At 47.7% G+C, this 217891-nt stretch overlaps 2 protein-coding genes across 2 annotated transcripts; one reads left to right on the top strand and one right to left on the bottom strand.

Moving 5' to 3' along the window:
* Nucleotides 1–28810: 28810 nt before the first annotated feature.
* On the bottom strand, nt 28811–212666 carry npas2 (neuronal PAS domain protein 2). The gene is made up of 25 exons (XM_072501536.1): nt 212602–212666; nt 209970–210077; nt 209459–209601; nt 203880–203929; nt 189077–189240; nt 163724–163780; nt 156125–156273; nt 154952–155043; nt 150371–150460; nt 131650–131770; nt 120951–121064; nt 118890–119008; nt 114378–114460; nt 107300–107406; nt 101649–101796; nt 91165–91249; nt 86630–86759; nt 80800–80906; nt 79322–79408; nt 74663–74821; nt 72997–73221; nt 68246–68445; nt 39448–39540; nt 37822–38011; nt 28811–34048 (listed from the first exon to the last, which is right to left on the bottom strand). Exons 1-25 carry the CDS (start codon nt 212664–212666, stop codon nt 33884–33886), a joined length of 3051 nt encoding a protein of 1016 aa, XP_072357637.1. The 3' UTR covers nt 28811–33883.
* LOC140422809 (huntingtin-interacting protein K-like) lies at nt 35869–36308 on the top strand. Its single transcript, XM_072507715.1, has one exon. The coding sequence runs from the start codon at nt 35913–35915 to the stop codon at nt 36267–36269; it is 357 nt and encodes a 118-aa protein (XP_072363816.1). The 5' UTR covers nt 35869–35912; the 3' UTR covers nt 36270–36308.
* Nucleotides 212667–217891: the final 5225 nt, after the last annotated feature.

The following is a 217891-nucleotide window of genomic DNA, read 5'->3' as shown; positions in this document are numbered from 1 at the left end:
CTGTTGAAGCAACGTGAGTGGTCCAGGACAGACTGTTGGTGATGGTGACCTCCAGGAACTTAAAGCCTGCAACTTTTTCCTGCTCGCAATTAACTCCGCAGTAGGGGCAAGCGAGTACCGATAGTCCACCTGCACGATGGAGTCTAACAGCCTCTGCCGCTGTACCCTCACTGTGCCTTGTACGGAATTATCTCGCATTTCATGACCACATAAGGGTCTCCCACACACAGGAGAGATATACACATTTTATTGTACGCTCGCAAAAACCAACAGCGCTGTGTTCAACCTCCATGGCAGGCGTTGGGAGGGACCTGATTCTAGGGCCAAATCCACAAAATGTGGAGCAAGGTCCAAAATTACAATTTGGCACCGGATCGATCCATCATCTGATTTCCAGCCCCCCAAAGCATTAACTGATGCGGGGCCAAGTGAGAATTGGAGGCCAGCAACTTATTAACAAAACTTGTATCATCCCAATTTGGTGTGTAAATGTTAACCAGGGTCACTAAGGTGCGCGCCAAGGACCCACTAACACCTACATTAGGACCCGCCACAATTCAAGCAGCCAAAAATGGACCTCTTTTATTGATCAAAATTCCCACCCCCAGGTCGTACCATCAAAACCGGAGTGAAATACGTGACTCGTCCACCCCTTCCGCAATTTGGTCTGGTCCCTTACAAGCAAACGGGCCTCCTGCAGAAACGCACAACATCCGCACTCAAACTTTTCAGGTGCGCAGATATCTTTGACCTTTTCACTGAGCCATTCAACCCCGTTACGTTCCAGGTGACAACCTACTGGGGACCTCTTAAATCACCCCTCTGCCCTCCACAATCCAGAGCCAGCCATTTCTCCTATGAGGGGTCATCCAGCAATTACATACAACAGGCATCAGACCCAGTCAAGATGGCTGCCAAACCTACCAACAAGAAAGAAGAATCAATAGTCACCGTCTGCAAACTATCTCCGCCCCCCCCCTTCCCCCATCGAAACTACGATCAAAAGTTCATAAACGTAGCCAAGAGGCAAACCTAAACCCCAAATCTTACTCGTACTAACCCTAACCCCAAATCTAACAAAAGCACTAAGCTCATTATTCAAAGCCACACTAAAATAATGACCTGTAGCTGCCCCCCACTCTGCTGCCATTAGCTAACAATACAACCAGCAGGTGACCCCCTGCCCAGAGTCAAGAAAAATATCGACAACAGCAAAAAAGTAGAACAAAACCCTTTGCTACCACGAACTCCAACAAGGAGCCAAAAGTTCCCCACAAAAACTATAACACAAAGGCCTTGAGCCCTTCACCCAAAACCAACCTTTGAAACCATCAACCCACCTGAGAACAAAGAAATGTAAACATACCGAACAAACCCCACATCCAAATACCCCACATAAACCCGATCAACTCACACCTAGTTCATGTTTTTTCACAAATGCCTTTGCATCCGTCGGCACGTTAAAAAAAGTATTTCGGCTCAGAAGTTACTTTGAACCTTGTTGGGGACACCATCCCAAATTGAACTCCTTTTTTATGTACGGTGGTCTTAGCTTATTAAACAGCGCTCGTTTCCTCGCGCTCCGCTCCAACATCCTGATGGTGTGACCTTCTCATTCATAATCATGATCACCCTTCACCCATCTCAGGGCCCATTACGTCTCTTGAAAACTATGGAACTTTACGATCACAGGTCGCAACGGTTCGTTGGGGCGGGGCCTCTGCTGGAGGGTCCAGTGCGTTCGATCCAGCTCGGGAGCGGACGTGAATCCACATCTCCCCTCACCCCACCCCACCACCACCACCATCTTTCTGAACATCTTTGAAAAGTATGGTGTGGAGTTGGGCCTTCCACTCCCTCTGGGAACTCCCCAATTCTTCTGCCTCCCAGAATGATTCTCTAGATCGTCCACTTTGTGTTTTATTCACATCGGCCAAGTGCAGCACCTCGGCTTCCAGAGAGGCAATCTGGTCACTGCACTTCGAGAGAGCCGCCTCCACTCCCTTTATCGTGGCACCATTAACCAACTCGTTGGTCTTTTCCAGTGCCAACCGAATGGGAGCCAGGGCCGCCTCTTATCGACTGCCTCTGCTCCTCCAATTCACGTCCCAAGATACCAGTAAGCACCTTGGCCGATAACGGAGAGGGCGAAGCCACAACACCACCCTCCACCATGTTCTCCACAGAAGCGCTCTGAGAAGTGCTCCAACTCCGACGACAATGTTTCTTCTTCCGACGTCTTTACCTTGGTTCTTCTGGGCATGCCCGTTAAGTGGGCACCTTATAACATAGAGCAGGTGGGATTTCAAATAAAATCACCCCAACGACTGAGCGAAGGGGGCTGACAATTCCGTGCTCTGGCAGGAGCCACCCCAGATGCAGCCTCCCTCTACATAGCCCCCCCCCCCCCCCCCCCCCCCAATTCTGGTTACCTTTTGAGGAGTTGCAAAATGTCACTGATAAATAAGGGAGTAAGGATTGTTTCATAGCTTTAAGTGTACTTTCACCTGGGTTAGTGGATGATTTATTGGATGCATATTGATTTCGGGTCCTAGACTCATGGAATGAAAGAATTCTCGCCTCCAGTTGCCTTCATGAAAATAATTTGAAATTCTCATCACAATTCCTGCCAATCCGACCTTGAGCTTTAAACAATTTGGCAATCCCACTCCGTACCTGGATTGGGTGGTGTGAGTTGAGGAACATGGCGTAATAAGAGATGATTTCATGAGGTTGGTGTTGAGGCGTTCCGTTGGGAACAGAGAGAGACTTGACTGTATTTGATGCCTTGTACCTAACCTGAGATTGCTACGAGTTTTAGAAAGAAGAATGGAGATCTACTCCACATCATCAGAATTCTCATCCCAGTTGACACTAAACTGATCAAAAATAAACTCACTTTTCAAAGTGTGATGGACAAATAGAGAAACCGTGTGACCAAGCAAGGTAGTGGAAAACATTGTGTACACAGTGCGCTACAGGTACACAGTGAATTTCGAGTAACATGGTATTGTGATGGTTAGTTATGGGGGGGCAGGGACAGGACCCTGGGACAGGGATACTCATTTTTTCACCTGTGCACAAGGCGTCCTTGCGGATTGACTTTTATATAATGGGAAAGGCGCTCTTAGCCGGGGTGAGGAAGGCAGAGTATTCGGTGATTGTGACCTCAGACCATGCTCCACATTGTGTGGATGTGGTCCTGGAGACGGGGTCAGTCCAGAGGCCGGCGTGGAGGTTGGATGTGGGACTGTTGGTGGACCCGGATTTTTGTACTAAAATGGGGAACGATTATGCGGGGTTTAATCATAATGGAAAGGTTTCACTGTGAATGGTATTTTCATAGTAACTTCATAGTGTTAATGTAAGGGGCTGTTTAGCACAGGGCTAAATCGCTGGCTTTGAAAGCAGACCAAGGCAGGCCAGCAGCACGGTTCAATTCCCGTAACAGCCTCCCCGAACAGGCGCCGACTAGGGGCTTTTCACAGTAACTTCATTGAAGCCTACTTCTGACAATAAGCGATTTTAATTTCATTTTTTCATTACTTGTGACATTACTGTGTCACTTGGCATCCTGATTTCCTTCACTTCACTGTGGAGCCGCATGCCATTGGCATAGGCCATTATCCTTGCTGCTTTCAAAAAAATCACGTGATGGGCCGTAGGGATCAGTGCTGGGACCTTTGCTGTTCGTAATATATATCAATGATTTGGAGGAAAATGTAACTGGTCTGATTAGTAAGTTTGCAGACGACGCAAAGGTTGGTGGAATTGCGGATAGCGATGAGGACTGTCAGAGGATACAGCAGGATTTAGATTGTTTGGATACTTGGGCGGAGAGATGGCAGATGGAGTTTAATCCAGACAAATTAGGTAATGCACTACGGAATGCCTAAGACAGGTAGGGAATATACACTAAATGGTAGAACCCTCAAGAGTATTGACAGCGAGATCTAGGTGTACAGGTCCACAGGTCACTGAAAGGGACAACACAGGTGGAGAAGGTAGCCAAAAAGACATACGGCATGCTTGCCTTCATTGGCCGGGGCATTGAGTATTAAAATTGGCAAGTCATGTTGCAGCTGTATAGAACCTTGGTTAGGCCACACTTGGAGTATAGTGTTCAATTCTGGTCGCCACGCTACCAGAAGGATGTGGAGGCTTTAGAGAGGGTGCAGAAGAGATTTACCAGGATGTTGCCTGTTATGGAGGGCATTAGCTATGAGGAGGGGTTGAATAAACTCGCTTTGTTCTCACTGGAACGACAGAGGTTGAGGGTCCACCTGATAGAGGTCTACAAAATTATGAGGGGCGTAGACAGAGTGGATAGTCAGAGGCTTTTCCCCAGGGTAGAGGGGTCAATTACTAGGGGGCATAGGTTTAAGGTGCGAGGGGCAAGGTTTAGAAGAGATGTACGAGGCAAGTTTTTTCACAGAGAGCCTGGAACTCGCTACCGGAGGAGGTGGTAGAAGTAGGGATGATAGTGACGTTTAAGGGGCATCTTGACAAATACATGAATAGGATGGGAATAGAGGGATATGGACCCCGGAAGTGGAGAAGGTTTTAATTTAGATGGGCAGCATGGTCGGCGCAGGCTTGGAGGGCCAAAGGGCCAGGTCCTGTGCTGTAGACCTTCAGGACCCTGTTAAAGAACAAAGAACAAAGACAATTACAGCAGAGGAACAGGCCCTTCGGCCCTCCCAGCCTGCGCCGATCCAGATCTTTTATCTAAACCTGTCGCCTATTTTCCAAGGATCTACTTCCCTCTGTTCCCCGCCCGTTCATATCTCTGTCTAGATGCTTCTTGAATGATGCTATCGTGCCCACCTCTACCACCTCCGCTGGCAAAGCGTTCCAGGCACCCACCACCCTCTGCGTAAAAAACTTTCCATGCACATCTCCCTTAAACTTTCCCCCTCTCACCTTGAAATCGTGACCCCTTGTAATTGACACCCCCACTCTTGGAAAAAGCTTGTTGCTATCCAACCTGTCCATACCTCTCATAATTTTGTAGACCTCAATCAGGTCCCCCCTCAACCTCCTTTCCAACGAAAACAATCCTAATCTACTCAACCTTTCTTCATAGCTAGCACCCTTCATACCAGGCAACATCCTGGTGAACCTCCTCTGCACCCTCTCTAAAGCATCCACATCCTTCTGGTAATGTGGTCACCAGAACTGGACGCAGTATTCCAAATGTGGCCCAACCAAAGTCCGATACAACTGTAACATGATCTGCCAACTCTTGTATTCAATACCCCGTCCGATGAAGGCAAGCATGCTGTATGCCTTCTTGACCACTCTATCGACCTGCGTTGCCACCTTCAGAGTACAATGAACATAGAACATTACAGCGCAGTACAGGCCCTTCAGCCCTTGATGTTGCGCCGACCTGTGAAACCACTCTAAAGCCCATCTACACTATTCCCTTATCGTCCATATGTCTATCCAATGACCATTTGAATGCCCTTAGTGTTGGCGAGTCCACTACTGTTGCAGGCAGGGCATTCCACGCCCTTACTCTCTGAGTAAAGAACCTACCTCTGACATCTGTCCTATAGCTATCTCCCCTCAATTTAAAGCTATGTCCCCTCATGCTAGATATCACCATCTGAAGAAAAACGCTCTCACTGTCCACTCTATCCAATCCTATGATCATCTTGTATGCCTCAATTTAGTCACCTCTTAACCTTCTTCTCTCGAACGAAAACAGCCTCAAGTCCCTCAGCCTTTCCTCATAAGATCTTCCCTCCAAAGCAGGCAACATTCTGGTAAATTTCCTCTGCACCCTTTCCAATGCTTCCACATCCTTCCCATAATGCGGCGACCAGAATTGCATGCAATACTCCAAATGCGGCCGCACCAGAGTTTTGTACAGCTGCAACGTGACCTCATGGCTCCGAAACTCAATCCCTCTACTAATAAAAGCTAACACACCGTACGCCTTCTTAACAACCCTCTCAACCTGGGTGGCAACTTTCAGGGATCTATGTACATGGACACGGAGATCTCTCTGCTCATCCACACTGCCAAGAATCTTACCATTAGCCCAGTACTCTGTCTTCCTGTTATTCCTTCCAAAATGAATCACCTAACACTTTTCTGCATTAAACTCCATTTACCACCTCGCAGCCCAGTGCTGCAGCTTATCTAGATCCCTCTGTAACTTGTAACATCCTTCTGCACTGTCCACAACTCCACCGACTTTAGTGTCATCTGCAAATTTACTCACCCATCCTTCTACACCCTCCTCCAGGTCATTTATAAAAATGACAAACAGCAGTGGCCCCAAAACTGATCCTTGTTGTACACCACTAGAAACTGGACTCCAGTCTGAATATTTCCCATCAACCACCACCCTTTGTCTTCTTCCAGCTAGCCAATTTCTGATCCAAACTGCTAAATCACCCTGAATTCCATGCCTCGGTATTTTCTGCAGTAGCCTACCGTGGGGAACCTTATCAAACGATTTACTGAAATCCATATACACCACATCAACTGCTTTACCCTCATCCACCTGTTTGGTCACCTTCTCAAAGAACTCAATAAGATTTGTGAGGCACGACCTACCCTTCACAAAACTGTGTTGACTATCTCTAATCAAATTATTCCTTTCCAGATGATTATACATCCTATCTCTTATAAACCTTTCCAAGATTTTTCCCACAACAGAAGTAAGGCTCACTGGTCTATAGTTACCGGGGTTGTCTCTACTCCCCTTCTTGACCAAGGGGACAACATTTGCTATCCTCCAGTCTTCTGGCACTATTCCTGTGGACAAAGATGACTTAAAAATCAAAGCCAAAGGCTCAGCAATCTCCTCTCTAGCTTCCCAGAGAATCCTAGGATAAATCCCATCCGGCCCAGGGGACCTATATATTTTCACACTTTCCAGAATTGCTAACACCTCCTCCTTATGAACCTCAAGCCCTTCTAGTCTAGTAGCCTGAATCTCAGTATTCTCCTCGACAACATTGTCTTTTTCCTGTGTAAATACTTACAAAAAATATTCATTTAGCACCTCTCCTATCTCCTCGGACTCCATGCACAACTTCCCACTACTGTCCTTGACTGGCCCTACTCTTACCCTAGTCATCCTTTTATTCCTGACATATCTATAGAAAGCTTTAGGGTTATCCTTGATCCTACCTGCCAAAGACTTCTCATGTCCCCTCCTGGCTCTTCTTAGCTCTCTCTTTTGGTCCTTCCTAGCTAACTTGTAACTCTCGAGTGCCCTAACTGAACCTTCATGTCTCATCTTTACATAAGCCTCCTTCTTCCTCTTGACAAGTGTTTCGACTGCTTTAGTAAACTACGGTTCCCTTGCTCGACCACTTCCTCCCTGCCTGACAGGTACATACTTATCAAGGACACGCAGTAGCTGTTCCTTGAACAAGCTCCACATTTCCATTGTGCCCATCCCCTGCAGTTTCCTCTCCATCCGATGCATCCTAAGTCTTGCCTCATCGCATCATAATTGCCTTTCCCCCAAATATAACTCTTGCCCAGCGGTATATACCTATCCCTTTCCATCACTAAAGTAAACGTAATCGAATTATGGTCACTATCACCAAAGTGCCTCCACTACCTCCAAATCTAACACCTGTCCTGGTTCATTACCCAGTACCAAATCCAATATGGCCTCGCCTCTCGTTGGCCTGTCTACACTACATACTGTGCCAGGAAACCCTCCTGCACACATTGGACAAAAATTGACCCATCTAAACTACTCGAACTATAGCGTTTCCAGTCAATATTTGGAAAGTTAAAGTCCCCCATAACAACTACCCTGTTGCTTTCGCTCCTATCCAGAACCATCTTTGCAATCCTTTCCTCTACATCTCTGGAACTTTTCGGAGGCCTATAGAAAACCCCTAACAGGGTGACCTCTCCTTTCCTGTTTCTAACCTCAGCCCATACTACCTCAGTAGACGAGTCCTCATCAAACCTCCTTTCTGCCACCGTAATACTGTCCTTGACTAACAATGCCACCCCTCCCCCTCTTTTACCACCTTCCCTGAGCTTACTGAAATATCTAAACCCCAGCACCTGCAACAACCATTCCTGTCACTGCTCGATCCATGTCTCCGAAATGGCCACAACATCGAAGTCCCAGGTACCAACCCATGCCGCAAGTTCATCCACCTTATTCCGGATGCTCCTGGCATTGAAGGAGACACACTTTAAACCACCTTCCTGCCTGCCGGTACACTCCTGCAACTTTGAAACCTTACTCATGACCTCACTACTCTCAACCTCCTGTATACTGGAGCTACAATTCAGGTTCCCAAGCCCCTGCTGAACTAGTTTAAACCCCCTCGAAGAGCATTAGCAAATTTCCCCCCCAGGATATTGGTACCCCTCTGGTCCAGGTGTAGACCATCCTGTTTGTAGAGGTCCCACCGACCCCAAAATGAGCCCCAATTATCCAGAAATCTGAAACCCTCCCTCCTGCACCATCCCTGTAGCCACGTGTTCAACTCCTCTCTCTCCCTATTCCTCGTCTCGCTAGCACGTGGCACGGGTAACATCCCAGAGATAATAACTCTGTTTGTCCTATATCTAAGTTTCCACCCGAGCTCCCTGAATTCCTGCCTTACATCCCTATGCCTTTTCCTACCTATGTTGTTGGTACCTATGTGGACCACGGCTTGGGGCTGCTCCCCCTCCCCCTTAAGGATCCCGAAAGCACGATCCGAGACATCACGGACCCTGGCACCTGGGAGGCAACACACCAACCGCGAGTCTCTTTCGTTCCCACAGAATCTCCTTTCTATCCCCATAACTATGGAGTCTCCAATGACTAATGCTCTACTCCTCTCCCCCTTTCCTTCTGAGCAACAGGGACAGACTCTGTGCCGGATACCTGTACACTATGGCTTACCCCTGGTAAGTCCCCCACCCGCCCCCCCCCCCCAAACAGTATCCAAAGCGGTATACTTGTTACTAAGGGGAACGAGCACAGGGTATCCCTGTACTGACTGCTTCCTCCCAGCCCCTCTCACCGTCACCCATCTATCTTTATTCTTCGGAGTAACTACATCCCTGAAGCTTCTATCTATGACCGCCTCTGCCTCCCGAATGATCCGAAGTTCATCCAGCTCCAGCTCCAGTTCCCTAACGCGGTTTCTGAGGAGCTGGAGATGGGTGCACTTCCCACAGATGAAATCAGCAGGGACACTGACGGCGTCCCTCACCTCAAATATTCTGCAGGAGGAACATTGCACTACCTTCCCTGCCATCCCCTCTAGATAAAAAAAGAAAAATAAAGAAAGAGCTTACTTGTTATTCACTCCCCTTCTCAGCAAGCACTAACTCAGCAACCTCTGCGCCCCTCACGATAACAACTGAGGGAAAATAAAAGAAAAACTTTTTTTTTTTAAATTCAAAAAAATATACTTTATTCATAGAATTTATCATAAGCATTACAGAGCATTTCGAATTGTCTTGACTGTACATTTCCGTCAGAGCTACACATTGCCTTGACTTTCTTCCATTCAATTTTGTTATTATTATACACATATCACTCTTTACATAACAATTCCTTCTTAAATATTTACATTGTCATGTTTCTTTTATACATTGGAGTGTTGGTGGCCCAGACCGAGGGGGGTTTACACTGTTACCCGCCCCTCGGTGTACATTTGCTGGAAAGACCTTACACAGTGGTCTTTCCCCATTGCGCCTTGGCGGCAGCTGCCCCAAGCTTGAGTGCGTCCCTCAGCATGTAGTCCTGGACCTTGGAATGTGCCAGTCTGCAACATTCGGTCGAGGACAATTCTTTGCACTGGAAGATCAGCAAATTTCGGGCAGACCAAAGAGTGTCTTTCACCGAGTTGATGACCTTCCAGCAGCAGTTGATATTTGTCTTGGTGTGTGTCCCTGGAAACAGTCTAGAGCACAGAGTCCTGTGTCACAGATCTGTTCGGGATAAACCTTGACAAATACCACTGCATCTCTCTCCAGACCTTCTTTGCAAAGGCACATTCCACAAGGAGGTGTGTGACCATCTCATTTCCCCCACAGCCACTCCGAGGGCAGCGTGCATTGGCGCAGAGCCTTCGGGTGTGCATGAAGAATCTGACAGGGAGGGCCCTTCTCACCACCAGCCAAGCTAGGTCTTGGTGCTTGTTTGAAAGTTCTGGTGATGAGGCGTTCTGCCAGATGACTCTGGCAGTCTGCTTAGGGAACCATCCAACGTCCTCCACGGCCTCCTTTTCCCTGAGGGCCTCGAGGACATTACGTGCTGACCACTGCTTCATTGCCTTGTGGTCAAAGGTGTTTTTCTTCAAAATCTTTTCCACGAAAGACAGGTGGTACGGTACGGTCCAACTACTTGGAGCGTTCCGCGGCAATGAGGCCAGGCCCATCCTTCGTAACTCCGGGGACAGGTAGAACCTCAGTATGCAGTGACACTTGGTGTTTGCATACTGGGGGTCCACGTACAGCTTGATGCAGCTGGACACAGAGGTGGCCAACAGGATGAGGGAGGCGTTGGGTACGTTCCGCCCTCCCTTCTCCAGAGGTTTGTACATGGTGTCCCTTCGGACACGGTCCATCTTGGATCTCCAGATGAATTTGAAGATGGCTCGGGTGACTGCTGCGGCATAGGGTCGGGTTATGGGCCAGACCTTCGCCACGTGCAGTAGCACTGAGAGGACCTCACACCTGATGACCAGGGTTTTGCCCACAATGGAGAGGGAGCGTTGCTCCCACCAGCCCAGTTTCTGCCTTGCCTTTGCTATGCGCTCCTCCCAGGTTTTGGTGCACGCCCCAGAAGCTCCGAACCATATCCCCAGCACCTTCAGGTAATCTGACCTGACAGTGAAGGGGACAAAGGACCGGTCGGCCCAGTTCCCAAAGAACATGGCCTCGCTCTTGCCACGGTTTACCTTGGCTCCCGAGGCCAGTTCAAACTGGTCGCAGGTGGTCAAGAGCCTGCGTACAGACGCAGGATCTGAGCAGAAGACGGCAACGTCGTCCATATACAGGGAGGCCTTAACTTGCATGCCTCCACTGCCTGGGATCGTCACTCCTCTTATACCCGGATCCTTCCTGATGGACTCGGCAAAAGGTTCTATGCAGCACAAAAAAAGGGCAGAGGAGAGAGGGCAGCCCTGCCTGACTCCGGATTTGATCTGGAACTTTTCTGATTCCCACCCATTGATTGAGACTGCGCTATAGATGTTTGTGTAGAGCAGTTTGATCCAATTGCGAATTCCCTCCCCAAACCCCATTTTGGAGAGCACATCCATCATGTAGGTGTGCGATATTCTGTCAAAAGCCTTCTCCTGGTCAAGGCTGATGAGGCAAGTGTCCACCCTCCTGTCCTGCACGTAGGCGATCGTATCCCTGAGTAGCGCGAGGCTATCAGATCTTCCTGCCGGGTACAGCACAGGTCTGGTCAGGGTGGATCACCGACTCCAGAGCAGACCTGACCCGATTGGCGATGTCCTTGGCTAGAATTTTGTAATCCACATTCAACAGTGAAATGGGTCGCCAATTTCGAATTTCTTCCCTTTCCCCCTTCTGCTTGTAGATGAGGGTGATGATGCCTTTCCTCATGGACTCTGACATGCTGCCTTCCAGAAGCATACTCTCGTACACTTCCAGCAGGTCTGGGCCCATCCAGTCCCACAGAGCCGAATACAACTCAACCGGTAAGCCGTCGCTTCCGGGAGTTTTACTCGTCTCGAAGGACTTGGCAGCCTTTGTCAGCTCATCCAGAGTTAGTGGTTTGTCCAGGTTTTCCAGCTCGCTGTCGCCTATGACCTCCGTGATAGTCGACAGGAAGGTCTGGGAAACAGTGCTATCTGTTGGCTTCAGGTCATAAAAGGCATAATTGGATTGGCTGATCCTCAGGATGTCAGACTGCGATGACTTTACAGAGCCATCTTCTTCCTTCAGGCTGCTGATCACAGAGGTCTCTCTGTGCACCTTTTGGAAGAAGAAGCGTGAGCACTTTTCGTCCTGCTCCACGGAGCGGACTCTGGAACGGAAGATAACCTTGGAGGCCTCCGAGGTGTAGAGCGAGGCTTGCTGGCTCTTCACCTCTTGGAGATCCTCCTTGACATCCACCCCCATCGACTGCAGCTGGAGCAAATTCTGTATACTTTTCTGGAGTCTGGACATGACCCCTCGTCTCTCTCTCACCTTTTGAACGCCCTTGAGGATGAAAAACCTCTTGATATTCCCCTTGATTGCTTCCCACCAGAGATGTGGGGCCTCAAAGAGGGGTTTCACGGTTCTCCAACCCTTGTAATCCCTCCTGAGTTCCTCGAGGTTCTCAGGGGTCAGCAGTTTTGCATTTAGCTTCCATGTCCCCCTGCCTACCCCCTGGTCTTCCTGCAGGTGGCAGTCGGCCAGTAGGAGGCAGTGGTCAGAGAAGAACACCGGCCTTATGTCAGTGGACCTGACCATGAAAGCTCGGGACACAAAGAAGAAGTCTATCCTGGAGCGGACGGACCCGTCTGGCCGTGACCATGTGTATCTACACTGCGCTCCGTCTGCAGGGTTGCTGCAGACGTCGAGCAGCTTGGCGTCTTTTACCGTTTCCATCAGGAGTCTGGACGTAGCGTCTAGATTGCTGTCGGCTCTGCTGGATCGTCCAGCCGCATCGGTGATGCAGTTGAAGTCACCACCCAGGTGGCCAACAGCAGTGGGAGTTGCTGAAGGACTGCCAGCCGCTCACTTGTTTTTGTATTTGACGTCTGCTACGAGGAGGCGCCCGCCCACCACCTCCTTATGTCGGAGATGGTGAAGTTGCCTCCCCGCAGCAGAATACCCAGGCCGGAGGAGCGGCAGTCGTTTCCTCCTGACCAGATGGATGGCCCGTGGGACCACCAGCTCGACGAGCGCCTGTAGTTGCTGAGGTACGGAATTCTGCACTCCTGCAGGAACAGTAGGTCAGCTTTCACATTTGCTAAATAGTTGAGTGTGGCTACACACCACGAAGTATCTTTGATGCTTCGCACATTTATGGATTCAATTTTTAAACCCATTGTAAAAAGGTAGATTTACCAGCCTCAAGAGTCCAGAGTCTATACAGTTGGCTGTTCCAGCTGTTGGATGTTCCCCAGCATGCCGATAGTGCTCGCAAACTTTAGCACAGTTGCAGGGCTGAGAAAACTGTTCTGGTCCACACTGGCCCCGTGAACTTGATACAGATGCATTGGGGGTTGGTGTAGCCCTGGCGTTCGTTGTGGCAGTCAGTGGGTGTTGGGGTTGCAGGCCGGTCTTCGCCTGGGTTGTTGCTGCTTGTTACTTTCGGGGGTTGGTCTGTGACCTTGTTTTCGATGTCCGGCGTTTGGTGGCCGTTGGTCATATTGCTGTTCCCATGAGCCAGAGGTTGATTGTCTCGGCGGGTTTTATTTTCTTCCCGGTCTGTGGTCTGAGGGGGGCTGTGCCTCCCGTTCCACGTTGGTGCTTTGCTCTTTATTTGAGGCCGATTCTTGTCTTGTTTTCCCTCATCGGAGGAAGTGTCGGCGCTAAGTCCGCTGGCTGAAAGGTATCACTTTTTGCCACTTCCCATCGGGGGGTTCGTCAGTTTGTTTTTTTGTTTTCTCTTTCGTTTGTCCCTGTTCACTGTTTCCCAGGGCTCTTTATTCTTTGTCCCATCCTCTTCCTCTTCCATTGAGTGTTCCTCGTCAGATGAGGCTGGGGTTGGGTTGTCAGGGCGTGCTGGGGCCTCCTCTTTTTGTTGGGGGCCCTTCTGTTGCTTTTCCGCATTCTGTGCCGTGGTGTCTTTTTCGGTGGGGGGTGTATGAACCTCCTCTCTGGTCGCCTTTTTAACTCCGCTGCTGATGATCTGTGCATATGTCGCCCCGCGTTTCGGGCAGGCCCTGTAAAGATGGCCGGCCTCCCCACACAGGTTGCAGCACTTGTCTTCTTTGCAGTCCTTAGTCATGTGTCCCTCCTGCCTGCAGTTTTTGCAGAAGGTCACACTGCAGTTTGCGGCAACATGCCCCGTTTTGCCACAGGTGTGGCATACTCGTGGCTGTCCCACGTAGTAGAGGTAGCCACGATTTCCTTCAATGGCGAAACTGGAGGGGGGATGCAGGATGGTTCCGTTGCTGTCTGTTTTCAGAGTCACCTTGATCTGGTGCTCACTTGTCCAGATGCCGAAGGTGTCTTTCACTTGCACGCTGTCACTTTTCAGCTCAGCGTACCTGGCGAGGAACGTGAGCACATCAGACACGGGGACGTGGGGGTTGTACGTGTGCAGTGTTACAACCCGGTTTTGCTGCGACGGTAGCGTAAACAGAGGCTCCGCAGTCAGGATCGACAGGGGACTCTGGTTACCTTTTTCCTTGAAGACGTTCAAGAATTTGATGCACGCTGCGACGCTCTTGAAGGTGACATCAAAATACCCATTGTTGGAGAATTTTTGCAAGCAGAAGATATCTGTTGCCTTAAACCCACAACACTTGAGCAGCACCCGCTTCACGAAGAATTTCCGGTCCACAGGTGACTCCCCTTTCTTCACTGTGACTCGGACAGTGTTTCGCACTCCCCAGCCTGGTGGTCGGGATGCAGCTGCATCCATAGCTCGTACGTTGGGACTGAACTGTATCGGCGTTAAGCCTAAACCAGAGGTTTAGGCCAGCATGTAGATCCACCAATAGCAGCCGGGCTCCAAACGTTTCCTCTTTGACGACTTCAATCCCTCCGAGTTCTCCAATCCACGATCGACATCGAAAACGAAATCCTCAGCTTCCCTCGATCAAATGAGACTACACTTGATCTTAGCCAAAAGGCCAAGAAATAAAAGAAAACCTACTTACCAGTCACCAGCCAATCCCTTACCTGCAGGCTGTGACGTCACCGTTCAACTTGACAACAGCTCCTCCACCAACCACCTTCAAGTTAGGGTGACCACATCGGACGTATGCAAATTTTCCCTGCAACAGCCCATCAGCAGCTCCGCTCTACTGCCCTCTGATGGATATTTGTCTTCACTTGAACAGCTAGGGTCTCTTGCACAGGTACACCTTCAGGTAAGGGTGACCACAACGGATGTATGCAAATTTCCCCCGCAACAGCCCATCAGCAACTCCGCTCTCCTGCCCTCTGCTGGATGTTTGTCTTCACTTGAACAGCTAGGGTCTCTTGCACAGGTACACCTTCAAGTTAGGGTGACCACAACGGACGTGAGACACTCCCTTCCATCACTACTCTCTGTCTCCTGTTGCCCAGCCAGTTCTTTATCCATCTAGCTAGTACACCCTGAACCCCATACAACTTCACTTTTTCCATCAACCTGCCATGGGAAACTTTATCAAACGCCTTACTGAAGTCCATGTATATGACAGCTACAGCCCTTCCCTCATCAATTATCGTTGTCACTTCCTCAAAGAATTCTATTAGGTTTGTAAGATATTGCTATGTTCATGTACTATGATAATAAATTAATCCGTGTACGACAGAACGTCTAGTTCAAGACTAGTTATTTAATTTTGAATAAACCGTGGGTAGACAAAACTATTGCTAACCAAACTGTGGGGCTTCTAACCATGCTACTGACAGCTCTGTAACTCTGACCAAGACTGGTTTATCTGGTTTCAGGATCCTGTACCTCTTGCATAACAGCTAGTGATTGGAGGCTATATACACTTGTCATATATACTGCTACTGCATATCATTACACCTATGACCCTCGCAGCCTAATCCTTCATTATCCTCCCCCCCACCCCCGCAGCCGCCCCCCCCCCCCCACTCCCAACCTCCACCGTTCAGTTTACACAAAGGCCTTTAGAAAACCTCCTCCATGTGTGAAGCACCTGAGAATGGCTAATTGTTCAGAAGGAAATGGTGCATGGTTTTGTACCTGCTCTGCAAAACGTCTGAGATGGCAAACTCCCATGATGTATGTGACCATGGCCTGGTATGTCATCAGGGGCACTAGCAGCTGACCTGAAAGAAAGCCTCACTCTGAGATTTAGTGATCTGTGAGGTAAAGACTTTACCTCTCAAAGGGGAATCTCAGGGTGGAGCTGCAGTGTTATCATCAAGCTGTCTGAGCAGTCAATCACATTATAAATATTCTTACACACAGCTCACCAGGAAAGGGAAAAGTGCTGATCACTTTGTCAAGACGTGAAGCAAAATATAGATTGTGACATAGGCACGGGATAATGGCAGAAGCTTTACATTTTGCCTTTAAACAAAATGTAAAAATTTAATTGAAAAGATCTAACAATCATAATGGAGAGATGCATCAACATTCCTTAAATATAAAATTACCTTTATAGCCATAATTATTCTGATCATAACTAAATATCCAGTGCATCTCATTGGGCATTTATGGGGTTTCTAAAACAATTGGGAGGGTGATGCGACCATCATTTCACTCGAGACAAGAGTAGAAATAAACTGTGGCTTTAATCAACTAAAACAGTGCCTGCCTGCGGCTGATCTAACACTGAGAGCCGCCTACAGGTCGACTGCTCTTTATACCTCCCTTCAAGGGGAGGAGCCATGGGTGGAGCCCATACAGGCCCCAACATGTTACCTTATGGATAATACCATACAATGGCCCATAGGTGGAGCCCACAAGGGCAACAGCATAGCACAGATACACATTGTGGATTATTAATGTAATACATTCACCCCTGTTAAAAAAATGACGTCCGGCGGGGGTAATGGGTTCATAAGGTCAGCCGGTCCGGCGCACGGATTGTGCGCTGTGATCGCCAAAGCTCTGGCATTGTTGCTAGCCCGGGTGTTGAACTCATCCGTGCTGGCATCGGTAGTGAGGGCGCCAGTGCGGGTACAGACGTGGACTCTGGGAACGTCTCTTCTGGATCTTCATTCCTGTGGATCGGTGAAGGGGGAATGGTGGGTGGGAGGGGGTGCGGGAGCCATATAGGGGCAGGGGTGCTGGTCATGGTATGTTGGGCGGGATAGGGTGAAGTGGCGGTGGTGGTGGAACCGGCGGGTACCAGGTCCCGGAGGGAGACTGTATCCTGTCGGCCATCGGGGTGTTCGATGTATGTGTACTGAGGGTTGGAGTGTAGGAGCTGGACCGTCTCTACCAGGGGTTCGGACTTATGGCTCCTGACGTGCTTTCTGAGCAGGACGGGCCCCGGTGTCTTCAGCCAGGACAGAAGCGAGGCCCCTGAGGTGGATCTCCTGGGGAAAACAAATAGGCGGTCATGAGGGGTCTCGTTTATGGCCGTGCAAAGTAGGGACCTAATAGAGTGGAGCACATCGGGGAGGACCTCCTGCCAGTGAGAAACTGGGAGATTCCTAGACCGTAGGGCCAGTAGGACGGCCTTCCAGACTGTCGCGTTCTCCCTCTCCACCTGCCCGTTTCCCCTGGGATTATAACTGGTAATCCTGCTCGAGGCAATGCCCTTACTGAGCAGGTCCTGACGCAGTTCGTCGCTCATGAACGACGAGCCCCGGTCACTGTGGACATAAGTGGGGAAACCAAACAGGGTGAAGACACTATGTAGGGCTTTAATGACGGTGGCCGTGGTCATGTCAGGGCAGGGGATCGCAAAGGGGAAGCGGGAGAACTCATCAATAATGTTGAGAAAATATGGATTGCGGTTGTTGAAGGGGAGGGGCCCTTTGAAATCGATACTGAGGCGCTCAAAGGGCTAGGATGCCTTTACCAGGTGGGCCTTATCTGGTCGATAGAAGTGCGGTTTACACTCCACACAGATCTGGCAGTCCCTGGTCATGGCTCTGACCTCCTCGGTGGAGTAGGGCAGGTTGCGGGCCTTGAAATAGTGGAGAAGCCGGGTGACCCCCGGGTGGCAGAGGTCATTGTGGATAGCCCGCAGTCGGTCATCTGGTGCATGTGCCATGGGACAGGGCATCTGGGGGCTCGTTGAGTTTCTCAGGACGATATACTATATCGTAATTTTGGGGGAGAGTTCGATCCTCCACCTCAAGATCTTATCGTTCTTGATTTTGCCCCGCTGCGTATTATCGAACATGAAGGCTACCGATCGTTGGTCGGTGACGAGGGTAAACCTCCTACCAGAGAGGTAGTGACACCAGTGCCGTACGGCTTCCACATTGGCTTGGGCCTCACTTTTGACTAAGGATAGCCGAATTTCGGAGGTGGTGAGGGTGCACAATAAAAACACTACCGGCCTGCCTGCTTGATTGAGGGTAGTGGCGAGAGCGACCTCTGATGCGTCGCTCACCACCTGGAAGGGGACGGACTCATCCACCGTACACATTGCGGCTTTGGCGATATCCGCCTTGGTGCAGCTGAAGGCCTGGCGGGCCTCAGTTGCCAGTGGGAAGATGGTGGCCTTGATTAGTGGGCGGGCTTTGTCTGCATAGTTGGGGACCCACTGGGCGTAATATTAAAAGAACCCAAGGCACCTTTTCAGGGCTTTGGGGCAGTGGGAGAGGGGGAGTTGCAGGAGGGGGTGCATACGGTCAGGGTCGGGTCCTAGAACCCTGTTTTCCACGACGTAGCTGAGGATGGCTAGTCTGGTTGTGCGGAAAACGCATTTCTCCTTGTTGTAAGTGAGGTTAAGGGTTTGGGTGGTTCAGAGAAATCTATGGAGATTGGCATCGTGGTCCTGCTGGTCGTGGCCGCAGATGGTGACATTGTCCAAGTGCCGATTTTGGGGGTTTTCCCCTCAGTCTGGTCTCAGTAAATATACCAAGTCGGATTGTAGATATTGATTTATTTTATTTCAAATAGCTTGCAAGCTCCACTCACTCTGATAAAAGACAGGAGACAACATGTCTCTTGCAACTTCCAGAGCGAGTGGAACAAAGGGAGCACAGCATCTGGTTACACAGACGGGATTCAGCATCGGGTTTCACATACCCCTGACCAAATAAGGTAATGGTATGAATACAAGATTCTTATAGGTCCTTTTCTCACATTCCTTGACCTGGCCATGTAACCTGACCTTCACAACCACTGATCCTGATAGGCCCATTATACATTCCTCCTCCGTAGGCCTCTTTCTCCCAGCATCCTTTGTGCAAAGAACCGGTCCTAATAGTTACCCATCCCCCTCTCGCCCATGCTTTGCCCAATCCCTGTGTTCAGTCCCTGCAACCCGACTTAATGTCTGTAATGCACTATTTGAACTGGTCATCCCAGTCTAATGCTCTTTTCTTTATTCATTCTCTCCTTTTATCATTCTATGATAACTACTATTCCACCTCCCAACCAACATTCCCTTCCGCTACCCGCCGACAACGGGACGCCGGTGGCGTTGTGGTCGATGCATTGGCCTGACGTCTGGGTTACGCTATACCTCCGTTCAGTGCAGATGGAGAACAGACATGTTATATTTTCTTTCACCTCTGCCACGCGGGTCTCTATTGGTAGAGAAATGTTTGGGTAGGTATTCCCCCTAATGGTCAAAAAGTGTGCTAACAATTCGCCAGACCAACAATAGTCCTGTTGCTGTCTCGGTCCAAATTTGGATTTTGGTTAGGCATACAACTCCCAGTGTCCATTATAAACATCCCCGGGTTAATAACCTGTATCAACGTCTAGTCTGAAAGACCACCCGCAATTCATTACATTCCGTACATCAACACCTCATCACATTTTTACATTGATGGTGGCCAGTAACGGGATGTCAACTTGGTTAGTGGTGATGGGCCGAGTCTATCGGCATCATCCGAGCCATAGTCATCTTACAACACATATTAAGGCATCCAATGATTATACAATATACAATTATAATAACAAGTATTATCAATCCATGCATCAGGTAAAACCCCATGACCGAGCTATGAGAGCTGACTCTGAGCTGAATCCTGCTGTCGGGTTTATATCCCCCTTCTAGTTGTACTGACTAGCAGCTATCCCCGATCCTTGTCATGTGTGTGTGCATGTCAAGATTTGTAAACTGTGCACGGATATCAATTGTAAATTCATCCATCCTGCAGACCAGTGTCGATAGACTCTTTGTATTGTTCTTTCCTCAAGTCCAATCACCATAGCTGTCGCTACTCAGGAAGGTAACCCAATAGCTATATCCGTGTGTTCCACTACCTCCAAGGCATCTGATTACCTTGGGGTAGCAGCACCGCAGTAGCTTCCTCATGTCCCTTAGAAACAGCACACAACTCAATCCATCAGCGCCCAAAAAGGTTTTTAACCCTCACTGGTATTTTTTTTTGGAAGTGCTTTCCGTTTCTCATTGGAATGGTAATTATGATATCATGTACTATCCACTGATTATCTTGCTTTATGAATTGCAGAAGCTTCAATCGGTCCTGTTTCTATTCCTGACTTCCTCACACTAACGTCTGAACCATGTAGTCTGCCAGCCTGGCTTACATGAGACAATAACTCAGTTTTCTTCAAATCCCTTTTGTCCGTTATCATTTTCCTTACAGCATGGAGTGTATACTTGCCTTTATTCGTCTGTTTGTTCTTTACTTTGCAATAACACCACTTGCACATTTAATACAGTCAACGTTTGGGGTTACAACCCAATTGAATCCATACATAACAGTCCCTAACAACTTACAGGACATTTCGGCCGTAATACCTATTACACTCTCCAATGCAATATTGTTTGCTGCATTGGTTACCAATTTCCTACCGTGGCATCAAGTTGCCAAAATTCTTGAACTATTGGCATTTAAAATGCGGGGGTTCCTCGTCAGTCGCTGCCATCTGCCGAGGCTCTGAATAACTCCACCGCATAGTACATACCCCGTGGAGACCACAGATCATCCATCAGCTAATGTCCAGTTCGAGATGTCTGACCGGAGGTTTCACTATTCAGTAATAATTTGATATTTTGATTTGTTTCTAACCCGTAAGTTTTTCTTACGGGCTCTGTCATTTAATTCCCTCAAATATGTAGCCAATTGTATCATTAGTTTTCCCACCCCATACCGTCTAAAACATTCTTCTCTGGAGAGTAGTTCTCGTTCTTCGTCTGTGTTATTTTTGCTTCATCTGAAAACCAAATGAACAGGTCAAAGGCGGAGAGGGCCCTATTTCTTAACTTGTATCTCTCTATTCTTGTTTGGATGTTCCAGGAGTGCCATCTCCAGGACTTCCTGGAGTCTGGGGATATGATCTATTCTGCGGCACGGCATCATTGCAGGGATATAGTCTCTAAACACTGTTAGGCTAATTTTACGTCCCCGGGTCATCCTAACATCCCTTAAACTACGTACTCCCTCACTAATTGGTACCACAAGTATGCCACTTCTCCATCATCCTGCACATCCTTTCCCAATCACTTCGTCGTCCGCTTGGTTTTCTCTGTAGTAATCAGTGTTGCCTGGTGTTTCACAAAATAATCATGACAAACTGAATTCCCCAAATTTCCCTGGGAGCCGAAGCATTTCCCCATTTCTGTCGTTCTAAATGCAATATCAGCTCACCTGAATGCTCTATATCTGCCATTCTCCTAGTCTCATATGATTACTCCTTGTCCAAACTACAGGGCTACAAAATGCGCCACATCCTTGACATGATGTTTCATTATGTTGACAAGGAATCATTTTAAACTGGGGTCCATTAGTAACAGCCCGTGACCTATCATCCCATATTCTTAACTCCTCACTAATTACGTTTCTTCGTTTGCTGCCGATAGGTTGCTTATAGATTATAATAACCCCTCTGTTATTATTGAATTGGGTTGGATGTTTTAGTTCTGATGCAATTCCTTTGCTCCAGATGCCACTAATTCTCTAATTCAACGTCCCCGTGCTGCTATCAGCTTTGATTAAAAAGTACAAATTACTTTTGCTGCTCCTAGGAAAAAGAGGGCCTGCATACTCTAATCTTCCATCGGTGTCTCATTTTTTTCTATATTACTCCCTGTTTCTTTACTCCCTGTTTCTCCACCATTTTCTTTCCTAAATTTTTTTTTTTTTTAAATGGATGCCCATCTGACTTGTTCTTCGATCCCCTTAACTTTACTACCATCTGTATATACCACCCAAGCATTTCCCAACTCTCTTCTGCTAACTGATTTATCAAGTTTCTGTCCCTTTTTAATGTTATGGATAAACATTAAGGCAGGGTTTAAAAGAATGATTTGCCATCTTTCCCATCGAGCTATATTCGCGCCTTGCTGGCAACCCTGTCTCTTGGTCAACTCTGTCAATTCTAAAAATTCAGTTGTGACATAAATTTCCTTCCCGGCTGATAAATTTTCAATCTCTGCTATCCTTTTTGTTCTGGCTGCTAGACATTTTGCAATGTCCGAAAACTTTTGTTCAGCTCTTCACCAATTTCCTGTCAATTTTTAATAGGTGTCTGAGTACTATGGTTAGCAAGCACCATACCATATCCATTTGCGTACAGATCAAATTTAATCCTCAAATCGTCCTCTTCAGGTCTCTCCTCTAATGGCCCGGATGTTGCTACAGCTGTTTTTAACTGGTCCAAACTCCTCTGTGCTTCACTGGTCCACCTAAAATCCCCTTTCAAAGTTTCATAAATGGGTCTAGCATAAAGACTATAGTCTTCCACTACTGGTCTAAAATACCCGAAAATTCCCATGATTTGCTAAACCCCGTTTCGTGAAACTGGCGCTGCGATTCTAGCAGCTTTCTCTCTCATCCCAACACTGGCTTCCCTACCTGCCCTTGACTCTGAATACCCTAGATAGTCGACTTCACTCCTGTCAATCTGGCATTTCTTTAACCCTATCTTAAATCCTGCTTCATTAAGTGTTTTAATAATTTTGGTCACTCTTTCAACATGTGTCCCCCTGATCATCATCTCCAATTAACACATCATCAATATATACTAAAGCCAAATCATCTTTAATCAGCTCCCTTACTATTGCCTGAAAGTGGTTTGGGGAATTAACATATCCTTGTGGTAATTTACAGTATACGTAATGTTTAGTGCCAAAGGTAAATGCTGTCTTTTCCCTGCTGTCTGGGTCTAACGGAACACTCCAGAATCCGTTGGCTAAATCTATACTAGTTAAATAAGTTTTGCCTGCCTTCTCCAATGTAGTTTGTGAATTCATTAAATACCGTTTATCCTTTTTTTTTTCTTTTTTGTGACCTTATTTAATGCTTTGTAATTCGTTACCATTCTAAATGTACCAGCAGGCTTGTTAACTACCTGAAGGGGGCTGTTCGTCGATGCATATGTGACTTCTTGAATGATTCCCTGCTGTTCTAACTCTTTGATCATTATCTCCAGTTCGCATTTGGCACCTCGGGTCAAGATATATTGCTTTTACGGCCTGTATCGTTCTCCCTGGATTGTGTGCTGGAATTGTGTGCTGATTAACCCTGTGTCATTCTTTCTATTGCTAGGTTTGCTTTCGTTATTTCCTTTACGTTATCAATTGGTTTTAATAGCTTACATTTTTTTTTCTGCATCTATTTTTATTAATCCTTCCCTGCCATCAGATTCTCATTTCCTGACACTGCAAGTAATACTCCTAATCTAAGCTCCGGTCCCATATCTTTATTCCCTAAAACTCCGTCTGCAATGTAGTTCACATTCTAAACTTAATTTCTTCTGCTAGTGACTTTCTTGTAATTCTGCGGGCACTAGGATCCGGTGGAACTGTGCCATATCACTTCCACCGACTACCTCCTAATACTGGTCTCATTGGTTCCTGTGTTTCTAGCCCCTTACTGCCACAATGCCCCTCTTACGGTTCGGGGTTTGGGCATCTCTAAAATGGCCTTCTTCCTTTCCACTGGGATCTTCCTTTCCCCCTGTGTAATCTTAAAATAAAATTAAAAATCCATAGTCTTTGCTATATGAAAATCCCCGAATCTTAAATTTGACGTGTAGTGAGTTTACAGAGAAAATACTGAAATCTTTACAAATTTTGGAACACAGAACAAATTTTTTTTAAATGTAGGTACGTCATGGCTGCCTCTAACAAAGGAGCCCATGGACCCCGCCCACACCGAATGCCTGGTCTTTGCATTTCAATTTTAGATTCCTTTCCCCCTTTTATTTTTTAGCAGCCAAGACTATGCTGAGTTCAACTAATCATTTACAAATCCCAATTTATACATTTTGATTTTGCTTTTTGTTTACTTCCCGAGAATTGTTTTCTAAATAACTTCCATAATGTTAATCATTAGTACTGATTTTCTAAAAAAACTTTCAAATACTTACCCCGTTTTAAATCTCACTTTAACTGCCGTTTATCCCTCCTGATTGATGATGTGCAACTTCGTTTTGCAAAACACAACATTTTAAAAACTAGGTATACGAGAGGAAGTTCACAAATTCTTATTAAACACAAACCCTCATTCATCCACCGTGATCGCCACTCAAACAAAAGGAATTCAAAGCATTATACTTTCATTCATCTCAACCAACTGGACAATAAACTTTGAATCTACAGAAAACACAATGTGTTTTTCTTTCTCCGTTCCGATACAGTTCTGAATTTTCCAAGTCTCTGGTTCCCCCTAGTGGCCATTCATCTCCCAACTGTTTCACTCATAAGACATATCTCCCCCTAACAAAATCCAACTTTAGTCAATTCTAATTGCACGGAATTGAATTGACTCCAGAACATTCCATCAGCGGTCTTAACTGAATTGTCTCTGTGACATTCCCTCAACCCGTTAAAGACCTTAACCGAATTAAAGTGTAATTCAATACAACCAATTTTAATTTTCAACCCATATGCACGGAACTGAACTATCACAGTGATATTGCCTCAATTGCTAACTGAATTATTGCCCGATATTCCCTCAATTCCCGTTGCCTCAGCCGTACCTACATCGACTGAAATTAAGTTTTCTAATCCGCCAGACTGACCTTTGATTTCGTCGAACGATCTTACCCGACCACAGGCGAGTGATCAAACCCAGTTCGGACTATGAGGCAGGGGAAAACCGACATGGTCCTTTATAATCTACTCACACCGTGGGCCCATTTCCCCTCTCTCCGTCCAAGGCTGGTTTAATTCTGATTTTGCGGATAGTCGGGAATTCGTCCTAGAAATCCCACCGCTGCCACCAAATGACGATTTTGGGACTTTTCCCTCAGTTTAGTCTCAGTAAATACACCACGTCGGATTGCAGATATTGATTTATTTTATTTCAAATAGCTTGCAAGCTCCACTCACTCTGATAAAAGGCAGGAGACAACATGTCTCTTGCAACTTCCAGAGCGAGTGGAACAAAGGGAGCACAGCATCTGGTTTCACAGACAGGATTCAGCATCGAGTTTCACATACCCCTGACCAAATAAGGTAATGGTACGAATACAAGATTCTTATAGGTCCTTTTCCCACATTCCTTGACCTGGCCATATAACCTGACCTTCACAACCACTGATCCTGTTAGGCCCATTATACATTCCTCCTCCGTAGGCCTCTTTCTCCCAGCATCCTTTGCAGCATCCTTTGTGCAAAGAACCGGTCCTAATAGTTACCCATCCCCCTCTCACCCATGCTTTGCCCAATCCCTTTGTTCACTCGCTGCAACCCGAATTAATGTTTATAATGCACTATTCTAACTGGTCATCCCAGACTAATGCTCTTTTCTTTAGTTCAATTCCTCACAAGTACGGAAATGTGGCCCGCAGCCCGTACTGGTCCACCATTCGGTCCATTGTTCTTTGGAAAACCGAGACCCCGTTCGTGACGCCAAAGGGGACCCGGAGGAAGTGGAAAAGGCAGCCGCCTGCCTCAAAAGCCATGTAGTGGCGGTCCTCCAGGCGGATTGGGAGCTGGTGGTATGCAGACTTCAGATCCACCGTGGAGAACACCCGGTAGTGTGCGATCTGGTTAACCATGTCTGCGATCCGGGGAAGGGAGTACGCATCGAGTTGTGTGTACTGGTTTATGGTTTGGCTGTAATCTACAACCATCCGGTTCGTTTCCCCGGTCTTGACGACCACCACCTGAGCTCTCAAAGGGCTATTGCTAGCCTTGATGATTCCCTCCCGCAAGAGTCGCTGGACCTCGGACCGGATAAAAGTCCTATCCTGGATGCTGTACCGCCTGCTTCTGGTGGCGACTGGTGTGCAGTCAGCGGTGAGATTTGCGAAGAGTGGGGAGGGTGAACCTTTAGCGTCACGAGGCTGCATATGGTGAGTGGGGGTAGGGCCCCCTTGAATTTCAGGGCTAGGCACCTGAGGTTGCATTGGAAATCTAGACCCAATAGGAGAGGACGTAGAGGTCTGGGAGCACATATAATTTAAAATTGGCGTACTCGCCGACCTGTATTGCTAGGGTTGCGGTAGTGCACCCTCGGATTTGCACCGAGTGCAACCCAGAGGCAAGGGAGATGGTTTGGTGAGCCGGGAAAATTGGGAGCGAGCAGCGTCTTACCATGTCCGGATGAATGAAGCTCTTTGTGTTCCTGGAGTCAAAGAGGCAAGGCGTTTCGTGCCCGTTTACCCGGACGGTCATCATGGAACTCCGGAGGTGTTTGGGTCGCGACTGGTCCAGGGTGACCGCGCTGTGTTGCGGGTAGCCGGCGTAGTCGGAGGTGCTGGGGTGGTTCCACGATGGCTGCTCTTGTTGGTCGCACGTGTCGAGCAGCGTAGCAGATGGCGTCCAAAATGGCAGCCCCCATCGGTCGAGCGTGTCGGGCGGTGAGGAAGATGGCGTCCAAGATGGCAGCCCCCATGGATCGCACGTGGTGGGGGAGGATGGCCAAGACGGCAGCCCCCATGAGTCGCACACGCTGTGTGGGCTGGAAGATGGCTGCCCCCACGGATAGCACGAGGCTGATGACGTGCCTACAGGGGGCAGAGTCGGCAGACACGCTGCCACACTGCGGGGTCTGTGGGCCTGTGAGTCTGAGGGTCGGGCCTGCGATTTAGAGTTCTTGGACCTGGACTTTGGCAAAATGTCCTTTTCTCCCGCAGCTGCTGCAGTTCGTGTTACGGGCCGGGCAGTGCTGCCGGGGGTGTTGGGACTGGCCGCAGAAATAGCAGGGTAGCCTCCCCCATGGTGGACGGGCAGCCGTGTGGCACAGGCCTGGGGTATTCTTTGGTTGGGAGTCCACGAGGGGGTCGCGTGGTCAGACGGGAACACGTTAAGGCTTTGGAACACTACGTCCAGAGAGGAGGCTAATTTTACCGTCTCATCCAGGTCTAGGGCACCTTTTTCGAGTAGGCGCTGTCTCACGTAGTTGGACCGGACTCCCGCCACGTAGACGTCTCGGACGGCGAGGTCCATATGTTGAGTGGCCGTAATGGCCTGGTAGTTGCAGCTGCGTGCAAGGACTTTGAGGTCATGTAGGTAGTCTTCTAGCGATTCCCCATGACGCTGGCGGCAAGTGGTGAGGATATGTTGTACGTAGACCTCGTTCAGGGGCCTGACATAGAGGCGTTCTAGCATCACGAGGGCGTCTGCGTAGGAGGAGGCCTCATCGAGTTGAACAGAGATTCGATGGCTCACCCGTGCGTGGAGGAGGCTCAGCTTCTGTTCGTCGGTGACGGGAGGCGTGGAGGAGGCGGCGAGATAAGCCTTGAAACAGCGGAGCCAGTGCGAAAACATTTCTTCCACCTCCATGGCTTGCGGATTGAGTTCCAGTTGGTCAGGTTTGAGGGCCGATTCCATAGTGGCATTGTAGTTGATTAAATTGATGCGACCATCAATTCACTCGAGACAAGAGTAGAAATAAACTGTGGCTTTAATCAACTAGAACAGTGCCTGCCTGCGACTGATCCAATACTGAGAGCCACCTGCAGGTCGACTGCTCTTTATACCTCCCTTCAAGGGGAGGAGCCATGGGCGGAGCCCATACAGGCCCCAACATTTTACCTTCTGGATAATACTTTACAATGGCCCATAGGTGGAGCCCACAAGGGCAACAGCATAGCACAGATACACATGGTGGATTATTAATGTAATACATTCACCACAGAGAGCAGGAGTGTAATGGAATATCCTCCACTTGCCTTGATGAGTGCAGCTCCTACCACACTCACGAAGCTCAACATCATCCAGGACAAAGCAGCTTAGTTGATTAGCACCTCTTCCGCAAACATTCACTCCATCCACCACCGACGAACAGTAGCAGCCATGTGTATCATCTACAAGATGCACTGCAGTAACTCGGCAAAGCTCCTCAGGCAGGACCTTCCATACCCATGACCACTGCCATCTAGAAGGACAAGGGCAGCAGATACATGGGAACACTGCCACCCGGAGGTTACCCTCCAAGCCACTCACCATCGCGACTTGGAAATATATCGTCGTTCCTTCACTGCCGTTGAATGAATATCCCGGAACTCACTAACAGCACAATGGGTGTACCTTCACAACCTGGATTGCAGCATATTTTCAGGGCAATTAGGGATGGGGAACAAATGCTGGCAGAGCCAGTGACACACGTATTACCCTAAAATGATTTAAAAAGAAATCTCAGCAAGTCTACAGATTTCAATGAGTCCGCAGCCTGGGATGTATCGCAACTTTAAAATTTCCTTATTAACCAGCCCGTGCCTGACATCCTTAAGTTACAGTCAGTTTTCAGCAGGGTAATGATGGCGAATGTTGACAATTCACAGTCAGCACCCAGCACCCCCCCCCCCCCCCCCCCCCCCCGCCCACCCCCCTCCACCCCTATAGAACATATTACAGACTATCCAACATTCTGTGCCACCTGACAAGTAACTTCTCATGGGCTTCTCTCGATACCATTTTCTTTGCGACTGGCAGGAATTAGCAGGATGCTTGCCCCCAAAATTGCAAAAAGGAATCTTTTCTTCATGCAGCTTTTACACTGCTGTCTCCCTTGTTTGCCCCAATAACATCATTCGATTAAACTGTCCTGGACTTGTGTTTACATTTGAAGTTAGCTATATTCCAAAACCAATCTGTGCAGAAAATGTCAGTCAAAACCTGGAGAGAAAGTCCAGTGGAGTTGTGCAAAGATTATTTATTCACGTAAAGACATAAATTGCTCACCCCCTTTTATAAGACACTTTTCTGTAACAAATTTTCATTGAATAAGAACATTCATAAATTCAAAATGACCTGTTACATCATATAAAATAAATCTAATTTGCTATTATAAGGATATTTGTGTACAGAATTTAATATAATACAATATTTACATCAATTAACACACCCCACTGCTTGTCCAGTGTCTGACCAGACAAACAATGACTCCAAAGTGCATATTCTCATCTTCGTCTCCAGGTAAACACACCATCTGATTGGCCATCACAATATCTGACCATCCAAAGGGATTCAAGCCCAAAATGCATCTCAGAAGAAAATAGACACAAGATCATGTAACTGCGTCAGGCAAGCTGGTAATGGTAATTAACTTAATGATTGTCAAGATGTAAGGGCACCCATCACATTGACCATGGCAAGTACTTGTTCCTATTCAAATTCCGTGTATTATCCACTCTTCACCCCTTCACTCTGCTGAGTGCCAAGTTTTAAAAGTAAAAGCCTTCTGGTACACCTGTTTATATCGATTGATTTACTATTTTTGAGGAATGATTGAATTGTTAATTCCAGAGTTCTTATGATCACACTACCAGAAGGATGTGGATGCTTTGGAGAGGGTACAGAAGCGGATGTTGCCTGGTATGGAGGGCCTTAGCTATGAGGAGAGGTTAGATAAACTCGGTCTGTTCTCACTGGAATGATGGAGGTTGAGTGGTAACCTGACAGAGGTCTACAAGATTATGAGTGGCATGGACAGAGTGGATAGTCAGATGCTCTTTCCTAGGGTGGAAGAGTCAGGTATTAAGGGACATAGGTTTAAAGTGCGTGGGGAAAAGTTTAGAACAGATGTGCAAGGCAAGTTTTTTCTACAGAGGGTGGTAAATATATGGAACGCGCTGCCTGGGGAGGTGGTGGGAGCAGGTACGATAGCGGCATTTAAGGGGCATCTGGACAAATATGTGAATAGGGTGGGAATGGAAGGATACGGGCTCCGTAAGTGCATATGGTTTTAGTGTAGGCAGGTACCATGGTTGGCGCAGGCTTGGAGGGCCGAAGGGCCTGTTCCTGCGCTGTATTGTTCTTTGATGTTACCTTTAAAATCTCAATGTTATCTGTGTTAGTTTGCACAGAAATAACAATACATCAAAGTGGAACGATGTACTTGAGCTAGTTTGTGTTACCAAGGAAGGGGTAACAGATTGACAGACAAGGGGATGTCATTTCTACAGGAGTAGAATCATCACTTGTTGGCTTGTGGACACAATCAGGGACAAGTTTAGGATCGTTGGAAGTACAACACAGGAAGCTACCGGATAGCTAACGGAGCTGGTTTGAGTGCAGTAGTGGAAGAGTCGGACAGTCTGATTTGAGCAAGGTAAGAGAAATGTAGTGCAATTACTCCCTTGGAGAAAATGATCAGACAATCTTCCTCACGGGTGTCCACATGGAACATTACAAATGTAAGGGAACATGACTTTTACTCAAGCAACTCTTAACAAATAACTTGCGTGATGAAGAAAATAAGGAAATACATTCACATATGCATTTGGACTCATCCTTGCAGAGTAGAATCTAACTAACAAGCCACAGATTTAAACTTCATTTTCCCTCTTCAGTTCTGAATTTACGGAACAAAACTTGTACATAACCAGTTGCATGTTTGAAAAGCAGTAGAGGCATTTTTTTTTAGATATTATTTGGATTTTCCGTTCCTGAGAATGTATTAACTGCTGCAAGAATCAGGGAGCATTTGATTCTGGGTCAATTATCATTAGACCTGAATGTCATAAAATAATGCACCAACTCGTGTTGCGGTTTACACAAAGTGTACAGTACACCGGCAGAGTGTTTCAATGGCCCAGATTTTGCTATGGTAACGATGGCGAAACTCACATGATTCATCGTCATTACTCCACCAAAACTAGCAGCAACGTTAGGAATAAAAATGTTGGATATACTTAGCAGGTCAAGCAGCATCTGTGGAGAGAACCATAGGGCGGATTTTTCGAGCCCTTGTCGTGGCGGGGGCAGGGCTGGAAAATAGGGAGAGCCATTCAGAACCCCACTGACTTTGGCGAGACCGGAAGATCCTGTAGTTAACTAGGCTTAACGAGGCTTGGCTGCGAGCCCAAACTTCCATTAGTTTATTGAAAAAGGTGCGCAGAAGGGAAGACATTGCTAGATTCACAGCACTGTTTCCATAAGTCCATTTTGTCAATGGTTTGATGTTTATTTGCACAGGAAAAAGAGGTGTCAGGTGCTTATAGTTTCTGCTGTTGATACTTTAACTGTGTTGTTTTATAGGGTTTATAGTTGTAGTGTTTCAAAAAAATGTTATGAATGGCTGTTTTTTAAGCTCTTCCACACATGCTATTGTTATTCCAGGGTTCATTGGTCCAGGTGAATGGGCATGGAGGTACTGTGAGTTGCCATGGAGAGGGAATTAGGTGTCATTGGGAGTGAGTTGGGGGCATGGGTTACCATGAGTTGGCATGGGGAGTGGGAGGGTGGGGGCCTAATATTTGCCAAAAACAACAGGGTAAAGTTCCAGAGAACCTAAGTAGGGCTTTTAACCAGCACTCGGCAACACCTGTGACCACCTCTGAATTGCACCCAGAAGGCCCAACTCTATCCCACCCCTGGGAACATAAATCGCACTATTTGGGGCAATTTTCATGAGACGGGTGTGCCGAGCTGGGATATTTGACAACTCTAACTACCTGTCTCTAAGATGAATATCCAGCCCAATGTTTCAGGTCGATGATGAACCTTTGTCAGACATCAAACATTCATCATCCTGAAACATTTGGCAGAATTTAGTCCAGCTGGTTGCCATGGGAAACATGACGGCAAGGCCCACTGAATTGCATGGGACGCAGCCTGTCTGTCTGCCAGTGATGTGTGCTTAAGTCTGAGGCGGGAATGGGATGATGCAAGCCCCCAGTGAGATATCAATTAGGCTCATTAATGCGCTACTTGACACCAGTTACCCCTGCCCACTGGAATCTAATGCTTGTTGGAGGATTTAATGAGAGTCAAACAGCTCTCTCCTTTCAACTCTCAATCCTGCTCCATTCTACTGTGACCAGGGATCCAGCGAGTCCTTGGTGTTTTACCTCTGGTCGGCTGGAAGCTCTCAAGGGTGGGATATCCAACTCGGAGGTTGTAAATCATGGGGAAGGCCCGACACTGGCCAGTTCAGTGCCTGGTGGGCACCTAACACTCTTGGGCCTCCCCCGCAGCAGTGACGCGGGGTGACCGCTGGTTCCCCAAACAATAGGCGATATCCCCGTGGTTGGCATTAAATCCCGGTGATTTGGGCAGCACGGTAGCACAGTGGTTAGCACAATGGCTTCACAGCGTCAGGGTCCCAGGTTTGATTCCCGGCTTGGGTGACTGTCTGTGCGAAGTCTGCACGTTCTCCTCGTGTCTGCGTGGGTTTCCTCCGGGTGCTCCAGTTTCCTCCCACAGTCCAAAGATGTGCAGGGGTAGGTGGATTGGCCATGTAAATTGCCCTTATTGTCCAATAAAAAAGGTAATGTGGGGTTACGGGAATAGCGTGGAAGTGTGGGGATAGGGTGGAGGTTTGGGCTTAGGTAGGGTGCTCTTTCCAAGGGCCGTGCAGACTCGATGGGCTGAATGGCCTCTTGCACTGTAAATTCTGTGTGTGAACCCACATTCTCTCCTCAGACGCTGCCTGACATGTTGAGTATTTCCAGCATTTTTGAACTAAAAAAAAATCAGATTTGCAGCGTGTGCAGTCTGTTCCACTTGTCACAACCCCTGGATTCTGTACTTGCACAGATTAATACAGAAATTGTGAGTGATTCTACACTCCTCCCAAGCTGCACTTCTGAGGCACCCCAGGCTAAAATCAATCGGAAATCTTATGAACAAATGATAATTTACCCTCTCAGTGCTGTTATCGTCAATGTAAAAACCCTTGAAAAAGTTGCACCTTGTTGAATGCAGTGAAACTGGGTTTTAAAAGAGCGCCGCGTGTATAGTTACTGCTAAAGAGCCTGAAAACTGCAAAACCTGGACCATTGTGTTAAGTTTTCAGTGGGTTCCACAGTGAAGCATTTGGTTCTGAACCAAGACATTAAGATTTTTCACTTGGCGGTGGTCAGATTTGAATAATTGTCTTCTTTTATAAAATATATAGTAACGCTATTTTGGAAATAGATATGCTGCTGAAAGAAAGGATATTGTCAGAGTGACGTTCACGGCGCGTTGGACTCACCAATTCCGGCTATCGGCAAGTGACTGGAGCAGCGCAGCCAGAGACAATTTCACAGCATCACACCTGACTTGCAACCATTAGCATAGAGGTGGGCAATAAACGTGGGCCTCCACCAGCGATGCCCACATCCCATGACGGAATAAATGAAAAAAGCGCAGGCTGTGTAACGCAACACCCGACAAAGCTGACTGCACAGTTAACGCAGCTTTTAACAAGGTCACTTTGCCATCATTTTACCAGTAATACCGTCTTTGTGATTGCTTTATGTTGCAACAGTTTAGTCACAATCATCATTTTGCGTGAGTTCTTAAAAGAAGCGTATCTCCCATTGATTAATGAATTATACCAAATACTGCAGTCAGAAATTGTGACCAATTAGGTGATTGTCACACAGAACGCACTGTGTTGGCGGAACAATTCTTTTGCTTGGCTAGAACAATTCCTCAGGAGAAAAGTTATTATAAAACTATTCCAGTGGCATAGTTGATGATCTGCTATCATCCTTCAGGCTTGTTTTTTTTAAGAACAGGTCTGAGAGAGCAGGCGGGCAGGAAAAGAGTCTGGATGTTTTTTTAAAAAACTTTGTCCTGTGAAGGTGGCAGCCTCCCTCATGAAAGGTGTGGCCGCCTCTGTCTGGCTTTGCAGGCTTTCCTCAGCCTGAAAAGCGCCACACCTGCTTCCACAGGAGAGGTGTAGTCCCGTACCCCATCCCAGGTATGGGTGAGCTGCCGGTTGAATGTTCTCCCCTCGCCCACAAATTTACCATCGCGGTTTGTCCAATTTGTGGCCGGGTGTCGCCTGCCTCTGGCGGGGTCCTTGGTTACCGTGGCAGCTGAATGTTGGACAAGTCTGAGAGGCCGCTGGTACCGTTTTGCGTCCCACGGGATTGACGTTGGGAGAGGTACCCCATATTAACGTGCGGAGGTGATGTCAGGAAAAGAGGCTGCGACTGGTCACCTTGCATCATTCCACTCGGTGGCACTTGCTAAAGAAATAAAAGCATTTTGTCACAAATTTATTAGTTTCCACTCTACACAAAAAGGTGTCTGCCTGTAAGAGAAATTTCTTCACACAAAGGGTTGTGAATCTATGGAATTCCTTGTCCAGTGAAGCAGTTGAGGCTCCTTCATTAAATGTTTTTAAGATAAAGATAGATAGTTTTTTGAAGAATAAAGGGATTAAGGGTTATGGTGTTTGGGCCGGAAAGTGGAGCTGAGTCCAAAAAAGATCAGCCATGATCTCATTGACTGGCGGAGCAGGCTCGAGGGGCCAGATGGCCTACTCCTTCTCCTAGTTATTATGTTCTTAAACTCCCTCTCCCTTAGGCTATCCATCCCTTTCACTATATCTTCCATCTTTCTCCAAGACCTCTGCCAAAGGCTCGGCACCCGCCCATCCAGACGCTGGCATGTCCCACACTGGCTGGTTCGCCTTGACCCTCCCCTTCCCCGCTCCCCTCCCTCCCTCCCCACAATGAAGGTCTAGCCTCTATTGTGTGTCTCAGCCCCAGTGGTATGGCAGGGGGAACGAAACATTTGGAACGGACTAGTTCTTGAGACTGCCCGTCGTATGTCTGCATTTGGTAAGTAAGTCATTGGGAGATGGATCCCAAAGTCGCCAAGAAGTTGTGCGGTTGGGGTTCAGAGAAGAATTATTGCCGTGTGGCGTGCGTGGCCATTCCTGAAAGAGCTAAGAGAGGATGCAGAAGGTATTTACCAGAATGATACCAGGGATACAAGACTTCAGTATGTGGAGAGACTGGAGAAGCTGGGTTGTTCTCCTTAGAGCGGAGGAGGTTAAGGGAGAGATTTGATGGATGCAATGAAGTTACTGTGAAAAGCCCCGGGTGGCCACATTCTGGCGCCTGTTCGGGTACACAGAGGGAGAACTCAGAATGTCCAAATTACCTAATAAGCACGTCTTTCAGGACATGTGGGAGGAAACTGGAGCGCCCGGAGGAAACCCACGCAGACACAGGGAGAACATGCAGACTTTGCATAGACAGTGACCCAAGCCGGGAATCAAACCTGCATCCCTGGCGCTGTGAAGCAACAGTACATAATAATGGTTTGAATATGAGGTTGGAAGCTCATCTCAAGGTCAAATATGTCATTAGGGTTGTGAGTTGGCAGGTAGGGAACAGTGTTTGCAACGGGGACTGAAAACAATGGCTTCAATCTTCCCGATATCTAATTGAAGGAATGCGAAATAGGAGGGACCCAATGGTAGATTCTTGGCAGACACCACTGGAGGTAATGATGCAAGAGTGGGGGGGGGGGGGGGGTGCGGTAATCATTGCAGATGATTGTCAGTATCTGGGTAGACAAGAATGGAGGCAGATGAGTATCTACCCAGCTGGGTGATGGGGAAGAGGTACTGGAGAAGAGTTTCATGGTCAAACATGTCAAAGGCTGCAGAGAAGTCAAGAAGGACAAGGAGGAATAGTTTAGCTTTGTCACAGTCACATGTAATATGTAATGTCTTCTGTGACTTTGGTAAGACCAGTTTTGGTACTATAGCGGAGGTGGAAAACTGAGTGGAGAGATTCAAACATGAAGCTGCAAGAAAAATGGGCACAGATTTGTGAGGTGACACCATTTGTGGGGATTAATGGGTGTTTCTCTGGTTGGCAATCAGTAGCTAGTGGTGTCCCTCAGGGATCAGTGTTGGGCCCACAATTGTTCACAATTTACATAGATGGACGTGTGTCCGGCGGCGGGGGGTGCTGACGTGTGTCCGGCGGCGGGGGTGCTGATGTGTGTCCGGCGGCGGGGGGTGCTGATGTGTGTCCGGCGGCGGGGGGTGCTGATGTGTGTCCGGCGGCGGGGCACGTAGCAGCAGCGGGGCAGATGGCGCAGGCTGACGGGGACCTGGACCTGGAGAATGAGGAGACCGAGCAGCCGGCGGAGAAACCGCGGAAACATGACAGCGGAGCGGCGGATCTGGAGAGGGTGACCGACTATGCGGAGGAGAAAGAGATTCTCAGCTTGGACCTGGAGACGGCGAAGTCTGTCATTGGAGACAGAAGGTCGTGCGGACAGAAAGCTAAACAGGAAAGGGAGAAAGAGCTGGCAAAAGTGACCATCAGGAAGGAAGATGTCGAATTGATTATGAACGAGATGGAGATCTCTCGAAATGCAGCCGAGCGAGGTCTGCGGGAACATTTGGGCAACGTCGTCGAAGCTTTGATCGCTCTCACCGACTGAGGTCACGCCGTGTTTCCTGGGACTGTTTCGGACATGTTGGTGAGGCAGGGGGGAGGGGGGAACTGCAAAGAGATTGGGGGAAGGGGTGGATGGAATTGGAGGTCCATCCATCTGTGCAAACATTACCCACTGTTCGGTGACAGGGATGGGATGGTCTCGGTGAGGTGCTGGCGCAAGTGCTACTCAAGATCCGACACTGAATCCTTAAGATGGGCAAAACCTTCCGAATGGGCAGGAACGAAAGTACTTGAATCAATAAAATACAAACTCACTTACTCAAAAAAATTTTTTTTTAAATTACATAGATGATTTTGAGTTGGGGACCAAGGGCAATGTGTCCAAGTTTGCAGACGACACTTAGATGAGTGGTAAAGCAAAAAGTGCAGAGGATACTGGAAGTCTGCAAAGGGATTTGGATAGGCGAAGTGAAGGGTCTGGCAGATGGAATACAATGTTGACAAATGTGAGGTTATCCATTTTGGTAGGAATAACAGCAAAAGGGATTATTATTTAAATGATAAAATATTAAAACATGCTGCTGTGCAGAGAGACCTGGGTGTGCTAGTGCATGAGTCGCAAAAAGTTGGTTTACAGGTGCAACAGGTGATTAAGAAGGCAAATGGAGTTTTGTCCTTCATTGCTAGAGGGATGGAGTTTAAGACTAGGGAGGTTATGCTGCAATTGTATAAGGTGTTAGTGAGGCCACACCTGGAGTATTGTGTTCAGTTTTGGTCTCCTTACCTGAGAAAGGACGTACTGGCGCTGGAGGGTGTGCAGAGGAGATTCACTAGGTTAATCCAAGAGTTGAGGGGGTTGGATTACGAGGAGAGGTTGAGTAGACTGGGACTGTACCCATTGGAATTTAGAAGGATGCGGGGGGATCTTATAGAAACATATAAAATTATGAAGGGAATAGATAGGATAGATGCAGCAGGTTGTTTCCACTGGCGGGTGAAAGCAGAACTAGGGGGCATTGCCTCAAAATAAGGGGAAGTAGATTTAAGACTGAGCTTAGGAGGAACTTCTTCACCCAAAGGGTTGTGAATCTATGGAATTCCTTGCTTAGTGAAGCAGTTGAGGCTCCTTCATTAAATGTTTTTAAGATAAAGATAGATAGTTTTTGAAAAAATAAAGGGATTAAGGGTTACGGTGTTCGGGCCGGGAAGTGGAGCTGCGTGCACAAAAGATCAATCATGATCTCATTGAATGACGGAGCAGGCTCGAGGGGCCAGATGGCCTACTCCTGCTCCTAGTTCTTATGTTCTTATGTTCTATGTCCAAAGACATTGGAGAGGTTGTACGTGGGGTGATAGTTAGTACGGTAGAGGCAGCAATGGTTCTCTTTTTGTTTTGGACTACTTAAAATCAGTGTAAGATGAATATTTTGTTTCTCTTTATTTAATATTTGAAGGCAGGGCAGTTCTCATGGGCTGATATTTCTTGTGACATTGAGAAGAAAAGAATATTTGAAAATTAATACTAGAGTTTTCTGCCTGCCTCTTTAAGATACCATTTCTCTGTGTAACTTATATACTCTCAAGGAACTTTGTACCTGAAGATATTGATGTTGCTGCTGGAGCTGCATGGAATGATGGGTGTGCTGTTGTTGTATAGAGGCTTGTTGGTGCGATGAGAAGCTTTGATGTTGGATAGTCACGGAACTTGGAGAAGGGACAATGACCGCACTACAGCTGATTGGCTGCATTGCTAGTGCTGTCAGCATCTGCTGATCTTGAATATACCTGAAAATACAATGCCACAAAATGAACAAGGTCAAATTCACTGAAACATCTGACACATGTAGAATCAGTTAAATACACGAGGTAATGTTTCTCTAATTGGGGTAACATGACCTGGTGCCCGACAAAATGTGTGGCCAATGACAATCTGGAGCAAGTTTAATAATAATAATCTTTATTAGTGTCACAAGTAGGCTTACATTAATACTGCAATAAAGTGACAGTGAAAATCCCCTAGTCGCCACACTCTGGCACCTGTTTGGATACACTGAGGGAAAATTCAGAATGTCTGATTCACTTTGGGGCTTGTGGGAGGAAACCGGAGCACCCGGAGGAAGCCCCCCCCCCCCCGCAGGCATGGGGAGAACGTGCAGACTCGGCACAGACAGTGACCAAAGCCGGGAACCGAACCTGGGTCCCTGGAGCTGTGAAGCAACAGTGCTAACCACTGTGCTACTGTGCCTCCCAAGTCTATTGTTCACGGACTGATGTGTGAACAACAGAAACAGCTTTAAACGGAATTGGATCAACGCTATATTTTTGTGAGATTCGGGCTGTCTGATTGTCTAATTTTGCAGGGCAGTCAGGGTACAAACTGTTCATTGGCTGTCTGTAAACACACCTAATAGGGATATGTGCATTTTCCATTTCCATTCTCCGTGTTGGAGCTTTCGCCTCGAAGGCAGATCAGTCCTAATTTGATTTTTTTTTCAATATTCTTGGGATGTGAGCATTACAGGCAAGACTGGCATTTAATGCCCACCAAATTTCCTTTGAGCAGGTAGTGGTGAAGAGCCACTTTCTTTAACTGCTGTAGTCTGTGTCGTGTAGGTACACCTACAGCGCTCACTGCTTGAGACGATTATAGGCCATTACAGAGGGCAGTAAGTCAGCAACATTGCTATGAATGGGCCAGACAAGGAAAGGATGGCAGATTTCCTCCCCGGAAATGCGGCAGCTATGTTTTTATGTTGTTTTATGATCATTTTTAACAATGCCATAGAATCCCTACAGTGCAGAAGGAGGCCATTTGGCCCATCGCGTCTGCACAAACCCTACCTAGGCCCACTCTCCTGCCCCATCCCTGTGACCCCACCTAACCATCCCATCTTTAGGCACTAAGGCCAATTTTGCGAGTCCAACCTGAGGAAACCCACGCAGACACGGGGAGAATGTGCAGACTCCACCGAGACAGTGACCCGAGCCGGGAATTGAACCGGTGACCCTGGAGCAGTGAAGCAACAGTGCTAACCACTGTGCTACCATGACGCCCGCATATATATTTACCTGCATATATTAAATGGGCAAATGACTGCTGAAATACCCAAGGTGCCTTGGGCATTTGTATAATAATACCATTCACAGTGACTTCCAGGCTACTGTATCGAGTGCTTTAACCCCAAACCATTGTGACTCTAATAAAATCTCGTAATTCATACTTTGCCTGTTGTCTGGCTGCATTATTCTGAGATGGCTGTTCATTTCCACTGCTGTTTGGTATATTGGAATGAATGGGTTGATTCAAAAATAACCTGAAAAAGAGCCAGATGAAAAATGATGGTAAAACTTCTCTTTCTCTCAGTGCTGGAGGTGTGAGTGAGGGCACTCTCCATTTATGCTCGTAGCTGGACATAAACCCGAACGCTGTAATTCACGTGAACAGTTCAGGTTAGGTTATAAACATTTATGCGCACGAATAAAACCGTCATATTCAGTTACTGTCTTAACCTGACTGGTAGCTGCCATGATGATAGCTTATTTTGTGTATGGACCTGAGTACTAGTGTCATGGGAATGCCACGTTAAAAAATGTTTGTCTGCTCAAGTGGCTGCAGTGGTGTCAGAATGTGGGTGGAGCTGCGCTCTGGCTCTGCTTTTTAGTTTTGCTTTGAGGAAAAGCTTGGGTGTGTCTGTGTTTTTTGGTTTTGTTTTAGTGTTGGAGCTGAAGCCAGCCAAAGAAGATGTAATTTCGATCTCTCTGCCATCTAAAGACTATCTCTAGATCATTTGGTGAATTCAAAGTGATAACTGTTATCAGTAGAGAATTTAAACCTGATGTGCTTCTGTCAAAAGGATTTTTGTCTTATGGATGTTAAAAGGAAAGTTTAAGGATTACTTACAGTGTTGTATTCCTTGGGGGTTGTATTTGAATTAATGGTTGCTAAGATGTTCAGTGTATGTTTTAAAAAGGTTAACTGAGTTCATAGAATAAACATTGTTTTGCTTTAAAAACTACTTTTAAATTTCCGCTGCACCACACCTGTAGAGTGGGCCGTGTGCTCCCCACACCACAATCTAGTAAAAGTCGTGGGTCAGGTGAACACCATGATATACTTTGGGGTTCTCTAAACCCTGGCCCATAACACTAGATACTATCCAATCCTTAGATATGATGCTGTAACATCACGTGACCTGGAGGAGCTAGAATGAAGGTCAGATAACTCACCTTGGGGAGTTAGCCAGCATGGAAGATTAAATTGAGTTGGTCTTGCAGTTCCTTTGAGTGTTATTCTTTCAACCTGAGATGTGACATTGACAATGAGGATGAATATGGAGCTACTCAGGATTGCGTCATGACAGTTTCTTGAGCTGACATATCTGGAGCCCGGGGCATTGAGTATTTGATCCGACACTGATGCCAGTACAGTCAGTGTGAAACGGGACGTGTAGCTGGAGGTGCTCGAAATGTATGCTGATAGTCACGGCCTGTTTTTGGACAGGGCAACGGTGGATCAGGAAGCACAGAAACAGCCTTACTACTGTTCATTGTGGAAGCTACGGGGAGGGAGAGCTTTGAGACGTTGCCTAACATGGGAGAACAAAGAACCAAGAGAAGTACGGCCCTCCAAGCCTGCGCTGACCATGCTGCCCGTCTAAATTAAAATCTTCTACACTTCCGTGGTCCGTATCCCTCTATCCCATTCCCAGAAAAGGTGGATTCTGGACTTGCAATGAAGCTTTTGAAGGACCATTGTGTGGTGATGTCAAATACTATTCCAAAGGCATGTTTTCTGTCAGATGAGGCATAAAGAAGGGAAGCAGTCACCTAATTTGTGACCCATTTGAGAATGGGGGTTGGATCAATAAAATTATCTTGTGACAGATCTGAATAAACAGATAATGGATCAGGGGGATCCAGTATTGCTGGTTGGATAGGTTGATGCGTACGTTGTTGGAAAGAGGTGACGTAATGTTGGGTGATACTTTGAAAATGTCAGATGCATTGGATGCAAAGGGTGGACAATTTCACAGCTTGAAACTCGGTTCGACCTCTGCCATTGGCACAGCAAAAACAGATGTTAACCAAGTCAACTTAATCCACGCCTGTGTAAATGTAAACGGCAAACGTCTGTGAGAGAGTGTGTCAGATGTTGCAGGTTAGGGCACGAAGATGCCTGTAGCCTTTTTTCTTCATGTCTGGGATGTGGGATCGCTTCCATTATTATGGATTCAGCATTTGTTGCTCATCCCTAATTGCACTTGAACTGAACGGCTTGCTGGGCTATTTTAGAGGGCATTTTAAGAGACTCCCACATGGAGGGCAGTCCAGGTAAAGACAGCAGATTTCCTGAAGGGACCGGATGTGTTTTTACAACAATCAACAATGGCTTATTGGTCATCATTAGACTTTTAATTCCAGATTTTTTTATTGAATTCAAGTGCTACCTTCTGTCGTAGTGGGATTCGAACCCAGGACCAGAGGGTTACCCTGGGTCTGTGGACATTACTATTACACACCGCCTCCAACCTAGCCACTCCACCCAATGTGAGGTTCAAGAACCCAGCTGAGCCCTACTTGGGCACCAAATACCCAGCGAGATGCCAGAGCTGAGGGACATCAATGCTGATCAGGACGTTCAAGGTCATGATGCAGAGAAAATGGTTTAATGCGGACCACAGGAGGGGAGCTGGACAGTCCAATGTCATGCCAGCTGATGGAGTATTGCTGAGTGGGGAGATCCTGAGTAAGATGGACACCACGGGCGGGATTCTCGCGGCAGGCGCCAGTTTGACGCCGAATCATGATGCTCCATGCTTCCAAAATGGCATCATTGCGACGCACGGCGCGCGTAGTTGAAACCACATTTGCATCTCATTAGTGGGCCCATCCACGATGCGCCACGTCTGATGGGCCGGGTTCCTGACGGCGCGGTCCACGTGGGTTCTCAACAATCGTGAACCTGGCGTGGTGCCTGTTGAGGGAGAGAGAGGGAAAGAGAGAGAGAGAGAGAGAGTGCACAGACAGTGTCCAGCACCGCCATACTTCACCGATGTCATGCCGCTGGCCAGCGGGGGGGGGGGGGCTTCTGACAAGGCTGGGGGGAGTAGTGGGGGGTGGCCAGGAGGTGGGCTGTAGGGTCAGGGTGGACGGATATGCCACACCATTACCGCAGCCAACAGGGCAGCCGCTGACGGCCCACTAGAAACCTAGTGCCCTGAGTTGTATAGGTGACCCCCACCCGGGGCACCAGCCTGGGTGCCCTCTGGCCCCAGCCGACCCATAAGCTGTATGGGCGGTCCAGCACGACCAGTGCCATCTTTTCGGCCGCAATCATTGTGTGTGTGTGGGGAGGGGGGTGGGGGGGGGGGGGGGGGGGGGGGGGGGCGGGTGCTGTATAGTGTGAGCGCGGAACAAGAGAATCCAGCCCACCATCTTTTATGACAGAAAATCTTCAAGCGTCACTCAGCATCATGGTGACAGACACAGCGGGAGATGGACCAGGTGTCGGAGCTGAGGTGAAGCTGACATCCTGAAATCCAGCAGTCTAAGTTGGCGACGGCAGACAGAGGGCCAGCTACCAGAGGGAAACACCTTGGTCCCAGAGCTGATGCTGCACTTCCTAATCCTGACACGATGACCAGAGTTCCTGAGACAGCAGGCGGACCACCACGCCAGAGAAGGCCACCAAAGGGACTTGAAGGTTTTGTGTGACTTAGCGACAGAACATGACATTGGAAATCAGTTCGGAGAAACAATTTGTCATTTAAAACAACGCGATTTTAAGTTGAAAAACAGCAAATCTTGGCATAAAGCTTGCACCTGGGTGTGTGAGGATCGATGTGTTGTGATAATGTTCAAAACAAAAAGGGTGTAAGCTGAACACTGCCCTTGTGATTTTGTGATGTTTGCAAGAACACGAGAAAGCAATTGGGTTGGATTATTGAGGAGCATCGAATTATACACTGATGATTATCACAAGAGAAGCCCCAGTTAAATAGTGAAAGGATAGGGCACCATGTGGCGTAGTGGTTAGCACTGGGACTGTGGCGCTGAGGACCCGGGTTCGAATCCCGGCCCTGGGTCACTGTCCGTGTGGAGTTTGCACATTCTCCCCATGTTTGCGTGGGTTTCACCCTCACAACCCAAAGCTATGCAGGTTAGATGGATTGGCCATGCTAAATTGCCCCTAAGAAAATTGGGGAAAAAAAATAATTGGGAACTCTAAATTTAATAAAAATAGTGAAAGGGAAAGAACAATCCTAAAAAGTGAAATACTGAACAAAAGATTATGATTGAACTCTGGTGTAGTGAAATTACCTGACATCCATAACTAAATAAATCTGTTTACTCAGCGAGTTAGGGAAATAATGACTTGGCAAGTTTGTTTGCAAAACTCCCTGCAATTTGTTTTGCAAGGGTTCGTTTAAGGCCAGGGTGGACAAAGAGGAGGGGTTGGAGTGGCAGAGGGTAATAGATGAGATGTTGGAGGTAGATAGGAGGTATGCAGAAGATGGGGACCCAGCGAAGTTGGAAAGGAGGAAGGAACTGCAGGCGAGCTTTGACCGACTATCTACCAGGAAGGCGGTGCGCCAACTGAGACGAGCAAGGGGTGCAGTTTACGTACATGGAGATAAGACATATGTAAGCAGGTTAGCTCTGGAGGGAGGCAGAGGTAAGGGAAATTGTTCAGCTGAGGGATAGGGCAGGGAAGTTGGTGGTGGCTCCGGATCTGATTAACAAGGTTTTTGAGGAATTTTATGAGAGGTTGTACAGGTCAGAGCCACCGGGGGGAGACCGTGAGATGCAGGAATTTCTAGATGGGTTGGAGTACCCGAGGTTAGGGGTGGGGGACAGGGCTACATTAGAAGGAGCGAAAGTGGAGCAGGAGATGAAAGTTGCGATTGGGAGGATGCAGTCGGGGAAGGTGGCAGGGCCGGATGGGTTTCCGGTGGAATATTATAAAAAATTCAAGGATAAGCTGGCGCCCCTGATGGTGGGGATGTTTGAAGAGGCGATAGGGAAGGGGGTGTTACCACAAACTTTGAGGCAGGCATCGATTTCCCTGTTGCTAAAAAAAGATAAGGATCCGACGGAGTGTGGGTCGTATAGGCCCATACCACTTCTGAATGTGGACTCAAAAGTATTGGCGAAGATACTGGCGGGTAGGTTGGAGGGGTGCCTCCCGAAGGTGATAGGTGAGGATCAGGCAGGGTTTGTGAGAGGGAGGCAGCTCTTTTCGAACATTAGGAGGGTATTGAATGTCGTTATGGCACCGGCGGAGGGGAAGGAAACCGAGGTGGTTGTGACATTGGACGCCGAGAAGGCGTTTGACCGGGTAGAATGGGGGTACTTGATGGCAGTTCTGGAGCGGTTTGGGATTGAACCAAGATTTGTGAACTGGGTAAAGCTACTATATAAGGAGCAGAGGGCGAGTGTCCGCACAAACAACATCAGCTCGAGATGCTTTTCTCTCCACCGTGGGACGAGGCAGGGATGTCCTATGTCCCCCCTGCTGTTTGCACTCGCAATTGAGCCGTTGGCCTTCGCATTAAGATGTTTGTGGGTATGGAAAGGAATAGTGAGGGGGGGGGGGGGATAGAGCATATATTGTCCTTATATGCCGATGACTTGCTGTGTTTGGGTCTTTCTCGGGGTACAAACTAAATCTAGACAAGTGATATTTTGTGGTGTCTCGGCTGGGGGTGGGGGTGGGGGCAGGGGTGGGGGAGCTGCCATTCCGTAGGGCAGGACTCACTTTAGGTACTTGAGGGTGCAGGTTGCCTGGGAGTGGGGGGGGCAGTGGGGGGGGGGGGGGGGGGGGGGCTCCGCAGGTACAACATTTCTAGTTTGGTGGGGAGTGTGAAAGCTGATCTGGCAAGGTGGGATGGTCTCCCTCTGTCACTGGCGGGTCGGGTACAGGCGGTTAAAATGAACGTGTTGCCGCGATTTCTGTTTATTTTTCAATGCCTACCGATTTTCCAGCCAAAAGCATTTTTAAGAGAGATTGAGGGAAGGATTACTTCGTTCATATGGGGAGGGAAGGTGGCCAGAGTTAGAAAGGTGCTGTTATAGAGGGGAAGGCAGGCAGGGGGTTTGGGTCTTCCGAACCTGATGTATTACTACTGGGCGGCGAATGTGGGGAAGGTGCGGAGCTGGGTCAGAGGGGTTGATTCCCAGTAGGTCAGAATGGAGGAGAGTTTGTGCAGGGTGTCGCGATTGAAAGCACTAGCAACAGCGCCGCTCCAGGGGAAATACTCAGGGAGTCCGGTAATAATAGCTTAATTGAGAATTTGGAGGCAGTTTCGCCAACACTTCGGGTTGGGGGCAGGGTCAAGGGAAATGCCGATTCGGGGGAACCACAGATTTGAGCCAGGGAAGTGGGATGGGAATTTTCGGAAATGGGAGGAGAAGGGGATTAAGACACTAAAAGATTTGTTTCTTCGGGGTCGGTTTGCAGGATTGAAGGAGCTGGAAGCGAAGTATGGGCTGGAGCAGGGAGAAATGTTTAGATACATGCAGGTTCAAGATTTTGCAGAAAGGAGATACAGAGCTTCCCAGTGGAGCCGGCCTCCACATTACTGGAGGAGGTGCTGACGACAGGGGGACTGGAGAAGAGGGTAGTGTCGGCAGTTTACGGAGTTATTTTGGAGAGGAGAAGGCACCACTGGAAGGGATCAAAGTAAAGTGGGAGGAAGAGTTGGGAGACGATATGGAGAAGGGGTTCTGGTATGAGGTGCTCCGGAGAGTGAATGCCTCCACCTCGTGCGCGAGGTTGGGGCTGATACAGCTGAAGGTGGTATACAGAGCACACCTCACGAGGGCGAGGATGAGCCGATTCTTTGAAGGAGTAGAAGATGTGTGTGAATGTTCTTGGGGGGCCCCACTAATCACGTTCATATGTTTTGGTCCTGTCCAAAGCTAGAGGATTAATGGAAGGCTTTTAGGGTAATTTCTAAAGTGGTGCACGTGAAACTGGACCCGGGTCCCCGGGAGGCCATATTCGGGGTGTCTGACCAGCCAGGGTTGGAAACGGGTGCGGAGGCAGATGTTGTAGCCTTCGTCTCGTTGATCGCCCGAAGGCGAATCCTGTTGGGATGGAGAGCAGCCTCCCCACCCTGTGCCCTGGCGTGGCGGGGGGACCTGTTGGAATTCTTGATTCTTGAGAAGGTTAAGTTTGAACTGAGGGGAAGGATGGAGGGGTTCTACAATTCATGGGCATTATTCATTATGCACTTTCAAGAACTGGATATCATCGAACATTAGTTGGGGCAGGTGGGTGGGAGGGTTGGGGGGAGGGGGATGTGTGTGTTAATGGCGACTATGGGTGATCCCTAATTCTTTTTTGTCATTTGTTTGTGTGAACATGCGGGCTAATGTTTGGGGGTTGGTGGGAGGATGGGATCGTTGTTATTGATATGGGGGTGGATATATTTGTTACTGATTATTGTTTATTGTTGGTGGGTGTAAATTTGGGAAAAAATGTGAAAAAGGAGGAGAATAAAAAATATTAAAAAGAAAAAAATAAATTTGTTTTGCAAGGGATGGAATCTAAGCTACAAACACAAAGCAAAAAAATGGTGGGCTGGATTCTCCGCGACGGGGCGGAGAATCCGTTTTCACGCACAAAATCGGGACCGGCGGCAGTTGCACTATTCTCCGCCCCCCGAAAAGTGTGTACTCATGGAGTACGCCGTGCCGAGTATCCAACGCCTCAGGCCATTGCCCGAGTCCCGCCCCTCTATTCTCCGCCCCCGACCGGCCAAATTCCCGATGGCGTATTTCTAATCTGGTCCGGCCGTTGGGGAACCTCACTTAGCGGCTGCGGACTCAGTCCGGGGCCGCCACAGCCGAGGGAGGGCCGATCGGAGGGCGGGGGGGGGGGAGAGGGGGGGCTTCATTCGGAACTGGGGGGCTATGTATGCGGGTGGTCTCGGTCCGCGGGCGGAGTCCGCCATGGAGCACGGCGCGGCCGCTGGAGGCCGCCGCCGTGCGCATGCGCGGCCTCTGACCCAGATGTGTGGGGAGCCATATTGGCAGCTGGAGCTGCGGGCTCCATGCTGGCTCTCTGCTAGCCCCCTGCAGGATGGTGAATCTGTGGCCCTTTCGTACCAGTTTTCCTGTAGTAAAAGACCACAGTTTTCATGACGGGATGGGCCTGATGGGATCTACCCCAGAATACTGAAGGAGGCTGGAGAGGAAATTGCTGAGGCCTTGACAGAAATCTTTGGATCCTCGCTGTCTTCAGGGGATGTCTCGGAGGACTGGAGAATAGCTAATGTTGTTCCTCTGTTTAAGAAGGGTAGCAAGGATAATCCCGGGAACTACAGGCCGGTGAGCCTTACTTCAGTGGTAGGGAAATTACTGGAGAGAATTCTTCGAGACAGGATCTACTCCCATTTGGAAGCAAATGGACGTATTAGTGAGAGGCAGCATGGTTTTGTGAAGGGGAGGTCGTGTCTCACTAACCTGATAGAGTTTTTCGAGAAGGTCACAAAGATGATTGATGCAGGTAGGGCAGTGGATGTTGTCTATATGGACTTCAGTAAGGCCTTTGACAAGGTCCCTCATGGTAGACTAGTACAAAAGGTGAAGTCACACGGGATCAGGGGTGAGCTGGCAAGGTGGATACAGAACTGGCTAGGTCATAGAAGGCAGAGAGTAGCAATGGAAGGATGCTTTCCTAATTGGAGGGCTGTGACCAGTGGTGTTCCACAGGGATCAGTGCTGGGACCTTTGCTGTTTGTAGTATATATAAATGATTTGGAGGAAAATGTAACTGGTCTGATTAGTAAGTTTGCAGACGACACAAAGGTTAGTGGAATTGCGGATAGCGATGAGGACTGTCAGAGGCTACAGCAGGATTTAGATTGTTTGGAGACTTGGGCGGAGAGATGGCAGATGGAGTTTAATCCAGACAAATGTGAGGGAATGCATTTTGGAAGGTCTAATGCAGGTAGGGAATATACAGTGAATGGTAGAACCCTCAAGAGTATTGAAAGTCAGAGAGATCTAGGTGTACAGGTCCACAGGTCACTGAAAGGGGCAACACAGGTGGAGAAGGTAGTTGTCATGATATTCAAACACACACATCATGATGGACACACTAACAGGCAAATCAGAGTACACAACACCACAACCAATCACAGACAAGAACACCAACCATATAAAAAGCACGAGCACGACACCTGGTGGTCAGTAGGTCTGGGGAGAAGGGAACAAGAAAGAGCTGTTAAAACACCACAAGCAGGGAACCCCCCACGTGCAGAGTGCAAAGACCAAACTGTAAATAGTAAGTTTAAATAAAGAAGCGTTGTACCATATGCAACTGTGTTGGCTCATCTGTGTGTCAGAACACCCAACACCACATGGTACAGGAGTGGATCGATACCTGCCTACTAACCTGCCATTCTGGACATGGACCACACCGGCAAACCGCAGCCGATGCAAGTCACGGGGAACCTAGGTACCAACTGGAAGCTCTACAGGCAGCGATTTGACCTGTACATCCGTGCCACCGAAAAACAGAATGTCTCGGATGACTCGAAGATTGCAATGCTCCTCTTCTACGCAGGTCCGCACGCAACCGACGTCTTCAACTCACTGGTGTTCGAAGAAGGCGAAAGCCAAGCCAAATATGACACGGTCATCCTCAAACTGGACCAGCACTTTCAAGTTGAAGTAAATGAAAGTTTTGAAAGATACCTCTTTCAGCAACGCCTGCAAGGTAAGGAGGAGCTTTTTCAACCCTTTTTGACGCACCTCCGGATTCTAGCGCAGTCCTGCGGTTACGGCACCACCACAGAGTCCATGATCAGGGACCAGATTGTTTTTGGCGTTGCCTCTAGTGGCCTACGCCAGCAGCTTCTTAAAATGAAAAGCCTCACCTTAGCGTCTGCTGTGGAAGCCTGTGTCCTCCACGAAAATGCTACCTGCCGTTTTGCCCGATTTCAGGCGTCCGAGTTGGCACGGAGGGGGTCCCCAGCCGTCGAATCGGCAAGCCAGGCCGCCCACGACGTCGAACGCATCCAGGCCGTCGATTACTTCCCGACCCACGGCCCGGACGACAGCGGCCGCTTCCCGCGCTTTTCGCGGTCTCCCGCGCAGGTGCGCGCCAAAAATAACGGCCACAACGAGGGACGCACTGCGCAGGCGCGCCCACCGCAAGATCGCACTGCGCATGCGCAGTGGCGCAACGAACGCCGTGACGTCATGACGTGCGGCAATTGTGGAGCTCTACATTTAAAAGGGCAATGTCCTGCAAAAAACCGACAGTGCCACAGATGTGGCACGATGGGCCACTACGCAGCCCACTGTCGTTCGGCTCAACCCATGGATCCGGCGCATCCCCGACAACCTCGCAGACGAGCCAGGACCGTCCAGCCCACGCATCAAGACTTCCAGTTAAGTGATGCAGATGACCAGGATGCCTTCCGAGTTTCCGTCATTGATGTCAACAAGGTCAATGCCATCAATCCAGCCGATGAGTGGTGTGCCACCCTGACGGTCAACCGATCTCGCGTCGCCTTCCGTCTGGACACCGGCGCATCCGCCAACCTGATTGCTTACTCTGCAGTCCAGGCCATGAAGGTCAAACCACCCATCACGCCATCCCGGCTCAAGATGGTTGACTATAACGGGAACGTCATCCCGTCCATAGGATCTTGCCAGCTACAGGTGACTCACAAGAGGTACACGGCCACACTCCCCTTCGAAGTTGTCGGCTCATCAAAGGACTCGTTACTGGGCGCACAGGCGTGTAAGGTCCTTCACCTGGTACAGCGCATTATGTCTCTCTCTCCAGATGAGACATCCGACTTCCCGGATGCTGAGTTCCACGCAAATCTCCATTCCCTCCTTGCTCACAACCAGGAGGTTTTTGAAGGCATGGGGACATTGCCATACACGTACAAGATTCGACTCAGACCGGACGCCATCCCTGTCGTTCACGCACCTCGCAGGGTTCCTGCGCCACTCAAAGACCACCTCAAGGCACAACTGCAGATTCTTCAGGACCAAGGGGTCCTATCCAGGGTCACGGAGCCCACGCCATGGGTCAGCTCCATGGTCTGTGTAAAGAAGCCCTCTGGCGAGCTCCGTATATGTATAGATCCAAAAGATCTGAATAACAATATCATGCGGGAACACTATCCCATCCCGAAACGAGAAGACCTCACCAGCGAGATGGCGCGAGCCAAAATATTCACTAAATTGGATGCGTCCAAAGGATTCTGGCAGATCCAACTGGACCCGGCCAGCCGAAGACTATGCACATTCAACACCCCTTTTGGCAGATTCTGCTACAACCGGATGCCATTCGGCATCATTTCGGCATCTGAAGTATTCCACCGCATTATGGAGCAGATGATGGAAGGCATCGAAGGGGTACGTGTATATGTGGACGATATCATCATTTGGTCCACCACTCCGCAGGAACACATGCATCGTCTACGACGTGTCTTTACCCGCATACGACAAAATGGCCTGCGTCTCAACCGTGCGAAGTGTGCTTTCGGCCAGACGGAGCTGAAATTCCTCGGGGACCACATCTCAAGGTCAGGGGTCCGTCCCGATGCAGACAAGGTTAGCGCCATCACAGCCATGCCACGACCGGCTGACAAGAAGGCTGTCTTAAGATTCCTGGGCATGGTCAACTTCCTTGGGAAGTTCATTCCCAACCTGGCTTCTCATACAACAAATATGCACCATCTCGTAAAAAAATCGACAAAATTCAACTGGCACCAATCGCATCAGCGGGAATGGGAGGAGCTCAAGCACAAACTGGTCACGGCACCAGTGCTGGCCTTCTTTGACACGACTCGCCCTACAAAGATCTCAACAGACGCCAGCCAATCTGGTATTGGAGCGGTACTCCTGCAAAAAGACAGCACGTCATCATGGGCCCCGGTTGCGTATGCCTCACGAGCCATGACCCCTACCGAACAGCGCTACGCGCAAATCGAAAAAGAATGCCTGGGCTTGTTAACTGGACTGGACAAGTTCCACGACTATGTGTATGGCCTGCCACGATTTACGGTCGAAACTGACCACCGCCCCCTGGTCAACATCATCAACAAAGACCTGAACGACATGACTCCTCGCCTCCAGCGCATCTTACTTAAACTCAGGAGGTACGATTTTGAACTGATCTACACTCCGGGGAAGGAACTCATCGTGGCGGACACTCTTTCCCGAGCAGTGAGCACACCACCAGATGCGGAGGGGTTCGTGCGTCAAATTGAGGCACACGTAACTCTGACAGCAGCAAATCTGCCAGCTGATGATCCTAGTCTGGCCCACATACGCGCAGAGACGGCGACTGACCCCCTTCTGCAGCGAGTGATGCGCCACATGACGGAAGGGTGGCTAAAAGGGCAGTGCCCCCAGTTTTATAATGTGCGAGATGATCTCACCAACATAGACGGGGTCCTTATGAAATCACACAGGATCGTTATTCCGCACAGCGTGCGCCAGATGATTCTTCATCAACTACACGAAGGCCACTTGGGCGTCGAAAAATGCAGACGAAGGGCCCAGGAGGCGGTATATTGGCCGGGTATTAATGAAGACATAGCCAACATGGTGCTCAACTGCACAACCTGTCAGAGGTTTCAGCCGGCGCAACCTCCGGAAACACTTCTACCACACGAGATGGTGACGTCCCCCTGGGCGAAGGTGGGTGTTGACCTATTTCACGCGCTCGGCAGAGATTACATTGTTATTATAGACTACTTCTCAAACTACCCGGAAGTCATGCCTCTCCATGATCTGACGTCGTCCGCAGTCATTGGGGCCTGCAAGGAAACATTTGCTCGCTATGGCATTCCAAGGACTGTCATGTCAGACAATGGACCTTGTTTTGCCAGCCGTGAATGGTCGTCCTTTGCCGCAGCATATGGTTTCACTCATGTGACATCCAGCCCTCTGCATCCACAATCGAACGGGAAGGCTGAAAAGGGTGTCCACATCGCCAAGCGGCTCCTGTGCAAGGCGGCTGCTGCCGGATCGGACTTTAACCTTGCCTTGCTGGCCTATCGATCGGCCCCGTTATCCACGGGTCTCTCGCCAGCGCAGCTACTAATGGGTCGCTCCCTCAGGACGACGGTACCGTCCATCCTGGCACCAACGACAGACCATGAGGCGGTTCTTCGGAACATGCAACTGCAGCGTGATCGCCAGAAAAGTCGGTACGACACACGAGCGACGGACCTGCCCCCCCTGTCCTCCGGAGACAAAGTACGCGTCCATCAACCGTATGGTGGCTGGTCAGCACCGGCCGAAGTCCTCCGACAAGTGGCTCCCCGCTCGTTCCTGGTTCGCATGCCGGATGGTTCCGTGCGTCGCCGCAATCGGCGCGCCCTTCGCCGACTTCCACGCTCACAGCCACACAGCACGCACACGCCAGATCCTCAACAGGCTTCCGAGGATGACTTTGTGGAGCTGCCGCACATCACGCCCTTTCCATCGCCACCCATGGCCAGGCCTGCACAGCAGCCGGTGGTTCTTGATCCACCCTTGAGGCGGTCAACCCGAACTCGTCGCAAGCCCATTAGACTGGACTTATAATACCGTTCATATGTTTAACAAGTTGCACAATTTTACATGATAACCTGTTGTTGTTTATCGTTCCAGAGGTCGTCTGACTGGACAACTGTTCAAGTTTTTTTTTTTCTTCTTCTCTCGTTCGCATTTATGTTATGTTATGGTACAACTTGGCTCATGTGACGCACCCGACATCGCCCCATGTACATAGTTCCGTCATATGCACATGCTGCACACGACACACACACACTCCTAGATGCACTCACGACACGATCATATTTATCACCACGTAGGCACATATCTTTGTAAAAAGGGGGGATGTCATGATATTCAAACACACACATCATGATGGACACACTAACAGGCAAATCAGAGTACACAACACCACAACCAATCACAGACAAGAACACCAACCATATAAAAAGCACGAGCACGACACCTGGTGGTCAGTAGGTCTGGGGAGAAGGGAACAAGAAAGAGCTGTTAAAACACCACAAGCAGGGAACCCCCCACGTGCAGAGTGCAAAGACCAAACTGTAAATAGTAAGTTTAAATAAAGAAGCGTTGTACCATATGCAACTGTGTTGGCTCATCTGTGTGTCAGAACACCCAACACCACAGTAGTCAAGAAGGCATACTGCATGCTTGCCTTCATTGGCCGGGGCATTGAGTATAAGAATTGGCAAGTCATGTTGCAGCGGTATAGAACCTTAGTTAGGCCACACTTGGAGTATAGTGTTCAATTCTGGTCGCCACACTACCAGAAGGATGTGGAGGCTTTAGAGAGGGTGCAGAAGAGATTTATCAGAATGTTGCCTGGTATGGAGGGCATTAGCTATGAGGAGGGGTTGAATAAACTCGCTTTGTTCTCACTGGAACGACGGAGGTTGAGGGGCGACCTGATAGAGGTCTACAAAATTATGAGGGGCATAGACAGAGTGGATAGTCAGAGGCTTTTCCCCAGGGTAGAGGGGTCAATTACGAGGGGGCATAGGTTTAAGGTGAGAGGGGCAAGGTTTAGAGTAGATGCACGAGACACGTTTTTTACACAGAGGGTAGTGGGTGCCTGGAACTCGCTACCGGAGGAGGTGGTGGAAGCAGGGACGATAGTGACATTTAACGGGCATCTTGACAAATATATGAATAGGATGGGAATAGAGGGATACGGACCCAGGAAGTGTAGAAGAATGTAGTTTAGTCGGGCAGCATGGTCGGCATGGGCTTGGAGGGCCGAAGGGCCTGTTCCTGTGCTGTACATTTCTTTGTTCTTTGTTCTTTGACGGCTTGGGGACATAGTCACAAAAACGGAGAATCCAGCCCCATAGCTATGTTTTTGGACCAATCAGGGCGGGATATCATATTGATAGCTAATTGTGCATGTGGACTAGAGTATTAGATGCTATTTTGTCGGTTTAGCTCAGTTGGCTGGACAGCTGGTTTGTGACACAGAACGAGCATAGAACATAGAACATAGAACATAGAACGATACAGCGCAGTACAGGCCCTTCGGCCCACGATGTTGCACCGAAACAAAAGCCATCTAACCTACACTATGCCATTATCATCCATATGTTTATCCAATAAACTTTTAAATGCCCTCAATGTTGGCGAGTTCACTACTGTAGCAGGTGGGGCATTCCACGGCCTCACTACTCTTTGCGTAAAGAACCTACCTCTGACCTCTGTCCTATATCTATTACCCCTCAGTTTAAAGCTATGTCCCCTCGTGCCAGCCATTTCCATCCGCGGGAGAAGGCTCTCACTGTCCACCCTATCTAACCCCCTGATCATTTTGTATGCCTCTATTAAGTCTCCTCTTAACCTTCTTCTCTCCAACGAAAACAACCTCAAATCATCAGCCTTTCCTCATAAGATTTTCCCTCCATTCCAGGCAACATCCTGGTAAATCTCCTCTGCACCCGCTCCAAAGCCTCCAGGTCCTTCCTATAATGCGGTGACCAGAACTGTACGCAATACTCCAAATGCGGCCGTACCAGAGTTCTGTACAGCTGCAACATGACCTCCTGACTCCGGAACTCAATCCCTCTACCAATAAAGGCCAACACTCCAAGGCCTTCTTCACAACCCTATCAACCTGGATCCCTTTCAGGGATCTATGTACATGGACACCTAGATCCTTCTGCTCATCCACACTTCCAAGAACTTTACCATTAGCCAAATATTCCGCATTCCTGTTATTCCTTCCAAAGTGAATCACCTCACACTTCTCTACATTAAACTCCATTTGCCACCTCTCAGCCCAGCTCTGCAGCTTATCTATATCCCTCTGTAACCTGCTACATCCTTCCACACTATCGACAACACCACCGACTTTAGTATCGTCTGCAAATTTACTCACCCACCCTTCTGCGCCTTCCTCTAGGTCATTGATAAAAATGACAAACAGCAACGGCCCCAGAACAGATCCTTGTGGTACTCCACTTGTAACTGAACTCCATTCTGAACATTTCCCATCCACCACCACCCTCTGTCTTCTTTTAGCTAGCCAATTTCTGATCCACATCTCTAAATCACCCTCAATCCCCAGCCTCCGTATTTTCTGCAATAGCCTACCGTGGGGAACCTTATCAAACGCTTTGCTGAAATCCATATACACCACATCAACTGCTCTACCCTCGTCTACCTGTTCAGTCACCTTCTCAAAGAACTCAATAAGGTTTGTGAGGCATGACCTATCCTTCACAAAGCCATGCTGGCTATCCCTAAGCATCTTATTCCTATCTAGATGATTATAAATCTTGTCTCTTATAATCCCCTCCAAGACTTTACCCACTACAGACGTGAGGCTCACCGGTCTATAGTTGCCGGGGTTGTCTCTGCTCCCCTTTTTGAACAAAGGGACCACATTTGCTATCCTCCAGTCCTCTGGCACTATTCCTGTAGCCAATGATGACATAAAAATCAAAGCCAAAGGTCCAGCAATCTCTTCCCTGGCCTCCCAGAGAATACTAGGATAAATCCCATCAGGACCCGGGGACTTATCTATTTTCAGCCTGTCCAGAATTGCCAACACCTCTTCCCTACGTACCTCAATGCCATCTATTCTATTAGCCTGGGTCTCAGCATTCTCCTCCACAACATTATCTTTTTCCTGAGTGAATACTGACGAAAAATATTCATTTAGTATCTCGCCTATCTCATCAGACTCCACACACAACTTCCCATCCCTGTCCTTGACTGGTCCTACTCTTTCCCTAGTCATTCGCTTATTCCTGACATACCTATAGAAAGCTTTTGGGTTTTCCTTGATCCTACCTGCCAAATAATTCTCATGTCCCCTCCTTGCTCGTCTTAGCTCTCTCTTTAGATCCTTCCTCGCTACCTTGTAACTATCCATCGCCCCAACTGAAACTTCACACCTCATCTTCACATAGGCCTCCTTCTTCCTCTTAACAAAAGATTCCACTACTTTGGTAAACCACGGTTCCCTCGCACGACGCCTTCCTCCCTGCCTGACCGGTACATACTTATCAAGAACACGCAGTAGCTGATCCTTGAACAAGCTCCACTTATCCAGTGTGCCCAACACTTGAAGCCTACTTCTCCACCTTATCCCCCCCAAGTCACGTCTAATGGCATCATAATTGCCCTTCCCCCAGCTATAACTCTTGCCCTGCGGTGTATACTTATCCCTTTCCATCATTAACGTAAACGTCACCGAATTGTGGTCACTGTCCCCAAAGTGCTCTCCTACCTCCAAATCCAACACCTGGCCTGGTTCATTACCCAAAACCAAATCCAACGTGGCCTCGCCTCTTGTTGGCCTGTCAACATATTGTGTCAGGAAACCCTCCTGCACACACTGTACAAAAAACGACCCATCTAATGTACTCGAACTATATCTTTTCCAGTCAATATTTGGAAAGTTAAAGTCTCCCATAATAACTACCCTGTTACTTTCGCTCTTATCCAGGATCATCCTCGCCATCCTTTCCTCTACATCCCTAGAACTATTTGGAGGCCTATAGAAGACTCCCAACAGGGTGACCTCTCCTTTCATGTTTCTAACCTCAGCCCATACTACCTCGAAAGATGAGTCCCCATCTAGCATCCTCTCCGCCACCGTAATACTGCTCTTGACTAGCAGCGCCACACCTCCCCCTCTTTTGCCTCCTTCTCTGAGCTTACTAAAACACCTAAACCCCGGAACCTGCAACATCCATTCCTGTCCCTGCTCTATCCATGTCTCCGAAATGGCCACAACATCAAAGTCCCAGGTACCAACCCATGCTGTCAGTTCCCCTACCTTATTTCGTATACCCCTGGCATTGAAGTAGACACACTTCAAACCACCTACCTGAACACTGGCCCCCTCCTGCGACGTCAAATCTGTGCTCCTGACCTCTATACTCTCATTCTCCCTTACCCTAAAACTACAATCCAGGTTCCCATGCCCCTGCTGCATTAGTTTAAACCCCCCCAAAGAGCACTAACAAATCTCCCGTGAGCAGCGTGGGTTCAATTCCCATATCGGCTGAGGTTATTCATGAAGGTCCCGCCTTCTCAACATTGCTCCTTGTCTGCGGTGTGGTGACCCTCAGGTTAAATCACCACTAGTCAGCTCTACTCCTCAAAGGGGAAAGCAGACTATGGTCATTTGGGACTATGGCGACCTTCCTTTTACTGTTAGATGCGAAACGGTACTTGGATACGATGCTGTAAGGTACACTGTACTGCATATGGGGTCACCTGACCTGAGGGGAATGGTGCTTGAGATCACATGACACATGTTAGGGAGTTAGCCAGAATGGCAGATTAAATTATCTTGTTCTTGCAGTTAAATCTGTGACTTTGACTGTTTCTCTGTCAGCTTGAGATGTGACACTAGCCATATGTTGCTGTACATACAGCTTTTTAATTATCAAGTCTATTTACAACTTTCTTCAATGAGATGCAGCAACCCAGACTGATTATAATTACACAATACATGATACAGTTAAAAGTTCATATTCCTGATTACAACACTGAACCCAAAGTTTAGTAACATTCCAGAAGATCATTTATGATTTTACCAGTTTGTTCATTGCATCCGTTTACTGGCAAATAAGTGATTCTATATTTGTAGGATTCAGCTGAAAATGATGGGATAGCAAATTCATTCAAGTGCTGGACTAGGACTCATAATTTACTAGATATTATTTGGCCCTCTGCACAACTTGGAATACTTGATAAGAGAAAGATGGGCATCAGGAAGAAATATGTGGGGGTGGTGTGTGGGGGACTGAAGGCCGTGTCAAACCAATGATTTCTTTTAAATCAGGAAGGTGAAATTGTTCTGGAAGGGGATTACAGAAGACTGAAGTGTAATTCCTGCAAGTTCAGCTTCTGTCGGTGATATGAAGGTGGTGGACAGAATCTGTAATCTTCGCTGAGAGAGGTATGCGATGTAGATGAACTCACATGGCTGGAGGCGACAACACAAATGGAGTGGGCCAGACCATAGAGTGATTTGAAAAGAAGGACAAGGATCGTTAAGTAGATCTTGGTCAGAATGCGTGGGCGATTGGGGTTGTAGCCACCTGAGTTGGCCACTTCCCGACTTAAAATGGAGAACCGCAAAGGCTGAAGGGAAATTCAGCCAACACAGGCAAAGACTAGCAAATACAGAAATCATGTGTATTGGAACCTGCAAAACAACCAGACAGCACCGAAACCAGCAGCCATCTGCATAGTAATGAGTGATTCCCAGGCACAATGGCAACAGTCAAGGTAAACAAAGCCAAGCCAGACCCCTCGGCACCAGCAGGAGCCAAGACAAAGGAAGGCCAACGGACACTTACCGCCCAGTGATCAGGGAACCGCTCCAGCATTAGAGAATTCGATCCAAGTGATCGGAAAGTAGTCCAATCACTTGGAACCAGGTACGGGGTCCGCCCCGAAGGGCAGGAAGCCCCTGGGGACTATAAAGTAAAGCCCCCAAGTTCAAATCGTCCTTCTTTGGCAGGGTCACTCAGCAACTTGAACCAACCCTTGACAGTGACCTGTCTTGTTGCTGCCAAGCAAGTAAGTCGCCAGTCAACACTCGCTACGAGATAGGTGCTCCTAGCTACCAGTCCATACCAGCTTCTGAATCCTGCAGACTCAGGACCTGAACGAAAGGCCATTTGTTCCCCATACCTCGTGGGCCAGTCCGAAGCTAAGTATAGGCCTTTTAGTGATAGGAATAGCCTAGAAAGTAGAGTTTATGCATGAGTAGCGATTTACTGTGTATAATAAATATGTCTTGATTTGAATCTTACGAATTACCGTGTTGAGTTATTGATCATTACTTGAACTTGAACCTCGTGGTGGTATCATAAAGATACCTGGCGATTCTAGAGCAAAGGTTAAACAAACAGAGCAAATTACAATTTAAGAGCCAACCAAAAGTTACAATATATTACTGGCGACTCCGCCGGGACCCGATCTAGAAGTGGCTTAACCACTCCGGGAGAACCCAAAATTTGAATTAGAAATCCAATTGGGAACAGAAAACCACAAGTGTTTAAGCAGTTCTGATCAATCCTCATAATTCGGAAGTGTGTTAATGCATGCGTAACTAATAGGGCTATAAGGTAAACTGATTGATTTTTGTTGTGACAAAACTGTCGGGAGTTTGTATTCCGGAAAATAGCGAAAGCCGTACCCGTAATTACAGCACCGCCTTAATACCCCTCTTTCCAAATTTTAAGAGACGTATTTAGAGAGGAAAAATGGCAATGCAGGCAATGCAACGTCTCATGAACCCCGAAGAATTTGTGGTCGCAGCGACCAGCAGTAGAGTAGGACAGTGTCCCGTTTGGGAAGAGGAAATCAGAAAGTACCTCAAAGGGAAAGGATGGCCCCTTTGGAGCGAATTCTGTGAAAATGAGGAAACAGGTCCCGGGAGTATAGGACATACTTGGTGGGAGAACCTGAGCGAAATCCATAAGAAAAGCTTGGGAAAAGCTCGCAAGCTGATGGCAATCGTGTCCTGTTTGGCACAATTGCGAGGCACAGAGGAGGTCGTTCGGACGCTCTGCAGAGAGATAGAGGAGGCACATCGAATGAGTAAGGTCGATGTGAGCGAGATAGAGAAAGAGAACCTAGAATTAAGAAGGAAATTAGCAGCAAAGGACGGAGAGATGGATGATGCCAAGAGGGCACACCAGTCCCGTCTGGCGCACCTAAGCAGCTTCCAGACACAGTATGAAAAGGCCTATCAGGACACGCAACGTTCAGTCCTGGTAAGAGAGGAAACAGAGAAACAGGTAGAGGCATTGCAAAGGCAGTGTAGCGACCTGAAAGCAGCATTACGAGCACTCCATACTACCACCACGGAGCACAAACAAAGCTCACTAGATCACGCAAAGTGCCGGAAGCAGATTGCAGAACTGCAGTCTTTACTTTCAGTTCAGAAAGGATTCCAGAGCACCTTTGGATCCCAACTAGATGAGGAAGACGGCCCGGATTGGGAAGAATTAAATGAGACCACGCATAGATATGTTCAGGGAACATGTACGCAAGGAAAGCCCCAGAAGAGAAAAGCGCCCCAACCCCCCACAGAGCAGATAGTTCAGGCACCAATGAATCCAGTAACCACCCACCGCACAGTCACATCGGACGGAGATACAGAATTTCTTTATACCACCCCCTTAACCATGACCCAATTACGTGACGCATGCGAGAAAATCACACCGTTCCTCCCCACATCAGACCCCCACCACTTCTTTGCCAGAGTAAAGCAGCAGGCGACCATGTACGGCCTGGACGAGCGTGAGCACGTGAAACTCACAGTTTTGAGTTTAGACCCCTCGGTCGTAGCAGCCCCTCCCGACCCACAGAACACAGAATTTGGTGGTGATGTTGCCGATTTGAATGGGTACAGGGGCGGTGATGTGTCCCTGTTGTGAGTGGCCTGTAAAGCCGCTGAGGGTGATGGTGGCTGTAGTGGGCCACATGTCTTTCTGGAATGTAGGAGGAGGCACCCTTGAGGAAATGCACGCAGCGATCTTAGATGCGATCGGCTACAACAGAGGTGACCCCGTAGAAGGCCTGAATAAGTGCAGGCAGAAAAAGACAGAACACCCCACAGCATTTGCTGGACGCCTGTGGATTCATTTCACAGCAGTTTTTGGAAATTTAGACCGCGCCCATTTGTCCCAAGACGGTATGGCCAAATGGACCCGCACCCTTATCTGCCATGCCACAGAGGCAGGACAAAAAGCCTGTATGAGTTATGACCCCTCAGAGGAAGCCCACAATGAGAAATGGGTTTTAAAAAGATTGTCCCGCGCCTGGGAGCAGTCTGTACCAAACAAACCCGCAGTTAGGAAACCCGAGGAACAGCAGGCAGAAGCAGACATCCACACAGTTAAAACGCCCCAGAACCCCGCATGGGTGAACGAAGGAAGGAACAGCCCCCCACAAAAGCCACAGGAGTGTTACAACTGTGAACTGTTAGGACACTTTGCAAGAGAATGCAATGCCCCATGAAGGCCACAGAGAGCCCAGCAGGCAGGCACTCTGAATAAGAATAGGACAGAGCCCATACATAGTGTGAGCACCCATTCAGATCAGACGGACCTGAACGGAACGGACTTATGGTGTTCAGGCTCCCCCAGTTGGGTCTGCGACACCCTTTGGGATAAGTCCGGCTGACCAGTAGTTGCAGCAAAGATACGGGGACAGCCCATCGAATTTCTTTGGGACACAGGAGGGTCCCGCACCACAATCAATTCCTCCACCATATTCCAGAAAGACACGTGGCCCACTACAGCCACCATCACCCTCAGCGGCTTTACAGGCCACTCACAACAGGGACACATCACCGCCCCTGTACCCATTCAAATCGGCAACATCACCACCAAGCACCCCATAGTCTTAGTCGACCTGCCCCACACAGCAGAACATATTTTGGGCATTGATTTTATGAATTCCCACAACCTGTCCCTTGATCCAGTCAACCAATGTGTTTGGAGAATGGCAAAATCTGCAAGAGCCCCCGCAACGCTCACCATAGGAGAATATGCAAACAAGATTAGCGCAGTTGGCGAATTTCGGTTTTGACCCGACCACAATTAGCACAGACAAGCAGGTTAGGGCAGTTCTGCAGAAGCATAGGACAGCATTCGCGACCCACAAACACGACTGTGGCCGGATGACTGGTTCCGTTCAAATCACAGGACCTGACACTAGACCCCAAAAGCAATACGGATTTCCCCAAGAGGCAGAGGGAGAAACCGCAAAAGTTATCGACAGCTTATTAGAGCAGGGCGTACTCAGATCAGTAGCCTCCACTAATAATGCCCCGATTTGGCCAGTGAGAAAGCCCGATGGATCATGGCGACTGACCATCGACAAAGTCACCCCCGCAGCAGCCTCCACGGTAGCCAGAAGTCCCGAGACCATGCTCAAACAGGGACTCAACTCACAATACTTTACGGTTTTGGACATCATAATGGATTCTGGTCCATTCCATTGGCAAAAGCGTGCCAATACAAATTTGCCTTCACTTTTTAAAATCAGCAGTACACGTGGACATGCCTTCCACAAGGATTCCACAACTCCCCCTCCATTTTCCACCGACAGCTGGCAAATGGATTATCGAAATTTTCTCCCCCCGAATGTCTGGTCCAGTATGTGGACGACCTATTACTACAGACAGATACCAAGGCAGAGCACATCGAGCTTCTGGCCGAACTCCTGGAACTCCTACAGAAAATTGGTTGTAAAGTAAACCCCAAAAAGGCCCAGATTTTGGAAAACAAAGTGATATATTTGGGTACGATTATCACGCACGGTAAACGCGAGATCGAGCACAAAAGAATTGACTCGATTGCCAAATTGCCCCTTCCCCAGAATGTTTCAGCCCTCTGGTCGTTTTTAGAACTGGTTAGCTACTGCCAAAACTACATTGACGGTTTCGCCAGCAAGGCAGCATCCCTCTTGGAACTCCTAAAGAAAGGAAAACCTTGGGAATGGCTTCCGCAGCATACGAATGCTGTGGATGCTTTGAAAAGAGCCCTCATTGCAGCCCCCGCACTACAAGTTCCAGACCCGCTTTCCCCTTACGCTATAGAGATAGCTAGCACCGACCGCACCCTTTCAGCCGTGCTCCTCCAGGAACGGCACGAACAGTTAAGACCCGTGGCTTATGCCTCCAGACTTTTGGATCCTGTGGAGCAGGGACTTTCGCCCTGTGAAAGGCATCTGTTCGCAGTTTTCTGGGCAGTTCAGTATTTTTCCTACATAACCGGACTAAACCCCATCACAATCCTCACAGAACACACCTCAACCCAACTTTTACTTGACGGACGACTCAAGGACGGTACAGTTAGTCAGATTAGAGCAGCTAGATGGACCTTTCTTTTGCAGGGACGGGACATCACCGTTAAAAGGGACCAAGACCCACACTTTCTTAGCCGATAACCTTCAGTACCCAGGCACCCCGCATGAATGTGAAATCATCTCACCACACCACAACACAGGCCCCTTTATCGCGAAAACCCCCCCCCCAGAAAGATAGGTAGTTCACCCCAGAGCCCCCAGCACACAGACACGTGCGAACCTTTAAGGATATATGTGGATGGTTCTTCCACTATATTAGAAGGGAAGCGCATTACAGGATGCAGCATTTATGTTGAGGACGTGCAGGGACGCACCCTAGAAGAAATATCACTAAAGCTACCAGGCCACTTAAGTGCGCAGGCGGCAGAACTAGCAGCCGTTGCGTACAGTGTGGATCACCCAGATTCCTTCCCCAGCCCAGCAGACATATACTCGGACCGCCTCTATGTCTGCAATAGCCTTACAGAATTCCTGCCCCTGTGGAAGGCAAGAGGATTTGTTTCCCCAAATGGAAAACCCCTCCCTTCAGTCCCATTGCTCTGCCACATTTTAGAAAAAGCACAGAACAGGACATTTGGAATCGTTAAAGTTCGAAGTCATCACCGCTCCTCCCCCCCCTGGATATGTAAAAGCCGACGCACTGGCAAAAGCAGGTTCCAGGCATGGATATTTTTGGACACCCCCCGAAAGCGCACGAGTGAATGCAGTTCAGGTCTCGCAGACTAATATCGAGGATTTAGTGCAGGCCCAGAAGCAGGATAGCAATCTCAGGGACATTTTGAAAGGAAAATTTACGGCACCTTATGATAGGTTTAAAAATGCACTGACCACACATGACGGTGTGGTGTTAAAAGACACCCTTTATGTGGTTCCTGAACAGGCCAGGAATCATCTCATTTGTTTATTCCATGACGGTCATGAACATCAGGGAATTGATCCCACTACAGCCCACCTCAGGCAGCTCTGTTGATGGCCAAGTTTAAAAGAAGACGTAACGCACTACATTGAGAATTGCCTTATCTGTGCCCAGAACAATCCGGACAGATATGCAAAGAAGGCTCAACTTAGTCACACCCGCCCCGTTAACGGCCCCTGGACTAACCTCCAGATCGATTTTATAGGACCATTGCCCCCTTGCAGGAATGGTTACAAATACGTACTAGTTGTCATAGACACTTTTACGAAATGGGTAGAGGCATTCCCAACCAGAACGAACACGACAAAGACCACCGCAAAGATCTTAACCCACCACATTTTTATGAGATGGGGACTCCCCCACAGCATTGAATCTGACCAAGGTTCCCATTTTACGGGACGTGTCATGAAGAACGTCCTCACGATATTTGGCATTACCCAAAAATTCCACTTCGCATACCACTGCCAGTCAAGTGGTATCATGGAGCGCATGAATCGGACCCTAAAATCAACCCTCAGAAAAATGGTCCAACAGAACAACACCACTTGGGATTCAGTCCTCCCTTTTGCGCTGATGTTTTTGAGAAATACAGTCTCAACTTCCACAGGTTACGCCCCACACAGTCTCATGACCGGACGCTCCATGAAAGGCACAGAATTTTTATTAGGATTGGACTTGACCAGCCCCGAAGTGACGGCCCTCACACACGAGAACACAGTAAAGCAGTTAGTGGAGAATGTAAAAACGGCTCAGATAGCAGCCGCAGTAAGATTAGGCACACGGAAGAAACAGAGCAAGGCCTGTTTCGACAAGACAGTGCATGCGACTGAGTTTGAGGTAGGACAGCAGGTCATGCTCTCAATTTATAACCCCAGCACACTCCTGTCACCTAAATATTCGGGTCCGTACTCCATTGCGGACAAAGTAAGCCCCTCCGTCTACAAAATTAAGTACCCCAACGGAAAGACTGCGTGGTTCCATATTAACCAGCTTAAGGCATATGGCCCACAGTCCAACCAAGCACATCACGTCATGCTCGACGCAGCAGACCACGCCCCGTCCACCCCCGATCTCGAGACTCCGCCCCGGAATGCCCACAGACAGCAGCAGCAGAGACAGCGACTATGACTCAGACAATAGCCACAGCACGCCTCCCTACTATCCCCATGCAACAGGACCCACACCCAGCGAATCTGACCACGATTCGAGTGATCCCTTCCTCATTACGTTCCTCCATAAACCCCACCAAAGACCACCGCCCTACGATTACGACCCCGATTTCGTCCCCACAGAACTAGACACCACCTTTTGGCACCGAGATAACTCATACAGGCTCGTCCGGAATGACGAGATGGACCCCAAATCGCACCATGCAGCCCTGTCAGCCCTTATACATTCGAGAGTATGGCATCCGGGAGAAGATGACGACTTTGAGCCTGACTCCCAAAACGAGAACCCCTTTGCGACCGTATTCGCAACCGATAACTGAGGTGTCCAGATGATGTTTTAAAAAGGAACCGCTTGGGAGAAACGGTGTCCTTTCTGATGGAACCTGCAGCATGTTTAATGTTGTTTGTAGTGGTATTGTCAAATGTTTGTAAGATCGGATTTTTTTTTTTTCCACGGCCCCATGCCTTATTAGTCAGCAAAACCCTATGAGAACTTGGCAGCACACTCATCAGCCGAAACCGCTGAGAGCTTGCCAAACCCCCCGTTCATAACTGCCCTTCTGGTTCAAAGATAGAACCAATACGGCAACCCCCCACGATGACTACATTTTTGCCCGTTCTTGTCGGTTGCTCAGGCAGTGGAGAAACGGCATTGGTCTCCGCCCTGCCTGAGGGCCCCCCCCACTGGTCAGCTACGCTCGGGTAGAGCACACACGGCATTGGTCGCCGTCCTACCCGGGGATTCCATCCAAATCTTACCCGTCGCGGTCCATATGCACCTCATTTCGGCACTTTTGATTCAAAAAGTTTTGTTTTGTTTTCAGGCGACCCTGAGGTCGCCATCCCTATGCTATTTACATCCTCAGACATTTGGATGGTAAATCGCACAGCCTGCGAGACGGCTCGCACTGGTTCAGTATTTTTAAGTGTGCGTTGTCCTGAATATTTGGTTTAAAAAAAAACAAATAAGGGAGTCACACATGGTGACAAATTGTAAAGGGAGAATTGGCACTGAAGGACAGACATACTAACAGACGAGATATTAAACCAAGATGGTAACAGACACTATGCTTGACCTCACAGAACCCCAGAAGCTCCAGGAAAAGAGACAAAACGGAAAGGAAGAGAAGAGAAGAGACAGAAGACAACAATGAAGACGACAAACGTGTTTTTCGTTATTACAATTTGTATTCGGTTGCGCGCGAACGCGAACCCCCTGACCCCAATCCCCCCCCCAGCCATTAATGATTCACTTCCCCATAGCACCCAGAGCCCAGTAACAGGCAACACCACACCATCATGGTGTGATAAGCTCATAACGTGGTACTCCCTTTCCTACGTAGTCGAATCCCTATTAGTGTTGGCGATTCTCTGCAGCATCGTGCAGACTATCCGCATGAGGAAATGGAGAAGGAGAGCCTACCGCACTAGCACCCCGGTATACAGAATAAGATCCCCTATGTTCAGTTATCCCCAGGCCCCCGAACCCCTCGATCTATAATAAAGGACATTCTTTTGCGTTCTTCTGTAAATAAAGAAATGGAAAGATTGTACAACCCTGTGCTTGACTGCCAAGCCAGGAAAAATGTAAATGCTGCTTTCATTTTGTCTTGTTTAGGAAGTTAGTATGATTGAATGTTTGAGTGAGTGTAGTTTATTGAGGACAGTTAGAGGTACCGTTTTTTTATTTTGTAATGCATGTCCCTGTTTTGACATAGCGCCACTTAGAATGTTAGTTAAACTTTTTCTTGCATAGTTATGGTCAGTGTAGAGGCCATAGAAGAGTGCTCGCCGGGTCAGGGAATGAAGTTATGTGATCCTTCATGCTTCGCGTTAGGATCACAAGGAGGGTGTGTAGCCACCTGAGTTGGCCATTTCCCGACTTAAAATGGAGAACCGCAAAGGCTGAAGGGAAATTCAGCCAACACAGTCAAAGGCTAGCAAATACAGAAATCATGTATATTGGAACCAGCAAAACAACCAGACAGCACCGAAACCAGCAGCCATCTGCATAGTAATGTGGCAGCCATCTACATAGTAATGCGCGATTCCCAGGCACAATGGCAACAGTTAAGGTAAACAAAGCCAAGCCAGACCCCTCCGCGCCAGCAGGAGCCAAGAGAAAGGAAGGCCAACGGACACTTAGGGACCGCCCAGCAATCAGGGAACCGCTCCAGCATTGGAGAAATCGATCCAACTGTCAGGGGAGGCTAACGGAGTGGGAGCTGAACGCTGACAAGACCCAAACACAACGGCAGCCACATTTAGCGCTCATCCAGGAGGCGATGCTGTGGATTGGACTGTAACAGCTCGAATCATGTCATCTCTCAGCTTCTGGATGATGGGGTAAGATGTAGATAACGAATAAGAGAGCAGCAAGGAAGGAGATCAAGCTACTGGGGTTACCATGTAGACTTACAACTTAGAATCCATTGGAAGGAGTAGACCGTAGAGATGATGTGCCAGTGGAGAGTGGAGTTACCTTCAGCACAGGAAGTGGCAAACAGGGTGATGCTGGTTAGCAAGTTATGGTTGCAGTTACAGATGAAACTATCAATTAAAGTAGTCTGGGTCATGAAGGCCGCATCAGAAGTGATCTATAATGGGATTCAGATCATCTGTCATTCGAGATACAGTCATGGTGATATAACAACTCTCAGATTGTGCCATCTATTTCTAAATTGACACTTTGGATTGTGCTTAGAAACAGTGCAGAAAACCAACTAGTGAATTCTAAGCACTTGAAAGGAACACAGCCCTACCTCTAACTATTGGACCTCATTAGCTTGCCCTGAATTACTGAACAGCCTAAATAATCTAAACATCACCAGAAATCATTTCTATGTCGAACGAGAACAGGCCAAATTCTCAGTTTAGGAAAACGGGGACTTAGGAAATGAAGACGATCGTTTGTTTTTATTCGGCAAAGGTGAATGGAAGTCAAATTTGTATGTCCGGTAAGATTGCAAAGGCCGTTCGAAGTAACGTTTGAAATTGCACTTTTGTTGCCACCCCCACCCCCTCGGTTTTGAGACCGTGCAAAAATCGCTGCAATAATTATACCTTAATTGTCGGTCGTTGCCATATTCTGCAGTTGAGTGGCTCTGACTGACATCAGAGGGCAGTGGAATAGGGAAGGGTATCGTTGAAGCCTGGGAAAACATCATGGGGTTACTGAAGAGTGGGCTGACCAGACTGTTTTGTGCTTGGCTTTGCAAGTTGGCTTGTTGCAGTTGACCTCCTTTCGCGAACTGCTGTTGAGCCTGCAGAAAGTGAACAATCAGTTAATCCTTATCAGATAGCTTTCCTATTGTTGCGGCTGAATCATAACAGATCCTACATTACGATCTGTGACTTCGAGGGTATCAACACAAGAGCAGGAGGGGGCCGTTTAGCCCCTCAAACCTGTTTTGCCATTCAACGCGATCATGGCCGATCGGTAACCTTAACTCCATATGCCCATATCCCTCTGGATGACAAAAATCTGTCAATCTCAGGTTTAAAATTAATAATCAATCCAGCATCGGCGGCATGATAGCACAGTGGTTAGCACTGTTGCTTCACAGCTCCAGGATCCCGGGTTCAATTCCCGGCTTGGGTCACTGCCTATGCGGAATCTGCACGTTCTCCCCGTGTCTGCGTGGGTTTCCTCCTGGTGCTCCAGTTTCCTCCCACAAGACGCGAAAGACGTGCTTGTTGGGTGAATTCTCCCTGCTGGAGTGTGGCGACTAGGGGATTTTCACAGTAACTTCATTGCAGTGTTAATGTAAGCCTACTTCTGACAATAATAAAGATTATTATCAATTGCCAATTACGGAATGTTCCAAACTTCTAACACCCTTTGTGTGGAGAAGTTTCACTCCTAAAGGGCTGACTTTAATTTTTAGGCTATGTCACCTAGTCCCAGATTCCCCAACCAACGGAAAACACTTTCTGTTTGTTCCCTTAATGAACATTCTAAGTTTAAGGACACCTAGAAAAGATTGAAGTGAGAGATCTGGAGATTTTGTGTGGGGGTTTATTAAGACCGACCAGACATTGGAAAGGAAGCAGACATCACGTGGTTTTCAAAAGGGAAACGCACAAATATTTGAGAAATAAAATGTTGAGGAGAGCAAAGAAATATCAGGGGTATAAGATCCAAAGCTGGGTCTGACACAGTTGCCTGAATGAGCTATAGAAGTCTGTTACTCCATGACCTAATAAAATATGTTCACCCATTGAAAAAAGAACTTCAATTGCAATATTTGTGATTTATGACGACTGCTGACATTGCATGCATGCATTGAGTAAGGCCTCAGTTTCAATCCCAGTCTCACTCATCCAACTGCTGAAATGTGAGCTGATAAATTAAGTTTAGTGCATGGTTCCAATGCTTAATGGAGATGATCAGAGAGGAAGAAGGAAAGATTGATGCATTAGTGCAGAAGAGGGACCCAATGTGACTTGCTCTACATATGCATCCCGTATGATTTTCCCAGTAGATTTGTGCTAGAATGATGGACATCAAGGAAAATAAATGAAGCAATAGTCTAGAAACTTCAAGCTGATCAAGGTTGGGGATTTTAATTGCGACTGGATAAATCAAGACCTAAGGTGTTAAGATCTCCTGGGGTGGCGAAGGCTCTATGACCTTCATGGAGCAGATGGGTGGGGAACTGAAGCTTGGGAGATTTTTACACTCAGGGAGAGGGGTTTCACGTCCTTCTCTCAGGTCCACGAGCTCTATTCTAGGATTGATTTTCTCGTGGTCAGTCGGTCCTTGCTGCCTGGGCTTATGGAGTCGGGATACTTATCAATGGTGATCTCCGATCACACCCTGTACTATGTAGACATGGTGGTTGGCTCAGGCCCCTCTCAGTGCCCCCTTTGGAGGTTTGATACTTTGCTGTTGGCAGATAAAGAAGATCTCCTCTGTCATCAAGGAATATTTGAGCTTTAACAGGAGTAGGGAGATTTCCCCTTCTACTCTATGGGAGGCACAGAAGGTGGTTGTTAGAGGGGAGACTATCTCCTTTAAGGGGCATAAGAAAAAGAGCAAAATGGCAGAGAGGCAGAGATTGGCAGATGCCACCTTAGAAGTGGACCGTCAATACTCGATCAAGCAGACACCAGAATTGCTGGCTAGTAGCAAATGTTGAGGACAACAAAGAAATATCAGGGGAGTAAGATCCAAAGCTGGCACAACTGGTCTGACACAATTGCCTGAATGAGCTATAGAAGTCTGTTGGAGTTTTGGCTTTTAACTTTGGACAGGGTGCTATGACGTTTGCGGGGGGCTCTTTATGAACATGGGGACAAGGCTAGTCACTTGCGGGCACATTAGCTGAGGCAGCAGATGGCCTCTCGGGAAACAGTGCAAGTCAGAGATGGAGGGGTGGACTGACCTCCACCCCAACCAAGGTTAATGGGATGTTCAAAACGTTCTATCAGAACCGGTACGAGTTGGAACCCCTGGAGGATGAGTCCCGGATGTCTTAGTTTTTAAACAATCTGACAATCCTGGGAGTGGAGCAGGAAAGGGAGGAATTAGAAGCTCCTCTGACTCTAGAGGAGATTAAGGAGGGGTTGGGACTGATACAGTCGGGGAAGGTGCCAGGACCAGGCGGGTTCCCGATTGAACTTTACAAAACGTTAGCCAGGTTGCTAACCCAAGCGCTGCTCGAGATGATTGAGGACTCTCTGACTTGAGGGACTTTGGGAACCTCTTTGGCGCAGGCGACAATCTCCTTGATATTGAAGAAGGATAAAAACCCAATGGAATGTGGGTGATACCACCCCATCTCTTTGTTGAATGCAGATGTAAAGTTGCTTGCAAAGGTATTGGCGAGGCGGATGGAATCCTGCCTCCCGGGGATAATTTCAAAAGAAGACCGGATTTATTAAGGGTACCAACTGTCGGCCAATGACCGGAGACTGCTCAACATGTTTTGTCTCCCTCTCCATCCCCTGAAATGGAGGTGTTTTTTTTCTCTAGTTGCAGAGAAGGCATTCAATAGGGTGGAATGTAACTATTTATTTGAGGTCTTGGGCAGGTTTGGCTTTGCACTGAGGTTTATATCCTGGATCCGACTTTTGACTGCTTTAACAGATTGAATCTGTGTAAAAGGGGGCAGCCAGGTGGATCAGTGGGTAAGCACTGCTGTCTCATGGCTCTGGGTCTGTGTGGAGTTTGCACATTATCCCCGTGTTTGCATGGGTTTCACCCCCACAACAGTTGGCGGCACGGTAGCACAGTGGTTAGCATTGTCGCTTCACAGCTCCAGGGTCCCAGGTTCGATTCCCGGCTTGGGTCACTGTCTGTGCGGAGTCTGCACGTTCTCCCCGTGTCTGCGTGGGTTTCCTCCGGGTGCTCCGGTTTCCTCCCACAGCCCAAAGACGTGTAGGTTAGGTGGATTGGCCGTGCTAAATTGCCCTTCGTGTCCAAAGGGGTTGGGTGGGGTTGCTGGGTTACGGGTATGGGGCGGAGTTCTGGGCTTAAAATGGGGGTGCTCTTTCCAAGGGCCGGTGCAGGCTCGATGGGCTGAATGGCCTCCTTCTGCACTGTAAGTTCTATGTAAAACCCAACGATGTGCAGGCTAGGTGGATTGGCCACGCTAAATTGGCCCTTAATCGGAAAAAATGAACTGGGTACTCTAAATTTATTTGAAAAAGAGAATCTGTGTAAAAGTGAATGTTTTCCGGGAAGGAGCGTCGACCTGAGGCAGTTGCTTTTTCGCATGGCCAGGTCCAACTTTCGTTATGTGAGAGTCCGGGTGGCCTATGACTTGGCCTCATTATAGAAGCCATATTTTAGGGTCCTGGTTCAAGCGGTGAAGGAGGACCTGAAGAGATGGGATAACCTCCTGCTGATTTTGCCTGGAACGATCCAATTGATTAAAATTAATATCCTCCAAGATTTCTGTTTTCGTTTCCGTGCCGTCCAGTTTTCTGAATGGCGCAGGTTCAAAGGGCTGAATGGCCTCCTCCTGCTCCTAAGTCACATGTTCCTATGCCGACAAATCACAAACTGGCCATTTTATTTGCAATACACACCTTCACTTAAACCTTTGTCAGTTCATTTTGTTTCAAGACACGACAATAAACATAGTCCAATCCCAAACGCAAAATCCTTTCCTTGAAAAAAATAATCAAAATTTGACAGCAATGTCAGGGTATCAATATTTAATGTGCCTGTACAACATTACCTTTGTCAACTTGTATAACAAAGCTATCTATCATATAATTTACAGTACATAGGAGGCCATTCGACCCATGAAGTCTGCACCGGCCCTTGGAAAGAGCACCCTACTTAAACCCACACCTTCACTCTATCTCCGTAATCCCATCTAACCTTTTGGACACTAAGGGGCAATTTAGCGAGGCCAATCCACCTAACCTGCACATCTTTGGACTGTGGGAGGAAACCAGAGCACCCGGAGGAAACCCATGCAGGCATGGGGAGAACATGCAGACTCCAAACAGACAGTCATCCCTGACGCAGTGAGGCAGCAGTGCTAACCACTGTGCCACCATAATAAACAAAGAGCCCAGAATGAAAAGATATAAAAATAATAGCAGAATGAATAATTGTAAAGAAAGCCCAATGAATTCTGACTGCATGCGCTGCACCAATTAGCTCTATCTCTCAACATTGCTTCAGCTGAAGACTACGGCTGGTCTTGAATCCATGTGCAATGCCATAGGAGATCAATTAGTTATTGTACTGTTCAAAAAACTATTGCCTAGATGAATAGATAGCTAGTCATGTGTGAAGGACCCCTCAGAAGTTGCACCCAATGTTTGACCATTGTAAGTTGAAGGGAAGGTGTTACCTGCATTGATTTCACAATTGGTTCCCTGAGGAGTTGTTGAGAAGAAGCCAATTGCTGGCCACACAGTTCAGAGCCAACAAGAGCTTGCATTTGTTTGCTGGATAGGCATGGGTTTTGTATGATAATTCCTGGTTGCTGCTGCTGTTGCTGTGGCTGCTGCTGCTGCCCTTGATCTTGATGTTCCATTGCATTAAATCCAAGTGAACTGGGTTGTTGAAGCAACATCTATGATCACAGCAACAAGATTTATTGAAAATTATCTCGAATTGTTGCACTGGAGTTTGCCATGATTTGCACACCATTGGGGGAACCTTACCAGAATTTAGCAAAGTGTCAAGATCTCACTCAAAACTGCCGTGGAACTTTTCAGTTCCACAGAACAGTTTTCTCTCCAGATCTTGAGCCACTTTGCCATAAAACAGTGAGTGGGTGTGGCTTACACCGTCACTCTGGCAGGACCAGGACTCAAAGGCAGTTAAGTGCTTTCGGCAGAGAAAAAGAGGAAGTGAGGGCACTTAACTGATTTTGATGTGGTGCAAGAGCTGTCAATCATAGCTAGATGTTTATAAACATTGGGGTTAGTTTCACAGCTGGCTACTTGAACTCCACTCAAACGTAAAGGGAAATGAGATGAAACAGTCCAGATAGCTGGCTATGTTTGCAAGCAGTAAATTACAGCCTAGTAAAATCAATTTCTCATTGATAAGAATGAAATCCTTGCAAATCAACATCTGAGGGGGATTAAACCCATCTGAGTTGGGTTTCCCTTTCTAGGAACTTATAAGTGCTGCTGTCTCTGTCTGAGCCAGCAGGTTTACTGCACAGCTGAGTTCTAAAGCAGTGACTTTTTTTCACTGTCTCTGTCTGGGCCACTCTCTAGCTTACAGGTAAGGGTCTCTGTAATGGGGGGCTTCCAGGCAGGGAGATCTCTTATGGGGGTGTGTGGATCTCTGATAAGGGTCACTGTTATGGGGATATTTCTGCTATGGGGGTTTCTAGTGGGGATCTTTGTAATGGGGGGATTTCTGGTGAGGGTTTGTCTTATTGGAGGGTTTCTGGATGGGGTCTCTGCAATGGGGGCACCTTTTTTTTTCACTCGTTCATGGGACGTGGGCATCGCAGGCTGCGCCAGCATTTATTGCCCACCCCTAATTGCCCTTGAGAAGCTGGTGGTGAGTCACCTTCTTAAACTGTTGCAGTCCCTTTGGTGTAGGTACACCCACCAGGCTGTTGGGGAGGTTCTTCCAGGATTTTGACCGAGTGAAGGAATGGCCGATATATTTCCCAGTCAGGATGGCGTGCGGCTTGGGGGTGGGAACCTGTCGGTGGCGGGGTTCCCATGGGTCAGCTGCCTCTACGCTTCCAAATGGTCGAGGTCGTGGGTTTGGAAGGTGCTTTCGAAAGAGCCTTGGCGCATGCATCTTGTAGATGGTACACACTGCTTGACACCTGGTGCATCTCGGAATTATGAGATATGTCATCTCAGTGGTTTAGAGGAGAAAGTTGTATTGGTATAAGGGCTTGGTTCCCTTTCAAAAGGATGTTCAACAGCACTGTGGAATTGACGTAGCGACAAATTGGAAGATCTAAATCATCTCCATGGAGACGCAAGGGCAAGTTGGCAAGTAAACAATACACAACATCTGAACATCCAACAAAATAATACCTGGAGATTGGAATCATACACAAGCTGTAACTGCTCCTTAATGTGATGTAGCTCCTCCTGCTGCGTTTTTATGTTTGCCTGTAGGATACGAGTCCTCTCCTCCAACTGTTCCTTTAGCTGGTGCATTACTCCCAGCTGTGCGGGACACCGGTACATGGGCTGCAGGAGAAACACGGGCATCATCAAAACAGATATCCAACAGAAATATATGTCGTCAGTCACAAAACAACCAACAATCTTCCAGTCGTCTTACTGTGCGGCCGAAATCGCTTTATTTCAAGTGCTAAGGAAAGCTGGGTAATAGAACAAGACGATAGCAGTCCGTTAGACTGAGAACCTGGAGATACAGATGCAACCAATTAGCAAACACCCATCAGCATCAATTATGCAGTTGGCACAGTTTATTACTGAAAGAAAAGCAACATACTGCGGACGCTGGAGATCAGAAATAACAACAAAAAGTGCTGGAAAAACCCATATTGCAAGAGTCAAATTGGACCTGAAATATTAAGGGCTGAATTCTCCCCCCCCCACGCCCGGTGGGAGAATCGCCGGGGCACCCGTGTCTCGCCACGCCGTCCCGCCGTCCGCACGTGATTCTCCCCCCACCCCCCCACCCCCCCGAACCAGCACGGCGAGAATCATGGCTGGCCACTGGGAGAAACGCCACTCGCCGTTTGCAACAGGCGAGCGGCGATTCTACAGCCCAGATGGGCTGAGCGGCCTGCCCAATACGACGGGTTCCCGCTGGCGCCGTCCACACCTGGTCGCTGCCGGCGGGAATAGCGCGGGAACGCTGGGGGGGTGGGGGGCGGCCTGTGGGAGGGGGAGGAGGGTTCCTGCACTGGGGGGGGCCTCAAATGGGGTTTGGCCCGCGATCGGTGCCCACCGATTGGCGGGCCGGCCTCTCTGAAGGAGGACGTCCTTTCCTCCGCCGTCCCGCAAGATCCATCCGACATCTTCTTGCGGGACGGCCTTGGGGTGGACGGCAACCGTGCATGCGCGGGTGATGTCATTTACGCGGCGCCGCTTTTACGCGGTGCCAAGGCCCGGAGCGCGTAAATGACGCGACGCCGCTCCTAGTCCCCAGGCGGCGGGAGAATAGGGGGCTGGGAGCGGGCTCTGACGCCGGTGTGAAACACTCCAGTTTTCACTCCGGAGTCGGCACTTAAGACTCCCGATGGGAAAATTGCGCCCTAACTGTTTCTTTTTTAAAATAAATTCAGAGTACCTAATTAATTTTTTCCAATTAAGGGGCAATTTAGCATGGCCAATCCACCTAGCCTGCACATCTTTGGGTTGTGGGGATGAAACGCAAACACGGGAGAATGTGCAAACTACACACGGACAGTGACCCAGAGCCGGGATTGAACCTGGGACCTCGGTGCTGTGAGGCAGCTGTGCTAACCACTGTGCCACCATGCCACCCTTACTCCTTTTCTCTCTCCACATTCCAGCTGTGTTTCTCCAGCATTTTCTGATGGCGGCAGTAGGTGCTAGGGAGCAGGTCCCCCACCATGCCACACACTGTATCGCCATTCTTTCACCATCGCTGGATCAAAATCCTCTTGCTCCCTCCCTAACAGCACTGTGGATGCACTTACACGAGATAGACTGCAGTGGTTCAAGAAGGTAGCTCACCACCACCTCCCCAGGGGCAATTGAGGACTGGGCAACAAATGCTGGCCTTGCCAGATGTGGCAGTGCGGCCCCTTTAAGGTCCATGTGACCGACTCGGCCTTATTGTGTGTCAACGTGCGAACCCTGACCAATGGGGAAAAACACGGGGCCCTGCGAGCAGAGTGGACCCGGGAATTGCCAATTGAAGGCCTGTTACAGAGACCCCCCCCGTGCCTAAATAAAGCAAATCATTTTTACTACAGTTTTATAGGGCATTGGTGAGGTCACACCTGGAGTATTGTGTGCAGTTTTGGTGTCCTTATCTGAGGAAGGATGTTCTTGCTATGGAGGGAGTGCAGCGAAGGTTTACCAGGCCGATTTCTGGGATGGTGGGACTGTCATATGAGAAGAGACTAAATCGGTTAGGATTATGTTCATTGGAGTTTAGAAGAGTGAGAGGGGATCTTATAGAAACTTTTGTGAGGGCCACGAAGAATCCAGCATGAGTTTTAAGGATACAAAGTAATAACATTTATTTACAATAACATATATATATAACAGCAGCAGCAACTTCCCTTGCTGCACACTCCTTCTTGCTGGTTCCTGAACTGGCCAGCTTTATTTATACTGGGCGTTTACTCATGGTTTCTCCGCCCCCCTCATTGGGGAAGCTCATACTCCCACAGGATTGTGGGATTGTCATTAGTCCCCAGCCAATGGTAGGTAGGCAGGTTATAATAGAAACTTAGAAAATTCTAACAGGATTAAACAGGGTAGATTCAGAAAGAATGTTCCCGATGGTGGGGGAGTCCAGAACTCGGGGGTCATAGTTTAAGGATAAGGGGTAAACCTTTTGGGACTGAGGTGAGGAGAAATTCCTTCTCCCAGAGAGTGGTGAATCTGTGGAATTCACTACCACGGAAAGTAGTTGAGACCCAAACATTGTGTAATTTCAAGAAGGGATTAGATACAGCTCTTAAGGATTACGGGATAGGGGGGAGGGGAGGCGGGATCAGTGTATTGAACTTGATGATCAGCCATGATCATAATGAATCGGAAGGCCTCCTCCTGCTTGTATTTTCTTTGTTTCTATGTTTTCCTTTTTCTCAATAAACCCCTTTGGGTTATACAAGAAGCCTCCACGGTATTGTCACCTGACCAGTGATACCCATAAACAGTGAAAGAATAAAAAAAAAGAGAAAGACATCCAATAACAGTCTCGACAGGTTTCAATCAGCAAAAGAGGGCAGACTGGTTTATTCCATTTCCCCCACTAACTGGCTCGGCCTTTTATCTGAACTTCACATCTCCCGGGTAATCACTGTTGGCGCAAAGTCTCTGTACCCATGATGCTCGGAACATTACAAGTGTTTGGGGCCTGCTTAGCAGACTCATTGATCTTTTCCCCTCTGGCATTCTCATATGTTCAAATGTTTGTCCAGGTTTTTAGTGATCTGAGGAGCACCAGGAAACTGAGGGATGGAGTGGGGCCATGGAAAGTGGGATCAGGTGAGGGCGGAGCAACTGATGCTCCTTAGGCCACTGAAGCGCTCAGTCCATTTCCTTCCTTAGTTTTTGACAAGGAGAAGACAAGTCATTTCTTTGAAAGAGAGCCTGAGAGTATTGCCGAATCAAGTACTGACATAATTCACATTACGCCAACATAGGAAATAATCTCAGCAGCTGAATAAGATGCTGAAAATCCTCAAGAAATGGACTGAGGAACATAAAAAAGGTAGCAAGCAGGACGAGGCCCATTGTAGAAATTCTGGCACAGATCTTCCAGAAATGTTACAATTTACAGTGCAGAAGGAGGCCATTCGGCCCATCGAGTCTGCACCAGCCCTCGGAAAGGGCGCCCTACTTAAGCCTACACCTCCACCCTATCCCCGTAACCCAGTATCTCCACATAACCTTTTTTGGACACTAGGCAATTTAGCCTGGCCAATCCATGCACAGACCGTGACCCCAAGTCAGGAATCGAACCTGGGACCCTGGAGCTGTGAAGCAACAGTGCTAGCCACTGTGCTACCGCACCACCCAGATCATTGTTTGCTGAAAGAAAGAAAGACCTGCATTCATATAGCACCTTTCTCAATGTTAGGACCCCTTATAGTATGTTATTGCCAATGAAGTGCTATTGAAGTGTAGTTACTGTTGTAATGTAGGAAACATGGCCACTAATTTGCACACAGAAAGCTCTCACAAAGAGCAATGTGATAAGTGACCAGATAATCTATTTTTAGTGATGTTGTTAGAGGGATAAATAGTGGCCACTGAGAATAACCCCCCTGCTCTTTATCAAAATAGTGCCAGGAATTTATTACATCCACCTGGGAGAGTGGATGGGGCTTTGATCTAACAACACATCTGACAGACAGCACCGCTAACAGTACAGCACTCCCTCTGTACTGACCCTTGAACCGTCAGCCCGGACTTTGTGTTCAAGTTTCTGGAGTGGGACTTGAAACCATGGGGCTGGATTATCGGGACCCCAGCCGCGTGCTTCTCGACGCCGCGCCATTCACTTGCGGTGGGATTCTCTCTTCCCACTGCTTGTCAATGGGATTGCCATTGAAGCCACCCCATGCCGTCGGGGAACCAGCGGGCGGTGGGGTGGGGGCGAGGGGTGGGGGTGGGGGGGTGGGGGGTGGGGGGGGTGAGGGGTGCGCTGCCGGTGGGAACAGAAAGTCCAACTGGCAGGAGAATTCCGGCCATGACCTCTGGAATCGAACCCACAACCTGCAGGGACGTTAGTGACATTTAAAGGACGTCTTGACAATACATGAATAGGATGGGAAAAGAGGGATACGGACCCCGGAAGTGGAGAAAATTTTAGTTTAGACGGGCAGCATGGTCGGCGCAGGCTTGGAGGGCCGAAGGGCCTGTTCCTGTGCTGTACTTTTCTTTGTTCTTTGCTCTGCCAACTCGGAAAGTTGGAAATTACAGTGAGTGCTGGCGAGGTGGAAAGCAATAGGTTAAGGCTGATATGATACAGGCACATTTTATCACAGCAAATCAAACACAGCCAGCGTGTACCAGGGGAGCTTGTTGAGTGGAGATTGCAGCTGGAGGCATTGGCTGCGGTTGCTGTGCATCAGATGATGGCGGTACTGTCATCAATATCTGCGAAAGATAACAGTGTAATCGATAAGCAAATGTACTTTATTAATTAAAAATAGCCTGAATTCAGAAAAGTTGTGATTTTACATAACTGTTTTTCAGTTTGTCAATAAACCATTTAATCCATTCTAATAATGACATGAGATTTACAGCACAGAAACATTGGCCAGCTGATCATCGCTGGTCTTGCTGATGTACACAGGCCCAGTCCCCGTCATCTCACCCCATCAGTGTAACCTTCTATTCTGTTCTCCGTCATGCACCAATCGAACTTCCCCTTCGATAAATCTATGCCATTCACCTCAACTATTCCTTGTGGCAGCAAGTAACTAATATGGAATAACAAACTCTAGGTTTGCTGCACGATACGCTGGTTTGCTGCAAGGCAGCATGGTAGCACAGTGGCTATCACTGTTGCTTCACAGCGCCAGGGTCCCAGGTTCGATTCCCGGTTTGGGTCACTGTCTGTGGAGTCTGCACCTTCTCCCCGTGTCTGCTTGGGTTTCCTCCGGGTGCTCTGGTTTCCTCCCACAAGTCCCGAAAGATACGCTTGTTGGATGAATTGGACATTCTGAATTCTCCCTCAGTGTACCTGAACTGCCGCCGGAATGTGGCGACTAGGGGCTTTTCACAGTAACTTCATTGCAGTGTTAATTTAAGCCTACTTGTGACAATAATAAAGATTATTATTGTTCTTCACACCATTCTCTGGGTAGCGTTACAACATCGACCGACTACACTGCAAAATGTACTTCATGGGTTGCAAATTGCTTTGGAGTGTTTGGAGGTGGTGAAGGGTGCTATATAAATCCAGCTCTCTTTTTCTTCTATTTAAAAACGTTTCTCTTGAACGGAATGGTAAATTTCCAGAGAGGAAGAAGAAAATTCTTGAAGGACAACACTACCAACCTGTCTGATCAGGAGCAACTTTGCTTTGGTGGTTTAAATGGTCATAGGCGTTGTGGATACCCTTACTTGTTTTGTTACCTCTGCATCACTGGGTATCTGAGTCAGGCTTTCACCTGTAAGACCATAAGACATTGGAGCAGAATTAGGCCACTCGACCCATTGAGTCTGCTCTGCCAATCAATTGGCTGATATTTTCTCATCCCCATTCTCCTGCCTTCTCCCCATAACCCCTGGTCCCCTTATTAATCAAGAACCTATCTAACTCTGTCTTAAAGACACTCAGTGATTTGGCCTCCACAGCCGTCTGCGGCAAAGAGTTCCACAGATTCAGCACCTTCTGGCTGAAGAAATTCCTCCTCATCCCTGTTTTAAAGGATTGTCCCTTTAGTCTGAGATGGTGTCTTCTGGTTCTAGTTTTTCCTACAAGCGGAAACATCCTCTCCTCTGCTTTTCTTGCTGACCACGGGGAAGATGCAAATACTCACCTGAGGGTTAACTTGCTGCGGTCTCTGTATTGACTTGTCCTGCAAGCTTGTAGCCACTGATTGTCTGGAAGGAGTGCTTGCCTCCGTGTACACTTTGGATTGCGTTGCTGGAAGAACCAAGCAGTCACTGAATCAAATAACTCTGACTTTCTCCAGGGCTTAAAATATTCACTGGCATACCAAAGCTAAAATTAAGATATATTTAGAATAATGAACATTAGTCCCAACAGCTGCCTCCTCTGCCCTCAAAAGAAACACATACACAATTTCAGCAAGTTTAACAGTGTGTAGTTTAACAATGAAAATTGAACGCCTTAATATTTGCTCAAAAAAATACATTAAATTATGGGCTGGATTCTCCGATTTTGAGGCTATGTCTGGAGGAAGTGTCTGGTTTGACGCCGAAAAAAACGGTGAAGCCCCAGCACAGATCCTCCGACCGGTGAGGGGCTAGCAGCCAAGCCATGTAAAACGCACGGCCTTCCCGATATAAATGCCTGGAGAATTGGCGGGTCACATGCGCACAGCAACGACCTTCAGCGGTCGTGCCGTACAACAGGGCGCCAGCCACGCACGGACCCGACCTGCCAGATAGTGCCCCCCCTGGACACCCCTCGCCACTCCCGGGCCACCCTCCCCCCCCCCACCAATACTCCCAGCCCTCGCGGAAGACCCCGCCCACCCCCCCCGCTCCCCCCAGCCAGCAGCACGATTGTGGCGGTGCTGAACACAGTCCGCAGCCGCCACGCCGGGTTCCCGAAAACTGAGAGCACACGTGTCCCGTGTCGTCGGGAACTCGGCCCATCGGGGGTGAAGCATCGGGGGAGGGCCTTCAGGTAACGTCCTGAGGTCGGCCCAAGGGCGTGTGGCATACTCCTCGATGATGCCGTTTTGGAGGGGGCGGAGCATCCGTAAACAGGCACCTCCCCCGATTTCATTGTAAAAGGGGTTCTTCCCCGATCGCCGCTTACGGCGTCGGTGTTTTGGTGGAATTTGAACTGTGTATAGAATCATAGAATTTACAGTGCAGAAGGAGGCCATTCGGCCCATCGAGTCTGTACCAGCTCTTGGAAAGAGCACCCTACCCAAGGGCAACACCTCCACCCTATCCCCATAACCCAGTAACCCCACCCAACATGAAGGGCAGTTTTGGACACTAAGGGCAGTTTATCATGGCCAATCCACCTAACCTGCACATCTTTGGACTGTGGGAGGAAACCGGAGCACCCGGAGGAAACCCACGCACACACGGGGAGGATGTGCAGACTCCGCATAGACAGTGACCCAAGCCGGGAATCGAACCTGGGACCCTGGAGCTGTGAAGCAATTGTGCTAACCACAACGCTACCGTGCCGCCCCGAAAGACCACTCTATCTATTTTGGATTATTTTGACCACTGAGAATTATCGGGCGGAATTTTCCAGTCCTCTCCGCCGTTGAGATATTGCGGTCCGGCTGAATGCCCCCCCCCCCCCGATCCCACTATCCTGCAGTGGGTTCCCCGACGCTGGGATGGGGGATCCATGCAGAACGTTGCAGATATTGGTGGGGCAGGAATATCCCGCTGGCGGCCAACGGCGAACTACCTCCTCTGCCGGAAAACACGGTGCGGGGAGGGGAGGGGGTGCTGGAACATCCCACCCGGATACTTACTTTCTACTGAAGAAAGAGATAGCTCCAAAGCCTTATCATTCATTGTGACAATTTTCCCAGGACAGACTGCTCTGTTCCGATTACTTATTATATATGTCTTATCACTTATTTCATAAGGTGGGGGTCGGGCCATTGGATAATTTTGAGGTTGAGGTTAGATCGATTCTTGATAAACCAGGGGGGGTCAAAGGGTACTGGGGGTAGGAAGGAAAGTGCAGTTGAGGCCACAATCAAGTCAGTCACGCTCTTATTGAATGGCGGAGCAGGCCCAAGAGGTCAAATAAGACCATAAGACATAGGAGCAGAATTAGGCCATACAGCCCATCGCGTCTGCTCCGCCATTCAGTCATGGCTGATATGTTTCGCGTCGCCATCCTCCTGCCTTCTCCCCATAACCACTGATCCCCTTATTAATCAAGAACCTTTTTATCTCTGTCTTAAAGACACTCAGTGATTTGGCCTCCACAGACTTATGTGTGAAAATTCACAACCTGCTTGTGTTATTCACCCTGGGTTAACACGGACTGCAACAGGATGCAGATCAACGGTAAAGCATACACCAAACGTAGGCGTTGGTTCAATACGATTTATTGAACTTCTGTAACAATGCACACAGCTGGCGGTGGGTTGACACTCTACTACTCTAAGTGTACTAACTCTAACTTACTAGACCAGGCTAGCTCTGATCCACATGTAGAAGGTGCTGACTGATATATACACCCTGGCTGTCACTACAGTTGTCACCAGTGGAAAGAGGCGGAGTGCTGATGCCTCGTGTGTTTTATCATGGGAAACCCCCATTAGTGTTCTGTCTAGTGATTGGTTGTGTTCTTTCCTGTATGTTTATTGGCTAACCTGGGTGTCTGTCACTGCCTGTTTTTACCTCATGATGTGCATGGGTGCATATTATGACATCCCCCTTTTTAAAAACAATTAGAGCATATACGACATATTTACAGATATAACTATTTACAGCAAATGGCGAGTGAAGGCATATGTACATGTCAGGTGTCTAGCGTGCAGATACAGAACAATATGGAACAAGGGAAATATTTATAAGTCCAATCTCTGGGGCTGGCGTCAGATCCTTGTCGACCGCCTGAGAGATGGAGGTGGGATGACGGCGCCTTGACAGGCGGGATTGCAGCCAGATTGGTGGCTTCATGGAGCGAGGTGTGCGGAAAAGGCATAACGACAGCTGGGAACGTGAGATCCGGTGGTGGGCAGGCAAGTTTGCGTAGTGCCCTTCCGTTGCGCTTGACAATGGATCCATCAGCCATGCGAACCACGAACGACCTGGGAGAAGCCTGTCGAAGAAGGCTGGAGCTGACCATCCTCCACCAGGCAACTTGATGCGAACAGCATCTTCCGGAGAGAGCACAGGCAAATCAGTAGCATGAGCATCGTATGTCAGCTTTTGCCGGTTCCTGAGTTGCTGCCCCTTTTACAGCACTGGAAGGTAATGGTAAATGAATGGCCGGAACAGTCGTCTTCTGGATCCGTGGTGGTACCAGGTTCCGAATCCAGCAGTTCTTGCTGCACACTTCAAACTCGTTTGCATTGGAGCCGGGATCGCTGGCCCACGATTGGAGGTGCAGACCTGCACAAGGCTGCATAATGGCCAGGCTTCCCACAATTCAAACATCGCCTGCCATTTGCAGGGCATTGCCACTTTAAGTGGGCGGTGCCGCAGTTCAGGCACGCCATGACGTTGATGTTGTAACCCTCTGTGCGTTGTCGCACATGCGCAGTGCGGTCAGCCGCCGCTCGCACCTGCGCAGTGCGGCCTTCGGCCGCTTAGTTCTCCCATCCGTGGTGCGCATGCTTGGGACCCTGGGAAAAGCGGGCAAAATGACCGCCTTCATCGATGCTAAGGCGCCGCATTCGGGCGATAGCCTGTACACTCTCTGCCTCGTGGGAGGCAAGTTGGTCCTGTTCTGCCGATTTAAGGCAGGAGTAACGACTTTTCGCCTGTTCATGCACTTTACACGTCTCGATTTACACGCTGGGTCATGTTTTCTATTTTTAGGAGCTGCTCCTGCAGGGCGCCGGAGTGGACCCCAAACACGATCTGATCCCTGATGAGGGAATCAGCGGTGTCACCGTAGTTGCAGGATTGCGCTAATATGCGGAGATGAGTTAGAAAAGATTGGAAAGGCTCATCCTTACCCTGAAGGCGTTGCTGGAAGACATAGCGCTCAAAGCTCTCGTTCGTTTCGACTTCACAGTGACTGTCGAATTTGGCTATCACAGCCTGGAACTTGGTCTTGTCCTCGCCGTCGGCAAAAGTGAGCGAATTGAAGATTTGGATGGCCTGGTCCCCCGCAGTCGATAGGAGCAGCGTGATTGTTCTGGCATCGGACGCATCCTCGAGGCCTGAAGCCTCAATATATTGACTGAATTTCTGCTTGAGGACCCGCCAGTTGGCGCCGAGATTTCCGGAGATCCGGAGCTGTGGAGGGGCCTGGATCTTCTCCATGCCGCTGGAAGGCACTTGCTGGTTGTCACTGAATTATTCAAGATAAATTACTTAGATGAAGTAGACTCCTGGTATCATGTCGTGTTATTCACCCTGGGGTAACACGGACTGCAACAGGATGCAGATCAACGGTAAAGCATACACCAAACGTAGGCGTTGGTTCAATACGATTTATTGAACTTCTGTAACAATGCACACAGTTGGCTGTGGGTTGACACTCTACTACTCTAAGTGTACTAACTCTAACTTACTAGACCAGGCTAGCTCTGATCCACATGTAGAAGGTGCTGACTGATATATACACCCTGTCTGTCGCTACAGTTGTCACCAGTGGAAAGAGGCAGAGTGCTGATGCCTCGTGTGTTTTATAGTTGGAAGCCCCCCTCTGGTGTTCTGTCTGGTGATTGGTTGTGTTCTTTCTTGTATGTTGATTGGCTAACCTGGGTGTCTGTCACTGCCTGTTTTTACCTCATGATGTGCATGGGTGCATATTATGACATCGCTGGCTGAAGAAATTCCTCCTCATCTCAGTTTTAAAGGATCGTCCCTTCAGTCCGAGTCTGTGCTCTCAGGTTCCAGTTTTTCCTACTAGTGGAAACATCCTCTCCACGTCCACTCTATCCAGACCTTTTGGTATTCTGTCAGTTTCAATAAGATCCCCTCCTTCCTTCTAAACTCCAACGAGTACAGACCCAGAGTCCTCAACTGCTCCTCATATGACAAGCTCTTCATTCCAGGGATCATTCTTGTGAATCTCTTCGGCACCCTTTCCAAGGCTAGTACATCATTTCTTGGACAGGGGGCCCAAAACTGCTCACAATGCTCCAAATGGGTTCTGACTAGAGCCTTATATAGCCTTAGAATGGTCTACTGCTGCACCTAATATATACGCCTGTGTATTTTTTTAATATGTAACCAAAACCTAAACAAATTTACACTGTACTGTAGGTCTGTAATACATTCCAACTCAACCATTGCTACACCTGTATTATTATAAATCCTTAACTGAATGTGCAGCAATGTGTTGTGTTTCATTTCCCAAGTCCTTGAATGTTAAAGAAAATCATTAACTAACTATCTATTTTCAAAATACACTGTGTGAGTAATTTGCGACATGACGCGCGATGAGATGAGATAATCAGCCATGAGTTATAGAATGGCGGAGAAGGGAATTGCCCTTAGTGTCCAAAATTGCCCTAAGTGTTGGGTGGGGTTACTGGGTTATGGGGATAGGGATAGGGTGGAGGTGTTGACCTTGGGTAGGGTGCTCTTTCCATGAGCCGGTGCAGACTCGATGGGCCAAATGGCCTCCTTCTGCACTGTAAATTCTATGAAATCTATGAAAGGGTTGAAGGACTGAATTATCTACTCCTGCTCCTAAGTCCTATGTTCCTATGAGTGTGGTATGCTTGGGAGGAACAGATGACTTTGGCCAATAGTTCCCCAAGCTCTCCACCACTGGGCTTTCCTCATGTCCTGCTTGTTGTGCACTAATTGAGAAAGATTGGTTGGCATAATTAGCCAACACCTCCGTTATCATTGTTTCAGGATGGTATAAGGTGAGCCAGATGGGCTTTGATATTGTTTCACCTGCCGATTACTATGATTCCATATCCCTTCTCTACATTGCACCCCACCTTTATATTATTACGGAAAACAAATGCAGAAGAAGGACGTAGAACTCCACTTTCCACTTACATGGAGTGTCCGACAGTGCGGTGTGAGAGGATTTGTGTGAACTTGGAGATGACACTGAACATGGACGACTGCTGCTGAGCCTCTCTATGGTAATGTCTTGGCCACTTTCACATTGCCTGCAGTTTTGAGCCTATAATGTGGGAAGAAAAGGAACATCGAAAGAAGAAATAATGACAAAGTGCTCATCGCTGAGAAGGTTACAACAGTAATTTGTATTTATAAACGACCTTTAAGATGTAAGAATATTGCGAGGTGGCTCAGAGCTACATAAATTAGCCGCGAGGGATTCTGAGCCAAAGGAGAAGATGCTGCAAAGACTATCGGAAAGTTTGGTGGGTTTTAAGGAGGACCTTAAAGGGTGAGAGGGTACTGGAGAGGCAGAGAGGTTTAGGGAGGGAATTCCAAACTGTGGAGGGCTGCCTTGCTGAAGTCATGGCAGCAAACATGCAATGGCAAAATCAAGGTACTTACGAAGTCGGGGTTGAAGGAACTGAGAGTCTGTGTAAGGGGTATAAATCTGGAGAAAGTTACAGAGATAGGAAGAGGTAAGGTCATGAAGAGGTTTGAGGATGAAGCAGGGAAGTTTGAATTAGAGTTCATGGAGGAGATAATCTAGGTCAGTGCGGTCAGGAATGATGAATGAGCAGGAGTTAAAGCTGGATAAAAATGGGCAGGAATAATTGTTATGTGCTGAAGATTATGGGTGGGGGAAGATGGGAGGATGTCCAGTATGGAAAGCAATTGATTGACGGGGAGAATGGGCAGAGACAGCCAATTTTAAAGTGGTAAAAGTAACAGATTTTGGGGATTAAGAGGATATGGGGTTGGAAGTGTTCCTTTGTCAGAAGTCTGCCTTAGGTTGAAACAGAATGCTGAGAATGTGAACGGTCAGTGTTTGGAGAGGACGTTTGGACGGTCAGTGTTTGAAGCGGGAGTTGGATTCAGTGCTGAGGACACAGAGGTCAGGCAAGATTAAGAGAGTTGGTTTAGCCATTGGGCAAACCTGATGGTAAAATAAAGAGGAAGCACTCTGCTTCAATATAAGGCCGAAACATACATCATTTATTGTTAGAAAGGTGAACATCCATCTGAGTTTGTTTCAAAATGCTTATCGATCAGAAAAATCCCGAACGATTTGACAAACACTTACATTTCAATACAATGTAAAAATTATCACATAGTTTTGTAACTTTTAAAAGATAAGTGAACTTCATAGCATTTAAAGTACAGAAGGAGGCCATTCAGCCCATTGAGTCTGCACTGGCCCTTGGGAAGTGGCCTACTTAAGCCCACACCTCTACTCTATCCCCGTAACCCAGTAACTCCACCTAACCTTTTTCGGCACTAAGCGCAATTTAGCATGGCCAATCCACCAAACCTCCACATCTTTGGACTGTGGGAGGAAACCGGAGCACCCGGAGGAAACCTACGCAGACACGGGGAGAACGTGCAAACTCCACACAGACCCGAGGCTGGAATTGAACCCAGGTCCCTGGGGCTGTGAGGCAGCAGTGCTAACCACTTTGCCACCGTGCCGCCCCCTATCTTATTTAAAATCAATGAAATGCTAAGGTGGCGGGAAGTCTACACCTGTCCTGGAGAAATACATCTGTCCTCGGAGAATTGTGGCACAAAGTGACACCAGAAAAACCTAAAACGTCTCGGACTGTGCCACGCAGCTCTGGGCACTCCTGATTAAAGAGCAGATCCAAAAGCACAGAGTGAGCCAATGGTCTGTTGGAAATATGTTGTTACGATTTCCGTCACCTCTCATTTTATTTTTTAATTTTTATTTAGAACATAGAACATTACAGTGCAGTACAGGACCTTCGGCCCTCGATGTTGCGGCGACCTGTGAAACCACTCTAAAGCCCATCTATACTATTCCCTTATCGTCCATATGTCTATCCAATGACCATTTGAATGCCCTTAGTGTTGGCAAGTCCACTACTGTTGCTGCAGGCAAGGCATTCCACGCCCTTACTACTCTCTGAGTAAAGAACCTACCTCTGACATCTGTCTTATATCTATCTCCCCTCAATTTAAAGCTATGTCCCCTCGTGCAAGACATCACCATCCGAGGAAGAAGGCTCTCACTATCCACCCTATCCAATCCTCTGATCATCTGGTATGCCTCAATTAAGTCACCTCTTAACCTTCTTCTCTCTAATGAAAACAGCCTCAAGTCCCTACAGCCTTTCCTCATAAATCACCCTCAATCCCATTTTCTGCAGTAGCCTACCGTGGGGAACCTTATCAAATGCTTTACTGAAATCCATATACACTACATCAACTGCTTTACCCTCATCCACCTGTTTGGCCACCTTCTCAAAGAACTCAACAAGGTTTGTGAGGCACGACCTACCCTTCACAAAACCATGTTGACTATCTCTAATCAAATTATTCCTTTCCAGATGATTATGCATCCTATCTCTTATAAACCTTTCCAAGATTTTGCCCACAACAGAAGTAAGGCTCACTGGTCTATAGTTACCGGGGTTGTCTCTACTCCCTTCCTTGAACAAGGGGACAACATTTGCTATCCTCCAGTCTTCTGGCACTATTCCTGTAGACAAAGATGACTTAAAGATCAAAGCCAAAGGCCCAGCAATCTCCTCCCTAGCTTCCCAGAGAATCCTAGGATAAATCCCATCCGGCCCAGGGGACTTATCTATTTTCACACTTTCCAGAATTGCTAACACCTCCTCCTTATGAACCTCAAGCCCTTCTAGTCTAGTAGCCTGAATCTCAGTATTCTCCTCGACAACATTGTCTTTTTCCTGTGTGAATACTGACGAAAAATATTCATTTAGCACCTCTCCTATCTCCTCGGACTCCAAGCACAACTTCCCACTACTGTCCTTGACTGGCCCTACTCATTCGTTTATTCCTGACACATCTATAGAAAGATGTGTTATCCTTGATCCTACCTGCCAAAGACTTCTCATGTCCCCTCCTGGCTCTTAGCTCTTTCTTTAGGTCCTTCCTAGCTAACTTGTAACTCTTGAGCACCCTAACTGAACCTTCATGTCTCATCTTTACATAAGCCTCCTTCTTCCTCTTGACAAGTGTTTCGACTGCTTTAGTAAACCATGGTTCCCTTGCTCGACCACTTCCTCCCTGCCTGACAGGTACATACTTATCAAGGACACGCAGTAGCCGTTCCTTGAACAAGCTCCACATTTCCATTGTGCCCATCCGCTGCAGTTTTCCTCTCCATCCGATGCATCCTAAGTCTTGCCTCATCGCATCATAATTGCCTTTCCCCCAGATATAAGTCTTGCCCTGAGACTTATATATACCTATCCCTTTCCATCACTAAAGTAAACGTAATCGAATTGTGGTAATAGCAATTAGTGGGTGTCACTGGCATGTGTTGCCCATCCCTAATTGCCCTTCAACTGAGTGGTTTGCTAGGCCATTTTAGTGGGGGAGTCAACCGCATTGCTGTGGGACTGGAGTCACATGTAGGCCAGACTAAGGATGGCAGATTTCCTTCCCTAAAGGACATTACTGAACTAGATGTTTTTTTTTTTTAACGACAATCGGCAATGGTTTCATTTAATTCCAGATTTTTACTGAATTCAAATTTTATCATCTGCCATGTCGGGATTCGAACCCCGGTCCCCAGAGAATTACCGTGGGCCTCTGGAGCACTGGTCCAGTGACAATACCACTACGCCATCTACTTTTTTTTCCAGATAGACTCACGGAAGCTTAGAACACGAGGGGAGGCCATTCTGTTTATTATTCCTGAGCCAGCTTCTGCCTCAACTGGTTTTTCCATGTCGCCTTACAAATTTGTAATTTTGAAGTATGCATCCACTTTTACTTTGAACGTTTTTATTGAATCTGCTTCCACTGCCTGCAAGCTGTGCGACCCAGATCATAACAACTTCCTGCAGAAAAAAAAGAGTCCGCTGGATTTTGTTTTCAAATTTAGAGTGCCCAATTCATTTTTTCCAATTAAGGGGCAATTTAGCCTGGCCAATCCACCTACCCTGCTCATCTTTGGGTTGTGGGGGCGAAACCCACATAAACACGGGGAGAATGTGCAAACTCCACACGGACAGTGACCCAGAGCCGGGATCGAACCTGGGACCTCAGTGCCGTGAGGCAGCAGTGCTAACCACTGCGTCTCCGTGCAGTAATTGAGTCCGCTGGATTTTGTGGCAATCAGATTAAGTCCGTGTCCTCTGGTTACTGATCATTCTGCCAGTGGTAACAATTTCTCCCCATCTATGCGTGAGAGTTTAAGACATGCCCACACACAGACCAGACCATGTGGGGCGCATGACGAATAGAAATGGATCTTCCGGGGCAGCACATGGTGCAGTGTTAGCACTGGGACTGTGGTGCTGAGGACCCGGGTTCGAATCCCGGCCCTGGGTCACTGTATCTCTCTACTTTTATATGTCCTACTATGTATTTCTTTTGTTTGTGATACCAGTTTACTACAGGGTTTAAAGAAATATGAACTTTGAGCATTAAGATGACTTGATCAAAAATCAATAACCACACATTGTTAACATTACCTTCAAGGTTGCTGGAGGCAAGATTTCAGGGGAAGATTCTTCGAGGCCCTGCTCTTGGCGTCTTTCTGATCTGACTTCCACATAGCTGCAAATTAGAGGGAGCAAACCTCAAAAAATGTAATGCTAATTATTGATACCATTCAGGAATGCTGACAAGCTGTGACATCAGCAACATTCTCGACATCAGGTTCACCTTATCGGTCAAAACTCTACACCAAATGAAAAGTTACAACTGGACAAGTGAATAAATAAACGTGATTTACCTCGAAGTTTGCAACACGTCAAGAAAGTGCTATTGCTGACAAACTAAAATAACTTGAGCCATGTTTAAACTATACAAACAGTTGCTGCCAGACATGAACCTAATATCATTCTAGGGACCAAATGTTTCGAACGCTGAAATAATCAACTATTTTGAAGTTCAACCTCTTCTTCACGCAAGTTTTGGTACACCAGGGACTCGAATGAACAGTTTGGGATCTGATTTTGAATCTCTTCATTCAATAGATCTCTTCATTTTGCTTCAAACCATTAAGGCACACAATGTCAGCATTGTCCACTTCCAACTCTGTAAGTACATTAGCCACATATGGCCAGCAAACAAAGCAAGTTCGATCTGGAACTGCTTAATTTCTTGTCCATCTCATTTTCTTGGTCTTCAATGCACAACATCGCAAAGTATGAAGTACAAATATTCCAAATGAAGCGATTTTGTGCTGCTTGCTATATTCAAGGATCTATGCACAAGGGTAAATTGTTTTGAAGATGGCAATGAGTTCCGCTGTATGTGTGGTGATATGATGGCATATACCTTTAAGGGAGCTACCATCAATCATTATACATCTCAACACAATGTGATCTATTAGTCCCATGACTTGTAGGTGGCAGTCTGCAATCAGCAAAGGTCGAGGTCAGGCATGTGACCTGGTCTCCCAGTATATTTGTACATAGTCTTATCTTCAAATAAAGAGCGTACATTATTTCACCAATCTTGTGTGTGATTGGCACGTTTATGCCAAATAGAGAAGAGCGTATGTACTATCATAGGTGTGTCTTCTTTGGTGATGAAATGAAATTCGCTTATTGTCACGAGTAGGCTTCAATGAAGTTACTGTGAAAAGCCCCTAGTCGCCACATTCCGGCACCTGTTCGGGGAGGCTGGTACAGGAATTGAACCGTGCTGCTGGCCTGCCTTGCTCTGCTTTAAAAGCCAGCGATTTAGCCCAGTGAGCTAAACCAGCCCCTGATAGCATCAAAGCTTGGATTTGTAGTGGGTGCCTCAGTTTTCCTTAAGGTGATAGCATCGAAGCTTGGATTTGTAGTGGGTGCCTCAGTTTTCCTTAAGGTGACGCCATGCTGGAGTTTCATTCCAAGATCCTGAACCCAATGCTGGGACAAATTCCTCGTTGAGAACCCTGAACTGCCAGGGGCAGAATCCTGGAAGCAGGTTTTTCAGGAGGCAGCCAATTTCTGTGGATCATATTTTTAAAAATCCATTTCACTGTACGTGGGCATCGTTAGCTCGGCCAGCAGTTTTATTTCCCATCCCCAATTGTCCTTGAGAAGGTGGTGGTGAGCCGCCTTCTTGAACCGCTGCAGCCCATGTGGTGCAGGCAAACCCATAGGGAGGCGGTTCCAGGCACATGACTCAGTGACAGTGAAGGAAGGGCAAGGTGTCCCCAAGTCAGGAAGGTGGTGACTTGGAGGGGAACTTGCAGGTGATGGTATTCCCAAGGATCTGCTGCCCTTGTCCTTCTCGGTCGCAGGTTTGGAAGGTGCTTGGTGAGCTGTTGCAGTGCATCTTGTCGATGGTGTACACTGCTGCCACTGTGGGTTGGTGGCGGAGGGAATGGAGGTTGCCAATCAAGCGGGTTGTTTTGCGTTGGACAAGGACAAGTCGACCCTGCTAAGAAATATTATATTTGCATTAGGAATTGGCCTCAATTTTCCCTCAGAAATGCATGATTTACTCACCTTACAAGTCAGCATATTGGGTAGAGCAGGCCACAGGGGCTAAGTTGCCAAGAAAAAGTGTGGGAGTTTAAGACAAGCCCACACACAGACCAGACCATGTGGGGCGCACGACGAATAGAAATGGGTGTTGCAGGAAAATGAAAGAAGTGTGAAGCTGCATTCAAGCTAAACGTTGCAACATTTGCCGACTCATCAAACAACTGTGCTGCTGTGAGGGAATTCGGTGATAAGAGGAAAACTGGTGGGAGAATGGAAGACAAAGGAATTTGCCCTGAAGAAGATGCCCAAGACCAAATGCACCATGGGTACGAAGACCCGGCACTGGCCTGACCTTGAGAAGCATAGGTCGCAATGGGTCCTCAAAAATCATCAGAATGGTTACAACGCCACCAGAAATTCAATACGTGCATATGTACTTCAGTGGACCAAATCAAATCCTGAGTCCAGCAAAGAACTCAGCACAATACCTCGTGGGTGCCGCCATTTTATGAAGAGAAAATATCTCATGTTGCAGCAGAAGACCAAGATCGCTCAGAGATGACCGAAAGACCTTGCTCCTTTGGTTGAATAAACTAGGACTGTTTTCACTGGAAAGACGGAGTCTGAGAGGAGACCTGATAGAGGTCAACAAAATTATGAGTGGGATAGACAGGGTGGATAATCAGAGGCTTTTCCCCAGGGTAGAAGTATCAATTACAAGGGGGCACAGGTTGAAGGTGAGAGGGGGACAGTTTAAGGGAGATGTGCGGGGTAAGTTTTTTACGCAGAGAGTGGAGGGTGCCTGGATGTGGTGGAAGCAAGCACGTTGGCAACATTTAAGAGGCATCTGGATCTGTACGCGAATAGGGAGGAAATAGAGGGATACAGACCGAGTGAGGGCGGTAGTTTATTTTTTAGTTAAGGCATCATAATCGGCACAGGATTGGAGGGCCGAAGGGCCTGTTCCTAAGCTGTCCTTTTTTTGACCTTTGTTCTTTGATGATTCTGAAACCCAGAGTGCCAAAGCTGAACCAAAGTGAGACCCTTGTGACGATACCATTGCAAAAATGGCTCAGAATGAATTTGACAAACTCTGCATCAGATGCCAAAGACAGTGAATATGATGCTTTTAAGATATTTTAGTTGTAGTTAATCCTTGTAGAGAAATTCATTCAATAAATAATGTCTTGCTTGTGTTCTTCCATTATTACGTCGCATTGATTTAATTTGTGTTACTGGTGTTGCATACTTTTCACATTTCAAAACGGCGACCACCAACATCGAGAGCGGTATTTCACATTTTATACGGGGCACACAAGCCATAAATCATAAGGCCATAAGGCATAGGAGCAGAATTAGGCCATTCGGCCCATCGGGTCTGCTCCGCCATTCAATCATGGCTGATATGTTTCTCATCCCCGTTTTCCTGCCTTCTCCCCATAACCCCTGATCCCCTTATTAACCAAGAACCTATCTACCTCTGTCTTAAAGACACTCAGTGACATGGACTCCACAGGCTTTTGCAGTAATGTGTTCCATGGATTCATCACCCTCTGGTGAAATTTTTGTTTTCAAGGCTTCAAAGGTCGACTGATGCACTGCGATATACAACAGGTGGCCATTCCTGGGAGTGCCAGCCAAATAAGAATGGCAGCCACACCTCCCCCTCCACCGGAACCTCCCTTCCCCCAACTATGGGCAGTGGGGGGTTTGCTAGAGGGCCAAGGAATCTTTCCAGCACTTGCAGATCAGGTGCCGGGTCGGAGAATCGCCGGGGGGCGGCGGGAATCCCGCCCCGGCGCTCCGACGCTGGCTGCTGAATTCTCCGGTGCCGGTTTTCGGGCAGGAGCGGGGATCGCGCGGCGCCGGTCGGGGGCCATTGGCAGCGGCCCCCTGGCAATTCTCCGGGCCCCAACGGGCCAGGCGGCCGCCCGTTTTCAGCCAGTCCCGCCGGCGTGAAATGGACATAGTCCCACTCGGCGGGACCTGGCTGGGAGGCCGTCTAATGGAGTCCTCGGGAGGGCACTGGGGGACCCGGCACCGGGGCGGGGGCCCCCACGGTGGCCTGGCCCGTGATCGGTGCCCACCGACAGCGGGCAGGCCTGTGCCGTGGGAGCACTCATTCCTCCCGCGCCGGCCTCTGTAGGGCTCTGCCATGGCCGGCGCGGAGAAGAAACCCCCTGCGCATGCGCAAGAACATGCTGGCGGTCCTGCGCATGTGCCAGAAGACATTGGCAGTTCTGCGCATGCGCGGGACCATGGCGGCCCTTCGCCGACGGTTGGCGCGGTGCCAACCGCTCCGCCGCTGGCCTCGCCCCCGGAAGTGCGGAGGATTTCGCAACTTCTGGGTGGCCCAACGCCGGAGTGGTTCGTGCCGTTCTTGCTGCTGGCGTCGGGCCATCCCACCAAGTGCGGGAGAATCCCGCCCCAGTAGTCCCAATAACAGAGGTGCGTGCTGCTAATATAGGTAGAAGAAAGAGAGGGAACCTCAAGATTGAGGTGCCGTAGAGTCATGACTGTACAGAAAGAGACCATTTGGTCCATCGAGTCTATGCCAGGCCTCTGAAGAGCAATCCAGTCAGTTTGCTTCACCCACTCTAATGCCCTAACCTTGTAAGTTTATTCTCCTCAAGTTTACATCCAATTTCTTTTTGAAATCATTCATCATCTCTGCTGCCTTCAAAGGCATTGGCATAGTCCAGGTAATTGGCACTTCCTGCTTATAAATCTTTTCCCCCACATCCCCCTGTCTCTCTTGCCCAAAACCTTAAATCTGTGTCCCTTAGTCCCCATGCCATCAGCTAATGGGAACAGCTTTTCTTTGTCTACGTTATCTAAACCTGTCACCTTGTAAAATTATATCACTTCAATCATCTTTGTTCCAGAGAAAACATAGAACATAGAACATAGAACAATACAGCGCAGTACAGGCCCTTCGGCCCACGATGTTGCACCGAAACAAAAGCCATCTAACCTACACTATGCCATTATCATCCATATGTTTATCCAATAAACTTTTAAATGCCCTCAATGTTGGCGAGTTCACTACTGTAGCAGGTAGGGCATTCCACGGCCTCACTACTCTTTGCATAAAGAACCTACCTCTGACCTCTGTCCTATATCTATTACCCCTCAGTTTAAAGTTATGTCCCCTCGTGCCAGCCATATCCATCCGCGGGAGAAGGCTCTCACTGTCCACCCTATCCAACCCCCTGATCATTTTGTATGCCTCTATTAAGTCTCCTCTTAACCTTCTTCTCTCCAACGAAAACAACCTCAAGTCCATCAGCCTTTCCTCATAAGATTTTCCCTCCATACCAGGCAACATCCTGGTAAATCTCCTCTGCACCCGCTCCAAAGCCTCCACGTCCTTCCTATAATGCGGTGACCAGAACTGTACGCAATACTCCAAATGCGGCCGTACCAGAGTTCTGTACAGCTGCAACATGACCTCCCGACTCCGGAACTCAATCCCTCTACCAATAAAGGCCAACACTCCATGGGTCTTCTTCACAACCCTATCAACCTGGGTGGCAACTTTCAGGGATCTATGTACATGGACACCTAGATCCCTCTGCTCATCCACACTTTCAAGAACTTTACCATTAGCCAAATATTCCGCATTCCTGTTATTCCTTCCAAAGTGAACCACCTCACACTTCTCTACATTAAACTCCATTTGCCACCTCTCAGCCCAGCTCTGCAGCTTATCTATATCCCTCTGTAACCTGCTACATCCTTCCACACTATCGACAACACCACCGACTTTAGTATCGTCTGCAAATTTACTCACCCACCCTTCTGCGCCTTCCTCTAGGTCATTGATAAAAATGACAAACAGCAACGGCCCCAGAACAGATCCTTGTGGTACTCCACTTGTGACTGTACTCCATTCTGAACATTTCCCATCAACCACCACCCTCTGTCTTCTTTCAGCTAGCCAATTTCTGATCCACATCTCTAAATCACCCTCAATCCCCAGCCTCCGTATTTTTTGCAATAGCCTACCGTGGGGAACCTTATCAAACGCTTTGCTGAAATCCATATACACCACATCAACTGCTCTACCCTCGTCTACCTGTTCAGTCACCTTCTCAAAGAACTCAATAAGGTTTGTGAGGCATGACCTACCCTTCACAAAGCCATGCTGACTATCCCTGATCATATTATTCCTATCTAGCTGATTATAAATCTTGTCTCTTATAATCCCCTCCAAGACTTTACCCACTACAGACGTGAGGCTCACCGGTCTATAGTTGCCGGGGTTGTCTCTGCTCCCCTTTTTGAACAAAGGGACCACATTTGCTGTCCTCCAGTCCTCTGGCACTATTCCTGTAGCCAATGATGACATAAAAATCAAAGCCAAAGGTCCAGCAATCTCTTCCCTGGCCTCCCAGAGAATCCTAGGATAAATCCCATTAGGTCCCGGGGACTTATCTATTTTCAGCCTGTCCAGAATTGCCAACAACTCTTCCCTACGTACCTCAATGCCATCTATTCTATTAGCCTGGGGCTCAGCATTCACCTCCACAACATTATCTTTTTCCTGAGTGAATACTGACGAAAAATATTCATTTAGTATCTCGCCTATCTCTTCAGACTCCACACACAATTTCCCATCCCTGTTCTTGACTGGTCCTACTCTTTCCCTAGTCATTCGCTTATTCCTGACATACCTATTGAAAGCTTTTGGGTTTTCCTTGATCCTTCCTGCCAAATCCTTCTCATGTCCCCTCCTTGCTCGTCTTAGCTCTCTCTTTAGATCCTTCCTCGCTACCTTGTAACTATCCATCGCCCCAACCGAAACTTCACACCTCATCTTCACATAGGCCTCCTTCTTCCTCTTAACAAGAGATTCCACTTCCTTGGTAAACCACGGTTCCCTCGCCTTCCTCCCTGTCTGACCGGTACATACTTATCAAGAACACGCAGTAGCTGATCCTTGAACAAGCCCCACTTATCCAGTGTGTCCAACACTTGCAGCCTACTTCTCCACCTTATCCCCCCCAAGTCACGTCTAATGGCATCATAATTGCCCTTCCCCCAGCTATAACTCTTGCCCTGCGGTGTATACTTATCCCTTTCCATCATTAATGTAAACGTCACCGAATTGTGGTCACCGGCTTCTCCAGCCTAGCCTTGTAGCTGAAACCCCTCATCTCAGGGACCGTTCCAGCACCCCGGGAAGACTTTTAAAAAGATTAAGTAAAGTAAAAAGTGTCCTCAGCGGTCATACCATTCTTCTGGCGGGAGATCGCGTCCACAGGGCAGTCTTTGGCCTCCATTCTTCTGGAAAACGACAGGCCCTTTAAGAGGTTTGATTGGCTACCCGCTACCTGCGCGTGATTGGCCATCATCGCCCACTCTTCAGAAGTGGCCACTGAGCCAGGAACATGCTCGCGGACAGGGGGAATTTGTAGACCCACCTGCCTCCGTTCCTGCCTTCTGCAGCCTTTCCCAAAATCCAGCCCTTGGAGTTTGGCAAATATACTTCTTGAAGGTCTTGAGTTTGCTCGCACAGGTAGCACAGTGGGTAGCACTGTTGCTTCATAGCTCCGGTGTCCCAGGTTCGATTCCCGGCTTGGGTCACTGTCTGTACAGAGTCTGCACGTTCTCCCCGTGTCTGCGCGAGTTTCCTCCGGGTGCTCCAGTTTCCTCCCGAAAGATGGGCTGCTAGGTGAATTGGACATTCTGAATTCTCCCTCTGTGTACCCGCACAGGCGCCGGAATGTGGCGACTAGGGGCTTTTCACAGTAACGTCATTGCAATGTTAGTGTAAACCTACTTGTGACAATAAAGATTATTATTATTAGAGGTCTGCGAAAGACTTGTTGAGGGACAGTGAGGTAAGTTGGTAGTGGTGAAGTGCTTTGTGTCTGGTTCTAAATACCAGCTGGTGCGTGTGATGGTGGCAGTGTGCGTTGTTTTCTTTTTTCTTTCATTCCTTGGGCATTCTCCTTCAGCTTCAATTTTGGGGGAAATTAACTCATTAAAAGCAAGTCCCTTGAAGGCATCCCTGGGAATGAGATTGCTGAAATGTGTGAGGTTGCAGTGAGTTAGTCTGCCATCAGAGGGCACTGTAAGTACTTTGTTTCATGAGCACTGCTGCCTGTTTGATCTACCTAGCTCAGGAAAAAGTTACGTTCTCTTTCTACAGTATTCCTTGTTAACAAAACGAACAGCGGTTATTGATTTCGAATCACGGGCTATTTATCTGTAATAGAAAGGGTGCCCCCGGCCGGCCAAGTTCCCGACGGTGTCGGCCGCGTGTGGTCTCATTCGTCGGGAACTCGGCGTGGGGGCTGCGGACTCAGTCCAGCGCCACCCCAGTTAGGGGAGGGCTGATCTGCGGGCAGGAGCTGGGGGCACTGTCGGCGGGTGGTCCGGGATGCACGAGCCGGCCGAAGGGAGTGACCATTTTGCGGGTCGGGTCCACGCGAGGGCCACGGACCCGCCAATTCTCCGGGCTGTATCGGCAGCTAGAGCAGGGTGTTTTACGCTGCCTTGATGCTAACCCCTGGCCAAACGGAAGGTCAGTGGCCGTTTTATGCCTTTTCTTCTGTCGGAAAACACCACCATTCCCACGCCGGTGTGGGGACTGTCATGCTATGCAAACATGCAGCTAATGAACACATAGAATAGGACATGACCAATGAGCAGTCAGGACACTCAGGGGTGGTATCGCACTATAAAAGGGAAACTGCATCAAGTGGCAGCTTGTCTTATTCCAAATTACATAACACAACAGGGACATAGCCTCAAAATCGGAGAATCCAGTTTTAGGCGAAGGGGTGGCAAATTTAAAACAGAAATGAGAAAGAATTACTTGACTTAAAGGGTCGTCAATCTGTGGAACCCCACAATGCAGTGGACACCGGGACACTAAACAAATTTAAGAAGGAGATAGATAGGCTATTAATTAGTCGTGGGATCAAGGGTCATGGGGAGTGGGCAGGAAGGGGACTCCCGATGAGGCTGGGATGAGAGCAGCCAAGATCGTACTGAATGGCAGAGCAGGCTCGAGAGGCTGAACTGCCTAATCCTGAACCTAGTTCTTCTCTTCCTAGGAGGTATACTGGGCTGGATTCTACGTCCCGCCACGCCGCATTTCTCTCTCACCCCAGCGGCGGGATTCTCCGTTACGCTGGCTGGTCAATGGGGTTTCCCATTGTGGGGCATCCCCACGCCGTCGGGAAACCCCCGGGCTACCAGCAGAACGGAGCATCCCGAAGGCGGAGAACCCAGCCGACTGAGTATTATGATGAGGTATTATATAAATGCTAGTTCTCTCAATTTACCAGCAGGTTTTTACATGAAAGCTCCACCTTGACATCAAAGCAACAACAACTTGTATCCATATGGCAGCTTTAATGTCGCTGAATCTTCTAAAGGGCTTCATTGGAGTGTGAGATTTGACACTGTGCTGCATAAGGATATATTAAAACAGGTGACCTAAAACTGGATCAAAGACATAGGTTTCAGGAATGGCTGACAGGAGGAGAGAGGTGGGGCGGATTAGGGAGAATATTCCAGCGCTCAGTGGAAGTATGGTGTTATGATCCCAAGGAGATCAAAAGAACCAAATTTACAAAACAACTCCAACAGAAAACCAGTGGATTTTCATAACTGTTGTTGTTATCAATCCCAAATCAACATAAATTAAGCATGAATTAACAGGCAAACTGTGTCAATATAAACTATGAATTACACATTATATAGCAGATAAAAAGAAGATAGATCACACAGATTTACTGTCCACTTGATATACATATGTCACTAATTTCAGCCACTAAGTCCTTCAAAGCTTTAAATGTCCTCAGATACAATTTCGACTCCTTTTCTTCAAGGATGTAGCCAACAATTCTTATCCGACAGCAGATCCCAGCCAACTCGAATTCCACAGGCATGGCCTTCACCAAAATGGTGCACTCCTACAGAACATCCTCGGTTCTGCTCCAGACAGCCTTTGTGGCGTCAATCCACCAGTTTGACCTTTTTCAAAATTCTCAGTGACCACGCTGTCATTGTAAGTGCTGGTGGGGGTCAATCAGCTACTTTAAATTAAGGGAAGGAACGGCAGTAAACCTATTTTCCTTCATCCAGCCTTCCTGTTCCTTCAGCCTGCCTGCACTGCACCACTGGATCAGCTGAGTTCTGGACACTCACTTCCCACACAACTTTCATTTGAAAATAATCATCCTACAAGTGTGCAAACTGAGGATTTCAAAGAAAAAGCACCGTCAGCATTCTGTTAAACAAAATTTGTTTCAAGACACAAATCTTACTACGCATTTTAAGCCCAGTTTAGACAGAGATACCTTGTGCTCAATGTTGCAAAGGGTTAGGTTGAGTTAAAACGTGTGAAATTCTGTGCAGGGAAGATAATGCATTTTGCATATCAGGCAATGTTGTCCTCAAGCTTGTTATTCTTAATCTTAAGCAAGGGCATCGGAAAGGAAAACAACATATAAGTACTGAGACTTGCGGCCACAGCCTCCCTCTCTCGCATCACTAAACCACTGTGAACATACCTCACTACGGTGTGCGTGCAGACAATAAACTCGGGCTTGGAATTCCACTGGTGGTAGGTGATGTAGTAATGAGTCTGAAGCCAAATCCACCTCTGTCCTTTGGTCAAGAAACGATAGTAGCAAGACTTGCCTTTCCCAAACTGCATCACTACACAGAATGAGAAAAGTCGTAAGTGAAAAGCCATTAAACATCAATTTCAAGTTACATGATTTAAATTTTAGAAAACATGCATTTCTTTCCATTTTGTTGACGGTGATGTCCTCGTTTTATGTTATTCCCACTTCTACATCTACATTGAGCAGAGGAGCAGGCTATTCGGCCCAACTGGTGCTAGTGCTTGTATTCCACCCAAGCCTCCTCCCACGCCTTTTCATCTAATCCTATCAGCGCGCCCTATTATTCTCTTTTCCCTCACCTACTTATCCAGCTTCCCCCTGATTGAACCTACTATTCACCTCAACCATTTCATGTGGCAGTGAGTTTCATATTCTAACCACTCCGCGGACCAATGGAGCTCACAATCTGGATCCAGGGCAAAGGTGGCTTGGAATTTGATTCTCAGTTGATTCCTCCCTTCTTCCCCCCCCCCCCCCCCCCCATCCCCTCCCTCTCTCTTTGGGAAGGGGCAAAGCCAAGACCCAGCAGCACATTTGTGAAAACATTGCAAGTCTGAGTATCCTTCCACCCCATCACCCACACACCAGCCTTTCTCTGTGATTAAGATTATCCATTAAGTGTGGAACGAGAGTCAGTCTGGTGTTCCTGGGCCTTTGCCCATTGGAAACTGAATCGGGGCTTATCATGTTCCTTTTGCAAAAAGATTCATACAGTGTGCAGGTAGAATAAAATATTCAATATTCAAGGACTGCTAAGGGCCACCGAGCAAGAGCATTCCCTTGTGGTAAATCCTTCTGCGCAATGTAAAGAACAAAGAACTATACATACGGCCCTCCAAACCTGTACTGGTCATGATACCACACTTGGCCAAAACGCTCAGCACTTCCTAGTGCCGTATCCCTCTATATCCATCCTATCCATGTATTTGTCGAGATGCCTTTTGAACGCCGTTAATGTCTCTGCTTCCCCAACCTCCCCTGGCAATGCGTTCCAGGCACTCACCACCCTCTGTGTAAAAAAACCTGCTAGGAAGTGTGTTGGGTTGTCTGCAGTTAAGAAGCATGGCGCTTCAAAACAATGGGGAATGAGGGAGTAGCCTTAGTGTGGCAACGATCGGAAAGTTGGGCGGGTCAGAGAGAATGCCACTAAAGGAACGGCTGGCGGCAGACCTGACAATATTTCTCCCCTAAAGCTTTAATTCATGTTCTCATGATTCAATATCTCAGTGTCTATGGGGTCGATCTTAACTTATTTAGCCATAACACAAAGGAGGTGTCGATTGTTAAACATTTTCAGTGACTTTAAATCAGGAGACATGTAAAGCAGTCTGCCAACTTACTATTTGAATAAGTCAAGCCCTACTCCGACATCTCAAGCCTTGGTATGCAGGGTTGAGGTTTGTCTAACGGAACAAAGCAACAGCTATAATGAGCCCTTTCCCAAACTGCCAGACTTACAACAATTCAATCAGGGCAAAACAAAAAAGAGCAATGTGATGCGACCATCAATTCACTCAAGGACTCGTGTCGGAGTAAAACAGTGGTTTTAATTAACTATCAACTTTGCCTGCCTGCGATTGGTACCGACTGAGGACAGTCCCACAGGCCAGCTACTCTTATACTCCTTCAAAGGGGCGGAGCCATGGGCGGAGCCCGTACATGCTCCAACATCCTCCAACATCTCCCCCTGTGGGTGAAGCCATACAATGGCCCACAGATAAAACCCACAGGGTTAATAACATAGAACATAACTGGTGAATTAACTGTATTCACATTCACCACATTCAGCCCCTGTAAAAAAATAAAGTCCGGCGGGGGTGATGGGTCACAAGTTCAGCCGGTCCGGCACCCGGATCGTGCGCTGCGACCGCCGAAGCACTGGTGTTGCAGCCGCTTCAGGTGGCTGGGGAAGTGGGTCCGGTGCAGCCCCAGGGGTGGACTCCGGGAGCGGCTCTTCCTGAGCTTCATTCCTGCGGACTGGTGTGCCGGGTGGAAGGGAGCGCGGGAGCCAAATGGGTGCGGGGGCGCTGGGCCTGGGAGAAAGAGCGGGGTACAGCACGGGAGGTACTGTCGACGTAGTGGTGGTGGAGCCTGCGGGCGCAAGGCCTCGGAGGGAGACGGTATCCTGTCTCCCTCCGCTTGAGCCTCTTTTTCGACCGAGGATTGTCGAAGTTCAGAGGCGGTGAGGGTGCGTGAAAAAAACGCAACCAGTCTGCCTGCTTGGTTGAGGGTGGCAGCGAGAGCGACCTCTGAGGCATCTCGCTCCACCTGAAAGGGGACGGACTCGTCCACCGCGCGCATCGCAGCTTTGACGATGTCCGCCTTGATGCAGTTGAAGGCCTGGCGGGCCTCGGCTTCCAGAGGGAAAAGGGTGGAGTGGGCGGGCTTTGTCCGCATACTGGGAGACCCACTGGGCGTAGTAGGAAAGAAATCCAAGGCACCTCTTGAGGGCCTTGGGGCAGTGAGGGAGAGGGAGTTGCAGGAGGGGGCGTAGACGGTCAGGATCGGGCCCTAGGACTCAGTTTTTCACAACTTAGCCGAGGACGGCTAGCCTGGTGGTGCGGAAAACGCATTTCTCCTTGTTGTAGGTGAGGTTGAGTTTTTGGGCGGTTTGGAGAAATCGGTGGAGGTTGGCGTCGTGGTCCTGCTGATCATGGCCGCAGATGGTGGCGTTGTACAAGTACGGAAATGTGGCTCGCAGCCCATACTGGTCCACCATTTGGTCCATTGCTCGTTGGAACACCAAAACCCCGTTCGTGACGCCAAAAGGGACCCGGAGGAAATGAAAAAGGCGGCCGTCTGCCTCAAACGCTGTGTAGTGGCGGTCCTCCGGGCGGATTGGGAGCTGGTGGTATGCAGACTTCAGATCCACTTTGGAGAACACGCGTGAGCGATCTGATCGACCATGTCTGCAATCCGGGGAAGGGGGTACGCATCAATTGCGTAAACTTGTTAATGGTCTGGCTGTAATCGACCACCGTCCGGAGCTTCTCCCCGGTCTTGACGACCACCACCTGAGCTCTCCAGGGGCTATTGCTGGCCTCGATGACTCCTTCCCGCAAGAGACACAGGACCTCAGACCTAATAAATATTCTGTCCTGCATGCTATATCGCCTGCTGCGAGTGTCTACTGGCTTGCAATCAGCGGTGAGATTAGCGAAGAGGGAAGGAGGGTCGACTCTCAGAGTGGCGAGGCTGCACACAGTGAGAGGGGGCAGGGGTCCGCCAAAGCGAAGCGTCAGGCTCTTGAGATTACATTGAAAATCGAGCCCTAAAAGGAGGGGGGCGCAGAGGTCTGGGAGCACGTACAGCTGGAAATTAGTGTACTCAGCGCTCTGTACCACTAAGGTTACCGTAGTGCTCCCTCGGATTTGTACCGAGTGCGACCCAGAGGCGAGGGAAATTGTTTGTTGCGCCGGGAATATCAGGAGCGAGCAGCGGCTTACCAGTACCGTGTGGACGAAACTCTCGGTGCTCCCGGAGTCGAACAGGCAAGGTGTCTCGTACCCATTAACCCGGATGGCTATCATTGAGCTCTTGAGGTGCTTGGGTTGCGACTGGTCCAAGGTGACTGCGCTGAGTTGAGGGTAACCGGCGGCGTGGTCGGCTGTGCTGGGCCGGCCCCCGGTGACTGTCCGAGCAGGTCGTACGTGTCGAGCGGCGTAGCAGATGGCATCCAAGATGGCGGCCCCCGTTGTTCAAGCCTGGCGGGCGTCGAGGAAGATGGCGTCCAAGATGGCGGCCCCCATGGATCGCACGTGGGCGGCCGCGTGGGGGAGGATGGCCAAAATGGCGGCCCCCGTGAGCTGCACGTGCTGTGCGGAGTCGGCAGGCACGCTGCCACATTGTGAGGTCTGCGGGCCTGAGAGTCGGTAGTCCGGGTCTGAGAGTTCGCGTGCTTAGGCTTGGCGAGGCAGACCTTGGCGAAGTGCCCTTTTCGGCCGCAACTGTTGCAGTGCGCGTTGCGGGCCAGGCAGTGCTGTCGAGGGTGTTGAGGCTGGCCGCAAAAATAACAAGGCAACCCCCCCCATGATGAGCGGGTGGGCGCGCAGCACAGACCTGGTGTAGTCTCTGGTCGGGAGCCCACGAGGGGGTCAAGTGTTCGGCCGGAAATGCAGTGAGGCTCTGGAAAGCGACCTCCAGTGAAATCGCCAGTTTCACCGTCTCGTTCAGGTCCTGGGCCCCTTTCTCGAGCAGTCGCTGCCGCACGTAATTTGGTCGCTGAGTTCTTAAATATGGACGAGTCGACTGTCTCTAAGCAGTCATGTAAGAGCTCTTCTGTCTCCTCGGACCAGCACTGCACAACCTTCTCAGCTGGATTCTCCCGCTTGAGTTTTTGCTTGTATGCCGGGAGAAGGAGCTCCGTCTTATGGTCTGATTTCCCAAAGTGCGGTCGGGGGATGGAACGGTAGGCACCCTTGATTTTTGAGTAGCAGTGGTCAAGAGTGTTGTCACCCCTCGTGGGACAGGAGATGTGCTGGTGGAATTTTGGCAGTACACTCTTGAGGTTTCCCTTGTTGTAGTCTCCGGCCACGATGAATAAGGCCTCCGGGTGTTCTGTTTCGTAGTTGTTTATAACTGTGTACAGTTCGCCCAGCGCCTTCCTCACTTCTGCTTGGGGTGGGATGTAGACCGCTGTGATAATGGCTGAGGTGAACTCACGTGGAAGATAGTATGAGCGGCACCTCACGCTGCCCATTGATGGAATGACCATCAATTAGGAGAAGGGACTGTGCAATGAGACCTGGGCATCCTCAAACACCAGTTGCTGAAGGTAAGCCTGTAGGCATAGCATGTGGTAAAGAAGGCAAATGGTATGTCGGCCATCATTGCGAGAGGATTCAAGTACAGGAGCAGGGATGTCTTGCTGCAATTATGTAGGGCCTTGGTGAGGCCACACCTGGATTATTGTGTACAGTTTTGGTCTCCTTATCTGAGGAAGAATATTCTCGCTACAGAGGCTACCACCCTTACCAGACTGATTCCTGGGATGTCAGGACTGACGTACGAGGAGTGATTAAATTGGCTAGGATTGTATTCACTGGAGTTCAGAAGAATAAGGGGGGGGTCCCATAGAAACCTATAAAATTCTAACAGGACTAGACAGGATAGATGCAAGATCTATCCTGCGTCCAAAACCAGGGGTCACAGTCTGAGGATACGGGGTAGGCCACTTAGGTCGGAGATGAGGAGAAATTTCTTCACCCAGAGAGTGGTCGGTCTATGAAATTCTCGGCCACATAAAGCAGTTGAGGCCAAAACACTGTATGTTTTCAAGAAGCAGTTAGATATAACACTTGGGGCGAAGGGTTTCAAAGGACACGGGGGAAGGCAGGATCAGGTTATTGAGTTGGATGATCAGCCATGAGCATAATGAATGACAGAGCCGGCTCAATGGACCGAATGGCCTACGGCTGCTTCTATTTTCTATGTTTTATGTTTCCAACATGTTTTCCAATGCACCATCTTATTATTGATTCTGTCCCTAAACTCAGTTCATTAGCCATCACTATTGTATCTAACCCATCACCTACAGTGTTCATGGCATCTTGCTAGAAGTTCCAGGTCATCAACGTGGTAGTAATCATAACCAGATGTTCCTAGCACTTCGAATGGTAAGTAACCTATAATCGAAGGGGCCCTGATAAAGAGGAACAAGGCACATGAAGAACATTAGTTTTGGAGGAACAGCAGGATGGTAACTACTGAAATCTTCATTCACAGCACATAAAACAAAAGTGAGTGGAGGACCAGAAGTGGCAATCCAGTCTATTTGGCTGGTCACAAAAATGAATACCTCCCGAATGCCTACTCAACTATCTGTGCAGTTAAATTTTTCCACACTGTCTGCCTCGTGTGCCTCACTGGTCAGTTCATTTGTTCACTATTCGATGGGTAAAGTAATCCAGTCTAATGTGCCCCAACCAATCCCAAACCTAACCTTGAACCGTGTCACCTAGTTCTAGAGTTGAATATATTAAGAAGTCTGACAACACCAGGTTAAAGTCCAACAGGCTTATTTGGAATCAATAGCTTTCGGATCACTGCTCCTTCATCAGGTGAGTAGGGTAGCTCCTTCATCACTCAGCTGATGAAGGAGCTATGCTCTGAAAGCTAGTGATTCCAAATATACCTGTTGGACTTTAACTCCAATGCCGGCACCTCCACATTTATTAACAGGGGTTCAATTTCTCTTTTCCTTTAAACATCTTGAATATGATACTGAATTGATTATTGTTCAGCAACTCTTTTCAAATAATACACCTTCCATAACCTAGACATTTTACAAACATCGCCTGTACATTGTAATAATTTTGCAGAAACAAGTGCTCCTTCCCCAGCCTCCCCACCTTGCTTCCACTCCACTTTCTGACACTAGATTAATTCCTTCTCATAGATTTTTAAAAATCGAATTTACAGTGCAGAAGGAGGCCATTCAGCCCGTCGAGTCTGCGCCAGCCCTTTCAAAAAGCACCCCACTTAAGGTGACGAGACGTGACACCCTATCCCCGCAACCCAATAACCCCACCTAACCTTTTTGGACACGAATGGGCAATTTAGCGTGGCCAATCCACCTAACCTGCACATCTTTGGACTGTGGGAGGAAACCGGAGCACCCGGAGGAAACCCACGCAGACACGGGGAGAAAGTGCAAACTCCACACAGACAGTGACCCAAGGCCGGAATTGAACCTGGGACCCCGGAGCTGTGAGGCAGCAGCGCTAACCACTGTGCCAGCGTGCCGCTCTTGGTTTACACCAGCTGACATGTTTTTTCACTGATGTTCATTACAACTGTGACTACCTTTCAAACGTACTTCATTGACTGTAAAACACTGGGATGCCTGGGGCTGTGATAGGCACTGTAGAAGCGCAAGTCTTTCCTGCAGGTTAAATATGGAGCAATGGCTTTTCCCTCCACTCAATCCCTGTCATAAAATGGAACACTCCTTCACCCAATCCCTCCGGTAAAATGGTCCATTCCTCCACTGAGGCCTGTCAGGCCAAGAGTAGCACAGGTCAATGGATGGCAATGCGTAGCTGCCCTTTCAAATTCTGTGACATTTCCATTCTTCAGGTTCTCCTCTCCAAGGCTTGTCAGGCTGACTTTGTTTGGCGACGCTCAATTTCTCTGACGCCTGGCTGGTTGAATCAGGTTTGACAACCTGGTCGTCCACCCAAATTAAATGTGTGATGCGACTGTTGTTTTGTATGTGGAATTATTTTTAAATTGGGGACCTGCTGCGTGTGTTTATGAGGATACCTGGGCATATTGTGCGGTGAAGGTAGAGAGATTCTTGTGGGTTTATGATATTATCTGCACCAGTCAAATAGTGATTGTCATATTGCTCATTTTGATTCACACGTTATTCCAATGAAAAAGTGATTCTATTGGTACTAACTCTGTGGCTGGAGGTACTAACAATGCACCAATTCCCTCATTTGTCCCACATTTTCAACGTCTGGCTGGCTTAAACGGATTCATACTCATCTGATCGATTAAATTGTTTTACAGTTGTGCAAAACATGTCAGGTCAGAAATGAGCCACTTCAGAACATTAGAAAACGAGGGGAAAGAGGAGGGCTGGTGGAACCATCGAGTTCACTCCTTCCACAATATCATGTACCCTCTAGTTGCTATCGTAGTTTCTCCCTGATTGTTAAAGGTTTAGATGTCGGTAATTGCTGAAGGTATAAATACACACTAATCACCCCAAAAATTAGATACACACTGTGGTTATCTGAAACAGGTTCGGGAATATTCACGACCTACTTTCCAAGTTCATGTGACTGTGACAAAGGTGAATTATCATTCCTCTTTTTTTATATTTTATTAATTTTTATTTAAATTTTTTTTATTTTTTTTTTAAATTTAGAGTACCCAATTCATTTTTTCCAATTAAGGGGCAATATAGCGTGGCCAAACCACCTACCCTGCACATCTTTGGGTTGTGGGGGTGAAACCCACGCGAACACGGGGAGAATGTACAAACTCCACACGGACAGTGACCCAGAGCTGGGATCGAACCTGGGACCTCGGCGCCGTCAGGCAGCAGGGCTAACCCACTGCGCCACCGTGCTGCCCGAATTATCATTCCTCTATCTGACTTGAGCTTTTTGTGTGGTTGGCCACACCATCCTCCTCTAACGTCCCTCCACCATTATACAGCTGGATGGCACTGCACTGGCCTGATTCAATTCTTTTTTAAAAATAAATTTAGAGTACCCAATTATTTATTTGTTTTTCTAATTAAGGGGCAATTTAGTGTGGCCAATCCACCTAACCTGCACATCTTTGGGTTGTGGGGGTGAAACCCATGCAGACGTGGGGAGAACGTGCAAACTCCACAGGGCTGGGATTCGAACCCGGGTCCTCAGCGCCGCACTGATTCAATGTTTATTGATCCAGTCACAGTCAGAGAATCATTCACAATTATTCCCACTCCATCACTGTTACCTCTGGTGTCCACCAGGGGGTCTCTCTTTTGGGCCCCTCCTAGTTCCCATCTACGTCCTGCCCCCTCAGTGGCATCATCCGAAAATATGGGGCGCAATTCTCCCATCGGGAGACTAAGTCCCGACGCCGGAGTGAAAACCAGAGTGTTTCATTCCGGTGTCGGAGGTCGCTCCTAGCCCCTTATTCTCCCGACCCCGGGAGGCTAGGAGCGGCGCCGCATCATCTACGCGTGCCGGGCCTTGGCGCCGCGTAAAAGCGGCGCCACCTAAATGACGCGGCTGGCACCGCGTGAATGACGTCCCCCACGCATGCGCGGTTGCTGTCCTCCCCCAGGCCGCCCTGCAAGAAGATGTCGGATTGATCTTGCGGGGCGGCGGAGGAAAGGAGGTCCTCCTTCAGAGAGGCCGGCCCGACGATCGGTGGGCACCGGTCGCTGGCCAGGCCCCTTTTGAGGCCCCCCCCGGTGTAAGAACCCCCCTCCGCCCCCCCCCCCCCACCCCCACCCACCAAAAGGCCGCCCCCCCCCCCCCCCCAGCATTCTCGCACTATTTCCGCCGGCAGCGACCAGGTGTGGATGGCGCCAGCGGGAACCTGTCGTGTTGGGCAGGCCGCTCGGCCCATTCGGGCCGGAGAATCGCCGCTCGCCCGTTATAGGAGTCTCCGCCTATGGCATTCATTTCCACATGTCCGCTTGTGATAATCCTGAGAAATCTCCGCATTGAGTTCTCTTGCTAATTCACAAACACAAACTTAAATACAATGACTGGATATTTCTATAATTTCATTGTGAAACTGAATCTTAAACTGACCTTTTTAAAAATTCCTGCTCATAATGTGTCCTGGCTAAAAGCGGCTGGATGGGAAACTGGGATTTAGACATTCATTCACTGACCAAATTGTTAAAAGGAAACATTCAACAGAAATCTAAACTAAAACAGAAATGAAAACTAAAACATAGCAGAGTACAAGAGGCCCAGATACGGACAAAGCCAAGACAAAATAGTCACATATCAAGGAGACCATGATTTTTCTTCCTTTCGCAAAGCTTGCTCTTGACTGGTTATAGGCTGGTCGGAGTTTATTTGTGGCAATCCAGGGGTCCTGAGACTCTGGCCTGATATGTCCGTGACATCTTTTGTAGCAAGGCGATAGAATCACTATGGTGCAGAAGGAGGCCATTCGGTCCATCGAGTCTGCATCAACCATCTGAAAGAGCACCCTACCCAGGCCCACACCTCTGCCCTATACCCGTGGCCCCACCTAACCTGCACACCTTTGGACATTAAAGGGCAATTTAGCATGGCCAAACCACCGAACCTGCATATCTTTGGACTATGGGAGGAAACCGGAGCACCCGGAGGAAACCGGAGACGACATGGGGAGAATGTGCAAACTGCACACAGACAGTCACTCAAGGCTGGAATTGAACCCGGGTCTCTGGCATGTGAAGAAGCAGTGCTAACCACTGTGTCACCATGCCATCATGTTTGAGTTTGATCTGCATGGACAGTATACCATGGTGAATAAGGGCTGGACTGGGTCTTGAACCAGAGGCCTTCTGGCCCCGAGACACGAGCCCTACTGACTGAGCTCCCCCCATTTTTGGGTTGTGTGTCCTACGGATCAATGTGGTGTGCCCAGCTTGCTTTACACTTTTGTGTGCTGGTTCGCTTCTCATTTCCAGCCATGTTGCATGGCGCGGCCGCTGCAGGCCACCGCCGTCGCATGCGTGGCCATGGACTGGTCACTTCTCCGGGCCGTATCGGGAGCAAGTGCCGGGTGCTCTAAGCTGCCGGCATGCTAGCCCCCGGCCAAATGGAGGATCTGTGGTCGTTTTACGCCATTTTCTTCTGTCTTAAAACACCACCGTTCCCACACTGGCGTGGGGACATAGCCTCAAAATCGGAGAATCCAGCCCACTGGATTCAGCACTGGATTCAGTGCTGGATTCAGGGGAGTGGGCTTAGGTAGGTAGCTCTCTCAGAGAGTCACTGCAGACTGAATGGGCCGAATGGCCTCCTTCTACACTGTAGGAATTCTATAATTAAACCTATCTAGATCCCAAAACACAAGACGAAACTAACACAACACAGGAGACAGTGGCTGGAATTCTCTGCCCATTTGCTGGTGACGGGATTCTCCGATCCCATCAGCAGCACACCCCTACCCCACCCGCGGGTTTCCAGACTGTGTGGGATGGCTTCATGGGAATTCCCATTGACAGCGGCGGGATCAGAGAATCCTGCTGCCAGCGAATAGTGCGCCGGCTCCGGCCAACGAGAAACACGTGGCTGGAAGGCGGGAGAATCCCGCCCAGAAGTTGCAAGTTACAAACCCAACTCGACTGGCGAGGAGAATGGATGCCACTGGCTGTTTCTGATGCTGGAAGGGCCAATCGAATCTCACTGGCCAATGACATCCCACTTCAAGTCAGGATTAGTCAGGAGCTGACCCATCTCAGTCCACCTGTTTCAATGGTTGTTTAGAGTTTAGAGTCTTTGCTCAACAAGTGAGTGGATTGGCGGATCCATTACATCAGGCAAACAAAGGAAAGAAAGAAAATGTCAACTTGTCAACTGGCAAGGCAGAAGGTCAGGACCATATGGATGAGATTGACAGGAAACACACTCTGCTATCCTGAATTCCAACACAGCAGTGGTTCCCCACTTTAACTTACCACCATCTCTCGTGATCTCCTCACTACCTCTGCATTGTCAGGCTGCTTGTCAACTGTATGCGTTGAAATTTCATCCAATTAATCACTGGATTAACTGAAGCCGTTGTCTTTTGCCCCTCATACAAACACACTTCTCAAGTCACTGACTGGTGTGTGTACCAGATTGACTGAATGTGAGTGAGTGCGTGCAAGAGAGACTGAGTGAGTGGGAGTGACCGGGAGTTAATGGGAGTTAGTGGGAGTAAGTGAGTGATTGAGTGAGAGAGAGAGGGTGAGAGAGAGTGGGTGAGAGAGAGTGGGTGAGAGTAAGTGGGTGAGAGTGAGTGAGCAAGTGGGAGTGAGCGAGTGGGAATGTGTGTGATTCGAAAATGAAAATGGAAATCGCTTATTGTCACAAGTAGGCTTCAAATGAAGTTACCGTGAAAAGCCCCTAGTCGCCATATTCCGGCGCCTTTTCGGGGAGGCTGGTACGGGAATTGAACCGTGCTGCTGGCCTGCCTTGGTCTGTTTTCAAAGCCAGCTATTTAGCCCTGTGCTAAACCAGCCCCTGGTTTACAATCCCAGGTTTCTCACTTACTCCGACCACACACCAACACACACTCACAGGCGAGTGAGTGAGCACCCTGAGACTGGGCGTAAGCCTGGCACACACACTCTGAACCCCTCGAACTCTGGTCATTTTTTTAACTTAACTCTTTTTTTTTAAACTTAACAATTTATTGCTGTGGCATTGCTTTATACTTTGCTCAGCAATCCTTTTTTTTCTTTTGATATTGTGCCAAACTGTATCGTTCTGAAATCAGCTGATTGGCTTCTTGAATGAGAAAAAATATGCAAATGCCAGGGTGCCAGACTGGCAGTGCCAAAGTGCCCAGGTACCAGGTTGTCAGTGCCAGGGTTCTGGCCCTGGGGTTCCCTGCCCTTAAGAGGTGGGGTGAAGGGGGGGGGTGACTGAGAGGTAAGATGGGGCAGTGGGGGGCGTCTGGGGTCTGCGGTGGAGGAGCAGAGGTAGGGTCGAAAGATCGGGGTGGCATTTATAAATGGCGCCCGATCCGCGAATACTCTTCCTTACTGGCGAGCTGAGTTCGCCAGTTCAGGAAATGAGGTAAGTGTGGCCTTGGCGGGGTGTTCTTCGCTGCGGCCAAAAAAAAACAGCAGTGTACCGTTAGATCGCGACGGGAAACACCCCACTGGACGCACCCTAAATGGGACTCTGTTTTTAAAAATGTTTAGCGCGCTCTTCATGTTTTTTGCCATGATTTATTATCAAAGAAAACTTGTATCTTCAACCCTGTTCATAGTCAGATTATTATTCACATCTTTTTTAAACAGTTAATCTGCATAGTAATATTAATGTTGGGGTTGGAAATGGGCAGAAGAACTTTGAGAATAGGATGTGAGCAGCAGAGATTCAGGGACAGTAAACGGGTAGGAGACTTTGGAAACAGAGCACAAGCAATAGGGCTTTGAAGGGTTACCTGTGATCCAGGAATAGGAACTTCCACTCCAAACTGTGCCGTGATGTAAACTCTTCATAGGATTCTTCCACATTGCACAGTTCCTGCATTAAATACAATCGATCATCAGAAGAGATCAAACTTACCAAATCTCTACGATTGTGAACTTTTCTGCAGTGAACACTACAACTATCAACAACAACAACTTTATTTATATTGTGCCTTTACGGTACTAAAATGTCCCCAGTCGTTTCACGAGGGTGTTATAAAACATACGACACGGTGCCACGTAAGAAGAAATTGGCCGAAATTTTCTGGCCATTCCAGCCAGCGGGATATTCCGGTCCCATTGATGGCGACCCGCCCGCTGGGGGTTCCCCAGCAACGGGAGGTGCAAACAGTGGGAAAACTCGTTGACAGTGGCGGGGACCTTTTGTCGGGCAACCTCCGCTGCCACAAAAACCATGGCGGGGAGGTGGTGGTGCGGAAATTCCCACCCACAAAGTCAGATGACCAAAGGTTTGGTCAAAGAGGTCATTTTTAAGGAGCGTCTTAAAGGAAGGATGTGAGGTAGAGAGCAGAGAGGTGTAGGGAGGGAATTCCAGAGCCTGGGACCTGGGTTGCTAAAGGCACAGCCACCAATATTGGAGTTATTCGAATCAAGGAGGCTCAAGAGAGAAGGCAGGGGAGACAATGGCTTAGTGATATTGTCACTGGGCTAGTAATCTGGAAACCAAGGTTAATACTCTGGGGACGTAGGTTCGAATCCCACCACGGCAGATGGTGAAATTTGAATTCAATAAAAAATCTGGAATTCAAAGCCTTAAACGTGACCCTGAAACCATTGTTGATTATCGTAAAAACCAATCTGATTCACAAATACCCTTCAGGGAAGAAAATCTGCCATCCTTGCCTGGTCCGGCCTACATGTGACCCCAGACCCACACGAATGTGGTTGACTCCTAAATTCCCCCTCAAGGGCAATAAATGCTGGCCCAGCCAGAGACGCCCACATCGCATGAATGAATTTTAAAAAATTAAATGAGTGCAGATAAACTAGAGGGCTGTGAGGTTGGTGGAGGCGGTTCGAGATAGAGAGAGGGGAGGCCATGGAGGGTCTTAAAAACAGGGATTAGAATTTTAAAATGAAGATGCTGCTTGGCCAGGAACTAAAGTAGACCAGCGAGCAGATCATGGAATTTACAGTGCAGAAGGAGGCCATTCGGCCCATCGAGTCTGCACCGGCTCTTGGAAAGAGCACCCTACCCAAGGTCAACACCTCCACCCTATCCCCACAACCCAGCAACCCCACCCAACACTAAGGGCAATTTTGGACACTAAAGGTAATTTATCATAGCTAATCCACCTAACCTGCACATCTTTGGACTGTGGGAGAAAACCGGAGCACCCGGAGGAAACCCACGCACACACGGGGAGGATGTGCAGACTCCGCACGGACAGTGACCCAAGCCGGGAATCAAACCTGCGACCCTGGAGCTGTGAAGCAATTGTGCTATCCACAATGCTACCATGCTGCCCCAGATATGTGATGGGTGGAAGAGACTTGATCTGAGCCACGACACAGGCAGCAGAATTTTGGGTGCCATCAAGTTTACAGAGGGCAGAATGTGGGAGAGAAGCCAGGAGTGTGCTGGAAGAGTCAAGTCCAGAGTTAGCAAAGATATGAATGAGAATTTCAGTAGCAGAGGTGCGGCAAAGTCCCATCTGTATCCTTTTGTAGATATTTGTTGTTCAGTGGTATGCAGACATAACTATCAAGTGTTTAAACAATTTCAAAGACATATTATTGAAACAACAGTGGGAAAAATGTGTGGAAATCACATTCACTTTTAGTTGCTTTGGAAGGAAATGTTGATGGAGTTAGATGTCGCGAGGTCAATAACCAGGGAGCATAGAATTGGTGAAGTAATTGGTACAAGGATTAGAGGTGAGTTGAGGAGTAATTCTTTCACCAGGAGGGTGTTGGGGGTCTGGCAACCAACTATATGAAAGTGTAATAGAGACAAAAATACCTCAAAACATTTGGATATGCATTTGACGTGCTGTAGCCTAAAAGAAATTCACTCCCTCTTTCCTTATAGACATCTCACTGTAAAGCCTGGGCTTAATTAATAGAATCCATAGAACCCCACAGTGCAGGAGGGGGCTATTCCGCCCATCGAGACTGCACCGACCCTCAGAAAGAGCACCCCAGTTAGGCCCACTCTCCCGTCCAATCCCCATAACCCCACCTAACCTGCACATCTTTGGACACTAAGGGGAAATTTAGCATGGCCGATCCACCTAACCTGCACATCTTTGGTCTGTGGGAGGAAACTGGAGCACCCGGAGGAAACCCACGCAGACACTGGGAGAAAGTGCAATCTCCACACAGACAGTCACTCAAGGTCGGAATTGAACCCGAGTCCCTGGCACTGTGAGGCAGCAGTGCTAATCTCTGTGCATCGTGCCACCTTTAGCTGGAGTCTCTTGATTATTGGGGAGTTTCTGCTCTTGAGGGCAAGTCTTTGTGTGTGTGCTTTTTTCCCTTTATCCGTTCACAGGATGTTGGCTTTGCTGGGGAGGCCAGCATTTGTTGCACATTCTGAACGGCCCTTAATACTGAGTGGCTTGCTCAGCCAACTCGGAAGGGAGTTAAGAGTCAATCACCTTGCTGTGGGTCCGGAGTCACGTATAGGGCAGACCGGGTAAGGACGGTAGACTTTCTTCCCTAAAGGAAATTGGTGAATCAAATGGGTTGTTACGACAATCGATGATAGTTGCCATGGTCACCATTATTAATTAATTAATTTAATTTAAATTCCCCCTGCTGATGTGGTATGGTTTGAACCTATGCCCCCATCAGCCTGGGCCTCTGGATTACTGGAGAGGAAGAGAGCGAGAGAGAGAAGGAAACAGACGGAGAGAAAGATGGAGTTGCTGCTTGGGCATTGTAGGCTGTGAGTCTACAATACCCAGAGTACTCTATAACAATGCATGCCAGCAGGCAGATAAATAACAATTATGTACCAATGAAGCTTAAAAATAAAACAAGTAGATATATGTTATATATTATATGTATATTTATATATAGAGAGTTTGAGTCAATAAATTAAAATTGCTGAGCTTTAGTATAAGATCCACAAGGGAAATGTTAAACCATTTCCAATCTCTTGTTGACCTTAAATTCATTAATAAGAGTAGGACACATAAAATATTGCCAATATTGTGAAATCTAAATCTCTCTACAAAATTTTACTTATTCGGATGTTGAAAGCTCTTGTGGATTTAATGGGTGGAATTTTCTAATTTGTTTTCAGAGTGTCGACTCGGGTGCGAAAATCGGAAAGCAGCCTGCTGGCTGCGCTGCCGGCTTTTCCCGCCAAATTTTTTAACACTCTGGAAAAAGTGCTGGGGGTGGGCCCCACGACGAAATGCGGGCAGGGCGGGCACTGAATGCGTATGCCCCACCAGCAACCTCGGCTCCGGACACATCAAGGGCGCCCAATGTAAAAATAACTTAGAAAAAGAACACCTGACGGACATGGAATCCGTCTGGGGAATCCACCCCCCACCGCTTCCAGGACACTTGGGGCGTTGCCAGCGGGCTGTACGAGGGTACTTTCTAGTCATGACTCCTTTCCCCCCACTGTGCACCCCTGATGGGTTTTTTTGTAAGTTCCCCATTTGTAAAAACCTGTCGGGAACGCTGACGGTGTGGCATCACACCGCTGGTTGGGTCTTACCTACATAGGGGGGTTTTCCAGTGGGGAGGCCCACTAACAAATTCAAATGGGGTTCCTGCTATTGCATGGTGGGAACATCACTGGCGTGGGGTTGGGTCAATCGAGCATGGAAATCCTCTTTGAGACTCCCCCTCGATTCTCTGCCATTCTACCATTCCTGCCTGCTGAAAATGGGAGGGGGTGCAAAATCCCCTTCAACATGTGGGATGATCTTATTTTTAATGGGAGCGACGTGGTAGGGTTGGTGCATTCATATTTAGGTTGGGGCAGAAGACATTGTAAACTGGATGTTTCAGTGGTAGGCGTGGACATTGAAGGCAGTGTGAGTGAGACAGCGCTGCCCAAAGCCATTGACCACCAGTACAAGGCCTGGCTGTAGGACTTTGAGAGAGACTTGCTAATTGAGCCAGCTGCAGCTTTTGGAAATTCCCCGTGGGATGTAAACCACAGGGAAAACAAATTCTTCATGATCTTAGTCATGTAAATAACAAACACCACCATGGGAGATCTTGTAGCACCAATAAGGAAACAAAACCTCTGCAGAAAGACATCATACAACATAAAAGACATCCTCATTAAGATGTGAGTGGATATTACAGAATTAAATTAGCCACTCTCGTTTACAGATGTATTCATATTTTACATTTTGCAATAACATGGCACTTTAATTAAAATTATGTTAATGCAAAAGGGCTGCATTAAGAAATCAGCAGCTTCCCTCTTTTATTCAAATTTCACCCTGCAGATTTGAAGACGGTCCAAAAATCAATATGTTTATTGTACTCACCTTTAAAAATTGTGGGATGACAAGGCGCACGGTAGCCACAAGGCAGATTTGTTCCTTTGCTGCAGATCGAAATGACCTTGAAATGGCTGTTTCAAAGCCATTACAAGAAGACATAGGCACTGGAATGACAATAGTTACCTTTTCAGGACACGAGAAACAGTTTCGCTTCCACTGGCGCCTACACAGTACACATTGTAAAACATTGTGCAAGTATTGTAAAAGCTGAATTTTAAAACTGGATGCGTCCTTCTGATGAAATAGGCTAACATTTCCCAGTGCTCTGATGGTTGGCGTGGAGATGGGGGTGGGGGGAGGAAATAGCGGGGAGTTCTGTTGAGATGGCGCCCTGACGCATTGGCGCTACTAGGAATCCTTTCCAGGGCAGGCTTGGAAGTGGGTTGGCTGCCTCCAGATCGTGGAGGATGATGACCAACTTGAATTGATGAGGTTAGGGGCAATTTTGCTGCCTTTTTGCAATTTGCCACAGGCAGGATGTCGCTCGGCCCTCCCCCCGCTGTGTACGAAGGCCACCAGCTCAATGGAGGCTGCAGGCCAGAGGGTTATCCGAGCCAGAAGGCGCTACAAGGGGGTATACATTTATAAAAGGCCACAGTCGCGGTTGGGAGCAATCCATTGGACTAGTTTCCCATTCAAATCGTTTGACATTCCGGTATTGAGCTCCTTTTTAAAATCCCTGATGAATGGCCCAGTTAGGGCATCTCCATGTTGAAGGGCACTGACAGTCCTGCCTCAGCAGTGCCCACCTGCCCTAATGGGGATGCCAAGGCCTCAGAGCTGCCAGACCACTGACTGGGCCCGAGAGCATTGAGAACCTACCTGCCATCCTTAATAGGACGGCGAGCTCGGAGGCACTAATTGGGAGGTCTCCTACGGGAAGACTGCTTCCGCAAGTGTGGGTTCAGCGCCCCCATTTGGCCCTGACATTGGAGCCCTGCGGAGCATGTTCAGCCGAATGATTTATAAAATCTATGGCGGCATGGCATCAGGGTGGTTCCTTCACAGCTCCAAGGTCCCAGGTTCGATTCCCGGCTTTGGTCACTGTCTGTGCAGAGTCTGCACATTCTCCCCGTGTCTGCGTGGGTTTCCTCCGGGTACTCCGGTTTCCTCCCACAAGTCCGAAAGACGTGCTGTTAGGTGTTGGACATTCTGAATTCTCCCTCTGTGTACCCGAACAGGCGCCGGAGTATGGCGACTAGGGGATTTTCACAGTAACTTCATTGCAGTGTTAATGTCAGCCTACTTGTGACAAAAAAGATTCTTAAAAAAATAATTTAAATTCAATAATTTATGGTTTCAGTAGAAGAGCCACAAGGGGATTGTTAAACTGTTTTTGATCTCCTGTTGATCTTGAAATAATTAATAAGCGCAGGACATGTAAAACATTGTGGGCGCGATTCTCTGAGCCCCGCGGCGAGCCGGAGAATCGCCTCAACCACGCCACGATGCCCAACGCTGGCGCGTGATTCTCCGAGGTGCGCAGAATCGGCGCCATTTGCGCCGGCGCGTTTGACGTGGCGCCGGCCGCTGGAATCGGCGGGGCCCAGATGGGCCGAGCGGCTGCGCGGATATGACAGAGTCCCGCCGGCGTCGTTCACCCCTGGTCGCTGGGGGGGCGGCCTTGGGGCCGTGAAAAGCACTTCTTCACCGGGGTGGGGCCTTCGATGGGTTCTGGCCCACGATCGGGGCCCACCGATCGGCAGGCTGGCCTCTTCCCCCCCCCCCCCCCCCACCCGGGCCTACTTAGTTGCGCGGCCGTCTTCTGATCCCCCACACCATTTGCGTAGGGGTCGGCGCGCTGAAGAAGTCTCCCGCGCATGCACGGGTTGGCGCGACCCAACTACGCATGCACGGGTTGGCGCGACCCAACTACGCATGCGCGGGTTGGCGCGGCGTCCATTTGGCGCCGGGAAGGGAGGGTGAAGCGGCGTGAACCCCTCCAGCGCTGTGCTGGCCCCCTGTGGGGGGCAGAATCGGTCGTTCATGACGGCGCGAACACTTAGCCTCCATTTTGGAGCATCGCCCCCTGTAACTTGAACTCACCAATATTGTGAAATCTAAAGCTTCCAACAAATTTTACATATTCGTACGTAGGTGGTTCTTTGGGATCCAGTGATCCTCTCGACAAATGACAACAAAACTCAATGTGATTTTGATCTAGAAAAAAGGAAGGAAAACGTGTGTTATTATTGAAGTTACCGTATCATATTACCCTGGGTCATACTTACAACGCTATGAATAAATCTTCCCATCTTATTATCAATCACTTTAAAAAAAAATCATACCACAATGAATAATTCTAACTTTAATTCATGGAGTAGACATTTTACCATAACTATATTAAAGGGAAATTATTTTTGGAGAGCAATGATTTAATGTTAGTCACTTACTCTCAGATATAATAATCCGGCCTAAACCTGTAAACACCATTGCACCTTCCATTCAGATCAGTTAATTAGGGTTTGTTCTGACTCCACCGTGCTAGACAGACTTTCCACATGATTTCTGCTTCAACGTAACTACTTACTTTATTCATGACAAGGCTCTGTGTGGCTTATGTCTCAACTGTCTGGGTGGAACTTTCTTTGTCTCCTGTTTCTAAGAATTCCTGAGGGAAAATAATCTTTGGTGGGCTCAACAAGCTCATTTTTCAATGCCCTTGTCTGGCATTGTGGCGGGGGTGGGCGGTGGTGGGAGGGATAACGGCCTCAAAATGGGGGCGGTAGCCTCAACGCTGAAGCAGTCAACGTGCAAATGCAGCAAGTCCTGGAATATATCCAGACGTGGGCTGACAAGTGGCAAGTTACTTTCGTGCCACACAAATGCCAGGCAATGACCATCTCCTACAAGAGAAGATCTAACCATCGCTCCTTGACATTCAATGGCATTACCATCGCTGAACCCCCCACAATCAACATCCTGGGGGTTACCATTGACTAGAAACTGAACTGGACTAACCACATTAATTCTGTGACTACAAGAGCAGGTCAGAGTCTAGGAATCCTGTGATGAGTAACTCACCTCCTGGCTCCTCAAAACCTGTCCACCATCTACAAGGCACAAGTCAGGGGTGTAATGGAATACTCCCCACTTGCCTGGATAGGTGCAGCTCCAACAACACGGGAAGCTCATCACCATCCAGGACAAAGCATCCTGCTTGATTGACACCCCTTCTACAAACATTCGCTCCCTCCACCACCAATGAACAGTGGCAGCCGTGTGTACCATCTGCAAGATGCACTGCAGGAACTCACCAAGGTTCCTTAGGCAGCACCTTCCAAATCCACCACCACCACCATCTAGAAGAACAAGGGCAGGAGATTCATGGGAACACCACCACCTGGAAGTTCCCCTCCAAATCACTCACCACTCTGACTTGGAAATATATTGGCGTTCTTTGACTGTCGCTGGGTCAAAATCCTGGAAATCCCTCCCTAATAGACCAGTGGGTGTACCTACCATCAGGGACTGCAGCTGTTCAAGAAGGCAGCTCACCACTACCTTCTCAATGGCAATTAGGGATGGGTAACAAATGCTGGCCTAGCCAGCGATGCCCTCATTCTGGAAAAAATAATTTGCAACTCACCTGAAACTTTTACATGGGACTGAGGCCTATTATAGAAAGCTTCTTTGCCACTGGAATGAGCAGCCAAAAATGAAACTACTGGATCCTGTACACTAACCCCCTATCAGTAAGGAAATCTGCCATGCTTACCAGGTCTGGGCCAGATCCATAGAAATCCCGTTAACTCTTAACTTCCCTGTGGAATGGCCTAGCAAGCCACTCTGGGCCAGCGACACCCACATTCAATTAATAAAAATAACACAAATCTGTCAATCATTCCACCTTTACTTGACCTTTATCTTTGCCCAAGGAGATTTTTGAATGTTTTGTATGGGTGGTGGGGGTGACAGAAATTCTGGGTTTTTGGCACAGATTTGACGGACGATCTGCCAATTTTCCTCTTTTCTCGTCAGCCATGGCTCAGTTAGTGGCGCTCTCAACTTGGAGTCACAAGGTTCTATGTTCAAGTCCCACTTCATGGCTTCAAGTCAAAAATAAAGACTGACACTCCCAGTGTAGTGCTAAGAGAGTTCTGCACTGTTGGAGGTGCCATCTATTGGCTTAGACCTTAAGCCAAGGCCCTATCTGCCTGATCGGGTGAATGCGAAAGATCCCATGGCACTAATTTGAAGAAGAGCAAGGGAATTTTGCCCAGTGCCCTGGCCAATATTCATCCCTCATACAGATTCACAGTAGAAGAGATTTTTCTGGTCATTATCATACTTGTTATTTCTGGGCTCTTGCTGTGTACAAATTGGCTGCCATGATTCCTGCACTTCAACAGTGACTACACCTCAAAAGTGCATCATTGGCTGTAAAGCGCTTCGAAACATCCAGTGGCTGTTGCCGTGTAGGGTGTTCTGATGTACAAACGATCCAACACGGCTGGAGATGGTGTAACTCAATTTTATTAACTACTCAACTGTAACAGCACACTGCTAACTTGGGTACGTGCATTACCAGCTAATCTGTGGACCCTGTCCTGTCACTATCTGGGTGAGGTACTCAGCACATGGTGAATGTCTGAGTGGCAGGCTCTGAGCTCAGTGCTCTGAGCTGGCTGCTGCTGGAATGACCGGGAACTGTAGTGTCCCCTGTTTTTATAGTGCGTGTGCTCTCACTGGTGATTGGCTGCGATGTTGTGTGTGTGTTGGTTGGTCCTACTGCATGTCCATCAGTGTGTGTGTCATTGCACCATGATATGCTGATCTAAATATCATGACAGTTGTGAAAAACTCGATACAATTACAAGTTTTTTATATTTGTCTGTCCTGCCATTTTTGCCTACTCCTGTATAAACAGCAGCCTGGTTAGAAGAGACGGTGAGCATTTACATACAAGGCATGGCAACCAGTCTGGGCAGCACGGTGGCACACTGGTTAGCACTGCTGCCTCACAGAGCCAGGGACCCGGGTTCGATTCCGACCTCAGGTGACTGTCTGTGTGGAGTTTGCACATTCGCCCCGTGTCTGCGTGGGTTTCCTCCCACAGTCCAAAGATGTGCAGGTTAGGTGGATTAACCATGATAAATTGCACCTTAGTATCCACAGGTTAGCTGGGGTTACAGGGATAGGATGGGGGAGTGGGCATGGTAGAGTGCTCTTTCGGCGGGTCGGTGCAGACTCGATGGGCCGAATGGCCTCCTTCTGCACCTGAGGGATTCTATGTATTCAATGGAATGGGTCATTTAATCTTTTGACTACAGTCAGTTCATATTGACACGAATCTGATTCTATTCAAATTGGCACTGTGAGGAGATAATCAAATTAGATGCAACTGATTCTGAGAATGCAGATTCTGAGGTGAATCAAATTGCCTTAGTTAAAAAAAGGTGAGAACTTTACAGGTTTTCGAAGCTCGATAGAATGAAGAATTATTTCAGCCATTGGAATTTCTTAAAAGTGTTCGGACCAGGAGATTGTTTTTTTAATATAAATTTAGAGTACCCAATTATTTGTTTTCCAATTAAGGGTCAATTTAGCCAATCCACCTACCCTGCGTACCTTTGGGTTGTGGGGGCGAGACCCACGTAGACACAGGGAGGACATGCAAACTCCACACGGACAGTGACCCGGGGCCGGGATCGAACGCGCCTCCTCGGCGCCGTGAGGCAGCAGTGCTAACTACTGCACCACCGTGCCGCCCCTGACTAGGAGATTGCTAATCACAGGTAACAAGTCCATAAAGGAAATGTCATTGCTTTAACCATCTTGTGCATTCAAGACAGACCACCCATACAAGCTTGTGTGCTGGTCAAGACGTTATAGTTGTGGAATTGTGCAGAGCGTCTTTTAATTTATTTGTCCCCAGAGCCAGTGTGACAGTAAACACAAAAGCCATTCTCAATCATTTTCAACAATTGTCCAGCCTCGTCCTGCTGTTTGAGAATTTGCCACTGTAAATGTAACTGACTGATTAGCAGTAAGCTGTTGGTGTTTTCTGTTTTCAGCTCACTGGTTTACTGATATCACCATTACCATGACGAGATCATGTTAACAATCTCAGGTCTAGCACAGCAGTGTAATTGGGGCAAATGTTTTAAGCATCACTGATTTCCACAATGAACCTTGCAACAATCCATGTGACAGCAGCACGCTCCTCCACTTACGAAGAGAATCGATGGGGTATAATAGCAGGCTGAACATTACATGTGTCAACCATGTGTGCTGTCTACATGGAAACGCAGTGTTAAGATTCACTGCATGCTGCGCACGGACAGAGCTTAATGATAGCTTTGATTTTCCCCATGGGGACAACAATGTGTGCGTGTACCTTGGTGTCAAATGTGTATGTCAAGAAATTGTAAAAGACCTTTCATGAACCATAGAATCCCTACAGTGCAGAAGGAGGCCATTCGGCCCATCGAGAATGCACCGACCCTCCGAAAGAGCACCCTATCTAGGCCCACTCCCCTGCTCTATCTCCGTAACCTCACCTAACCTGCACATCCCTGGATACTATGGGGCAATGTTATCATGGCCAATTCACCTACCCTGTACATCTTTGAACACTAAGAGGCACTTTAGCATGGCCAATCCACCTAACCTGCACATCTTTGCACTGTAGGAGGAAACCGGAGCACCCGGAGGAAACCCGCGCAGACACGGGGGAATGTACACACAGTCACCCAAGGCCGGAATCAAACCCAGGTCCTGGCACTGTGAGGTTGTCGTGCTAACCATTGTGCCACCATGCCAACCTCAGGAAGAACCCAGGATATTCCAAATACGTTTTGGTGTGTGTCACTGTTGTAACGTGGGGCACGCATGGCTAATTGGTGCGCAACAGGCTTATTTGTTCCTCTTCGGATAATGTGATTGTTTATGCCAACTTGGGAGAAGGAGGGAGAGAGAGAGAGAAAGATAGGGAGTGTGTGAGAGAGAGAGAGAGAGCGTGTGAGAGATAGGGCCACAGTTTAACATCTCACACAAAGAAAGAGCATCACCAACAAAACAGCTCTCCTGCTGCACGGCACTAAAGTGTTTGGCTTGTCTTTGCATTTAATTCCCTCTGAATTCACAACCTTTGACAAGAATGCTACTACTGACCCTCAACAAAACTGGACTGTTCCGCCTTCCTCTCTGATTGTAGCTAAGCACAAACTGGCACATTAGCCGTGCAGCTGAAATCAGAATTTCTTGATACTTTTTGCATCTAACCCTATAATTATTCTAGGCAGGTAAGTAATTATCCATAGTCCACAAGGGACTGTAATAGGCATTTTGCTTTCTATTAGCTTACACGGTTCAAGGTGCACCACTCCGCATCAAGGATGGGGCACAGGTACCTCAGCCGGAACAAGAAGGCGATTCACCATCACCTTCTCGAGGGCCATTTAGGGATGGGCAATAAAACAAAATGCGGGCCTAGTCAACGATGCCCATCTCCTGTGGAAAAAAAAAAGAGTTGAACCCGTGCTGTTGGTGGTATTGCAAACCACACCCTAGCCACCTAGCCAGCCGAACTAGCCAGCCCCCTCTAAATATTCTATGGGGAGGTAAATCAGAAACAAAAATAGATGCAAGTGCGATCAACAAAAAAAAAATCTGAACTGCAGAAAAAAAAACAATGAAAGATCTCCCATCAGGAGTTATTGGATTGCTTGGGTGAAGAAAATAGTGAAAAATTGTGGAAAAACAAACACAGTGGACCCATTTATTTTAATTAATTGACTGATTTTTTTTTTTCATTCCCTTTGCTTAGGTGACCAATGTGCTCAGACGTTTTAGGCCCAGAAAAGCCAATCCCTTCATGCATTTCAATTAAAAGTGACCATTTATTGGGACATAACACAGTGTTCTCTCAATAAAATGCCGTCACATTTACCTAAAACGGAATTGGTCCTGAATTGCTTTAAAAGGTTGAAATACCCTCAATTACGACTCAGGAGAGGAGTTTGATAATACAAAAGGCTTTAATTACCAGAGAACCAGACAGCTGCCGAGAAGTGTGCTCACTGCACGCTGCCTACTGAACGTAACCTTATATACAGCTTCCTGGGGGCGGAGCCAGAGGCAGAGTCCCCCAGGGTTCCAAACCCGATCTTAAAGGGGCCTACGGATTAAAGGTACATGTGTATACAGATATCATTCATCACAAAGGTAAATAATTGCAGGGCTAAGGGGAAAGGTGAATGAGGCTAATTGGGTAATGCTTTCTAAAAGAGCCAGATCAGGCACAGTGTGAATATGGCCTCCTTCTGGCCTCACTGGGCGGCACAGGGGTTAGCACTGCTGCCTCACAGCGCCAGGGACCCGGATTCAATTCCAGCCTTGGGTTGACTATCTTTACGGAGTTTGCACTTTCTCCCCGCGTCTGCGTGGGTTTCCTCCGGCTGCTCCGGTTTCCTCCCACAGTGCAAAGATGTGCAGGTTAGGTGGGTTGGCCACGCTAAATTGCCCCTTAGTGTCCAAAAGGATAGTTGGGGTTACGAGGATAGAGTGGGGGCGGGAACCTGGGAAGGTTGCTCTGTCAGATGGTCGGTGCAGACTCAATGGGCCGAATGGCCTCCTTTTGCACTGCATGGATTCTATGATTCTATCCTCTCCCATTCTGATGGCTAAATGCAACTCTGCAATCTGCTGCTTTTTGCAGCCCCTGTTTCTTCCTGCAACCTTGTTGAGGTTTCATGTTATTTATCGACTCATGTTTGAGCCTTTGCTTCTTGCACTTTTTCATTTTCATTTGCATCTGAAACGTTGGTCACGGATCCCTGACTGAAACTTCCAACTGTTAAATGTATGAAAATAGGCCACCGAGAGGTATGACTCATCTGTCAAAACACCACCAGATTCTCACAAAACAACACGAGCAAAACCATCTTGAACTTTAGCGGCTGTGCTTTCTGGTTCGGGCCCTGTGCAAACATTTGGAGAGCGCTTGATGCAAAATAAAAATTAGTCGCAGCTCTGCTTTGTGGGGTAGAAAATAGGACCGCAAGCAAGAAATTGCAATGTTTTAGGTTTCGAGCTCCAAGTCCTGGGGAGTGGAGTTTGAACCCACAGCGTTCGGAGTAAGTAAGTGTGCTCCTTGCCGAATCATGTCTGGCACCCATGTGTCACATTTACTTCACAACCCCAGCCAACTGGAACGTTATGCAACCTGTGTCATCGCCCAGACTACCATCGGCTATCTCACTGACCTCTGACAGTTATCAGTCATTTTACAAGATCACAACATATAAACATTCACTGAAACATATGTGAATTGTAGCATTTTCATGGCGAATACAGGCAGAACTGAATCTCGGCCCCAGTGAAGACAGCACAAATGACATGGGAAAATCACAGTTGATTTGTGCAAAAAAGTTTTCCACGCTTGTTTCGTGGTGGGGGAGGCCATACTCTCCGTCACTGGGGACCCTGCGGCGGGGGTGGGGGTGGAGGGGGGGGTCACCGTTGGCATGACCGGAAGATCCCGCTGGCAGGAACAGCGGGAAAATATTGGCCCATGGTGCCGGCTACCTATTGGGCTGGATTCTCTGCAGCCCCGTGCCGAAATCGCAGCCAGCGCCGGGGAGGAGAATCCAGTTTCACGCCGTAATTGGGCCCGGTGCCAGTCCGACGATTCCCTGGGCACCGAAAATCGGCGTCGCCGCGGAGTACACCAGAGGCCCGCCCAGCAATCCTCCGCTCCCGACCGGCCGAGTTCCTGACAGCGTGGAACTGACCACCTATTGACGGTCGGGATACCTGCGTGGCGGCTGCGGAGTCAGTGGGACGGGCGAATTGGAGACGTAGGGGGGCTTTGTGGGCGGCCGGCGATTAAATGTGCGGGGTTGGATGCTTGGGCGTAGCCGATCTGGGGTTTTAATTTTTTTGTCTTGCTCCGCGGTTCGAGTCCGCCATGGAGCATGGGCGCGGCCACTGTAGGTCGCTGCCAAGCACATGTCCGGCTCTGACCCAGACGTGCGGGGGCCCGTATCTGCAGCAAAAGCTGCGAGCTTCCCAATAGGTCCCTGCGACCCCCTGCAGGGCGATGAATTTGTTTCACTTTTTCCAAAGAATTTCGGGAGTAAATCTCCATCTTTTTTACGCCGGGGTGGGGACATAGGGCGCGATTCTCCGAGCCCCGCGCCGGGCCGGAGTATCGCCGCAACCGCTCCACGGCGCCACGACGCCGGCGCGCGATTCTCCGAGGTGTGAAGAATCGGCGCGTTTGAGGCGGCCCTGGCCGCGGGCCGCTCTAATCAGTGGGGCCGCCGATTCTCCGGCCCGGATAGGCCAAATGGCCACGCGGAAAAAGCAGAGTCCCGCCATCGCCGTTCACCCCTGGTCGCTGCTGATGGGAACTCTGCGTGAAGGGTCGGGGGGCAGCTGGTGGGGTGGGAAAAAGCAATCCTTCACCGGGGGGGGGGGGGGGGGGCATCCGATGGGGTCTGGCCCGCAATCGGGGCCCACCGATCGGCGGGTGGCCTCTCCCCCCCACAGGCCTACTTTGTTGCATGGCCGGCCCCTGAACCCCCACGCCATGTTGCGTAGGGGCCGGCACGCTGAAGAAGTCCCCCACGCATGAACGGGTTGGCGCGGCACAACTGCGCATGCACGGGTTGGGGCACCGCGGAAGGGAGGCTAGAGCGGCATGAACCGCTCCAGCGCCGTGCTGGCCCCCTGTGGGGGACAGAATCAGTCGTCCCCGTGCCCGTTTCGCGCCATCGTGAAACGTGATGGCATTCACGATGGCGCGAACACTTTGTCTCCATTTTGGAGAATCGTCCCCATTATCTCATTTTGGGAGAATCCAGCCCATTATCTCTGACACAGAGGTAGTACACACACTTCTTGAGTCAAAAGTTGGAGGTTCAAGTTGACTTGACCATAATATCTATGCACACTTCCACTGCCAATATACTGAGCGAATGCTGCTGTACGGCACAACTTTCAGTTAAGATATTAAGTTAAGTCTCTGTGTCCCTTCTTCCCCCTCAGGGGGATGTAAAAGATCCCTCAGCACTATTTAAAAGGAAAGAGGAGTCCTAAGTGCTCCAACCAGTATTTTCTTCAACAACCAACATCACTGAACCAGAGCATCTGGTCGCGATCATGTTGCTGTGTGTGGGGCCTAGCTGTGAGGACATTGGGTGCCCTGTTTCCTAAATAACAACAGCCAATATTCTTCAAATGAAAATATCTTATTGAAAATAAAATGTTTTCAGATGTCCTGAGGTTGTGAAAGAAATTTTATAAATGCAAGTAATTTTTTTTCTTTCAACTATCTTGTACTCTCTTTATTCCTTTATTTCTAGTTTCATCCAGTCCTATAGACCCTTGGTTCTGTCTGTGGCCCCTCAATCACCCCTCCCCAGTTACTATCCCCAGGAGTAGCATTTGACCTTGTGTGGTAGGCACCACTGATTGTATAATAGTTGTAACGATGATTATTAGAGGTAATACGGTAAGGCTCCTGTACTATAGGTACGGGGGTAAATCCCTGCCTGCTGGCTCCACCCAGTAGGCGGAGCATAAATGTGTGTGCACACCCGAGTTGCTTCCATTCCGGTAGCAGCTACAGGAGGCCACACACCTCTGCTTAATAAAGCCTTGGTTATTCTCTACTCTCGTCTTGTAGTAATTAATAGTGCATCACCTTGTTTCTCATGCGAAAGAGATCACTTCATTATCCTTAATGCATTGCTTAAGAATATAAGAACAAGGAGCAGGAATGGTCAATTCAGCCCCAAAAGCCTGCTCCGCCACTGAATATGATCATGATTGATCGCCTCTCAGCCTCAACTCCACTGTCCTGCCCGTTTTCCATAACCCTTCAACCCATTACCAATTAAAAATCTGTCCATCTCATCCTTAAATTTACTCAAAGATCGGCATCCACCGTACTCTGGGGTTCTGAATTCCACAGATTGAAGACCCTTTGAGAGATATAATTTCTCCTCATCTCTGTTTTAAATCTGTTACCCCTTATCCTAAAACTATGACCTCTCGTGCTGCATTGCCCCACAATGGAAGCATCCGCTCTATGTCTACTTTCTCAATACCTTTTATCATCTCCTCTACCTCAATTAGATCTCCTCTCATTCTACTAAACTCGTGAGAGTGTAGGCCTAAACTGCTCAATATCTCTTCATGAGACAAACTCTGGAATCAATCAAGTCAACCTCCTCTAAATTGCCTCTAATGCAGCTACATCCCTCCTCAAATAAGGGGACCAAAACTGTACACAGTCCTCCAGGTGCTCTGTTGTACAGTTGCAGCAACACTTCTCTACTTTTGTAATCTATTCCTTTTGCTATAAAAGCCAAAATTCCATTTACCATCCTTAATACCTGCTGCATCTGCATACTAACTTTCTGTGATTCATGCACAAGGACACCCAGATCCCTCTGCAACAAAGCACTCTGAAGTTTCTTTCCATTTAGATAATAAGTCGCCTCTCCAATTTTTCGACCAAAGTTGCCTTTCCATTTTGCCGACCTTCCCGTAACATGACTCAGAGCAGATAAATCACACCTACTGTGGTTTGGATTTAAAGCAGGCTTCCAAACGCTTGCAAACCAACTCTCATTTACCAAACTAGCTGGACTGTCTCATTCTCCTTCAGCCTTTCAAACAAATGTTCATCACTGGGACGGTAATTTAAATCCCTGTTCAGTGAAACCTGCGCTATGTATGAGCAATGTGACACTTGTTTTCATGTTAAATCAGATGGAGGCAGGGTACATACTGTTCAAATAGTCACGTGTAACCGGGTCTGTCATTAGCATCTGGTTTGATAGCAGCTTGTACACTTCCGCATGTTCCTGTTCCGGGAGGAAATTCAATATATTTTGGTCCACTAGATCTGACTGGTACAAAAGAAAAAGATGTTAACTTTTTAATGAAACATTTTGCCTCTTTTTCTTGTCAATGGAATGATTCACTTCCCTGTCCCTATCCAACAAGACAAAACTATCGCCGCATTTTCCCAGGCAGACAGCTGAGTAAATTTCCCAGTTCTAGGCAATTCAGCCCAACAGTTCATTAGCTCATTATACATAGTGATACCAGTCAGTGGTGTTCATTAATTACCTACATATGTCTGCTATTTTACTTCAATTGCAAGCAAGAATATAGATAAAACTGTGACTGCATAATCTGACTTGAAACAGAGGAACAGGATAAGACCATAAAACATAAGAGCAGAATTAGGCCACTCGGCCCATCGAGTCTGCTCCGCCATTCAATCATGGCTGATGTTTTTCTCATCCCCACTCTCCTGCCTTCTCCCCATAACCTCTGATCTCCTTATTAATCAAGAACCTATCTATCTCTATCTTAAAGACACTCAGTGATTTGGCCTCCACAGCCTTCTGCGGCAAAGAGTTCCACAGATTCACCACCCTCTGGCTGAAGAAATTCCTCCTCATCTCTGTTTTAAAGGATCATCCCTTTAATCTGAGATTGTATCCTCTGGTTCTAGTTTTTCCCACAAGTGGAAACATCCTCTCCACATCCACTCTATCCAGGCCTCGCAGTATCCTGTAAGTTTCAATAACACCCTCCTTTAACCTTCTGAACTCCAACGAGTACAGACCCAGAATCCAAAACCGTTCCTCATATGACAAGCTCTTCATTCCAGGGATTATTCTTGTGAACCTCCTCTGGACCCTTTCCAAGGCCAGCACATCCTTTCTTAGATACGGGGCCCAAAACTGCTCACAATACTCCAAATGGGGTCTGACAAGAGCCTTATACAACCTCAAAAGCACATCCCTGGTCTTGTATTCTAGCCCTTTTGACATGAATGCTAACATTGCATTTGCCTTCCTAACTGCCGACTGAGCCTGCATGTTAACCAGAAGAGAATCGTGAACAAGGTCTCCCAAGTCCCTTTGTGCTTCTGATTTCCTTAGCATTTCCCCATTTAGAAAATAGTCTATGCCTCCATTCCTCCTTCCAAAGTGTCTAACCTCACACTTTTCCACATTGTATTCCATCTGCCACTTCTTTGCCCCCTCTCCTAGCCTGTCCGAATCCTTCTGCAGCCCGCCTGCTTCCTCAATACTACCTGTCCCTCTATGTCACTTGTTTTTAAGTTTAGCTTTCATGGAGTGCTGACCTTTGTTCTGAAATTAACACATTCTGCTCTGTAACTATGCCACTATCAGCACCTTATTTAGTCCTTAACACTATCATTAACACTTTCTCTGTCTTGTGCCAAAAATATTTTATCCAATCTCTCTTAGTTCCCACCTATCACTGATCTTCCACTTTGCTCCATCTGCACCACCCCCTCTTAAACAGCATAAAATCCATCATATTTCCCTCTCTCTGAAGAGTCATACGGACTCGAAACAGTCACACTGTTTTCCTTTGAAACTCTGTTTCCCTTTGAAAAAAAAACCCACTGCAAAACTAATTAGATAAATAGGTAGAGATGGCCATGCAGGTGATGTGCTGTAGCTGCATGATGTGGGAGCTGACAGATCCCATTAGGAGCTACAGTGACCACATCTGCAATAAGTGTGTGTTGGTTGAGGAATTTAGGCTCAGAATTGATTATCATAGAATTTACAGTGCAGAAGGAGGCCATTCAGCCCATCGAGCCTGCACCGGCTCTTGGAAAGAGCACCCTTCCCAAGGTCAACACCTCCCCCCTATCCCCATAACCCAGTAACCCCACCCAACACTAAGGGCAATTTTGAACACTAAGGGCAATTTAGCATGGCCAATCCACCTAACCTGCACATCTTTGGACTGTGGGAGGAAACCGGAGCACCCGGAAGAAACCCACGCACACACGGGGAGGATGTGCAGACTCCGCACAGACAGTGACCCAAGCCGGAATCGAACCTGGGACCCTGGAGCTGTGAAGCAATTGTGCTATCCACAATGCTACCATGCTGCCCCATTCAGACACTGCGGCACATCCGGGAGAGTTACCTGCACGCTATGTTCCAGGAGGTAGTCACACCCCGCAGATGAAGTTCCTCAAATTCGGCAAGGTGTTAGGTGCAGCATGGTGTGACTGCGAGTGTGGCAAATAGAGCTGGTTTAGCACAGTGGGCTAAATAACTGGCTTGCGATGCAGAACAATGCCAGCAGCGCGGGTTCAAATCCCGTACCGGCCTCCCCGACAGGCGCCGGAATGTGGCGACTAAGGGCTTTTCACAGTAACTTCATTGAAGCCTAATTGTGACAGTAAGTGATTATTGTATTATTAGAGGGATCCCGAATTCAGAAATGGAGGAGCCTCAGCCCTTGACCTTGCCCAACAGGCACGCGGTACTTGCTCCCTGTGTGGATGAAGAAAAGGACGGTCGGGATGATGAGCTAGCTGAGCACTGCACCATGATACAGGAGGCTATTCAAGCAGCGGGAGCAAAAGGACAAGTGGTAGTTGCAGGAGATTCCATAATTAGAGGAACTGATACAATCCTTTGTAAGCAGGAGCTAGAGTCCGACATGGTATGTTGCCTGTCCGGTGTCAGGGTGAGGCATACCTCTAACCGGCTTGAAACGGTAATGGACTGGGAGGGAGAGGATCCTGTTGTGTGGTTCCATGTTGAGACAGTCAACATAGGCAAGACAAGGAAAGAAGACCTGTTGGGGGACTATCAGGAACTAGGAACAGACTTATAGAACATGTCCTTAAGGGTTATAATCTCTGGATTACCACCCAAACCATGTGCAAATTAGCATAGGGATGAGAAAATCAGGGAAGTAAAAACGTGGCTAAAGGAGTGGTGCGGGAAAGAGGGTTTCCATTTCATGGAGCACTGGCATCAATATTGGGACAGGAGGTATCTGTACCGTTGGGACGGTCTGCACCTGAACCAGTGTTCTCGTGGAAAGGATACATAGGGTGGTCACAAGGACTTTAAACTGCAAAGGTGGGGGTGGGGGGGTGGTATAGGAACCAAAGTAGTAGGTCAGCATTTGAAGAGGTAGAGGTGAATAGGATGAACAGGCAAGGCCAATGTAACAACTATGGAGGTGAAAGGAAACTTAAAGAAAGTGGGAGTGAAAGTTGGGGATGAGGCTGAGTGTTATCAGAGAATAATAAATTAGGTCAGAATGTCTGAAAAGCGTAGTGTGCAAGAAAATCCTGCAAGAGATAGACAAATCAGTAGGATATATTTTAAAACCTTGTACCTAAATGCACGCAGTCGCAGATAAGGTCAATGAGCTGACATCACAAATAGAGACAAATGGGTATGATTTGGTGGGGATTACTGAAATATGGTTGCTGGAGGACCAGGACTGGGAGTTGAATGTCCAAGGGTACTCAGTATTCCGAAAGGATAGACAGGATGGAACAGGAGGTGGAGTTGCTTTATTGGTTAAAGATGACATCAAGGCTGTATTAAAAAATGATATTGACACTAAGGGCTAAAATGTTGAATCAATCTGGGTGGAGATCAAAAACAAGGGAAAAAACTCCTTCATAAGAGTAATTTACAGGCTCCTCGAGCAACATGTCCAAAGTGGGACATAGTATGAACCAAGAAATAATGAGGACTTGTGAGAATGGGAACAACGGTAATCATGGGTGATTTTAACATGCATATTGACTGGATTAATCAAATTGGCAAGGGAGCCTCGAAGGAGATTTCGTAGAGTGTATGAGGGATTGTTTCTTAGAGCAATATGTTATGGAGCCAACCAGGGAGCATTTTAGGCTATTTTAGATTTAGTATTATGTAACAAAGAAGGTTTGATAAATAGACTTTTCATTAAGGATCCTCTTGGATGGAGTGATCACAGCATATGAGAATTTGAGGATTGAGCGAGAGAAGACAGAATGCTATACTAGAGTTTTAGTATTGGGCAGAGATTATTATACAAGCCTGAGGAAAGAGTTGGCCCAAGTAGGTGGGCACAAATAATTGAGGGTTGGACAATTGAGGAACAATGGTGGATGTTCAGGGAGATATTAATTACCTTTCAATTAAAGTATATTCCTGAGAAGAAGAGGAATTGTAAAAGGGAGAAAAACATTCATGGCTAAACAAGGAAGTCAATGAAGGCATGAAGGCAAAAACTAAGGCACACCATACTGCAAAAGCTAGTGGTAAGTTGGAAGATTGTGAGAACTTTAAAGTTCAGCAGAAGGCTACTAAAAACAAAATCAAAGTTAGCACTGCTGCCTACGACTCTGAGGATCAGGTTCGATCCCGGCCCCAAGTCATTGTCCTTGTGAAGTCTTCACATTCTCCCCGTGTCTGCGTGGGTTTCACCCCCACAACCCAAATATGCACAGGTTAGGTGGATTGGCCGCGCTAAATTGCCCCTTAATTGGAAAAAAAAATAATTGGGTACTCTAAAAAAATAAAATAAAAACAAAATAAAAAGAGCTAAGATGAACGATGAAAGGAAACTAGCATAAACCATAAACACTGACACCAAAAGCTTCGATAAGTATATAAAGAAGAAGAGAATATCTAAAGTAAATGTCCCTTTTGGAAACTACAGATCGGTTCGCTTGAGCTCTGTGGTGGGAAGTTGCTGGAATCATCATTAAGGAGGAGATGACTGAGCATTTAGAAAGACAAAGCTCAATTTGCCATTACCACCATGGTTTTGTGAAGGATAAGACTTCTAGACAATGTTTGATAAGGTGCCGCATAAAAGGCTGATCCAGGAGGTGAAATCGCAGGGGATTGGTGGTAGAGTAAACATAAGAACACAATGATGTGGAGATGCCGGCGTTGGATTGGGGTGAGCACAGTACGAAGTCTTACAACACCAGGTTAAAGTCCAACAGGTTTGTTTCGATGTCACTAGCTTTCGGAGCGCTGCTCCTTCCTCAGGTGAAACCATTCGGCTCACCTGAGGAAGGAGCAGCGCTCCGAAAGCTAGTGACATCGAAACAAACCTGTTGGACTTTAACCTGGTGTTGTAAGACTTCGTACCATAAGAACACAAGAACTAGGAGCAGGAGTAGGCCATCTGGCCCTTCGAGCCTGCTCCGCCATTCAATGAGATCATGGCTGATCTTTTGTGGACTCAGCTCCACTTTCTGGCCTGAACACCATCACTCTTTATTCCTTTATTCTCCAAAAAACTATCCATCTTTATCTTGAAAACATTTAATGGAGGCTCAACTGCTTCACTGGGCAGGGAATTCCATAGATTCACAACCCTTTGGGTGAAGAAGTTCCTCCTAAACTCAGTCTTAAATCTACGTCCCCTTATTTTGAGGCTTTGCCCCCTAAGACCATAAGACCATAAGACATAGGAGCGGAGGTAAGGCCATTCAGCCCATCGAGCCCACTCCACCATTCAATCATGGCTGATTTCAACTCCATTTACCCGCTCTCTCTCCATAGCCCTTAATTCCTTGAGAAATCAAGAATTTATCAATTTCTGCCTTAAAGACACTCAACATCCCGGCCTCCACCGCCCCCTGTGGCAATGAATTCCACAGACCCACCACTCTCTGGCTGAAGAAATTTCTCCTCATCTCTGTTCTAAAGTGACTCCCTTTTATTCTAATGCTGAGCCCTGGGGTCCCAGTCTCCCCTGCGAATGGAAACAACTTCCCTACATCCACCCTATCTAAGCCATTCATTATCTTGTACGTTTCTATTAGATCTCCCCTCAACCTCCTAAACTCCAATGAATATAATCCCAGGATCCTCAGACGTTCATCGTATGTTAGGCTGACCATTCCTGGGATCATCCGTGTGAATCTCCGCTGGACCCGCTCCAGTGCCAGTATGCCCTTCCTGAGGTGTGGGGCCCAGAATTGCTCACAGTATTCTAAATGGGGCCTAACTAGTGCTTTATAACGCTTCAGAAGTACATCCCTGCTTTTATATTCCAAGCCTCTTGAGATAAATGACAACATTGCATTTGATTTCTTAATTACGGACTCAACCTGCAAGTTTACCTTTAGAGAATCCTGGACTAGGACTCCCAAGTCCCTTTGCACTTCAGCATTATGAATTTTGTCACCGTTTAGAAAATAGTCCATGCCTCTATTCTTTTTTCCAAAATGCAAGACCTCGCACTTGCCCACGTTGAATTTCATCAGCCATTTCTTGGACCACTCTCCTAAACTGTCTAAATCTTTCTGCAGCCTCCCCACCTCCTCAATACTACCTGCCCCTCCACCTATCTTTGTATCATTGGCAAACTTAGCCAGAATGCCCGTCATCTAGATCGTTAATATATAAAGAGAACAGCGGCTGGTGTCTTTGCTTCGGGGACAGCCTGTTTTTTGTCACAACACCGACTCGAAAAGGCGCCTTCGGGTCCTCGGTGTCACTGCTGTGTGGGAGGTCCGCATCAGAGATGAGGAGGAATTTCTTCAGCCAGAAGGTGGTGAATCTGTGGAACTCTTTGCTGCAGAAGGCTGTGGAGGCCAAATCACTGAGAATCTTTAAGACAGGGATAGATAGGTTCTTGATTAATAAGGGGATCGGGGGTTGTGGGGAGAAGGCAGGAGAACGGGGATGAGAAAAATATCAGCCATGATTGAATGGCAGAGCAGACTTGATGGGCCGAGTGGCCTAATTCTGCTCCTATGTCTTATGGTCTTATGGTCTTACATCATGTTGCAGGTGATCCAAGTGTATAGCACCTCCATACCTTTTCTATTTGTCGCATTCAGAGAATATAACAAAAGCGAAAACTGGCAACAAGGATTGTGGCAAGAGGGAAAAAAAAACTGTTGAGGCAAAACCCATCAACAAGAAGAGTGGAGGCGGCACCAAGAGCAGAAGGAAAGATTCTCGGGACTAAAACTCACACGTCGGTCGAAGATGGTGCTGCCGGTGCAGAGGGTTTTAAAAGAAAAAATAATGTCATGTGAGAGTACCTTTAAGAAATGGGTGTTTAAGAAATGTACCTTTAAGAAATGGGTGTTTATTACTGCAGTGATGTCAGAGTGTGGGTGGAGCTGGGCTGTCTGTCAGCTTTTTACTTTCGTTTTAGGCTATTTGCTGCAGGGTGTGTTTTAGTTTCGTTTTCAGAGCTGGATAGCTGCAGTCACAGCCAGGAGGTGTATGAGTCTCTCTCTCTGTAATCTAAAGACTGTAAATCGATCCTTTATGATTTAAAACTAATAACTGCTCTCAGTAGTGACTTTAACCTGGTGTGCTTCTGTTTAAAGGTTTTTTTTAAAGTCTTATGGATGTTAAAAGGACAGCTTAAGGATTACTTAGTGTTGTATTCTTTGGGGGTTGTATTTGAATTAATGGTTGCTAAGATGTTCACTGTATGTTTTAAAAAGGTTAACTTGAGTTCATAGAATAAACATTGTTTTGCTTTAAAAAATACTTTTCCATTTCTGCTGTACCACACCTGTAGAGTGGGCCGTGGGCTCCCCATACCACAATCTATTAAACATTGTGGGTCAGGTGAACTCCATTATACACTTTGGGGCTCTCTAAACCCTGGCCATTAACAATAAGAAGACCATTCTTATCAGCCATGATCTCATTGAATGGCAGAGCAGGCTCGAGGGGCCAGATGGCCTACTCCTGCTCCTAGTTCTTATGTTCTTATTATTCTTGCTTTGGAAGTGGGCAGATTCTAGGCTGCAGGGACGGCGAGTGAGGCGAAGTGAAATGGGCTACAGGAAAGGGGAATCACAAAGTCTTCTGATTCTGTACAGGCCATTACTTGGGGAAAACGTCAAACCACAGACAAGCAAAGGGAAAAATCTGCATTGTGAATCATGTTACATACATTCTGAAGAAACGGATCGAGGAATATTGGTTGAAGTAGAGGCCCGAGCAGTCGGTTTCCAAAGTAGTGGAAAAAAACGGGCGCCATAGGCATATTTGATGAAGACTGTGAGACTTCCAACTTATATGAAGAGAGATTTGATCTCTATCTCATCAGAAATCAAACACCGCAGGACCTAAAGGTTGCAACAATTCTCAGTTTGGCCAGGTATAAAACTTTCATGCGACTGCAAAATGCATTTAATCCAGCCAAATCGGGAGTTAAGACCTATAACCAATGAATGAAAATTTTAGAAGGACAGATTCTAGGCTGCAGTCAGGTTTTGGTTCCACCGCTGTTGTGAGAAAGAAGGTGAAAGCATTTTACCATTCATGGTGAACTTAAGAAGGTTAGCAAAAATGCTGCAACTTTGGTGCAACGCTAGATGATACCCTTCGTGATAGGCTGGTATGTGGTCTCTGCAATGAAGCTAGTCAGAAGAAGCTGCTTACAGTAAGTGACTTAACTCTCAAATCTGCTGTAGCAGTTGCCACATCTATGGAGCTAGCAACAAAAGAGGCTTCACAGATAGGAGCTGGAGTGAAGATTCACAAGATGGAGACCATCAGAGACAAGTCTGGAGGGTACAATAGTGTCATCGATGTACACAGGTTGGGCACTCAGTAGGGAAATGCTGGGGCAGAGAAAATAAGTGCAAGAACTGTGGCAAAAAGGGCCAACTTGCCAAAGCATTTTGGGCACAGCAAGTTTCACTAACACCAAAGATGTGCAAGAAAAGTAAAGACATCTAAGCAGACTAGTTGAGTCTATAAGTTAATAAGTGAAAAAACACTCAGGAGATGACGTACCCAAACAATTTCAAGAGCTGAAACTAGGCGTCTTGTCGGTATGGGGTGATCAACAACATTTCTGGGTATTCCCAAAACTTGATGGTAGTCAAAATGGAAGTAGATGCGGATGCAGCTGTATCATTGATACCTGAGACAATTTACAATCAGAAGTTAAAGCATCTGCCATTAAAACCATCAAACATGATTCTAAGGACATAAACAAAAGAGGTTGTACCACTCAAAGGATACATTATGGCAAAAGTAAAAGTAAATAGACAAACAGCAGAATTGCCTCTCCATTTTGCCTGTGGAAACTGAACTGGAGAGTGGTAAATCAACTGGAAGATTTAAAGTATGACCTACAACAAGTTCTAGAAAAGTATGAAAAGTTGTTTGAAGACTCACTGGGCTCAATGACAGAAATTGAAGTCCAACTCAAGATTAAGTCAAATAGTACACCAAAATGTCTCAAAAGCTAGAACAATACCATATGCCATCAGGCCAAAAGACGAAGAAGAATAAGAAAGACTAGTCCAGCCAGGAGTCATTGAACCAGTTACTACAAGTGATTGGGCAACACCAATAGTTCCTGTACTAAAACGTGATGACTAAGTAAGAATATGTAGAGAATTTAAAATAACTATGAACCTGGTATTGTGTGCAGATAACTATCCACTGCTGCTGATTGAAGACTTGTGTGCTGGACCTTCTGGAGGGTAGAAATTCAGTAAAATAGATCTACCACAGGTGCATTTACAAATGAATGTAGCTGCAGAATTATAGTCGCTACTCACTATTGTGATGCACAGAGGTCTGTTCCATTACAGAGGATTTCCATTTGGAATAACATCTGCTTTTGCTTTTTTTCAGAGGTCCATGGATCAAGTTGTGTGTGGGCTAAATGGGGTGTAATGTTATCTAGATGTCATTCTCATCACAGATTCAAGTGAACAAGAATACTTGAAGAACCTGGAAGCTACATTGAAATATTTACAAAACCCATCATCTCCAAGTTAAGAAGGAGAAGTGCGACTTTTTCAAGGCATCCATTAACTACCTGAGTCACATCATCGATAAAGATGGCTTGCACAAGGAGCCAAAAAATATGCCAGAAATCGTAGAGTTACCACATCCTCAGAATGTGACACTGTGAGGTTATTTTGGGGATTAATCAATTATTACGGTAAAGTCCCAAATTTAGCAACACAATTGCAGCCTTTACACACTTTATTATGTGTCAAACAGGTATGGTACTGGACAGAAGAATGCGAAAGTCCGTCTAAACAGGTAGCAGAAGCCTTGAAGAAGTCAGAGCTATAAGTTGACTACAATTCCAAGCTGAAGTTGCATCTTGCTTATGATGCATTGCCCTTTGGGATTGGTGCAGTAGTCTCGCACATTATGCCTTCAGGAGAAGAATGCCTGATAGAATTTGCTTCAGAGAGGGACAATGTCAGTCCTGTGCACCCCTTACATGCGAATGGCCAACACAGCTATGACAGAGGATTCACATAGGCTATGCAGGTCCAATTGATCCTAGTGATTGTGGATGAACACTCTAAATGGTTGGAAGTAGTGATTATGAAATCCATGACGACAGAGCAAACTATGGAGAAATTGGGTGAAATATTTGCAAGATTTGGGTCGGCCGGAGCAGGTCGTAAATGGCAATGGAACGCAGTTCGAAGACTACTTTGGAAATGGTATACAGCACATCAAGCAACTATGTACGAACCTGCAAAAAATAGATTGACCAAGCGGTTCGGACAGTCATGAAATGAAAATGAAAATCGCTTATTGTCACAAGTAGGCTTCAAATGAAGTTACTGTGAAAAGCCCCTAGTCGCCACATTCCAGCACCTGTTTGGGGAGGCTGGTATGGGAATTGAACCCGCACTGCTGGCCTGCCTTGTAAGCCGGCTCTTTAGCCCACTGTGCTAAACCAGCCCCTGAATGAAATGAAAATCACTTATTGTCACAAGTAGGCTTCAAAGAAGTTACTGTGAAAAGCCCCTAGTCGCCACATTCCAGCACCTGTTTGGGGAGGCTGGTACGGGAATTGAACCGGCACTGCTGGCCTGCCTTGCAAGCCGGCTCTTTAGCCCACTGTGCTAACCCAGCCCCTGAATGAAATGAAAAATCACTTATTGTCACAAGTAGGCTTCAAATGAAGTTACTGTGAAAAGCCCCTAGTCGCCACATTCCGGCGCCTGTTCGGGGAGGCTGGTACGGGAATTGAACCGTGCTGCTGGCCTGCCTTGGTCTGCTTTAAAAGCCAATGATTTAACCCGGTGTGCTAAACATTTCATCAAGGCATCAAAGGATCAAGGTTCATTGAGAAGAAGAGTGAACAACGTTTTGATGTTATACCAGAACACAGCACAGGCAACGACACAGAGTTCACCAGCAATGCTGCCTTTCAAAAGGAAGCTAAGAACAAAATTTGACCTTTTGACACCACCTGATATCTCAGAGACTGTCAAACAATAACAGCAAGCAGAGATTGCTAGGGGGGAAGAAAGCTCTAAGAAGCGAGCATCATTCAAGGAGAGTGAGTGCCAGCCAGAAGTTACACCACCAATGAGAAATGGGTAACTGTTGCTATCCAAGCAAAATCAGGTGCAATGATGTACACCGTGCAGATGGCGAAAGACTTCGGCGATGTCATGCCGACCAACTACCCGCTTCACAAGAGTGAGAACACTGAAAGTTCGCAAGAAGTGATTCCATCGGAAAATCTAAGCAGTGATACTTCTGAGCAGAGACCCAAAACGCAGAGACAAATTCTGATTCTGTTTCTGAGGGCTTTCCAATACCTACGGAACAGACACTGGAGTAACTTCACAGGAAGTACCACCCACTGAAGGAAAAGAAGTAAAGGTTCCAGAATGTCGAGGACAACCCAAAAGAAATAGACGTCTATCTGAGAGTCTGTCTTATTAAATTGTCAATATGTAAAAAGATCATGATGCAAAATAATGTATCTTATGTGTAGTAGGTCTGTTGTTAAATGTAAGAAAAGTTGTCATCATACTAAAGGAGTAATGGGGGAGGGGTGTTGTGATCTGTGAACACATCCATGCTGGCGGAACATCATGGGATTTGTATTATGTCAGCAGTGTTGTCACGAGCTTTCAGTTCCCCATCTAACTTTTTATGAGGAATGCTCCTAATAAACCTCGCTTGGTGATGTAAGTGTGTAGCACCTCCATACCTTCTCTCTTTGCAGCACTCAGGGAATGTAACAGTTCCCAAATTAAATTCATATGACTCAATGAGGAGAAATTTAAATTGTGCAAGAGGTCATTGGACGTTGCGAAAAGGGAAAGGGGGTTGTTTGGGTTTCTACAAAAGGTGAACTAGATGGGCTGAATAGTCTCCTTCATCTGTACTTATTGGGGACCTTGTCCAAACTGAGGGAGAGAATGGGTCTCATATCAGGCAAGATCAAAATATTGTGGTTGTTTATTGAAAAAATAACATGCCAGTGCATCTGCGTATATATGCACACATGTGGAGACACAGACAGACACACATGCATAGGCACACATGTGGAGACACACAACACACTCACAAGTAGGCACACACATGGAAACACAAATAGACATACAACACACACACGAGTAGGCACACACGTGGAGATACACGCAGACACACAACACAAATGCATGTGTAGGCGCACATGTGAAGACACATGCAGGCACACAACACACATGCATGTGTAGGTACACACATGGAGACACACACAGACACACAACATACATGCACGCATAGGCAGATATGTACGCAACACTGAATTTCTAAGATGTCATTCCACTTCACTAGTTTAAAGGCATAATTCCAAGCTTGTACTCTGCTGCTGAAAGGGCAAAGAACTGCTCTTGAGTCTAATGAATCTTGCATTGGGCTCGTTTGTATTTTATTGTGAAAGTTTTAATAAAATTCCAATATTCCAGTAATTATTTTACTTGACAAGATAACTGCCGCCTAATTAGATTACTGAAGGCAATATTACTCCCATCTCAGTTACACCGATTGGATGTTCAAAAGGAAGCAAAATTTTCACCTTCTCTCAACAAACAGCTTGAGAAACTGAAACTTGCGGGTCCTCCTGGGAATTATTTTCAATGCTGAAGTATTATTATAGAAATGTCGGTTTTACAGCCACATGGTGCAACAAATTAGGACATGAGAGACCTTTTGGAGGGTTTCCTAAGGAGCAGCTTAGTGTAGGAGCTTTCACAATTAACATGATCGTTTTATTCTTGATAGTCCTCCTTGTCACATTGGGGCACATTGGTATTCTACATGCCCAAATTTAGAAGGTGACTTCCTGGGACATTTTACTGTGCTAAAAGTGTTATATAAATGTGTGGTAGTCACCACTGTTGTATTATATTGTATATATGGGTATTACGGTAAGGCCCCTGTACTGCAGGTACGGGGGTAGATCCCTGCCTGCTGGCTTCGCCCAGGAGGTGGAGTATAAATGTGTGTGCTCTCTGAATAGCAGCCATTTCGTAAGCTGCTGTAGGAGGCCACACATCTCTGTGTAATAAAGCCTCGATTACATTCTACTCTCGTCTCGTCGTAATTAATAGTGCATCAAAATGCAAGATGCTGTATGTTGACTGACTATTCAAATTTAGAAACATAGAAAATAGGAGCAGGAGTAGGTAATTTGAGCCTGTTCCGCCATTCAATATGTGTGGCAGTCACCACTGTTGTATATAGTGCACGTATGAGGTGTAATACGGTAAGGCTCCTGTACTATAGGTACGGGGGTAGATCACTGCCTGCTGGCTCCGCCCAGTAGGCGGAGTATAAAAGTGTGTGCTCACCGAGCTGCAGCCATTTCGGCAGCAGCTGTAGGAGGCAACACATCTCTGCGTAATAACGCCGCGATAACTCTCTACTCTCGTCTCGTTGTAATTGATAGTGCATCAATATGATTATGGCTGATCCTCTATCTCATTGTCATTCTTGTGCACTCTTCCCATACTCCCTGATGCCTTTAGAATCCAGAAATCCACTTAACTCCTTCTTAAATATACTTAGTGATTGGCCTTCATAGACTTCTGTGGTAGAGAATTCTCCCTCTGAGTGCAGAAGTTTCTCATCACCTCAGTCTTAAATTGCCTACCCTGAGACGGTGACCCCTTGTTCTAGACCCCACCCCCAGCCAGGGGAAACAACACCCCTGTATCCAATCAGTCCAGCCCTGTCAGAATCTTTCACGTTTCAAACTTGGAATTGTCACAGCCGATCTAGTTTGTGATTTCACCCAATATTCACTTTCAAACAGGAAAACACACGGCGCAGAGGGAGGTTATTCAGCACACATTGCCTTTGTCGACTCTTTGAAGAAGCTATCCCAATTCGTCCCTGACCCCCCTCCCCCCCATTCTGTCCCCATAGCCCTCCAACTATTTCCTTTTCAAATACAGATCCCGTTCCCTTTTGAAAGTTACTATTGTATCTGCTTCCACCACTCCTTCAGACAGTGCATCCCAGATCGCGCCAGCATTGTTCCGTTCCCTCCCTCCTCTCCCCGCCCCATTGCTGGTTCAGAGATGCTGTGCGCCTCTCAATGCCTTGTCAGTGATCAGTTAACTCATCGTAGACTCAGGTGTGGGCATGGAATTTGTTTAAGGTTCAATAGCCAATGCTTCGCTGAGTCATGTATCTAACCATGGAACTGTGATTTTGTTAAAGTTTCAGTAATCAAATGAGTTAGTTGTTAAACTGACGTAGCTAGTGACTGATTTCTTTGATGAGGAGTGGGTTGTGGTTTGCGCTTCAGAATGGAACTGGGCAGCACGGTAGCCTTGCGGATAGCACAATTGCTTCACAGCTCCAGGGTCCCAGGTTCGATTCCGGCTTGGGTCACTGTCTGTGCGGAGTCTGCACATCCTCCCCGTGTCTGCGTGGGTTTCCTCCGGGTGCTCCGGTTTCCTCCCACAGTCCAAAGATGTGCGGGTTAGGTGGATTGGCCATGCTAAATTACCCTTAGTGTCCAAAATTGCCCTTAGTGTTGGGTGGGGTTACTGGGTTATGGTGTTGACCTTAAGTAGGGTGCTCTTTCCAAGAGCCAGTGCAAACTCGATGGGCCGAATGGCCTCCTTCTGCACTGTAAATTCTATGAAAAATTAGAAGGATTGGACGAGGGTGATCAATTCAGATTTATAACACCACACTTTCCTCTGCCCTGAGTTAATTCATGAAAACTCTCTGGACTTCACACTTGACTATCTATGAAAAATGAAATGAAAATTGCTTATTGTCACGAGTAGGCTTCAATGAAGTTACTGTGAAAAGCCCCTAGTCGCCACATTCTGGCACCTGTTCGGGGAGGCTGGTACAGGAATCAAACCGTGCTGCTGGCCTGCCTTGGTCTGCTTTAAAAGCCAGAGATTTAGCCCAGTGAGCTAAACCAGCTCTCTGGATCAGAGAGAATTTTGCAGTGATCCAGAGTCCATGATGGCAGAGTTGGGCAAATCATAGGATCCCTACAGTGCAGAAGGAGGCCATTTGACCCATCGGATCTGCACCGGCCCTTGGAAAGAACACCCCACCTAAGCCCACATCTCCACCCTATCCCCATAACCCCACCTAACCTTTTTGGACACTAAGGGCAATTTAGCATAGCCAACCTACCTAACCTGCACATCTTTGGACTGTGGGAGGAAACCGGAGCACCCGGAGGAAACCCACGCAGACACGGGGAGAAAGTGCAGACTCCACACAGACAGTGACCCAAGCCGGCAATTGAACCTGGGACCCTGGAGCTGTGAAGCAACTATGCTAACCACTGTGCTACCATGCTGCCCAACTACGTATGTGGGTATTAATGCTCCATACAAGCCTTATTTCATCTAAACCCCTTCTAGATGCTTCTAAATGCTTCATTCAATGAATGGAAGCAAACACGGGGAATGTAAATATTGATTCCCTGGTTTTCACTACTTTTGCTATCTGATTATATCTCATGTATGAATGTCCTTGCATGGTATATCCCATCTGTTTTCAGGGCACATATATTTTGTCAGATTTAGCAATCCGCACGCTTGACAAATGTGTTGAGTTTTTAAGCCCTTGTTCAGGTTATCATTCTTTAAATGGGTTCTCTTGAGTGAGCCATGCACTGGTCTGAGGAGCAGTAAATCTGATAAAGTCCACTATCTGTCTCATTATTCTTTTTATTGACTTCAGAATGAATAGAATAGTTGGCCAGCCTGCGTAATCCTTCAGGCTAATTTCCATTAACCTGCCTCGTTCTTCAGAGTTCAGGGATTTCCATCTCATCAGCCGCCACCCTACGTTACTGATGAGCTGGGCGCATTCTCTTAATCATCTGACTGACATCTTATGACGGCTCTCTTTTTTACTTGAACATAAGCTGTGTGCTAGGAGGCTGTTTGACAAGTGGCAGGAACCCTTTGGAGTATTTACCCAATAGATGCGAGTCTGTACTGTCAGTGGCTGCCATTTAACGGGCCCCGTTGACCGTGGCCGCAAATCTCATAATGGCCGCTAAATCTTGCGAGAGGCCAAAAACGGGTGTGTGCCGGCGAGATCTCAGGATGAGATCTTCCCAAACCCGCCCGTGATGTAATTAAGTTCACGCCCATTAAGGGTGTGAGCCTGATTTGCATAAATTAACATCGCATTAGCGACCCTGATGCCGCCACTTCCGTCCTCATCCTAACTATCCGCCCAACCAATGTGGTGTCATGCCCCCCCCCGTCTCCATATTATGCATTTGGTGAGACCAATGTGATTTTGAACATTTTGGGGCTACCGCATTTCCCACTGACAATTTTCATTCATTATTTCGTTGCACATCCATGATCGAAACAGCCGAATGAGAGGCAGGCGGTATCACTGACTCCCATCTAATTGGTCAGGATTTAAAATGCGTTAGTAAATTAGCCATTTTTCATCCATGTACAAGAAGGAGATAGCTATTTCTGATTTAAACAGAACAGGCAGGGAGGTGCATTCGAAAGCAGAAAGAGATGAGCCATGATCTGAGTGAATGGCGGGGCCGACTCGGAGGGCTGAATGATCTACTTCTGCCGCTATTCCCTTTGTTCTTCACATGCAAACTCCATACAGTCACCCTAGGCCAGAATTGAACCCGGGCTCCTGGTGCTGGCAGTGCTCACCACTCTGCCACCCAAATCCGGCAAGAGTGAAAGAACGGTAATGTAGTTCCAAGCCAAGGTGGTGTGTGGCTTGAAGGGGAACTTGCAGGTGATGGTTTTTCCGTGGGTTTGGTGCCTTTGTCGTTCTACGTGGTAGAGGTCGTGATTTTGGAAGGTGCTGTTGAAAGAGTGAGTTGACGCAGCCCATCTTTTCGATGGTACACACGGCTGTCCCTGTGTGTCGGTGATGGAGGGGGTGAATGTTTCCAGACCTCCGCCTTCAATTCATTCTGAGTTGCACTTTGTTTTAGAATGTGCAGTGATAAGAAATGTTAGCTCGATCTTCTGTAACTTACGAGCTGCAAATTAGATGTCATCTCATTTGAAGTAGCTACATCTCAAATGGGATGATACCGAGGTTTAAATACTGTGTATATAAATAACAGTGATTCACCACATTATTTAACATTATTTGGCGAAATATATAATTATAACTTTATGAATGTCTTAAAAAAATTTATCATAAAATTTAGCAGGTGGGATACGGAAGGCAGTCATATATTTTCAGTCCTCTAATAATAACGATGCACTAATATTAAATTAGTGATTGATAAAGCCAATGATGTTCTGTAAGCTGAATTTCAATGTGCTCTATGATCATTGTTCAGGCCTGAAGGAGTTCCAGCTGTACCAGTAAATGTAGAGAGACAATCAAAAATACACAATGGGCGCGATTCTCCACTCCCACGCCGGTTGGGAGAATCGCCTGGGCCGCCAACATTTCCGGGGACGCCGGTCCGACGCCCTCCCGCGATTCTCCCAAGCGGCGGGAACGGCCCAGTCGAGTTTCACGGGCCGCAGGCCGGAGAATCGCCGGAGATACCGAAAATGGCGATTCTCCGGCACCCCTGCTATTCTGAGGCCCGGATGGGCCGAGCGGCCAGGCCAAAACGGCGGGTTCCTCCTGGCCCCGTCCACACCTGGTCGCTGCAGTCATGGGCGGTGCGTGAACGCTGGGGGGGGGGGGCGGGGGGGCGGCCTGTGGGGGGGGCGAGGGGGGATCCTGCACCGGGCTTCACCTGGAATGTGGGGTGGCCCGCGATCGGTGCCCACCGATCGTCGGGCCGTCCTCTCTGAAGGAGGACCTCCTTCCTTCCGCGGCCCCGCAAGATCCGTCCCCCATTCTTGCGGGGCGGACTGAGAGAGTACGGCAACCACGCATGCGCGGATGACGTCCGTTATGCGGCGCTGGCCGCGTCATCTATGCGGCGCCGCTTTTACGCGGGCGACAAGGCCTGGCACGTGTCGATGACGCGGCCCCGATACTGGCCCATTGTCAGGGCCTGAATCGGTCGGGACCGGGGCCGTTCCGCGCCGTCGTGAACCTCGACGCCGTTCACGACGGCGCGGCCACTTCGGCGTGGGAGTGGAGAATCCCGCCCAATATTTTCCAAAGCTGGGAAGAATAATGAGTGAAAACTCAATAAAGAAATGTTCGATGGAACAAATGAGAGGCAACATTATTAAACCTGCGCGTGAAGTGCTCAGACTTTCAATCTGAGCTGCACAATAAAGAGTTCTCACAGTGGGAATAATCTTGCCTGGAGCCACTCTTATCCACGTTTACAGAATAAAACAATATACCACAACGTTGACAGAAAACAGCAGATCAAAAATCAATCTGCTTTCTTGTTTGTCTCATCTGGACCCTGTAGGTTCCCACATGCCCAGACCATGCATTTGGAGGTGCAAAAAGAGAAAGTCTCACCGAACAATTCGGCCACACACTCACCGGTAAATGCCCAAGCAATGAAGAAACGCTGTCGGAGATATAAATAATGTTTCCGTCGGCGCTAAGTGCTATGAGAAACCCATCTAAAGCCTGAAAGGAAATGAAAAGAAAAACACACACAGGCATCAACACTCCACTTCAATGAAATAAACATTCCAATCTGCTTTCGAACAAGAACGTTCTCGGCCAGTTCTCACTCCATGGGCGCGGCATAGTGGCACAGTGCTTTGCACTGCTGCCTCACAACATGGTAGCACAATGGTTAGCACAGCTGCTTCACAGCTCCAGGGTCCCAGGCTCGATTCCCGGCTTGGGTCACTGTCTGTGTGGAGTCTGCACGTTCTCCACCTGTCTGCGTGGGTTTCCTCCGGGTGCTCCGGTTTCCTCCCACAGTCGAAAGATGTGCAGGTTAGGTGGAATGGCTATGCTAAATTGCCCTTAGTGTCCAAAAAAATGTTAGATGGGGTTACGGGGACAGGGTGGAGGTGTGGGCTTAGGTAGGGTGCTCTTTCCAAGGGCCGGTGCAGACTCGATGGGCTGAATGGCCTCCTACTACACTGTAAATTCTATAACAGTTCTATGACAATGTCAGGGACCCGGGTTCAATTCCGGCCTTGGGTGAGTATCTGTGTGGAATTTACATGATCTCCCAGTGTCTACGTGGGTTTCCTCCGTGTGCTCTGGTTTCCTCCTACAGTCCAAAGATGTGCCGGTCAGGTGGACTGGCAATGCTGGCTGGTGTTACTGAAGGTTTGGGTGGGGTGGTCCTTCAGAGAGTCAGAGCAGACTCGATGGGCCGAATGGCCTTCTTCGCCACTGTAGGGATTCTATAGTTCTATTCTTTGAAGTGAAGCAACTGTACCAAGACCGATCTACAGACACCAAAGCTTGAATGGATGATTAAAACAAAAAAGAAATAGGTTTCTGTGCTGATGGGATAATTTGTGTATGGTTAGCCTAGTGCATGGCATGCACAGAAGTTTTATCACCCTGTTTAAGAGTCTCCAAAGCAAGCTACTGAAAGCTCTATGTGAATACAGAACTTCAATTTCTCATACGAACGCACATTCTCTAATCCCATAGCAACGTACCCCGTTTAATGTGGCCCAGTAATTTTGGGCACAGGTTCTTCGAGCCAAAGGTTTGTGAGTCCAAAGTACATGCTACAGTTTAACCGGCTAAAACCGTGTGATTAAACAGTGCACGATATGGAACACTGCGAAGTTTCCTGCTGTTTGTTCAGCTAGGAGTAGCTGACCTGCTGGGCCATTGGTGCACATGGTTATCTGATGGCAGCTGGAGGTAGCTCAACCTCCATTTAGAGGCCTTCCCCTAAGGCTCCATTAGGGTCTGGTCAACCAGCATTCCAAACTACTGTGGACTTTCCTGGCCATCAAGACTGCCAATGTGCTGCATATAATGTTTCTGATCTTCAGTGAGTTAGCAGGTATGACATCTCAGAACCGTGCCATGTTTAAATGCATTTGTATTTAAATGTGGACATTTTAAAATGTGCTCATGTTTAAATACACAAGTGTATAAATTTGCACGTGTATAAGTGTGCATACACTGAGCTCCACTTTGCATAAGTACAGAGCTGGGCATTAATAAAAATATAATTTGATGCAATCAGTTCTCACTGTACCTGAGCAGATATAGCATTGGTAGGGGCAGCTACTCCACAATGTTTAGAAAAATGTAACTGATCTGTGAATCTGAGCACACATAATAAAACTGATGGCATTTAACAACATCCAACTCAAGATTATTAGAGTAATTAAAATTGAAGAGGAAGTTATCATAGAATTTACAGTGAAGAAGGAGGCCATTTGGCCCATCGGGTCTTCGGCGGCCCTTGGATAGAGCACCCTACTTAAGCCCACGCCTCCATCCTATCCCTCTAACCCAGTAACCCCAGCTAACCCTTTGGGAACCAAGGGGCAATTTAGCATAGTCAACCTACCTCACCTGCACATCTTTGGACTGTGGGAGGAAACCGGAGAACCCGGAGGAAACTCACGGGGAGAACGTGCAGACTCCGCACAGTCACCCGAGGCCGGAGTGGAACCTGGGACCCTGGAACTGTGAGGCAGCAGTGCTAACCACTGTGCCACCCAATATTTATTTTGTGTGTGGCAATGGTGTCATACTGGAGTTAGAATGGTGTAGAAGTAATTGTTTTAAACAAATGCATCAAAGGAAAACTATCATGTTCTCTTAGTTAATCCAGACTCATTCCTATTTTATGCTTTCCCGCCTTAAAACTAGTCTAATCGTGAGAGGGTTTTTACAGCTGGCACTTTTATGTTACCTGAACTATCTTGGATCAGTGAACAGAGGAAAAGTTCCAACTTTCTGGCGCTGATGCTAATCAAAGTAGCACCAAAACTTTACTAACTGATTTCCCCACGCTTAATTTGCAGGGCATAAGCCTGAACTTTTTTCTCTACTTTCATGTGTATGGCTTATAAGAGTCCTTCCTGTTTACTCCCTGTTTGTTCCCTTATTTCCTTTTGCTTTTATTTTTGCCGTTACATTTCTGATCCGTGGATGATTAACGAACATTAAGGCAAGAGGCCTGTATCTTTAATTCAAGCAGGGAGAATCCAGAAGGCTGAGCTAGGTTAAACAGAAGCTGCAGACTGGCCAGCATCAGTGACAGAGAGATGGGGGGACTTGGTTTGGTTGATTAGCTGGTGACCAATGGATTGGCCCAAAAGGCTGTGCTGTGCCCGGTAACAGGTGGTGATTGGGTCTGAACAGATCCCACTGGAATGCTTTTCCGAGTCCAAGGTTTGAGTTTGGTTTCAGTGTTTGTTCTGGCAGCGCAGTGAAGGGATCCAGCAAACTCTCTCCAGAAAGTTCCACCTAACTCTCGCCAGGGAAGGTCACTGTGAGGGCCGACGCTCCCTCCAGAAAGCCTGTGGGGCTGCATTCATGAGACTACAGAGGCCTGAAGGCAAACAAAGAGCTGAAAGCAAAGTTTGATGTGAAATAAGGTGCCTCTCCAAAAAAGATTTTGAGTAATGAATTTCTATACTGCAGAGACTCCGAATGAATGAATCTACAAAGAAGATCATTTGAGGCTACAAACCAAAGACTTTAACTGCAAGCTTGCTGTGAAGAAAATTGTGCTAAAACCACCATGTGGAGCAAAGACTCTTCTCTCTACTTACAATTTTTACCCCTTTCCACCCTGCTATGTTTGTCTGTCTTGAGTGTGTGTAGAGAGTGGGGGAAAGTGAAAGTGGGTATTAGGTATTAGCTTGCCGTTAACCAGTTGCATTTATTGGTTACTTCATTATATAAATAAAATATATTCTTGTTTACATTTACAAACACGGTGACTGTGATTGTTGGGCCATCGAGGGCCAAATACTTTGGTTATTTTTATAAGAATTATTGGTTAATTGACTTATGTTGTGACTCTGGGGCACGTACGGCTGTAATTGACCGCACACTAGCCCACGGGTGTCATAACAGGCTGTATTTGGAAATAAATTTACTGATGGAGAAGTATTTTGGAACATGGTGAGAATGTAATAAATTGCTAAAATAAAAAAACCTACGCGGAAACATTCAACATAGATTCATTGGGTGGGATTTTCCAGCCACAACATCATCACAGGCAATCACTTTTAACATCAACGCCTCTCCAACATTTTACATCCCGCCCGCGGCGATGCCCATTGGTGTCAGGACTGGTAAATCCTTCCCGTTAGGTTACAGTAACCTACTGCTTAGCTATCAATGCTGTATCATTTAAAAACCAAAGGAACGTATCATTTTTTAATGTGTATTCTACTGCAAACAATTTAATTTATTACAAAATCATTCTCAGGATGTGTGCATGGTTGCCAAGGCTGACATTTATTGTTCATCCCTAGTTGCCCTCGTGATGTTGGGCCTTCTTCTTGAACAGCTGCAGTCCATGTGGTGAAAGCTCTCCCACACTGCTGTTAAAGGTGACCGACCCGACTTCTGCTTTTTACTGAGGAAGATTTATTGGGGCAAACAGGGAACCTGTTGGATGACCAGAAGTTCAGCCACCTTGCTCCCTGCTCTGAGACATACCTTAAATGAAGGTTATGTTCCAATTGTCGTACCCATAGTGGCACCCGTGGTTACATTACCGGAATAGTCCTACAAAGGCTCCGAGCTAATGATGCAGCAACGTGAGTTCAAATCCCAATGCAGCAATGCTGAATTCAATTAACTAATTAAAATCTGGAATTAAAGGTATACGTAAAGGTGACCACGAGGCTACTGTTGTAAAAACCCACCGTTTGAGGAAATAAATTTGCTATCCTTACCCAGCAGAGTGGTTGGCTCCTAACTGCTCTCTGAAATAGCCTCAGTTGTATTCAGGAAAGCAGCTCACCACCGCCTCCTCCAGGGCAATTAAGGATGGGTAATAAATGCTGATCTTGTCAGCGATGCTCATATCCTGTGAATGAATAAAAAAACTTTCTCGATCCAACCCTTTACATCAGTGCTGCTTTCCAATCTCCACCTGTGTGAAGTATCTGACCTCTACCCTGCGGGCGGGCGAATGGGTCGTACTGAACACATCTTACTTACCTCCAACATCAACTGTGTGAACTCTTCATTACTAAGAAAAGAGGGCTTCCAATCCTGCCTGATTTCACAAGCTTCTGTCTGGGCTGAGAGCTCTAAAAAGGAAAATAAGTTTGAAATCTATTGGGCAAAACAGACTTAAGAGCTGGTTTGGATCACATTTTTTGTAAGTTCGCCGCATAGCAAGCATGATGTTAAGGATCAAACCCGGCTACCTTGAGTATTTCAGCTCGCTGTGAAGGAGTCTATTTGGAAGATCTGGCTGATGACCTGTGCCCCTAGTTAGTCACTGAATGGAATAAACTCAGTTTCAAGAATAGAGTAGGTAGATGTTAATGTGCTGCATACAATGTTTCTGATCTTCAGTGAGTTAGCAGGTATGACATCTCAGAACCGTGCCATGTTTAAATGCATTTGTATTTAAATGTGGACATTTTAAAATGTGCCCATGTTTAAATACACAAGTGTATAAATTTGCACGTGTATAAGTGTGCATACACTGAGCTCCACTTTGCTGATTAGGTAGATGTTTGAAGAACAATGAAAATAAAGGGACATGGGGGGGACACAAAGAATCATAGAATTTACAGTGCAGAAGGGGGCCATTCGGCCCATCGGGTCTGCACTGAAAAGGTGAGTAGGAGCAGAATAAAGCTCCTCAAGCCGGACCTGCCATCTAGCAAAATCTTCGACGTTAACTTACTTTTTTAGCCGGTCATTACCCCAGTCATTGCCCCCAAAATTCACTGATCTCAGTCTGGAATATATTCATCAACCTTGTTTGTGGATAACGAGATTTAGTGCCCAAGGGGCAAAGCGGATTGTCATGTTGATGCAGCCCGGTGTATCCGAAGATGCTGTCGATTTTGTGAAAGGGAAAAGATAATTATTTAGTTTTGTTCGTTGAATGCTTTGAAATTTCCACGATTTCAGATAACTGGTTTACAGTAAGGTGTCAGAATCTTGACGCCGAGAATACAGAATCACTGATACACCTCTTTGTTCTCTACTCTATTGTGAAGTTTCTGAAGAATTCACTCAGCAGAGAACTAGGCCAGCTCACAAAGCGTCTGTAAAGGTGTCCTTGAGGTGTGACGATTGGCTCTTGGATTACAATGGATGGGGACAAAGGACTGCTTTGACTACGAACCCTCATTGGATGTTCAATGTTCTCACCTTTTTGCTTTTGTAAGAAATCAATTGTCCTCTGCAGCACAGTAGACTTGTCCATCTTATGTGTGGAGCCCTGCAGCATAGTACTAAGTTCTTTGATGAGTACATTGAACTGATCTCTTCGCTTCTTCTCAGACTTGTTGCGTGAAGCCCTTTGATGAGAAGGAAATCTTTTAGGCCATGAGGTAAAATTGATAAACTCCAATTAAGACACCAGCAAACATAGCAGGTGTCATTGGTCTGCAGCATGGGGAGAAATATCACCAATTACAATGCATCAAATTTTTGATTTTTAAAAAATCTGGCAAAGACGTAATAAATTCCACTAAGACTGGGCGCTAATCACAAAATTAGAAACAGAGAATGCTGGAAATACTCAGAAGCTTAGGCAGCAGGGGGGGCGGGGTGGGGCGGGGGAGATGACAGAGTTGATAGTTAATAGAATCGTAGAATTTATAGTGTGGAGGGAGGCCATTCGGCCCATCAAGTCTGCACTGGCCCTTGGAATGTTTCAGGTCAATGACCGGTGAAGAAATAAATGAAATAGGTTTTTTGCCAGTCGAAGGAGGGAGGGGGCAGAAAGAAGAAAAGGCAAGGCCTGTGACAGGATGTAGGTTGAGAGAGATTACATGACACAAGGACCACGATAGAAAAGCCAAAAGGTAGTGCTGATGGGTAGATAAGAAACTAAAGCTGTGTTCAGGTGAGGTACCTGAGGGGCTCACCCCCTTACCTTTAGTGAGGCTGATTTAGCACAGTGGGCTAAACAGCTGGTTTGTAATGCAGAACAAGACCAGCAGCGCGGTTTCAATTCCCGTACCGGCCTCCGCGAACAGGCGTCGGAATGTGGCGACTAGGGGTTTTCACAGTAACTTCATTGAAGCCTACTTGTGACAATAAGCTATTATTATTATACCGATGTCCACGCAGCGACCATGTGACTAAAACATGAAGGAATAACAAAAGAAATGTGTCAAAGAACAACATATAGAACGAGATGCAGAGATTATGATGTAAAATTGTTGAACTCAGTGTTGAGTGCAGAAGGTCAGAGTGTGCTGAGTCTAAGATAAGGAGCTGGATTCTTCGCCGGGGGAGCGGAGCTCCCCGTGTTACGGAGAATTCCATGTGGGGGATAAAAAAGGGATTGCCGCCCAAACCTCGATCCGTTCCCGATGCTCCGCCCTCCCGCTGGCAGTGGCATCGCTGTTCGCACCCTGCAACAGCGGGAGGATGCAAATTGGTCAAAAGGACCCATTTGTGTCCAATTTACAGCAGGGCAGCGGATTCTCGATACCTCCATGAAGCTAGGCCCTCTGGGCTGGGGTTCAGGCGTTGATTAATGGTAGTACTTGCCAGCATTGTCCTGATGCAGTGGACCTCGCAGTGGGCCAAGGGGGTAAGTATTTAAGGTAACTACCCCCATAGTCTGTCGGAGTGCCCCCCCCCCCCAATAATGTCAGTCCTGTCTGCTCAAAATGGTGTGATTCGTGACGGAATCCCCTGCGATCGTCGCGTCGATGGCAGCACATGATCTTCAGAATGGAGAATCCAGTACAAGGTGACAGGCCGGAAAGGCAGCAAGGGCAGAATGAGAGCAATGGGGAGAATTAAGGTGACAAACGATGGGATCTCATTGGCCAAGCTTACATGGAGGTGGGATTTTTCTGCCCCCCCCCCGGCATTGGAGGCAGCTCACTATTGGCTGCTGATGTGGGGCGGGATTCTCTCCTACCCTGCGGGGCGGGGGGTCCCGACGGGACGGAGTGCCGTGAACCACTCCGCCGTTGGGCCGCCCCAAAGGTGTGGAATCCTCCGCACCTTCAGGGGCTAGGCCTGCCCCGGAGTGGTTTGCACCCTGGGGACCGGCGGAAAAAGGGCTTGGTGCCACGCCAACCGGCGCCGAAGGGCCTCTGCTGGCCGGCGCGAGTTGGCGCATGCGCGGGAGCGGCAGCGCGTGCTGGCATCATCCCCGCGCATGCGCAGAGGGCTTAGTTTCCGCACCGGGAATGGCGGACCGGTACAGCCTCCGGTGCGGAAGGATAGAGTGCCCCCACGGCACAGGCCTGCCCACGGATCGGTGGGCCCCGATCACGGGCCAGGCCACCGTGGGGGCACCTCCCGGGGCCAGATCCCTCCGTGCCCCCTCCAAGAACTCCGGAGCCCACCCGTGCCTCCAGGTCCCGCCGGTAAGGGACCTACTCCAATTTACGCTGGCGGGACTGGCAAAAGACGGGCGGGACTTTGGCCCATCGCGGGCCGGAGAATTCGGGCAGCCCTGGCGCCCATTGAGTCGCGCCGGACCCCGCCATTCTCCGAGGCGGGCGGCGCGACTCACACCAGGCCGTTTTTGGGGGGCCGGAGAATTAGGAGGACGGCGGGGATGGGATTCACGCCGACCCCCGGCGATTCTCCGACCCGGCGGGGGGTCGGAGAATCCCGCTCGAGATCTTTCAGTCCCGCCGATGTCTATGCCGTTTAGCGCGGCTTGCCCGTCCTCCTGTTGGGAACATTCGCTGTGGGGGATCACCTTTGGCGTGACAGGATGATCCCGCTGCGGGAAGGGTTGGAAAATCCCACTAGTTAGTGTTTCGATATAAGTTCCTCGCTGACATGGGTCACAGCATCCCTCCATAAAATTGCTGGAATTCCTCGGTCGAATCGCCCCATATTTTCGTGAAGCGCCACTTTTGGCATGAAAACCAGTGCGAATCCCGCTGGTCCTGGTGGCGTGATCCGGACCGCAATTGTTAGGCACTCAAAAAAAGTTCGACACGTGAAAAACACTACGCCTGTGGCACGAACGATCAGAATCGTCTGTCCTGGGGGTCATTGAGTACTTTAGTCAAGGAGCACTGCATATAAACAGCTCCACAGCACTAGCTCTTTTTCATTCCTGGACGATGGCAGCAAGGAAGCTAGCTCCCCGCTTTACGGAGGGGGCTCTAACCAGAATGTTTGTTGGGATAAGAGACGCACAACAATCTACCCTCAGGCTGGTAGGAGACCCTACAGCAAACTCCGTGTGGGAGACGGGAGCCGTATTGCGAGTGGCAGCACCTCCACAAGAGGACGGGGGTGCGATGCTGCAAAAAGATGAACGACCGACTCCGTTCTGGCAGGGTAAGTGCACTCCACTCTGCACTCCATCTTGCTGTCATCCTTCGGAATGCCACCTCAAACCCACATGCTGTCCCCTCGCAGGGCCCCAGCACCCGAGGGTTCCTCTCCTCACAGCCCCTCCCTACTCACACATCTGACCTGCCAGGTGGCCAGCTAACGTCATCCCCATACGTTTCCCTGCAGGAAATGCTTGGTCACAACTAACGCGAGGGAGCGAAGATGAGCAGTGGGATGCCGGAGTTGAAGATCCTGACTCCATTCGAGGAGAGAGCTCTGGAGCTCGTAGGGGAGGAGCAGGAGCCGGCCTGTGCTGAGAGAGAAGTGGGCCTGTGAGAGAAAAGAGAGGAGTCACTACACTTTCACCCAGCTGACCAAACTGAAGTGAGTTCTCCATATCCCAGACCTTTGCCCTGGCCATGCACCAATACCACGTCCCTTTCCTTGCAGGAACATCACCCGATTAGTCTGGTCCGTCCACCAGCCGTGGCACACCGCCAACCCTCGACACGACCTCTGTGCAGATATCAGAGGAGGTCACAAAAGTGTCACAGCTGTCATCTGCACCATCCATCAGCAGAGAGACACTTGGCTGATTGTAGCTGCTGGGTCATAATCTGGTGAGCACTACACTAGTTCTGATGCAGATTAAGTGGAGGCAGGAATGCCCCAGCGATTGGACAGTCGGAGGTCTGCTGGAGCCGAGGACTCAGACATGCCCCAGTCAGGCGCCATGCCTCTGGACACCTTCATCCCTCAGCTGCTTGATATGCAAACGCAAAGCCTGGAGTACCAGGAAGGGGTGTCAGTGACCCTCTGTGGCTAGAAGACCAAATGGAGGATTCCCAAAACCTTCTGTTGGAGGAGATAGTGCCAGGCAAGCCTGGCACCCAGACCAACAATGTAATGGTGGTGTCCACAGTGGAAAGTCTGGGACTAGAAGTCAGATTCACGGCAGGGAATGTCCAAAGCATGGCTCAGTCTCTGAGGGCTGAGGGCCTCAAGTGCATGATGCAGACACTGGTGGATCCATGAATGCCGGAGCCAGAGGTCAGCAGAGCTTCTGGATCTCACTCCAGCTACTCTAATACCCCATGGAGCGACAAGGGGCCCATCAGCACCCGGATGGAGAAGGACTCACTGGAACACACTGCAACACAGCCCGGGGCCTACCAGCCAGGAGTTATTCTCACTGGGTCTCCATGCCTGCCAGACGTTGCGATGTTTCATTCGCAATGATAGGTCTCAGGCATGCTTCAGTGAGCCATAGATCCTCACCCCTAATCCCCCTCTGGAGCAAAAGGACAGAGGGATGTTGGGCAGAACCTCACTCAGCCATGAACCGAGGAGTCAGCGTACTGGCATCGGACAGACAGGAGTCAGCAATAGCTGAGGAGCATCACAGACCATTCCTCTGTGGTGCGTCATCATCACCCTCCTGCATTTTCAGGGCAGCTCAAGGACTCCTCCTAACCCCCCCCCACCCCCAGCGTGCTCGTCATCATCCATGAAGTGGGAGGTGATTGGGGCCACTCTGGCCCTCCTGCCCATGCCCTTGCCCCCACCTGTCCACCATCGTCAGCCTCCTCTTCGGCGCCCTCATGCACGTCCTCCTCATCGGAGGACATAGAATCATAGAATTTACAGTGCAGAAGGAGGCCATTCCGCCCATCGAGTCTGCACCGGCCCTTGGAAAGAGCACCCTACCTAAGCCCACACCGCCACCCCAACCCCGTAACCCAGTAACCCCACCCACCCTTTTTGGACACTAAGGGCAATTTATCATGGCCAATCCACCTAACTTGCACATCTTTGGACTGTCGGAGGAAACCGGGCGATTAATACAGAAATCCAGGTTAATGCTCTGAAAACACGGGTTCGAATCCCACTGTGGTAGGTGGCGAAATTTGAATTCAATAAAATTAAGATCTGGAATTTTAAATCATGAAAACATTGTTGATTGCCATAAAAACCCATCTGGTTCACTAATGCCCTTTAGGGAAGGAAATATGTCGTCCTTACCTGGTCTGGCCTACATGTGTCTCCAGATCCAGCTTGTGGGCAGCACGGTAGCATAGTGGTTAGCACAGTTGCTTCACAGCTCCAGGGTACCAGGTTCGATTCCTTGCTTGGGTCACTGTCTGTGCGGAGTCTGCACGTTCTCCCCGTGTCTGCGTGGGTTTCCTCCGGGTGCTCCGGTTTCCTCCCACAGTCCAAAGATGTGCAGGTTAGATCGATTAGCCATGACAAATTGCCCTTAGTGTCCACAAATGTTGAGTGGGGGTTACTGGGTTGTGGAGGCAGGAGCTTGGGTAGGGTGTTCTTTCCAAGGGTCAGTGCAGACTTGATGGGCCGAATGGCCTCCTTCTGCATAGTAAATTCTATGACTCTTACATGCCTCAGGGCTAGACAATAATTGGTGGCCCAACCAGCGACACCCACATCCCATGACTGAATATGAATAAAAATGCCTTAGGAAGGATGTATTGGCCTTGGAGGGAGTACAGCATAAGTTAAATGGAGAGATTACACATATTAGGCCTGATTTCGCTGGAATTTAGAATGTTAAGGAGTGACCTGGTCAAAATGTTCAAGATATTAACAGGGTCGATAAAGATAAACTATTTCTAAACCTAGATGCCGTAGTCTAAAAATTAGGGCCAGATAAAATTAGAATCCCTGCAGTGCAGAAGGAGGCCATTCAGCCCATTGAGTCCACACCTACCCTCCGACAGAGCATCCTACCTTGGCCCACTCCACCACGTATCCCTGTAACCCCACCTAACCTGCACAACCTTGGACATTAAGGGGCAATTTAGAATGGCCAACCCACCTAACCTGTACATCTTTGGACTGTGGGAGGGAACCGGAGCACTCGGAGGACATTCACGCACACACGGGGAGAAAGTGCAAACTCCACACGGACAGTCACCCGAGGCCGGAATTGAAATCAAGTCTCTGGTGTTGTGAGGCAGCAGTGCTGTCCACTATGCCACCATGTTGCTCCACCTCTTCACACAAAGGGTGGTAGAGGTTTGGAACGAGAACAATTGTTAATTTTAAATCTGAGATCGATAGGTCTTTGTTAAGCAAAGAATTTCAGAGATATGGGCCAAAGGCCAAATGTATATGGAGTTAGGTCACAGATCAGCCATGATCTAATTGAATGGCGGGCTAGGTTTGAGGGGTTGAATAGCCTGCTCCTGTTCGTGTGTTCGTGAACACATCTTCAACAGACTGATGCACCACTCGATGACCGAACGGGTTATATTGTGTGCCTCATTGTACCTGGTCTCCGCAGCGATCAGTGACCTCCGCACTAGCGACCTGAGGGAATAACCCTTGACCCCAAGGAGCCAACCCTGTAACTGGGGTGTTCCTCGAAGATTCCAGGGACTGGTCTAGGATGAAGCTGCCATTGCCATTCCCTGCATAACAGGCACACAAACATCTAGTGGTCGCCCACCAGCTGGACATTTAGGGAGTGGAACCCCTTCCGGTTTATGAAAGGAACTCCTTGGTGTCACGGGGCACGGACAGTGGCATGGACAGTGGCATGGTTGAAGTCTATTGCCCCCGCCCCCTGTGGCAGGCCAGCTGTCTGCTCAAACCCCGTAGCCCTCTCATCCTGCTGGGCCTTGTCCAGGTCAAAGTGGATGTAGTCACACACAGCCCATGCATACAGTTCATCCATCACCTCACGGATGTACTTATAGGCAGATGACTGTGAGACTCTACAGAGGTACAGTGGAGCTCTGGAAGGACCCCCTGGCAAAGATGTTCAGGCTGCCATGACCTTGAGGCCACAGGGTGTGGGTGACCTCTGCCGCCACATGACACCAGGTCCGCAAGCACATGGCACAGGTGCCGCACCATTTCTTTTGTTAGACGGAGTGGTGTCGGACAGCTCAAGGAAGCATACATGAGTCTGGGAAACCTGGTCTTGATCTGGAAGGTCTGCCCTCAGAGCTGCCTGCTCCACTTTGCTGCTGGAGTCTGTGCTCCTCGAGCACTGTGATGAGTAAGATTGCCAGCTCCACTAGCTCAATCCTGATTTTGATCAGAATACAGCAAAGAATGAGAGAGAGAGAGACAGAGACAGAGAGAGAGAGACAGACAAGTATGTGTCACAGCTACTGATCATCATTATCTCCTCTGACCCATTGGCCTTCCTGACCTGGGAGAAGCAAGTCCAGGAGCATCGTCAGCAATGATCGCACACTCACAGCTCAGGTGCCCTTCCATCTCCAGAACAGGGCTGTCCCTCGCATATTCCCTCATCCACTTAGACTCTACTTTCAGGCGGGGAATGTGTTCAGTCATCTCAACTTCCTTTGACCAATGACCATTTGGGGCATTCAACTTACAACATAAACACTACAGGTGACCCTGGGGGGGAGGGGGGTTATGTTGATGGTGTCGCTTTTAGAAAATTAGCCAAATGGGCATTGGCTGGTCAAAGAATATTTTCAATCCTCTCACCTCTTTGCCCTGTCTTTCTCATTGTCGTCCATCAGCTCGCCTCCACAGCCGTTGTCCCTACAAAACAGAAACAGAAGCAAAACCAAATAATAACAAGATCTGAATGAAATGAAATGAAAATCGCTTATTGTCACAAGTAGGCTGAAGTTACTGTGAAAAGCCCCTAGTCACCACATTCTGGCACCTGTTCGGGGAGGCTTGTACGGGAATTGAACCGTGCTGCTGGCCTGCCTTGGTCTGCTTTAAAAGCCAGCGATTTAGCCCAGTGTGCTAAATCAGCCTCTATGAAGCCAACATTGGGCATATTATTGAGTGTCTATTTCACCCAGCCATTGATTTTTACATTGGTAGTATTAGGATCCCGGACCAGACCCCAACAGTTGCTAGGATAGGAACCCCAATATTTAATTTACTTTGTAAGACTGTGTGGAAAGAATACTTTGCTTCAGGAATGATTCCACACACAAATAGGGATAGGGTACATAAAAAAAACCACAGGATTCAAATAACTTTAACCTCATACAAGAAAATCATGTACAATTACCAGTTAATCAATTCTTAACAATAAAATTATACACTTTAACACCTAACTACTATCATTATATCTCCAATCAGGCAAAATCAATCTCCGGTCAAAATCCATTTTTAAAATACAATTAGCAAACACAGGAATACTTGCTGTATAGAAATGTCTCTGAGAAACTGCTTTGAGAGAGAGAGAGAGAGAGAGATCCTTCAGGAAACAGCCTGCAGATTGTTGCCTGTATCAAACTACCGTTTAACTTCCCAGCATTTGGCAAGAAGCTCAGGTTCTGTTCACAGCAACATCTGAACTGAAACTCAACACCTGACCGCTTCAGCCCCTGGCTCCTCCCATCAGCTACATAATCTCTATCCCATTAATTAGATTATGACCGCAACCCCATGATTATTTAAACCCCAGGGAACCTTCTTTCTATGAATAAAACTCCATTAGCCCTCTTTAGGTAAACACCTTACATAGTTGGAATGAATGCTGATCTCATTCTTACAATGCTTTAATGATCCCCTCAGTAGCCACAGTGTCTGCCTGTCTTTTAAAGCAGGATTTTTAAAACCTTACTGCAGTAAATACATAAACACACTAATCCAGGCTTTTAACCATTACTGCACCAGATACATATACTACAATATATATGTCTGAAATTTCTATATTCATCACAAAGGCATGCGGGCATCTTCGGTAAAGCCAGCATTTCCTGCCTATCCCAAATTGCCCTTTGAGGGTAGTTAAGAATCAATCACACTGTCATGGATCTGGAGTCATATGTAGGCAGGCCAGAGAAGGACAGCAGATTTCCTTCCCATGAAAGAGCATTAGTGAACCAGATGGGTTTTACAACAATCAGTGAGAGTTTTATGATTACCATTACTGAAATATGCTTGCAATTCCAGATTTATTTCTTAATTAATTGGATCTATTAACTGAGTTTAAATCCTACCAGCTGCCATGGTGGAATTTGAACTCACGTCCCCAGACCATTAGCCTGGGCCCTTTGGATTAGCAGCCAAGTGATAATACTATTACACCACCGTTCCTCATCAATGATAACCTACAACAGCAGCCAAGGTTTGGTAGCGAGGATTTATATTGAAATTGTCAAGAGGAAAAAGGGCATGGTGATCTTAATTTCAGTGCATATAAGCTTGAAAAATTGCTTGCCATCGATTGCCGACTGTTTATTTTTGATCACTGGGTACAAGAAATGCAAAACGAAAATGGAGGCCTATGATGATGACATGTTCATGGGTGTAATCATACACAGCACATAACTGATAAATGAATAATTATTTAACTCGCATAAACATTCTTTGTTCAATCTTGTCTGTTGCATCAAAATGTAATCACATAAGACTTCAGGTACAATAAGGACGTGGGGCAGAATAGCAATCTGGATGGAATTAAGCAGATTGTATCAGGAAGAGAGTTTAATAGTGGTGATAGGGCATTAGCAACAAGAGCTGCATCAGGGGGGAAAAAACAGGAGGCGTGTAAAATTACAGCCATCATATCTCAATGCATGAAACCTTCGGAACTAGTTGTATAGTGGCCATTGTTGAGACGTGGCTGTATTGGGATGAAGGTTGGGGATTAAATATTCCAGCATTCTTGACTATTAGAAGAGATGAACAAACAGAAAATGGAGTGTGTAGCCCCGATAATAAAGAATGAGATAAAGATGGAAGGGAGAAAGCCTCTTAACCCAGGAAGTCAGGGTACAGATTGAGTATGGGTCATGCCACACGGTAACAAAGGGCAGGAATCACTGGTGGGAGTACTTTCAGTATTTTCTGCAATTCCCTTTTGAAAGCTTTCATGCTCTGACCAGCCTTTCACAGGCAGTCAAAACAACTCACTGCATTAAAAAGATTATCTCCATCTCACCTTCGGCTCATCTGCCAAACTTCTTCACTCTGCGCCCTTTGGTTACTGAGCCATCTGCCATTGGAACTAGTTTCCCCTTACTTACTCTGTCAAAACCCTCTGTGACTTTGAGCACCTCGATTAAATTTCCCCATAACCTCATTTTGTGGCTCAGGAATGTTGAACAATTTATTGGAAATTATCAGTCATAAGGATTTGATGGGGTAGATAGAGAGGAACGATGAGCACGATCTTCCCAAAAGGGAACGAGTCCCCGAGCGAGCGCGTTTAGCCACGTGTTTCCCCGCACTCGCATCTGCCGAGAATACATGGCTATTCAATGCAACTCGCTTTGAATAATACAGGGGCCGAGGCCGCACACAGCACTGCTCGCCGGAACGCCCCCAGGGCAATCTCGACCCTTGGAAGTGCCAACCTGGCATCCTGGCAGTGCCCCTGACAGTGCCACCTGGGCACCATGGCAGTGCCAGGCTGGCCACCAGGTGGCACCAGCAGTACCAGGGCATCACCCTGCCCAAAGGGCATGCAGCTGGGGGCCTCCGATCCCCTTGGAGACCAGTTTGTGGCGACCAGTACCAAATGGCGCTTGTCCAAGGTCCCTGAGACAACTGGATTGAATCCCAAAGCCTCAGGTATCTCAGGAATCTGCACATTAGAGTAAGGCTTACTGCCTCGCTCTAATATGTAGATTTGCGAAAAAGTGATCCCGCCCATTGCGGGCGGGATTCCCCTTGCAATGTCTCGCGAGATTGCGTTGAATCTCGTGAAGTGTTGCGAGCCGAGTAGATCCCGTGAGTGGGGGCTCTCGGTTTTCAACGGCCACACTGCGCCACAGTGAGCTGATTTTCCCACGCAATGTGGCTGGAGCATCACGCCCGAATATCTTCTGACTGAGTTAGGATTGGGGGAGGGGGGGGTGCGGGTGCGGTTGTATTGCAATTGGAGCTTTCACGACTGGGATCAGTAGACCTTTGGTAGATGGGAGTTTTAATGGATATTGATCAAATGCAGATAAATTGATATGAGGTGCAAACTGGCTATGATCTCACTGAATAGTGGACCTGGCTTGAGGAGCGTCCGTCTGTTCCCACGATCCTCTGTAGCTGTAATTGTTGGGTTACCATGCTGCCCGACTGTCACATGATAGAAAGTTAATGGATAAATGGTGACAGACAATCCAAACATGTATGTGAAGCAAAATAAAGACATCCGTGTTCAAATGTACCACAGAAGTTATAGGGAGAGATACCAGAGGGGAAATCTTTTCACACAGATGTTGGTGAGCATCTGGAACGAGCTGCCAGAGGCAGTAGAGGCGGGTACAATTATTTCCTTTAAAAAACAGTTAGACAGTTACGTGGGCGGGATGGGTATAGAGCAGGGTTTTTCAAAGTCAGGATCGCGACCTGCGGTTGGGTCGCGGGCTGGTGACAGCATGGCTGTGAAACAATCGTTCCTGCAGTGGTCTCGATCCCAGCGGGTGAGCCCGTCTTTTACTTTGAGAATGATGGCCAAGTTGGAAAGTCCGGCAGAGAGTCAGCAATGGTTGGTGGTCAGCAGGGTGGAGAGAGAAACATAAAGAGCCGTGGCTCGGGGCTCACCCCCAGTTTGTGTGGCGACGTCTTAGTGTCGACTGGTGTCCGGGAGGTTTTGTGCCCGGCGCTCGGGGTGAGTGAGACTCGGTGCTTGAGTGGTGGGGGAGGGGGGGATGAGGCCCCTCCATCCCCATGGTCAGGAGCTAGATCTCCACCTTTTGAGAATTCCCGGTGTACCTGTACCCGAGACTCGGTGTGCTGCTCCCCCACCATCAGCCTGGTGCAGCTCCCCTTGGTGATTTATCCGGGGGAACTAGGCTTCTGCAGGCCCAATAGTAGATCTGCTGAGACAGGCCCTAGTGACTGAGCCCCCCTGTTCGGGGTGAGACCCAGCTCCTGGTTTGTGATTTGATTGTAGGGGTTACTGGGCTGAGGAAATGTATTTGGTAAAGACCTGGGTGCACTGGGGCTCAGAAATTACCCTCAACATGGTTATTCTCAGCAGTTGTATTCACGACTTTGTACATTTTATTTTAGTATCCGAGGTTGCATTTTGAAAATAATTCCCTGTTTCTACTGAGACTCTACTGTCTCTACTGAAATAATTCCCTGGTCTCTACCACTCACCTGCTGAAGGAGCAGTGCTCTGAAAGCTAGTGATTTGAAACGAACCTGTCGGACTTTAACCTGGTTTTGTAAGACTTCGTACTCTACTGAGAAGGACTCCCCTCTTGTGATATAAACCAAACTTTGGTGTAAAATGACATGAACCCTGATAATTGTATCGCTTATTCTTGCATTGGCACAGGAGAGCGTAATGTATGGAGAATGCAGGCTTCAGTGTTCTCGACAGTGAAACCTATGTGACACGATTTAAAATTGCAATCTTGAAGAAATCTTTGCATTTGGTCTTGAATTCTAATGAAATTCCTTTCTGGAAAAATGATGGATTTTGATTCTAGTTTGTGATATCAGCTGAAATTGTGGGTGCGATTCTCCGACCCCCCGTTGGGTGGGAGAATCGCCGGGGGATGGCATGAATCTCGCCCCTGCTGTGTCCCGAATTCTCCGCCACCAGAGAATCGGCGGGGGCGGGAATCACGCCGGTCGGCGGGCTCCCCCCGGCGATTCTCCGGCCCGCGATGGGCCGAAGTCCCACTGCTGTCAACCCTCGCCAGCCGGCATGGATTGAACCACCTACCTTACCGGCAGAGGCAGACGGCGTGGGCGGGCTCCGGGGTCCTGGGGGGGGGCGCGGGGCGATGTGGCCCTGGGGGGTGCCCCCACGGTGGCCAGGCCCGCGATCGGGGCCCACCGATCGGCGGGCGGGCCTGTGCCGTGGGGGCACTCTTTTTCTTCCGCCTTCGCCATGGTCTCCACCATGGCGGAGGCGGAAGAGACCCCCTCCACTGCGCATGCGTGGGGATGACGTGAGCGTCCGCTGACGCTCCCGTGCATGCGTCGCCCGGCGAAGTCCTTTCGGCGCCGGCTGCCGTGGCGCCAAAGGCCTTTCCCGCCAGCCGGTGGGGCGGGAATCAGTCCAGCGCGGGCCTAGCCCCTCAAGGTGAGGGCTTGGCCCCTAAAGGTGCGGAATCTCCGCATCTTTGGGGTGGCCCGACGCCGGAGTGGTTCCCGCCACTCCATTACGCCGGATTCCCCCGCCCCGCTGGGTAGGGGAGAATCCTGGCCAATGCTCTTAACTATTGATTATGTTGGGTTCTCTGGTGCCTATCTGTCCAAAATAAAATACTTATTGCAAACAAAAAAAAAGGAACGGAGGCCGCTGACGCCTTTTAAATGAAAATAAATTAGGCTGTGTGAAGTTTTCCAGGAAGAAGCGGCAGCAGAGTGAAGGTGAGCACCCTGCACACACAATTGACGTTAAGCGCCCTCCAGGTACGTACTTCTAATACCAAATCATGGAGCAGTGTTGCTTCCATTTTCCAGCTGCTGGCAAGCACGGCAAGTGAACTGTGAGGATGAATGGCTTTCTTAAACGTAAGAGATGCCCAGAGACTCAAATAGGCAGTTTAACCTTTTGGACAGGATTTCACAACAGAATCTGCTCGACAGTACTTCTGAAGCTTTATAAAGCACTAGTTAGGCCCCATTGAGAATACTGTGAGCAATCTTGGGCCCCACACCTCAGGCAGGACATACTGGCACTGGAGCGGGTCCAGCGGAGATTCACACGGATGATCCCAGGAATGGTAGGCCTAACATACGATGAACGTCTGAGGATCCTGGGATTATATTCATTGGAGTTTAGGAGGTTGAGGGGAGATCTCATAGAAACTTACAAGATAATGAATGGCTTAGATAGGGTGGACGTAGGGAAGTTATTTCCATTAGCAGGGGAGACTAGGACCCGGGGGCACAGCTTTAGAATAAAAGGGAGTCACTTTAGAACAGAGATGAGGAGAAATTTCTTCAGCCAGAGAGTGGTGGGTCTGTGGAATTCATTGCCACAGAGGGCGGTGGAGGCCGGGACGTTGAGTGTCTTTAAGACAGAAGTTGATAAATTCTTGATTTCTCGAGGAATTAAGGGCTATGGAGAGAGAGCGGGTAAATGGAGTTGAAATCAGCCATGATTGAATGGTGGAGTGGACTCGATGGGCCGAATGGCCTTACTTCCGCTCCTATGTCTTATGGTCTTATGGACAGAGCTGCCCAGGAGAGTCCAGGGCAGTGCTAGTGTTAGCTCTGTACAGAGCTCCAGGCCCTCTGGGTAACAGCTGACAAAGAAGAAATTTTACTCAGGTACAAAGCAGGGTGAAGATGATTTCTTGAGGTATGGTTTTGTCCTTCATGAGGTCGGCGAAAGATGAAGATGGCACAAAGGAATTGTCTGCAGTCTGCACAGGATATGTGCATTGTCCTCCCATCCTTTGCACCTGATTCAAGTGAGATCATGAGGACCAAACAGGCTCCCTATTTGCATTAAAGATAAGCAAATGTGGCGTTTGTCACAAAGGTCAGCCGGCGTGGGTCACGAAATTCAGCCGGTTGGTAAAAGTGGGTCCCGGGAAAAAAAGTTTGAATAACACTGGTATAGAGGGATATGGCCAAATGCGGGCAAGTGAGACTAGCTTAGCGGTAGAAACTGGGTGGCATGGACAAGCTGGGCCGAAGGGCCTGTTTCCATGCTGTAAACATCTATGACTCTATGACAGTCACTAATTGAAAGGAGAGCCTCTCAGTTGGGAATAACTAAGTTCATAGAATTCCTACAGTGCAGAAGGAGGCCATTCGGCCCATCGAGTCTGCACCGACCCTCCGAAGGAACACCCCACCTGGGCAATGCCCTAATCCGTAACCCCACCTAATCTTTTTTTTGGACACTTAGGGGCGGATTATCACGGCAATCCACCTGACCTGCACATCTTTGGACTGGGAGGAAACCGGAGAACCCGGAGGAAACCCACGCAGACACGGGGAGAATGTGCCAAACTTCGCACAGACAATCACAAAACACAGGAATTGAACCCGGGTCCCGTCTGCTGTGAGGCAGCAGTGCTAACCACTGTGCCAGCGTGCTGCAAGTTGATGCTATTTAGCTCAAGAATAACAAAAGCTGTTTTTATTCATGTTGTATATTTTCTATCACTCTGAGAAATGCAGAGTTGACACCATTTGGTAAACACTGTGTGCAGCAAGTTTTATTCACAATGGTTTAAAATGTCTACTCCATGGTTCAGCTCTGACGTACAGCTCTTTTTACAGTTTTAGTGTACTTTCCTCTGAGTCCACACTTTGGCTTAACCAGTCAAGCACAGTGAGCATCATTAGTAAGCATACTTACAAAATCAAACGCAGAAAAACTGAACAGTTAAACACCACAATGCATACTGAACCAGAGAGATCATAATGGTTACATGCTCAACTCTGCGTTGAGCTTCTGACTTTGTGGCCTCTCCATTGGAATTCCACCTCTGCGATATTGGCCACGTGTAACCCTGCCTCAGTCCATTACTAAAGCTCTCCTCCGCACCTTGGTGACCATCAGGCTTGTGTTCTCAGATGCTTTCCCGGCTGACGTCCCCTTCTCTATCCTCCATCCATCTAGTTTTCAAATTCCTTCCTTACTATGGATCCCCTGGATACTTTGTGGATTTGTACGCGCTTGAAATTTCCACTAGGCCATGGTCTCTGGCCTTCTGTACAAGCGGCATGTGCACGGATGAGAATCACAATGTCGTGCTCCGACGATTGAGCGCTTAAATGTTACAGTCGTATTCACAAATTACAATCACTTGGGTCTGAATCTCCTTATTTTGTTACAGCTGACATATAGATTGATGCGGAAATTTGTTGCAGTAAAGGGGTCACTAATGACTCCAAGGGAAATAATGGAGATGGACACCATCCTTGTTCGATGTTTATTTGCACAGAATAACCTTAATTTGACCAGAACATTTCAACAGACGTTGACAAATTAGTTATGCCAAAGCGAATTATGCAAATGAAGCTGAGAATTCAGGTTAGTGCTTCTTAACAACTAAATTAATAACTAACATTTTTAAAATGTTAAATAGAGGCAAGATTATCTGTAAGGAACATAGAATTAATATCAATATTTAAAATGCTGATATGGTCATTCAGAAGGTCCAGCGTGTGCACAGTGGGGAGCGATCTAGATGATGTTCGACTACTTTAAGCGGATGACGGCAAGTCGACAACCCATTTTACGTTGCTCCCCACTTCCGCTGACTTTTAATTGGGAGAGCTATAAGAAGGATTTCCAATTGACTCACTCTCATTTTACGCTGTCGCACAAGGTCAAAATCTACCCTAAGGTTCCTTTGGCAGACATGTCTAGGTGCAGTCGTGGATCGGCACAAATGATTTGCTTTTACCCTCACCTGTTATTATTTGAATGCTTTGGAAACAGCAAAGAAAGGGCCTACAGCTAAACATTTCAAAAGAAGGGAATAGTGAAAGCTTGACTGCCTTGACTTCTGACAGTGAAAATCCTAGTTCTATAGTCTGGTTAATACTTGCATTTGTATTTTTCTGCGAGCAGCTCAAACAGATCATTTAGTACATGAAAATAAAATAAAATAAAAATAAAATACACAAAAGGGCAACGCAAGGTCCACAATGTAAATACATAAACACCGGTAATATGTAGAAATTAATTTGAAGGCTCAAGGTAACTGCTTTATTGCTTTTAATTTATTTTCAACTCTTCCTTGAAAGTGATTTTCTCTCTTCATTGACTAAGAGACACCACACGGTTTTTCTCTGCTAGGAAGGTAGGTGCATGGTTTATGCTGCTGATTAATTGGAGCTCAGACGACTACATTAGCCTCTGAATCTCTCCTGCTTGTGCGTTAACCCCCACAGGCCATATGCAATGACCTCTTCTTTATTGTAAAGCTCATGAATCTGAGTTATTGAATCGTTCTTGTTTTCAGAAATGCAAACACCAATGTTGAGTTCTGAGGAGCAGGCTGCTGTCTTGTAGAATCATAGAATTTGCAGGGCAGAAGGAGGCCATTCGGCCCATCGAGTCTGCACCGGCCCTTACAAAGACTTACAGAAGCCCACGTATCTACCCTATCCCCATAACCCAGTAACCCCCACTTAACATTTTTCAGACACTAAGGGCAATTTATCATGGCCAATCCACCTAACCCGCACATCTTTGGACTGTGGGAGGAAACTGGAGCATCCGGATGAAACCCATGCACACACGGGGAAAACGTGTAGACTCCGCACAGACAGTGACCCAGCCGAGAATCGAACCTGAGCCAAAGACTGCTGGACTGACCACGGACTAATCCGCTCCACCATCTCCATCACCCTGGCCCCAAAACAACAAGCAGAAAAACCTCTGGCGCAGGAGGTTCAATGCCGCTGGGCACAAAGACGCTCAGCTGGCGCCCTCCAGCCAACTTGGCGACGATCAACGAGCCAGAGCCACAGAGTGCCACCATCTCAGCACAACCCAGCCTGTTGTGAGTGCCAACGGCACCTGTTCCACCCTAAAGGCAGCCACAGACAGCACCTGCGAAGAGAGGCTCGGTCTCTCGGCCAGGAAACATCAAGAATCTCTCGGCCAAGAAACATCATCAAGGACATCAACAACACGAATGATCAGGAGATCCAGGATCGTTTAGACGCAACGCTTTCCTGAACTGGCAGCTGCACCAAAAGTTGGAGAGAGGAAACAAACCTACAGACAACTGGAGGCCAAAGTGCAACAAAGAACTCGTGACCTAAAGAAAAGATGGCGGGTGGAAAGAGCGCAGGAGACTCAGCAACTCGCCGACAATCATGATGTGTGTGCCGCTTCTTCAGTGCAATCAAAACCATCTACGGTCCGAGCACCCAGGGACCCACCCCACTGAGAGCCAAAAACAGAGAGGCAGTCAACAGCCTAGAGAGAGCACTTCAAGGACCTCCTCAACCAACCTCACATGGCCTCACCGCCATCGCGCCAACGCACCACCCACCATCATCTCAGCACAACCCAGCCTGCTGTGAGTTTAAAAAGGCCATTTAACATTGAAAAACAAGAAGGCCTCCCGCGTAGATGGAACCCCCACTGAAGTCCTAAAATACAGCGGGGAGGCACTGTTGACACGGATGCACAACCTCGTCACCCTTGTCTCGAAGGAAGAGATCATGCTGAGAAATCTCAGAGACACAGTGACCACATTCAAGAAAGGAGACAGGTCCAACTGAGGAAATTAGAGAGGGATTTCCCACTGTCCGTCACGGAAAAGGTCATCGTGAGGGTCTTCCTCAACTGTCTCTTCACAGTGGCTGAAGAGATCCTCCCTGACTCTCAATGCGGCTTCCGCCCATCAAGAGGCACAATAGATATGATCTTCAGCGTGTGACAAATCAGGAAAAATGCAGGGAGCAGCATCAACCCTTGTATATGACTTTTTTTGATCTTGCAAGGCCTTCGACTCTGTCAACCGTGAGGGGTGTGCAGCATCCTCCTCAAATTCGGTTGCCAGCAAAAATTTGTCACCATTGTCTGCCTGTTCCCCGATGGCATCCAAGCTGTGATTCTCACCAACGGATCCACCACAGGCCAAATGCAAAGGCAAGGTGAGGTCAAGCAAGGCTGCATAATTGCACCCACACTCTTCACTATTTTCCTCGCTGCAAAACTCCACCCCATCTACCATGAAGCTACTGCGGGAGAGGAACTAACCTCCAGGACGAGCAGGAAACTCTATTCTGAACTCCACAATGGCAAGCGATCACTAGGAGGGCAGGGGACACATTACAAGGACACTCCATTAATAAATACAACATCCCCACTGACCTGTGCGAATCGCTTGCACTAGAATGCACAAACAGGAGAAGAAGCATACGCGAAGGCACCAATCACCTCGCGCGTCACCAAGCGTAAACAGCACGCAGAATCGAGAGTGACCCACCCACTCGCCTCATCAATCACCACCTGCCCCACCTGTGATTGTGTTTGGAATTAAACGGTACAATCATGTCACCTATGGTCAAATCCATCAACTCATGTGCCAAAAGCCCATTGCAAATGTGTTTGTTATGTTCTCAATGTCAATGTGCACACTTTCTGAATTATGGGGATAAGCCCAAGTTGGAAGTACGCTGCAGAATTGATTAGCAAGCCTATAAATGTTAACAGGATAGAAAGTGACAGCCAAGATTGAATGAAGTGGAAGGAACTCTTGGCGTCTTCGGGTTTTACAGCTGGAAGCTGACAAGGTGATAATAGTCACTGCCACTGCTGAAATTAATGATCATCTCCTGAGTCCGACTTCCTGCGCTGAACGTGAGACTTACGGATCATATCGTGTCAGTAATGGCAGTGGCTAGTTCAGCAGAAATGCATTCACATTAAGGGTAAATATGATTTTGAAGTCATTAAGGCAAAATATCATCTGTAAATGATTATAAAATATATTTGGAAATATATTAATATATTAGTAAAGCAATATGCTAAAACATGAAAAAGACTGCTATGAATTTTGACCAACCTTCCACTTAGACCTCTTGAATCATTGGCATCACTTATGTGGTCTGGGGTCGCGGAGGGGGTGGAGGTTCTTGCTTTCATTATTGTTGACTCACCCTGTCTTATAAAGCATGTCTATCACACATGTATTCCTTTGATTTCTCTGATGGCAGACCACATGAGGGAGGGTGGGCACAAATTGTTTGTCTACTTTATCATGCAGGCAAAAATGTCCCATCTGCTGAAGACAAGAGTACCTACGAGCTGGTAGCTCCCTAGTTCCAGTTGGTAAGAAGTCTTACAGCACCAGGTTTGTTTCGAATCACTAACTTTCGGAGCACAGCTCCTTCCTCAGGCAGGAAGGGAATGGGCGACCACTAGGCAGAGCAAGAGGACTAGGCTGTGCTCCAAAAGCTAGTGATTTGAAACAAACCTGTTGGGCTTTAACCTGGTGTTGTAAGACTGCTTACTGTGCTCACCCCGGTCCAATGCCGGCATCGCCACATCATAGTTCCAGTTAGGTTGGTCCAATACACAAAACTCCTAAATTCGGCTTTTAGGACCCCATTTCTTTTTTTAACCTATGTTGTTTGTGCCAATGTGTACCACGATCACTGCTTATTAACCCTCACCCTTCAGAATGTCCTGCAGCTGCTCTGAGACATCCTTTACCCTAGAATCAGGGAGAACATACCATCCTAGAGTCCCGTTGGTGCCACAGAAACACCTATCTTTTCCCCTTATAATTGAATCTCCTATAACTTGCATTCCCACACATTTAAATTGTGCCCTGTGCAGCAGAGCCAACCATGGTGCAATGAATTTGGTTGTTGCTCCTTCCCCCTGAGCGGCCATTCCCCTCTACAGTAGCCAAACTGTTTTGCAGGGGAATGGCCAAAGGACATTCTTGCACTGCCTGCCTAGTCCTCTTGCTCTGCCGAGTGGTCACCCATTCTCTTCCTGCCTGTGGACATTTAGCCTGCGGCGTGACCACCACCCTATACATGCTGTCCACGATACTCTTCACCTCGAGGATGCTCCACAATGTCCCCAGCCACAGCACCAGCTCCGAAACCCGACTGCAGCTGGAAGCCCTTCCTGCACACATGATGCACTCAGGCTCTGGAAATGTTCCTGGCTTCCCACATCGAGCACACCACGGCTTTGAGCTCGACTGCCATGACTTACCCTTTTAAAGTAAATTAAACTTTTTAGACGATACTTAATATCAATTACTCACGGACCCTTCTTCCCTGCTCCTCATTGTTATAGAATATAGCCCTTACAAATGATCAACCGCAACTATAAATAATAAAAGTAGTAAATACCTTTCCGACCATACTCACAGTACTCAAACGATCTCCTCGTTCACTCCTCACTGAACGCCCGCAGTTACCAAACTCCAACTTACGCACTCTACTAATGCCAGTATAGGCAGCAGCCTTCAGAAGCATCATGGGGCCAGGCAATACTTACATATTTGGAACACTATTGCAGAGACCAGTGAAGATTCAAGAGCTGAGGAAGCCCAGTGACTAATCTGCTCTTCACCAACCAATTTAGCACAGGGGACATGAGGCAGGGGTTAGGCCCCCATTTACCTGTTTCATGTGGCAACTGAGTGCCTAGCATGCTTACAATTTACCTACTTACAATCCGTACAGTGCAGGACGAGGACCATTCAGCACATTGAGTCTGCACCGGCCGTCTGGGAGAGCACCCCACCTAGGCCCAATTCCCCACCCTATCCCTGTAACCCCGCCTAGCCTTAGGACACGAAGGGGAAATTTAGCATGGCCAATCCACCCAACACGCACATATTTGGACTGTGGGCGGAAACCGGAGCACCCGTAGGAAACCGACACAGACACTGGGAAAAAGTGCACACTCCACACAGACAGTGACCTAAGGCCGGATTCGAACTCAGGTCCTATGCGCTGTGAGGCAGCAGTGCTAACCACTGTGCCACTGTGCAGCTGTCTAATTAATATGTAGATAATATCGAGGGCCGAAGGGCCTGTTCTGTGCTGTACTGTTCTATGTTCTATATGTAACTCTGGTATAGATCAGGCAGAACTGTTACCACCTGAATGTGAACTTGATTGTTCTTGTTTCATGCTTGTTACATTGATACAAATAGGTCCAATTTCTACCTCCATGGCTTTGAACCTGACTTCTGCAAGGTGTTCTATTACCCTAAATGTGTTCTTGTGTCTATCTCTATCTCTTCTCCTCTCTTTAAATCCTTTTCTCTTTCTCACAGGCAGACATGAAATAATTTTCCAAAAAACAATATAAGGTGCTTTTTTAAAGAATTACCAAGAGCGAACACATTGATCATTATTGTTCTGTTTTGGGGTGGGGATGAAGGCCACCCAATTAGCATATTAACCACTTGCTGTTTAGACATGCTTTCAATAATGTGATCTGAATTATACATTTGCAAATCATTTTAAAAATGAAAATAATTGGCTTTAAATATTTTGGACTTTTTGATATCTCTGATTTTCAACACCAACAGCTTGGAATTATAGAGCATAATTATAGAGCATGTTGGAATTACAACAGTAAAATCACAGAATTGTTACTGTGTACTAGGGGGCCATTTGACCCATCTCATCTGCACTGGTTTTCCAAACAAGCATCGTGACTTAGTGTCATTCCTCTGTCTTTTCCCCGTCCACGTGCGCATTGTTTCTGTTCCATTGCCTCTGTCCCAAGTGACGTCCCAGGAATTTCAGCAAAAATAACTTGGCACCGAGGTACTAAAGACGTATTTGATTGGGCGACAAAAAGCTTGGTCAAAGAGGCAAGGGAGCATCTTAAAGGAGAAAAGTGGGTTAAGGGGCCGGCGAGGTTGGAGAAGGGAATTCCAGAGTTTAGGGCCTTGGCAACTGAAGACGCAGGCCCGGATTCTCCGGATGTTTTCTGGCAGCGGGATTCTCCGGTCCCGTCGGCAGCGTTTCCCCGCCCACCGGTTTCCTGGCGCAGTGGGATGGCTTCACTGGGAATTCCCATTGGCGACAGTAGAGCAGAGAATCCTGCGAACGGTGCACTGCCTCCCGTCGCCAAGAAACACGCGGTTAGGACGCCGGAGAATCCCGCCCACAGTCTCCAACGATGAAGAGATTAAAATCCGGAATGCAAAAGTGGCATAGGTATCTCAGTGAATTGTCGAGTTGGAGGAGGTTAGAGGTAGGAAGGGGTGAGGCCATGGAAGGATTTGAACGCCAAAGACGATGTTGCTGAACCAGGGGAGAACGCAGGGGTGCTGGATGAATGGAGCATGGCGCGAGTTAACATGCAGGCAGCAGAGTTTTGGATGAGCTCTGGTTGAAGGTTTATGGAGGCTTGCCTCTATGAGAATACACTCCTGCTTAAAAAATACATTAAATGTGACAAATCATTTCATCAGCCATTCTAAATAATTCACGATCCCGGAGAATTTTAAAAGTGGCTGCTGTAAAAGATTAAATAAGGTTAGCAACATACGACCTAGTCAAGAGGAACAGCCAGTCAAAAAATCATAGAATCATAGAATCCCTACAGTGCCATTCGGCCCATCGAGTCTGCCGACCCTCTGAAAGGCATGTGAAAGGAATGCAGGAAAAATCTTCCTTGAGGTAACATGAATTCAAGTTGATTTTCAAAGGTTAAAATAAAAGTTCAATTTCTCCAATACCAGCTTGTGAACATTTACATCTGTTGACTTAAAGTAGCCACATATTGTCGAATAAAAAGGGACATTGACTAGTTGGATTTCCATTTAACGCTGTGTGTTTAGATTCATTGTTGTCTAGTGTATTGTGGTGAATGTATTATACCAATAATCCACCACTGTATCAGTATCATGCTTTGCCTTTGTATTTGCATCGATGCTATGCTGTTGCCCTTGTGGGCTCCACCTATGGGCCATTGTATGACATCATCCATAGGGGAACATGTTGGGACATGTATGGGCTCCGCCCATGGCTCCTCCCCTTGAAGGGGGGGTAGAAAGAGCAGTCGACCTGCAGGCGGTTCTCAGTATTGTGTCAGTCACAGGCAGGCAGGCACTGTTCTAAGTTGATTAAAGCCACGGTTTACTTCTACTCTTGTCACGAGTGAATTGATGGTCGCATCAATTTAATCAACTTAAACGCAACTATGGAATCGGCCCTCAAACCTGACCGACTGGAACTCAATCCGCGGGGGGGGAAAGAATTTTTTTTGCAGTGGCTTTGATGCTTCAAGGCTTACCTTGCAGCCACCTCCACGCCTTCCGTCACTGGCGAACAGAAGCTGAGCCTCCTCCACACACGGGTGAGCCATCGGATTTCTGTTCAACTCGACGAGGCCTCCTCCTATACAGATGCCCTCGCAAAACTCGAACGCCTCTATGTGCGGCCCGTGAATGAGGTCTACGTGCGACACATCCTCACCACTCACCGCCAGCGTCCCGGGGAGTCACTAGATGACTAGCTACTCGACCTCAAAGCCCTCGCATGCAACTGCAATTACCAGGCCATTACGGCCACTCAGCATATGGAACTCACCATCCGAGACGTCTACGTGACGGGAGTCCGGTCTAACTATGTGTGACAGCGCCTACTCGAAAAGGGGGCCCTGGACCTGGATGAGACGGCAAAGTTAGCCTCCTCTCTGGAAGTCGCGTTCCAGAGCCTTACCGCATTCCCGGCTGACCACGCGACCCCCTCGTGGACCCCCGACCACAGACTACCCCAGGCCTGTGCTGTGCGTCCGCCCGCCCACCATGTGGGGCTACCCTGCTATTTCTGCGGCCAGTCCCAACACCCCCGGCAGCACTGCCCGGCCCGTAACGTGAACTGCAGCAGCTGCGGGAGAAAAGGACATTTTGCCAAAGTCTGCCTGGCCAGGTCTAAGAACTCTAGCTCACAGGCCCGATCCTCAGACTCACAGGCCCGCAGACCCCGCAGCATGGCAGCGTGTGTGCCGACTCCGGCCCCCTCATCAGCCTCGTGCTATCCGTGGGAGCAGTCATCTTCCAGTCCTCACAGCACATGCGACTCACAGGGGCCGCCATCTTGGCCATCCTCCCCCACGCGGCCAGCCACGTGCGATCCATGGGGGCCGCCATCTTGGATGCCATCTTCCTCGCCACCCGCCACGCTCGACCAATAGGGGCCGCCATCAAGACCACCATCTTTCCACTGGCAACTGAGGCCTGCCGGCCCTTCAGCTGCATCAAGGCGGACATCGCCAAAGCCACAATGCTTCCAGGTGGAGAGCGACGCATCAGAGGTCGCTCTCGCCGCTACCCTCAATCAGGCAGGCAGACCGGTGGCGTTTTTTTCACGCACCCTCACCACCTCTGAAATTCGACACTCCTCGGTCAAAAAAGAAGCCCAAGCCATTGTGGAAGCCGTATGGCACTGGAGGCACTACCTCGCTGGTAGGAGGTTTACCCTCGTAACCGACCAACGATCGGTAGCCTTCATGTTCGACAATATGCAGCGGGGCAAAATCAAGAACGATAAGATCTTGAGGTGGAGGATCGAACTCTCCACCTATAACTACGATATAGTAGATCGTTCTGGGAAGCTCAACGAGCCCCCAGATGCCCTGTCCCGCCAGCGTAAAAGATGACCAACTACGGGCTATCCACGATGACCTCTGCCACCCGGAGGTCACCCGGCTAATCCACTACATCAAGGTCCACAACCTGCCCTACTCCACCGGGGAGGTCAGAGCCATGACCAGGGACTGCCAGATCTGTGCGGAGTGTAAACCGCACTTCTATCGACCAGATAAGGCCCACCTGGTAAAGGCATCCTAGCCCTTTGAGCGCCTCAGTATCGATTTCAAAGGGCCCCTCCCCTCCAATAACTGCAATACATATTTTCTCAATATTATTGATGAGTTCTCCCGCTTCCCCTTTGCAATTCCTTGCCACGATATGACCACGTCCACCGTCATTAGAGCCCGACATAGTGTCTTAACCCTGTTTGGTTTCCCCAATTATGTCCACAGTGACCGGGGCTCATCATTCATGAGCGACGAACTGCGTCAGTACCTGCTCAGTAAAGGCATTGCCTCGAGCAGGACTACCAGTTATAACCCCAGGGGAAACGGGCAGGTGGAGAGGGAGAACGCGATGGTCCGGAAGACCATCCTACTGACCCTGCGGTCCAGGAATCATCCAGTTTCTCACTGGCAGGAGGTCCTCCCCGATGCACTCCACTCTATTAGGTCCCTACTTTGCACGGCCACAAACGAGACCCCTCATGACCGTCTATTTGTTTTCCCCAGGAAATCCACCTCAGGGGCCTCGCTTCTGTCACAATATTCAGGTAAACATCATAGCACATACATACTGATGGACAGATCAACGGACCAATCAACACACACAACACAGCCAATCACAGGCAAGAGCATACACAGTACAAAACAGGGAACACAACACTTCCTGAAGATTCCAGCAGGAGACAGCTCAGGGCACAGAGCTCATAGCAAGCCACTCAGACATCTACCATGTGCTGAGTGCCACTACAAGATAGTATTAGGAATAGGTCCACAGATTCTAGGGTTATGATCGAACCTCAGTAACCAGTTTACCACTGTAAATAAATGCTAGCAATAAAACTGAGTTGTACCATTCGCAACCGTGTTGGTTCATCTGTGTAGCAGAGTACCCAACACATCAGCTTCCGTCCAGGCTGAAGACACCGGGGCCAGTCCTACTCAGAAAACACGTCAGGAGCCATAAGGCACATCCTCTGGTAGAGAGGGTCCAGCTCCTACACTCCAAGCCCCGAGTATGCTTATATTAAACACCCCGATGGCCGACAAAATACGGTCTCCCTTCAGGACCTGGCGCCCGCTGGTTCCACCACCACCACCACTACCACCACCACCGCCCCTCCACTGTATCCCGGCCAACCTACCATGATCAGCGTCCCCGCCCTTTTATGGCTCCCGCCCGCCCGCCATTCCCCCTTCACCAGTCCACAGGAATGAAGCTCCAGAAGAGACACTCCCAGAGTCCACGTCTGTACCCGCACTGGCGCCCTCACTACCGATGCCAGCACGGATGAGCTTGACACCCGGGCCAGCACCAACGCCAGAGCTTTGGTGATTACAGTGCACAATCCGTGCGCTGGACCGGCTGAACTTATGAACCCGTCACCCCTGCCGGACTTCATTTTTTTAACAGGGGGTGAATGTGGTGAATGTGTTATACCAATAATCCACCATTGTATCAGTACCATGCTTTGCCTTTGTATTTGCATCTATGCTATGCTGTTGCCCTTGTGGGCTCCACCTATGGGCCATTGTATGGCATCATCCAGAGGGGAACATGTTGGGACATGTATGGGCTTCGCCCATGGCTCCTCCCCTTGAAGGGGGGGATATAAAGAGCAGTCGACCTGTAGGCGGTGCACAGTATTGTATCAGTCGCAGGCAGGCACTGTTGTAAGTTGATTCAAGTCACGCTTTACTTTCACTCTTGTCTCGAGTGAATTGGTGGTCGCATCATGTATTCCATCCACATAAGTCAATCATATGCAGTCTGATTTGGTGATACTATTGTTGAGAATCCATATCAAATACATAATTCACAAACATGCCTTTCTTATATTCTCAGAGAACCAGCGACAATGGAATTACATCGATGCTGGAATCAACCAGAGCTGTTTCAGAATGTTTCAAATTCCACCGTTCATTTAGCGACTGGAAACAACTACCAGAGTGTCATCGTTCGCTCGTAACCTCACAGCCGAATATACTTTGCTCCCTTCTTACCAACTGAATTACTTTAAGTATCTCGCACCTTTCAGGACCTCCGAATGGCTCAAAGTGCACGTGACAGCCAATGATGTACTTTTTGAAGTGTAGTTGCTGTTGTGATGCAGGAAACTTGGCAGCCGATTAGTGCACAGCAAGATCCCACAAATAGTCATGTGATAATGACCAGGACGTCTCATTTGGATCTCTTGGTTGATGGGTAAATACTAACCAGGACACCCAGGAGAACAGCCCAGCCCGTCTTCAAACAGCACCATTTAAATCTTTGACACCCACCAGAGAGGAAACAAAGGCCTGCCTCATCCGCAAGATCCTGCCCGACAGTGCAGCACCCCCTCAGGACTGCAACGGGAGTTTCAGCCTGGATTCTGTGCTCAAGTCCTAAAAACAGGAAAATTACTCCGCCTTGCAGCATTTCTGGAGGGAACGACTGCGTTACGTCACAGAGACAGAGATGGGTTTAGAGGCAGGGGGTTCATGTGGAATTTCAGATCGTGGCTCTTTGATAACTGTCCCGTCTCTGAGTGAGCTTCCTGGTGGCATGAAACCATGGGTGTCATCATCCATCTCCAAAGAGATGGGCAGCCAATTAGGTCAATTAAGGCTCCAGTTCGGAGCTCTATTCAGAACCTGTTGGAATTCTCTTGGTGTTGTATCGGCACCATGTCGCCACCTACTGAGTCCGGAGGCCAGCGGCAACCCGCAGGTGACCTGACCGGGTTGGCCAGAGGGCCATCAGTGCCTCCCCTCACTGGTCCAATGAATGAGCCCCAAGTCTGGCTCTTCAGTGGTCATTAATTGGCCACTAAAAGGTCTCATTGACTCGTAGGGTTTTTTTTGGGTGGGGTGGGGGGGCTGCCCAACATGGCCACTGTCTCATATACAATTGCGGCGGGACAGGGTGCCTACTAGATTTTATAGGCTGCCCGCCTTCAAACCCACTGGGCAGAGCAATGGGAAATCTAGCCCTGGGCCTCTGAAGCCCTTTGGAAATTTCACCTCAAAACTTCAGCTCAATGTTTCGCTCTCCACAGATGCTGCCTGAACTACTGAGACTTCCCAGCATTTCCCATCTTCATTTCCCATATTCCAGCATTTTGTTTAATCGGGCTGCTGGTTTATAGAGCGATCGTTTGAACAGACTTCAATAAAGGAGTGAAGATAACAGTATTTATTAATAATTCTGGTAACTTCCATTGTCGCTACAGTGGAAGTATTGACCCAAATTAAACTGCCAGACATAAAGTCCCCTGGGATTCTCCAAATCTCGTATAATTAACATTTCCTCCCTTTCATAAAGAGCTGAGTTATTAACTGTAATCTAGATTGTATGTAAGTAGCTTTGGGAACCGCTTGTAAAATTAAAAATAAAGTTGGTTTCAAATATTTCAGAATATTTAATACATAAAATTATCAACAACGGGAACTTGCATTTCCTTTAATAAATCAAAACGTTCAAAGTCGTTTGACATGAATATTAGCAAACCAAATTTTTTACACAAGCGCAATCAGGGCAGGTGGCCACAGGCTTGTCAAGGAGATCAGTTTATGAGGAGAGTCTTGGAAGAGGAAAGAGAGGGAGAGAGAGGTGGGAAGGCTTTGCAAAGGGATTTCCAGAGCTTCGCATCGACCTGAGGTCAAACTAATATTTCAGAAAGGGTCACCCACAACTTCTTCACTTTCTTGTTCTGTGCCTCCAATTACAAAGCCCAGAATCCGGTGTACCTTCCCATCCACCTTCCCAATCTGCCCAGTCACCTTTAACGATTTGGGCAGTTACCCCATCTCCGGGTGCTCCTGCACTCCTGTTGGATTGCTCCCTTTAGTTTACATTGCCTTGTCTCATTCTCCCTCCCACAATGCATCACTTCACACTTCTCCGCACTAAATCCCATCTGCCACATGTCTGCCCATTCCGTCAACCTATCTCTGTCTTCTTGAAGTCTATCAATTCAAGAATCGATCAAATAATGCAGTGGTGCTAATAGCAATCCTCGGGGATCCCCCACAGTACACCTTCTTCCAGTCTGAAAAACAATTGTTGGTCACGAGTCTCCGTTTCTCCTCACTTGGCCAACTTGTATCCATGCTGTCACTGTCCCTTTCATTCCATGGACTTTAACTGTGCTGACAAGCATTTTACCAAATGCCTCTTCAAAGTCCATATACAGCACATCAGCTCAATTACCCTCATCTACACTCTGTTATCTCATCAAATGTACAAATGTTCCAAATAATTGGAAAGGAATATATATGAATATCAAAACCGAAACCCAAAAGAACAAATATCAATGAATCGTCTGGTTTAAACAGAAACAGAAAATATTAGACAATCTCAGCAGGTCTGACAACATCCATGGAGAGAGTACTGAGCCCTCTCCCCCCACCAACACGCACGCAAGGCACCCCCGGCCCGATTGTGCGCGTGCAAGAAATTGCCAGCTTGGCATCTTGACAGTGCCAATCTGGTGCCCTGGAAATGAAATGAATGAAATGAAAATCGCTTATTGTCACAAGTAGGCTTCAAATGAAGTTACTATGAAAAGCCCCTAGTCGCCACATTCCGGCGCCTGTTCGGGGAGGCTGTTATGGGAATTGAACCGCGCTGCTGGCCTGCCTTGGTCTGCTTTCAAAGCCAGTGATTTAGCCCTGTGCTAAACAGCCCTTAGTGCCCATGCCAGCTGGTAGTGCCACCTGGGCACCTTGGCAGTACCAGGCTGGCATCCTTATGGCACTTCCAGATGCCAAGATGCCAGGCTGGCACTGCCAGGGTTTCCAGGTGGCACCAGCAGTACTGAGGCACCACCCTGCCCAAAGGGCATGCAGCTGTGGGCTTCAGATCCCCTGGGAGACACTCACGAGTGCCGTACCATCCACACAGACACAGGGAGAATGTGCAGACCCCTCACAGACAGTGACCCAAGCCGGGAGTTGAACCTGGGTCCCTGGTGTTGTGAAGCAACAGTGCAAACCCCAGTGCTACCTTGCCACCTTCCAGCCTTGGGTTACAGTCTCTCTGGGATTAGCACGTTCTTTCCGTGTCTGCGTGGATTTCCTCCGGGTAATCTGGTTTCCTCTCACAGTCCAAAGATGTGCAGGTTAGGTGGATTGCCCCTTCGTGTCCAGGAATGTGCAGATTAGGTTGGGTTATGGGGATAGAATGGGGTAGTGGACATGGGTAGAGTGCTCTTTCAGAGGGTCGGTGCAGACTCGATGGTCTGAATGGCCGCCTTCTGCACTGTAGGGATTTTATGATTCTAACATAATTAATTCCTCCCTCAGTACTAGGCAGTGCTAATAGGCACCCTGGTAATGCAAGCAGCTGCTTGTTGCTGTCACCCCTCCATAATAAATATCACCAGAGAGTAAATCCTCACCTGAAGCCAGCGTCACCCACCCCTCCCCCAGAAACGGGTCTCCAACAAGCATTGCCATGTGGGCATGCACCCAGCCACCCAGCTGGTCAGACTGCAGAGCAGAACAAGAGCCTTCCCTATACTGGCCTTCACATAAACCACCCCCGCAATCACAGACACCCCCAGACCCAACAGAATCGCTCCCCCCGCCTTAATAGACCCCCCCCCCGCAGCAACTCCCACCCCTCCAACCTCACAGAACCCCCTGAGAATGGACCACCAGTCCCCGGCAAAGTCAATCACAGACCCACGACAGTGACACTCCTCTTGGTTACCCCTCCCCTGCCCCCAGAGCTGTCCAGTGCCCTCTGTCCCGGGGCAGCATGGTAGAGCAAGTGGCTAGCACTGTGGCTTCACAGCGCCAGGGTCCCAGGTTCGATTCCCCGCTGGGTCACTGTCTGTGTGGAGTCTGCAAGTCCTCCCCGTGTGTGCGTGGGTTTCCTCCGGGTGCTCCGGTTTCCTCCCACAGTTCAAAGATGTGCAGGTGAGGTGGATTGGCCGTGCTAAATTGTCCCTTAGTGTCCAAAAAAGGTTAGGAGGGGTTATTGGGTTACGGGGATAGGGTGGAAGTGAGGGTTTAAGTGGGCCGGTGCAGACTTGATGGGCCGAATGGCCTCCTTCTGCACTGTAAGTTCTATGTTCTATGTCTCCTTGGACTCCCTGGTGGAGAGTGGTGACATACCTCTCTCAGAGGTCATGGCGTCAGGTTTCCATCTTTCAAGAGCAGCAGTGATTCCCGCCGGCGTGGTGCCACACCGGCTGGGTGGGAAGATACAACAAGGGCGGGCGCTGCATTATGATGCCCGCCAATGAGATGGTAATGTATTCAAATCAGGCTCACGCCCTTCCTGGGCGGGAACCCGATTGCGTCATGGGGGGGGGGGGGGGGGGGGGGGGCGGAGGGGGCGAGGAAGATCGCAAACCGAAAACCCGCGGTTGAGAATCGCGTTTTCAGCATCTCACGAGATTTAGTGACCATTACGAGAACCGCGCCCGTGGCTCACGCAGCGGTTAAATCACCGCCTTAGGGATTCTGGGAGAGAGGATCCTGTAGCGATTTCAGAACAGTGCTTACAGAATTATTGTGTGTGTGTGTCTGTTTGTCATCAGCAGATTCCAATTTCTACACTGGTGATTAACTATTGAAGAAACGAGCGCATTGTGCTAATCTGTGGTGGTGAGTTACTCAGAGCTCTATTTCACAGTGGGAAAAATCCATAACTCAATGTGAGAGTGAGGTACCCTCAATAATGATGCTTAGAGATTAAACTGTAAAGAAGGCTTTATTAGGCTAATAACTATGCTACAGATTTGGGCGAGAGCTGACTGCTATACAGACCATGAGGCAGGCCTTTATGTATGGCTCCCAGATGGGTGGAGCCAGAGGCGGAGTCCCCAGGGTTCCAAGCCTGGTCTTAAAGGGGACATCACCTTACATGATGATAAGGCAGTAACCGTTCATCACAGGGAGCTTCATTATGTTCATTCCAGATCCATTACTTGCTGTGAAAAGTACTTCCTTATTGTCATCAATATGAAGGAAATTCGAAATTTGCTCTCCGCTGAATGATGCCGTTATTCTTTTCCATTCATTCACAGGAACTGGGTGTTACCAACAAGACCAGCAATTGTTGCCATTCCTGATTTCACTTGAGAAGATGGGGGTGAGCCATCTTCTTGCGTACAACTGAATGGTTTCTTGGGCCATCTCAGAGGGCAGTTAAGTCAAACACATTGTTGTGGATCTGGAATCATATATAGAACATACAGTGTAGAAGGAGGCCATTCGGCCCATCGAGTCTGCACCGACCCACTTAAGCCCTCACTTTCACCCTATCCCCGTTAGCCAATTACCCCGCGCAGCCAGGTCCCGCCGGTAAGTACCTCGTGTAATTTACGCCGCCGGGACTGGCCGAAAACGGGTGGCCACTCGGCCCATCACGGGCCGGAGAATTGCCGGGGGGGGCCGCTGCCAGCGGACGCCGACCGGCGCGGCGTGATGCCCGCCCCCGCCAAAACCCCAGCGCCGGAGAATTCGGCAGCCGGCGGGGGCGGGATTCACGCCGCCCCCCGGCGAGTAGTCGGAGAATCCCGCCGCAGGTAAGGATAGCACATTTCCTTCCCTGAAGGGCATTATTGAAATGGATGTGTTTTCACAACAGTACAGAATATCCAAGGTCAGCACTGGCACTAGCTTCGGAGGAATGATCTGAATTCAGGTCTCTAGATTGTTAATCCAACTCTCTTGCTTACCAGCCCAGTAACAGAGCCATGATGCTACCAGGCTCATCAGGTTTGGTTTCTATCGCTGACTTTTCATCTCTATTCGCTCGGTGTTTTCTTGCATCTTCACTGTTCAGTTTGATTTCTTTTGGAAAACTAGAGTACTTAAAGTTTTTTTTCTGTGTGGTGCTTTTCTGAAACCAGTGTCAAATTCATTAAATGAAATCATGAAAATTTACTGCACAGAAGTAGGTCATTCAGTCCATCGGGCCTGTGCTGCCTGAGAAAGAACTATCCAAACTATTCCCATCCTCTAGCTCCTGGTGTCATGTGAGAGTACCTTTAAGAAATGGGTGTTTAAGAAATGTACCTTTAAGAAATGGGTATTATCAGTGATGTCAGAGTGTGGATGGAGCTGGTCTGTCTGTCAGGTTTTGACTTTCGTTTTAGGCTGTTTGCTGCAGGGTGTATTTTAGTTTTGTTTTCAGTGTTGGAGCTGATGCCAGACAGATCAGGTGTACTGTTGATCTCTCTGCCATGAAAAGACTATCTCTTGATCATTTGGTGAATTCAGAATTATAAATGTTCTCAGTAGTGAATGTAAACCTAATGTGCTTCTGTTTAAAGTTTTTTTTAAAAGTCTTCTGGATGTTAAAAGGATAGCTTAAGGATTACTTAGTGTTGTATTCTTTGAGGGTTGTATTTGAATTAATGGTTGCTAAGATGTTCACTGTATGTTTTAAAAATGTTAACTTGAATTAATAGAATAAACATTGTTTTGCTTTAAAAAATACTTTTTCCATTTCATAGAATTTACAGTGCAGAAGGAGGCCATTCAGCCCATCGAGTCTGCACCTGCTCTTGGAAAGAGCACCCTACTCAAGGTCAACACCTCCACCCTATCCCCATAACCCAGTAACCCCAACCAATACTAAGGGTAATTTTGGACACTAAGGGCAATTTTAGCATGGCCAATCCACCTAACCTGCACATCTTTGGACTGTGGGAGGAAACCGGAGCACCCGGAGGAAACGCACGCGCACACGGGGAGGATGTGCAGACTCCGCACAGACAGTGACACAAGCCGGAATCGAACCTGGGACCCTGGAGCTGTGAAGCAATTGTGCTATCCACAATGCTACCATGCTGCCCACACCTGTAGAGTGGGTCGTGTGCTCCCCATACCACAATCTATTAAAAGTTGTGGGTCAGGTGAACTCCATGATACACTTTGGGGTCCTCTAAACCCTGGCCCACAACACTGGTCCAAAACATTCGAGGTTATAGCACCTCAAGTGCATATCCAAATATTTCTTAAAGGTAATGAGGGCTTCAATACGTTTAATGACACCCAAGGCCGTCATTCTCTCTCGCTCTGCCTTTAGGTTATGGCGCCGGCATACGTTTGGGTGCATGAATCACAGGCTCCGCATCTTCCTTCAACTGAATCTTGTACATGTATGGTAATGTACCAAAACAATGGAAAATTTCAGAGAAATCATTCAGTGTGGAGTCTCCTGAGGGAGGAGGGCCTGTCGCAGCACTGTTTGCACTATAGATTCATTGGACAAGCTGTAACTCCTCACATATCTCAACTCCAATCATGGACTCAGGGTCCGCCGCCACCACAGAAAATTTTAGCTTGTATCGTTTGGTTTTGACTTCGACATCAAGCTCACATGCTCCTAATGACGAGATTTTGTTACCATTATAATCTCTCAATAGTACCGTTCCTGTAACTATTTTTTGCTGAATTCGCAGTTTTTTTACATCAGACAGTGTAGAAGTCAATAATTTCCTGCTTCTGGACTGTGGTAGACAGATTCAACAACGCTCGTTAAGGCAAAATAACAAGGCTTTATTTACCAAAAGACTGCATGCAGTAATGGCTGAAACTTGAGGTCAGAGAGCAGTTAGTACCACTGCTGATTCCTTCCCAAGTCCGCGCTTTCACAGAGAATCAGCTCAGTATTTATACATTATCATTATCAAGATTACGTGACTCTCGCTTAGTCAGGAATTCGATCGGAAGTAGAAACGGAAGCAATGTCATAAACCTGCTGACCTTTTGATCTTCTCGGACTCTTTGTCTCATCCCTCATACCATTATCTTGTCCTTTGATAGAACATTAAAAGGTCGGAGAAGACTCATCCTTTCCTTATCTTGTCTTATTCATACCGCCCTGGGTTATGACGAGTTAGCCTTATCAGAAATTCCAGAGGTCAGGCATTTTGGAATAGCTAGATTAGCATTCCTGACAAAGGGCTCTGGTACATTGAAGTGCCTAGGTCAGCTTTTCTTACATTGTACCGAATAGTTGACCAGTTTTCCCATCATGCCATTACTTAATTCGTACAACATCACAACAGGTTGATAAGGTTGGCCCTCGCACCAGTGTCAAGCTTGCCTGGTGTTACTGTGCCATTTATTTTTAATGGCACCGTCCATTAATCTGTAAAATTATCTGCCTTCAATTCACTATTGCTGCAGATTGGTACAAATATATTTCTGTTTGATATAACTTGAGTTTCCTCAGCTTCGCTGGAGATCACGTCTACAAAGAATTTGTTCTCTAGACACACCTCATCAATGGCGTTGATATTCTTTGTTTATTCAGGCCTTTTTCTTGTATAACATTGGGCTGCAAAATTATTCCTGCCATTGCAGATGGCACATGTTTTTCCATAAGCAGGACATTGCCATGGCATATGCCGTTTGCCACATGGCAGACACAAAATGGAGGATCGGGCTGGTGCTCAAAATGGCCGCTCGCATTGGGAGCTCGTTTCTTATTCAGCTGCGTCACCGCACTAATGGCGTCTGCCGCCTCTTCTGCCTTTGCGCCAAAATGACAGAGATCAACGTGTCGAGCTGTTTTGCAGCAAGCTCACTGATGTGACATATTTGAATGGCAGTTTCAAGTTGCAGGTCTGTTTTTAGCCACTCGCGCGCATTATTATTGGAGATTCCAAAAAATATCTGGTCTCGTATCATTGACGACTGGAGTGTGCTAAAGTTGCACGACTGTGCTTTCAATTGCAAGTCAGTGAGGAGGCTACTGAATGCCTCTCCAGCGTTCTGGGTGCGCGTACTGAATTTAAGGTTTTGTTTTTTCCAGGGGAGCAATGCTGATCGAATCGTTTGAGCACTTCTCGAAACCTTTGCCGTCAGCGTCGTTGTCAAATGCAAAAGTATCGAAGATCTTAATTGCTTGGGGTCCTGCTACAGTGAGCAGCAGCACAATACGCCTCCCCTCGGGCTGTGCCTGCAGACCAAGGGCTGCAACGTACAGTTGTTTAAACGCCCTCCACTTTTCATCCACATTGCTGGTAAACCAAAGGTGTTGAGGTGCCCTGATACCTTCCATTCCAGGCTTTGAAGTTTTAGCGCGCATTGAGCACAAGATGACAGTAGCTTGCAAGGTTACTAGCAAAGATACATTTTCTTCCTTATCCTTCAAAGTTATCTTCAGTGATTCAAATTTTCTTGCACAGAATCTTCAAGTTAAATCATCCATCCTGGTACCATGTCATATTCTGTAGACTGGCCGAAGTGAATGATCAACTATAGAACAAATAGTTTAAAATAATTTATTGTAAAGCAACTGTGTGGTAAGAAAACTAGGATAAACTAATACTAACAAACAACTCTTGTGGAACTACTGCAAATATGTCTAAATTCCAGCACGACCAACTCCCAACTCCCAGATCACATGGTCACATGATGGGTTTACAATGCCCTTTAGTGGTTAGTGGTCGGAGCTCATGCATCACATTATGTGGAAACTTACATTATGCATCTCATCACAGTGATGTGTCCGGTTTAACAGCAATATTGACAAAATTGGAGGACCTAAGTGGAGTCATGAAATGCATTTTTAAATGCAGTTTTTTTTTCACAATTTTAGTGCTTTGATATGATAGTGATTGAGGCAGTCAATATAAAATTCTGGATATACAATGAATGGAATTGCCCAGTAGTAGTGCACAGTTGGATTATTCTATAATTTATTTTATTTTTTCGAGAGAAAAATACATTTTGATTAAAACTCATGCGTGCATTATATATTCAACGTTAAGAAGAAGGAAGTAGTTATGAATATTGTGACATTTTTTGCAAAACTACAAGCCTTTCTCTAGACAAACACAGATAATTGATGGCTGTCACGGAGATGGTCCTTTATCGTTCAGTGATTGAGAGCAAAGTTCAATTGGAGACAAGAACAGATGTCTCATCAATTTGACCTCTGCGCTGGGAACACAGACGTGCTTGCAGAATTTCCCCCGAGGTACCAAGGGGCAAATCAGAGAACTTTTATAAACTAATGCAACAAAGGCAATTTGAAGACAGTTCCATAGGGAGGCAAGGCGATATGTGAAAACGGTTTGGACTACTAGACTGGTGCAACCTCCAAAGTAAATGTAGACCTCTGATCTCGAGCTTCATCAACTCTTCTGGTGTCAGGACAGCACGGTGGCATAGTGGTTAGCAGTGCTGCCTCACAGCGCCGAGGCCCCAGGTTAATCCCGGCTCTGGGTCACTGTCCGTGTGGAGTTTGCACATTCTCCCCGTGTTTGTGTGTGTTTCGCCCCCACACCCCAAAAGATGTGCAGGGGAGGTGGATTGGCCACGCTAAATTGCCCCTCAATTGGAAAAAATGAATTGGGTACTCTAAATTTCTAGAAAAAAAACTCTTCTAGTGTCACCAACCTGGGGGATCTCAGACGGGATTCTCCCTACCCGGCAGGGCGGGGTTACCGGCGGGATGGAGTGGCGGGAACCACTCCGGCGTTGGGCCGCCCCAAAGGTGCGGATTTCTCTGCACTATTAGGGGCCAAGCCTTCACCTTGAGGGGCTAGGCCCGCGCCGGAGTGGTTGGCGCGCCGCCGGCCGGCGGGAAAGGCCTTTGGCGCTACGCCAGCCGGGGCTGAAGGGACTGCGCCAGGTGGCGGAAGTCCGCCCATGCGCAGGAGCATCAGCAGCTGCTGATGTCATCCCCGCGCATGCGCAGGGGGGGTGTCACTTCCGCATCGGCCATCGCGGAGGCTGTGGCCGAGGCGGAAGGAAAAGAGTGCCCCCACGGCACAGGCCTGCCCGTGGATCGGTGGGCCCCGAACGCGGGCTAGGCCACCTTGGGGGCACCTGGACCCTGGAGCCCGCCTGCGCCGCCAGTCCCGCTGGGAAGGTAGCTGGTTTGATTCACGTCGGCGGGACGGGCATGACAGCAACGGGACTTCGGCCCATCACGGGCCGTAGAATCACCGGGGGGGGGCCGCCGACCGGCGCGGTGCGATTCCCGCCCTCGCCGAATTTTCGGTGCCTCGGCGGGGGGTCGGAGAAACCCGCCCCTGGTGTCTTGGCAACAATTTTCTACGTTGTAAAAGGGTGTAATCAGGGATTATGTAGGGTGTCAAGCATAGCTTTGGACTCCGTTCAGGTCAGGAGCGATCAATGAACATTTCACTTCAGCCAGCCGAACGCTGGGAACAAATCCTCGCTTTACCACAAGACCAAAAGACCATACGTTATAGGAGCAGAATTAACACTGCAATGAAGTTACTGTGAAAAGCCCCTAATCGTCACATTCCGGCGCCTGTTCGGGTACATGGAGGGAGAATTCAGAATGTCCAAATTACCTAACAGCACATCTTTCAGGACTTGTGGGAGGAAACCGGAGCACCCGGAGGAAACCCACGCAGACACAGGGAGAACATGCAGACTCCGCACAGACAGTGACCCAAGCCAGGAATCAACCTGGGACCCTGGCGCTGTGAAGCAACAGTGTTAACCACTGTGCTACCTTTAATACATTAGCTCTGACGTCTTGTTTAGCTGTGCAATGGAATTCCATTACGAATGCTTGGCTGAGTTTCAGACCCTATTAATAGATTAAACTCAGCAAATACGGCTGATATAGTCATCCCAATTGAATCTTATTCCACATGCTTGATTGAGCTCCACATGCCATTCCACTTGTCCGGGGTTATTGACATAGCTATCAAGGGGCGATTAGCTTGTTCAGATTTACAATTTTACATCCACTTAATGGCATAATGGCTTTTTTGAAGCGTTTTTCAATGAGCGTTTCTTTACTTTGACAGTCCCATGAACATTTCAAAAGCTTCCCAATGTTATTATAGAGCTGAAGAATTTTGAACAGCATGGTGTATGGGTCTGTGTGGAGGGGTAAAGGGTTAAAGGGGTATGGGGTATGGGGTGCTGAGTGGACATGTGGGGAATGGAGGGATCAGGGAAGGGAGAAGTCATGGAAGCATGAAGGGAGAGTGGGGTAAGAAGGGGGATTGAGAGCACGGAGGGGGCATGGTGGGTTTTGAGACCCAGGGTTCTGAAGGTGGCATGGGGATATGAAGAAGGCATTGGAGAGGGGGTATAGAAGGGGCAGGGGGAAATGGGGGTTGTGGAGGAGGCATGAGAGAGTGAGTGAATGGGCATGAGTGGTATGGGGTATTCAGGGGAATGTGGGTGGAGGGATTAGGATGGTGAAGGGTAAGGTGCCTCCCACTCTTCTACAAAATTGGGCCAATGTGCTAGAGAACCAAGGCAGGTCTTTTAACCAGCTCACCTCGGCATCTGTCCACTTCCGTTCCAGCTAGGGCTGACATCCAGAGTTGGTGGCCGAACTGCATGGTCCCCGTCACCCCATGAGAAAAATACCGTGGGTGGTCACTACTGGACAGAAGGAGGGAATACAATGTAGAAAAATGGCATGACTTACCTTCAAGGTGATAACTTTGACTTAAATGTCTAGTTTCATTATAAGAAGTGACCAACCTGAAGTTCCAATTTAATGGTATTCTCTTTCCTGTTCGGTTAACGGTTTCCTTCTTCTATTTTAGGTTAATTTTGCCCCTTTGCCCAAATCAATGAGTGAATGCTACAGTTAACTGCTGTGGTGGAATACATTCTTGAGCACTCTGCTTGATCTTTTGGCTGATAACCAATGTATCAAATCAAGCTCTTCCAGCTAACTCAAATATATATATTTTTTGAAAGCCACTTGGAATCAGGTCAAGTGATGGCCCGATGTTCTGCCTGATGTGTTATTTAATATTTGGGGTTGATCAAGTGTGTAAATTAATGTTGAGTCCAGATGCCATCACCTTCAGCTGAGAAGCAAGCCAAGTGGGTGATACTACAGCACCATCTTCGTGCTCTGTGTTCAGCAATAGCCAGAGAATCACCTAGAATCTACCCTCTTCTGCACCAATTAACTCTGGTGCCCGCAAAGAATCTATTCTTGGTCCCCTCCTTTAGCTGGCTCCTCGGCAACATCATCTGAAATTATGGCATCTTTTCCACATATCCACTGCCAACCCCCAGCTCTACTCCACCACCACGTCTCGACCTCTTCTTCGCTTCCTCTAAATTGTCAGATTGCTCATCCAACATTTAGAACATAGAACATAGAACATAGAACAATACAGCGCAGTACAGGCCCTTCGGCCCACGATGTTGCACCGAAACAAAAGCCATCTAATCTACACTATGCCATTATCATCCATATGTTTATCCAATAAACTTTTAAATGCCCTCAATGTTGGCGAGTTCACTACTGTAGCAGGTAGGGCATTCCACGGCCTCACTACTCTTTGCGTAAACATAAAACATAGAATATTACAGCGCAGTACAGGCCCTTCGGCCCTCGATGTTGCGCCGACCTGTGAAACCCACAAAGCCCATCTACACTATTCCCTTATCGTCCATATGTCTATCCAATGACCATTTGAATGCCCTTAGTGTTGGCGAGTCCACTACTGTTGCAGGCAGGGCATTCCACGCCCTTACTACTCTCCGAGTAAAGAACCTACCTCTGACATCTGTCTTATATCTATCTCCCCTCAATTTAAAGCTATGTCCCCTCGTGCTAGACATCACCATCCGAAGAAAAAGGCTCTCACTGTCCACCCTATCCAATCCTCTGATCATCTTGTATGCCTCAATTAAGTCACCTCTTAACCTTCTTCTCTCTAACGAAAACAGCCTCAAGTCCCTCAGCCTTTCCTCATAAGATCTTCCCTCCATACCAGGCAACATTCTGTTAAATCTCCTCTGCACCCTTTCCAATGCTTCCACATCCTTCCTATAATCCGGCGACCAGAATTGCACGCAATACTCCAAATGCGGCTGCACCAGAGTTTTGTACAGCTGCAACATGACCAGATGGCTCCGAAACTCAATCCCTCTACCATTAAAAGCTAACACACCGTACGCCTTCTTAACAACCCTCTCAACCTGAGTGGCAACTTTCAGGGATCTATGTATATGGACACCGAGATCTCTCTGCTCATCCACTCTGCCAAGAATCTTACCATTAGCCCAGTACTCTGTCTTCCTGTTATTCCTTCCAAAATGAATCACCTCACAATTTTCTGCATTAAACTCCATTTGCCACCTCTCAGCCCAGCGCTGCAGCTTATCTGTGTCCCTCTGTAACTTGTAATATCCTTCCGCACTGTCCACAACGCCACCAACTTTAGTGTAATCTGCAAATTTACTCACCCATCCTTCTACGCCCTCCACCAGGTCATTTATAAAAATGACAAACAGCAGTGGCCCCAAAACAGATCCTTGTGGCACACCACTAGTAACTGGACTCCAGTCTTGTACTCGATAAGCATACATTTCCTCCAGCAAAGTAATTGGAAAACTGCTTTCAGACACGACCATCCCCTAAGTCACTGACTTCATCTCTGTCCTTGGAACCTGCAGCAGATCCCTTTCACCCACCTTGTTCTCACTGACCCACAGTGTCTCCCATTGAAGCACCATTTTGATTTTAAACCTCTCATCCTGGTTTTCAATCCCTTCAAGGCCCCACCTCTCCCCATCTCTGCAACCTTCTCCAGTTCTGCAACCCCTCTGAAATATCCGACTTAAATCAATATTAAGAGCAGCAAATATAAAATAATAATAATCACTTACTTTCACAAGTAGGCTTCAATGAAGTTACCGTGAAAAGCCCCTAGTCGCCACATTCCGGCGTCTGTTCAGGGAGGCTGGGACGGGAATTGAACCCGTGCTGCTGCTTTGTTCTGCATTACAAGCCAGCTATTTAGCCCAGTGTGCCAAACCAGCCCCTGCAGTGTTGCAATGTCGGTTTGGGTGCGCCCTATAGGTGATGCCGCCGTGACAATTAAACAAACCACGGTGGTGTAGTTGTATTGTCGCTGGCCCAGTAATCCAGGAATCTAGAGTGATGCTCTGGGGACTCAGGTTTGAATCCCGCCATGGCAGATGATAACATTTGAATTCAATAAACATCTGGAATTAGAAGACTAAAGGTAAATATGAAGCCAAAGTCAATTGTTGTAAAAACCCATCTGGTTTGCCAATGTCCTTTAGGGAAGGAAATCTGACGTTCTTATCTTGTCTGGTCTGGCCTACACACGACTCCAGATCCACAGCAATGTGGTTGACTCTTAAATGCTCTCAGGGACGGGCAACAAATGCTGACCCAGCCAGCGATGGCCACATCCCTTGAACAAATTTAAAAAAACATATTTTACAATATTGAGCAATATTGTTAATTTAACTGGAAAATATCCAATTAGTTATTTATAACACTGTGCAGATGATAACACTGAGTTTGGTGACTGCCTCAGCCTCATTATCATGTTCTGCACATTCACATTACACCATATGGACACACTGACAGCAAATTCAGATTTGGGGGAAAGATTCAATATTTGCAATCCAAATAAATTGCACAAAATCTTTTCCGTTCTGCAGAAGAAGTAGAAGACTTTCTCCTTCCTGGTTGCATTATATTATTCAATGTAATTATTTCATACAACGGACGTAACTGGATTCTACTTCATCAATAATATCACAAGGGACAAAGATCAAATAACTCCTGAGCAACAAAGTGAAATTATTGTACAACAAAGGTCTTCACAGTCAGTGAGAAGCATTGGAGACCTCAGGTGTCTCTGCAAAATAACTTTTAAAAAAAAATTCAGAGTACCCAATTATTTTTTCCAATTAAGGGACAATTTTAGCATGGCCAATCCACCTAACCTGCACACTTTTGGGTTGTGGGGTGAAACCCATGCAGAAACGGAGAGAATGTGCAAACTCCACACAGACTGTGACCCGGGGCTGGGATTGAACTCAGGTCCTCAGCGCCGTGAGGCAGCAGTGCTAACCACCGTGCCACCGTGCTGCCCCTTAACCTTTAAGAGACCAGAAAACAAAGACTGAATAGTTCATAATTGTATCTGTGCTTTCTTGATTAGCAAATCTTAACATTCTACAGATTTAACCATCTCACTGCAGCATATTTTAAATATCTCCTGCAACTTTATCATGATATTTCTATACTTCAAAAACTCATAAAAGCACCAAGGTGGAGTGGAATAGATATGTAGATAAAAAGGCAAGATTGAAGTCAATGAAATGAAATGAAAATCACTTATTGTCACGAGTAGGCTTCAATTAAGTTACTGTGAAAAGCTCCTAGTCGCCACATTCCGACGCCTGTTCGGGGAGGCTGGTACAGGAATTGAACCATGCTGCTGGCCTGCCTTGGTCTGCTTTAAAAGCCAGCGATTTAGCCCAGTGAGCTAAACCAGCCCCAATGGCAAAGACTCTTGTGTAAAGCAGGTTACTGATTCATTTTGAGCCCATTGCACACTCCCGTCCTGGCAATTTCACTGCTCACAGTAAACTTTCAATGGCAAAAAGACAGAACTTCAACCATGATTCCACCCACTGTTCGCATGATAATTATGAATGAGAAACGCCATCGAGCCAAGTTCAACTCATCCACCCAGAACAACATATGAACATACTTATTCGGAAAACAAGTAAGCCATTCGGCCCTTCAAGCCTGTTCCGTCATTTGAAAACATTGCTCGCATTATACCAGTGACTACAACTGAAGAGTACTGAATTGGCTGTAAAGTGACTTGGGACATTGCAAAAGGTGCTATATAAATGTAGGTTTTATCTTTCATTCGTTACACCTGCATGGAGTAGGCAGAGTTACTGTAGCAATTGTGAAATTGGAGGCCTAGTGCTGATTCTCTCAGGATAATTAATCACAGAGCAATAAACGAATGTTCAGAAAGTGGCTGCAAAGAAATCACTACTTTTACAACACAATTCAACTCTGTAGCTAATACAACTTTACCACTCTGACTTCTCTGCCACCAACCCACAACGTAGCATAAATTACATCTGCCCCTTTTAAGCTAATGACACCATGCCCAGAATTTTTTAATCAGGCATGTAGCAACAGCTCAGGAAAAATGTATATTGAATTGTTGATCTGAATTTTTAAGAGAAGAATGATGCATGACACAAAAACTCTGTCAGCTTAACGGAATAGTTGGATTGTTTCCCCTTTGCCCAGAAACTGTCACACAAATTGTGTTGCATGCTGTGAATTTACAGCCAATATGGGGAGAACCTCGGATGGAGTAGAGATTTATAGAACCTTTCTTTAAGCAATCTCCTCGTGACAAATAAGGGTTTTATTCCCATACTTTGCAAGATTGATTAAATGGTTGACAGTCAGTAATTAATCCTGGTTTTTATTTTATTTATCAATTATTTTGATGAGGCTCAGGATTCTCAACCCTCTGGTATATATATCAACACAGCATGTCATCAGAATTGTGCCCACATACTTTCGGACATAATGAAAATTTAGACTGATATTTAGATGCTGGTTTGAATGCAAAAGATTATTTGAGGATGAATACAATACTTAATTTTAGAGAATCACATCTTTGTTAGAGTGCAGAAGGAGGTGTTTGGCCCATTGTATCTGCATTGGCTTTCCAAATAAACATTCCGACCAAGTGCCATTCCCTTGCCTTTTCCCTGTACCCCTGCACATTGCTCCTATTCAAATAATCATCCAATTACCTCTTGAATGTCTCGATTGAACCTGCCTCCACCACACTTCCAGGCCGTGCATTCCAGGCCCCAACCACTCGCTGCGTGAAAAAGTTTTTCTCACATCACATTTGCTTCTTTTGCGAATCACTTTAAATCTGTGCCCCCTCGTTCTTGATCCTTGTTGCTGGATTTTTTGGGGGAATTGGCTAAATTCTATGACATTTCTGTGATGTACGGACATTGCACATCAACATCATTTTTATTTTTGAAACATCAAGATATCACCCAGCAGTGTTAATGAAATACAGGATCATACACTGTGTATTAGAAGATAGTCATTGAATTCTTATTGTGAATTACAAAAAATAGACTTTGATCAAGAGGTTGCATAGGGACCACGGGCATGCACACATTTAACAACACTCGATTGTATCATCTCATGCTGAGGATTATTCTTGAACATTGGAAGAAGAAAAGCTCAGGTGTGTCCTATCTGTGTGTTCAAATATGAATTATTTGATTATTAAATATTAAAATGTACTGGAGAGCGAAATGTCAATGTATCTAAAATAATCACTTTATGTTTTATATTAAAACTGAACTGTCTTTTCATTCGCCTAAGTTTGAAGCCAGTGAAATTTAGCTTCAAACTTAGGAGAGTGAAAAAGACTTCAGTTTTAAACATCTTGCACAGATGCCTAGACGGGATGGGGTGGCAACAAAGGCAGTGGTGGCTGATTGTATCAACAAATTCAAGTGTGAGCTGGATGAACATCTGGTAAAAACATTGGACAGAGGGGTTGAGCGATTTGATACTATCCACATCCCAACTTGACCACCGTTAAAGTTTAACAATGTTGTTTTGCAGGCTTTACTAATCACATTTTTGTTTTAGGAAAAAAGGAAAATATGAAAGGAGGGTATTAGGAAACTTCTAGGAAAAAGAAACGGCTATTCAGCCCAACCAGACTCGCCTCCTCCCTCTTTCTGCGTTCCTCTTTCCCCAGAAACGCAATCAATCATTGCTTTCAGCACACAATCTGATTTCAAGAACATAAGTTTCAACGTTTAGTTTTATAGCATGCAATAACAGCAAATCTTGCATCCTGATTACAGTCACAGACGCAGAAGGAACAGATTTACCCTATGTCAGTGACATCTTGAGTGCTTGCGAGAGTGATAACTAGCTGCGGTGACATTTGACTGCAGTTACTTATCACTACTGGCAAGCATCTCATGATAAATACACCACGCCGATTAAATAATAGAATGCTGCACCATTTACAGTGCAGTAGCGAGATTTTCGGTTGTACACAACCTGTCCTAAGTCACTCATACCTTATGCTTGTTAACTCCCATAATGCTCTTCACTGGCGCAACATTCTACACATTTCCATATTGGCTGCACAGCAACTTTCAGTGCTTACATTACCCAACAATTATACTTCAAATTGCAGCACATCAGATCAATCGCTCCGAACCAGATTGCTAAATTCACATTTCCCTGGAAAAACCAGGCAGGAAAGATAGACCAGTCTCCCTTTCTAATTTCACTTTTCCGGTGATGCAATTTGAATATCAATCTGCCTTTAAGACAGTTTAATTACCCACCTGAGTATAAAGGAGAAACCTGTATTAAAACACCGATACAGCTCACATGCCTATCCAACCAAAAGTAAAGCCACAGGCAGCTTTACGTCTGCGCTGAAATGCAATAGTAATTAATTTATATTTGTACCCAGAACGTAATAGTTGGGTATTATGTGGTGGTTATTATTAGCCAATGCAGTGAAAGTAAACTAAATGAACTCACTGTTTCACAACATTCAAAGTAACCTATTCAGAAACATAAAATGAATCCACTGACGAGATGTATTCTCCTTGATGATATATTGAAGAACATAGATGGCATTGACATGCAAGCAATCAACGTACATACCTTTTTTTTCTTCCCCCTCTTAATCTCTTTTATTGAAGTTCAATGCCTGGCGTGGCAGTATACCATTCTTAGAGATGCACAGTTCAAAGCCACATAATCCACCTCAGGAAAACATGAAACATAACTGAGGTCCACAGTGAATACCAACAAGCCATACACACACAGTTAACCTCCCATCACCAACAGGGATTTGGGGAGATGACGCGACGCAGGCTGAAAATCAAGGTTGGTCATTTGTGCAACTAATTCCCCTGCAAGGATTCTGTCTCAGTCCATCCTCCTCCAGCCACACATAAAATAGGGTTGATTGTCTGCTGGCAAGCTACATCGAAAGTAGGTCAATTCAACAGCTCAGCTGCTTAACAACACGATCATTAACAACTCGCTTCACAGTTCAGACATCAGACTGGAAAACATTGCAAAATATTCATTCTGAAATTAACATTCATCCCGTGTTTCCTCTTTTTAAAAAAAAAAATTAAGAAAATAACATGTTCGCCTCTGTGTGCTTTCATGAAGTAGGGTTTCAGTTCTTATCACAGGAACCTGAAAAATAACAATGCTGTTTCGCAAAGCAAGGTATTAACCGATGATTACATAAGGCTCCTTATTTAAAACATTATTCTGTGATATGAATATTATTTTCATTGCTCCAAGAGGATGCTTCCCCCAGTCTTCAAGAATCAGCATTGCTGACTTTATTCTTAATTCAGTTACACTATTCACAATCCGCCTGCATCAATATTAATATTGCTTTCGATGCACAGTGTACTTATGTACAATATAAACATGGAGGTTTCGCCTCTAGCGAACCGCAGCCTTGGAAACCTATAAAATCCCACAGAATTAAAATGTTTGCCCATAAGCGCATGCATTACCATTCCAGAGATTAGGTGCTCAAATTATATTAAGTGGAATGGTTCTACAATATTTCTGCAATTATCTACAAATGACTTTTCCCCCCCTTAAATTATATTTAATAACCTAATGCGTTCACCGTACCACACTGAACTCAGCTTTCCATTTACCATTGCAATCTGCGAAGCAATCAAAATAGAATTCACTTCAAAATCTCTCCCTATAGATAAATAACATAACTGAAACTCAGTCTTGTTAGTCCCCCTTTGCATTGCCATATACCGATGAGGATGGTGGTATTTCTGGCCAGGTTGTCAACCCTCCAGGATTAGCCTGGAATCTCCAGGAATTGAAGATAAATCTCCAGGATGAGTGCAACCCTGGAAAACAATCTGCGGGACATCTATAGAATCCCTACAGTGCAGAAGGAGGCCAATCGGCCCATCGAGTATGCACCGACCTTCTGAAAGAGCACCCTACCTAGACGCACTTTCCCACCCTCTCCCCCTAACCTCACCTAACCGTTGGACGCTAAGCGGCAATTTAGCATGGCCGATCCACCTAACCTGTAAATCTTTGGACTGTGGGAGGAAACCGGAGCACCCGGAGGAAACCCACGCACACACGGGGACAAAGTGCAGACTCCGCACAGATGGGTCATCCGAGGCTGGAATTGAACCCGGGTCCCTGGCGCTGTGAGTTCTAACCACTGTGCCACCGTGCAGGCACTAAAAACTCATTCTTTTTTGTAATTTTCTTTTTACCAGGTATAAAAATATTGAAACAGGGAAATGGAAGGATTTTTTGATGATGTCAAGCATCATCCAATTGTAGAATGAGTCTTTTTGCTTGCCAGCCGATGTAGGAAGGCAATACATCACAGAGATGGATGTGTTGACCAATGAGTAGCTGGAGTGGGGGGGGGGGGGGGGTAGTTATGTGATGAAACCTCCAGCAGGAATACACTCATTCACAGTTGGTAACCCTAATTTCTAGCCACCAATACAAAAGTCACAATACACTGACAAAATAGTTCTCAACAGCCACTCTGATAGTAGGTCGCAAATTGCATATAAGTGGGGTTGAGATTCAAAAAGGCAATGTCATAAAGATGGGCAGAAAGAATTGGGGAGGTGATAATTTTAGAAGGCTTCATTTATAGTACATAAATGGTGAGTGCACTAGGGGAGAGAGGGCGATTAAATTGTACCTTCAGATTTCCAAACCACATTCATCACTAAAGCTTAATTAACCGCAAGCTTCTCTCCACAAAATTAGCCCACAGAAATTACAACTCGGAAGGGTACGTTGAGCACGTGATTCAGATGATGAGTATATCTGCCGCCGCGCTTTAACCTTATAATGCTGTTTGAACCCATCAATTAAAATGCAACCTGTAATCAATCATTGCTATTTTTAGCAACGTGAATGATTACACTTTTATGGTTCTCGTTATTCACAAAGAGAGGTCTCAGCTTTTATTACAGGGTGACGGATAGTGAGGAGATGCAGGATGCGGGAGGTGCAAGGTTGGAGGACCAGATAGGGGCAGAAAGAGTCTTAAGAAGTTTTATGAAGGCCAAAGGTGAAGGTGTCAACACCCAGTTAATAAGCGAGTGAGATCGACAAGGCAGCACGGTAGCATTGTGGATAGCACAATTGCTTCACAGCTCCAGGGTCCCAGGTTCGATTCCGGCTTGGGTCACTGTCTGTGCGGAGTCTGCACATCCTCCCCGTGTGTGCGTGGGTTTCCTCCGGGTGCTCCGGTTTCCTCCCACAGTCCAAAGTTGTGCAGGTTAGGTGGATTGGCCATGATAAATTGCCCTTAGTGTCCAAAATTGCCCTTAGTGTTGGGGTTACTGGGTTATGGGGATAGGGTGGAGGTGTTGACCTTGGGAAGGGTGCTCTTTCCAAGAGCTGCTGCAGACTCGATGGGCCGAATGGCCTCCTTCTGCACTGTAAATTCTATGAAACACGACGACTGAACTAGAGACCATTTATCTAAGGAAAGATATATGGGCATTGGAGACAGTGCTGAGAAGGTTCACAAGCTTCATCCCGGATATGGAGGGATTTTCTTCTGAGGAGAGTTTAATTAGGTAGATGCTGAGAGGATTTCCCCTTCTAGGAGGGTCTCGGACCAGAAGGCATAATCTCAGAGTAAGGGGTCACCCATTTAAGACCGAGATGAGGTGGAGTTTCTTCAGAGGGTAGTGAAGCAGTGGAATTCTTTGCTGCAGAGGGCTGGAGAGGTTGGGTCGTTAAGTATTTTCAAGGCTGATTTTTAATCAGTAAGGGAATCATGGGTTATGGGGATAAGGTGGGAAAATGGAGTTGAAGATTATCATACCAGATCAGACATGATCATGTTGATTGGCGGAGCAGACCCTCGATGGGTTGTATGGCCTCCTTCTGTTCCTATGTCTTATGATCCAAGGTTATATGGAGGGAGCAGAGAGTAAACAGTAACTACTGTTTGAGCATGGCACACCCAGCACAGCGATATAGAGCTGAAGGAAATTGACGAGACAGGGCGTGATATGGCTGTGGGGTATTTGAAGACAATAACAAGGTCCCTCAAGGCACTTCTCTAGGGGTTGAGAAGGCAGCTATGTATGGGGGAAAAAAACATGGTTGATGAGGATGTAGGCTTCAGTGCAGGTGCGGATAAAGGCCACAGGAATCCAGATGACTGCTCATCCTGCGAACCTTTATGTTGTTAATTTCTCTGACCTTCATAGAAATTATAATAGCATTAACTGTTTTACTTTTAATGGAAACTGATTCAGGCCTATTCCTAGTAGAACAACACAAGATGGTTGTTAAATTGAGTAGCGATGGGCTATTTTGTTTATTATTGAAACTTAATCTGCTCGAGAATCTCCAAATGAAAAAAATTGAGGAAGAACAAAGTAATCTTCTGACGAGAACATTAGCGTTTCATCACCCACCGAAACCTAGAGAATCCTCGGACCACTCGACCAGTTTCAGCATTAGCCTTCTGGGTTACAAGGAGGTTAACAGGATTAAGGTTAACAGGAAGGGTCCCAGTCTCAGTGACAGATGTATCCATCTAGGTCTTATCAATGAGCCAACCTGGCTGGTCAATTATTAACAGCACCCTGAAGGACCATGGACTAATGCAGCTCATAGAATCATAGAATTTACAGTGCAGAAGGAGGGAATTTGACCCATCGAGTCTGCACCGGCCCTTGGAAAGAGCACCCTACCCAAGCCCACACTTCCACCCTATCCCGGTAACCCAGTTTCCCCACTTAACCTTTTTGGATACTAAGGGCAATTTAGCATGGCCAATCCACCTAACCTGCATATCTTCGGACTGTGGGAGGAAACCGGATGCATCAATGTAAATGCATGTAGGCTACCTAGACACTAGACACTACAGAGACATCACACACACACACTCAACCAATAGATCAGTTAGACATGACACGACCAATGGACATTCACGATACACACAGAGGTGATACCACCACAGGAGGGCATTACACCAACCCATATATAAAGGACACCACACACATGATCTGCCTCTTTCCAGTGGAGACAGTCAGTGAGTAGAGACACAGAGTTGATTCAATATCACTCCCACCACGTGGATTGCAGCAACTGGTTAGTCAGTCTGGGTAGCTATAGTAGGATTAGCAGTAGTGTCGAACCCGAGTAATAGAAGTGTAAATAGTTTAATAAACGTGTTGAAGTTATCTCCACATCTGAACCTTCCTTTGTCAAGTGCACCACAAGGAAGCCTTTTATGTTACACCTAGAACATAACAAATCACGGAGGAAACCCACGCAGACACGGGGAGAACGTGCAGACTCCGCACAGACAATGACCCAAGTCGAGAATTGAACTTGGGACCCTGGAGCTGTGAAGCAACTATGCTAACCACTATGCTACCGTGCTGCCCATATCAGTTATCAGATTAATAGCCTAGCATAGGTTTCTCATTGGCATCTCGAGTAAACCTACGCCCACTCAGAGATTTCTTCTGCATTGTATTAATACTGTGCCGTAAACATGTAAGCTCTACTTAATTATAAGCTTTTTTCTTACATATTTATAATAATCACTTATTGTCACAAGTAGGCTTCAATTAAGTTACAAAGAGTGATTGAAACTCAAGACCACATATCCAATATCAATGTAATTTTATAAATCACAGAATCGTAACATAGCATTGCTTTAATAGAGGTGACAGTCAGGGATGTCCATACCCAGTTTTGTCAGGGGATCAAATTGAGGTTTATACGGTGAGCTTTGGTGATTGCAACAGGAACACAGGAATATAGAAGGCTGAATAAGGGTTGAATGGCCTCCCTCTATGGCTCTACCAGTGGTATTTAATCCATGAGATCGGTGTTTTGCCCTCTGGCTAGAGAGCTGGCAAGAACTCCGCATTACCTCTTGTGAGGAAGATCTGCCCTACTAAGTGCCAATCGTGGATTTAAGTGACCAGCAGCAGCCCTTCTCCAGGATCAACGACTCCAGGTCAGAGGTCCTGCCCTGCCCCCTCCCTTCGAGCTGTTAGCCAATAAGAGGCACTGCCAACAGGAGTGGTGGCAGCTATCGGCTAGGAAGACGATGGCATGGTGGTAATGTCGGGAGTAGTAATCCAAAAGCTCTGGGGACATTGGTCCAAACCCCACCATGGCAGCTGGTGGAATTAAAACTTAATAAAATCCGAAATGATAAAGCTTGTCTCAGTTGGTGACCATGACAACCACCAACATCGATTCCTTTCGGGGAAGGAAATCTGTTGCCCTTACACGATCTGGCCTACATGTGACTCCAGACCCACAGCAATGTGGTTGACTTAACTGCCCTCTGAAATGGCTGAGCAAAGCACTCAGTTCAAGGGCAATTAGGGATGGGCAACAAATGCTGGCCCAGCCAGTGGCCCCCCACCTCCCGCAAAAGAATAAAGAAAAAGATATGCACCCACCAGAGGCCTAGAATCAGTGAGAGGCCCAGGCTACGGGTGAGTGGGGGCAGGGTGGAGAATCCAAAGTCAAGGATTGTGGGAGGGGCCAGGGCGGAGGCAAGGATAGAGGAGTTGCTTTCAGTAACAATCAGGGAGGCCACCCCCCCCTCTGCCTGCTTCTCAGGCTTCCTGTATGATGACTCCCCTGCCAGCTGTTGCTGGAATGCCAGCGGCAGAGGGATGAGGCCCTCAAGGGGGCATTAATTGCCCATTTGAGGGCCTGAATTGCCTGCAGGACGCAAAGGCAGCGTTGGCCTTCGACAGACTTAATTGAGGCAGAGACCGCAGGTGTTAGGATGCGCACCTGGCACCCTCCCACCCAAATAAATTACCCCGCGCACCGCCGAGCATGTTTTGGGGGAGGGCATGAAAAGCATCCTCTGACTCTATGACTATTGTCGCCTATTTGGCTGGTTCAAGCATATATCTTTTCTCACAATATTACCGACCTAATCCATCAGCATTTTTTCATCACTACTTTCTGACTCTCTCCTAAATTTTCCAGTACAACCAGGCCCCGTAAAACCATAAGACATAGGAGCAGAATTAGGCCACTCGGCCCATCGAGTCTGCTCTGCCATTCAATCATGGCCGATGTTTTTCTCAACCCCATTCTCCTGTCTTCTCCCCATATCTCCTGATCACCTTATTAATCACCTTATTAATCACATTCAAGTCACACAGGTGCCAGGCAATGACCAACAAGAGAAAATCTAACCATCTCCCATGACATTCAATGGCATTACCATCTCTGAATCCCCTAAATTCAACGTCCGGGGGATTACCATTCGTCAGAAACTGAACTAGATCATCCATCTTTAAACTGTGGCTGCCAGAGCAGATCAGAAGCTGGGAATTTTGTCCCGACTTCCCAAAGTCTGTGCAGCATCTAAAGGAAACAAGTCAGGTAAGTCAGGAGTGTGATAGAATAATCTACACTTGCCTGGATGGGTGCAGCTCCAACAACACTCAGGAAAATCTACACCATCCAGGACAAAGCAGCCCATTGGCTTGGCACTCTACCCACTACCTGAAATGTCGATTCCCTCGAGCACGGACACACAGTGGCTGCAGTGATGCACTGCAGTAAATCACCAAGGCTCCTTCAACAGCACCTACCACCTAAAAGAAAAAGGGCAGCAGATACATCTGAACACACCACCACCTGCAAACTACCCCCCCAAACTACACACTACCCTGACTTGGAAATATATCACTGTTGCTTCACTGCCGTGTGGTCAAAACCCTGGTACTCACTTTATAACAACACCGTGGTGTCTTAGATCAGATGAATTGCAGTGGTTCAACAAGGCCATCAGCTTCTCAAGTGCAACTGGAGATGGCCGAGACGGCAATACCTCCGTGCTGTGAAAGCAAGTAAAACTCCTTCAGTAAAGTACTGGATCGTCAGTCCCAAGTCTTAGAGTTAGGGCTTTAATCAATTTACTGCCACCATTGGACGTTTGAATTTTTTTTTTTTAAGAGTTTTTTCTCCAATTAAGGGGCAATTTAGCATGGCCAATCCACCTACCCTGCACATCTTTTTGGGTTGTGGGATGAGACCTACGCAGTCACAATAAGAATGTGCAAGCTCCACACGGACAGTGACCCGGGGCCGGGTCCTCGGTGCCGTGAGGCAGCAGTGCTCACCACCGCGCCACTGTGCCACCCTACTACCATTGGATGTGAACCAGATTTTGAAAATTAGGTGCCACAATATGTTAATGTCCTTTCTTGTGATGTTTTAATTATCGTCTCATGTTATTGGGTCGAAGTATTTTAGTGCATTATTCATTATGCTAACTAATGCAACTATTAGCTGTAAATAGAATCTACATTTCTGGACCTGACTTAATAAAACATTGTATAAACATTGCATGAGAAAGAAAGTGTTAAAATATGGTGAGAACAGTAGACGAATTGCAGCCGACATTTCATTCGAGTCTGTCAAAGGAATGGAAATTGATAATCCTTAAAACGCTTCCAGCAATATTTATTTTATGATACTTGAGGAACCAATCTATTCATGTCAACAGAGTAAAGTTAGTTCCAAATCCTTGCTGATATAACATTCTCCTGGCCCTATTGCACATTTTGTCATGCTTCAAGACAAGTTACATACAACCAGCTTCTGTACAATACATTGCATTAATCACTGCCATAATATCAAGTAATTGTATTGTGGTATATTTATATATCTCACAGAGGTAAAATACATAAAAGCAGAAGAAATAGACACATGAGTAGACCATGGGGTGGATTCTCCAGTGCCTGCCACAAGTAATGGGTTTTCGTCTTTTTCACAGCAGGAAGCACTTAGCTGCTTTGGGTGTGGTGAGGAGCTGTCAATCATAGCAAGAGTGTTTAGAAACATTGTGGTTCGCATCAAGGGAAAGATAGATCAACAATCTGCCAAGCAGTTGCCTCTTGAGTAATAACACCGCCAATCACTGGCTAATGCAATGTATTGCTGTGTGAAATTGAATGGAAGATTTGCACTTCAAAAGCTGTCAAAGTATTTCAAGCTCTTTGAAATGTAGTGGGCTTTAGAGGAAGCCTCTGATACTTGGAGCAGCTGCTGCTTTAAATGCTTTTGTCTGAGGCAGAAAATGTGTGGAAAGGGGAAGTAATAATGCAGTGATTTCTCATCCTACTGCCTGGACCAGTCTTCTGCTTTCTGGCAGAGGGCTCTGGTGAGGGTCTCTGATGGGGATCTGATGGAGGGGTCTCTGATTGGGGTCTCTGATGGGGTCTGATGGAGGGTTCTCTGATTGGGGCCTCTGATGGGGGTCCAGAGGGTCTCTGATGGGGGTCTCTGATGGAGGGGTCTCTGATCATGGCTAATCTGATTATAACCTCAATACCCCACTCATGCCTACCCCGCTAACATTTCACCTCTGTTAATCAATAGCTTTTCTAGTTCTGCCTTAAAAAAATATTCAAAGTCTCTGCTTCCAATGCTTTATGTGGAAAATCATTCCAGGAACTCACAATCCTCTGAAAGAAAACATTTCTCCTCATCTCTGACTTAAATGAGCGACCCCTAAAAAGTGAACCTTAGTTGTAGATTCTCCGCAAAGAGGAAACATCAGGCTATTGAGCTGGATGATTAGCCATGGTCAATACGAATGGAGGAGCCGCCCCGAAGGGCCAAATGGCCTCCTCCTGCTCCTATTTTCTATGTTTCTATATTGCTATCCTCTCCACTTACCAACCTCTGGGGGGCCGGTTTAACTCAGTGGGCAAGACAGCTGGTTCGTGACGCAGAACATGGCCGGCAGCACGGGTTCATTCCCTGTACCGGCTGAGGTTATTCATGAAGGCCCCGCCTTCTCACCCTTGTTAAACCGCCAACAGTCAGCCCCCCCAAAGGCGACAGCAGCCTCTGGTCATCTAGATCGATGGCAACTTTACCTTACCTCATCAGCAAAAACAAAAGGTAACAGAAGCACAGCTACATGGATGATGAGGGAGACAGATAATAAGATTAATTTTTTAAAAAGAGGTGTATGTTGCATGTCAGACGCATTCAGGTAATTTAGGACAGGACGGATGATATATGCATTGAAGTTAAGGGCAAGGCTAGAGATATTGGATTGGATGAAAACTGAAAAGGAGGTAGTAGTGTAAAAGCTGGCTAAGCTTAGAGTGGAAAAGTCACCTGGCTCAGATGACTGGCACCCCAGGTTGCAGAAAAACTAATCTTCCAAACTTTTCTCGATATGGGAGAGGTGCCAGAGGATTGGAGAGTGGCAAACGTGACTCCCTTATTCAAAAAAGGGTGTGGTGCAAATAGCTACAGGGGCAAACTCTCTGTTCTTAATCTCCTCCATTTCATCCTGTGTCTATGGCACAGGGAACCAGGGCTAATTCCCTTAAACACTTTTACCATGTGGCTGGGTAATCTGTATTTTCTAATGAAAACAAGCCCAGTTTTTCCAAGTCGTTGTCCATATTTCCATTTCCTCAAAATGTTTCCTGCAGTGTGGAGCTAATATTGTTCACAGTACTCGCACCAAAGTCTCACTAAGATTTTGTATGGGCTTGTTTGACTTCTTGACTTTTACATTCTGTGATAAAACCTCGAATTCTATTATGTTTTAAAGGTCGTTATCAACCTGTATATGTTGCCTCTAATGTCCTATAAATGTGTATTTACAAATTCTTCTGCCTTTAACAGCATAGAGTTCACTTCCATTCAGAATATAATTACGACTGTTAATTTTCTTACTAAAATGTATTTAGTGGTATTGACTTCCTTCTCCTGCTTTTAGCCCATTTCCCCATTTTCTTAATATCTCTTTGCAGCTTTTATTTAAATCTTCCAAAGAATTTGGCATTGTCTGAAAATTGCAATACCTCGACTTGAGTGTGGACAACACCAGCATGTATGAAGCAATATATCCACACCTTACACTAAAATGTACATCCTGTCAAATGTTTCCTTTTTAAATTCCTATGACCACATTGGGAATTACCTCCGTATAGCTTGTTAGCTTGTGCACCTGCAGTTACATTAGCAATTGGTGCTGTATCCTCTCAGCTTCCTATCTCCCAGGCATTCGGCATGGTCTCCTGAGAAACTCCCAAATTGTCATTGAGGTTATAATGATAAATTCAAGTGTTAATTAAAGTAACAACAGATTGGTACTGAGTTACATCCAGCTCCCCTCGTCCAAGTCTCTGCAACCCTCGAATGCTGCTTCACCTGAAGGCTGCCCTTTGCGGTTTCTTCTCTGGGTTCAAGGTTATGGGGGGTTGGTAGCAAAAAGTGGCAATACTGAAACAGCGATCTGTTTTACATTCAACCTGATTTATCTTCTATTGACTATGGTTGAAGACTCACTCTATACTTGCACAACGACATAGGGCACTGTTTGTCAAACTTTTTTTCCGGGGACCCATTTTCACCAACTGGCCAACCTTCAGGACCCACGCAGGCCGACCTTGGCGACCCAAGCCAGCCGACCTTCGCGACCCAAGCCAGCCGACCTTCACGACCCATGCCAGCTGACCGTCGCGACCCACGCCGGCCGACCTTTGCGACCCAAGCCGGCCAATCTTTGCGACCCATGCCGGTCGACTTTCGCAACCCACGCCGCCAAACTTCGTGTCCCACCAGGTGAGCCTGCTTGTTCCTCACGATCTCACTTGTTTTGTCATTCAATGCTACATTTCTGTATGGGCTGTTCATCAGAGGTCCTAGCGCTCACACCAGCACTGCCCTGTCCTGCTGTGGATTCTCATGAGCCGCTCTCTCCAGCAGGTTTAGTTGTGAGATCTTGGCCTGTTTGTGTCTCTGGTCCTCTCTTCCTTATTACAATACGATCTCTTTTAAATTTGACAGTCCTGTTACTTGTTTGCTGCTGAAAAAATGGAGGAATCGCAATCGCGCCCAGAGCACGTGACGTCAGTGTTCGAGGTGCCTGACCTGCTCTCTGCCTCGCTTCAGGCAGGAAGATTGATTGAATTTTTAAAAAACTCTTCTCCTGAGTGATAGCGCTGAGGTTAGGAGGCGGTGCTTCTTGTTGGACTCCGGGCATGTGCACTGATGAGCGGGCACACATGCGCAGTGCGCCCACATTTTTTAAGTTGGTCGCGGCCGGCATTTTTAAAAGCCGGCTGCTGCGGCCGTTACACGTTCATTCCCGTGATTGTGAACGCCATGATGGATGGCTCTGCGACCCTCCCGACACCCACCCGCGACACACCTGCGGGTCACGACCCCGACTTTAAAAATGACTGGCTTAGGAGCTCCTGCATTACTTATTGATTTACAGGTAGTGGGCGTCACTGCCAATGCCAGCATCTATTGCCCATCCCCAATTGTGAAGGTAGTTGTGAGCCGTCTTAATGAATAAAACTGAGTGGATTGCGAGGCAGTCAAGGGTCAAGAAAATACCTGTGGGATCTGCAGTCATATATAGGAGACACCGAGTAAGGCAGGCAGATTTTTTCCTTTAAAGGACATTGGTGGGCTAAATTTTACAGGGGACCATCTTTAAAAAAGACCATCGTCAGCAACAATAACACACCGCAGATTGCCTTAAGGAACAGAGACCGGGACCCTCTGCCCCCTCCCCCCACCTCGCCCCGCTTCAAGGGTAGGAGGTTTCGCCCTCAAGAGCTACCAGCCAACTTGATTCCAGATGTCTTTTGGGCAGGGATGGATTTGGCACCCGAGGGAGGGGAGGTTAAGGGGGTGGGGAAGCACGTTTTGGAGGCCAGGTGGGGAGATACACAAGTGGGGTACCATCTTAGGGGAGGGTGCCCTCGATGCTCATGCGGCACCTGACAAAGTATGTACCCCTGCCTACTTCTTCACTCCTTTTCACCAACATTGGTGATAGAAAAACCTGTCCAGCTTGTTACAGCAGTGAAGGCAGCTGGGGTCCTTACATGACCATTAATTGGCCATGTGAGAGATTCAATGGGCCGAACGGTGGATGGACTAGTGAGTGCCTTCCCCCATATTCTGATATTATGGAGACGGGTCCAGGGGTGAGGGGGAAGGAGGTCGGCCAACTCCCACTGAAAACATGCTCGGTGGGTTTTATGACCAAATGTTTCAAGGACAGGATATTACAGGGAGACAGATGGAGAGATGGCCATACCGGAAGCAAAGTTGGTGTGGGGTCCATCCACTTCACACCGGCTCACCCCACAGCAGTAACACAGGGTGGAAGGCCTGCCCTTGGGTGCTGTCAGCCAATCGAATTGGCTAGCTGCTCCATCAGTCCCGGCAGCACCAAGAGGATATTAGTGGGTATTGCTGGGACTGTAGGCAGGCATTAGTTACGTCTGGGACCTTTGGAGGGGTGGGTTTGGGGAGGGCGTGTGGGGGTGTTGTATCTTATACATCAGAGGGGTAGAGATAAAAGTGAGGCTCTGGTGCACAGAAGATTCCCTGAAGATAGCCTCCCCTTTCTTGGAAACACCCCCTCCCCACCCCAAGCCCCATATTATGGGGGTGAGATTGGGTGTGGGCAGGAAGGTGGTGGGGTGGATACCCATCATAATTTATGTGCACCCCCCACACTGAAAACAGGGGCGCATAAAATACAGGCCATGGTCACTGTTATAACTCCACGGGGAACGCTGATCAATCTCCCTGTGGAATATGAATTCATTTGGTGAATGGACGGAAACCCACCCACTGGGGACTCATCAGTGGGGCCTTAAATATAGAACCCCCAGACCCATTGTGTCTTTGGGAGACTGGAACCATATGATGTGAACATAGAGGACTGGGGCCAATATGCCGAGTGCAAGCGCTTTTTTCCAAGCAATCCCATTGAATGTGATGAGAGGAAAAAGGTAATCCTCCTAACAGCATACCGGGCCCCAACATTTAGCATTATTAAAAGCTTAACCCATCCAGCGACCCCTGACCCTAAAATGTTCTAAGAGCTCGCAGACTTGATGAAAAACCGTTACGATCCAAAGCCACTCAAAATCCTCCAACGCTACCGATTGAACACCCCTGGGTGAGCCCGGGGGGGGGGACACCCATTATGGAATTTCTTGCTAGATTACAGAGGTTGGCAGCGTACTGCGAATTTTGCCCGTTCCTAATGGAGATGCTATGTGATTGGCTTGTGTGTGGGATTAACAACATCACGACCCAGAAAAGATTACTGGCGGAGCCGAACCTAGACATCAAAAGAGCTACAGAGATAACTCCATCCCTGGAGAATGTCGAGAAAGGGGCGCAAGAACTCCAAGGGATGATGGACAGTAGTACAAAGAACAAAGAAAAATTACAGCACAGGAACTGGCCCTTCGGCCCTCCAAGCCTGCGCGATCCAGATCCTCTATCTAAAACTGTTGCCTAATTTCTAAGGATCTGTATCCCTCTGCTCCCTGCCCATTCATGTATCTGTCTAGATACATCTTAAATGACGCTATCGTGCCCGCCTCTACTACCTTCGCCGGCAATGCGTTCCAGGCACCCACCACCCACTGCGTAAAGAACTTTCCACGCATATCTCACTGAAACTTTTCCTCTCTCACCTTGAACTCATGACCCCTAATAATTGAGTCCCCCACTCTGGGAAAAAGCTTCTTGCTATCCACCCTGTCCTTACCTCTCATGATTTTGTAGACCTCAATGAGGTCCCCCCTCAACCTCTGTCTTTCTAATGAAAATAATCCTAATCTACTCAACCTCTCTTCATAGCTAGCACCCTCCATACCAGGCAACATCCTGGTGAACCTCCTCTGCACCCTCTCCAAAGCGTCCACATCCTTTTGGTAATGTGGCGACCAGAACTGCACGCAGTATTCCAAATGTGGCCGAACCAATGTCTTATACAACTGTAACATGACCTGCCAACTTTTGTACTCAATACCCCTTCCGATGAAGGAAAGCATTCCGTATGCCTTCTTGACCGCTCTATCGACCTGCACAGCCACTTTCAGGGTACAATGGACCTGAACACCCAGATCTCTCTGTACATCAATTTTCCCTAGGGCTTTTTCATTTACCGTGTAGTTCGCTCTTGAATTGGATCTTCTAAAATGCATCACCTCGCATTTGCCCGGATTGAACTCCATCTGTCATTTCTCCGCCCAACTCTCCAATCTATCTACAGTCCCCTTCACTATCTGCTACTCCACCAATCTTAGTGTCATCTGCAAACTTGCTAATCAGACCACCTATACCTTCCTCCAGATCATTTGTGTATATCACAAACAACAGTGGTCCCAGAACGGATCCCTGTGGAACACCACTGGTCACAGTTCTCCATTTTGAGAAACTCCCTTCAACTACTACTCTCTGTCTCCCGTTGCCCAGCCAGTTCTTTATCCATCTAGCTAGTACACCCTGGACCCCATGAGACTTCACTTTCTCCATGAGCCTACCATGGGGAACCTTATCAAACGCCTTGCTGAAGTCCATGTATATGACATCTACAGCCCTTCCCTCATCAATCAACTTTGTAATTTCCTCAAAGAATTATGTAGTGTCCTCAGGCTGGGGGAGGGGGGAGGACCCTCACACAGAAAAGCCAGCGTTCCCACTGAAGGCACTCGCATGTCTCAACCACCGGCTGCGGTTATTACCTGTTTGGATAAACCGTCTTTGCCTTTTAGCCTGCGCCTCCCGGAATTATTACAGCCACCATGGCTGATTCTAACTTTCTATTCCAGATTTATTTAATTAACTGATTTTAACT

This window comes from Scyliorhinus torazame, chromosome 5, assembly GCF_047496885.1.
Source record: "Scyliorhinus torazame isolate Kashiwa2021f chromosome 5, sScyTor2.1, whole genome shotgun sequence".
Lineage (NCBI taxonomy): Eukaryota > Metazoa > Chordata > Chondrichthyes > Carcharhiniformes > Scyliorhinidae > Scyliorhinus > Scyliorhinus torazame.
Note: the sequence above shows the minus strand (reverse complement) of the source record. Positions and strands in the feature narration are given on the sequence as shown.

Excerpts from the sequence above, each read along its gene's own strand:
- LOC140422809 (XM_072507715.1), top strand. The coding sequence starts at position 35,913 with ATGGCGCAGGCTGACGGGGACCTGGACCTGGAGAATGAGGAGACCGAG.
- npas2 (XM_072501536.1), bottom strand. The coding sequence starts at position 212,666 with ATGGACAACGACTTGGAAAAACTGGGCTTGTTTTCATTAGAAAATACA. Across the intron at positions 203,930-209,458 it reads ATTTAGGGGATTCAGAGATG|GGAGAGATTTTGAAGTGAAT; the intron begins GTAATGCCATTG and ends ATTTATCTATAG. Across the intron at positions 34,049-37,821 it reads AGCAACATCAATATCTTCAG|CAAGTGCCACCGAGTGGAAT; the intron begins GTACAAAGTTCC and ends TTATTTCTTTAG.